Source organism: Marmota monax, unplaced genomic scaffold (genome assembly GCF_021218885.2).
Source record: "Marmota monax isolate L192 unplaced genomic scaffold, Marmota_monax_Labrador192_F-V1.1 WCK01_AAM20220418_F8-fsc00344, whole genome shotgun sequence".
Classification (NCBI taxonomy): Eukaryota; Metazoa; Chordata; class Mammalia; order Rodentia; family Sciuridae; genus Marmota; species Marmota monax.
In genome coordinates this window covers 1-286484 of record NW_026692430.1, presented here as the reverse complement: position 1 = coordinate 286484, position 286484 = coordinate 1, and the positions used below count along the sequence as shown (strand labels likewise).

Sequence of the window (286484 nt, the reverse complement as noted above, 5' to 3'; positions counted from 1 at the left end):
GCACATGCATACATGGCTGGTGGGACTGCGAATTGGTGCAACCAATCTGGAAAGCAGTATGGAGATTCCTTAGAAAATTGGAATGGAACCACCATTTGTCCCAGCTATGCCACTCCTGGGTTTATACCCAGAGGACTTAAAAACAGCATACTACAGGGACACAGCCACATCAATGTTTATAGCAGCTTAATTCATAATAGCTAAACTGTGGAAGCAAACTAGATGCCCTTCAGTAGATGAATGGATAAAGAAACTGTGGTATATATACACCTTGGAATATTATTCAGCATTAAAAGAGAATAAAATTATGGCATTTGCAGATAAATGGACAAAGTTGGAAAATATCATGCTAAGTGAAGTAAGCCAATCCCAAAAAACCAAAGACCGAATGTTCTCTTGGATAAGTGGGTGCTGATCCATAATGGGGAGGGGCATGGGGAAAATGGAGTAACTCTGGGCAAAGGGGAGGGACAGGTGGGGAGGAGGCATGGGGGCAGGAAAGATGGTGGAATGAGGTGGACATCATTACCCTAGGTACATGTATGGCTACACCTATGGTGTAACACTATGTCATGTACAACCAGAGAAATGAAAAGTTGTGCTGCAATTGTGAATCAAAATACATTCTGCTGTCATGTATACCTAATTTAAATAAATAAATAAATAAAATAATACCAGGAGCAGGAGGAGGGGAGGGAAAGTGAAGATAAGGGGATGAGAGTGATCAAATTTTATGTGCATGTACAAATATAACCCAATGATTCCCACTATTATGTTTACTTATCATGTACCAATTTTTCTTTAAAAGGCAAGTGACAAAGGATGTTGACTGAATTAACACATCACTATAGAAATAAGAGATGGAAAATAAAGCACCCATCAGGTGGTCCCTCTGTGCCTTCTACTCTTTGTTTTTTTTTTTTTTGTTTGTTTGTTTGTTTTTGTCTTTATTGAAATAAATAGGACCTCCAGTTCAATGCTGAATGCAGCAGTGGTGGCAGGTCCTCTGTTGTCCTGTTCTGGATCCTAAGGAGAATGCATCTCAGCCTTCTTCCCTCCTTCTATCTGACTCTCTCTACTGGCTGTTTCTTTCTCATTCTATCATCATCATCATCATCATCATCATCACCACCATGATTTCTTTCCCTCTCTCTCTACCCTGCTCTTTCTCACTCTCTCTTTTCCATTCTCTCTCCATCTCTCTCTCTTACTCTGCCTTTTCTCCTATGCCTACGTCTTCTCTCAAGCAAAGGTTGGTATAATTTGGGTTTGAAAATGTCTCCCAGGAGCTCACATATTGATCGATGTGGCAATGTTCAGAGGGAAAAGATTGGGTTATGAAAGCTGTGACCTCATCGGCGGCTTAGTCCATTTGATGGATTAGTAATTTGAACGCACTACCAGGTGGTCACTATAGGTAGTGGGGTGTGGCTGGAGGAAGGAGGTCACTTGAGGAGTGCTCTTAGGGACTGTATCTTGTCCCTGGCTCTGCTCCCTCTCTGCTTCTTGGCTTCCAGGAGTGAGCAGCTTTCTTCACCATAACGTTCTGCCTCACTTCAGGTCAGAGCTATGGAGTCAGACAACCATGGACTAAACCTCTGAAACCAGGACCTCCAAATAAACCTTTCCTTCTCTAAGTTATTCTCACCAGGTACTTTGGCCACAGTAATGAAAAGCCGCCTAAAACAAGGTTCTTTTATTAACTAATGCACGGGAAGATGGAGGAGGGAGGCTGGTGTGGAGGGGCATGTGGCTACATTCAGGGTAATACTGTCACCAGGATTTGTGTCTTTGCTTTCCCATGGTGGTTTCTTTCTTGGGCCGTATCTTCTCTCACACTTAAGCACAAGACCACAAGAACTCCAGGCTTATAGACTTCTGAATTAGCAACTAGCTCGGAGGAAAAAGTGCCTCTTCTCTAATACTTCCAGCAAGTCGAGGAGCTCATGTTCTTTGGCTAATGGGTCTGTCCCAGGCAGCGTGCCCATCCCTGCCGTCACTGGCCAGACCTGAGTCACTTGCCCACTTCTGGGGGGATGTGGGTGGTGAGGCCAGCCCCATTTGAACCACACGATGTGATTAAAGGTGTCTATCCAAAGGAAAATGGGGCTGTAGTCACCTGAACAAGAGGGAGTGGACACTTGGTAAACCAGTCCCCCCCCCCCCCCCCGCTGTCTGTGATGGGTAGTGTTTGGGAGGAAGGAACAGGACAAGCACAAGCTGTGGGCCAGAGATGGTGTGACCAGCAGCCTGGTCCTCCTGGGAGCCCCTGTGACGGCAAGCAGAGAGAGAAGCCCCATGTCAGGGTCCTTAAACAAGTCAAGATGGCGCCTGGCACTTTGCCAAGAGGAGTGGTTTCAGAAGTAAATGCCAGCGAGCTATTAAGATGATAGAGATTCCTTAATGACTGACTGCTGTGTCTAGATTATGTCAATTGGGTTAAGCTGAGCGTAATCATTAAGATGATGATTCCTTATTGGTTGACTGCTAGTTTATGTTAATTAAGGTGTGTATTCAGTTATGTATATATACCTCTCTGTCCCATAATAAAGCGGCTCCCACTCCTGCTGTATCAATCTACACAAGATGCTCGTCACCACCCCCCCATTAGTTTGCTGCAGCCAGACTGTGGCAGCCCCATGCCTCCTCCTCCTCGTTTCTCTTCAAAACAACATTTACTGTAGTCATTATTATTATTATTGTTGTCTTCAGAGGTTTTATTATGGAAGACTCGAAACATACTCAAAAATAAATGGACTAGACAATGAATCTCCAGGTAGCCATCACCCAGTTTAGCAATTTGCCAATCTTATCTTTCTTTTCTTCCTCGGAAGATGTTTTTTAACCGTACTCTCTGCTGCCTATAAACTGGATGGTAGATCTAGATAGATCCAGACACTTGATTAAATTTTGGGTCAATTTTCTTTTCTTTATTTTACCTGAGGACAATCTCTCATGGGGTTTATTTTATTTTGGGTCCTCTTGGGAGGTACACAGTGTCTGGTACTCTTAAAGTGAATACTTTCAATCTTCACCTTTAGGAGAGAGGTTTGTGGTAGGAGTTTGAGGGTAGATATTACATATTATGTCTAAAAGTTCCCTTTTATTTCTGGTTTGATAAAAAATTTTAAAAACTGTGATGGATGCTAAATTCCCTGTTTGCATCTATTTATCTATTTTCTGGTTCTGTTATCTCTCTCTCTCTCTCTCTCTCTCTCTCTCTCTCTCTCTCTCTCTCTCTCTCTCTCTTCTTTTTTAATCATCAGAGAATGAGCTGGGGTGCTCCTTACTTTTTCTGTCCTCCAGAAGAGTTTCTGCTGGACTGGACCTTGGCCTTTGAGTGTTTTGGTAGAACTTTCCGGTAAGTCCCTTCAGTGTGGGCCTGCTGTTTTTCTTGGGGGAGTATTTTAAACCACTGATTCAATTCCTTTTCATAGTTTCAGACTCTTCAGGTTTTTTATTTCTTGAGTTAATTTGGTGAGTTATATTTTCCTATGAATTTGTTTGTTTCATCTAAGTTTTCAAAGTTATTGGCATCAAGTTTTCAAAATATTTCCTCTCACTGTCACCTTTTCCATCCTGACAGTCCCTGTTTAGGCCTTCTTGCACTTTTCCTGATCAACACTGCCTGAGGTTAATCGTTTTCTCAGTCTTTCAAAAGAGCCAGCTTTTGACTTTGTGGATCCTCCTGTTCCAGACTTTCTTCTTCCCATTTTCTTAATCTCCACCTTCTATTATATCCTTCTTTCTGTTTTCTTCCTGTGGGTTCTGTGACTTCGCTGGGCGCGCAGCTTGTTAAATTTTTGCCTTTCTATTTGTCTAACACTGATTTAAGGCTATTAATTTTCTTTCCAAGTCTTGCCTCAGCCACACTCCTAAACTTCTGACATGTGGTCTTTTCATTACAAAAGGATTAGAAGATATTTCCTATATTTAATAAACCTATTATGATTTCTTCTAAAAATCTATCATGCTTCTTCTATTATAATTTCTTTACTTTTATTTATTTATTTGGTCCTGGGGATTGAACCCAGGGGCACTGAACTACAGAGCCACACCCCAACCCCTTTTTTTTTTTTTAAAGATTTTTTTTTTTTTTAGAAAGAGAGAGAGAATTTTAATATTTATTTTTTAGTTTTCGGCGGACACAACATCTTTGTTTGTATGTGGTGCTGAGGATCGAACCTGGGCGGCACGCACGCCAGGCGAGCACGCTACCGCTTGAGCCACATCCCCAGCCCCCCCAAGCCCTTTTTGTATTTTATTTAGAGACAGGGTCTCACTGAGTTGCTTAGCGCCTTGCTAAATCGTTGAGGTTGGTTTTGAACTCATGATCCTCCTGCCTCAGCCTCCCGAGTCACTGGCATTACAGGCGTGCTCCATTTTTTTTTTGATTCGTGAGTTTTGGGAAGTGAATTTCTATTTTGATGGCTTTTTAAGCAAATGAGAGTTAATTCCCATCCAGTGAGGTGCACAGATCATCCTGCCTCGTTGATTCCACCAAAGGCCTACCCCATGTGACTCACCTCTATCAACACAGAGGCCATCTCCATGACAGCGGGAGCTTGCCTGGCTTTTCCCCATCAACCCTGTTCTTCCCCTGCTCAGCCTGAGGCGAGGACTATTCTGATTTTAGCATCATTGAGTAGTTTTGCCTTTTCTAAAATTCAGTATAATTGAAATCATATTACATGTATTCTTTTTTTTTTATTGAGAGAGAGAGAAGAGAGAGAGAGAGAGAGAGAGAGAAATTTTTAACATTTATTTTTCAGTTTTTGGTGGACACAACATCTTTATTTTATTTTCGTGTGGTACTGAGGATCAAACCCAGCGCCCCGCGCATGCCAGGCGAGTGCATTACCGCTTGAGCCACATCCCCAGCCCCACATGTATTCTTCATTAAAGCTTTTTAAAACTTCCTCTTTTGCTTCCATTTTTTTTGCTTTCTCCTTTCTCTCCTTCCTCCCTCCTTCTTCCTCTCCTTCCTCCTTCTCTTTCTCCCTCACACTGTTCTACTGCATTTAAGTTTATTTACACCTTCTCCTGTCCATGGGCTGAAAACATGGGCTGTTTCCAGTTTTGGCAATTATGATTAAAGTTGCTGTGAATGTTTATAGAGGCCTTTTCATACAGGAATATGTTCTTATAGCTCTCAGGCAAATACCTAGGAGTGAAAAGCTCAGTCATGTGGTAGCTGTATTTATCTTTATATGAAACCAAACAGTTTTCTAAATAGGTTTTTCCAATTTACACTCATACCAAGAAAATCCTTACTAACATTTGACCTTTTAGGTCTTTTTAATTTTAATTATTCTAGTGAGTAAAATATAGAATCCTAGCTGTCTTAAAAAAATTTTTTTTTTAATCTCAAGACAGGGTTTCACTAAGTTGTTGAGGGTCTTTCTGAGTTGCTAAGGCTGGCGTCGAACTTGTGATCCTCTTGCTTCAGCCTCCCAAGTCATGGGATTATAGGCATGTGCCATCACCCTGGCCATCCTAAGAGTCAGTTTTATGGTGTGTAATCTACGTACCAGAACATTTTAAGTGTATCATTTGGTGAACCTTGAGAAATCAGGATAGAGAATATGTCTATCCCTTGTGCCCCTTTGAAGTCACACCCACTTCGGCCCCGGGGAGCCGCTAACCTGATTTCTACCACTCTAGATTACTTTTGCCTGTTCTAGAACTCGACACAAGTGGAGCCACATGCAGTGTGTTCTTTCTTGGATGGCTTCTTTTGGTCAGCATTGATTTTTTCAAGGTTCTTCTATATTTTTGTATTCAGCATTATTTGTTTCTTTTTATCTCCAAGAGCTATTCCATTGTATGGCTGCACCACCGCTCGCTTATCCTTTCACCCGATGATGGACATGTGTTTCAATTTGGGGTTATTATGAATGAATCATCTATGAATATATTTGTACAGGTACTTTCTGGATATATGGTTTTATTTCTCTTGGATACATTCCTAGGAAAGGAATGGCTGGACCATATGGGAGGTATATATTTAATTTTAAAGAAATAACCAAACTGCTTTCCAGAGTGGTCACATGATTTTCACAATCCCACCAGCTGGGTGTGAGGGTTTCAGTTGCTCCACGCACATCCTTGCCAACTGTTGCTATGGGAAGTCTTCTTCATTTTAACTGTTTGACTATAGGTGTCATGGTTTGGATTTGCATTTTCCTGATCACTAATGATGCAGGTCATTCTTTACAGGCTAATATATTATTTTATGAAATGTCTATTTGTTTCACTCATTTATTTTTTAGATGCAGATGAACACATTACATTTATTTATTTATTTATTTTTATATGATGATGAGGATTGAATCTAGTGCCTCACATGTGCTAGGCAGACACTCTACCACTGAGCCATAACCCCAGCCCCACATTTCACCTATTTTTTGAATTGTTTATTACTCAGTTATAAGAGATATTTATATATTTGATTTATAAATTATTTGTCAAATATTTTCTCCCAATGTGTAATATGTCTTATGGTTTACTTAAATGGATCTCTTAATGAGCAATTTAATCAAATTATTTATTATTTACTTATTTGTGGTTCTGAGTTGGAACCCAGGGTTTTATACCTGCTAGGCAAGGGCTCTGTCCTGAGCTGATCCACTAGCCCTAGCAGATTTTAATTTTGCTGAAATCCAGTTAATTAGTTTTTAATTTTATCATTTATACTTTTCTTGTTTGAGCTGAAAAGTCTTTGCCTCCTCAAGCTCATGATAGCACTTTCTTATATTTTATTATAGAAGCTTTCTAGTCTTAGCTTTTATATATAGGTCTTAATCCATCTCAAAATATTTTTTTTGTATTGTATGAGACAGGGGGTCAAGATATGTTTTCCCATATATATTTAATTATTTTAAACTGATTTTTGAAGAATCTTTCTTTTCTCCATTGATTTCTTTTGGTGCCTTTGTATACATTCAGTTGATAATTTCACATTAAGTTCAGTTTGGACTCTATTCTGTTTTATTTGCCTATCAATCTCCTTTCATGCTAATGCCGTTACAGGAGTCCTAATCAGAAGCCTGACTCTGAGGATCCCAACAAATTAGGTCTAGCTACTCACCCCAAAATCCAAGTGGAACAAGTAATGTTGAAAGCAAAAAAGGCACTTAATCAGTGTGGCCACCCTGGGACGACAGAGGAGACCAGCATTTCCAGCCCTGTCTTCAGGGGCACTGATATGAGCTTCCAGATTATATAGACCAGATGGACCAGAAATAAGCACAGTCAAGCAGCCTGGGTTCAGCTGTGGTTTGGTCGATCACTGTCTCTGGATGAAGATGATAAGGAAGTTACTGCTGCCCAGGGGGTACTTTTGACTCACCGTAACACGTTCATCTATCATACCTGTTGTTACTGGAATCCAAGGTGACATCACTCAGAGCAAAGGAGACAGATACAAAATTGAGGCAGAGATACAATGATTTTTTTTTTTATTTGCAGGCACAGGTGCAGAGCAACTGTTTGTTTGCAAAAGCAGCCTCTAAGTCCTGTTAAAATACTAAACTGTCTTGATTACAGTATCTTTAAATCAGGCAGTGTAATCCTCCAAATTAATTCTTTCTTCAAGGCATTTTTTTTTCCTTTTTGCTATTCTATCTCCTTTGCATTGGCATCAGCTCCTTAATTTCTTTTAAAAAGTGCTGTAAATTTGGTTGGGATTTCATTGACTACAGATCAATGTTTTATTAGCTTTTATTATTATTATTTTAAACTGTGAACAAAAGATCTAATGAGAACAATCTAGAGGAGAAAATGTTTATTTTGGCTCATGTTCTCAGAGGTTCATTCCGTAGTCAGCTGACTCTATAACTCTGGGCCCAAGGTGAGGTCGAACATCATGGTGGAAGAGCATGGTGCAGGAAACATGGCAGCCAGGAAGAAGAGAGAGAGCTCTGCTCACCAGGGGCAAAACAAACCTCAAAGTCATGTCCCAGTGACCCACTGCCTCCAGCCACACCCTGCCTGCCTACAGTTACCATACAGTTAACCCACACCCACTGATTAGATGACAGCTCTTATATTTGAATCATTTCATCTCTAAACATTCTTGCATTGTCTCACATGTGAGTTGTTGGAAGATATCTTATATCTAAACTATAACAATCAATTTGGGTGAAAATGTACATCTTAACAATATTGAGTCTTCAATTCATGAGCATAGTATATCTCTGTTTATTCTGGTCTTTAAAAAAATCCTCTTGAGCTATGTTTTATAATTTTACAGGTATACATTTTACACAAATATTCTTAAATTTATTCCCAATTATTTTATCTTCTTTGGGGCTATGGTAGATGACATTTCTTGGATTTTATTTCTTAATTTGTTGCAGCTAGTATATAGAGATAAAATTTATTTTTATATATTGACCTTGTACCCTATGACCTTGATCAAAATTTATACTTTAGTAGAAGTAGAATTTTTTTTGAGATTCATTAGAAATTTCTACATATACAACTGTGTTGTTTGTAAAAATTTTTCTTCTTTTTTCCCAATGTTTATATTTTCTTTGCTTACCTCATTTTACTGCCTAAAAGCAATGTTGAATGAAAGTGGAGAGGGTCAAGTCTTGCCTTGTTTCTAATTTTGGATATAAAGCATTTGGTCTTTCACCTTTAAGAATAATAGTTCCTCTTTATTCATGTGTTTTTGTGTGTGTGTGGGGGGGGGGGTTGAGGTTTCAGTTATCCTCTGTCAGCTGAAGTTTGAATATATTCAACAGAAAATATCAGAAATAAACATTGCACTAATTTTAAATTGCTCACCATTCTGAGAAGTGTGATGAAATTTCATGCCATCATGCTATGTCCTGCTGGGACATGAATCATCCTTTGGTTCATATCCATGATGTGTACTCTACTCTCCCATTAGTTATTTAGTACATCTCAGTTATCACAGGAACTGTCATGGTATTGCAATGCTTATGTTTAAGTAACTCTTATTCTACTTAATAATGGTCCTAAAACATGAGAGTAGTGATGCTGGCAATTTGGATATGCCAGAGAGAAACCCTAAGATGCTTTCGTTAAGTGAAATGGAAAAGAAGTAAAATTGTTTGCAGAAGTAGCTAAAATCTAAGTAAGTATGGATGGATCTTCTACCCATTAAATTGTGAAAAAGGAAAAAGAAATCCATGAGTTTTGATTTCATATCCCAGACCGTAAAAGTTATGGCCACAGTGTGTAAGTGTTTAATTAAGATGGAAAAACATTAACTTTGGGTGTGTGCAGATAGGAAAGAACATCGCATCTATAGGGTTTGGCTCTATCTGCTGTTCTAGGCATCTGTGGGAGTCTCCCAGGGATCAGGAGGGAGGATTTTCTTAGTTTGAAGTTGCCTTTGATTCCCAGTCTGCTCCGAGTTTTAATTGCAAAATGTTGCTGAATCTGAATCACTTTTTCTACAGCTATAGATATAATCAAATGGGTTTTCTCCTTAATTGTGTATATATGATGAACTACATTGATTGATTTTTGAGATGTTCAACTAATTTGGCATTTCTATGGTGAACCCCACTGTATTATAATGCATTGCCTTATTTATGAATGGACAAATCTGATTTGCTAAGTCTGCTAATTCAATCTGTTAAGAATTTTTGCTTTATATTTGTGAGAATTGTTGATATATGAGTTTATCTTCTTGCCGCAGTCTGGCTGGGCACAAAATCACAAGCCACTCAAGCAGGAACAAACTTTATTTTTGAAACTGCCGCCAATGCCCCATACGCTCCCGGGAAGATTGCCGACTGACCCACCGGCTTCTCCCGGGTCCCAACAGGAACTCCCTCCTCCGGAATTCCCTCCTACCGCACTTCCCCAACCAATGGGAACTCTCCAGGAGTCCTGTAGCAGGCCGAGGTGAACAGCAGGAGTCCAATATCCATATGAATGCAGATCTTAACATAATCATATCATCTCAATGGCTTGCTGGCATCACCTTTCAACCAAAAATGCCATGTATCATATTACTTGGCTGTGGCTCTTAGCATCTTATACTTTTCCATTTCTCATTTGAAACAGTTTGGTTAAGATCAACATTATTTGTTCTTTAAATGTTTGAAATAAATCACTAATGAAATAATATGGGCCTAGAATTTTCTTTAGGGAAAATTTTAAACTGCAAATTCAATTTTTAAAATATTCATAGGGCTATGGAAATTTTTTGTTGTTTATTGTATGAGTTTCTGCAGTTTTTGTCTTTCATGAATTTGTCCATCTCATCTAGGTGGTTGCATTTGGTGACATTAACACTGTTCCCAATATTCTTTAATTTCCCTTATTTTCTATAGGATCCATAGCAGTGTCCTCTCTTTCATTTACTAATATTGTTTACTTATTCTTTTTTCCTCCTGAATCAGTTTATCTGGGGCTTATAATCTTTATTTGTTTTCTCAAAGATCAAACTGTTGGTCGTGTTGCTTTTCCTTCTTATTTGTGTTCTTCCTGGGAATGGGCTTCACTTGAATATTTTGGGGAACATTTTTCCCAATCCAAATGAACTGGATGTAGGTGTGGGTGGGCTTCCTTCCAAAGTGCCACACAGAGAAGTGCACCCCATGTAGGAAGTGGTGGTCTCACGTGTGTAAGAAATAGACATGAGCCTTTGGGGCTGTCCCATTCTTGCCTGCATGTGGAATCTTCCATTCAAGGGGAAGTCTTTGTGGATTTCTGAGCTCATTCTTTGCATAGCTCCTCCTGCCCAGTACCTGCTCAGAATCCAATTCCAGATGCCTTGGAACTCCTGATTTCTATTTCCTACACCCTTGAGACCACTGCTTCCTGAATGGAGTTCATTTCTCTGTGTGGCAGCTTGGAAAGAAGCTCTGGGCAGGAAGCTGAGGAGGATCTGGAGCTCTGCTCTCCTGTGCCTGTACAGTACGTGGCAGTCAGTGGCAGCTCACTAACTGCTTGTCGATGAGTGAACAAATTCACTGGGATCCTCACACTGTATATTAAGGTGTTTTTTTGGAGGGAGAGTACTAGGGATTGAACTCAGGGGCACTCAACCACTGAGCCACATCCCTAGCCCTTTTCTGTATTTTATTTAGAGACAGGGTCTCACTGAGTTGCTTAGCACCTCACTGTTACTGAGGCTGGCTTTGAACCGTCCATCCTCCTGTCTCAGCCTCCCAAGCCGCTGGAATTACAGGCGTGTGCCACCATGCCTGGTGAGGTTTTAAACATTTCTATGTAAAAAACAAAACAAAACATTTCTATGTCTGGAAGAAGAAGGAGTGGACCTCACCGGAAGGACACCTGGCTTCCTTTGAGAAGAAGCCTCCAGCTCTCATGGTGAGGCACACTCCTGTTTCTCCCTCCCACTCTGCTCTTTCTCCTGGTGTTTAGCAACACTGGCAGTCCTTTACTTGGAACTTGTCACAGCTTTGTCATTGGCCTGCTCTGGAACTTTGGACAAGTCCTCTTTTGTGGATTTCAACTCTGTCAGATGCAAACACAGGATTCAGTGTATTTCCATCTCAAATCAGATCCATCTCAATCACTGCATTTTGTAAGAGGTAGCTCAGCATATTCAACTTCCCTAAATTCTGGGTTAAAATCCACTTGACATCTACATAGTCTTGAGCAAAGGACTTAGCCTTTCTGAGCCTTGGTTTTCTGACCTAAAACATTCAAGTGCACTTTGCTTGTGATGATAAAAAGAGATAATACACATAGATCAAAATCCTGTATGTTCCTTTCTTTGTCTCCTATATCTGTGGTTCTCAAATTTATGGGGCATCCGAGTTTGCTGGGGAACTTGGGTAAAGTGCATATCTCCCCCACCCCACCCCATCTCTGTACTGAATTGATGGGCTCAGGTGGAGATGCACACTCTGTGTTTTTACAGGTTTGGGGTGGTCATACCTATCAGGTGGCCGCTTCTGCACCAGCTTTTGTACCCTGACCACAACAAGCACAGAACTTTGTACTTGCAAGTGTTCAAAAAGCAACAAAAGGACTGAACGGCTCAAGGCAAGAAAAACAAATGACCTGGGTTTCTGCAGGTCAAGCAATATCTCCAGGAAAGCGCTCAACCATGGTTAAAACGAGGCTTTCCGGAACGCCAGGCCTTTCCCAGCTTCGCCCAGCCCAGCCCTGCTGGAAAGTTCAGTGTGGTCAGATCATGTTTTTCAGCTCCCAGTTCTCCCCTCTATTTTGACAGGTGTATCCAGGGCTGGCGCAGCAGAAGTTGCCAGCTCAGCCCTGGCCCTGGGGAGAGGAGCTGGGGGGAGGTCAGGAGGTTTGCCCAGCCCCATCCTGCACTGCGGGCAGGGAGAGATGGCGAGGTAGCTGGGGTGAGATGAACGGGTGTGCAGAGCGGTATCCCTGAGGAGGCCCAGGCGTGACTTCAGGGCTTTGCAAATCTGGTGGGGATTAAACCTACCTCAAGGACAGTCTGTGTTTCTAATCCAGTGACTGAAATTCCACTAGCTATCACCTTTCAGTTTGGGTTCAGACTTTATTGCCCCGGCCCTGGCAATTCCAGGAAAGCAACCAAGCTGAGCAGGAGGGAAAATGTCAGTTAAAATTGTTAGAATTATGGGACCGAGAATGCACCATGCCTGGTCCAGTGGAGTCAGACTGGCCCACTCTTCTGTTCTCTGATGAAGAAACTGAATGTCCGAGAGGACCTGTGGTCCCAGGATGAAGGGCCCAGCGGGGCAGAATCAAGACCTATCCTGCTTCCATGTCCACTGAGGGACCTCCATCGGGGACTAGTTTTCTACTCTGAGGCAAATCAGATCCATCTCAAAAGATTGATGAACGTATTGATTCCTAGAGTTTGCTTCAGGCTGTATGGATCTGACTGCCCATGCTCTAAGCCCCATGGTCAGCTCTTTGGAGTTTCAGTGGTATCCATAAAGGGCCACACTATGTGATGATGTGGGACAGAGAGAGGGATGGGGGTGGGGGGCCCTTCCTGGGGAATGTGCAGCAGGAGCAGTTTAATGGTTCAAACCCACAGGAAGGTGGCTGAGAACCGGAGTGGCAGCAGAGCCAGAGACACGAGAAATTGCATTGCCCAAGATCAAGTCCTGGATGTGCATACGCACCTCAACCTTCCCAGGCTTTGGTTTCTCACTTGGAGCCAAGGTGTGAGGCCTGATGACTCACCAGGTCTCTCCCACAGTACAGGGGTCATTGGGGAATAAGGGTGTGCAGGGGCTCACATTCTGGCCCTCATCTGCAGAGGAGAGTGGTGGTGCCCACTGAGATTCGAGAAGCTTCACATTCATGAAATGAGCATCCTCTGGACAGTGGCAGGTGTTTGTGGAATGTCGACCATTTCCAGGTGCTATAGGTTGAATTCTGTCCTGAAAGATTCATAGGGTGAAGCCCTAACCCCCTGGTTATCTGGAAATATGGTCTCTAGGAGGTAATGAAGGTTAAGTGAAGTCATAATCTGATAGGAGGGTGGCCTTGTGAGAGAGGAAGTTCGCCTGGTGCCATGTAAGGACACAGTGAGAAGATGGCCATCTGCAAACCAGGGAGACTGAGTTACCATAAACGGGATCCCCTACTCCCTCCTTCTTCCCCTCTGTGACTGCAGCCTATGGCATCAGGGTAGACACTGACACGGGGTTAGTGATTGAACTTCTCATCTAGGAACTGGGAATTGGTAGTTGAAGGGCTAGGTCCACTGGTGGCAAATAGTAGCCCTGTTCTACTGGGCCTTGTGCAAACAGAAGCTGGGCACAGGAAAGAGACAGGTGCACAGAGATCAGTGGTCACTGACAGACAGATGAGAGACCAGCAAGTTCTCTGGGGTGAAGAGAAGAACAGCAGTCAGTGCTGATAGCTTTCCTCCTGCTAACCATGGACTCAGAGGACTTCAGTTTTGGTAGTCCTGAGTTCACCTGCTGTGGTCACCCCAGGAATTCCCCTTCTTTATTTCCTTGATGGACATTAAAGAGCCCCCTATGACTGCATAGGTATGTTCAATGTCTTCCTCTGCCCTGTGTCTTTAGATCAAGCCACACAGTCAGGGACAAATTTGTGGCAGCTTCCCAGGTCTCATGGGTCTTTGCTCTTATGTTCTCAGATCTACTGTTTTGATCCTTGGGGTCTTGTGTCTCCTTCCTGGCCCCAAACTTGGCCCTTGGATTTGATCTAGCTTTTGGGAGCAGTTTGACTCTAGGACTTTGGCTGGCCTCACACTCCTTTTCCTGCTCCTACTGGGAGAGTTCTCCATCTACCCACAACCTGGAGTTCCCGGGAGGTTTGCTTGGGGCTGTGAGCTGAATCCACCAGCACGTTCTGCTTGTTCTTGTGCCACCACCTGATGTTACCTTCCCAGACCTCCCAGTCTCACTGCCAGACTTGCCCCAGGACTCCTTCCACCCAGCCCTGGCCTGTTCTCCACCCTGCTCTAGGGTAGAGAGCCAGGTTCACTGTGTGCTCCTCTCCCCTAGGTGGGTGGGCTTCGGACCTCACTCACCCAGGACCCCCAAAGCACACAGTGACCCTCAGTGCCACACATCTCAGGTTCTGGTGGGAGGGGCCTTCATGCCACACAGATGGCCGAGGGGGTGGGAGACTTGTGTATGGTGGCCCCATTCAGCCTCATCCCTGTTCTTCTACCTTTTTGTCACTTCCTCTACTAAGCACCCCCCACCCCCACCACCACCAAAAAAAAGTGACCCAGTGCCCTGGTTGGCGCTAGACTATGTTCTGCTAGTGAGTGAGGTTACTATGCCTTACAAATCTTCCTGGAGCAGGCCCTGGCTGACTTCCAGGGGCCCAGCTGATCTCTGTTCCAACAGAACCTGTGGACCCAGGCCTCTTGGGGCAGCTCTGGCCTGGTCTCTTCCTCCTTTTCTCTTCTCTCTCCTTGTCTTAGAGACAAAAGAGGGAAAGATGAGGAATCCCTCAGGTGTCCAGGGCTGTCCTACTTTCCAATTTCATCTTAGCCGAAGAGCTACAGGGCCATGCTGTAAAACTCACAGGGCTCATTGACCCCTGCTTGGTTCCTGCCCTTTGGGGGTGGCTCTCCTGAAAACCACTGGGAACTGCTCCCCCCCCCAAAAAAAAAAGCCCAGCACTTCTAGAATGAGAGGCCAGGGGTTTAGACCCAGGTTCACAGTGGGACCCTTGAAAGATCAATGTGAAGAAAAGCCCCGGTTGGGCAGAAAGAACCAGAAGACACCTCCCTTGTGGAAACAGCTCTTTACTGGGTCAGTAATATCATGTTGCGTGGCAGGATCATGTAGACGAAGAGTTACATGGCAGTGGGGGGAGGGCGGGTGGTACAAACCAGTTGCACATCTGTATTAACAAGGAAGCTGCCATGAAGGCTTGGGATAGGAAGAGGGCAGGTCTCTGAGGCAATGTTGGGGAGGAGACAGCTCCCTGCTCCACCCAGGGGTGTCTGAATCTGCTTGACATAAGGAGGAGGGGAGCTTTACAGTGAGTTTGACCAACTCCCAGTGTCGCCTTCTGCCAGTGTGTGCAGGAAGTTGACGGAGGACGTGGGGTGACGTCAAAGATGCCGCCTGTAGCTAGCTGTCCAGGCTCTTCCCACACCCAGTCCCCTTGCTGCTTATTCAAAGAAGACTCAGCCCTTCTGAGTCACAGTGCCCAGTGCTTCTAAGTTGGTGTGCAGCTGGGAACAGGAGGCAAAAGTTGGATGCGAGAGGCAAGAGTCACCCTGTTATCGAGATGGGCCCTCCGGCAGCCTGGTCCCTGGCCACCACAGCTATGCCCCGTAGAGAACAGGGCACACCAATCATGGGTGGATCAGGGGGTGGCTTTGCAGAGAGAACCCTCAAGCCTGCCTCTGTCTTACATCTCTAGCTCTGAGGCCTTCTGAGGGAGTGGGTGGCATTGATGCAGAATACTCCAGGGCCTGCTGGTCTCCCTCCCTACAGATGCACCTACTGTTTGGATTCCCTCTGGGCTGCTCCTCAGAAGCAGAGGCAAGATTGAAGTAGGGAGTTGTCTAGACACGTACAAAAAGTTGATCTTTTCAGGGACCCTGTGTGCAGGGCCTTAAGATGCCAGAGAGGGCAGAGTCCCACGGCCCTGTGCAAGGCAGGGGCAGCATCCTGATGACTCTGTCCCTGTGATTATGGGGAGGGGCTTGCTATCATCAAACCCACCTGGTCTCTGGAGTTTTAATTATAATGCCCCACTAAAGATTTGCTGAGTCTTTTCAACCAGGGGGAGCCTCAGGGAACTGGGTTGCGTGAGTATGAAGACACTGGAAAGACGGGAGCTGGTCACCATTCAGAGATAGATTCAAGACCTTCTTCCTGAGGTAGCCACGTCCCTGGCAGGCCCAGTCACAAGAGAGGGGGTTCTCTGCCCTCTCCTCCTGCCTAGCTAGGGAAACCCCGTTGGCCACCCTGGCCAGCAGGGAAATGTGTGTGTACGTGTGTGTGTGTGTGTGTGTGTGCAGGCGCTGCTTTCCTATGGTACAGTCACTTTGGGGAGCCCAAAGCTGCAGTATCAACTCTGGGGAACACCCCTACATCAGAATCAAAGGACCACAATCTTCTGTGGCTTTTGAGCTGCCCTGAGCTCTCTTCCCCTTCTGCTGTGGTGATGTCTGGGCCAGGGACCCTTCTCAGTAGCGGCTCTGACTTCCTGGTGGGCCTGGGGGACCAGGTAGGCCGGGAGGACCCTGGATCCCTGGTTCACCCTTCGGCCCCATGGCCCCCCGCTGGCCTGGTGACCCTGTCTTCCCTGCAATCCCTGGTTTTCCCTGAGGCCCGGAAGGCCCTGGAGACCCTGGAGGCCCCTCTGGTCCTGGGGGCCCCACATCACCTTTGGGGCCCGGCTGTCCCCTTGGCCCTCCACTGCCAAAGCTGCCCTTTGAGCCTTTGAGGCCAGGGAAGCCTCGTGGACCACCTGGCCCCCTTTCTCCTATAGGTCCAGGCTCCCCAGGTTGTCCTTGAGGGCCCTGGGGTCCAGGGGGGCCCAAGCTGCCAGGGTCTCCTTTGGGTCCTCTGCCACCAAGAGGTCCTTTCATGCCTACATCTCCTTTGAGTCCTCTTGGTCCTGGAGGGCCGGGGACACCTAGGATGGGAGAGAAGAGGGGATATGTCAGTCATGAGAAGCTGTCTTCACAATTCCCTCAAACAGGGTGGAGCACAGTGACAAAGCGGGTCAGAAGAAGCCCAGCCCGGGCTGCCACCGCTGGGCGTTCAGGCCATCGCTCCACTGTTTGGGGGGGGCATAAGAACAGCAGCTTACGTGTATGACCTGTGAGGGTGGCCAGCGAGGCCTGGTGCACGGCCAGTCTCCTTATTGTGACTTCCAGGCCCTCCTACAGCTCCGCACAGGGACCACAAGAGCCAGACTCCACTTGGGGACCACAGGAACCAGACTGTGCTGGGAAAAGGCCAAGGTTGTCTGGGGTTGACTGTCCTGCTCTGGAGATTGGTCTAGCCTTCGACACCTCCTGTGGTTTTTGCCTGCTGTCCCCACCCCCTGACCCAACCCCATGGCTTCTCATGCAACTGAGAAAAGGTTTGGAGTCTGGTCACAGGGAGGAGAAACCAAGAAAGTAAGGCATGAGGAGCAGGAGAGTCCCAGAGAGGGTGAGGACGCAGAGTGACAGCCCAGAGAGAGGCTGTTCCTCCAGGAAGCCTGCCCTGAAGCTCCAGCCTCTTTTCTGAGCTCTTGAGGCCACTACATCTGAATCTTGAGCTGACACATAGAGAGAGAAGCCACAGTGAAGTGATTGCCAAAGCGAGGTTCCTCTCTGGTGGCCGCTGCTAGATTCTGGAGCCCCAGAAAGACAGTGCGGGCCATGACTCGCACCCCTACCCTAGGCACAGAGCCTCTCATGCAGTCAAGAAAACTCAGTAATATGCTCGAAGAGGGTGGGTCCCCCAGGCAGCTGTGGACCCCTGCTACACGACTGGCCCTGGCCTGGGGCCTGGGGAAGAAGGACTCACGGCCTTCCTTATGGAGCCACACTTAAGGGGCACCCATGCCATGGGTGAGATGACCACATGTTCTTCCAGCTGAAGGTTAGCACCTCTCAGAGCTGTGCCAACCTGAGGACACTGCAGAAAGGCACGTTAAAAATGCCCCAGGAGCACAAAGAGAATTTTCTGGCTTCATGAGATTGGCCTCTGTGCATAACAGCTTCAGCCATCACTAGACCAGGGCCCAGGGCAGACCTACTTCTCCTGTGGTCTGTGCAAGGGTCAGTGGGTAGGGTTTATGGGGGCTGTGGATTTTAAGGCTCCATGATAACTCTGTTCCTGTAGAATCCTATAAGTTGAAAAAATTGTATTTTTTTTTAGTTACACATGACAGTAAAATGTATTTATGTTAGCATGGGATATAAATTCTCTAGCTAAATGGAATCTAGTCCAAATCTTTCATTCAAGAGAGGAGTCAAAAGCCCAGGGAGGTGAGGTGACACCCCTATGGCTTCCTGAGTGGAAAGTGGAACTCAGGGGGCCTCTTGGGGGAAGGGATGATGTATGCTCCAAGCTGGGAGCTCTCCAAGTTGCCAAAATCCAGTTCTGTGGCATCTGGGCCTCTTCATTCTGGTGGATGTGACTTTCTGCCTGCTGCCTCGACCCCCACGCTCCCCGGCCTCTTTGGTTTCCTCTTCTGCATCCTTCCCAGAGTATTTCTGTGTGGAACAGCATCAGTGAATACTGTCCTCTACTATGACCGATCCTGGAAATCAGAGCTCAGACAGAGCCAGCCCCAGCAGAGCCAGCACAAACCTTCGCGTCTGTTCTCTGCCACCGCCTACCATGAGGATATGGGCCTGCATCGCTGGCTCTTGTGGCCTGCCAGCAGCAGAGGCTTAGATTCAGTTGTTGGTTGGCTGAGGGTTGGGGGCAACTGGCGGCAGATGGCCCCATCTCACCTTGGAGAGGACAGGGGGCAGGACCTGCCTTCTGGTGCCCCGCGAGCCCCTGGCAGCCAGAGCAATGGGCACAGGCAGATGCCCTCAAGGGGCTGCCTCCCTCAGCTGGCAGACCTTGCTGGCAACTGGCAAAGCCACGGCTGCTGTCTTCATCTTAACTCTCCTCCTGGCACCTGGGCCAGCTGCGGTTTGGAAAAGCAGAGAGCCATTCAGAGGCAGTGAGGCCCGTGAGGCTATGCGAGGGTGGGGGCCGGTGAAGTCCCTCCCCATTCCAAAACAGAGTGCAGTTGACAATTGCACTTAATGCAATCGAGACTCCCAGATGAGTTGCACTTAATACACACAATTAAGTCACACGTAATATAATTAGCACAATTGTGTTGCACTTCATGCACCTTAACACATGAGTCAGTGCAACTGAGGAGCACACTTAGCAGTCTACATGTGTCCCTCCCTCCACCCTTCCCTCTCTGACTGGGCACTCTCCCCTGCCTCTGACCCTGCTCCTCCACTGTGGCTTCTTTGGGCTTGTCCTCGGCCTGCCCTGGGAACCGAGGTTCCTCTAGGACCTGCCCCAGCTCCCTGGTTCTCCATGCTCTCTGCCCTTGACCTCTGGGTGGAAGCGGCCACAACCCACCTCCAGTCTGAACAGTCTCATCTTGACGAGGATGCCTCGCCTCTCCCTAGGACCAGCTGACATCCCTCATGTTCTTCCTAGGCCATCTTTAGGACAGTGCTCCTGACCCTTCCATTCCTTCTGATGCCACCATCTTTGGTGGGCGACCTCTCCTTCCTGGTTCAAGGGACATAGTGGCTGGGAATGAGGGCTTTTAAAGGTCTCCACACCAGCAGCAGAGGAGAAAAGGCAGAGACACACCCCTCCTCCCCCAACCAGCCCCTCTTAGGCTCCTCTTTCTAGGGCAGTTCCATATTGTCTTTGAGGAGAACCAGATGCCCATGCTCTCCTGCTGGATCTTTGGCAGAAGTCTCGGTCACAGTACTCACTTCATTGCCCCAGGTATGGATTGCCCAGCTATGGCTGCCACTGCTGACCCCATCTCTGAGAACCCGATGGGGGTGGGTCTTGAGAAACTGGATATCAAGGAGATCAAGTGGAGGGAGGTGGTCAGGGCTGGGCATCTGCATGGGCTCCTGACAGTTGCCCTTGCTACAGACATGGGAAGGAAAGGGTTGTGAAACAAGCTAATATTTGTCAGCATTTGTCAACTCAGTGTCTGTGGTGTGGCTGGCATTAGGTTGTTGTTGTCACTTTAGAGGTGATAAACCACTGTGCACAAGGTGGGAACTTGCCCAAGACCCCTAACCAGTTGTTGTGGAGCCAGGACAACACCCAGGCCTGGGAGGCTCTGAGGCCCAGGGTCCTTCCCCTATACCCCGCTGTCTCTCCCCTGCCCCTCATCACTGTGGCAGTGACTCCTGGGCCTCTCCCAGCCTCCCAGGACCAGGACGAACAGCCTGGGAGCTTCCTGGAGGAGGGAGAGGGCCCCAAAGCCTTGCTCTGAAGAGTGTTGAGTGGTCCCTATGGAGTGGGATGGGCACTCAGAAGGCAGGTCCCCTGCTGCCCCTCTGGACAGTCATGAGTTATGAGAATTGTAAAGCGTGGGACCTGGTCTGTCTGGGGACAAAGTGAACAACCTGAAGTTAGCACAGGGGGAAGGAAAGTGGCTGCAGGCTGACCAAGGCCATCTTTAGGACAGTGCCCTTGACCCTTCCAGTGGTAAGAAATGGGGTGAGGGTGAGGTGGGGAGGGTTGGCTGCCACTCTTAGCAGAGGGGAGACTTTTCGGGCCAAGGAGGAAACTCCGGCAATGGTGGCTGAGGTGTGAGCGGGGAGAGGGGACCAGAGCCCTCTGGAGTCCTGGGGAGGCCCATAATTACGCAGGAAGCCACAGGCTGCAATTAGGCTGTCAGGCCCATTAGGGTCCAGCCACAAGTGACTGCATGTCTGAGATGAGTAGGGTGGTCAGCTCTGTGGTCTGCACTCCCGGTGGGAAGGGGATGCGGGGGCAGCCAGAATATCCAGTTTCTCAAGATACTGACACTGCTCACCCATGGGTGGGTTGGAGCACGGACAAGAGGAGCCCCTGGTGCCTCTCACAGTCAGAGGTAACGGGTCAGCTTCCCAGGGTAGAAGGAACAAGAAAAGTGAGGATGGCCCAGTGGAAGGCGTCCTGGCCTGGACGTGGGGGGCCAGGCTGGAGTGCCAGCTCTGGAGGTAGCACACTGGTGGCTGGGCTCAGGCTCCCGTTTCGTGAGAATATTGCCTGGGCCAGGGATTCTTGGTCCTGGCTATGGTCACCTAAGGAGATCTGAAGAGCTGTTGTGGACTGGCACCCCTGCCTAGATGGACGAGTTTGTGACAGACTAAACCTCCCACCAACAGCAGCCAGAAGGGTGAGGGAAAAGCCAAAGCAGCTTTCTGAGGGCCCTGGGGACACCAAAGGCTGAGATACAGGAGAAGGGGCTCGCTGAAGCCACCCTGACATCCCCGCGGCTGCTTTCCCCCAAGGCATCTGGGGCTTGTGACTGGTCAGGGCAGAGAGGCCGAGACGTCCAACAAAAGGGTTCAGCTCTCAGGCTGAGGTGCTGAGTAGAGCTGTCAGTGGCTTCCCAGCCTCTCTTCCCTGACATCTGGCCACAGCTCCTGCCTCCAACAACAAGAAAGATGGGGCCACTCTGCTTTTCCTGACTCAACATGCAAATTCCTGGGCCCTAGGGGTGTGGCAGTGGGGTGGAGGCGGAGGCTACGGAAAATGTTTGCAAATGTAATTCCTCCACACCTTGCCCCTGCTGATCACTCTTGGCTTCTGTCCTTTGTTCATATTTTTATTGATTGATTTATCAAGCAAACATTTCTTGAGTACCTTCCGGAGGCCATGCACTCAGCTGAGTGTTTCTGAGTAGAACCAAGAGCCTGTGCCATCAAGCAATTTTGCTTCATATCAACCCCTTGCATTAGGACACCCTTTCATAGACCTTGTTTATAGGACCTTGTTCAAGCTCATTGTTACCAATGATCCTTGCAAACACCCCAGGGAGAATAGGTATGGCAGGAATTAATATTCCTATTTGTGGTGGAAGAAATGGAGTTGAAAATAGCCAAAGCTGTGCCTCAGGTGGCTCAGTTAAGGAGAGGTGATGGGTTTCGTCTTCAATTCCCAAAGGATAGTCCTAGCTTAGATACTGTGCAGCACAGACACAGAAATGACCCTGGAGAGTAGAAGAGATAAAAGGTCTAGGAGAGGACAGACACCCTGGGAGCACCAGGGGCTTTCTGGTGAGTCAGAGGAGACTTGGGATTAAAGCTGGAATCGGTCTCAGAGATCGACTGGTCCTACCCCTTCATTTACAGATGACAAAGAGCAGAGGTCCAGACAGGTGGAGTGATTCTGCCTAGACCCAGAGCAAATTAGAAGCCAGGCTCCTCCCCTTCATCAGCACTTGGCACCTCCCTTGTTGCCTGAGGCCACTGTCATCCTCTCCCTTCATTCTAGTCAGCAGTGCAGCTCTGGCAGGGGGGGCCCAGTGGGTGAATGAATAAGTGACCAGGTCCCTGTGGGATGGGATGTGCATTGTGACCCTGAATTTTTTTTTCAGATGTGGGAAATTTTTCATAGGGTGGCGTTGATGACCAGGAGGTATGTTGGGTGATAGACACCACTTGAATAATTGCTCAGAGGCTGAATTGAGGGTCCCATGGAGCTTAGATGTCCCACTTTGCTCTCAGGCTAAGACGAGGCCCTCTGATGAGAACTCTGCCACGGTCAGGACAGAAGCCACTGTAAATCTGCAAGGCCATTCTCCTGTCAGTCCTCTTAGTACTATCTCCTTCTCCATTCTGCACCTGAGCAGGACCTGAGCAGAAATGTCTCTGGGTGTGTGCATCTCCCTTTCTGGGTAAGCAATCGATGAGTGCATCTAAGAACGACAGTGAGGGGTCATGGTGACCTTGGCTCGTTCCTCAACCACCTCCTCCCGCTCTCATCTGCCTTCCTATGAAACAGAGACACCAACATCTGTCTTTCTACTGCACAGTAGTCCCCCCTTTTCTGCAGAGGGCGTATTCTACAAGCCTGAGGCCAGGGATGATATGAAAATCTATATACACTGTTTCTTCTCATACAAATATACCCACGGTGAAGTTTAGATCATAAACCAGGCTCAGGAAGAGAGTAACAACAATAACTAATAAAATAAGTCAACTATAACCAATATACTATAATGAAAGCTATATCACTGTGGTCTCTCTCTTTTAAAATAAGAAATCTCTCTCTCTCTCTCTCTCTCTCTTGAACTGCTATTGACTGTGAACAACTGAAACCACAGTTGCTGGGAGAGCACTGTGTTGGGTCATTGTGAGGCTGACATGTAACAAAGTGTGCAAATAGTCTTTGTCATCTATAAGAACTGTCGACTGACGCCTTCACTGGAACGTGGCTCCTTAGAGGCCACAGAGATACACCCTTTAGGCAAAGTACTGTGCGAAGGTTTCAGTTTCCATCAAAATACTCAGTATCTGGCTTAGTTGCAAAAATAAAAATAACAATGAGCAAAAACAGGATCTCTCTCTCTATACCTCACTAGTCTAAATTAAAGAAAAATTAGCCCTAGTGGCAGTAGAAATGTTCAATGGTATAAAAGGAAGTCAACACAGATTTGGAACTAAATGGCCAAAGAGAACCAGAGGGTCAGAAAGGTTGGTGCTAAGCCTGAGTTTTGTGGAGAGGAGAGTTGTCTGGGCTCCTGAGCTCCTCCACCTCCCTCTTGGAGCTCCCTGGATGACTAGACCAAGACATTTAGAACCACCAGGTCACAGCGCCTACTTATCCTGTTCTCTAGAACCAAGATCTGCTGAAGTTTCCCACAGAGACAAACCCTTTCTGGGGATGTTATCAAGGAGTCATCCAGGTTCCTGGTGTAGGGGAACTCAGTTTAGGATTCTTTTCAGTATGAATCTAAGGGCAGTCTGAGGGTACAGTGCCTGGGAGAAGGAGTCAGTCCTGCTGGGGTTTGGTGGAAAGAGGACCAGAGTCGACTGAAGGAACCACAGGAGGCCATCTGTACTGGGAAGCACGTCTTGTTCCCTTGCCTGCTTTCCGAGTGTGTGACTTTGAGTGGAAGGCCACTCAAGGATCTGGGCAGCCTTGGATTTGAGTCCTGGGTCCACTCCTTGCCTGGGGACACCCAGGGAGTTAGAAAGGACTCTAACAGGTTGGTTGGTGAGTTGAGCCTGTCTGAAGCATGGACCAAAAGGTGACCCCTAGTAAATGGGTTAGAAGTGCCAGAACTGCCCTGGATACTGTGGAGGAAGGATGCAAAGGCTAGGAGACTGGGCTGTCCAAGTGGCTCTGTTATTTCAGACTTACACACACTGGGCGGGACTACAGGACCCTAGCTCTGAGCTGATGCTGATTCCAGGCAACCCAAAACATCACTGTGGCCCCCGAGTCAGAGTAAAGGCTGTTGGAGGTTGGGTGGTCTTCAATCTAGATGGGTGGAATGAAGGGGGGGGGGTCTCCTGTTGTCTCGTGTCTAACTCACAGTGGGGTCAGTGGACCCTAGACCCCCCATCCTGTGATTTCCCATCACATCCGGTTTCAGGGTGTGTAGTTGGCATAGATACACCCAGAGTTGGCAGAACCCCCAGGTTGGCTCCTGACCAGGGAGCGAGGGCTCTTGTGGTGGGAAAAACCAAGTGAAGGCCTTTACAGCTGTCTCCACCAAGGAAAGGGGTAAACCAAAGGCAACGCTACACTACGGAGGCCACAGGAAGGACTGGAAAGGCGAAGGGGAGCTGATGCCCACTGTGGCCCCACTCACTCTCATTTCCCTGTGCAGAGGACAGCTGGACCTTGGAGAAGAACAGCAGATTTTGATACGCTTAACCAGGTGGGGACTTCAGCTGCAGATGTTGTTTCATTGACTTTATATCGTAGCATCTAAATGTTGTTAACGTCACATCATAGTATTTGAGTTATGGGATGTGAAGAGAAAAGTAAAAATCACTCTTCTTCTGGGGAAAGGGTTAGGGTGTTTTGGGTTGTACACAGGATACTTGCATCACGGTACATAGAAGTATGATCTTGCTATTATCTTTATTTGGCTATTAAGTGTGCTGATGTCAGGAAACGTGTATGGCTGCCAAATTGACAAGCAATAACCTTTTTTAAAATTTTTTTGTGTGCTGGTGATTGAACCCAGGGGTATTTTACCACTGACCTATATCCCTGGTCCTTTTTATTTTTTTTTAAATTTTGAGACAGGGTCTTGCTAAATTGCCCAGGCTGACCTTGAACTTGGGATCCTCCTGCCTCAGCCTCCCGAGTAGCTGGGATTACAAGCATGTGCCACGGCATCTGGCTCAAGGGACAGACTTGTCATGGTTAATTTTAGGTGTCAAACTTACTGAAATGTGGGAAGCCTGGATATTTGGTCAAACATCAATTTGGCTATTTCTGTGTGAGTAGTTTTAGATAAGATTGACATGTAAATTGAAAGACTGAGCTAGACAGATTGCTTTCCCTAATATGGGTGAGCCTCACTCAAGCAGTTGAAGGCCTGAGTAGAACTAAAAACTGACTCTCCCTTCAGTAAGAGAATTTTCTGCTTTACAGCTTTTTAACTGGGACATCAGCTCTGCAGATTATGCACTTGTCAGCCTCCAAAATCACATGAACCAATTGCTTATAATATCTGTCTGTCTATCTATCTATCATATTTATATGCACATGCTATTGGTTCTGTTTCTCTGGAGAATTCAAGTGTATGTGGAGTATAGGACGAGAAGGGCACCTCAGAGTGAGGAGCCTCTGAGGGGCAGATAGCTGGATGGGCAGATGAGGGCGTTAATGAGAGAGTGGGAAAGGAAAAAGACGGAAGCAGACAGTTTCTGAAAGCCAAGGCCTGCCTATTTCTCTAATGGGCCCAATTAAACAAATACATATATAAAAACCCAAGTTTGTATGATAAGCAAAGTTAGAAGCCACCAAAACTTTACAAAAGAGTTTTGCAAGGATAGTTCCTAAGCTGCCCGCTGCCTTAGGCACGTGCTACAGGATTGTGCCAGCCTGCCAGGATTTTAGCCTAAAACCAGGTGCAAGATCAGAAAGGCCCCTGAGAGCTTGGCAGCAGCCCTGCCTGACCTGCCTCTTACCTCGCAGGATGGTGACATTGCGAAGGATTGCTCCGTGCTGCGTGTCCACAGCCTTCATCTCCTCCACGATCATGGAGAGGTTGCGGACATTGAAGTCCAGCCGGGCGCTGAGCAGGCTGAAGCGCTCCCGGAGCAGGTCCGTGGTGCCCAGCATGAGGGAGACAGACTTGTTCAGGTAGTAGAGCTCCTCGGCGTGCGTGTGGAAGCCCAGTGTGCAAGAGAGCCGCACGTCGTCGAGGTACTTGAGCATGCTGTGCACGTGGTTGTCGGTGGCATTGATGTTGGTGAAGATGGTGCCGATTTCAATCTCGTGGGATGTCATACGTCCCTCCAGCGACTCGAACCTCTCCACCGTGCGGTTCTGGGCATAGCGAGTGTGGTACTGGAGGTCATGCATGTTCTCCTCATGGTCGTCCAGGAAGGATGAGATGTTGTCCAGCTGCAACCGCAAGCCCATGACCTGCAGCACCAGGTCATGCATGCTCTCGGAATTCTGGCTGATGCGCTGCGAGGAGGCCCCCAGGGTGGCCTGAATGTTCTTGACCACTTCTCCAGTCTTGGCAGAGGTGGTGCGCAGGCCACCAAAGAGCCAGGTGTAGTTCTGCCAGTCGGTGACAATCTTCTGGAGGGTGAGGGTCTCCTCGTCCGTCTTGCGCTGGATCCCGTGGATCCATTCAGAGTTCTGCCCCACGGTGAAGTTCATCTGGTGCACAGCAGCCTTGACATCATAGCACTCCTGGGTGAGGTCCTTCAGAGAGAGGTCCAGGCCAGTGGTGGTGGCCTGCCAGCCCCTCACCTGTGACAGGAAGAGCCCCAGAGACTGGTTGATTTGGTGGACAGAGAAGGAGCAACCGCCCATCTCCTGGGAGATTTGGTTGCTGGTGGTGGACAGCAGTTCATGGGCCTGCGAGGTCTGGTCCAGCTGGACTTCCTGGGCCAGAAGCATCTTCTGAAGGCCCTCCAGCTCTTCCTGAAGTCTCCTGATCTCTTGCCCCAGCTGCCCAGCCTCGTGGCAGAAAGAGCAGTTGTTCAGAGCTTTTGGGTCTTCAGGAGAAAGGGACAACATTTTGAGTTGCTGAAGAACCGTGGGACAATGGTGCTTCTTTAAACATTTCAGGGCACAATGACTCAGCAAGGGGCTTCCTTTCCTAAGTTTGCTATGAAATCCTTCTAGAAAGCCTTGCCATCTCGATGGAATTTCATTTTTTACCAAATACCCTTAATCATAGGATCTGAAATGAAAGATTCAGGACGTTTTCTCCACCCCACTACCACATTCTCAAGAATAGATCTTAGTGCCTTCTCTGAGGTGGCCAAGAACCTCCTTTTTGTACTTTATTTAAAAAATTTTTTTTTATCCATTATTCGACCCTCTCACAATATGCTTGTGGGAAGATAGAGCAGGGATTTTCGCCTTGTGACTCATGAGGAATGGGGCACAGAAAGGTGGCTTGCCAGATAGCACTCAACCAGTTAGTGGCAGACCAGGACTTTCCATCTGCATCAGAGCATGCCACTTGTATTTTTATTTATTTATGTTGGCAGTACTAGGGTTGGACCCAGGGGTGTTCTACCACTGAGCTACAATGCCAGCCCTTTTTATTTTTTATTTTGAGACAGGGTCTTGCTAAGTTGCCAAAGCTAGCCTTGAACTTGTGATCCCCTTGCCTCAGCCTACCAAGTCGCTGGGATTACACCTGTGCCCCACCACACGTGGCTGCATACCACCTTTAAAACATTCCATCGTGGCTCCTTTGCTTTCCTTCTCTCAGGACGTTCCTGGCTAAAGCTGGGGATAATGAGCATCAGGAATTGTGCTATGGCTTAAGGCAGAGATGAGGAGGGGCTGACAGGTAAGGGGGCTTTGGAAGGCCTTAAAAATCATTTTGGGGAGCTGGGGATGTCTTTCAGTGGCACAGTACTTGCTGGTATATGTGAGACCCTGGGTTCGATTCCCAGCACCACATACACAAAAATCATGGCCCCGAGTGAGGATATTTTGGGAGTGGACTACACTTGGCTTCCTTCTGTACCTTAGACTCTGGCTAGATCTGCCCATGCAGAACACCCCTCTATAGTCCTAGGCAAAGCCAGGAAGCAGCCTTCTTCAGAGGGGAGAGGAGCTGGGCTGTCCTGGTCTTGTGCCCAGAAGGTTGGCGAAGCCTGCCCTGAACCAAGCCCATGGCACAGAGGGAGGGACCTGTCACCCCATGAACCTGGTCCAACGTGATCAGCACAGCTGTGCACTACATGCTCACCGAGTCCTTGAAGGTTTTCCTGCATTGACACAAGCTTCTTGTCATAAATGGACTGGACCAGGGAGATGTCTTCTGAGAGAGAATCCACTTTCCTAAAAACTATAGGGAAAAGTGAGAAATGGGGGCAGAGTCTTGGATCAGAGAAACGGTGCTCATTGGTTGAGGAGGTATTTTTATCAGCCTTCTGCAAGCAACCCCATCCCCCCTTCTCCTAGGAGGCTTTCCAGTAAGAGAAGGTGCTTAAGATTAAAGTTTGAAACACATTCCTTTAAAAAAATATTTCATGCCCCCACCCCAGGTTTTAGAAATAGGACTTGTTCATATGATAGAATAGGGAAATTAAAAAAAAAGTTATTCTTAATCCTGCCACTCAGAAATTGCTGTAGCAATATCTCTGTGTATTTCTTGTAGCTGTGTTTACATCAACATGCATCATACATCTACATAAATAAATGCTGTTTTAGTAAACAAGCAAAATTGGGATGTTCTGAATATTCCATCTATTTTCTCTTACTCGCCCCTTATTGGTAACATGTCATGGGCATTTTTCCATCAAGGCGTAAGTCACTTCAGAATCATTCCTTTTAGAGTCTGCATGGTCCTCTATGTAAACGGAATAGCAGTGACAAATATCTCCTGATTCTGGGTACACTTAAGGTACCTTGTCTTCTGAGCTTATAAATTCAGTTGGACCTGTGAATATGAGTAAAGCTTGATCCTAGAAGCATCCTTATATACGATGGCTGTGTGCATATGATTTCTCTTAGCATAAAGTGATAGAAATAGAATCACAGGGTCAAAGGACATTAACACATTTTTAAGTCCTTGGTAGAAGTTGCCAAATTGTCCTCCAGAAAAACTTCTACCACTCTACACCCCAGGGCAACCTGGAACCCTCCTGGAGGCATGAAGCTGGCTGGGTCAGGGTATCTCAGCAGCATTAGGATGCCAGTCGTTCTCCAGCAGGGCCCTGGAGGGGCCTGGCAGTGACATGAGGGTGCAGGTTGGACTGGAGGTAGACAGGATGCTTCCCACAGATGCTCCGAAATCAAGTGTGGGGGAATGACATTAGCACTGCCTTAAGAGCCAGATAAAACAGCTGCTAGACCCAGATTGGTATAAAATTTGTTGGGTGATTTTGGACAAGTCAATTAACCTCTCCAGAGCTCAATTTAATCATCTAGAAAATAAAACATGTAGAGCTAGTTGACTTCTAAGAATCTCATCAGCTCCCAAATTCGTGATTTCTAATTATTTGGTATCTCTGGACTCGACTTAGCATTGCATATCTCGGAGAGGTCAAGACATTTACTCAGTGACAGTGGCATGTGAGAGAGCCTAGGAATAATCATTTCTGCTAGATAGGCTAGTATTTTTCAGTTTTCAGCAGTTATTATTCCATTTGAGCCTCCCCTCAATTGAGAACCCCTGTGTAGCTGGAGGATCGAAGGTTTAGAGATTGAATGACTTCGATTCCTATTCTGGTGCTTCATGAAGTCTATCGCCAAGCCAGCAGCCAAGGGCTCACTCCATGTAATTTATCCCCCTCTTTGCACAATTCACACTTTGTCATTTATGTATCAACGTGTTCACTGTTTCCCTTACTTTTTGATTTATTGTCTTTAAGTCAAGAATCTTGGTTATTGAATGTCCCCAATCAGGGATAGGACCCGGTGCCCCTCCCAGGGAGGTCCTCACTCTCAGCGTTGGCACCCAGAGTGAGGACATCCTTGCTGCCTCCCTTCCCCTCCCCACTCCCGGTCTTTTCCCTGATGTCTAGGAAATTGAAACAAACCTACCGGAGCCTAGTTTTTTCAAAGTCTGAAGTGAATTGAGAAAGGCTTTGTTGAGACACCACTGAATTTCTCTCAATCAATTTACCTTAAATTGTGATGAGCATCCAGAAGGCAGTGGTTACCTGAACCTGGCCACACACTGTCCCCTGGGCCAGCCACCACAGTCATGGACTATAGGACACATGAGAAGCACCAAACTTCAGCTCTAGGCCTCTCCTGCAGGGCTCTGGTTTAGTAGGCCTGTTGTAAGACCCAGGCATTTGCATTTTAGTGAATGCTGGGGGTGATCTTGATGCAGGAGGCTGACATCCAACCCGCTTTGAGAAACACTCACATAGACCAGGGAAGGGACTTAAAAGTCCCTGATCCAGTGATCTCAACCCCAGATGTACAACAGAGCCATCTGGAGAGTTGAATGGAACTGGGTTGGTTACGTTTCCCAGGATGGGGTCCAGGCATCAGTAATTTTTAAAGCTTCCAGGTCATTCTAAGGAGCTGACATGGAGAGCCACTGATCACATCCTACCATCTCATTTACCATGGGGAAGGAGGGGCCCTGAGCAGGGGAGGGCCTTGCTCCAGGCCATACAGACCAGAAATTAGGAGCCAGTCTCCAGGTGGAGCAGACATTAAGATTTCCTAGTCAGAAAGATGCTGATTCTGAGGCCTGGGCTACAGGTGTTAGGGGCCTGTCTTCATGGGAGAGAGTTTGGTGCTGAATTCCTGCCCAGCAGCTTGGGATGGGGGAACCTGGACTCACCCAGAGAGGCCAGCACAGCCACGGCCACCAAGAGCAGAGCCAGGAAGAGGTACAGAATCCGCACCAACGTGTGTAAAGACAGGTTCTTCTGGCAGCGGCTGCAGCGGGGTCCTGGCCGACCTGAGGGGGACAGAAGGAGGACAGTGGCTTAGGCCAGGGGCCGAGGCTGGAATGGGAGGGTCAGCTCCACCTTCCTGCTCTGGCCTGCCTCATCACCTGTCAAACGAGGCCCACAGGGGAGTCCCCACTCTCATTCTCTACGGGCTTCACCATATTTCTCCAGGTCCTAGAACTTTCTGGAATAGAGGAGACAGAGTCAGGGTCTTCAAAGGACACCCTCCATCACCATGGACATTCTCTCTCTCTATGGTGTCTTCATTCAGCTCTGGGATGGGGAAACACCTCTACCCTCTTCAGTGGCTCTGGTGGTAGTCCACAGTATCGTCAGTCTTGTTGTACTCCTGGGTGACCAGCTTGTCCCCTTCTGCCCTGGACCTTCTAGCACCCAAACTCTCCTGTCATGGTATCTCCTTGCAGAGTCTGTTTCCATTTTAAAACTAAAAGCCCCTCCCCCTGGGAAACCCCTGAGCCCCTGGCAAATAAGAACATTGGTCATCAGTCCCCAAACTGGGCAGGTACCAGCAGTTCCTCTGGAAACCAAACAAATACTGACAGTCTACCAGTTAGGTTGCTGGTGTGGAGGAAGGAGGGAGCCAGATCTTCCTGGAAACTCTGGCAGGTGCCCAATGCCCAACTGGAGGTGGGGATGGCCCTGACTGGAACTCCCAAGGTGAACTCCACTTTGTCTGCGCAGGATGAGTACCAGAAATGACTAAAAATCCTGGTGCCACCTGGTGCACACTCCAGACTAAAAGAAACCTGCATTTATGAGAAGCAGTGTCAGGCATTGCTGGCCGATCACAGAACACAGCCAAGGTGGAGAACGAGAGCTCTAATCCACACCGAAAGCCACCAAGGGTCCTACTCCAAACATCAACGCAAATAGCATGGGAGACAATGGGGGGGACAATCGGGGCACAAAGTCCCCTGACCTAGATAGAGTGTGAGGCCCGTGACAGGGCTCAGGAGCATAGGAGACAGATGGCACTTGTGTCAAATGCTGGCTTCGTCCATATTGCTCAGTCCGGGGCCACGCGGCTCTGCCCTCCACTCTCCAGTAAGTGGTAAGGCAACGAGAGCCAGGATTTTGAAGCCATCTAGTGAGACAAGCCACTCACCATCCTGGAGATGCGCAGGGACTCTCAGCCCAGAGAGGAGGAGGGGCAGCCCTCAGAGCTCTTACCCTCTTGGGTGCACGGGAAGGACGGCATGTCCTCGTCTTCACCAGCCAGTTCCTCTTCGGTAACACACAACGCATCCCCGTCGCCACCAGCCGACCTCACTGCGGTGGAACCAGTGCCATCAGACCTAGGTTGCACCCTGAGCCACGTCTGTCCCTCTCCGACAGCCCACTCAGCACCTGTCCCTGCAGCCCATGCCCACTGTACGCCTGGGTCCGAGCAGCCCACCCCACCTGAACTCCAGGTGTCCTGAGTTAAGCCAAGAAAAGGGGCACAGAGTTAAGACTTAGGCAGCTGGGGAGCCGGTGTCCCACCCCTCTGGATGAGGGTTCTCCCTATCTCCCGTGGGCTGGGAAAGACCCCTGAGCCAGCTCCATGACTTATTCTATCTGCATCTTGCTCAGACCCCTGGGAGAGAAGGAAGAAGAAATAAGAGCTGGTTGATTGATAGGGCTCAGTGTCCTCTCGTGCCCTGACACGTGGTGAGGGAAACAGAATTCTTCTTCTCCAGGACAAGGCTGAATGTGGTCTCCACCACGAAGGCATTCATCCCAGGCAAGCCAAGGAGAGGAGGAGGCAGGAGGTGGGAGGATAGAGGTCGGGCACCACCCCCTGCCTCACATGCCTCCCAGGACCAGGGGGTGCCAAGGGATCAGGGGAAGAAGACCCCCTGTCTGGAGGCCAATTCGGTGCTTCCTCCCTTGGAGTGTGCAGTCCTTAAATAAGACCCAAATGATGTGTTCCCTCATTCAGAAGGCTGTGCTTGTTTCCCAGACCCCCCCAGACACCTAAAGTAAGATCTGGTTTTTTTTTTTTTTTAATGAGCAACAGGAATGAAGATGCCTAAAATAAGGCAGAATAAGCCAAATCCCTGAGGGGATGTTGCAAAATGAGCAAGGGTCTCCTCCAAGCTGACTGGGGATTTTGTTCTGGGAAGCAGGGAGGAAAGCTGGGGATGAAATCTAGATTGTTCCAGAAAAGTCTAGAAAGGGGATTTTAAAACTGCCTCCAAATCCAGAGGCAAACATGACAATAAAACCAAACCACCTTTGCACGGCAAACAAAACAAAAACAAAACACCATGGGCAGAATCAAAAGTCAAGTTCCCAACATGTATCACAGACAAGAGCGGATATGCCAGATTCACAAAGAGCATAAACAATTAAGGAAATAAAGGACCAAACATCCTATAGAAAAATGGGTCACAGACTGGCACGATTTATGAAAAATGCATAAGATGATCCTTGAACAAATGAAAAGATGTTCCACTTTACTAATAAGATGAATGTAATTTAAAACCACACTGTGATGACGTTTCTCACCCATCAGACTGGCAAAAATGCAGAGGCCTGACAATACACTCTGCTGGCCGGGCGGTGGGAAGTTGGGGTGGGGACACAAAACGGTCCACACTTTATGGAGGGGATCTGACATATGCTTTTACTCTCCAGCTCAGCAATCGCACGTCTATGAATTTATCCAGAATATACACCTCTGACATTGTGGAATGCACACGACTGTTAGTCATTGCACGGTTATTTGTAATTCCTAACACAGAAACTGTCTACGTACAATCGAAGGAGACTGGTTAATGAGCTGTGGTGTGTATTCACAGAAGCGAGCTCTGTGTGGCGGTAGAAACAAATAGGGAAATCGCTACTAACTGGTGTGGAATAATTTCCAGGAGATACTAAGTGAAAAAGGGAAGGTATGAAGGAATATATATATATATAAACTGGAAAACTGAAACAAATGAGCCTCATTGTATTTGCAGGAGGACAAAGAAAGAAGGAAAGAACCATCCTTAAGTAACTTGTGACATAGTCTACATGGGTCACCTTGGGATGGGGTTGGTATGAGTGGGAAAATGCAAATGAACCTTGACCTTCTTATGCAGGTTTGCTTCTTGTTGTAGCATGGCTGGAGCAATTCTTAAATTATTTTAGATTAAAATGGGGTTGAGTGAGTGAGTCAGTGTGCTGGTGTAGCTTGGACCCAGGGCTCTTGCTTGGGTAAAGGGACACTTGAATATGGAGTGGGAGAGGCAAGAAAGAGCCCCTCAAGAACAGACTGAATGGAAGCTATCAATATGAACTTCAAATTTCTAAAACCTTCATAATTACAGCTCATATGTATCTACATTTGCAGGCATGTGTATAGGTACAGCTTTGCCTGTGGAAAGGTCTAGGAAGCAGGTGCTACGACAGCAATGGGCATCCTTTGTGAGCCAGGTCTTGATCTCCAGGACCACTTCCCACTAAAAAGAGCCAGGGCTTCTTGGAGACATGGCTGGCCCAGAGTAGGGGTGGGGGTAAGATGAACACGGACCATTTTGTCATTCTAAAAAGTGCTTACAAATGGAAGGAAGGGAGGAAAAGAAAAGATGGAAGGTCACAAGAAATACAAACATCAGCTTGAAGATGTTCCCACTGACCCAAACTGGGACAATTTGTGTACTAAAATAATTAGGTATAATGATAAGATTACAAGTCATTAAAAAAGTAGGAATTTGTGAATTCACAATGATGGATATATAAACAGCAAGGGAGAAGGGAAGGCTCCTTCTACAGTGGTGCTGGAGTTGGGAAATCAGCATTTGCAATCACGGTAGACACTGGATCAGGCAAGAACCAGCAGTGAGTGCTGTCCCGAGGGACCATTTCGCCGAGGAGCAGGATATGTGTGAGGCCTTAAAGTGTCTCCACACTGGGACCTTATTTGTTGCAAGGAAGTGGGGAACTCATTACTTATATACTGGAGAAATCAGGAAGCACTTGGACTAGTTGATTGACAGTAATATCACTTAGGAGGGACAGGTGGACATTGTGAGAGGCATCCTCCATCACCTATGTATTTTACCCACCAAGATGCATAAGGAAACAGGAGAAAAACACAAAATGAGGATCATCCTATTAAAAACAAAAGTCAGCCAATCTGAACAATCAGTCCTTGAAGACAGTTAAAGGTGAAAGAGTTATGATAGCAAAATGCAATACTTGGTCACAGAACAGACTGGATCCTGTGTTGGGAGACGAAGGACATCTATAGAGGATATCAGTCAACTGACTAAACTGGAATATTAACAGCGGATCAGATGGAGTATAAATTCATGAAATTCTTAACTCTTCTCTGATTATATTCCTATTCTTAGAGATAAATGACTATAATATATTTAGGTTATGTTCAATTGCTTTAGAAACAATTAAGTATGTATAAGTGTGTGCCTATATGTGTGTGCGTTAAGAAGACTGCAATGTGTATCACAGTGAAAAATCCTGATACATAAAATATTATGAACACACAATCTTAAGACAATTTCCTAAAAGTAAATTTACTGGATTAGATCATAAGGACATCTTGATGTTCTGCTTAATTAACAAGTTACCATCAGGGTATATAAATTTCATTTCTACCCACACAGCTTATGAATATGTACAGATCTGCTAGACCCTTCCAATGAACTTTATCATAAAAAGTATGAGTTTGATTCAAAGGCTCTCCATATCTTATCTTGTACATTTCAAAATTATTAGCAAACAGCTGGGGGTATGTAGCTTAGTGGTAGAAGTGTGTGCTTAGCACATGTTATGCCCTGGGTTCCGTCCCCAGTATGTATGCATGCATGTGCACACACATGCACACACACACACATACCACACAATTATTAATGAGACTTTGGACTCTGCCTGGAGACTCTGGAGATGCCAGGTTTCTCGATGGCTATCTGGAAGATGGACGTTTCCCCCTAGCCTCTTGTTTTACTCCTCCCCGAGTTTTTCAGAGAACAGACGAGCTGGGGTGAGTAAAAATCTTCACCAACAGGTAAGGCCTGACAAGTCAGTATGCATTGTGATCAATCAGAAGGGACGGGGACTGATCCAGGGTGAGAGTGTGACAGCCTGGGAGGAGGACCTTCCAGGGTCCAGGATTATGATACCAGACTTCAGTCCAGCTGCCGGGGCCTCCTGCCTCTCACGGTCACCTCTCCTCTCTTCCCTGTCTTCTCATGCATCCAAGGCTGTGCTCTCTCTGTCTGATGCCCAGAACTCTGTGCTTATTTTCCCATCCTGTTTCAGCCCCTAATTTAATTTTTTCTCTCTTATTCTTCCTCCTGATCCTCGCAGCTCCGTGCTATTTTCTCTCAACTTTAGCTATGCAACGAGGAGCATGTCTGTTAGTTTTCTAGTACCTAAACTTTATAGCCTGATAATTATGTCTAGGTTGATGGTGCTAGAAGCAGAAGCTCCAAGCTTGCTTTTCTCTGGTTTCATATTTCAAATGGGATGGAGTGCTGGTTCCTGCCCCAGGGCAGTCTTCACAACAACCCCATAAATTTTACAGTCCAAAGAATCACTTTTACGGACAAAAAAACCTTGAGGTTCGAAGAAGTGAAGGAAACTGCTCAACAGCACACAGAACACAAGTGGCAAAGCCAAGACTTGAGTTCGGGCATCTTCCCACCAAACTCGAACCACCGAGGTAAGGCACAAAGGCTCTGCAAAATGCTAAGAAGTCTTGCTTCTGCATCTGAGGTCAGAAAGGAGGAGTGACAGGTACAAGTTGGAGCACACAGAGCCTCGGGGCCTCTGACAGAACGATTGACCGTCTTGAGTTTCACCTAAAACTCTTTGGAACCTGTGACCTCATTTACCAAGGACTGCACAGTGACCACTGTGACCAACCAGAAGCTAAGATGCAGAGTCCCCAAGAAGACTTGCTGAGCAAAGGCAGCCCTGAGCAGATGAGCAGGGAAGTTGAGAGACTTAAGTTCTGCAGCAAAGCCTTCCTTGAGCTCCCAGAGTCGGGTAAATCCGTGTTGCACGTGCTTCTCATGCTCTGTGTTTTCCTTTGATAGAGACTCTCTTGCCCAGGACTTAAGTTCCTAGAACAGGGATTGATTCCATCTTCCCTGCTTTATCCAAAGCCCCTGACACAGTGACTGGCACACCAAAGGGCTCAACAAACACAATTTTAAATGAAGCTGTGAATGATTTTGTATTGTGCTTTCTGCTAGGGGTTCTATGCTGCACTTTGACTCATTTGGGTATTGCTCAAAAGAACAGATCAGGGACCCATCCCCAGAGATTCTGAGTTGAGTAGGACTCGAGACCAGGGCTTAGGACTTGGGAACTCCACTGCCCCAGTGGATCCCTTCGACTGGCCTGAGAGAAAGATGGAGTGAGAAATTAATCTCCCAGCTTGACAGGTTAGGAAACTGAGTTGAGAGAGGGAGAGAGATACAGATGGAGAGAGATCAGGTCTTTACTGGCTGGCTTACATCACTGAGCAACTAGTGGCAAAACTTTCTGGTTCCTGGCTCTCCTCTCTACAATATTGGATTCCAGGTGCCTCTTGCCAATGGCACAATGGTGTATGTGTGTGAATCTGGGTGTGTAGGTGAGTGCTTTGGAGAGGGTTGTAAATTGGGAGGAGGAAGGAGGGATAAGAAGAGTGATGGGTGGGATACGACCAATCTCATAATTATCCTGCAAAATCAACCTTACAGCCCTGCTCTGTGACTCAAGGTGCCATTTCATCATCAATCTGCCAACAGTTTATAGGGACAGTTCCCTGGATGGTCACGAGGTTCTGATGTCTTTCCTGCACACCAGAGGGCTGGAATTCCCGAGAGTCTTCTGTGCTCCTCTGACCTGAACCTCACCCAGATCACAGGGGCCTCTTTGAGCTCTGCAGAAGCCCTGCCTGGGTCCCCTCAGGGAGGGATTCCTGCCATTCCTGGGATCAGAGAGGATGTCCAGCCCCTGCCCCTCATTCCTCCCCAACCCTTGGTGGTGCTCCTTTGCCCTCCCTCATGACTGGGCCTCCTCCCTGTTCTGGCTCCAAGGCCAATTTCATCACTTTGCTGTTTACCGCCTTTGCAGGAATCTGGGATGACTTAAATCAAGCGAGGCTGACACCAGCCTTCAGCAGACACTTCCTCCCCGAGCATAGCTTGGTCTTAACCTTGCTTTTTCAGTGAGAGCCCCTCCTATTGGCTGTTCCTAGCAAGTGGGAATCAGTCATGACCGCTTTCCGGTATGGTGAGGAGTGACCCATGGGGAGGGAAGTGACGGCTGCCAGCCCAGTACTCACTAGACGGGGAATTCATGAGTGTTTGGCCATCTTCCCCGTGCTGACATCTAGCTCCATAACTCACAGCTCTCCCTAGTCCATAAGGATGGCGTCTCCTCTTCCTAATCCCTGGATTTCCTTTTTCCAGGACGGAGCCCCAGGCTCAGGGACTCCTGAGACACCCATGTCCGGAACATGGCAGCAACCGCCACTTTGGCCTCGTTTACTTTAATGAGAACATAATCCAAAGCATGCGTGAGACAGTCACGGGCCCAGCTTTCGCAAGCACAGGCTCATGGAAGTCACATTATATGGAGATTGTTCTGCCCGAGAACAGATGCACACATGAACACGAAGAACGAGAAAAGCCTGGCAGAAGACCGAGCTGTGATTGATTGATTAGAGGATGATCAGCCAGGGCGGACCAAGCGGGGTGGACAGAGGTGGGAGAAGACCCTCCTCCCATTCCCGTGCTCTTCCCCTGCAGCCTTCTGGGCCATCGTAGGGTTGGGGGCACCAGCTTTCAGAAGTGTCTTCGGAATTAGCGAACCACAGGCAGGGGAATGGGAAGGGAACTCACGTCACAGAGTCACTTCTACTGCGTTACAAAGGCTAAGGTTAAGTGACCCACCAGCCAGTCAGTGGTTCCCAGATGTCCAGAATCTGGAGCAAGATCCAGAAATACGTAAAGTGTCTGCAGAGACCCGCTCGGGGAGGTCCCAGCTTGGAGGCCACTCGGTCCCAGCAACTTGTCACCTCTTTCAGTTCAGGAAACCTCCCTCTGCTCCTGATGCCACAGCGGGCATTCAGCAGAGGGCCTGATGACCCTTCGAGGGCCTGTGTCCTGAGTTAATTCTTACCCTCTGCTACTTTAATCATGAGCTTATTTTTAAGAAAAAAAAGAAGATGAATAACTTCAAATATGGTTTAAATCTGGTTTATTATTAGATCTCTCTGTGGCTAGGGAGTTTATGCCCTGAGTTTATAAAGGCTTCAGGCAGTGGAGACAAAATTAGCACACAGAGGCCTGAGGCTTGAGCTGCCCAGAAGGAACTGGTGGGGGTGAGCAGGGACAGTAAGATACAGCCCTGCTTCCCCCCCACTTCACAGCCTGAGAATAAGGGCTATGATGTTGTTCCCTTAAAATTAAAAGGGCTCTGGGTTGTGTGGATGGGAGGGGTTATTTTCCCTGCTGCAGCTAACTGTCTTCAAACGCTGCCTGAATCTCCATGGCCCGCTGCAATAAGGCTGTGGTCCTCATATGTGTCTTGCAGAAACACCCTTGAAATTAAAACTGCCACCATGCTGGAAGCCGAGGAGTGCCTCGGCATAACACCTCCAGGTTGCTGGGAATGGCAGGGGAAGCATGTGTTAGGAGAGGCCTCGGGAGTCCTCTAGGTTTCTAGAAGGCAGAAATGGCTTCTGTTGCAGGTGCACAGTTTTTCTCTTTTCCTTCCTCTTATTCTGTTGACTTCAAGATCAAAAACAAGAGGAGATGGACTTAGGAGAAGACACTGGAGAAGAAAATCTGTTTCTTTCTTTTTCTTTTTTTAATTGTTTATTTATTTATTATGTGGTGCTGAGGATCAAACCCAGGGTCTCATGCGTGTGAGGCAAGTGCTCTACCACTGAGCTACAACCCCAGTCCCAGGAAAAGCTGTTTCTTTGATGTGGAAACCTTAGTAAAGGCCCCCAGGGGACCCAACAGGGCTGATCTGGGAATCATAAAAAAGCAAACACCTAAACGCCCTCCCAGAGCATAGCTTTGATATAACCTTGCTCTTTGACTCAGTAGCTGCCTCCCTTGTCCGAGGCCTCAAGGACCCAAGCTGTGACAAAGGAAGGTCCCAGTCCCTGTCATAAAGAAGCCAGCCTCATGGATCATCTAGTGAAGGACAGCCAGCCTCCACGCTTCCCGTGGCCATTGTGCCCAAATCACAGGCAGTAGGCTTGGGGGGAAATCAAACTGCCCTTGAAGGCCAGTGATGCAAGAGCAGACTGATGCAGTGGGGGACCACTGGAGCTCTGGAGGGGCCTCTGTCCCGGTGGTGCATTTGTGGCAATCTCCTACCCAACCTTGGAAGGACGGCCCCAGAGGAGGAAGGCCTTGTGTTTGAGCCTTTCTTCCCGCAGAGCCACGTAGAAGGTTTGCTTGGAGGTGCCCGTCTTGGCACATCTCTGGGGGCTGATCTTGCCTCACCACCTCTGGGATGGAAACCCCGGACCTGCTCACCAATGGCTAACTGTGGCTGCTCAAGCCGGCTTTCCTCTGGCTGGCCAAAAAATGCGCAGTTGATCCACTCTTCCGCCTTTCTGCGACTGCATTCTTCCATCCAAGCCGGCGAGGATGGGTGGTGGTTCGAGGAATTGAATAAAAGGCCTTTCTTCGGGCACTTCAACGGCCATATTTTGATGATTATCTTCAGCAGAGTTCAGAGTGGGTTTTCAAAACAGCCATTTGGGTCAGGAAAAATAAGGCTTTCAGAGTCTTCGGGAGAGCCCATGCTATCTTTAAAGTTGCAGCACAGCTGTAGTTTAAGGTTGGAGAAGGCTGCAATTAAGGCTGCAGAGTGGTTTCCATTAGTACCCTGCGCCACCGCCTCCTTCCACAGGTTTCCTTTGCGGGTGATCTGTGTTCCCGTGGGAATCCTCGGCCCCTCTCAGCTTCAAACAAGCTGGGCCTCTCCTTCAGGTTCCAGTGCTCCGCGCCTGGTCCTCCTCGGCCTCCGTGGTCCTGCCATCTCTTTCCTCCCACTCACCTCCCTGTTGGTCCCCACCCTTAAGCTCCTCTCTTCCTGAACTCACATCTGCTACCCTGGGGCAGGTGGCTCCTCTTCCAGTCCCTGTCACCTGTGTCTGAATGCTTCCTCTGCTGCCTTCCACTGTGGTTTTGGCCATCACAGAGCTTGGGGGTAAGTCCCCCCTTTATCGGACACCCTCCTCATCCACGATGACTGCCCCCTCTCTCTTGCCCTTGGTTTTTCTCACTGGGACGCTGCTGCAATTTGGGTTGCACAATTTTTCATCAGATGGAATTTATCTCCGCTGCAGGCATTTCATATCCTGGTCACCATGACAACCCCCAATTCCCACCCCCATTTCTAAGTGACCCCTCGAGGGTGGCGTTGCCTCTTCTGGAGAAGAGAACTGGGCTTTTCACTCATTCAGGAGTCACCCCATGACATCCACACTGGTGACCAGGGTGGGGACAGCCCCTTCTCCACTTCCTGGAGCCACAAATTCAGTGAGATGAGAGGCTGGAAGTCCCCAATTCGCCTGATCCCTGTCATCCCCTTTGGTACTTAAAATCCCACGTGCTACTTTTCACCATTTGAGGTCCACACTGTGTGTCCTGTGGCACTCAGTGTTCCCTTTCTGAGCTTCCTGTTCGTTCCTTGGGTCTAAGGCAGTGGGAGTACCCTCCACTTCCCAGAGCAGCTGTGAAAATTCAGTAAGACGCTGAATGAAGAGCAGCTGGCACACAGTGAATGCTTGATCAAGGATTATACAGATTATACAGGGCGCAGTGGTGCACACCTGTAATCTCAGCAGTTTCGGGAGGCTGAGGCATGAGGATTGCAAGTTCAAAGTCAGCCTCAGCAGCCTAGGAAGACCCTAAACAACTTACCAAGACCCTGTCTCAAAATAAAAAAGGGCTAGGATGTGGCTCAGTGTTAAGCACCCCTGGCTTCAATTCCTCAGACCAAAAAAAAAGGATTGTGTGGCTTTTATTAGGGTTGTTTTTCTATCCTACTGAACTGTCATCCTGTCATCTACGGTCATATCCCAATCCCCATCACTCAGGATAAATTCCAGCTTCACAGAAATGCATTTTTTCAAGACATGTCCTATGGAAGAGTAATTCCCAAATATTCTTTGTGATAAAGGGGTTCTTTGGCCAAGGAAGTTGGGAAAATGCTGTGCACTGTATCACCATTAGAGAGTCACATGAGCATAGCAAACGTTTTGAAAAGTTCTGCCAAAACAAAAAAAGCCTATTTAAATCTGTATTTTAGTCCAATATTTCTCAGTCTTATTTAACCACAGCACTTCCTGCCCATCTTAAAAATATATAGTTATATATGTGTGTGTATATTTTATATATATAATGTTATATGTTATATATTATACATATTATATATAATATACATGCACATTATATATAATATATGTGCGTATTATATATAATATTCATACATATTATATATGTGCACATATATGTATGTATGTATAGAACCCGCACACACACATATATACCTGTTAATTCTATGGGACTGTTATTCAGAGATACGCCTCCTTTGAAGAACACCATTCTAGAAAATGGCATCACTGGACAGGATGATTTCTTCATCCTTTTTCCTGCCATCAACTTGCTTGGAGGCAACATTTATGTTGGAACTCAAGCCTCCTTGACTTGGAACCTCTATGCTGGCCGCAGCTCAGCCTGCCCACTCTGGGGCACAAAGCTTATTGCTGTTCCCCTGTGTGGTCTTGGGCTCCTGTTCTGCACCCCTCAACTGTTTTTCCTCATCCCACCTGCACTGAACTCTTACCCCCCTACCTTCACCCACCTTGAACCCCGAGAGCAGCCTTGCCACAGAGCCAGCCTTAGCCCTGGATCCTGCAGCCCTCTCTCCTGACCAGGGCATGAGTCAGTGCTCAGCCTATTTCCTCTGCACTGTGGTGGCTTTTCCCCACCCAGCCCAGTGGAAGCATGTCAGAGAGTGGTATGGACTTGGCTCCAACCAAGTCCTGCCACCAAGAGCCTGACTTCCAACTCCTCAGTTCCTTCTCTCTGTCCATGTCATTCTCCAAAGATGAGCTCACCTCCTTCAGTTGCAAAATGATGAAGACCATTAGGTCCCAACCCTTTACCTTTCCCCAGCTGCCTCTAGATGCCTACCTCCCACACCCAGCATAGGGAGGGATGTGGAAAGACACCTCTCTGGATTGGGTCTCAGTAGCTCAAATAGCTGCCCTCTGGCTCAGCAACCCTCTTTAGGAGCTTTTCTTAAGAGAGTAATTAGAAGAGGAGGAAAAGGCAAGAAGTGTGTGGAGAAGATCGATACATGTTGTGATAAACCCGAGGAATGTGAATGGCCCCAGTGCTTCTCTGCAGGCAGTTAGAGCTGCACTACGGAATGTTATTCAGTGATCTACAGATGAATCTATGTTTATTGCCTGGAAAAGATATTTATGTGCTTTTGTTGATTTTTTGGTACTGGGTTATTGAACCCAGAAGTGCTTTACCTCTGAGCTACATCCCTGCCCTTTGTACGTTTTATTTTGAGACAGGGTCTCACTAAGTTGAGGAGGTTGGCCCTGAACTTGAGATCTTCCTGGCCTCAACCCCAGAGTTGATGGAATTACAGGTGTGCCCCACTGCACCTGGCATTTTACTGATTTTTAAAAAACGTATTTTGATAGTAGGAAAGGAAAAGGGGGGTTTGGACATGTTAAGCACTGGCTCTGCCACTAAGCTACACCTCTGGCCCTTTCTGTTTATGTTATCTATTTATTTTTGGTACTGGGGATTGAACTCAGGGGCACTCGACCATTGAGCCACATCCCCAGCCCTATTTTGTATTTTATTTAGAGACAGGGTCTCACTGAATTGCTTAGTGCCTCACTGTGGCTGAACTTGCAATCCTCCTGCCTCAGCCTCCGTCCGAGCCACTGGGATCATAGACATGCGCCACCATGCCCGGCTAATTTTTAAAGTTCATATGACAGAATAAGATGGATGGCATTATCCTTCCTATGTACATGGGGGGAGTCCACGTGTAAATGCACACGGAAAGATCTCTGGAAGAATGTTCATCCACGTCTTGTCATTTATTGTCTCTGAGGAGTGGGATTACATGTGAGGGCTATATTTTTCCCTTTTCTGAATTTTTTGATTTTTTTTTTAAGTAACAAGTACCATACAGAGATTACATGCAGTCAGGAATGCAAACCTCTTGTTTTCTGTACCATTTCTCCCTTCCTTGTGTCCCCACATGGAGAACCTTTCCTCTTCCCTCCTCCCACGCCCCAGCTCTCTCCCCTTCTCTTCTGTCCCTCTGCTTTCAAAGGGGCACAGGCCATCCCCACCTTGAAAGTCCCTTTCTGCCTGGCCTGCTTTCCATTCTGCCCACTCCTTCTTTGTTCCTGAAACCTCTTCCCTCAGACCCTAGGTCCCCTTCCCGCCCCCTCCCCCTTGGCAGCTGCCTTTCTGCGGAGCAGCTGACTCTGCTGCTCCCCTGGTGGACGTTTCCTCCCCTGGAGCCATCTCTTCTCACTTTCCATGGCATTGCCGTCCTACTTCTCTGCCTGTGTCCCTGACCACTCCTCTTGGCTCTGTCACAGGTACCTTTTCTTCCTCCCCCTCTCTAACAGAGCAGATTTACCAGCATGGGCTAAAGTCTTGAGAGGATGTCTCTAGGGATGAGCAAACAGACCTCCTGACACACCCTTCCAGGGCTTTCCACCACCCACAGGATGCAATTACAAGCCTTGAGTTGGCACTCGAGGCCACTCTGACCTATGGGTCTCAGCTTCTCTTGGCAAACCTCAACTCCAGGCAAATCTCTTTACTGGCCACCACTAGACACACCTCCCTGGGGACCTAACGTCCAACTCTGGCCAACACAACTTCCTGCCTCTCCTGCCTGACCTGGTCCAAGGCTCCCTCACCCTTGGACTGAAGCCTTTTGGAAATGCTCACTTGCTCTCTGGGGCCTCCTGTTGAATCCTCTGTCCGTGTCGCTCATTCGTTCTTTTGTACCATCTACCTTGATTATTCAGCTCTAGTAGATGTGTGCATCCTGTCTCTGCCCACATCCCTGCCTCCCTTCCAGCTGGCCTGCCTCCTCCCCAAACGCAATTGCTTGGTACCTGTTGGCTGACTAAAAAGTGTGAGGTGGCATCCAGAATAACCAGGGGCTTAGCCAGGGTTCAGGTGGGGTGGGGGTATCGCATCTGAATGGTGAAGAATGTGTCTGCAGGTCTCCAGATGGAGAGGTTGAGGACACTGCTGGAAATGTGGGTCGTGAGCTAGAGAAGTATGTGTGGTGCCATCAGCCTATCCCTGGTGTCCAACGGATGAGCCCGGAGAGACTGCAGGGAAGGGGCTCAGCAAGAGCCTGGGAGTCTGTCTGGTGCCAGGGACACTGAGAAGCAGAGCAAGGAAGAGAGCCAGGAAGAGAACCGATAGCACCCTCCTCGGAGCCCTCTTATAACACTTAGCATTGAAAGTCTTGTTTGAATGCTTTGGGCACAAATCTGAAGCGTGTTAGTGAAGGGTAAGTGCCTTCAGAGAAAGGACAATGTCTGGACTCTTTGTACCTTTCCTGGCCATTAGACAACTGTAGACTTGCAAACCCTGGGGTCAGGCAGTTGATCTATAATCGTTAAACAGAGCATGTATCTTTATTGAAACCCATGTTAGGACCTGAGGGCACCATGGATGATTTTTGCTTCTAAGGACCTTGACCCAGTGGGGGGCTCAGATGTTACACTGAACAAATGTCACGATCACCCCAATTACCAGGGAAAAGGCAGAGATACCATGCTGACGAAACTCACACTGACACTGCCCTGTGAGGTCACCGAGTCTCCTTGGATGAGGAGGCCCAAGAAGTCCAGGGACTTTGTTGCAGTGATAAAGCTGGTCTGTAACAGGACTGGGCTGACCTCAGGGCTTCAGTCCTCCCAACATAAACACACACAAACACACACACACCCCACAGGTGGTGCACATATGAGTGGCACAGTCTGTCACGCCGGCCTGGCTGCCAATTCTAACACCTTTCCAGAACAGCTGCCTGTCCATGGAAACTGCCAAGCTATCTCCTAACGCCTGTGTTTCTTCCTCTTTCACAAATTAGCTCTGGGATGTGAGTCTTCTGTTATTAAAGTTACCCAACTAAATGGCAGGGTGACCATTTTTGTGGGGGGATGTTTGAGAGTTTGCAGCTGATCTCTAATATCTGAAATTTAAGGACTCTCCCCCCCCCCCCCCCGAATCAGGCTGCTTGGTGGCTTTCTTCATTTTTGCAACATCAGATCCTTGCCTTCTGACCCAGGTCCTTCCTGGTGACCAGAGGTCTAGGAATGAGGACCAGGGAGGCAGATTTCTCCCAGGACATAGGGCTGCTGTTTTTGCAGCCCCCCTTTCTCCCTTTTATGTGGTACCACTCTCTGCTTCTGCGGGGAGGGCCTGTTCCTCTCAAGTTTGGAGCAGCAGGGGGTGGCTCTGCCCTGGGCGAGGCAGGCAGGCGGCTGAGCACAAGGATCTCCGAGGCCCAGCCCGCAGCAGGCCCGCTTCTCATCATCCTCCACTGAGTTGCTTCTAATTCCCCAAATGCGGCTGGAACCCAGAGCTCCTGGGCCTGGGGACCACCCAAGAGGAGAAAGGGGCCCAGAGGGGGAACATGACAGGACTTGGGAAGACAGTCTGTGGCCTACTCTCTAATCAAACATCTTCACAGCAAACCCGACTGCTTCTTGGAGTCTGGGAGAGCTTTCCCATCAAGACCCTGTCATGGCCGGTGTGAAATGGTCCCACAAGTGGCTGTTAATGGCTCAGAAAAGCTGTGGGAAGCTCAGAGGTGAGCTTGTCGTCAAGGGGCTGGTGGCAGCTGGGTATCCCTCAGGGTTATGTGTGAGAGGGGCCAGGTGCCAGCTTACATTAAAAGATGTGGCTGCCTGGGAGGCCTGGCTGGCTGGATGTCAGGCAAGAGGGGCCCGCTGGAGGGAACAGCCCGGCTGGCAGAGTGGGCCTTGGCGCTCAGCCACCGGTGGGCTGTGCTGCTCCACAGGCATGTTTTCTTGTTTGGGTAAGTCCCTGCCACGCCCCTTTCCCCCTGAAACACCACATCACCATGTTTGTTTTGAGCAAGGGACCATGTCTTTGCCAACAGATGTAACTGGCAGATTGGCGGGAGCTCCGGAGCAGCCTGTGGAGCCAGCCTCCCTCAGGGAGAGGCTCTCTGGAAGGGGCCACTGCCCAGCTCTGAGGGGCACTTTGCTTTTTCCACTTGGGTGAGAAAAATCCTGGTTCTTCACACTCCACAGACCCCAAAGGCCAAATATTTGCTGTTTGCCTTGATGTTTCCATCTCAGGTAGAGGCTGTGAGGGAGGGAGGCGAGCTGGAAGCCCACCCTGGCCTTCCCAAGCAGCAGTGCCCCGTGGGGCCCTGGGATGCCACAGATCACCAAGGATTTCCAAAGAGCTGTCTTAAGGCCTCAGTGGCCAGGAGTCCGTTGGCACCTGCAGAGGCTGCTGGTTCAGAGCAGGGGAAGGAGGCCAGAGGGCAGGGCTGGGGCTTCATTCTGGGAGTCACAGCCTCCCCGTCAGCAGAAAGGAGGCCCCAGGAATCTGGTGACACATGTCAGCAGCTCCCCCCAGGAACCTCTTCCTAGATATTCATCCACACCAGCTCTTTTCTCCTCCATTCCACAGGCTTTGGGCTGGCCTGTCCTTCCCGCACTCTATTTTCTCTTACAGTGTTTGTCTGGAATGTTGGTGCAGCCAAAACCGCTCTGAGAATGTGCAGCATCTTACCACCCTCCAAGGTTCAGGGCAGCCTGTGGCCTATAGGATGTGGTAAGATGGGGCTAAGAGCTTCCCGGACCCTTCTGGTAACGCCTGTCCCTGGCCTGCTCCTGGGGGAAGGGAGAACTCCAGAGATGTGCCCCAAGGAGCTCAGTGGGTGAGGCTCCCTCTGCCTGCCAAAGGAACTCCCCAGGGTTGATTATAACTGGCTTGGCTCATCTCAGACAGTCCAAGACATGGTGTGGCCATGAGGAAGCACAGGCAGAGGTGCCAGAGGCCAGATGGAAGGGAACAGTAGAGAAGCAGGGGTATGCTCAGGACTGGAAGCCAGGAGCCCTGGGTTCTGGTCCCCTGACTAGCTGGCAGGTTTAAGCAAGTCTCTTCTCCACGGGGCCAGCCACAGACTTTGGGAGGCCCAGAGCAAATAAAAGTGAGAAGTTGCTTGTTAGAAAATCATGATGAATTTCAAGGCAGCATGAGCAGAGCAACAAACCAAGTGCACAGCCCCGTGCGACTGCCGAGGTTACATATCCATGAAGCCAGCTCTCCCTGTTGAGGCCTCAGTTTCCTCAACCCTACAATGTAGAGGCTGCATCAGTCAGAGCTTTGTCTGTGGAGCCCTTTCTTCAAATGAACCCTCAGACTTTTGCATCAAAGAGACAAATAGCTGCTCTGTTTGCAACAGACTTGTGAGGTCTGGGCCCCCCTCCACACCCCCATATCTTCCTTCACAACACCTGAAAGTATAGTTTAGAGCCCTGTGGTCTCTTGTGTCCTTGTGGGTGAGAAGGCGAGGTTCTCACTGCTAGAACCCAAGCATCGAAGGGCTCCTACCCAGAGACTATTGAAAGGCACTGGAGAGGGTCCTAAACCCCTGAAAAAGTTCTGCCCTGCAGCCTGTCTCCAAAGACTGCTTCTTTCCCGGCCTCGAAATGAGTTTGAAGATCAGCATGCTCTTCCCAGGGCCTCAGAAAGGCCCAGAAAGGCCTCTTGGTTTCACCTCTGGTTCTTATTTCCATCCCACACTGGCCACAAGGACTGCCCTGAGGATGGCCCCTACCTGGGCTCAGTTCTGGCCCATGGGACTTCCCAGCTTCTTTGCACCAGGTCAGAGGGCGGGTCAGGCCAGACAGTGTTGAAGGCTGGCAGGAAGAGGGCCCAGCTGAAGGCTGTGTCTCTCTTGGGGTGGGGATCCTCGGCCTGGCAGCGGGCAGAAGGGTAGGTGGCGGCTGCAGGAGCCTCTGGGTGGGTACTCAGGATGGGAAGCTTCGTGCTAGAAGTTGGGCTGGTGACTGGCTAAAGGGATCGGAAACTTCTCTGGACTTTAAATTTGTTTTTGAGGGATAGGATACGGCTTCAGATGGAGGAGGGGCGTGCGTGATCCCTCTTAAAACTTGACCCTTGCTCTTCAGGATTCCGTGCTGCCCCACCCCACCCCACCCCGCAGCGCCCTGCACTACCTGTCGTGGGGTAACCAGAAAGGGAGGGGACCACCCCTGCTCTCAGCCCTGCCTGCAGGAAAGGCGCCCCGCTTTGTTCTGGCCTGGGTCTGGGCTCCGGGAGGTCGGCGGGGTCTCTCGTCTTACCTTTCATGGTCCCGTGGGCGGGGGCCTCGCGAGGGCCCCGTTGCAGGCGCTCGAGCTGCGGTGGACCGAGCGGGAAGCGGCGGGTCCTCCCCAGGAGGCAGCGATCGCCGCCCCTACGCGCAGCCCGCGGGAGTCATGCCGCAATGTGCCCCTGCGGAGGCGGCGGGCCGAGGGGAGGGTCCCGCGGGGTCGCAGCCTGGGGACGCCCCGCCGGGCGCCTAGCGCCGCGCCCCGCCGCCGAGCTGCCCGCCGGAGCCGGCGAGGTCTGCCGCCGCCCCTCGCCCCGCCGCCTCCTCCGGCCGCGCTCGCATCCCTCCCTCCGCCTCCTCCTGCTCGTCACTTCTTGGGCCCCGGCCCAGATCAACTTCCTTGGTATTTTCAAAACTGCCGCGGCCGGGCCTCTTTGTGCCGTCGCGGCTGCACTGGGGCGCACAGGGAGGGCTGTCGGTCGCAGCAGATTTCACCACTGGGACCGCCTGGTGGCTGAAGCGGGGACCCTGGGTTTCTTAGCGCTGCACGTTTTTCTTACCCATCTGCGAGGTCGAGGGGCCGGGAGAAGGAAGGCCTCCTGGGATCCAGCCCCAGCCCCTGCTGTTCCGGTTTGCCCCGCACTGTTCCCATTTGGAGCCCCTCAGTCCCCCGCAGGCCGTCTGTGGACGTCGCCCTAGTTCTGCCACTGCAGACCTGAGTGACTTTGGACATCCACTTCTTCTCCAGGCTTCGGTTTTCCTCCAGAGAGACCTGGACCAGGAGCGCTTCCAAATTCTGGGACTTCTTTTGCAGTGGGGCCTCTGGTGTAAGCAATGACTTTTGAGAGGTGACTTCAAACAAGGAACTGTGACCCGTGTCAAAAACACTCCTCGTGTGTCATTTTTCATTAATTGAGCAAACATTTATTGAGCACCTACCAGGTCCCAAGCTGTGCCCTAAGCTCTGGGGAATGTGCAGGGACATGTCACACAAAGGTCTGTCAACAATTAGAAAAGCAACAAAACAGAGGTGAACTGAACATTGTGATAGGAAAGGACAGGGACAAATGGGACCACAGAGTGGCATGACCCAGCCTGTTCTCTTTGCTACAGTCAGGCCCTGCCCTGCACTCCTGGGCCTCTGTACCAAAGGCATTAAGACTGGAGTATATCAGTGAGGCCAAGCGCGGGAGAGAATTTTCTCCTTGAGCTGAGGACAGCCACCTCTGTTTACAAACTCCAACAGATCCAGAAAAAAACATGATCACTTGTCTCCAATTGTTCCACCTTGCAGGGGCTAGTTTATAGTATGCAAAGAGCATCTTTCCATTATATTAGCAGAACCTCACAGTGACCTCAAGGGACAGAGACCAGGGATCCAACTCCCTGTTTTACAAATGAGGAGATTAAGGGTCAGAAAGGACATTACCTGCCTGGGAATACGCATGAGGTACTCCTGGGACCTTGTATCAGAATTCGCAGTCTGAGTCTCCTGGGGTTGGATCAAGGATCAAACTTTCAGTTTGCAGTCAAAGGAAACTACTTCGTCTGATACCCCAACATGAACTTGTTTAACCCTTGTAATGGTTAAACTGAATTGTCAATTTGATTGGATTAAGAGATGCTGATGGTTAAGAGGTTTCTAGGTGTGTCAGTGAAGGTGTCTAGGTGATTGGCATGAGGGATAGCGAACTGAAGTGGAGACCCTCCCTAAGAGTGGGCAGCACCACCCAATAGGATGGTGGCTTAGATGGAATAAAAATTGGGAGAACAAGGAAACAGCAGTGGATGCAAGCTTGATTTTTCTTGAAGGTTTCTTGATTGCTGCTGTGATCCACTGAGGATGTCAGATTCTCACTTCTTCACTCTTCCAAAGCCAGTGATTTTCCAGAAGCCTTTGGTCTCAGACTAGGGTGGCACTGTTGATCCCTCTTGTTCTGGGGCTTCAGCCTCTGGAACTGTGCAGCTACTGGTTCTTCCAGCTCTCCAGCTTGCAGATGGCCACTGTGGACTCTCCAGCTTCTGGTTGCATAAGCCAACCTGATAAATCCCCTTTTTATAATCCTAGTTCCTGTTGATTCTGTTCCTCAAGGAGAACCCTGACTAATACAGCCCTCACAACAGCCTATGAGATAGGCACATATTTTTTTCATCTATCAGAGGAGGACATGGTATGGAGGCTTTATCATACGCTTAGCATTCACTTGCTAGTAAGTGGAGATCTGGGGACTTGAACCCAGGCAGGCTAAATCCAGCTCCTGTGTGCTCAGAGACAGAAGATCACACACTGCCTTTCAAAAGGTGCTCCCAAAATATTGTGGACAGAAAGAACAAAACATGACCTTTGATTTTACCCTCGATTCTTGGAGTTTGTGGTGGAAGGGCCTCACCCTGATGTGAAGATACCACTCACCTCTGCACTTTGGGCCTGGAGAATGGGGTTGTTGTATTCTTGGGTGTTGCCATGATGGGATCATGCAGATGCACCATCAAAGAAACAAAGACAGCTGGACCCTGGCAGCAGACGAGCCCGGGGTGAGCAGAGTGGGACCCAGGCCTGAAGAGGTACAGGAGGGGCCCAGACCAAAATGAGCCAGTGAGGAGTTGGTAGAAGCAAGGGGTCAAAGAACCTGAGTGGTTCAGAGCAAAGAAGGCACAAAAAGGAGCGTGTGATAGGAACAGAGAACGTCAGAGAATGAGAAGGGAGGAGACAGGATTTCCTGAAGGGCACTACAGCCTTTGGGTGACCAATTTTGACTGATGTTTCAGGCACATTTTACCAACAGCTAGACCATGGACCTGGTTCAGGGCCATCAAGGTAGGGTGAAAACTTCCAAAGGGGTCCTCTGCCCTTTGGCCCTTTCCTTTGACTTTCAACATCTGTCCTAGTAACAGCTCACTAGAGAAACAGAACCAATAGGATGTATACAGTGCCCCCCATCCTCAGGGGATATGGTCTAGGACCCATAGGGGATACCTAAAACTGCAGATCTTACCAAACCCTTTGCACACTGGGTTGTTTTTTTTTTTTTTTTTTTTCACCTATGATGAAGTTTCATAAACAAATTAAACACAGTAAGATATTCACAAAAAAGAATAATAAAATAGAACTGTTAGAGTCTGTAAACAAGTCTGGATGGCGCCTGGCATTTTGCCAGAGGGAGTGGTTAATGTTAAGGTCTGTAAACAAGTCTGGATTGGCGCCTGGCATTTTGCCAGAGGGAGTGGTTTGTGAAGTAACACCAGCGAGCCATTAAGTGTGGAGATTCCTGATTGGTTGACTGATGTATCTAGTTTATGCTAATTAAGATAAGCTGTGTGGAATGTATAAATACTGCTCCTGTCCTGTAATAAACGGCTTCCACTCCTGCTGTATCAACGTACACAAGTTATTCGTCACCCCCTGGTTATTTTGCCCAGCCAGCCGTACTCCGGCAACAACAACTACAACAACATACTATTAAAAAATTTATGTGAATATGGTCTCTCACAGTATCTTTCTAGGTAGGTAGCAGATACAGCTTGTATATACTGGACAAGGAGGAATTTGTGCTCTAAAATGGACAAAGCAAGATGCAGTGAGATTTCATCATGTTACTCAGAATGGCATACAATTAAAATGTGTGAATTATTCATTTCAAGAACTTTGCACAGACCACAGTCAACTGGGGGGTAAATGAAACCATGGAAAACAAGACTATGGATAAGTAGGAACTATGTGTGTATGTGGCATGTGTGTGTGTGCTGTGTATATGTGACTCTTCTCATGGATGTACAGGGCCATGTCTCTCGGTATCTGGGTCTAGATCTATATGGAGAGATTACAGAGGTATCATAGAGATAGAAAGGTTAAGGAATCAGCTCATGTAATCATGGGGACTAGAAAATAGAAAATTTGGAAGGCAGGCCATCAGGCTAGAGACCCAGAGAGGAACTTATGTTGCTGCTGGAGTCCAAAGGCCATGCAGAGGTAGAATTCCCTCTTCCTAAGGGGACCACAGTCATTTTTTTCATAAGACGTTCAGCTAATGGATAAGACCCATCATGTCCTGGAGGTTAATCTGCTTTACGCAAAGTCTGTTGATTTAAATGTTACTATCATCTAAAAAACTTCTTCACAAAAACATCTAGGATAGAGTTTGATAGATATCTCGGAAACTAGGTCCAGCCCAAATGACACATAACATTAGCCATCACAAACACCACCGACAGATCCATCTTGAATCTCTTTCTTCAGTTATCCTATTCCAAACACTTCTAGGTTTCCTTCTGAACTTTTTGACTTTTCTATGTCTTTTTGGCTCTGGATCAATCAATATATCTATGGTTTTTACTTTATTTTAAAAAAACAGTATGTCAGTTGCATACCATATCACACCACTACAAAACAGTATTTATTTTAATATAAAAACAACAGTTTTCCTAGTTTGGGGATGGAAGGGGTGGCAGGGTGGGAAATGGGGGAGAATGTGGGGTGCACTGGTATTCATTGTACTATTTATTTTAAAATCGTATAAAATTTATTTAATCAATACCCAAATAGTAAAAGACAGGAAATAATTAAAACCAGAGCTGAAATTAATGAAATTGAAATAAACAACAACAAAAAAATTTAAAAAATCAACAAAACAAAAAGTTGTTTCTTTCAAAAAACAAATAAATTGATGATTTATTTAAAAATAAAAATAATAGTTTAAATTACTTGCAGATATATGCTATACTCCTAAACAGGAAAAGAAAATAGAAAAAAATCTGAGTTTCCCTGAAACCAATATGTTAATTTAATGCAATTATAATTACAGCGACATTTTTTTTCAATTGGGCAAAGTTAATCTTAAATTCATACTGAAGAATTAAAGTCTGAGAATCACCAAAAAAATTTAAAAAGGAAGAATGATGGTGATTAACTTCTCAATATTAACTACTATTTTAAAACTATGTAATTAAAACAATATGTTACACATGAAAAAGAAGCAAATAAGAGGAATAGACCAGAAGGTCTTAATATAGATCCAAGTTTATTTGACAAGTATCACATATGAAAAAATGGCATTTCCACTTGGTGTGAATAGGGTGGTTTATTTGATAATCATGCTGACATGACTGGTTAGACATCTGGAAGAAAATGGTTAATCACTGCCTTATCCCTGTCTTACACATGCATCTATGTACACATTCACACACACACAAATTTCATTTTGATTAAATATCTAAATAAAAAAAATTAACACATTGGAAAGCTAGAAGAAAAATAACTATCTTCTAGTTAGAGGAAGACATTTAATTTTTTTTCCTTATTTTTGCTTTAACACTGAGCTACACCCCAGTCCTCTTTATTTTTTATTTTGAGACAGGGTCTCATTAAGTCATTAAAGGGTCTCACTTGGTTACCCAGGCTGGCCTTGAACTTGGGATCCTCCTGCCTCAGCCTCCCAAGTTGCTGGGATGACAGTCATGTGTCACTGCACCTGGCCAGAGCAAGATGTTTTTAAAAAAGACACATATTTAGAAACTACAAAGAAAAAGATAAACAAATTTCACTTGCATAAGAATTTTCCTCATGTGTGAGGGGAACCATTGGCCACCCGAAGGGTTGCTCTCTCTGTGTACTTAGAGAGCTATTATAAATTCACAGGAAAAAGACAAACCAAGCCCACATATGGCTAGGCAAGTCACTGGGAAGGAAATTAGTTGAAAACAGTAAGCATTCAAGAAGATTAGGGTAGCAAAATATCATCATTCACCCACCAGATTGCTGCAGATTCCAAAGGACAACAGGCAGCCTGAAGAGCACATGGGAGTGGGCATTGTCCAAGAGGCTGGAAGTCACCACAACCTTTGGGGAAGGTCCACAGAAGACAGCTGAACCTCAGGAACAGCCATCTCTTTTATGCAGTGCTCTGGATTTACCTTAAACAGAGCAATAAAGGCACCAACAAGACTGAGGACGCCTCCAGACAGCTGCTTAGAGAAACAGCAGGAAGTTAGACCAGGGAGACAGCTGGATAAAATACGTTTAGCCTCCCCGTGTAATATGACGCAGCTGTTGAAAGGCATGAGTTAGGTCTTTCTGTGCACTGATGTGGAGGGATGTCCATGATATTTTATTAAGTGGAAAAGAATAAGTTGCAGAATGATGTGTCGTGTGACTTATTGTTTATAAGTAGAAGAGAAAAAGGCAAAAATCCATTATTTATGTATATATTTGCTTGTTAATATACACATACACATATTCCAAGTATGCAGACATCCATTGCTCTAGAAACATGAGATTTAGAAAGGAATTGAAAATGAGGCAGGTAAAGAAAAGATTGATCATTTACTACCTATCCACCTTTCTCCCTAAATCTTGGAGGAAACCCAGAGCCAGCGTGTTCTGTGTCTTTGGGTGTTCTTAGCACCTCAACCTGATCCAGAGGTCAGCTTAAAACAATTTGAGAAGCACAGCATATTACAGGATTACACAAAAGTAAACAGAGATTACCGTGTGGACACAGAGAACCAGTCAGATCACCTGGCCAGCCAGAGTTGGTGTCTGAAACCACACAAGGGAGACAATGAATGACCAAACGAAGTATCTTTGGGGTGGAAATGAGAGAGAGACATCTGGCAACCTCACTCTATGAGAAGGGGTCCAGGATTTGCACAAAGACACACTTAAGGTAAAATATAATTTTGGTTTCCAAATGTTGGGAGGTCTGTCTTACAGAGGAGAGGATAACACAGATGCTGCCTTAGAAATAAGATAAAGGACAAAGAAAGTGTAAGGAGGCAGACTTCAGCTCAGGGCAGGCAAAACAGTCAAGGGTTCCTCTGGGCCTCCCTCCAGTGCATCTGCAAAACGGGACTAACAGCATTTGCTCCAACAGTGACACTGAGGTGCAGTGAGGATGGGGTGGGAAAGCCTACACCAGCGATTTGTAAACTTGAGAGCAGTGCTCCTGAACTTTGGCTGCTTTTCTTGGAGAGTTTTAAAAACTCTGATGCTGCCTGCAGATTAATCAATCATAACCTCTGGAGGTGGGATTCAGGCAAGGCCCAGGGGATTCCATTGTGTAGCTATTATATGGTTCCATAGACAACCACTCAACTGAAATAATAATTAGTTGGATTCTAGGTGGTTGTGGAAAGAGTATGTTTGACTCGAAGTAAATCTGGGGCCATTTTTTTTTTCAAGGCTCCTTAACCTAACAATTGGAGCTAAAGGAGTTGAGTAACTTTGAAGTGAAATACAGATCACATAACCAGTCTCTAATAGTAAAGAAGAGGTAATGTTTGTCTATTTCCAAGTACAGGAAGAACAACTCAGGATTGACCAGCCTCAAACCTTTTCCTCAAAAGATCCTAAAGTGGGGGCTGGGGTTGTGGCTCAGTGGTAGAGTGCTTGCCTAGCATGTGCGAGGCCCTGGGTTCGATCCTCAGCACCACATAAAAATAAATAAATAAAAATAAAGGTATTGTGTCCACCTACAACTAAAAACATTAAAAAAAAAAAGATCCTAAAGGGGGGGATGGAGATGACCAACTGATGAGTTTTAGGGAGAGCCAGAAAAAGCACTCAGGATGCCTCTGCATCAGTTGTGGTCTGGTTTTACTGCGTATGTTTTATTATCCATGATTTTATTGTGGGCCTTTAATTGACTGAAGGTACTCATTAAATAATTGCAGCTCAGACAGTGATTTTTTAAAAATAGTACTGGGAATTAGACTTAGGGCTTCTCATACTGAGCTACACCCCCAGCTCTTTTTATTTTTTATGTTGAGATAGCATCTTGCTAAGTTCTCCAGGCTGGCCTCAAACTTGTGGTCCTCCTGCTTCAGCCTCCCGAGTGGCTGGGATTACAGGTGGGCACCACTGTGCCTGGCTTAGAAAGTGATCCTTAATGCAGGCCATAGGAAACTGCTCTTGTTCATTTCTAGTTTGTTCTAGCTATATCCATGGTGGCTGAACTGCACGCTGGTGGTGCTGAGCTGGGTAATAGCCGGGATGTGGGGTGCATAACAAGGACACTGCACAGCAGATCTGGCTCAAAGACATCTGGGCAGCCAAAGATGGTGGGCAAAGAATAAAGAGATAAGAGCGCGTCCCTACCAAACCCCTTCCCATCATCCCCCTGCCAGTCCCAAACCAGCCATATAAATTCCCCAGGGGACAGCAGTGCATAGCCAGCAGCACCTGCCAAAATAATGCATTCTACATGAATCAGCCAAGTGACTCAGCATCTAGATAAAAGCTTATTTGCAGTGTTTAGGGCAAGAGAAAGAGTGGCCTTTTTCTGCTCTGTGCCCAGGCCGCTTCTGGCATTGGTAGGCTCAGTGCTGGGTTCCTGTGTTTCAAGAGAAGCAAGGTCCAAAAAGCCCAAGGGCTAAGGAAGAGTCTGATGACTCTTGATGAGGAGCTCCCAGCCTGAGGCACTGGGAGAGCCGACTAACCGTCTTCAAATATCAGGAGGCCACTGGAGGAGAGATGGGTTGGATTTTCCCAGTGTGGTTTCAGAGGACAGAGCTGGGCTCAGGATTGCTTTCACAGGAGGAAGGAGGCTGGGCCTCAACAAGAGATGTCCTAACCTATTAAAAGCTTTCCTAGAGAAATGCTTACATTGCAGGTAGTGAGCTCCCAGTTACTGGTGGCACTCAAACAGAAGCAGGATGACCATCTGGTGGGGATGTCCAGGTGGGTGTAGGGATGGACTAGGACTCTGCAGTCTCCTTAGAATGTTAAGAATCCGGTGATGCATTATGGTGCCTTCAAAATTTGCACTTTTTTTTTCTTAAAATTTAATCTTCCCAACCTTGTTTGTTTAGGAGCTGGAAAAATCAAGTAAGCATTCCCAGGGGACCCAGTCATGGCTGTGAATCATGCTGTCTTCTTCCAAATCCTTTCTTCCCCTCCTCCCTTTCTCTTAGTCAGCTGACTAAGCAGATCTCCCTGCCTGACCTCCAAAGTCCAGTTTTTAAAAATAAAACTATCGAAGATCTATGCTTCCTGTACAGGATGCTGGGGGAACTACAGAACAGAAAAGTTACAAGGAGTGAGCGCAAAAACAGTTCTTGTGACCCCAGGTACTGATATGCCAAAGAGGAGGCAGTTTCCACAGAAAATGTAGCTGTTGCTGATAATTCAACTTGTTTGTAAAGGAAAACAAAGTGAAGCCTCTTCTTGGGGGCAAATACTGCTCCAGTTCTTGCTGCCTTTTTCCCTTCTGGGTGGGTGATCTTGCACTTGGCATTGTATCAGGTAGAGGGAGGATTAAGAGAGGATACATTCTAGATTTCTTGTCCAGATGGAAGACACTGGGCCCAAGGGCAAGGCTAAGGCGTCTAAGTCACCCTGGAGGCACAGCTATGACTGCAGCCCAGGATTTCCCCTCTGGGGGAACCAGAAACAACCTTAAGGCTGAGCCTCCACAGACATGAAGAGGAAGCTCACTCAGCCCCTGACCGCACAGCTCTTTAAGCTCTTTGCTTTCACCTGGTTTCAAAATCAACCACCCCAAACCAGGCTGCCTATACATGCTCCATCCGTCTTCCCACCAGCCTGAGAGCAAAGCCAGCCCTTGCCCTCTCTACTCAAACTCCAATGTCCCAGAGTCCAGAGTGGACAGCTCTGCTTCTTTCCTAAGAAGTATCAGCACCTTTGGGACTCCTGGACAGTTTCTTGCCTTCTGGGGGTGGTGGGGGTGCAGATTCCTGGGACAGGAGATGCACCTGCTCTCAGCAGAAGCCAGTTGAGGATGACTCTGTACATGGGTCCCAGTGCAAAACGAACATGCAAGGCCCTTGTTCAGAGAGCATGAGAATTTCAAGTCTGCAAACGTAGAACTTTAAACTGGGGCTGCACTAGTCCCGTGCCAGCACTGGAGCCCAGCCTGCTTGGCTGCGTTCCAAGTGAAAGGGGACAATAATTGCTTAAGCTCCAAGGATTTAGGAGTCCAGGGAGACTTTCTGTCTCCCCAAATAGATGCTCTGCTCATCCTTTAACCGATTTCAAACACTTAATGTATTCTCTTCCCAAGCACAACGCCTCTCTCCATCTTACCCTCATTATTTCTGACACTTTCGTATTTAAATAGAACAGGAGAAGTGGAGCGTGTTTAATGTGAAAGATTAACATTCAATGGGGCCGGGGGACTGTGAGATTGTATTTTGGACTGGGTACCGGCCAGCATAGAATGGACCCTTCTAACCCTGTGGATTGGGGCACCCCTCAAGCACTGCCCTACTGGGGTGCGTCCAGACTCTGAGCTTCTGAAACACCTGAGGCAGAGCGAGTCCCAGGGTGTCTCCTAGAACTGGCGCGGTCATTCGCGGAGCTGACGCGCCCTCCGGTGCCCCCAGCCGAGTGCTGCACAGCCCCCCCTCCCCGCTTCCAGAAAGCTCCCCGCGCATTCCATGGCATTCTTTGGGCGTGAGTCATGCAGGTTTGCAGCCAGCCCCAAAGGGGGTGTACGCGAGCCCGAGCGCTATAAATACGGCGTCTCGCGGTGCTCACCACCCGGCGTCGCTAGGAGGAGCGCACCGGAGCTGGCGCAGCTGACGGGTAAGCGTAAGCTGTCCCCATCTTTCCTACTCCAGCGCAGGGACGTAGGGGGTCGATGGGAGGGCGGGGGTAGCAGCCAGGTGGAGGTAGAGAGAGATGACAACTCCACAGCCCTGACCTTTAGACAGAGCTCCCAGGGGACCCCACCGGGAGGTGGCCAGAGCCCTGTCGCCAGGCAGTTGAACCGCAGGCCGATTGGGTAGGCGGTGCACAGGCGAGACTCTGGAGTCCCTGTGCGCATGAGCTCTAACCACAAAATTTGTAGCAGTAAATCGGTCACATGTAAAATCCTCCTTTTGCAAAATCGGGGAAACTGAGGCTTGGAGGCTGCTGCGCATTGTGGGAGGTACAGGGGCGTGGCGGCGCTGCCTGCGTGTGGGCGCTTCCCGAGGCGCAGTGAAGGTGTTCATCTCGGTTGCAGGCTGAGTCATCTTGTTTTCTCCTATTTTCTAGTTCTCCGGAGGGCGCTTTGTAAGTATAAGTATATGCTGCAGTCACCTAAATCCTAATTTTTCTGTTTCCTTATGCACCTAAGGTGCACTAGAGGAAATCTCCATCAGGCCTCAGACGTCTGATTCCACATCTCGGTTTATAGATAGTAATCTGAGGTCTGGGGAGGCTTTGGGAGGTCTGTCTCCAGTGTTAAAGTGTCAGGTTGGGAAAAGAACTGAAGCCTCTTAGCCTTCCAGAATTCCTGGACCTAGTGGGGGTGGGGGGGAGAGAGGGAAGTTGTGGCTGCTGCTGATATGATTTTTTTTTTTTTTTTTTAAGAAGGGAGAGATTAGGAATTTAAGAGTAAGTACAGTACTATAAAAGGATGCTCAAGAGGGTGCACCCACAAAAGTGTGCCTCTAAAGAAGACTTGAAGACAGGGATTGCAAAGAATCTTATGGTATAAAAATGCATGCAAAAGGGAGGAGCCAGGCATGGTGGTGCACACCTGTAATCCCAGCAGCTTCAGAGACTGAGGCAGGAGAATCGCCAGTTCAAAGTCAGCCTCAGCAACTTAGTGAGACCCTGTCTTAAGGGGTGGGGATGTGGCTCAGTGGGTTCAATCCCTGGTACCAAAACAAACAAACAAACAAACATGGAGGGAAAATACCACAAGGGAAGAGGCTGTGGTGCAGTACTGGGGAAAGGAGGTCTTTGACTTTGGCATGACTCCAGCCCTGAAGGGGATGAGGAGAGAGTTCATTTAGAGGGAGGGCATTGGGCTTTGGCCCTCATTCTCATGCTGTCCTTGGACCAGCAGTATCCAAGAGGTGCCTAGTTTTGGAGAAAAGCAGATGCTGACTCAAAAAAAGCATTATCACAAGACCCTGGAAAAGTAACCCATCATTTCCTTAAGGCTAAACCAGAGTCAGAGGACCATAGGTGGCCTGTAGGCCTGCTTCAGTCCTCTGCCCCTCTCCAGAAATGCCAGTTAGAGGTTGCCAATACCCAGGATAGACCCTCAGTCAGGTTTGAAAGCAGTCAGAATATACAATGATTATATCGACCCTTGGGTTTATAGAAGGTATTTACATCAGTAAGCTCTTGTTAGGTCCAGAGGCTCAGAGATTGAAGTGACTTGGTATCAAGAAAAGATACTGGATCAATAGTTGGGAGGACTGGGTTCTTACCCTGGGTTGCCACCAGCTTGCTGTGGGACCCAGGGAGCCCCACCTGCCTCTGGGCTCTGGCCCGGCCCCTGAAGGTGGAGAGGCTGGGTTGGAGAGTGACCCCTTTCTTAGCTCTGAGCTTGATGGCTGCTGGGACAGAGCCCGTGCCAGCTGCTCATCTCCAGCACCTCCATCCTATTCTCTGCTTTGACTGCCCTCTCCCCTCTCTCTTCAGGTCCACCGCCCTGCCCTTGGGTGAGAACCTGTTTCTGACCATTGAGGATAGATTTCCCAGAAGTTGTTGCTCGGGCAGGGGTGGGGGTGGAGGGGTTGCCTTCTGGGAGAGGGGTTTCTGGCTAGCATTATCTCTCTTGTGTAACAAAGGCTCTGTACCTGCCGGAGGCATTCCAGGCCTCACTGAGCACAGCCTAAGAGACCAGATCCTTCCTAGTGGGCCTGAAGTCCTGCCCAGCTCAGCCACCCACCCCATGGTTGGGGAAGGTGCTGACCCGCGCTCACTCCCACGCTGCCGCCTGCTCTGCATCTAATTGCGTCAGGAGAGACTTGTCTTATTAATGATCTACCCAGTGTCCAGATGGGCCTGCTGAGAGCAGGTTTTAGATGTGAACCCTAGTGGCATGGGAAATCGGTGAGCCCAGATAAGCTACAGAGCGGGGGATCGAGGGTGCAGGGGGAGTTGTCTTATGCAACAACTTTAGCTGCTAGGAAAGGGACCATTGTGTAAGACCCAGGTTGTGGCCCGTGTCCCCTGGCTCAGGGCAACTGGCCCAATGGTGGCAGGGGTGCCTTGGCAGGGCACACTGGTGCCAGCTTGGAGGGAATGGGCTGGTTGAAAAGGACTTGGCAGAGCCAAGGAGCACGTCCTCCTGAAGGGACTTTTCTGGGGAACTTGCTCTTTGGGCTCATGGTTAACCCTTCACTTGGCCCTTCCCTTCCTTCACTCTGCCCTCGCTACCCCTTGGATGGCCCTCCCTTCTTTGCTGTGCTCATGATGGATACCTCGGAATCCACAGGCAGCCTGCCTGAAGTCTCACACTAAGGATGGCCAATGGCTTTAACTTCCTGTGCCAACCTAAGGGGGTGGATGCTCATGTCTCAGACTCTTATAAAGCACCTTCAGGTGGTGCTGGGGCTCTGAGGGGAACAGAGTGGTGATTGATTGGTAATGTCTGATGTGAATAAGTGAGGAGGAACAGGGAAGGGACAGATGAGTGATCCAAGGGACCTGTTTTCAGTGTTTGATACCTAGATGCCCTTTCTGGACAAGGAGACCCAATGCAGGAAGCCTGTGTGCCCTGCTTAGTGGGAGGAGGAAGTTTGGCGGGGAGCCCAGCCGCTCTGATTCCCACGAGTCTGCACCCTCAGTGTATCTCCTGCCTTCGTTTTCTTTTGAAGGTGTCAGTGGCAGGTCTGGTCTGTCCTCCAAAGTTTCTCAGGGATAAAACTGCAGTAATGCCAGCTGGGGGGACGGCTGAGGGCCACATGTCCCCAAGTTCCTGGAAGCTGCAGCAGGCAGTGAGCTGGGCAGGAAGCCAACAGTGGCCCAGCTGTTCCCATGATGGCTTCCCCTTCTCTCTAAACAGAGCGTGCTAGGATTCCAGAATCAGAGAAGGTGGCACCATGAAGACTCTGCTGCTGTGTGTGGGGCTGCTGCTGACCTGGGGCGACGGACAGGTCCTGGGAGAACCGCTGGTCTCCAACCAGGAGCTCCAGGGCAAGTAAACTGGGCTTTGAGTGCAACTTGGCGAGGCCCAGGGCAGGGCTGCTGCACAAGCTCACGTGCCGTCTCTGCAGTCCCAAGTGCTGAAGGCCATTTTCATCTTGTACCCAAGTCTGCATTTCTCTGTCTAACCCTCTCCGACCATCCATGCCCTGCCCCTGGAGCTGAGGCTCTTTGTGGTCAGGTGTCTTTTGGGCACTGGTCTGCATTTCCCAAGCCCTTGGCATTTCATTCGGCCATTCCCTTCCCTGTCCCACTACTGACTCCCATGGTTCTTCCCCAAACTGTGCCTGGCCATTTGAGGCATTGTGATGGGGCTGCTGCCCATGTGTCCTCACCTGTCCAAAAGAAACCAGGCTCCACATTCTCCACTCACAGGGCAGGGAAGGGACAGTGCTGTTCAGCGTGAGTGCTTGGCAGTTGAGTCTTCTCTTACCTGAGCCCCTTCCAGAAACCCCTTCTCCCTTCACCCACCCCCTCTTCCTAGTGGACCAGTTCTGCGGGGTCATGGCTAAAACCCCAGATTTGGAGATGAGACCTGGGTGTGCGTTTGCCCTGCCACTCCCTGGCTGTAGATCCTGGGCTACTATCTTGATCTCATGACTCTGCTTCTCTCCCATCCTAGCTTGAGGTATAATTGACCAGAAAAATTATATATCACAGTACACACCGATGCTTTGAAATACATGTACATTCTACAAGCTAATTAGCATGTCCGTCACCTTCCCTAGTTACCTGTTACTTCTGTGGTGAGAACACACAGATCTACTTCCTAAAGAAAACCCCAAGTATGGTATCTAGTGTTACTAACTGTGGGCACCATCTGTAAATGGACCTTCAGGACTTATTCATCCTACATGATGGACATGGTGTGCCCATGGGCCCTAAACCTCCCTGTCCCCATCTTTCCCCATCTGGTGGGCATGATCATGTGTTGGGAGTAAGTAGGTAAAGAGAATGTGGCACAGGATAAGCAGTCTCCTTGGTGACAGTGCCATTCATTCATATTCTTGTCCCTGTCACCTGCCACTCTGCATTGGAACAAAGAAGTACAAATATTTGGTTAAACAGAATTCCAGAAAATTTGTAGCCAAAATAACGGTATATTCTATCTTGAGGGCTGTGGGTTCCCCAAGGTGGTGTGGCAGTGGGAAGGCGTAGTGCTTCTCTGAGACGTGCTGCTCCTGAGGTTTGCATCTCTGAGCAGTCGGGTAGAACCACCCAGGACCCCTGTGATGGGGACCTGTGTCCTGCTAGGCAAGGCTGTGTGCTACCTCCCCAGGGTGAGGGCGGGGTCCCAGCTTTGACAGTCTCTGGGCCAAACAGACTTTTCTGACCATCCTATCTGGTTCTGGGATTGTCACCCCAACCTGATCTCATCTTGCCCATCCTGCCTCCTGCCTTTCTCTTGCAGAGATGTCCACCCAGGGGAGTAAGTACATTAATAAGGAAATCCAAAATGCTGTCAAGGGGGTGAAGGAGATAAAGACTCTGATAGAAAAAACAAATGAGGAACGCAAGTCGCTGCTTGACACCTTAGAGGAGGCCAAGAAGAAGAAAGAGGTAAGGGTTTGCATGTCTCTGATTGCCAGAGAGGATGAGCATTTTCTCATATGTTTGTTGATTGATGGTATATCCTCTTCTGAGAAGTGTCTGTTCAGGTCCTTGGCCCATTTATTGATTGGGTTATTTGTTTTTTTAGTGTTAAGGTTTTTGAGTTCTTTGTATACCCTAGAGATTAGTGCTCTATCTGATGTGTGAGGGGTAAAAATTATTTCATCTCACTCCAGTCAGAATGGCAGCTAATGAATACAAACAACAATAAGTGTTGGCGAGGATGTGGGGAAAAGGGTACACTCATACATTGCTGGTGGGACTGCAAATTGGTGCAGCCAATATGGAAAGCAGTATGGAGATTCCTTGGAATCTGGGAATAGAATCACCATTTGACCCAGCTATTCCTCTCCTTGGACTATACCCAAAGGACTTAAAAACAGCATACTACAGGGACACAACCACATAATGTTTATAGCTGCACAATTCACAATAGCTAAACTGTGGAACCAACCTAGTTGCCCTTCAGTAAATGAATGGATAAAAAATGTGGCATTTATACACAATGGAATTTTACTCAGCAATAAAAGAAAATAAAATCATGGCATTTGCAGGTAAATGGATGGAGTTGGAGAAGATAATGCTAAGTGAAGTAAGCCAATCCCCAAAAAACAAATGTTCTGATATAAGGAGGCTGATTCATAGTGGGGTAGGGAGGGGGAGCATGGGAGGAATAGAACAACTCTAGATAGGGTAGAGGGGTGGGAGGGGAAGAGAGGGGGCATGGAGTTAGAAATGATGGTGGAATGTGATGGACATCATAATCCAAAGTACATGTAAGAAGATAGAAATTGGTGTGAATATACTGTGTATACAACCAGAGATAGGAAAAATTGTGCTCTTTGTGTGTAATATGAATTGTAATGCATTCTGCTGTCATATATAAAGAAATAATAAAAAAGAAAGAAAGAGGTAAGGGTGAGCTGACACCTGTGCCTGGGCCCTCCCTGCTGGCGGGGAGGGGAGGGACTCAGTGGGGTGCCTTGCTGGGTTGCCATGGTGACCCACAGTCCTTCCTGGGCTGTGTCACCTGATGCTGGGACTGTAGTGAAGAAATGGGGAAAGTTTATTTGCTTTTCAAAGACTCTTGGGGGTGAAATCTTGGATCTGGTTTTGTTCCATGCCTGGCTCAGGGCTTGATGCCCAGATTCATTTCAATAGATTTTTCTAAACCCTGACCATGTGCAGGCTCCAAATAGGTTCTGAGTTGGGGGTTGGGAGCAGGGAGTCACTGTTAACATCTGATCTATTTCTTCCTGCTTTTTTTCCTCTATATTTTCCCCCACAATGGCTGTATTCAAGATTATGAATTTTTAAAATAAAAATGCTTACTATAATACTTAAAACTTATAAATATCCCTTGTAATGAATGATGTATTTGTTACCTGTTGGTACATATGGTAAGTAGTCTCCCCACTTATCTACAGAGGATATGTTCCAAGACCACAGTGAATGTCTGAAATCAAGGACACCACCAAACCTGTAGATACTGTTTTTTTCTTGTGCATACATACCTCTGATAACATTTAATCCATAAATTAAGTGCCAAAAGAGGCTAACAACAACAATTATAACAACATATGGTAATGTAGAATAATTAGAACAACATATGGTAACAAAAAGTATGAATGCAATCTCTCAAAACATCTTAACTCTTCATGGTACTTTTGTAATATTTTTGGACTGTAGTAGGTTGACCTTGGATATCTGAAACTGATGAGTGGATTACTGTTCTATAATTTGTTTAACTTGTACTCTGCTTTTGAGCATCTGGATTGTTTCTGATGTGTGTATATATTAGAAATAACAAGGTGCTGCAAGAAATCAAAATGCATTGTGGAAAGTGGGTAGGCAAGGCAGACCTTTACTCCCACCTAAGGGGGTGCTAGGGAAATCTTGCTAGCAAGAGTGCCCAGGTGGGCATTCGCTCTGTTTGTATCTCTAACCTAACACAGTGCCTCCCTGCACTCTTATTGGAGGGGTCTGGGGTTACCATCTATGTGATTGGCTGATTTTAGAATTAGTGCGGGCAAAAGGGAAGGACTACTATTGGATCCAATTAAGGCTGAATTCTAGATTCTGAAAATGGACCCCCAGACTATTTTTCACGTATATAAAATATATGCAATGACATATACCTATATAAAGATTTTTTTTCTTTATTTTGAAAATTCCTTGGGATACACTCTTATGGGATTATATAGCAAATGAGGTATAAGTGAGAAGTAAATCGGGGTAGAAACTGCCACAGCAGTAAGTCAGAACTTTTGAGTTCTAGAGGTCGGCTGGGCCTCCAGGGAGGAGAGGCTATGGGAAGCCAAGTGGGAAGAGCATTCCAGGTGGGCAAATGTGGGATCAAGGGTGTTGGTGCAGGGGAGGAAATAAGCACATCCGGTGATCAGACCATGGGAAGTCCTGCAGGTGGGGAGGGCCAGGCACCCAGCGGGAGTGCAGGGGAGGGGTGAAGTGTGGCCTCTGTGGCAAACCTGGCCTCCTGTCTCCCTGTAGGATGCCCTGGATGAGACCAGGGACTCTGAAATGAAGCTGAAGGCAATCCCGGGAGTGTGCAACGAGACCATGATGGCCCTGTGGGAAGAGTGTAAGCCCTGCCTGAAGCAGACCTGCATGAAGTTCTACGCACGCGTGTGCAGAAGCGGCTCGGGCTTAGTTGGCCACCAGGTGAAAAGGGTGTGGTTTAGGCTTGGAGTGGGGAGTGAGGAGAACCTAGCAAAATACACTTCATTCCACATCCGGTGCTGTTGGTTAGTACTGGCCGGTTGCATCCCAACCCTATGCCATGATTGACTGTGATTGTCAGTCATGATTGTTCATGTGAGTGTGGACATGGCAGTTGTCACTAACGTGTGTCAGGTATGTGCCTCCCTCCAAAGACCTTTACCCAGCAAGGATTAGCTGGATAACAACAAACTCTGCCATTTGTGGCGTGGCAGAGTCCTGCGCCCACTGAGGCGGAGGAAACTAAAACATTTTTTAGTGCATTAATATTGAATCCACGGGCCTTACCTATGGGCCTCACTTGGTTGGGACTCAAGTGAATCTGGTTGTTCCCTGAATGCTGAGCAGCCAAGCAGCTGGGCCAGTGTCCTTAAAGGCCACAAGTGACAGGGGGCCCCTCTGAACTGGACTTCATCAACTCTAGGGGATTTGTGCACCTCAGGGCCTGGTGGGGGTGGAGTGGGTGGTGGGGGCACTGGCCTCCCAGGTGGTACACCTGGGAGCCGGTCCAGTGGGGGCCCTTCAGTCACCTGCTGTGTGCCTGTGCTGTGAGAGGCAGGGCTGGCCGGGCAGGCACCTCCTCACTGAGTCGTCTGGCCACCCAGCTGGAGGAGTTCCTGAACCAGAGCTCACCCTTCTACTTCTGGATGAACGGCGATCGCATCGACTCCCTGCTGGAGAGCGACCGTAAGCAGAACCACATCCTGGATGCCATGCAGGACAGCTTCACCAGGGCCTCCGGGATCATGGACACACTGTTCCAGGACAGTTTCTTCACCCACGAGCCCCAGGACACCCGCTACTTCTCACCCTTCGGCTTCCCCCACCGGAGGCCTCACTTCCTCTATCACAAGTCCCGCCTCGCCCGCAGCATCTTGCCTCTCTCCCCCTACGGGCATCTGGGCTTCCAGGACCTGTTCCAGCCCTTCTTCGAAATGATACACCAGGCTCAACAGGCCATGGACGTCCCGTTCCACGGCCTAGGCTCCCAGTCCCCGAACATGGACTTCATAAGAGGTCAGAAAGAGGTCCCTTTCTTCCAAGGAGGGATGGGAGCCCACTAGATGTGTTCATCCCCGTGTTTCCCAGCAACCCCGGGAGGGTGGCATTAACCCATTTAAAGAGGAAGAGGACTGCGACAGAGGTAAAGGAATGCATGAGGTTTCAGGGCCGACAAAGTGGGGTCCCCCCATGTAGTTCTGCAGGGGTTGGAGTCGGTGTTATTTCCAGCCAACCAGCTGCTGCTCTGCATGACACTGCCTGCCCTTCCTATAGGATTGGAGCCTCTTTCCCTGGTGAATTTAGGGGGCTTGGTGTGGGGCCACACCTTCTTGGCAGGGAAGTACGTCACAGCCACATCACCCTTAAGGAAGGGGTTTATGGCTGTGACCATGGGGCCTGGTTCAGAATGAGGGCGCAATGCATAGTTTAAGAGTGAGGTGTGATGTGGACAGGAGAAGCCCAGACCCTCAGGAGTAGATTTCCTTCATCAAGGCTCTGTTGGCCACGCTGCGCCCTCTTCTGTATGGTTCGGCTCTGGGGTTTGGCCCGAAAAGCATGAAAGTGCCGGAGGGCCTCGTGCTGAATAAGCGTCTCCTGCAGCTCCATCAGGGGTGGAAGTTGAGGTGTCAGGAGGCTCTGAGGAGGATGCACCCCTTCCTTCCAGAGCCTTGCTGACCAGCCAGCAGGAGAGCAGGAGCCAGGGAGAGTGCAGAGCAAGTTGCATTATGCAGAGGAGTGTGGGGGCAAGAGGGGTCTCTTCAGATGGAGGGGAGGCAGTTGCCTGGACAGGGGCCCACAGGTGCCTCTGCAGGAACCCCAAGACCCCAAGCCATGTGTGGAGGCAGATAACCAAGTCGCAACCTGCTCTGACCACAGGATCTCAAAGGGCCAAACAGTTTTGTAGAAGGGGGCTGAGAAATCAGTGGGGCCTGCCCTGTGTTGCCGAGCGCCTCAGCCTCTTTCTTCCCTCACGTGTCCGCAGAAGGTGACGATGACCAGAAGGCCGTGTGCAAGGAGATCCGCCACAACTCCACAGGATGCCTGAAGATGAAGGACCGGTGTGACAAGTGCCAGGAGATCTTGTCTGTGGGTGAGTTATGGGTCAGAGTGCCAGCTTTCCCTGTCATCGGCTGTGTCCTAGTTCCTTGTTGCCTCGTGGGGTGGCCTTTTTACAGATTCCAGCTTTGTACCTCTGAGCTGTGACCCCAGGGCAGGTCCTCAGCCTTGAGTATCCTGGTGCCCTCAAAGGTTGAAGATTCAGATTATTCTGAGACAAACGTAAGGTGCCCCTCACTGGGCAGGCCCGTGGTAAAGAGGCAGCCCGCCGTGGGTGCCGCCAAGGTTTGTGAAAGAAAGCCCTCCCCCTCTGACCTCCCCAGCTGTGCCCCCAGGTTCCAGGCGTGCTGGCCATATTCGTTTTCCACGGCACGTTATGAAATTGTAGGCAGCGTGTGTTTTGTTTGACCAACGCTCCCACGTGGCAGGTACCGTTCTAAACTCTACGGCTGTTTACTCATGTCCTCAGGACGACCTGATAAGTTGGATACAGTTCTTGTCCCCACCTTGCAGAGGAGCAAGCGCAGGTCACAGGAAGGCTGAGTCACTCATCTAAGACTATGTGACCCCCACCACAGGCCAGCTGGGGGTTGGGCTGTGTTGGCAATCAGCACCCTGGGTTTTCTCCCTGGGGGCCCTAGGGACCTCGTCCACCTCCATGCTGGCACTCTTCATTTCCTTTTGTCCATCACTTCCCCAGGCAAAGGAAAGATCTGCCTTCAACTGTTTCTCTCCATTTAATCAGGTCTGGCTATTAATGAAATTCTCCCTACTTTGAGATAACAGCTATGAAAGTCCTTAGTAAGCAGTTTCCCTGCTCAGAATGAGCTAACTTTCTCCTGGTAGGTAGCTCATCCTACTGTGGCTTATCCTACTGTAAAGGCCTGGCAAACCTTTACAGTCTGGTTAAATATTCCCAGCCTTGCTCCTGTGAGTTTAGAAGCAAAATAAATAATAGTGCTTTCAGGGGCTAGAGTGCAAAGAAGCTGTAGATACATACATGACCATGCTTCTGAGCTTTTCCCATAAAAATATCATAGAATGGCAGAAAGCTGTCACCTTAGGGCCTAGACTCAGATCGGACCTCGTGCACCTATCGACTGAATTCAACAGACCCCCTTTTTTGGCTTGGGGAAGAATAAAAAGCAGTAGCTTTTTATTCAAGGCACTTTGAAGTATCTAAGCTGTACTGCCTGGGGACACTGGCCCAGGATTTCTCAGTTTCAGCCTGCTGACCTTTTGGACTGGACCTTCTCTGTCCTGTGTGTTGCAGGGAGTTCAGCATCATCCCTGGCTTTTTCCCACTAGATGTCGGTAGCAACCTGCCCCTACCAGTTGTGATAGCCAACAGCGTCTTCAGAACTTGCCAAGTGTCCCCTGGGAGGCTGCATCTTCCCTAGTGGAGAATTACTGTTCCAGGCAGAGTCTTGGCTCTGGAGAACTTTTCTTATTTTTAATTATTTCCTGGTAAGAGACTGAAAATCACTCATCACACATTCCCTTCCAACCACCTTCTTGACATTAATGCTATTTCTTGTCCCACCTGACATTCTTTTTTATTATTATTATCAATGATTGCAAGGTGCCACCAGACGAAGACAGAGATCTCCTTTCCCCTGATTCACTTAGGTTTGAGGTACCCTCTTCTGGATATTTTTGAAATAATTTAGGGAGAGAAAAACAGTAGTTAAAAAGATAATGGGTAGCATTTAGATCTGAAAACCTGCAGTGACACTTGACCAAAAGGAATGGATTATGTCTTCCCTGTTCTCTTGAGCTTGGTGACCAGCCTTAGTGGGCAGGGGGCAGGCAAGGATTCCCAGCCACCAGCCTGCTCTGCTTGGTGGCCTAAGGTCCTGGACAGCCCTGTGCTGCATGGGCTTTTGAGAACCACAATTGCCAACTCTGCAGATAGGCCCAAAAGGGAAGCTTGGAGATGTTCCAGAACCCCAGACACCAAGTATAAAGAGCCCAAGGTGAAGATTTAAAGACTCGAGGTCGACTCTGACCCTGAAGATATTTCTTCGATGGCTTTAAGCAAATGTCTTACTCCTGTGGGCCTCAGTTTCATTATTGGTAAAGTAGGATGTTAATACTTAAGTCAGAATGCATAGACCATGAGAAAAGAGCACCTTATGTGGTATCTGGTACATAGCAGGAGCCATGTGAGTGAGTAAAATCCCCTTTCTCCTGAAATGACTTCTGCGAGGACCTGGGTCTGAGGACATGGAGCACTTGAGATCCATTTTCGTCAAGTGTGCTCGACACTGTTACCAGTTGCCAAGGAGATAAATCAGTCACATCACTAAGCACCCTGTTTAGTTCAGCTGACATTTTTTTCCTGGAGCAAGCCTTTCTTCATGAAGGAGCAAGTGTCTTGATTCCCATTCTGGGGAGAACTCTATTTTGGGGGGACCCTCACAAACATCCTGTGCGCTGCCATTCCCGCCTGTGTGGGCTGGTTTCCCTTCGCATCTTTGTCCCTTTTGAGCTTTCCCTTCACGTTTCTGCCTTGTGCTCTTCCCCCTCTGGACAGACTGCTCCACCAACAACCCCGCCCAGGCTCAGCTGCGGCAGGAGCTCAACGACTCCCTCCAGATCGCTGAGAGGTTGACCCAGAGGTACAACGAGCTGCTCCGTTCCTACCAGCGGAAGATGTTCAACACCTCCTCCCTGCTGGAGCAGCTCAACGACCAGTTCAGCTGGCTGTCCCAACTGGCCAATCTCACCCAGAGCGAAGACCAGGCCTATCTCCGGGTCTCCACAGTGAGTTGTGTCCTGGCCACACGCTGATGCGGGGGGACCTGAGACATGGTCTGGAGGTGATGTGAGCCCCAAAATGGGACACAGATTTACAGAGGGCACTTAGGTTTTTCATTGGGCATTTACCACATAGCAGGAAATAGGAAACCCATCTGTACCGTGCTGCACTAAAGACCCAGCCAGGGAGGCAGAATAACATGACCGTCCCCAGATGAGGAGAGCGAGCCAGGTCCCAGAGCTAGCCCCAGCCTGGAGGACTATGGGCAACTCCCCTGGCAAGTTAGCCCTGGCTGCAAAGGCTGGACTCTTTCTCAAAGCTGCTTGGTGTCCTGGGCCATGGGGAGTGGATCATGGTTGCTGATTGTCCTCTGCCAGTGCCAATTTCTCTCTAGTGTTGAAGACCCTGTTTTTGTTTTTCGGATTCTTTTTGTGACCACAGACTGGCCAGTAGCTGCACTAAGATAAGTTCTTAGAAAACACTTTTACCCTCTGGGTGCCCATTGGGCTGGTCGTTTGCAGATGGCCTTTGTCCTTTCAAAGGCATGTGTGAAGCAGGGCATTTCTGATCAGATGAGTTGCACAGATGTTTGTATTAGTAACAAGCAACCTGTCAGATGTCCAGGTGTTCTTAAAGGTGTGATGGAGCTTCTGCATCATAGGCCTTATTATAAAGTGTGGGCATTGTGGCCGTGACATGCGGCTCTTCTCTTTCTTTTATTCTGTCTAGGTGACCTCCCACATTTCCAACTCAGAAGCCCCCTCCCGTGTCACTGAGGTGGTTGTGAAGCTCTTCGACTCAGACCCCATCACTGTGGTAATCCCAGAGGTCCCCAAAGACAACCCTAAATTTATGGACACTGTGGCAGAGAAAGCGTTGCAGGAATACCGCAAGAAGAGCCGGTAGGTGGACAGGCCTTTCTTTTGGCTCTGCAGAGCCCTAGATGTCCCTGGGGGCTGAGATAAGGGACAGGGTATAAAGTCTGGGCAGAATGCCCATGCCTGTGGCCAGAGCCCAAGAACAAAGTCAGGAAACCACCGGGAATTTTATTTTTCCTCTGAGGAATGTTCTTTGCTAACAGATAAGAATGTGGGTGTTGGTGGCTGCTTCTTGGTGAAAATCCACCCTTTCCCGTACTCCCCTTTTATTTTTCAGAGAGGAGTGAGTGTGAGTGTTGCTTTTCCATAAACAGAGGCATCTGAGTGCAGCTCCCCTGAGACGAACCACAGCCCCCCAGAGAGCTCTGCATGTCTCTCCGTGACTAGGCCCCAGTCCCGCCGGCCTCTCCAGGATTTTATGCTCTAATGCCTGCATTTGCTGCTTGTGGGAAGAGCTGCTTCCGCATGCAACTAATTCAATAAAGCTACCTTGTGACCTGAGTGCCCCAAGTTCTCTTCGTGCTGTTCCCCGTCCTCTACCCCCCAACTCCTTCATTTTGGTGTGGGGCTGCGAGGGTGGGGGGGTAAGGAAAAAGGAAGAGATGGGAACAGTTAGTAGTGGCTGATGGCTCAGGATGATCACACAGTGGAGAGTAAAAGGGATATGTACGATGACAAAGTTGAGCCAGTTCAAGACGTTCCTGTTTTGAGAAAAACCGGTATATGCCACAAGCCAACTAAAAGAAATCCCTGAAACATGAATCTTTTCCATTGTTATAAAACTGTCAGCGCATTCTAACTGGGGCACGGGTGATCTCCCAAAGGAATACACTAAGAACCAGATCAGGCGAAGAGGGGGTAACGATAAGGCTTGCTGGGTATTCAATACATGATTGATATTTTCCTTATGAAAACTATAGTCTGTGAAGATCAAATGAGGCGATTTTCTTATTTTGTGAACTTGGAATACATGGGCACCTTCTTGACTGTGGACTCCCCTGCCACTGTCCCTCTGTCTTACTCTGGGCCACAGGCACTTCTCTGCCCAGGTCTAGAAGACTCATTTGCAGCTCAGTCTGAAATTTAACTGAGCTGCAGTTTATGATATTGCCAAAAGGGGGCGCTAACTAACCGTGATACAAACCTAAATCCATAAGTATCAAGCTGTGCATTCATTAATGTTCTCTAATTGCAGACTTCTATCCATCAAATATGCTGCACATGGAAAAAAAACCATCTGGTTGCATGCCAGGCTTGTGGCAAAGTCCACATGCACATTCATGGCTTAGAATATCCTTAGGACACTGCCAAGTACCTTGGCCACATGGGCATCAAAGTGGTAAGGCTTAGTGGTAACCTTAGTCTCAGGTTAATATTTAGGATTATTCTCAAGGAAAATCAGAGGAAGATCAGTGCACTTAACTTAATGGTATACGGTAGCCAGGGTTATGAGGTCAGAGAGGATTTGCTGAAATGACCATAATTATAAATTACATATCATGCTAATGTCACAGAGCATGTTTGAACAATTTCTTCATCTTTTCCATTGTTGGGTTGCTAGATTGTGGCAGTTACTATATTCAGTGTTCGGGATTTTTCTTCATGCACTTACTTTCAACTCTCACACTGGAACCCTAAAAGGCAGGCCCCGCAGCTGATTTAGCTTCATGGGGACCCCGTGCCTCCACTCTTTCCCCCTTTGCACGGTGGCCTGGTTTTAAGGATCCCTGGATGACCCTCTATCCCCGACAGAGTTCCAACCTGAGACACTAGGAAGACTGAGGTAGAACATGAGACCACCAAGGCTTGGGGATAAGATGCAGCTAAATCTGGGGAGGGGGCTGTGGATAATGAGCCCTTGGTTTGGGGTCCAGGAACTCTTGTGCCAAAGTGGGAACAGGGCTTGGTGATCTGAGAGAGATGGCTTTGATGTCTGCCTGGATCGGCAGTCTGCTGTTAGCCTGAGCTGACACTTGACGATCATCTGCCAGAAAGCTGTAAGGAGATACAGTCTGGGATGACTGTAAGTGACATTAGCGCTCAGCAGTGCCCAGCACCCGGCAACTATGAACTGGCCAGCCAGAGCGCTCTGACTCCTGGGTCAACTGCTTTGTGTTGTCCCATTAGGTCCCAGCAATTACCCTGGAGGAGGGGTTATTTCCCACAAGTTACAAAAGAGTGTGGCCCTCATCAGAGAAGTGTCATGTGGGCAGGATGTGGGAACACCCCCACCCCAATTCCTCACAGCCCCAAGAGCTGGTGAAGGGACCTCAGAGTTGCCCATCCCTCACTGTGAAGGAGCAGGGAGCAGGCAAGGGTGGGAGCTGGCAGATGCCCAGGGGTGAGCAAAGCAGAGCTCTGGAGAGAGGGCTGGGGTCAACACAAGGGCCAGCCTGATAGGGGACCGGGAGGGCTTTGGCTTTGGAAGTGAGATTGATTCAAGCAAACCGAGTGTTCCAGTAACTGGAGTTAACAGGAAGTAAAAGGATGTGCTGGAGATGGTATCGAGTGAGAAGGCACTGGCTACGGTGGGCAGGTTTTCCTAAGGGTGCCCTCACGTGAGTTGGCACCAGGGCAGACTGGTTTCAGAAGTTGCTATTCAGAATTAAGCATGAGGTGGAAACAAGGGGAGGCCTGCAGAGGCTGTTGCGAGTGAAGCTGTAGAAACGGCTGGGGCCACTTGTTTGCAAGCTTTTAGCCCCAAGGGCCAGAGCTGGGACCCAACGCAGGTGTGATCTGAACGCAGGCCAACGGATCCCACTGGCACCTGTTAGCTGCCCAGGGATTCCCACTCCAGTGTCCTGCACGGACCTGGCATTGCCAGGTGTATTTTAGCTGGAAGGAGGAGCCTGGCAAACCCAGGACGTATGAAATAGCTCTAGACAAGATGCAAAAATGCTCAGGTCTTTAGAGATTGTTAATGGAAAGGGCGATCACTATAATGAGCTCTCTGCCGCTGTTCCCACATACTGATCTGGTGATCACTGATCCTAACCCTAGGTCAATGTCCTCCTGGATTATACATTGCCGTGTCAAGTGGTCAGTGTCAGAGTTGTACAGCCCTCCTGCCCCTGTCCCCAGTCTGAGGCCAGTTCTGGTCCGCCTTGAGGTCGGGTGGGGGCTCAGTCAGGAAAGGGCGTGTGGAGGAACAGCACCATGAGCTGCCTGCTCTCACTCTGCCACCATCGCCCAGTGGAACAAAAGCTGTGACCTTCAACTGACACCAGACAACTCCCACAACCTCACCTTGGCCTCCAGTGCCCAATCCCACATGGGCTAGCACCCAGCCCTCAGGCACAGCACGGGGATGGGGACAGGGCACCTCTCACTCCAGCCTCACGCTCACGAGGACACGTACATCTTCGCCATTGACTTCATGGGTGCCAAGCCATAGTCATGCAGCCACACCAAAGCCAAGGCTCCTCTTAGGATCTAACCTGGGTCCCACCACCAGCCACTTTCCCGTTGGGGACACAGGGAATCGGCTGGTAAGCTGTGTCTGCAATCGCCTTTGGCGCCGTGCAGGCTCCCACTGGGTGGGTCAGTGCATCCCGTGGGTGGGAAGCTCTGCCAAAATTCAAAACCACCCCAAATTTAGGGGATTGTGCTTTGGAATTTTTTGGAAATGCCTGGTCCTCTCTTGACCTCTGAAATGTTCCAGGGAAAACCCACAGTCATGGCTGAAGGAGCAAGGCTCAGGGACTTGCTGTCTCCTCCTGTAGTTCATAGTCCCCCTTAATGACACTCTGGCCTGGGGGGTGAGGTGCTCAGAATGGTTTTTCTGGTTTCTTCTTCCTATTATTGGGATAGCACCTGCCTGTGTTTTTATTCTAGTAACTGGAGGCCTCAGAGTCACACCTTCCTTCCAGGTGGCTCTGGGACATCCCTTCTAAATTTAAAACCAGCGGTGGCTTAGGGAACTCTCCCTTTTCAGCAAGCCCCCAGTGCCACCCCTAGGGTTTCCTCCCTCTCTGTGTCTTTCCTGGGGCTGGGTCTGGCAGGCTGAGCCAGTTCAGGTCAGAGTCCGGCAGCTTGATTTTCTCCTGGGCACAGATAGCCACCACCAGGGACAACTTTGAATCCCTTCCAGGGTCTGCCATTGAATGATCAGAGAGGGATTCCTTCCTTCCTTCCACTGAGCTGTGGCTCCCACTGAAGGTGGGCTTCAGCTGGTTTTTGCTGACCACAAGGTCATAAGACCTTATATAAGGCTCAGAATTTTCCTAGCGTCTCTGTCCTCCATGCCCTCCCATGCAGGTGGCCTGGTCAACTCTGCTAACTTTGTGCTACCCCTCTCCAGAGTCACCTGGTGAAGTGAAGGGCATCTGTCCTGGGTCTTTAAATATTATCCTATGTCTTTGCAGGTGGGGAGACCTCTGAGCGGTGGTCAAGTGGCTGCATCCCCTGGACCCCTCTTTTTCTCAGGAGAGTGTAGGGATGAGAGGCCCACCTGGAGAGGAGAAGCTGCCACAAATGGCAGGATTTGCTGTTTCCTTTTGCCCTTTGGGGTGCGACCTCCCACCCCAAATTCAACCTCGAGAGCAGCTCCTGCTGGCTGGGTGCGCAGTTCCTCATCCTCTGCTCCATTTCCAATTCTTGGATGCTGCTGGCATTTCCAGCTTCTTGTGTTTCCAGTCCAGTCTTAGAGATGAGGAGAGGGTTTGCCAGCAGGGGGCAGCACCTCAAACTCAGCCAGTTAGGGAGGGAGCCGGGCAAGGCAAGAAGAAGGGGAGCTGCAGGAGGAAGCAGGGAAAGGGGAGAAAGAGAACCCAGATAGATCAGCAGCGCCCTCCGGAGCCCAGCTCATGGGCTTAGGGCACACAGCTTAATGTCAAGAGGACTCTGGAAGGAGAATTTTCTGGAAAGATGGCCTCAGACATCAAGAGATCCCAAATCAACAAAAGAATGAATCACATCTATTGAAAGGCGGAACTAAAAAGGGCAGCCAGTTTCCCTGGTAATTGGAAGGACTTTTTCCAGAACATTGAATTGTGTAAGATTTCACTGAACCTCAAGGTTTAGCCTCTCCAGCCTTTGGGCCAGCTACACTTCTTCCACTGGGACGGGCGTGGGCGGCCAGAAGTCCACAGGACAGGCATGGCCCTCCTTCCAGAAATGTCATTTCAAGATTTGGGAAAATGGAACATTACTCAGAATTTTAAAACACAACAATATTATGGGATAGAATGTAAAATTCATAGAGTTTAAAGTGTAAGCTCTCTAAAATACAGGGCTACGGGGCTGAAAAGTCTGGAGATACTGTCTTTCTCAGCTTCTTATGTGATGTTGGGCAAGTTTTCTCACCTCTTGGAACCTCGGTTTCCTCATCTGTAGAGTGAGTGGGGGTGACTTGGACTTAATGATTTCCGAAGCAGTGTTCAACCTGCTTTTCTTTCTGTTCTATAAGTTTCATCAACCCATTTTTTAGCCTATGGATCAGGGAGTGTTCTCAGATAAAAATAACCAGTGTATATATTTATGTCAAGAGATTCCTTTCCAGGCAGGGGCTCATGTTCTTTCACAGGCCCCAAGTCGGCAGAGAAGTCTGGAGGCTGGTGTTTGTGCATAGTCTTGAGGCCAAATTCCTCTTTCTCTCAAAAATCTCAATTTTTGTTTTGAAGGCCTTTCAACTGATTGTGTGAGGCCCACCCATAACATGAAGGGTCGGGGCTTTTACTGAAGGCCAACTGATCATAAAGTTCAGCCACCACTGCAAAATACCTTCACAGCAATAGGTAGATGAGTAGTTGGTTAAATAATTTGATACTAAAGTCTTATAAGTCAATACACAAAAGTAACCATTACACCTTGCCGCATGCACTTCTGGGCAGGGCTGGCCCTTGCCAGGTGAGGCCCCGAGTTGGCTCATAAGGGCCTCATGCTTTGCCTAATGTTCTCCTGTCATCCCTTTGAGATTTTGACCAGTGTTGAACAAGGAGCTCTGCGTCTTCATTGTGCAGTGAACCCCCAAGTCCCCCAGCTGGTTTTGCTGCAGACAGAGCTTGCTGTCCAGGCCATGGACTCAGGTCCTGTGGCTGAGCCCCCCTGTTGTGCAGCACAGGAAGGTTTGCTGGGCCACTTCTCTGACACGGCATCATAGTCCTCCTTCCCGTTGTTGAACATTCTTGGCACATTGTGTTTCCCAACTCAAATATTAATCTTTGGAGTAAAAAATACAGAATATAAAATTTACCATTTTAAGCACTTTTTTTTTTAAAGAAAAACTTTTGCACAGTCATGCAGATGTCACCACCATCCATGCCCAACACTGTTTTCAACTTCCCAAACTATTCGAACTCTGTGCACATTCAACTCCACGTCCCCGTGGCCCTTACTTGCAGTCCATGGGAACCACTGTTCTATTTGTCTATGAATTTGCCTTCTCTAGACACCTCATTTAAATGGAATCACACCCGTGCTGTGCTGCCTTTTGTGACTGGCTTATTTCAGTGCCATGCCCTCGAGGTTCATCCATGTCATGGAAAGTACCAGAATTTCCTTGCTGAGGCTGAATGACATTCCCTTGTCGATACAGACCCCATTTTGCACATCCATTCATGTACTCAGCAACACTCGGGCTGCTTCCACGTTTTGGCTCTTGTGAAGAGGGGTGCACACGTGTCCCTGTAACATCCTGCTTCCGTTCCTCTTGGAATACACCTCTTCCCACAGCAGCTGTGCTGTTCTGCATCCCATGAGCAGAGCACAGGATTCCAAACACAAGATCCAGGTTCTCACCAACACTTTGTTATTTTCTGCTCTTTAAAAACCTTATAGTTGTTAATATTGATCCTCCTGGGGGTGAAGTGGTATCTCATTGTGGCTTTATTTGCACTTCCCTAAGTAAGTGATGCTAAGCATCTTTCACGTGCTCATTGGCCATTTGTGTATCTTCTTTAGAGAAATGTCTGAGGTTGAAGTCCTTTGCCTATTGTTGGTGGGATTGCCTTTCTGTTGGCAAAGCAAAGGAGTTCTCTGTGTATTCTAGATGTTAACCCCTTGAGAGAGATGGTTAGTGTATGTTTCTCGAGGGCAGAAAGCTATCTTAAGTTTCTTTTAATTCCCCCAAAGCACTTGGTGCATAGTAGGTCCCCGAGAACACCAAGGCACGCTCCAGGAGCTGCCCAGAGGTAGGGAGAGGCAAACTCACTCCAGAGGGAATATGAAACCTTTCCGAGGCAGGCCCCAGAAGGGAGGCCAGTGGAGCAAGCCTTGCTCCCAGAGTTACCCTGGGGGCGAAGAGGAGGGAACACAGTGAATCAATTGCTAGTTTTTATTAAGAAGAGAATGAGGAGGGTCCCCCCTAAACACCCCCTGAAAGAGACAGACTGACAGACCCAGGCTGTCTGAGGCTTCTGGCAGAGAGCAGTTGTAGGCAGGCAGTCAGCTGAGCATTTGAAAGAGCCTCATGTGGGAGAGAAGGCAGAGGTCCACACCACCTCTGTGCCCACACACCTGCTAAGGGGGCTGCGGAGGGACCCCTGCAGCTGCAGACCTGGGGACTTCACTCCCAGCTAGCCAGCAGGTGGACCTTGCCAATGAGCGAATCTCTGACCTCTGGACAAACACGCTATGTTGGGCTGCCCCTTTCTCCCAGGTGTGTTGATTACAGGGGTAGGAAAAGGAGGTCACGGAGATGTAAACAGGGATTGGGGTGCTGGGCCACCTCCTTCTGGGCGCGCTGTGAGGATAAGGGAGGGAAGGAGGGGAGACTGCGGGAGCCCAGCTCTGGCTGTGGGGTCTGGAGGGGAGGTCTGCCCTCTGTTGGGGGACGCTGGGCCTCCACCCTCATCAAGGCGGGCTAGGACAGGCGAGGGGTTCTACGGCTTCAGTAGAACACCTTCTCCAGATACGAATTCAGGAACATCCCAATGGGGTCCAGCTTTTCCCGGATGGCGCAGAACTTTGGAAAGGCAGGATACATTTTCTCAAAGTCCTTCCTGGTGCAGTTGTGGGCCTGTGGAGACAACCAGAAGCAGCGGGCCTTGTCCCTGGTGCCTGCAGCTCAGCAGGGCTGCAAAGCAGCCACCCCAGAGTCCCCAAGCCTGTGTGCGAAACACCCCTCCCCCAGACGCACATGCAGGTGCACTACGTAGAGACCAAACAGAAGGGAGAGGGTCCTGGAAGGCACAGCAGGAAGGGGCTACAATGCAGCCCTGGATTGCTATTCCCACTGCCAAGGGCAGCGTGCCTTAGTGGAGGGGCTGTGGTTTCAGTGCCATGGAGCGACCTCACTTTCCTGTCTGTTAAATGGGTTCACTGATGCCTGTGCCTAATCCTGCTCATAAGCTTCCTATGAGAATCAAAGCGAAAGCCTGCATTTCTCTGAAGACCGGAGAGCACAGCAGTCCTGGTGTGTTGGAACAGAGCGCAGGGAGAGGACCTGAGTGTGGGGGAGGATCAGCCGCAGCGTTTCTGATGGTTGTCCTGGAGCGCTCTGGGGGAACAGGGGGAGAGGCGCCCCCTGGTAGAAGCCACAGCTCACAGCTCTGCCCTGCTGCTCTGCCCAGGAGTCCTACCTTGGCCCAGTGGGGCCTGCCCCCGAACTTCTTCATGATGGTCTCGTAGGCTAGCCAATAGTCCAGCCGAGGCACATCCTTGCCGTAGGGCCTGGGGTGGGGGACGACAAAAGGAGGTGAGCCCTGCCCTTGCCCTGCATCCAACCCAGTCATCAGGTACCTACCTACCCAGTCTTGGCATGTGGGGTGAGGATTAAGGCTGACTCTACCCCCAGGACATGGACAGCGGCTATCCAGCGTCTCCAGAGCATTGCTTATCCCCAAAGAATTCTGAAGAGTGTATGTCCCCTTGTGTATTATTAACTGGTATCTGAAAGTCATTGTGCCACATATACAAGGGTGGTTCCATAAGATGATGCAGCTGAAATATTCCTGTCACCTAGTACCTAGACAGTGCCTTTTCTGTTCAGCTCCCTTTACATGCACAAAGCCCATTGTGTTACAATTGCCTCCTTAGCCACGTGCTGCACAGGTCTGTAACCCAGGAGCAACAGGCTGAACTATAGCCTAGGGGAGCAGTAGGCGGTACGACCTAGAATTATCTAAGTGTACCCAGTGATGCTCAAAATGACAAAAGCACCCACTGACAGTTCTTAGAACATGTCCCCATTGTTGAGTGTCGCATGATTGTATGTGTGTGTCTCCATACACATGCTCAGTGCTTTAGCTATCTTTTAACAGAACCTTGGAAGCTCAGGATACCCTGGTTCAGGTCTGGAGAACGTGCTCATATGACCTAATGGACAACCCAGTTCTCACCGCCTGGTCAACTGGCCAAGTCAGACTGACTGCCTGACAGAAAAGTCTGACTTCATTTTTAAAGATGCAGATGAACATGTTGAGATGCATTCCCCCGCCGACCTCCTCACCTCTGAATGGGAATTCACAGGTAGGGAGAAGATATAGACTAGCCACAGATGGATGGGGTGCGGGGCTCACCAGGAGTTTGCTCCTCTCTGATGTGAGCCACTGCCCCTTTAATCAGTCATCCAGAAACTCTCTGTCCTGGCTCTTTGGGATGCCCTCAGCAGCAGTGCTCTCTTGAATCATCCCCTGGACCCCCCCCCCCCCCCCGAGGCTGGGTCTTACACTGAAGAAATACACTCAGGGAGGGTGAGGGGGTAGTGTTCTCATGCAGTCAGAAGGGCAGTGATGGACGGAGGTGGAATGGGGAGGCAGAAATTTTATAATGTTTGAACTTCTACTCCCCAGGGACAGGAGCCTCTTCCTGGAGCCTGATGCCCCGCCCAGAAGGATGAAGACAGTGCAGCCCTGGGAATGTGCCTTGCAGAGCCATCAAGAGGGCACGTGCATGCACACAGGCACCTGGTGTCAAGCAGGATCCTCTCTCCTGCCAAACTGATACCCAGCCTCGGAATCTTTCTTAACCCGGCATTCCAGGCTGTCAGGATCCCTGACCAGAGTGGGCTCATGAGGTGGACTATAGCTGTCATTCCATAATATCTGCATCAGAGTTATTCCTAATTGATATTAATTCATAAGCAATATGAACATTACATTAACATAATATAGACTAGCCACATCTATGTCATCAGAGCCTACAGAGAGGAAGTATCATAAGGAATTCAGACAGAGAGACCGTCTCCAGCTGTCAGAATAAGCAGAGTCCCCCTAGAGAAGGTGGCGTCCGAGCCAGCACTGAAACACTGAGGAAGGGCACTTTCAAATCCAGGGGGACCTCCTCCCACCTGGCCCAGCCTCTCCGTGAGCCCATCACCTGTACATGATGATGTTCATGTAGCAGCTGTCCCTCTGGAAGCAGGGGCTCAGCAGGATGTCATCCCCCCGTGTGAAGCGCACCTCCACGGGGTAGTGGGCCACCACCTTGGGGTGGGCTTCCAGCATGGCCTTCAGCTCCAGGAGGGCCTCCTTGGTCTTCTCTCTGCGCTCAGTTCAGGGGGACAGAAGCCAGACCTCAGAGAGGAAGGGGCGAACCCCCAGGCTCTGCATGGTGGTGACAGGGCTCTGCTCTGGGGTGGCCCACTGGGTACAGCTGCCCCAGGACAGGCCTACCTGGGAATGGCCCAGTCCTGGACGTGCTGCTTGAAGCGACACTCGTAGGTGAAGATCTTGTGGCTGAGGTTGCTGTTCTCCTTCTTGCGGGTGAACAGCAGCCAGAAGAAGAAGCGATTGATCCAGCCCACGAGGCAAGGCAGGAAGGTGCTGGAGGGGACGGGGAGGGCACATTGGGTTCTGCTGAGGGGGCATCATAATTGTAATACCTGCATGTGTTGTGTGCCAGCTGTATGCAAGGTACTCATTCAACACTCGGGTGCCTTGGTGGCTTATTTACAGCTTGGAAATCCCTCCTGCAGCTTGTGGCTCTAAACCATTTTCAGTGGCCGCATGGCCAACCAGGTGAGGGGACTGTAACTTCATGAGGGAGGGCCTCATCACATCACCTTGGACTCCAGGAGCAAGAGGCCTGATGGTTTAAGCTCTTGAGACAAGAATCAAAACTATGTCTCAGGCAAGAAAAGCTCGATTTGGTACCAGGGATCGAATCGAATCCCTAGCCCTTTTTTAAATTTTGAGACAGGGTCTCACAAAGTTGCTGAGACTGGCTTTGAACTTGTGATCCACCTCAGCCTCCCGGGCAGCTGTGATTCCAGGTGTGCCCCACCATGCCTGGCTACGAGGAGCTTTCTTATGGTGACCGGGAGGCTCCTGTCCTGGGGTGGGGCCCCGCCCCGCCCCACCTGGCCTAGATCACCTGCTCTAGCAGCTGTGCCCTCCGGCTCTGTGGATCCCCCACCCTTGTCTCCATTCCCTTTTCTAAAACAGTCACTGTCAGCCCCTGGAAGACAGGGCTGAGGACACGGGTCCCTTGTCTTCCTGGGTAACTATGGTGATGAAAGTTCCTTGCATGCTTTCCACCAGTGCCCTCTCAGTTTGGCTTGGGGCGATGGTAGGACCTGACTTGTTGGATCCCAGAGACAGGCCTTGGTCTAGGACTCCAGTGGCAACCCTGTACCCTTCATCCATGGTTCGCCTATTAATGGCTATTCAGATTGTTCTCAGCCTCTTGCCACCTCAGACCACACGGCAATAAATGTCTTTGTCTCAAACCTCACCAGCTGGTCGGGGCAAAGGGCAGGAGGGGTTTTAATTTCAGCAGGTCATTGCTGGACTGTGGTATTCACCCTCCTTCCACACCTTGGGAAGCCTGGATTGCTGTAGAGTTAAGTGGTCAGTGGGGACCAGTTCCTTGGATGGGGTCTCCAGTCCCAAGTTCTTGTCCCTGGAAATAGAGCTAGAGCTGTCCAGGTAATTACCAAGGGAGGGCTCTGCGCTTCCTGGGCCAGGAAGGAGCTGCCACCTGGCCTTCCACTCCAGGAAACTCACTCGCCAAAACCTGTATGTACACACACAGGCAGGCCCCCACACACCAGGTCCTTTTTCCTCTTTATAAACGAGTTAAATGCTCACCATGGCTAGACTGGAAAGGAAGAACACAAAGGAAATTCCCCAGGCTGGAGCAGCATCTCGCCCAGGGCCTGTGCATCTGACCAGGTGGAGGGGAGGGAGGGGAAGCTCTCGGGTGGGCTGTGTCCTGGCTAATATTTATGTTTGCCTTTGATGGTGGGACCGCCAGGACATGCATTCCAGCCTGGTCATCCTGACACCCTGAAGCCCTGGCTCTCCTACATCATGATGAGCTCTCAGGGCTCAGGGACGTGGGAAGGTGGGGATGGTCCCATTCTGGGACAGCGCTAGGTTGTGTCCTTGAAGCTGTATAGTCTTGTGTATGTTCAGGGCTGTGAGCAGAGAGGCCAAGACAGGAAGGAAGACGGAGGAAGCAGACCTCAGGTTGGCAGCTGACAGCTGGGGCAGGGGGTGCCAGAGGGGGATAAGTCCTGGCATGGGGCCAAGGGGCAAGGTCCAGAGGCTCTTTGTGGGGACAGCCAGTGCTGGGCCTGGGGGAGCCACCAACCATGACCCTATGGGCACCGGCCAGCTCAGGGTCCTGCTGAGCTGAGCTGGCTCTAATCACCGTCTGGAGCCACTAATGATTCACTGCAGTAGGTGCTGGTGATACAGGATGAAGGAGGCCATCTGCATGGTCATGAGGAGCTGGACAGAAAGACCAAGAACTTTCAAGGAGGCAACTTTGTGATCACTAAAAAGGTGAGGAGCATGGAGGGGGACTAACTCACTGGAGTGCATAGTGAAGGTGGGAGGTTTGAGCTGTGGGTGGAGGGGTAACTGGGAACCCACCAGGTGGACAAGAGAAAGATCTCGGAGGAAGAAGAAACCCCAGGCCCAGCACTGTGGTGCACACCTGTAATCCCAGCGGCTCAGGAGGCCGAGCCAGGAGGATTGCAAGTTCAAAGCCAGCCTCGGCAATTTAGTGAGGCGCTAGGTAACTCAGTGAGACCCTGTTTCTAAATAAAATATTTTTTTTAAAAAAGGCTGGGGATATGGCTCAGTGGATAAGTGTCCCTGAGTTTAATTCCTGGTACCAAAAAGAAGAAGGAAGAAGGAGAAGAAAGGAGGAGGAGGAAGAGGAGGAGAAGGAGAAACAACCCCAGGAGCAAAGTGTGATTTCATCCCAAGGCTAACAAGGCAAGAGGGGAAACCGGTGAAGGGTGTGGACTCAGATCCGTTCCCACTTCCTGAATCAAATAAAAATTTACTACAAAGCTGCAGGAATCGAGATGGTGAAGGCTAAGGACTGACCTATAGATCAAGGGAGTAGAATTGAGAGTCTAGAAAATCACCTTGACATATTTGGTCAATTGATTTTTAACAAAAGTAGAAAGATAATTTGATGGGAAAAGAACAGCCTTTCAACAAATGGTGCTGGGACAACGAGGTATCCACAAGGAAAGAGTGAAGTTGAATCCCTACCTCAAACCATAGAGAATTATCAGAGCAACCGAAGAGCTGAAAGTCTAAACTATGAAACTCTTAGAAGAAAATCCTTATAATCTTGGGTTAGGACTTTTTTTTAGAGACAATAACACAAAACAACAACAATAAAATAATAAATTGGACTTAACGAGAATTAAAATTATTTGTGCTTCACAAAACACTATTAAAAAAGTAGAAAGACTAATCATAGAATGAGAAAAAATATTTGCAAATCATATATCTGATAAGGGACTGGATCCAGAATATATTTAAAAAACTCTTAGACTCATCAGTAACAAGTCAAATCATCCATTTTTAAAATGGGCAAAAAAATCTGAATTAGACATTTCTCCCTCCAAATGTGGTACACAAATGGCCAATAAGCACATGAAAAGATGCTGAATGCCATTATCATCAGAGAGATTGTAATGAAAACCACGATGAGATACCACCTTAAACAGGATGACTTTGTTAGGATATGGAGAAATTGGAATCTTCGTAAATTGCCAGTGAGCTTATAAATTGGTACAGTTCCTTTGGAAATCTGGCAATTTCTTAAAAAGCTAAGCATGGAATTGCCATCGGAGGCAGCAATTCCTCTACTAGGCATGTACCCAAAGAACTGAAAATGAGTCCACACACAAACTTATACATGAAAATCCCAGCAGCATTATCCAGGGGCACCCAAAAGTGGGAACAATCCAAATGCCCATCCACTGAAGAATCAGTAAACAAGATGTGGTCTAGCCCTACAGTGGAATATTATTTGTCCATAGAAGGAAAGAAATAGTGACATATACTGCAGCACAAAGAACCTTGGAAACAATGCACAAAGCAAAAGAAGCCAGTCACAAAGGTCACATACCATCTAATTTCATTACATGAAATGTGCACAATAGGCAAATTGATAGGGACAGGGAACAGTGTTTTCCAGGGTTGGGGTTGGGATGTTGGGGAATGCTGAAGGGGAGTGATAGTAATGTTCAATTAGACGGAGGGCCTGGTTATACAACACTGTGAACATACAAAGAACTGTTAAACTGCCCAGTTAGAAGGCTACACTGCATGGCTTGAGAATTTTAGTTTAATGAGGCTCCCATTTGCCTTGAGGCAGGAGGTGATATCATCTAATTTGTCTTTTGGAATGGTCAGCCTGGCTACTGGGTGGAGGGTGCAGGGTGAGGTGGGAGGAAGAAAGGAGCCGTTGTGGGGCTGTAAGGACAGTGCCCGGGTGCAGCACCAGAGAGGAGTGGATGCATTTGAGGGAGATCCAGCAGAGGGGCTAGGATGACCTGAGGACCAATAGATGACAAACGTGCTCATCCTAGATGTGCTAATCATCTGGTTCTACAGGCCCCTAAGCAGTGTCCTCTGGAGGGGAGAGTTGGGCAGACAGGAGCCAGAAGTAGGGTAAAAGTGAATGGCACCTCTCAGAGCAAAGGATAACAGCCAACACTTGGTACATCCTCCATGGGCCAAGGGTTGCTTAAGAGTTTTACCTGATCTCACTGGGGCCTTGCAACTCTGTCATGAATACTATTACCATTTCTGTTTTATGGGTGAGGAAACTGAGGCATGGAAACATTTTGCAACTTGCCCAGTCCTGCTATGTAGAACAGCAGGAATCTGAAGACAGGAAGTTGGACTCTAGATGGAGACTAATTCCTACTGTATTTTTTCATGGTCAAACCCAGGGAATGAGTCTTATGCATCAGATGCCAGACACTTCATTGCAAAGATGGACTGTACTCAGGCACCTATCACAGGGTGACACCACCCCTGGGGAATGCACACAAGACTCTGGGAGGATGAGAGGAAACTCTTCATTTGGCCTGGGAACAAGTGGAATTGCCTCCAGGAGGAGAGGAGATGTCAACATCAGAGAAGGGACAAAATGAAATTCTCCATTTTCTTATCTCCTGTCACTGGAAGGTTGACCCAGGATGAAGTATCTCCACATGGTGCCCATTATGTGTCAGTATTATGTCTCCTACTCTTAGCCATGCACCGTTAGGAAATAAATCTGCAGTCCTGGTGCCACTGGGATACTCGCTTTGTTAAAGTGACTGACAGAGGGTCAGTCCCAGGTAGACCCTGATTAAGGAGCCTGGAGATGATTTCATCAATGCCTGGGCACATCTGTTATTTATTTGTTCTTAGGTTTAGACATTTCAACTTTTTAAATACACCATGTGTTTTTTGTTTTTGTTTTAATATACTTTGGATCTATCCATCATCCATCCATCCATTCATCCATCATCCATCCATTCATTCATCCATCATCCATCATCCATCCATCATTCATCCTTCCATCATCCATCCATCCATCCATCATCCATCATCCATAATCCATCCATCATCCATCATCCATCATCCATCCATCCATCCATCCATCATCCATCATCCATCCATCTATCTATCCACTTGGCCCCTTTTCTCCTTCCCTCCACCCTCTGGCCTTGCTGCTTGCTTCCTTACACTCAGCCATACTCCCAGTTCCCTGATTGTCAGGATGGCATGAAGTATCATCCATCTATAATCCATCCTTTCATCATCCATCCATCATCCATCCATCATTAATCCTTCCATCATCCATCCATCCATCCACCATCCATTCATTCATGCATTTCTCTCCATCTCCACAGTCACCACCTCATCATAGGCATTATTTACGTGGGCTTGCAGCTTCTTCTCATATTCCCTCTTTCTCCTTCCCAGCCATCCCTCCTGGCAGCTGGATGGCTCATTTTAAAATACTTCCTCCTTCAAACTCTTCTAATGACTTCCATTGCCCTTAAGGTGATCCTAGGGCTCCCCAGGTGATTCAAATGTGCATCCAGGGATGCAAACTTCTGCCAAGACCCAGGAGACAGACACAACTTGCATGCATAAAGGTAGGGGCATTATTCTTCTGATGAGCTACATCTTTAGCAGCATATGGCAGTTGCAGAAAAAGGTTCCTTTGCATTCCTACCTGGTCCAGAGCAGGAACTCCAGTAAATAAAATCCAACAGCATAGTCCCAAAACCAGCTGGCTGAAGAAGAGGGGGGCTGGGAAGGAGAATGTGTCATCAGTTCAGTGCCAGGACTGAGCTGCCTCCTGACTTTTGGTGTCTGGGATGTGGCTGTGCAGGAAGGCAGCAGGGGTGAGAGTGGGGGGTGCAGCTGAAAGCCTTCCCTCCTAGAGGCACAGCCAGGTGCTATGCTCTAACCTTTGGTTTCATGCTTTTTTCTACAAGTGTTTATTCATTTACTTTGCACAAGGCAAAGATGTTCATCCATCTGTCCTTCCTCTGGAAAGCCCACAAGCCAGAGGTCCAGCAATCACCCTTTATGAACCTGTGCTGCCCCCAACAGGAGGGGTTGTGGCCCCCTCAAGGTTAATCTGGGTGATGGCTTTGTTTTCTGAGAAGCAGCCATTGGCCAAGGACATGGATGAGATCAAACTAGTGGTTTCTTCAACTCTATGATTGGAGGTGGGGGCAACAGATATAAGAATAGATATAAGAAAGGTTTCTGAGGTCCAGCCCAGCTGTCTAGGACTCTCACCTGTCCTACCCTGTCCTCTGCTTCATTCTCCCTACATCTAGGCTGACTCTGAACACACCCTAAGGGTCCCCCTCTGGATACACTGGGTCCCACTTGGCCCCCTTTCTCCTTCCCTCCACCCTCTGGCCCTGATGCTCGCTTCCTTACACTCAGCCATACTCCCAGCTCCCTGACCGTCAGGAAGGCATGAAGTGTCAGTCATTCTGGGGCTGGGTAGAACCCTTTCCAAGACGCTGGGCAGGGCCAGGGGCACCGCCATACCTACCTTGTTGGTGTGGTCCTGGTAGATGATGCTGACGTTCTCACTGTGTGGGAACCAGAGGAAGCGAAAGTACTCGGACTTCTTCAGATGGCTGTCCAGGTTGTCCAGGACCTAGAACAGCACGAGGAAAGGGAAGAGACTGGTGGTCACAGAAGGTGAACACTGGAAATCAGGGGCCAGATGTTGTCTCTCTCTGGCAAAAGGAAATACTTAAGATTGCCCACACATTGCCAAATGGCACAGAATGAGTCTTCAAATATGCTGGGTATTAAGATGGACCACTTACATGATGACTTCCCTAAATAGTTTAGAGGACACAAGTGACTTCTTGTGGTCCTACTTTAAGCAATTACTAGTTTGGGAGAGTTACTTATCACTCTGCTTCAAGTTCTTCATCTGTAGAACCAGGACTGTCACAAAGATTAAATGAGCTAATGGCTAGGAAGTGCCTAATGTGATACCGGGCACATATTAAGCATTAGGTAGGCATACACTACAGTTTCTAGAACAGTTACTCTTATATTGTCATTGTCATCATTGCTATCACCATTATCATTATTTCTTATCCCCTGATGCATAGTAGTTCTTTAATGAACTGCTCTGAAGTGGCTCATCATTGACACATTGAAATAATGTCACAGGTGAATCATCTTCCTGAAACCCATCAAGCAGGTATGGGTCAAGTTGTGACCAAGTATAGCTTTGGGGGTTGATCTCCAGTTGTGGGGTTGGGGGAAGAGCTCTGGTCTTGGAACAAGTTCTGGATTCAAGTCCCAAATCCCAGCGGGGAATGTAATGGTCCCCTTTTCTCAGCTCTGGTTCCTGAAACACACCTATGCAGCTTCCCACCTGGGATGATTCCATGATGGAAGGGAGACTTAGCACTAAACTAGGCACAGTGACTCTGTGGTGCTCATCCAGCACTAAGTGGTTGTTGACTGGTGGCACCTTCCCAACTCTTCCACCAGGACTTGCAAACTGTCCTGTCTGGAGAACGAGGGTCCCTGGGATCAAGGATTTCCTAGGAGCACCATCAAAGGACTTTAGTCTTGCTGTTTTGCTAGCTATTGGCATGAAGGTTTCTAGTGGGTTCTGTCCCTCAAATTTAGAGTAATAATGCTATGGGATTGTTTTTTGGGAATGAGTTGCTATGATTTCACGTGAACCAGGCTACAATGAGTGGACAATGCTGAGAATTTATTGTAAAAAGGCACAAGGACAGCTCCTTCTCAGCAGCACGTTCACAGAACTGGGCCAACATCTGACCTCACCCTACTGTCCTGTATCATGAAACAGCTGACTCTGACCCTTTCTGGGCTTGAGAATGACTGCTTCCTTTCATAGGACTCTGATCGGCACCCAACAACCTTATTGAGGTGTCTTTAGGAGAACCAGTATAGGGGGGCACAGAACTGGATCAGAGATGAGCCCCATCCAGCCAGGGTGGGAGGAGATGGAGAAAATCTTGGAAAGGGATGATCAATGGTCTTGATCAACTGACCACCCCCACTGAGTTACTTGAGCACTTCCATGTACTTCATGGATCCTGGGGGAGCAACGGATGCCTCAGACGAGATCTCTGCACTGCAGAAGGATCACCCAGCAGCAAGAAGAAGGGGATAAATGTCAAGAGGAGGGGATAACATTTGTGAGCCAATCAGGTGTGACCAGGATATCCAGCCCGGAGAGTCCAGGATTGGCTTAGACCCTGGACTCGGCATGCACCTGTCAGCAGGGTAGGTGTTGGGGACAGGAGGAGTTGGGGACTGTTTCTGCGAGGTGCAAGGGCAGTGAGGAAGGAGAAGCCACCAAGGACACTGGCTGACCCGTGAGTGGGAGGAGAGAAATCCCGCTCCCCACACCCTGGGAGGATGAGCTGGGTGGGCTCCTGTCCTCCTCGGGGACAAGGCCCAAGTGCTCTCAGCAGATGCTCCAAAGGAGGGACATAGTAATGCAGTACACAGCCCTCTGTCCCAGCAGAGGGGGACAACAGGGGACAGTTTTGCATCCAAGCGCTTCACTGGCTCACAGGATGTCAGACCTGAAAGACCTCGGGAACATCAAGTCCAACCTCACCTGTAAAACACTAAGAAACTGAGGCCCCAGATGTTTGAGGCACAGGATCAAGGTCACCCAGAGAAAGCAGCCCAGCCAGGATCAGGGGCCTGCCTCTCCCCAGAGCCCATTTCCTTCCTCTTGAGAGTTTCTGTTGTGTGATTATATGTGTGTGCACTTGTGGGTTCTGTTTTATCAGAGGGGATTGTAGTTGTTTTTTCTTAGAAGTCATCATAGTCTTTTAAAATCAAAGCCACTGGGAACTTGGAAACAATTGAAACTTATCAAATTGGGAACTTTGAAACATTGCTTAAAAGTTTCACTTTGAGTTTTCAAGAATGTCCTAAGTTACAAGTCTCCATGTGGAGGTGAGCTGCAGGCTCATGGACAGCTGTCAGCTGACGAGTGAGCATGTATACACACGTGTGCATGTGCACGTGTGTGATGGTGTGCATATTGGGGTGGGGAAGCAGCCCAAGGTGAGGCTCTAATGGAAAAGGGACTTGGCGGGAATCTCAACCCATCTCAGTAAGGCCAAAGGGGAGCATAGAGGGTGGCCTGGTGTCAAAGGACTCAGCAGCTCTGCTATCTGAAAAGGAACATGGGGTGCTCAGGCAAAAAGAAGCAATCCCTTTATCTCTGGGTCAAAATATTCAGCTTCAAAATGATTAAGTTCCAACCCAAGCCAGAGGCAGAAAATCAAATTCAAAGCCAGGTGGGGCTGAGCCCCTTTCTGACCGGGAGAGGTCACTACTGCCCATATCTTCCTTACATGCGATTTTCATTCACCCCTTAACCTGCCGGTGCTCTACTAAAGCTGTTCTCATGGAGGTCAGCAATGGCCTCCTGAGGATCACTCAGATCTGGGTATTGATCCTTGAGCCCCTGCAGCACTGGCTGTGAGGCCCCTCCAACATGGAGGCCAGCCCCTGTGGCCTTGGGAACCCGGCCCTCTCCTTCCTGTCTTCCTTCCTGTCTGATTGGGCCTAGTTTCCTTCACAATCCCTCTTCACCCTCTCATTCCCTGAGTGCTCCTGTGTCCAAGGACCTTCCCCTCTCACCCACACCCCTCTCTTGGGGTGGTCCACACTCTCACTGTCAATTGCCCAGGAGACTCCTGACCTCTGCTGCAGGTTGAGAATTGCTCCATTTCTACCCCAAATTCTTGTGTTGAAGTCCTAACCTCCAGTTCCTCAGAATGGGACTGTATTTGGGGACAGTCTAAACAGGCTATTCTTGGGTGCCCGGTTCCATGATGGTGGAGACTTCCACTGCACAGGGAATCCTGGACGTGTCCTCTTCTGGCTCTCATCTGGCTCTTGTCCCCTGGGGCAGGCCCCCTTCTTGCCCACCTGTCTGCCACCTGCTGCAGTTCCTCTGGGGTTTACTGCCCAAAGGACTCAGGCCACAGTCTCCCCAGGGCTAAAGAAAGGGGTGATGAGGTCAGACCCCATAATTCATGGGGACCATGGGGACTGTCAGTGAGATGTGGCTGACTTGCTGAAGTGTCCTCCATTTCTCTCCTGAGGCTCAGCAGTGGTGAGCAAGGGACAGTACCTCCTTCAAGGTTGAGGGGAAGGACGTCTCCTGCAGGTGGAACTGGGGCACGCACTGCAGGGTGATGGTGAGGATGACTCCCAGGCAGCCCAGGTGCACCCGCGCGGCCTGGAACACCTCTGCGTTGCTGGACTCGGAACATTCCAGAATCGCCCCATCAGCTGTCATCAGAGTCAGTGCCACCACCTGGCAGTAGGAGAAGAGTCACACTTCAGAACCCTGCTAGGCCACTGACCCCACTTTCCTGTTTGCCTCACCCAAAGGACCACATGGGACTTCCGCGCCCTGTCTCCTGTCAGACCAAGGCCTCTCAGTCTCAGAGCAGAAGGGGAGCAAGGAAAGGCAGGCTGGGTCCGGGTGGGCACAGCCCTCAGCAGCTCTCATCCCATATGTTCTGAGAATGGCTGCCTCACCCTCTGTGCCTCGCAGCCAGGAGGCAGGGAGGCTCCCTGCCCAGAGGTGCTCTGGGGGTGGACGGGGCTGCCATTGCCCAGAGCTCCGGGGAAGCTGCTTGGTTATGGTTTGGATCTTGAATGTCCTCCCAAGGTCCAGTGTTAAAGACCTGGTCACCAGAGCAGCACCGTCCAGAGGTGGGCTTTGGGGAAGGGATTGGATCATGTGTGGGTCGATCTATTTAATCCATTCAGCTTGTAGCTGAATTCACATCGGGGAGGCGGGACCTAGTGGGAGGAAGGAGGTCCCTGGTGGGGGGGGGGTTTGACCTTGTCCCTGGCCCCTTCTCTCTCTGCTTTCTGCTGCCGGGAGCTGAGTAGCTTCCCCTGCCACACCCACCTGCTGTTCTGTGTCAGCTGTGGAGCTGGCCCACATGCACGGAATCCTCTGAAACCCAGTCAAACTAGGTCTTTCCTCCTCTAGTTATTCTTGGCAGGTATTTTGGTCACAGTGACAAAAAGCTGGCTAACACAGAAGGCAAAGTAAGAGCACGTGTGTCCCTGGGTCAGGCCAGCCCTGCTGTCCCAACTCAGCCAGGTCCCAGCTACTCCTGGTCTACATGTTGGCCACGCTGGGCCTTCCCCTGCCTCAGGGACCCCTTTTCCTGAGGAACTCCACCCTCCTTCTTGGCCACACCAACCAGACACTTGGGGTTTCTGCTAGTACTTCGAACTTTGGTTAGAAATGGGTGACAGCATCTCTACCCTTGACCCCCATTTCCAGAGGGACGCTCTTTCACCACTGTTGAAGGCCTTCTCCACGCTCTGCTACCTGCTAATTTGGATGGAAATTGCTTCTGACATGTAGTTGGTGGCTCGGTGGCTCAGCATGAGAGAAAAGATACAGCCGAACTAATTCTGATTAACAGTGACCAAGGACCAGAGAGGAGAAACTGGCAGAAATGGGGCATGGTGGCATCTGTGGGAGTGAGGACATCGTGTTAATTTTTACAAAAACCAGATTCTGTCTAAGATCCAGAGCAGCAGATGAGAACTGGCCTGTGCAATGCTTCGATGGGACTTAAACACCATGAAGGGTGGACACCGTGTTTATAGATGGACTTTCATGTTCTTTCATCTCTGTTTCCTTAACTGTGAAATGGGTATAATAGCAACAACCATCTCAGAAAGTGGGGCGAGGACTCAAAGAGAGAATGTGCCATACCTGAGGATATCTGCCTAGTGTAGAGTGGACACTAAAGTTGTCAGCTGCCATAGGCCTGAGATGCAAAATCCAATAGTAAGCAACTCCCCATAGTTTCCAGATATGGCTTCCAGGGCTTCCGAAGAGAGGTGGCCGGGGAATCCTGCATGCTCTCTCAGGATGTATGCTCTCTCAGGATTGCTTTTGTTTTCTGCTCATCATTTTGTAGAAACTTGCTTGACATCAGTCCTGGACAATGGGCTGGGACTACCGCCAAATGTGTGTGTGTGTGGGGTGGCTCTCATGCTGTCCTCAGCCCCTGATACCACTGGGCTCTCCTGGGCAGTAAACCAGATTTGAGCAGGAAAAGGCAGAGTCCATGGAGGACTCTACCCACCTGCAGATCAGCCCCTCTTAAGACAGATTGTTAAGTTAAAGCTATTTACTCGGGAAGGTTGGCTCTGGACACAGCATCCTCTGAACTGCCATTTGGTGGCTGTCCATTTCTTGTGTGCTACCTAAGGGTCATTTCCCATACACCATCTCTCACTCTTCATTTTAGCTGATGATTTTCACAGCAACTTCTAGAAAAGCTGAGCAATCTACCTATGTGCACCGGCCCAGGGAGTGGTGGAGTAAGGTTTTGACTGCAGGTTTGAGCCCCAGACCTTCCCCAAGCTGGACCCTCATGAAGTTCAAGAAGTGTATTTATGGAAAGGCCAGACATCCCTGGCCACCTGGATGGGCTCTATTATGGGTCATCAGGCTGCTGTCCTGATCCCTGACCCCATTTGCTAAACTGAACACTCCCATCCCTGGAGGGCCCCTGTCTCCCTCCATCACAGAGGAGATGGGCCGAGCTCGAGGTGCGCAGACGCTGTGCCTGCCCTGCCTATGGCAGCAAGGCACCCACCTGAGTGGCCAGGATGCCGTGCTTGATCCCTGTGTTGTGGGTTCCGGATCCAATGACGCCACCTGCTGTTACATCTGACACAGCTCCCAGGCTGGACTCAGCAGGAGGGAGTAAGAGGGACACCAGAGACCAGTCAGGCTTCTCAGGACAACAGGCCCCCTGGATTGAGTGGAGGCCTTACCCACATCTACCCTTGGCCTAGGCAGCACGGCTGGCCCTGCTTCTCTCTGTGCCTCGGTTGCCTCATCTCAGTGGACTGGTGGAGGAGCCGGGGGGCCTGGTGTAGTCTGGGGGGAGGCTGCCTGCTTGGGGTCTGGGGTGTCTCCAATCCACAAGACCATTTTCCTCCATCCACCCACATCTTTCCACTGGCGATGGCACATGCTTTCACAGACTCCTCTGCAGCCAGCCTGGGAAGTCTTGTGGTTCCAAGCACACACATAGCCCAGGAGGGTGGGAGCTATGAGGAGAGAGGACGAGTGGGCCCCACCACTCTCTGCTGGGAAACCTGCGGGGGTTCCTTGGGGACTCCAGGATAAAGCTTGTATCCCTCGGCCTGGGGCTCCGGGCCCCAGAATGGGTAAGAGGAGCTCTGTGGGCACAGGGGACAGACCCATAGGGGAGCAGCACCCTTCGGGAGGCGTGTGCTGTGGGGGTGGGAATTAGAAACTCTTGCCTGGATCTCAGGGTCAAGGAAGAGGAGTGGAACAGGAGTTAAAAACAAACAAACAAACAAACAAAAAAACCCCAAAAACTAACTTCTTGGGAATTTTTTGAGACATTCGACACGAGCTTAAGGGAGAAGGAAACAAATATTTAGTGACCGTCCAAGGACAGCCAGGGCCATGGGGCTACACTGTGGCTACCCAGCAACCCAGGTAGCCTATGGTCCCATACAGAAATGGGCTGGGCCTGGGTCTCACCAGGAGAAAATGGGGGGTGGCATTTGGCCTGGCCCTGCCCCAGTTGCAAGAGGACAAAGGCCAACTTATCCTACTTTCAAGGCCACTTAACAAAGACTGGAAAACCTCCCTTCATATCTTCCTGGGGAGAGGAGATGAGCCCTGGGGGCTGCCCTGGAAGAACAGGAAGAGGATGAGAGAAACGTAAGCACTATTTAGCCTTCCCCTACCCACGCCCTACCCCCTCACTTTCCTGTCTACCCGTGTCCACGATGGCTGGGTTAGTTGGTGATATGGCTCCTTCTGAATATACCAAGGTGGGTAAATGGAGGCCCTCACAGAGGGACCCAGGGGAAGAAAGTCTCAACTTTGGCCTGGAGAGGGTGGAGATAACGGGGCTTGCCATTCTCTTGGCCTGGGATCCCTTCCTCCTTTCTTTTTCCTGATTAATATCTAGTTTATCTTTGAATCCTCCTGCAGGGACCCTGCTCTGATTCCCACCCTCTCACACATTTCCCTCCTGCCACGGCCTGACCTTGGGGCCAACTGGAGGCCTACAGTGCACTGGCCACCTGGGTGACATGGAGGCTGCCGTCTTGCACTGGGCTGGACAGTTTCTGCACCTGTCTGCCCCTGGCTGGGAGTCCTTATGTGTGGGGCTGGGCTTTGCTAGGCTTTGTGTCTCCAGGGCCTGAATGAGGTCCACACAGGGCAGACACTCCAGGACAGTTGGCACTGCTGTGACCCTGAGAGGGGCAGGAGCAGATGGTTTCCAGAGTGCAAAGGAGTTGCGATGCCCAGGCCCTATGATAAGACTGGGGCACCAAGGCCAAGTTCAGGCTTCTGTGGTGGAGTTCCAGCTGCAACAAGATTGCTACACTAATGTACCAAACAGCCGTCTCCTAATGGTTGAAATGCAGAGATTTACTCCCCTGACTGCATTTGACTTTTTTCGATGGAAACGCCGCATTTGGATGGAGGGACAAGTGAGGCCGTGGATGGGCAGGCCAGGAAGCCCTGTGGCTTGGTCCCCATGCTCCTCTGTTCCTCTGAGTGCTTATTTTGCATATCCTTGTGTTTTGATCACTAGAGTTGCTTACTGAAAATTTTCAGGCACTCTTAATGCGCCACTGTGACACCCTTAGTCAAGACTCTTTTGTAAGGTTCAACTCAACTCCTGCTGCTTTCTGTTCCCACAGAAGAGCCCCTGGACCCATAGGGGATGAAGAGACAGACATCCTGAGGGGGAAGAATGGGGATCCAGAGAAAGAAGGGCACCCTGAGAAACACTCTTCTCGAATCCCCCAGATCCTTCAATGTCTGGCCCAGGCCAGTGCAGGGGGTGGCAGGCAGCCCTGGCCCACCTGGGAATGAGGAGGGGCTCTTACTTGGACAGAGCCAGGCCGTGCTTGTCCAGCTGTGGGTGCAGGTCTGTCAGGAGGATGCCAGCCTCCACGGTTACCTGCTTCTTCTCCTTGTCCACCTGCAAGAGACCAGCAGAGCTGGGAGGCACCAGGCCCCTACCCAGCCTCACCTCAGCAGCCAGGCTCCTTGGGAACATGAATGTCTGTCCCAGCTGGTGATCAGCCTGAGCCAGCTCCTGCTGCAGGCAGCCTAAAGGGGCATGGGGCCTGAGGGTGCTGGAGCTTGGGTGGAGGAGAAGAGGCACACCCGGGGTGGCGAGTATTTTGCCCAGGCTCACACCGCAGAGCCAGAACGAGGATCCTGCCCACCTGCACAGACTGGGACAGTGGGACTTGTTTGTGTTCCTGTGCAAAGTAAACAACTAAAGAGGTCCTGCTCCCCTAGGTCCTGACTTTCCTAAATGGAGTTCAGATTCTCCATTTATCTCACCCTGGGAAGACCTAGGCAAAGGCTGAGACTGGAAGGGCAGAGACTTAGCATCTGTTTGATGCCCAACCAAGCAACAAAGGTGCTGTCGTGAGATCCCCACAGTGGCCCTGAGCAGTAGGAGAGTCTCCGCATTTTACAGGTGTGAGACTGAGATTCATGGATTTGAAGTCACTTGCCCAAGGTCACACAAACCCTGGTGGCGGAACCGAGATGAGAGTCCACATCTGTTGGACTCCAAAGCTCATGCTCCTTCCATTGACCCAGAGCACAGAGCTCAGTAAAAATAAATTGCTAGAGCTCAGTCCTCACTAATTAGCAATCAGAGTTAATTACTGCCATGGCTGATATCTTAGCCCAGATGTTTTCTAAGAGTTAGAGACTGTCAGCCTGAGCAAATGGGGAAACAGTAAGAGAAACTCAGATCCTTCTAGGGGGCTTGGAGAGGGGATTATTTGCCAAAAATTATAGGTTAGGGGTGCTGACCGAAGCAGGTGAGAAAAGAAGTTCTAACAAGGGGCAGGAGCCTGAGTTGCTGGCAGGTGCCAAGTACAGGCTCTGAACTGCATGGACAGCATCCCAGCTCAGAGCTTGTGTCAGTCTTGGGTCTGTGCCCAGCTTTGCTGCTGTTTGGCTGGCACGTCACTGACCCTCTCTGATCTTTAATTTCTCCACTTCGAAAGCTAGGTAAGTGCCACTTCAGGTCTCTCTGAATTTGTCGTTGCAAGTCTGCCTTTTGGGAATCTGATTCCCTGCTCCAGTTCTAGCAAAGTGGAGAGGAGGCTCTGGCAGGGGAGGGGAGTAGACATCTTCTCCATGGCCGAAGGGACTAGGACGACCTGACCTGAGGCGTCCTCAAATCCAGGGAGGGTTCAAGTGAGGAGTGTGTGAGAAAAGGCCAGGGATCAGGGTGTTACTCTGGGGGCTCAGGGGTGGCAAGGTGTTGAAAACTGGGGGGGAAAGGCTGAGGAGCATGTGCCCTGGGGTCTGGGTGAAGGCTGAGGCTGTCAAGCTTGGGGCCAGCAGAGGGGGAGCCCAGGGCCCCCATACCTGGAGAACCCGGTTCATTTTGCCCATGTGGATCATGAAGCCATCAGTGCAGGCAATGTCCGAGGGTGAGTGGCCACCACCCACCACTTTCACCTTCTTGTTCTGCTGCCTGGCCAGGGCCAGTACCTGCAGGGACAATACAAGAGTCAGAGAGGCAGCGGGAGAACCTGCAGGATCCTGGCCTAACCTGCAGGGGGCGCAGGCAGCCGGGAGATGCACCAGGCCTGAGGGACTTCGCCTGACTCCAGACTGCTGTGCAGGTCACACAAGAAAGAGAGTATGGGCCTGGAAGCGGTCCTGGATAGACATCCAAGGGACCGTCCCAATCTGCCACTCCGACATTCTCTCTGCTGCAGCTCAGGGCTCTCTAGAGGCAAACCCCATCATATCCTTACCAACACAAAACCTTCCAAGGGCGCCCCAGGGTCCTAAGGATAAGACACAAGCTCCTTAGCTTGACTACAAGGACCTATGGTCTGCCTCCATGCTCCAATTAGCGCTCCTCAGGGACAATATCAGTGACTGCATTTGACTTTGAACCTGCAGAGCCTACTCCAGGCCTGGCAAAAATAGGTGGCATCTAAAGATTGTTGAGTGAAGAAATAAATGGATGAATGATGTCATTTAAATGAGTCTGTTCACTGTCTTCTCCCTGCTCCAACAGCCTCCTATCTGTGCTACAGAACACTGGCCTTATGATTTATTCCACAAAGCGCTCACAGTCTTCTGAGATCAGGAAGCACAGGCTATGCTGTGCAGGGGCTGGTCTTCGCCAGCTCCTCCCCCTCCCCCCTGCTGTGCGGCATGTTGATGGCCACCGTGCTCTACAATAAAGACACCTGTTTAACTGTGTCACACCATTTTCCGGCAGGGATACCTCCTGCTTTTTGTGATTCACAGGGCAGGAGTCTGCTTAGGAACCACCATACATCCCCAGCTCCCTCTCTCTCCCTCAAATAGAGTCTTTTGCCCCTCTGATCAGTCCAAAGCCACTCTGCCTTGCCAGCATCCCTGTCCCCACCTGCAGCCACCACCCAGGACTCTATACAGATGCTCTTCCCTTCATACACTCAGTGCTCTTCCCTACTACCTGCTGATTCTTCTCAGAAATCCATGCAAGTGTGAGTGTGGATGAGACAGTGTGCATACATGTCTGTGCACCTGTGTGTGTGCATGTGTGCAGATCACAGAAGAGCACTGAGCAGCGAGTGCAGATCTGAGGTCCTTGGGACATGGCTATGCAGATTAGAGGTGGGCAGGGGCCACTGGCCAGCAGTTCTGGGTTGGGGCTGGGGTGGCATCTTAGCGAGTCCCATTTCTAGCCTCCTCTCCATTGCCAGGGCAGCAGAGCAGAGATGGATACTCACCTCTCTAACCTCTTCCACAGATGTGGGCTGATAGTACATCTCTGGGCAACAGCCATAGGTCCTTGCCCAGTTTTGGAACCGGACCCCTTTATGCCCATGAACCTGTACAAGGAAAAATGTTGTGCGTGTCTCACCAAGTAAACAGGCTTTTGAAATTCAAGCCTGATTGTGTCTCCCTTACTCCCCACCATTGTGGAGAGGGAAGCCGAGTCGCAGTGGTGGGCCCAGGCTCCTCTCTGCCCTAATCAGCTCTCAGGTCAGGGGCTGACCTAAGATCAAACATGCACTGGGAAGATCAAACATGCACTGGAAACTCTAAAATTGTGGGTCTCCATGCAGGGCCCCCTGATATTGTCTCCTTGATATCTTCTGATCTGATGGACAGCTGCATGGAAAATTCTGCCCATTCTTAGGTTTAGGGGGCTAAATGAGTTCAAGGGCAGAGCCCGAGAAGGCAGGACCCAAGGTGGTCCCTGCTCTGGGCACTTTTCTGAGGGATCCAGCAGTGCTGCAGTTGAGCAAGGCCCAGAGAAGGGACTGCAGGAGCCCTGGTGGCCAAGAGGAATGGCAGCTCCTGGCTCTCAGCTTCCCCACCAGGCTTCTCCAGCAGGGAAGGGGCACATCTGGGAGGCTCGATGGCAGAGTCTTTCTGGCCCCTAACCCACAGCACCAAGTCCTGGAGAAAAGACTCTCTTTGTTGGACACCACTGTTATAGGGCAGTGTGCTGGGATTCTTATATCTTATTTAGATATTTTTTTTTTTTTTGCGGGGGGGGGGGTACTGTGGATTGAACTCAGGGACACTTGACCACTGAGTCACATCCCCAGCCCTATTTTTTGTATTGTATTTAGAGACAGGGCCCCACTGAGTTGCGTAGAGCCACACCGTTGCTGAGGCTGGCTTTCAGCTGTCAATCCTTCTGCCCCAGCCTCCTGAGCTGCTGGGATTACAGGTGTGCACCACAGCTCCTGACTTATTTAGATCTTACATTAGTGACATGGACTAGGTGATCTTACTCCTGTTTTCAGCAGCCAAAATTGAGGCCCTGGAGGTGAGGTGACTTTCCCAGCAACCTAGTGAAGGTGCTGAGTCCAGCCCAGCCTTCCTCCCCTGCACCTCTCCCTGCACCCCAACGCCTCCCCCAGAGCCTCAAGTTTATGTCAGGAGGGTCCATAGGGCCTCCCCTGGCCCCAAATGTGGCATAATTTTGCCCTCCCACACTTGGGTCATAGTTCTAGTCTGGACACAGCACAGATGGGCTGACTGTCCACACCATGAGCACCTACCATGGCTGCGGTGGTCAGGGGCCTCAGCTGTCTCCGACCTTCTCCAGGAACAAAGCCCTGGGCAGGAGGTGCAGCAGCCTTGGTGCTGGGGCAGCTCAGGCTGGGTCCCTGCTGCTGCACACCAAGGGGCTTTGGTGAAGGCAGGGAGTGTGTGGGACGGGCTCCACCCCCAGCAGGAGTTAGGTCACCAGTACAAACAGCAGCTGGGCCCTGCCCCCTCCTGGGAGCCCCTCTCAGGCAGAAAGGAGGCAGGGCAGGGTTTAGGTAGAGGCTCTGGAAGCAGGCCAAGCTCCGACCCCAACACTAACACTAGGGATTCTGAATCCAGTCTCAAAACTGGGTCATTGGGTTGGGGGTGTAGCTCAGAACACTTACCTAGCTGCCCTGGGTTTGATCCAGCACTGAAAAACAAACAAACAAATCCCCCCCAAAACTGGGCCCTTTACACCACAGATCAGGGAGGCCGTGATGTGGGGGGCTTGTGGGGGCTTTATGGGGGGCTGCCTTGGTGCCCTGGCCTGGAGGAGGGCCCATGGGCTCAGGCAGTGGTGGGTGAGTTCATTCCTCAGACCTGGGGGATGAGTAAACCTGGATGCTGGTCATCCACAGCTATTAAGGAGACAGAAGAAGATCCTGGGGCTGTCAGAGGCACACCTGTGTCCCCAAGCCAATGTTTCCTTTGAGTTGCGTGCATGTTTGCATGTTCGTGTGCAAACAAAGCATGTGTGAACTGTGCGGTGAGGTGGGAGTGGAGCTGCGTGCTCCCACGGGTGACCTACGGGGAGAAGTGTTGTTCATGAGCTTTTAGAGCAGTTTGGTCACAGAAAGGGGGCCCAGGGACAGGTGAGGAGCTGTGGAGGCAATGCAGAGGGAAGAGCCGGAACCAAAATTCATGTGTTTGGAAGCCCAACCCCCCAAGACCTCAGGATGCAACTGTATTTGGACATGGCACCTTTCAAGAGGTGATAAGGTAAGGAAATTCATTAGGATGATCCTAACCAGGTAGAACTGGTGTCCTCCTAAGGAGAGATTGGCACACAGACACACCTAGGGAAGGCTGCCACCTGAAGCCCAGGAGAGAGGCTCAGGAGGAGCCAGCCCTGCCGACACCGGACCTCAAACCTTCAGGCTCCAGGACGGAGGGGGTGTGCCCCTTCAAGTCACCCGCCCTGCAGGACTTTGCTATGGCGGCCCTCGCAGGCTACAGCACCGTGTCTGCCAGTCCAGGACTCCCAACTCCATTGCTGGAGGGGAGAGAGCCCCAGAGGACACCAGACTCCCTGCTGGGAAAGGCAGGTCTTGGGGACAGGGAGTGGGGCTCTGGGGCTGGGGAGTGGGGAAAGCACCTAACAGACTGGCCACTGTCCCTTCACCTTCACTGTCCTAAACCCCTGGCAGGGCCCAGAGGCTGTGACTCACACATGACAGAGCTTTGGGAACCTCGGGCATGGACCATACCTGGGCGGTTCCATAGCCTGGGCAGGCACACAGGCCCCCCTACCTCCTGCTGAGGTTGCCAGAGCCAAGAGGGTTTATGACTATTGTTCTAGAATGGAAGGCTTCCACCTCACCCTGGGCCAAGCACATCAATTATATAAATTGCCTTTATTGGGAAAAAAAAATCATATGAGAAGAAATGAAAATCAGCAAAAATGGTGGGTATCCGTTAATTCAATTTGCATTGTCATCACCCATGATTGAGGTCGAGGATTTGTTTATTTCTTCTGGTCTGAAGGACTCAGCCTGTTCAATATTGCTGAGTCTTAATTATTTCAGAGTCATTGACAAGGAAATTGATGTTGCCATTTCCGTGGTCGCAGAAGAGCAATTTTAAAAATTTCTTTTCTCTACCAGACTTGTTAGTCAATGAGAATGATGACTTGACACTCCACTTGTGCCCCATAACTCAGCACGTTTCTTTTGGGACCCCGTGATCTTGCTGTGAACATTTTGTAGACCATTTAACGATTTCTCCTATGTAGCTATCACTTTCTCATCTCCTGCCGTCAGCTCATTCTCTAAAATACGATGAAGGGCTTCAGGTCATTCAGCGTTCATGACAAGCAGGATGAAGTGCCCTGTGGTTACCATCTGGGGGTGTTGGGTTCCTTGTCTCCACTCAGCGAAGAATTGAACAGGGTGCAGAGATCGCAAGCAGCAGGCTGTTTGCAAGAGTGACAGAGACAGTCTTCTCTGAAGGAGCTGGGAGCTGGGTGGGGGAGTTTTGGCCTGTTTTTTTTTTTTTTTATGGTCCTTGGAATTTCCTCCTCCCCTTGTCTCCTCCTCTGTCCATGAGCTCTCACTATTATTCATTGGCACCCCTGTGTCCATGCATATATTTTAGTTTTTCTATTTAATCTCTGCTTAGGGGCAAGTTTTTGGAAGTGTCTGTTTGATTGGGTCCCCTGCTTGTGTTCATGAGCACTTTTGTCAGCTGGGAAGTTGACCTCTTTGGAAGACCCTCTTCATGCTCCTTTGGTCTGGCTGTGCCCCTGACCTCCTCCCTTGCCACCTTGCCCTGGCTGCCTAGGTCCAGCTCTCTACGACCACATCCCGTGCCATTCAGAGTTGGCTTCTGCCCACCTCCAGGACAGTTGGTGGAGATGATGAACAGACATACACACCCCCAAAGTGTTCAACAATAATGTTTGGGCTTTTTTCTCAGAAGTTCTTTCTTCAGGTTGCAAATGAAGAATCGCTTCTGTCCTTGAAATTTGGACACAAGCTCCGAGAGTCACAGCCTCTGCAGCGTGGATGTGTCTGTCTTTCCATTTAGGCATTAACATGGTGAAAAGTGGTGGGAGATGGACTCCTTCAGAACAAGAAGTTAGGTCCTCACCTAGGAACTTTGTTGAGTGTTTGATTAGAAGGTGGGTTTGTAACTGTGGGGGCTCAGAACACAATACACCAAAATACGGCACCTTGGTGGGCTGAGACTTTGAATTCAGGGTTGTTGGAAGGATCAGAAGCAAGATCTCTCCTTGCCCTTCTCCTGCCCTCTGTGTCCAGCCCTCTGTGTCCAGCCCTTTCTTCCCCAACTGTGGAAACCAGAATTCCTTTCCCCAAGCCAGTCACAGAAGCTAGAACCCTTCTCCATTTCCAAAGGGCTTCTGTGTCACATAGAACTCCCTAAATCTGTTATTCTTTTCTCTTCTTAACCTGTCCTACAGGGTTTTGTCCAATGCTGATGGTGGGTGAGAAAAAGAATCATCAACCGTGGTCCTGGGGTAGAGCAGGGCCTGGACCCATGTTCCCAGAGAGGAGGACCCCAAAGTCACGTCTTGCTCTGCTCCTGTGACTGTGACATATATCTGAGGTAGTCAAAACTAGAAAGGGGAGGGGTTTGTTTGGGCTCCCAGTTTTGGAGGTTCCAGTGCCTGACCAATTGGTCCCATTGCTTTGGGGACTAGGGTGAGGCAGCACATCTTGGGGAAATGAACCAGTCACTTTAAGGCAGGAAACTAAAGAGAGGCAGAGGAAGGGGCTGGGGCCCCACTCTCCCTTTGGGGAGCTCACCTCCAACGACCAGAGCAACTCCCGCTGGGCCCCACTCTTAAATCCCCCCCCCCCAACAGTGCTGACCACCAAGCCCTTAATGCGTGGGACCTGGGGGGACATTTAAGTACAAACTATGGCAAATGCCTACAAAGTGGTCCAGTGACCCTTATCCTCGCACACTCTGAGGGGTCACCTTGTTTTGTTCTGTACTGGCTGCCCTCCAGAGCTGCGGATCTGTGCCTTGGGAGCAGGGCAGGAGAGCGGCCATTCATCACGAGGCAGCTCTGCTCTGCCCTTGGAGATTTCTGATGAAGCCCCGTGGGCCCCTTAATTACGCCGCCGCCCATTTGTGAGATTCAATTACGGTGGAGATCAGTCGCGGCCTTCTGCAGCGTGCTGAATGCCAGGGAGACGGGCAGCTGACCAGGACTGGTTCGAGGTGATCGATGCAGCCCTGGCCAGCCTGTGTCACCCTCGGCCACGACTCTTATTTATTGAGGGCCGTCCCCATCCCAGAGCAGCTGCTCTTCCTGAGCTGGGGGACGCATTTCAGTGCTTGGAGGGACCCACAGGGCATGGGCAGGGCTTTGTCCTCACAGGGGCCTGGGTAGCTCCAAAGGGCCAGGAAGGAATCAAAGAGCTCAGAGGCAAATAAACCTGTGCTCGTCAAAGTCCACCAGGCCGACAGGGAGAGTGGGGTAGAGGTGAAGGCCGGAAAGAGGAGCAGATAAGAGCGTTTGTTCTCTGGCTGCCGCCCAGCTGATACTGACACTCATTTACAAAAGCCAAGGCTGATGTTTAAGTCCCACAGACCAATGACAATTGTCTTGTCTGCCCAATTGGACAGGGGCTCCTCCTCCTGTGCTCCTGAGACTGGAGTTAAGGGATGGACTTTAGTCTTCCACACATGTAGTTTCAAGCCCCAGTACTGGCTCTGATGAGCTGGGAAGCTCCTCCCCAGAGCCTCGGTTTCCTCATCTGTAAGATGGGGGTCTTTAATTTTTTTTCTCTTGTGGTTGTAGATAGACAGAATGCCTTTATTTTACTTGTTTATTTTTGGTGGTGCTGAAAATTGAACCCCAAGCCTCATGCATGCTAGGCAAGTGCCCTGTCACTGAGCTACAGCCCCGAAGATGGGGGTCTTGTAAGAAGTAAATGAGATAGTGTGGTTTCTTACTACGCCTGACACACAGGAGACAGGCCAGTACGTGGTAATTACCATTATCATCCTTATCTCGGATTGTACTGTGATGGTCTGGTCCCCTCGCCATCCTGAGATGTTCTCAAGGACTCACGCTGCACCACATTCATATTTTTATCCTGACTGCCAAAGCAAGGCAAGACTAGGGACCTGACAAAGGTGGATGGGAAGGAAAGAAAGAGGAAGGAATGGGAGACAAGGCTATGCCTTCCGAATGGCCACGTGGCCTGGGCTCTCACCTCTCTCTCCACCACTGAGCGCTCATATTCACTGGGTGTGCCACCTCCGGGAGCCGAGCAGCCCTCAGCACAGGGCCAAATGAACACACCTGCAAGAGCTGGGGTGGCCGCTAGAAGATAGCTCTAGGTTCTCAAATAAGCTGCTCAGACCAAGCTGCTCGGACCGCTGGAGCCTTGTGCTCTGTGAGGTGCTCACGACAAGACCTCTGAGGAGCCATGTGAGGGATGGCTTGAAGAAGACCGCCTGAGAGCTAGGGTGCTGGGTGGCCTCCCAACCACCTCTTCTCCTTCCTGGAACCCGGGCACCATACCATGGAGCTACATTCCCAGCCCCCTTTACATATATGTATTTATTTATTTCGAGACAGAACTCCCTAAGTTTCCCAGGCTGGTCTTCGAATCATGGCCTCCCAAGTCACTGGGATTACAGGTGTGCACCATCATGCCCACTTGCCCCTTCTTTAAATCTGAAATCATAGAAACTCAAAGAAAAAACTTCTAGTTCTCATGTCCTTTGGTTTCAGTGGCTTCCGGACCAGGGATCTCCAGCTTCACCCCAACCGTCAGATAAACACATCCATGTAGTTCCTTGTCTCAGTCAATGTGAGGATTAAAACTGACTTTAAAAAACAATAAGGGTAAATACAATTTTTAATGAAATATGGTTTTTAACTTCTTCACACCCCATTGTAGTGGGTTGAATGAATATGTGCCCTTCCAAGAGATATGTCCGAGTCTTCACCTCCAGTTTCTGGGAATGTGACCTATTTGGAAATAAGATCTTGCAGATGTAATTAAGGGTCTTTATATGAGATCATCCTTGACTTAGGGTGGACCCCAAATACAATGATTGATGTTCTTTTCAGAGAAAAGAGGAGATTTGGTGCAGGCAGACAGAGATGGTCACGTGAGGACAGACTCAGAGACAGGAGTGAGGCGGCTTCACACCCAGGAATGCCCAGGATTGCGGGCTGGGAGAGGCGTGGGACACTCTTTCCCTTAGAGCCCCGCAGCGCAGGACTGCCCCCCATCTGGATCCTCACAGGGATGTCCTCCCTCTTCTCCATCCCAGCACCGTTGGACGTTTTATGTCTCCTCTTTTTCTTTCCAAGATGTGGCACAAGCCTGCCTGACTGGAGGCACTTAATTGCATGTATTGTCTTTTGTTAAGACAATGGAGACAGCTGTTTAAATCCAGCCGTACCCTCCCACAAAGCATGAGTCTGTCCAGCCCAGTCCCCGCTTCACAATGAATCCTGGAGGAAGATGGGAGGCTTCTGCTCACAGTGGCAGTGGGGCCAGCGACCCTGCCTCCTGTTCTCTCTCCACCTGGACAATTATGCAAATTCCTCTGCAATTCCGGGGTAGAGTTCTCTGAAACAGGCCAGAAGACACAATTGGGGCTGGTTGCTTCTGAGGTCAAAGATGCCAGTGGACAGAGGCATCTAAAATCTGGATGAAAAAAAAAATCAAACTGTTTTCTTGACTCGATTTTTCTGCCACTCAGATAAGAGAAAGCTAGAGAGTCAAGACTCTCAGACTTTCAGAAAGGCTCTGAAAGGACCCGGAGCACTCTGGTGCCACCTGCTACCTTCTGAGGGTGCTAGGTCTTGCTCTTCAGGGCTGCACTGAAGTGGGCAGGCCATTTAAGAGATGAAGGCTCTCAAGTTCAAGGTCGGGTGGGTTATAAATGGCGAGGCTGGATGTGAGACTGCCAGATTCCAAACCCTGCAGCTTTTGGTTCTTTTCACTACAACACAACACTACCAATTTAGGAAAAGGGTTTCTTACACGAAGGTGCAAAAAAAAAAATTATGATAGTTAAAGTCTAGTGAGGGGAGGAGGCAATACACAGTGGCACTTTCTTTTTAAATGTGTTCTTCAGCTGTGAAACACAACCAAAAGGGTTCAACAGAAGGTTGGCTGAATAAATTGTGGTCCATCTCTATTATGAAAAAGTGGGAAGCCATTAAAAAGAAAAAGCTAAATCTAGGTGTCCTGATAGGAGGATCTGCCCAAAATGTATCCCATGGAAAAGCAGCATGATTTCACTTATATCAGAAATAAACACATTGGCTAAGGGTTCAAAAAGATCTGCGACTGGTTTTCAACCTGGATTTTACCTCAGCCTCGCTCTGTTAGTGCCTAGCAGATACCAGTGCGAGGTAGGAGTGGTGGGCGCACCCCAGGCAGAGGGAACCTTCCTTTGGAGGATGAGTTTGGAACAGCCTCAGGTCTCCTAGGGAAAAGCAGGAGGTACCCACAGACAGCTCTCGTCCAGGGGGACCTGGCTGGGAGGAGGGAGACAGGAAGGAGGGGGTCTCAGCATGCACCCCCGAATCAGAGCTGCTCTACATATTACCAGTTTTTCTTGGTGACCGGATTGCTTGCGATTGCAGCTATCACCTATTTGAAAACCATCCAAGGAGAGTGATCTTTTTGCAGAAGAGGAAATGGAGGGCCAGAGATAAGAAGTGATCTAGGTGTGGTGGCACATGCCTATGTTGGGGAGGCTGAAGCAAGAGGATCACAAGTTCAAGGCTAGTGTGGGCAACTTAGTGAGACCACGTCTCCAAGTAAAATAAAAAGGGCTGAGGGTGTAGCTTGCCTGGCATGTGTGAGGTCCTGGGTTCGGTCCCCTGTATCCCCTGCCCCATACAAACAACAGCGACTTTACCTGTTGGTTCTTTAGGGAGTAGGTGTCAGTCACATGGGCAGCACACCCTGTCAATATGCCCTCAGCCCAGCTCTGTGCCTAGCATAAGTGGCCCCAGCTCCTGGATGTATAGCAATCTGGGTGCCTTTCTGTGGCTAGGTCATTTGAATATCTAACATTTCCCTGCCAAGGGGCTTTGTGCTAGGAACAAAACTGTCCCCCAAACTCTTGCTGCAGATATAACCCAGCTGCTGCAGTAGAACACTAGAGGAACTGATCTTTCTACCAAGTCTATAATGACCTTTGAAACAAACCCTTGGTCCTTCCTAGGGCTGTAATGGGTAAGCATCTCTCCCCAAGGTCATTTTTTCAAGTGGACTTGAGCTTATCCTGCTGTCGTCCCCACAATGCCCAGAATAAAGTCCATGCTCCCTCAAATCATGGCTTGGTGGGAGGCAGGTGGGCTTTGGAGTCAAAGAAGCCCATGTTGACGTCCTGCCTCGATCGTGTGGTTTGGTCTTGGTCACATACCACTGAGAGCCTTTTCACTTAGCTGAAGAGAAAATCCTAGAGGGGTGTTGTGAAGAAGATGAGAACTATTGGCATAAAGCATCCCCCACCCCCCAAATAAAAAATTGCAACCCAAGTGTTCATCAGTGGATGGATGGAAAACAAAATCTGCTCTACACAAAGAAAGGAGCATTGCTCAGTTGTCACGTTCCACGTTCCAGATGACCTTGGAGACATTCTGTGACACTCTATGATTCAGTTTATGTGAGGTACCTAGAACAGCCAAATTCATAAAGACAGAATGTGGACTGGTGGTTATGAAAAGCAGGGGCAGGGAGGACAGGAAGGTAGTGTTTCATGGGTGCACTTTGGGAACACGAAAGCATTCTTCGGCCAGGTGATGGTTGCACAATAATGCACTCAGAGCTACAGAACCGCTCACTTAAAAATGGTTAATATGGTGCTGTGGTTTGGGTATGTTTTGTCCCTCAAAGATGCACGTTCTTGAAGCTCCATTTTGACCCGTGGGGGACCTTTCAGAGGTGGGGGACTAGTGGGAAGTGATTGTGAAGCTGATTGAAGTTGGGGGCCCTTGTAAAATCCTGAGCAGTTTCCTCAAGCTGACAGTAAAGGCTGAGGCCTGCCCCTCTCCCCCCAAGGACACTGAAAAAGGACATGTTCCCTCCCCCCCCCCACCCACCTCTGGCCCAAACCAGCTGACTGCAAGTGTCTATTTCCAGTCTTTTGTCTCAATCTGCCACCTGCCTCTTCCCTTTTAAAGCTTTTCTTGTCCTCAGAGCCTCTGAGGATGGAATTTTTAAAACAAAAAGTCTTTCTCTTCCTTCCAAGCTGGCTTTGAAGAAAACCTTTTTTTCCTACCAATTTGACCCAGAATGTCTGTGGAGTAGCCAGCAGGGCCCCAGCCTCTCCACACCCCTCCCTGAGGGGCACCAGTGCTGGGTGTCTGCCCTTGTGAGAGGATCAACCCTGGCCTCCCACAGGATGGATCAGATCCCGTGAGGGCAGGAGGCTGGGAAAAGAGCCCGGCTCCTCCACTCTTTGCTGCCCTTCCACGCTGTGCACAGGGGACCCACAGTGGTGGGAATAGGAGGTTGAGGGTAATTCTATGAAATGGGCCTACTGTGTCGACCCCCAGATGCTTTCATTTTAAAAAGCAACTTACTTGCATCCCTGCCTGGCTTATGTGGAAAGGATAGATTACATTCCTCAGCTAACTGTTAGCTGCTAGTCAGCAGTCAGGGGTGGACCTGGGCAGAACTCTCCGGAAACATCCCTGGGACCGCAATGAGACTGAAGGCAGGAGGCACACCACCCTTCTCCTCTCTGAGAAGACCCACTCTCCCCCCTGAGAGAGTCCCTTTCCCTTTCCCTATCCCTTCTAACTCCTGCCTGTTACTTTGAGTGACCTGTCTGGAATCTTTCTGACCTGATTGCAAGAATTGGGGTTTGCAGGGGGGCAGTCTTCATGCTGCCTCAGTTTCCCAGGAAGCCCCTGTAACACCATGACACCTCCACCCTTCTGTCTTCCTCATCCACCACGTCATGGTGCGGCACAAACCCAGCACCAGATGTGACGACCTGACGAGCCTCCGGAGGTGGGAGCTAAACAAACCTCTTTTTGTTATAAAGTATGCAGTTTCAGGAATACTTTAATAGTTACATCAAACAAACTAAGACAGATGATAAATTTTATGTTATGTACATTTTACCATAATTTTAAACATTTGTAAATGAGTTAAATATTGTTGATAAATATTCTAAATGTGGTTGGGGGACACTTAGGGAGCCCTGGGACACTTTCAGGGGATCTAGAACAAATCCATTTTTCGCATTTATGTTTTCCACTCTCATACAGGTACAGGGGAGTTTTCCAAAGTCTACATAACCCAGGATAGCACAATAGCTTGAACACAGAAGCAGATTTCAGAACGCAGCATCTTTATTATTAGATAGGTGTGAAAGGGGCTTGCAAAATGTAAAATAAAGACACTCTTCCAATTTTTTTTAAAAGAAAAGCATATTTTTAAAAAAGTATGTTATTTATGTTAACATGGGCACATTATTATTGCTTTTAAATGAGTTAATAAATATATTTAACAATTTCAGTCTCTAGTAAACATCGACAGACATACAACATATTAATTTGAGTTCTCTGAGGACCTCAATAAATTTTTAAGAGTGTCAAGAATACCTGGGGCCACAAAGCTTGAGAATCGCTTCAATAAAGAAAACGTGTCAACTCAGGAGACAGTCAATGCCTTTAAATGTTCAGGCATCAATGTAAAGATACAAGAATTAAGAAAATATTACAACAAATGAAGCCAACAAAGTTCCATTTGTGGACCAAGAAGAAACAAGATCTATGAAATGACTAATGAAGAATTCAGAATAATACTTTAAGACAAGTTCCTGGTATTATAGGAAAATATGTAGGAACATTTAAATAAAATTTGGAAAACAATCCATGAATAAAATGAGAATTCTGACAAAGAACTAGAAGAAAAAAAATGAATAGAAATCCCATAAATAAAAATCATAATAACCCAATAGAAAAACTCAGAACTAACTTCAACAACATATTTGATCAACAGAGGAAACAATCAGTGAGCTTGAAGACAGGACACAGGAAAGAAATGATCCAAACAGAGCAGCTATTCCTCTTCTCGGACTATACTCAAAGGACCTAAAAACGGCATACTACAGGGACACAGCCACATCAATGTTTATAGCAGCACAATTCATAATAGTTAGACTGTGGAACCAACCTAGATGCCCTTCAATGGATGAAAGGATAAAAAAAATGTGGCATATACACAATGGAATATTATTACTCACTAAAAAATAACAAGATCATGGCATTTGCAGGAAAATGGATGGCATTAGAACAGATTATGCTAAGTGAAGTTAGCCATCCCTAAAAAACAAATCCCGAATACCTTCTCTGATATAAGGGAGGTGACTTAAAATGGGGAAGAGAGGAAGAGCATGGGAAGAAAATTACCTCTACATAGGGAAGAGGGGTGGGAGGGAAAGGGAGGGAGAAAAGGAATTGCATGGATAGTGGAAGGAGACCCTCATTGTTTTACAAAACATTTGTATGAAGATGTGAGAAGAGAAAAAAAAAAGAATAGCGTTACCCTAGATTAGGTAGAGAGAAGTGATGGGAGGGGCGGGGAGGGGTTGGAGACATAGGAAGGATAGTAGAATGAAACAGACATTATTATTACTGTGGGTATGCACGTGACTGTATGACCAGTGTGACTCTGCAATCTGAATACTCAGAAAAATGAGAAATTATATCCCATCTGATTCAAATGTATGATATATCAAGGACATTGTACTGTCATGTGTGACTAAGTAAAACAAATTAAAAAAAAAGAAAGTAACCAATTATGGTTAAAAGTGTGATTATAGATGATCACCATTAAAAAAAAGAAAAGAAAAAAATAATAAAGAAGGTCTACAGTAATTATGGGACACCATCAAGCAAACTACCTATGCACATTAGAAGTATCTGAAAGAGATGAGAAAGAAAGTCTAGAAAACACATTTAAGACAACAGTGGCTGAAAATTCCCCAAATCTATGAAAACACTTGGGTCAGAGTTAGGAAGCTCAGAGGTTACCAATCAAATTCAAACCAAAGAGGTATTTCCCAAGGCACATTATGATCAAATCACTAAAGATAAAAGATAAAGAAAGATCACTAAAAGCAGCAAAAGACAAGAGACCTCAATTCAAAAGCCTCAGTGTAACTAGCAGTGGATTTTTTAGTAGAAATATTTCAGGCTAGGAAAGAGTGGGATGATATATTCAAAGTGCTGAAGACAGAAACTACCCACTAAGTATCCTGTTGATCCAGTAAAGCATTTAATCAAACTTCGAATCCTCTAACCGTGCTTTGAAAATTGCACTGTATCTTCAGTGTGAAGGGTAAATGACAAACATTGAGGTCAGAGTTAGGATCTATGAAATTTAGAAGGGATAACTGTGATAATTTTTAAAGAATAATCAACACAGAAAAGTAAGTGCAACACCAAAAATTCAAATTGTGTGTACAATGTGGGGTTCAAGTGTAGTGGTTCTTCTTGTTACTTTCTGTAAATTAAAGTTGGGTTGGCATCACCCTGAAGATTATCCATTTTTACTACAAGATGTTTTCTGTAAGACTCATGGTAATCATAAAGCAAAAACCTATAATAGATAAACCCAAAGTAAAATAAATGTTATCCAAGCATACTATTAGAGAAAAATCACTTCATCACAATGGCAGATAGCAGTAGAGAAAGAAAGGAAAAGAAAAGAAAAATAATTAACAAAATGAGGCAGTAGGAAGTTTTGACTTATCAATAATCACCTTGAATGTAAATGGATTATATTTGCCAATTAAAAGACATAGAATGGCTGAATGGATCAAGGGGGGAAAAGACTCATTAACACAGAGCCTATGATAGTCCACTTTACCTGTTAGAGCACAGTGAAGGGATGGAAGAAGAGATTCCACATAATGGAAACTGAGGAGATCCGGAGGAGCTAGACTCACATTGGATAAAATAGACTTCGGTAAAAAAAACGATAAAAAGATAACAATGAAGGTCATGATATAATAAAAGGAGTCAGCAAGAAGATATAACATTATAAAGATATATGCACCCCACACTAGAATACCTAAGTATTCAAGCAAATGATCTAAAGGGAGAGATAGGCTCCAACATGATGATACTAGAGAATTTCAAAACCCTGCTGACAGCAACAGACAGGTCATCTATACATAAAACCAGCAAAGATACAGTGGCATTAAAATGCATTCTAGACCAAATAGACTTGACATGAAGTGGCACACCCTTTCTCCACAGAAAAGCCATCTTCACCATGGCTGATTTTAGAACTGTCAGCAAAAGAGTCTCTGCAAAAGAGTTCAGTGTAGTTAAACTTCCTATTTTTGTGTCACCCTGTTTACTTGGCCACTGGTGAGAAGATACCAGCACTCCAGGTGCTGGACACCCCCTTACTAGTTTTTCACAAACGTATCCAGTATAGTACTTTGAAGAAATGTGCAAACAAGGCCTCTGGCCTTGAGCTGGGCTTCACACAGATGTCTACATTTTTAAGATAAGTTACAAATGGGCCCATGGTAACAGCTGGCAGGGGGAGGAAAGAAAGAAGAGAAGAAGCTCTCCCCTTCTCAGGTGTTGTCCTTGAAGAGTTAACTTGCCCAGAACAGTGAAAGAAAAAGCTGCTTTTATGTGAACTTCTGCAGACTGTGAACCTCTGAGCCCCTCCCCTTACATGCTGGGTAGAAAACTCTGAAACTCCCTGAACTCGGGGTTCAGGGGTTGATTGAAGACAGCAAAGGCTGTGCCCTCTGAACCTGGCTGCAGCCAAATAAAACTGTTTCTGGCTATCTTTGGTGCCTTGCCTCGTTTGTTCCTACAACAGACATACATTGCAAAACATTTCAATGAACAGCTGCTACATGCACATTCTTTTCAACTGCTTGTGGAACATTCTCTGGGACAGATCAGATGTGAAACCACAAAGCAAATCTTAACACATTCAGAAAGACTGAAATCAAACCTTTTCTAACCAAGTGGTATAAAAGAAGAAATTAACAAGAGGAGGAAAATTTGGCAATTTTATGAAGACATGAAGGTTAAACGACGGGCTTCTAAATAACAAATGAGTCAATGATAAAATTAAAAGGGAAGTTAAAAAAATCATTCAAGACAGGGCTGGGGTTGTAGCTCAGCGGCAGAGCACTTACCTCGCACACATGAGGCCCTGGGTTGATCCTCAGCACCACATAAAAATAAATAAAATAAAAATAAAGACATATGTGCATTTACAACTAAAAAAGTTACTCAAGACAAATAAAAATGAAAACACATTATACCATAAAGTCTATGGGACATACCCAAATCATAGCTATCCCAAGAGGGAACTTTATAGAAATAAATACCTATATTGAAAAAAGAAGAAAAATCTCAAATAAATAACCTAACACCACTTCCCCTTGAGGGAATAGAATAACAAAACTAACAACTCAAAATTGGTAAAGTAAGAAAGTAAGAAAGATCAGTGTGGAAAGAATTAGAGGGGAAAAAACATAAAAAAGATAAATGAAAAGGAGGGTTGATTTTTTTTGAAAAAAGATAAAATTCATCAATCTTTAGGTAGAATAACTAAGAAAGAAGAATCAAATAAGTAAAATCAGAGATTAAAAAAGGAGACATGACAACTGACACCACAGAAACAGAAAGGATCATGAGACCATAATTACCCAAGAATTACATACAAACAAACCGGATAACCTAGAAGTAATGGATAAATTTCTAAGAAAAATGCAATCAACCACGACTGCCTTGTAAAGAAATAGAAAATCCAAATAAGTCAATAACAAACAAAAACATCTAGTCAGTAATAAAAAGTGCCCCACCAAAGATTTGATGGCTTCACTGCTGAACTCTACCAAACATTTAAGGAATTAATACCACTTCTTCTCAATTTATCCCAGAAAGTGAGACTGACCATTACCTTGCTATGAAAACCAGACAAAAGATGCAGGGGAAAAAAAATCTACAGACTCACATCCCTGATGAACATAGATTCAAAAATCCTGAAAATACTGTAAAACCAAATTCAATACCCTGGCAAAAAGACATCAACCCACCATGACCAATCAATACAAATCAATAAATATGATGTATCACATTAACAAAATGAAGGACAAAACCCTTATGAGCACTTCTATAGATTAGAAAAAGTATTCTACAAAATTCAACATCCCTTCATGATAAAAACTCTCAACAAATCATGGATAGAAGGAATGTATCTCCACATCATAAAGGTCATTTTTGATAAACCCTAACATCATATGGAAAAGAGGAAGTGGAAAGCTTCCCCCTAAGATCTGGAACAAGGCAAGGATGTCCACTCCCAGCACTTCTACTCAACATTATACTGGTATACTCTGTTTCATTGCACATCACAGATAGTGCATCCTTTACAAATTAAAGCTTTGTGACAATCCTGCCTCAAGCAAGTCTATTGACACCATTTTCTCAACAGCTGAGATACTAATTAACAATTCTTTTAGCAATAGAATATTTTTATTTTTTGTTCATTTTAGATATACAGGATAGTAGAATATATTTTGACATATTATACATACATGGTAGAATATTTTAAAATAAGGTGTGCACATTGTTTTAGGCATCATGTTATTATTGTACCATAATAGCTGCAAACATCATTTTTATATGTACTAGGAAACCAAAAGACTCATGTGACTTGCTTTATTGTGATGTTTATTTTATTGCTGTGGTTTGGAATCAAATATTTTTGAAGTGTGTTTGTTCTAGATATCTTAGTTAAATAAACTAAGCCAGAGAAAAAAATCTGAGTTGGAAAGAAAAAACTTAAATTGTCCCTGTTTGAAGATGTCATGATCTTACATATAGAAAATCCTAAAGACTTCACTGGAAAACTGTTAGACATAATTAGTTAAGCAAACAGCAGGATACAAAGTTAGTACACAAAATCCTGTGTCATTTCTGTACACCAATTTTGAAATATCTGAAAAAGAAGTCAAGAAAACAATTCCACTTACAGTAGATACAAAAAATAAATGTTTAAGGAGGTAAAAGATCTGTATGCTGAGAACTGCAAAATGTTAATAACTTGAAAAAAGACAAAAATAATGAAAAGCTAGCCCATGTTCATGAATTGGAAGGATAATATTGTTTAAAAAAATCCAATACTAACTGAAGAAATCTACAGATTCAATGCAATATCATGTCAAAATGCCAAAACACGCTAAGGAAGGAGGATTGCGAGTTCAAAGCCAGGCTCAGCAAAAGTAAGGCACTAAGCAACTCAGTGAGACCCTGTCTCTAAATAAAATACCACAAAAAGGCTAGGGATGTGGCTCAATGGTAGAGTGCCTCCTGAGTTCAATTCCTGGTACCCACTCTTGCCCCACAAAAGGCCAAAATACATTCTTTACAGAAACATAAAAGTTCTAAAATTTTCAAAATCCACAAAAACCCTGAATAGCAAAAGCAATTTTGAGCAAAAAGAACAAAGTTATTCTTTGTAGGCATTATATGACCTAACTTCAAAATATATTAAAAAGCTACAACAACTGAACAGCATGGTACTGGCATAGATCAATGAAGAGAATAGAAATTCCAAAAATATATCTGCACATTTACGATCACCTTGTTTTCTAGAAAGATGCCAAGAACACTAAATGGAGAAAGGACCCACTCTTTGATAAAGGCTCATGGGAATACTGAATAACAACATGCAGAAGTATGAATTAGACGCTTATCTTCTACTATATACTAAAATATATTAAAATTTAGATATCAGACCTGAAACTTTGAAACTACTATTATTAGAAAACTTATGGGAACCTTCCCATGGCATTGATCTGGGGAAGGATATTTTGGATAAGACCTCAAAAGTGCAAGCAACAAAAGCAAAAATGGACAAATGGGGTTAGGTCAAACTAAAATGCTTTTAATAGCAAAGGAAACAATCAAAAGAGGGAAGAAACCTACTGAATGGGAGAGTATGTTTTAAAACTTTATATCTGGTAAGAGGTTAATATCCAAAATAATAAGACAATCAACTCAATAGCAAGGAAACAAATAACCCAAATTTAAAATGGTCCAATCACCTCGACAGACATTTCTCAAAAGAAGCCATACAAATGGTCAACATTACTAGTCATTGGGGAAATGCAATCCAAGTGGTAAATGTGATACTACCCCATTCCAAATAGAATGGTTATTATCCAAAAGTCATAAGATAAAAAACATGTTGAGAAAAAGGAACAATAATACACTGTTGTTAGGAATGTAAATCAGTATAACCATTACAGAATGCAGTATGAAGGTACCTCAATGATCCAGCAATGTCCCTACCAGGTATATATATCCAAAAGAAATGAAATCAATGTGAAGGAGATACCTGCCAAGCCAACATGGGAATCAACCTACGTGTCCATCAGTGAATGAGTGGATAAAGAAAATGTGGTAATTATGCACAATGGAATACTAAGCAGTCTTTAAAAGAATGTTATCCTGTCATTGTGACAGCATGGATGGAAATGAAGATCAGTATGTTTAGTGACAGAATTTAAAAGATGTCTTGAGAATATTCTTTTGCAGGTAAGGGATGGAGGCCTACTGCATACAATAAAGTTATCTTCAGTTAAAGATCTTTCCTAAAGTTTATTTTCTGTATTTCCATTACCACATTTAACACAAAAACATTTAAAAATGTTAATAGCAAGTATTATGGTTTAGATATAAGGGGTACCCTGTCTAAACCATGTGTGAGACAATGCAAGAAATGATTATGAGAGTTGTGCTCTACTCAGTGGATTAATCCATTGATATGGGTTAACAGGGTGGTAACTGTAGTATGCAGGGTGTGGCTGGAGGAAGTAGGTCACTGGGGGTGGGTATGCCTTTGGGGTTTATATTTTGCAGAGCTCTCTCTCTTCCTGCTTGCCCTGTTCTGAGCTGCTTTCCTCCACCACGCCTTTACACCATGGTGTTCCGCCTCATCTCAGGCCCGGAGCAGTGGAGTTGGCCAACCAGGGACAGAACCTCGAAAGCCATGAGCCCAAATTAACTTTTCCTCCTGCCCGGATCCTGCCCCAGCAAGATCCAGGGAGTCCTGAAGGAAGAGTGGTGTCGGCAAAAGCAGCAAGACAAAGTCCCGTGGTGGTTGCAACTTCAGGCAGTCTTCAGAAAGATCTGCTGCTCCCTGCAGAGCCTTTTATTCTTAAATACACCTTTTCAGATAGACTTACATATTTTCCTTTTAGCATGCCTTCTACTTTTACATGGAACATAGACCACGCTTCTACTTTTGCTTTTCCTTTTGATCTTTTACTAAGCTATGATTAACCTTTTGAGCTGTTTCTTTGTTCCTTGGTCAAGGTACACCAATTCTTGAACCTTTCTAACCTCTGACTAAAGGGCAGATTGCACGTCAGTCGGTTCTCCATTTACATTAACTATATGTCTTCCATTTTCTTCATAGATCCCCAGTCAATGGCGAGGGAGGGTCTGTCGGTGAGGAGAATGTATTCTTATTAGCTTCCCTGCCCCTAGGAGGATACCGGAGTCTTCCTTTAATTAAATAAGCTATAAATGGCGGGCCTTGCACTGTGGGCACAACAATTCTTTTCCTGTGATTAGGCTTATGCACAGGTTGCACTTTTGGATGAGGAGACCTAGCAGAAAATGTCAACTGTGGAGCAAAGAGTTCTGTAATCTAAGCCTTCCCCAGAAATCCTGGTCTGGAACTATGTATTTGTGTTTACTTATATTCTTGGTAATGTTAGTCTTAAAACGAATCTCAGGACATTTTTTTGTCATGTTCTTAGTCTCATTCTGGGAAAGTTCCCGTACATTGTAACAACGTATGTTTTTAGTTTGGATTGACGTGCTTCCTGTTAACCACATTAATATTCCCAGGATCAGGGCAGCCATGGCACCCCATAATTTTGGTTTCCAGATGTGTCAGCCCTGCCACAACACCCCCCATGGTGACCTGGTCAGACAGCAGGGGCAGGAACACCTCACATCCTCCTCTATGTCAGGGTTTTTTTGGTCACAGTGGCTCGAAGCTGACTAAAACACCAAGTATCTTTAGCTTGTTCACAATATCAGAGGGCAGACCATAGTAATTCAGTATTAATTATGGTGAATGTTGGACATGTTTTCTTTTCATTAGCTTAAGAAATTTCAAATCGATTCCTGTTCTGTTTGTGTTTTCTGTATGTATGTTTGTAAATCAGACTCCTGTGTTGAATTTAATCAGAGAGTGTGATCCAGACTGCAGACACCTCGGACACAGTATCTGTCCTCTTGTATCCGGCCTATTTCATCAGCCTAGCGTCTTCAGTTTGCCTGTGCTGCAGCATCTGGAAGGATTTCTTTCCTTTTTCAGGCTGAACGATCCTTATCATGCATGTTTTGCCATCAGTGTTTGCTGGCCTCATGCAACATGAGGATTGATGTTACATCTTCTTCAGCGTTTGCTAGATTTTATTGAGGAAGCTATTCAAGACCTGGAACTCTTTTTTTTTTTTTAAACAAAGTTACTTTTAATTATGATTATGATTTCTTTTTAAGAAGCTGCAGTTCTATGTAGATATTAAGTCAGTAAGTTCTTCTTAAGTCAGTTTTGAAAAAGGGTCTTTCTACAAAAACATTTCTATTTCATCTAAAAATTTAACATTCTTATTTGTAGTGACTCTGTGTGTCATTTCATTCCAGATACTGCTATAATCTGTCTTCAAAATTTTTCTCCATCTTGAACATGTTTTTGAATTTGATTGGTTTTCCCAAATAAATAAGATTGAACTTCTTTATTCTCAATATTGTAGATATCTACTAACTTTTTGTTTTTCAATTATTTTCTAATTTCAATCACTTTTTAAAATCTAATATGCTTTTCCATTAACAACTTCAAGTGGCTTAGATTTCCTCTAAGCAAGACCTAGCTAGCTAGCTACACAGCGAAAATTTTTTTCTATAACATTTTTATAGAATACAGTTCAAAGTATGTTTAAAGTTACATTGAATGTACTTATTGACATATGGATTATTTAGAAATGTATTGCTTATTTCAAATACTTGAAGATTATTGCATTTTATAATATGTTTATCTTACATTTAGAGAACATAATCTGAGATATTTCAGTCCTGAAAAATTAAGACTTGTTTTATTTCCAAGCACACCAATAAATGATTCATACGTGTATTGTATATATTTTGCAGTTGTGGCCAAGCCCGGTCTTCTATATATCAAGTAGACCATTTCTGTTTAATTATATTTAAATCCCTTACTAAATTGGATAATTTCTTTTCTTTTGGTCTTGTCAATCCTTGTTTCATATATGTTGAAGTTATATGAAAAGTCATAGAGGCTGGAGATGTAGTTCAGGGTGGAGTTAGGCCCTGGTCTCAAACCTGGCACTGCTTTTTAAAAAGTATTAAATTATCATGATTTTTATTATTACACCTTCTTCTCAGATTGACCTTTTGCATTAGGATACATTCTCCTTATATCACTGTGAATGCTTTTGGTGTTAAACTTTCTTTTGTATAAAGTTCCTATGGTATACACTCTTCCATCCTTTACTTTGAACCTTTATATATCTGAAAATGTGTCTTTTGTAAGCAGTATAAAGATGACAATTTTTTCCAAATCTTAAGATCATTGTCTTTTTGTATTGGTTATAAATTGGCAGAGTATAATGTAACAACACACTCAGTGCGATTTATAACATAGAAGTGGTCTTTAATAATGGCATCACATTTATTATGTTATAACCTTTCCTATAACATACCTTTTGGCTAACAGAAGTAGTGTGAGATAACTTATAATTAGAAAAATAATATAAAATCCATAATCATTCATTTCTTGCAAATGAATTGTCTGTGGAATTGTACATATTTACAGTCAATGTGAAAACGCTTCTGTTCAGATGAAAATCATAATATGCAGGTTTTGAGTTTGAAGAAATCAGGTGATGCCTGTTTTTTTCTTTTTCATTTTCCCCTCCCTGTTCAATGAAGATAATTGCTCTGAAAGAATGAGTAAAGAATAAAAAGTCACTTGTTTGGCCAAGGAAATTAATGATACCGGATGTAGTTAAGGGCAGAAAAGTACTCTAATCAGGAAGTAGACTTCAAACATACCCTTTAATCAACATTTGCAATCCACAGAAGCTAAAGGAATAACCTAATTTAAAAAGTAATTAAAAATATAATTCTGCAAGAAATTTTAAATAACTTGCAAATATCATTTATAACAACATATCAATGATGTAATTTAAAGTATCAAAAACTATTCTTCAGTTTAGTTATATGTGGTTATACAACTATTGCTATTTAATATATATTTTATTATACATATTTATCTAATACATTTCTCTGTCTCTCTCCCTTGAAGTATCTGAAACTTACTGTGATATCATGATATCCTTGTTGTCCACACTACTCTTTGGATTCAGTCTCGCTTTCAAGCTGCCTATGTATTTAAAAAGGAAAACAAACATCCCTTAAAATTTCATTTTATTTTCTTCAAAACTCTGTCTTGAAACAGTTTTGAATTCCTACCTGCTAGCTGGGTTTCCAAACTGAGAACACTCCTCACCTGGTAATCAATGAAACTAGCAATGAAACTCTCTCCCCACCCACATAAAAGAAAAGGATCAGTGATATAAGGTTATTTGAAAATAAACTCAAGAAAGATTGTTTTTATATTCATATTATTATTAGCTAAATATTAGTAAGCCTTATTTTTTTCACCATGCATCCTTAGCCCTATTTATTTCTATCAAATTTATTAGCTTACAATTTCTTCAGTTATTTGACATTAATATTTTCACAATAGTTACCCCAAGTAAAAATAACTTTGATATATTTAGATAACTGCATTATAACTAGCTACATGTTCTTTCTGCAATGTCAACATATTTCCATGAAGTATATTCTATTTATTTCATTGTATTAATTTAATTAAATTGTTTATGAAATTCAATTTGGACAAAATTAACTACATCTCAATTTATGTACAAAAAAAGCTAAAAGTGCAAACAGGGACTGTCCTGGTCTTCCTTATTACCATTTATCAAAATAAAATATAAAAATTCTTTGAAATATACAAATACTAAAAAGTAAAGTATTGCTGTTTACTATATATTTAATAATTAAGATCAAAATGACAAAAGGAGGTAGATAAACTAATTAGAAATCATTTCCTTTTAATTTTGCCCCTAAAAGAGTTCAAGCTTTTGTAAGATTAAAATTGCCGGCCTTTTTAAAATCATTGTTGATTCTTTATTACATTAATCACGAATAGATTAAGTACTATCTTTCCATGTAAAGACAAGTTAAATCTTAATTATTACTAATCCGTCTATCATGATGTGATTAATAAGATATTATGCTAATGAATAATCTAAGTAACAAAGCAAATATGAAATCAACATACTCATCACTTGTATAGTCTTCAGATTTCCATTTTTTCCTTTGGAAATGAACTTTTACCAGCATACCAATCAGTACACAGAGAATCACGAAGAAAGGAATAACTAAGAAAAACGGCCATCTTGAAGTTCTGGACTCGTAATAAGTACGCTCAATAAAGCGCCTTTCTAGGAGAGAAGGGCACAGTTAGAAGGCAATCGCCAGAAATTGAGTAAGAGTACTTCTGTATTTTACTATGACTACTAGAATAAAAATTTAAACTATTTAATAATTACAATTAGCATTTTTTTATATAGAGTAAGTAGCCTAACAACATAAGTAGAAGCTCTTTTGATGCTCACATAATAGTCCTGTTTCTTGCTTTTTTTATTGAGAACCTTCGATTCCTGGTAGTCTCTAATACCATAGATGAAAAGAATTAAAGTGTGGTCCCTAGAAGAATTGAATTTTTTCTTGGCCTTTATTTCGAACAAAAAATACCACACATATAACATTTGGATTAAGTTAAATTGTCTTTTATTGCACTGATATATATTTTCATGTCTTATATAGGAAATTATCATTTATTTTGATTTTGAAGGAATTCTCATACCTCCTTCTAGAATCATCTACACATAAATCTGCACATAAATGAATTCATCTTTCCTAATCTTTCTGTTCCTTCTTTCTTATAGGCTGGGACCTATAAATATTGAATAGTCATGGTAAATGCTGACTTTACTGCTTTGCTCCCAATTTTATGGGAAAACTGTAGGATACAAGTTTTTTTGTTGTTGATGTTCTTTTATCAGATTAAAGTGGTTGTCTTCTGTTGGTTTGCTCTCTTTTGAGGGGATACTTTTCTTTTTTGTGCACTGGAGATAGAGCTAATTTGATGCTTTTTTAAAAGATTCAATATTTTTTAAAAAATATATTTTTAGTTATATATGGACACAATACCTTTATTTATTTGTTTTTATTTTTATGTGGTGCCAAGGATCAAACCCAGTGCCTCACACATGCTAGGCAAGTGTTCTACCACTGAGCCACAACCCCAGCCCCAAAAGATTCAATCTTGTCAATGATTTTTTTTTTGCACCAAACTAGACAATTGTATTTTTTATTGTTTTGATATGGTGAATGATAAATGTGAGTCATTCCCAGAAAACACTTAGAAGGCCTTTTGTTTAGGTAAAGGGACTTGTACCAGATGTCAACATAAGTTTTTCTGAAGTTTTAACAGAGAGGATTATAGTCAAATGCTTGACATTTTTTTTAATCCGAGATAAAATTTTATTTTGCAAAAATCTCAAATTTGGCCTTTAGCCATTTCTTTTTTTTAAATATATTTTTTAGTTGTAGTTGGACATAATATCTTTATTTATTTTTATGTGGTGCTGAGGATCAAATCCAGTGCCTCACAAGTGCAAGGCAGGCGCTACCAATGAGCTACAGCCCCAGTCCTAGCCATTTATTTCTTTAAGAAGCTTTTGATTGAAAAGACCTGGAATGAAAATTAATTTTATTTTTAATCCCATTCCCTAAAAAAAATCCAGATTCTCAATATTTGCCCTGCATTTTACTTCTCATCAATAGGAAGGCTGAATTCTATTTTCTCCATCACCACAAGCAGCAGTGATGACACATAATTCATCACTTTATAATAATGTGTCACTTCTTCCAACTGCTAACTAAGGCCATGTGTGTTGGGTTCTTGTTACAGAAATATACTACACCGGGTATTAATTCTTTCTGCTAGATATTGCTGTATAAGAAACTACCTCGAAGCTTGATTACTTATAGCAGCCATTTAATTTTTCTCACAATTTCGTGGGTTATGAATTTAGGGGGTGCTGAGTTGAGTGGTTGTATTTTTGTGTCTCAGTGCCGTTAAAGTTCATACAGTGCAGATGATTTTCAAAAGAATAAGTGTGTCAGGAATGAGAGTTCCAAGACTGAATATTTTTAAAAATTCAGAATCTGCAGGAAGACCATGGGAGACCCAGAATGTCAGTTCTATGGACTGGATTGATCAGTTATACCATTAACACCACCCTGGATTCTAGGAAAGTAATCTTCACTGCATATTGGGTAAATGGCTTGTGTGCTCATAAGCAGAAGCCAGTAATTGCAACTAATTGTTACTAAGATGGAAAAAGTTTCATGTTTCCAATTTGTCAGCCTATTCCTATGTGGAATGAAATGTAGAAATGTTAACAAAAATCAGGAAGAATCCTGTCTAATCATCTGTAAATTTAAGTGTTTATATAAAGTAAATCAAGTCTCCTGACCCTCGGTGCTATTGGATATGTTGGTCACTGCTGGCCTTCTCTAAAATCCATCCTGGTCGTGCCTTTGCTTTGATCAACACTGCAGAGGACTGCATTTCCCAAGACCCTGACCTGCTGTCTTCTAGTTAGGACCGTTCAGTGGGGATCACTGGATGATTTACAGGATCAAAAGAGAATGAGGCAACCATGGTATTTCTCCTCCTTCCTCCCTGTGACTCCTTTAACCTCTGAAGGCCCACGTCCTCCCATCCAGCCCTGACACCACAGGCCTGCTGCAGCTTCCTGGCTGCTTCTGGCAATTTCATTCCCATTGACTGTCCTTCCTGCCCCAAGGAGTGGGCGTGGCTCTCTGGTGGTGTTGACACCTGGGTGGCTCCACCCTTCTCTGGGTCAGCTTTTCATCTTTGCCATGGCGTTACCTTAGGCCTCAAGTTAAAGTCCCTCCACTGGAAAAACCACAGTGACTCCTCTGACACCCTCAGAAGTAAAATATAAATGACATAGGTGGTTTATTGTTTGATGTCCACTCACAATCTAGATATAAATTGGTGTACCAAAGATGGCTGTTCACTTAATTAAACTTCATAAATTAAAATGACACTTGAATCATGTTTGCAATTTCTTATTCATACTCACCAGTGGCAGCAGTAGTATTTTCATGATTGCCACTGTCAATGCTCCCCCCTCCTGAGCCTTCCTTTTCTTCTTGGCATTGAGGAGGTACAAAATCAGCATTACAGTGACAGTTTCTTTTGTTATTGCATACCTGAAAGTAGGAAAATATTACCTAATAAGAAAAGCAGATAGATTTATATGTGTTCAACTAGGTTCATAAAAGGTTACCTCAGGCTGATTTTCCTGTTGGCTTATGGGTATCTGAGTGTGTGTGTGTGTGTGTGTGTGTGTTGAGGAGCATTTGCTTTCTTGGGATAGTATAAATGATTTCTATTCTTACCTCATAGCATTGGTACTGGTACTTACACCTTGATTGTTGCAAGTTTCTGGTGTGCAGTCATAATTCAGGTATGAATTGTCTACACATTCCTTCTCCTTGCACACCTAAAGTGGAAAGTCAAAGGTGATATGCCACCTGGATTTACCATTTAATCTAAAGCACTCCACTATACTGAGATTAAAGACTTCCACAAAATATCACCCCACCCCAGTTTGAAATACTATTACTAAAAAGATAAAAAGTAACAAATACTGGCAAGGATGTGAAGAAAAGGGAACTCCTACACATTACTGGTGATGTAAAGTAGTGTGGCCATTATGAAAAGCAATATGGAGGAGAAGGAGGAGGAGGAAGAGAAGAAAAACAAACAAACAAACAAATAAACTAGAACTACCGTAGTATCCAACAATTCTACTCCTGGGTACTTGTCCAAAGGAAATGAAATCAATACATTGAAGAGACAACTGTGCTTTCCTGCCTACTGTAGCACTACTCACAACAGCCAAGAGAGTCAACTTAAATGCCCCTCAACAGATGAACAGATAAACAAAAGCGATTCATACATATGAATACTATTCATCCATAGAAATATGAAACCAAAACCTTATTTTGGTGAAAACATGGATAAGCCTGGAAAAGATTAGATTAAGTGAAATAAGGCACCTTCAGAAGGATAAATACTGCAATCACACATGAATCTGAAAAGGTTAAATAAAAGTTAAGAATAGAATACCAGAGGCTGGAGATAATATGGGGGAAGGTGAGATGGAGAGAGATTGGTCAACAGGTACAACGTTATGGTTAGAAAGGAGGAAAAAGTTCTAGCACTTACTGCTAACAACAGCTCATTATATACTTCAAATAGAAGATTTTTTAATATTCTTTAATGATAAAAGTTTAATGTGATAAATGTGTTAATTACTCTGATTTGATCATTACATAAGCATATACATATTTAAAAAATGAGCAAGTATAAAAAAAGCATTATTGTAATTGTTATTTGCAACTCCATTTTTTATTTTCTATGAGATATAAAAAACAAATGTATAAAAATAATTATAAATCTGTTAATAGGCACACACAGTATAGAAGGATGGGATATTTTGACATGAAAAATGAGCAGAGGGTGAAAATGTAAAGGAGTGGAGATTTTGTATGTGACTGATGTTACTTTGTTGACAATCCAAAATAGATTGTTATAATTTGGGAGATATTGTTTTATATCTTTTAAATCACAAAGAAAATATCTATGGAAACCGTGTCAAAGGAAAAAAGAAGGAAATCAAAATGTCCTGTTACAAAACATCAATTAACACAAAAGAAGGCAGTACTAGAAGAAATGAGAGACAAAAAGTAACAGAAAACATAAAACATCAACGAAAGTGGCACAAACACATTCTCTGTCAGTGACTACATTAATGGTAATGGATTAAATTCTCCAATCTAATGGCATGGATTGGCAGAGCACATAAATCATGGCCATGCTGAGGACCATCTGCAGGAGACTAACTGGGTCTCTAAGACACGAACAGGTGGGAAATGAAAAAGATATTCCAGGCAAATAGTAACCGAAAGAGAACAAGCATGGGCAGAATATCAAAAAAGTACTTAAATCAAGCACTATTACAAGAGATAGAGAAGGACAATCTATATGGACAAAGGTCAGTTTATCAGGAAAACTTAACGAATCAATAAAGAAAATGTGGTATAAAAAAAAAAAAAGAAAATGGAATGCTGTTCACCCTTACAAAGTACATGTATGAAGACTTGAATTGGGTGTTTGGGTGTCAACATACCTTACTTACAGAGATATGAAAAATTGTGGTATGTATGTGCATTAAAATTGTAATGTAAAAAAAGTACATGTATAATGGCGTAAATTAGTGTGAACATACTTTATATACAGAGATATGAAAAATTGTGCTCTATATGTGTAATAAGAATTGTAATGCATTTCACTGTTGTCGTGTATTTAAAAAATAATAATAAAATTTAAAAAAGAAATCAAAGGTAAAGGATCTCACCCATGAGAATTTGACTTACTATTTATTAGATCAAATTTGCCTTTTGTAAAAAAAAAAAAAAAAGAATCAATGAAATTCTGATACATGCTACAAACACACGTGAACCTGGAAAGTGTTATGCAGGTGAAATAAGCCAGACCATACGTACCTTGTATGGTTCTACTTGCAGGAGGTACCTAGAATATTTAAATTCAGAGAGTAAGAAAGTGTAACGGTGGTGAGCAGCGTCTCTGAAGAAGACGATTTAATGAATTGGACAGGATGACGAGAAGTCTCTAGCAATGGAGCACGCACTGATGTTCCTGAACTCTAAACTCAAACAGGATTGCAGTGACAAAGTTTATGCTGTCCATATTTTACCACAGAGATAGTTGGCAGGCCATGTTCAGCTTTGTAGATGAAGTGGTGAAATCGCTCAACTCAAGGTATGAGAATAATACATATTACCACCCCCATCAGCCAAGAATGTCTCTAAGTGTAACCTATTCAATTATTCAGCAGATGAAGAGAGTGCATTCTGGACACAGTGTTTCCATGCCTGAGAGGGTAGGAGGTGAAGCAGAACACTTACAGAATACACACAATATAGGGGTTAGCAGAATAGAGAGCCCAGGAATAAACCTAAGCATGCATGCTCAATGGATTTTGGACAAAGCCATGAAGAAGACACAATGAGGAGAGAATGTTGTCTTCAGTAAGTGGTGCTGGGAAAACTATATCCACATGCAGAAGAATCCGACTGGACCCCTTTCTTACACCATACACAAAAGCAAGCTCAAAATGAAACCATAAAACTTCCAGAAGAAAACATAGGGAAACTTCCTTGGTATTGGCCTGGTAATTAGCTTTTGAATATTACATTCACAATACAGCAACAACAGCAAAAATCAACAAGAGAAACTAAAGAGTTTCTGCAAAGCAAAAGATACAATTAACAAAATGGAAAGGCAATCAATCTGAGGCTTGAGAGAAAAAATTTGCAAGCTGTATATCTTATAAAAGGTTAATATCCAAAATATGTAAGGAATTCATGCAACACAGTGGCAAAATACATATTTATAGTAATTTGATTGAAATGGGCAAAGGGACAAAAAAATATTTCTCAAAGAAGATATACAAGTGGCTAACAGGTATATAGTTCTTGGTCTAATCATCAGGGAGATGCAAAACAAAGCCACGATAACATATCAACTCACTTATTAGGATGCTCATCATCGAAAGATGAGAGAAATACGTTGGCAAGGACGAGGACAAAGGGGGACCTTATTCCCTGTTGGTGTGAGTGTGAGTTAACAACAGACACTATGGAAAACTGTATGGAGATCCTTCAAAACACCCAAACTGGAACTACTGTATGAATCAGCAAACCCACTCCAGAGCACATACCCAAGGAAATGAAATGAGCACTCCCGTGTTCATTGCCCATGTGTCACAACAGCCAAACAAACTGGGAGCCCATCAACAGATTTTAAATGTATCAAATCTATCTGGATTCATTTATTCATCTTGTGTTTCATTCATAGTTAATCACTTTAACTTTTGAAATCTTTATTTAAGGTTCATAACACACCGCTTTGATGGACAGCATTTGATGTGTTTCTTTTGGAAAACAAAATTGTGGTATTTATCTACCTTCCATCTATCTACAAAATGGGATATTTTTCAGCCTTGAAAAGAAAATGCTGAATGAACTTACAGAGCATTATGCTGAGTGAAATAAGGCAGACACGGAAAGACAAATACTGCAAGATGTCACTTATGTGTGGGAATAAAAAAGAAAAACTCAAATACCTGGAAATGGAGGGCAAGAGGGAGGTTACTAGGTGTGAGGAGGAGGAGATGGAGAGAAGTAGTTAAAGGTACAAACTCGCAGTTATATAGGATAAGTCTAGAGCTCTAATGGACAGCACAAGGATTGTTGTTCTAATATTATACACTAAAACTTGCTAAAAGATCAGACTTCAGGTGCTCATAACTAACACACACACACACACACACACGCACATACAGGTAGCTGAGAAAGTGGTGGACAGGTTAATCAGTTTATTTCTAGTAATCATTTCACTATGTACATGTATATCACCTGTCATGTTGTACACCTTAAATATCTATGACAAAATTTTTCAATAAAAGTTAGAAATTTAAAAAGGGATTAACTATGAATAAAACACAGGATGAATCAGCCAAGATAGCCATTATTCCATGATATATGAAATATATATATATATATAAAACAATTTCATCATAATATAAAATAGTATTCATAATAATATGAAATTTATTTTTCACAATAAGAGACTTTTTTTTTTTACAAAACACATAAATGTCACAGAATACATTTTCAATTAGAAATCTATTATTTGCAAAATACAACTAATGGGATAGTCTCTGGGGACACGGTGATAAACGCCCTACACTTTTGACCTTTAGCATGGATTCCAGCGGGGGCTCTCTGTGACAGGGTGGGTGTGGTGTTGCAGATGCAGCCAGTGCACTTCCACCTGCTCAGCTCCTGGCAGCAGTGTGACATGCCACTTGCCTACATCTTCTGGCTTTGTTCTTTTACATGAGTGCACAAATGCTTTCCCGTTAGGAATCTGAAACCAGTCACTATTTCCGGGGCTGAGGACTGAACCCAGGCCCGCGTGCATCTAGGCAAGTGCTCTGCCACTGAACTCAGCTACATCCCCATGTTTCCCCTCCTTGATGATAATTTTTAGAGGCAAATAAAAAAATCATGTTGCACCAATTTTAAAGATAGTTTCACATTCTTCAGCTGTTAAATTTCTAAGTTGAGGGTGGGTAAAAAAAAAATCCCAAAGTGTTGAGGTGGTCTTACTTGTCATTAACTTGTCAGGGGCAATGTCATGTTCCTCATGGGGTCCCTGGTGGGGTCAGTCAGCCAGAGTGGGTGCCATATCATAAGACAGCAAGTGTGGGGGCTTTCTTGTTTCCATTCTATTCCTCTCTGACTTCTCCATTTGTCCCCTTTGATTCATGTATGGATGTTTCCCACCCTGGTCTGCCTCAAAAAATATGTTTATTAGAGCCTTATAGATAAGCAGAGTCGTCGGGTGGATCCTGACAAAGTTGAACACGCGTGGCATTTGATTTCGCGTCCCAGTTGGCATCGCCCCTTTTTTCCCTGCCCTCCTCCCTCCTCCCATTCTCCTTCCTCCGCTGGTCCTTCTTTCACTCATCTATTTATTGATTTTTGATTGGTGCTTTCCACGTGCACATAAAGGTGAAATTCCCCGTGGTATACCGACATCTGCACATAGCATGGTTTTTAAAAATTGATTCCTCCTATCCTCCCTCTTTCCCGTCCTTCCTCCTCCCTCGCTCTCATCCTTCTCTACGGATCTTCCCTGTGTCCTTATGATCTCTGGCCCTTCCCTTCTCCTTTCCCCTGTTTTCCTGTCATGGTTTGTGCTTATACTTTGTTTGTGAAGTTTCAGATCCTTTAACTACACATCTTTAACTACACATCTCTTGGTTACATTCCTTTTAGGAATAGCTACAAAGGAAGTGGTAATGTTCAAAATTTTTACCCTTATTCACTAGTACCCAAATCTCTTACCCTTTCTTTGCTGACAAGAGGAATTTAAAAATTTCTCATGATAATGTATTCATTCAAATCCAAATGAACATTCGCATATGAGCTATTCCAAAAACAATGAACACATAAAAATTGTCAAAGTACTCAAAGAGTAGCTGGCTTGATCATCATCCACTAACCAATAGCAGATACATGACATTTTTGCTCTTCCTCACTCATGTAGCCTAGAAATAATTTATGACTAAAGATAGTCTTGGGTTTTAATTCGGTAAGTGTTTTTGCAAAGTAAATTCCATGAAAGCAAAGGTAGTACAAAGTCTTAAAGATGATCTAGTTTTTGTGCAAGCACTTGGTGTTACAATTTTTTCTTTTGTATACTTTTTCTCCTTTCCAATTTTCTGAGCAAATATTTAGCAAAGTTAGGTTGTAATAGAACTATTTGTATGGAATATATTTCCTTAACTAAACGAAAAAAAGATCTATTTTGAATATGTATACATTCATAATGACAATTAATATGTGAAAAAATTCTTAGATTTCACTTATACTTGCTGACAACCAAAATGTGGAAAGTCATTTTCTTTTTCTTACTGTTTACTCACAAAAAATATCTTTCAGCTCCCAAGTATATTTTGGCTTTCCCTCTGTTCTTCAACAAGTGGTTTACTATATTCTGGCTTTATGATTTCAAATTTGCACATGAGACTAATTTGAACTTGAACCATCTTCTGTACCTATGTGTATGCATACAAGTATTCAATATTTCACAAAATGGGAAAATCTTGGAAGACAAGAAATGTCGACACAGAGCTCATGTGTTTGATAATGTTGAGTGATAAAATATCAAAAGCAGATAAAACAATGGAATATTTTATGAAAATACAAAGATATACTAGAGAAATAGTCTATTTATATATATGTATGTAGAAATGGAGGAAGGCTCATGAAAATGGAAAGCATGATTGTATTTCAGATATGTAACTTGTTTGCTTTATGAATTCTTTATTTTCATTATATTAATGGACATATATTATTTAAACAACTATTTAAAATCAATGATGTCACAAGATAGTTTATGACATTTGAAGTACTCTGTATAATATGAGATAATTTGGGGCTGGGGTTGTGGCTCAGTGGTAGAGTACTTGCCTAGCTTGCATGAGGTACTGGGTTCGATCCTTAGCACCACATTTAAAAAAAAACAAAACAACTAAATAAAAGTATTGTGTCCATCTACAACTAAAAAATTTTAAAAAACATGAGATAATTTAATAAAATACAGTGAATGAACAGTGTGATTCTTAATTCAGTGCATATGTGCAGCATCCGTAAGAAAAGTATAAAATCATTGGTGAAATATTATAGTAATATCATCTATGCATGGTGACAGATTGCAGTATTTTTTTATTTTCTAAATTTCTATTTTGATTGCACACTTAAATTCTGAGTAAAAATACTGTTTATCATGTAATAAAAATATTAGGAAGTTAGGAAGAAAAGAACACCAACCTTTTCTGCACCACAAACAGTTCCATCTTTTACCCACATGTTCTTTATTTCTGCATGACCCTTGTTATATTCCAAAGAAACACAGATGTCTCCAGTTATGTTGGCATAAATGGCAGTGGCATCTTTCAACTGAAGGATATGACTACCTCCATATTTACATATTAATTTTCCACATTTCCGATCCCTAGAATTTATCCACAAATGAAAAACATTAATTTTAATAGAGAAATATTTGAATGGCATTTCCAAAGTGAATAGATTTAAATAAAAATTCAAAATCTGCAAAAGGATGCAGGCAACAATTAATTTCGAACCCCCCCCCCAAAAAAAAAAACCACTAAAAACATGAATTCATTTTAATAATACGGAATAAGAAGCATTTGAAAAAACAAAACCTCAATGCAAAACTGAAAGCTCTCAATAAGCCAGAACTAGAAGGAAACTTCCTCAACCGAATAAGGAATGAAGGAAGAGTATCTGTAAAATCTCTGTAGCTAACGATAAACTTAAGAGTGAGAGGCTGAATATTTCCGCATAAAATCAGGAAGGAGCAAGCATATTCTCTTTTTCCACTTAAAATTGAACATTTTAATGGAGATCTAGAAAGTGCAATCAAGTTAGAAAGAAACTGAAGGCATAGCTGTTGGAAAATAATATGTACTTAGAAACTGACTTGCATATGATATGATACGAGATATAAAGACTAAGAAACTCACACACAGAAGAAAAAAGTTCAGGAAGGTCACACAATGCCAAAGATCAAGATTAATATAAAGGAGCCAAAGAAAGTCTAGTAGAGTGGGAGGAAAAGGGGAAAGGAGGAAGGGAGGGGAAAACGGGAGGGGAAAAGGTGGGGGCAAGGGGGAGGGAAAAGGGGGGATTTTGAACTGAAATCAATTTCCATGCCTGTGTGAGTTTGTTGGGATGAACCCAAATACTATATATAATCATAAAGCTCTAATAAAAAAGATCAATATAAAACATCATTTGTTAGGTAAAGGGACTGAATGGGTACTCACAGAAGAAGAAATACAAATGGTCAACAAATACATGAAAAGATGTTCAACATCTCTAGCAATGAGAGAAAGGCAAGTTATAACTACACTGAAATTCCATTTCACTGCACTCAAAATGGCAATTATCAAGAATACAAGTAACAATAAATGTTGGCAAGGATGTGGGGGAAAGGTACACTTATACATTGCTGGTGGGACTGAAAACTGGTGCAACCATTCTGGAAAGCAGTGTGGAGATTCCTCAGAGACTAGGAATGGAACCACCATTTGACCCAGTTATCTCACTCCTTGGTGTATACCCAAAGGACTCACACCCCCCCACTGGTATTTGGGGGCCAACAGAGGTGAGGCAAAGAACCTCACCTCCCACTGGTATTTGGGGGCCAACAGAGGTGAGGCAAAGAACCTCACCCCCCACTGGTGCAAAGGCCTATCCACAAGTATGGCTGTATGCTGGACCAGTAGTCAATGATGGGTAAGATCCAATTGCAATGGTACCAACCTAAGACAGGAGGCTGACGCCTTGAGGTCAGCTCATCTGATGATGGGTAAGGACCATATGTAGTATTGGACAACCTAAGACAGGCCTGGTCCTTAAGCCACATGCTTATTATTTAATTAAACAGAAGGGGGGAGATGTTGAGGGCCACAGCCTCAGGATGACACATGGCATTTTGCCAGAAGGGAGTGGTTGAGAGGTGACACCAGCGAGCCATTGAGATGATGACGGTTAAGTTAAGCTGTGTATTCAATTGTATATAGACCCCTGCTGTCCGCCTCAGGCACCCACTACTTTGGAGTTCTCGTGCGGGGATTCCATTCTCGCGGCGATTCCTGGGGAGCCTACTACAGTGACATGGCCACTTCAATGTTCATAGCAGCTTAATTCACAATAGCTAAACTATGGAACCAATCTAGGTGCCCTTCAACAGATGAATGGATAAAGAAAATGTGGTATATATACACAATGTAATATTAGCCATAAAGAAGAATGAAATTATGGCATTTGTTGGTAAATGGATGGAACCGGAGACTGTCATGATAAGTGAAATAAACCAGTCCCCCAAAACCAAACGCTGAATATTCTCTCTGATATGTGGATGCTAAACCATTACAAGGGAGGGGAAGTATAGAAGTTCTTCATTGGATTAGACAAAGGGGAATGGGGGGAAGGTACAGGGGAGGGAAATGGGAAAGACAGTAGAATAAATGGGACATCACTTTCCTATGTTCATATGTGAGTACACAACCAGTGCAACTCCACATCACGTACAATCGCAAGAATGGGATCCTAATTAGAACAAGTTATACTCCATGTCAAAATATACTCTAATGTACATCTAAAAAGAACAAATAAAAAAGTTTAAAAAGTAATAAAAACCATCATTTATAATTTTGTTATGACATTTACAGATCAGCAACAATGTGAAAATTAAATTTAGAAAACTATTGTGTTCATGATAGCCTTGAAAACACAGTATTTAGGGATGTATTTAGCAAAAGGAAGAGGCCCCTTGCACACAGATTCTAGTAAACTGGCAGAAAGAAAAAAAAAATTCAAAGACTAAAATAAATTAAGAGACATTCTAAATTCATTACTGGGAAAATTCAACAGTCCTAAGATGATGATTCATGGACCTTTCCTCATCCCTTACTATGAATTTCCGTAAAACAGATGAAACCTGAATAAATGGCATGAATTTGCCAATGTTCAATTTCCTGATTTTGATCTTGTACTGCAGATTTTTATGTCACGGCAGATGTTGCCATGTGGAAGCGAGCTGAAAGTTACAGGGATCCTCTCCATCACCCCTGCCGTGATTTCTACAACTGTGAATCTACAGTTACTTAAGAATAGAAAGATGCAAAGTAATGGTATGAAGTCCAAACCTGTGATACCAACTTCATGAGGATAAAACATTTAGTCGTGTTGCATGTGTTCAACAGGAAAATCAGATTCTTTAAAGAGTCATGTAAAGAAGGGAAGGAACAGTATTATCAGTCCCAGTGCAGTCAGGGACAAAAAAGGTAAGGTTCAAAGTTTTCTTTTGTGAGGCACATAGATAATATGTTGCAGGATGGAATCTAGAAGTGTGTACATTTTAGATAGAAAGCTAGACTTTACACAATTAAAAATGGGAAGCAATGGCTCTCTTTAAATACATCAGTTGAATTTATTTCAGCTGCCAAAAATTTGCTAAGCATTGCGTATAGCATCTGTTTCAAGAGAGTTATTTTAAAATGAAAATTTTGAGGATTGAAGTTACATTAAGGAATTAAAATATCTTTTGACATACTAGGGATGTCTATATATGTATATATAAATGATATGTATCATTTAGGGTATTATGTTCTAGGGATTAATGTGAGCACCTTGCTGTGTCATATCATTTTGGTTTGGCCCATGTATTCTGTTGGGCATCAAGCCACCCAGGTTGTCTTTTTGTTTTTTTTAAACACATTTTTAGTTACAGTTGGACACAATATCTTTATTTTATTTATTTACTTAATGTGGTGCTGAGAATCAAACCCAGTGCCTCAGACATGCCAGGCAAGCACTCTACCACTGAGCCGCAACCCCAATCCCCAAGTTGTCTTAATGATCCCCTAAACTGGGCTGGGGAAGTAGCTCAGTGGTGGAGTGCTTGCCTAGGTTACATGAGTCCCTGGGCTCAATCCCCAGCACCACAAAAATAAATGAATGAATAAGTAAAGAAATAGAGAAGATGACCTCCTAATCAGCAGCAGTTCAGCCATCCTGGAAACCTGGATATCTCAGAGCAATTTGCTGTGACCTGAATTTTTTGTCTTTGGCCCATGGAGGGAAGGGACAATGATCAAAGCAGCCCCTAGTTTTCAGGCAAAGGCCAGATGTTATCAGCAGGACCTTAGAGGACACAAAAGCTGTCCTGCACTCCTGGTGTCCCCCCGCTGAACACAGGTGGTCCCAGAGAACACCAACGTTAAGCAAAGTCACCCTGTGACCATGGAAGATCAAGAAAGACAAGCATCTTCCACAGGTCATGTCTGAACACACAGAGAGGAGACGCAAACAAGAGGCATACGATCATAGAATTACCTCCACTTCTTGGAAACATCCATTTTAGAGCAAAGATCCACTTCCTGACACCCTCCTATAAACCACCCGACACAAGCACAAATCTGACAGTGTGAGTCTATAAAAAACTCTGAAGCCAAGGTGCTCACAGTTTCCCATCTTGTGCGTCTGTGCTACAGTGTGTGATGGATGCAATTTAACTCCAGTTGTGCTCCTGGTGGTCTTTGGCTGGAAGGCATTGCAATAAGGCGGAATTGTTTGCAACATACAGCATGTGCGTGTTCACACATGCTCAAACACACACTTACACTTTGAAAACACTGGCACATGACTAGAAAAGAAAGGATTGCATGAAATTTGAGCCGTAAGACAGGAACTGTGTAACAAGGTATTTTGTAGATAAGACTTTTTAAAAAATTCATGCAAGCACATTCAGTTTTCTTAACTTGAATAATCAGGGGACAGAATTAGAAGATGTGCACAGGTGCTGTCCTCTATTAAAAGGAACTTGGGTTCCTTGGACAAACAGCTGTGTGCAGAACCTGGGAAGGAGAGGTGGAACAGGAGCCCCAGCATCTGTTCTTGTGTGTGCTAGAAAAATTTGGAAGTTCTAAAAGAATCATGTAGACTTTTGGTAGATACAGTGATCAACTGAAAGAGGTTCTCATGAGTCAAACTGAGATGATTCGAGAAAAAAATTTCAAAATACATTACTATTGGTACAAAAATATTGAAAATATTTTTGAATGGTAATGTATTCCATTGAATAAATAATAATTACTGATTCAGAATGGATATTAATGAGTACATAGATAAGGAAAGGCACAAATTTAAACAGAGAAGTGGACTGCTTTTTCCTGCAGTACATTTGTATCTGTACAAAGCAAAATAAAAAAATTGAGTTAAAAATTCATCAATGAATTTGAAAACAGGTGGATCAAAGAATATGCCTACAGTCTCAACACGACTCCCTCTCAAATTATGTTAACTACAATGGGAAAAATTAGAACATCACAATTGGGAGACTTAAAAAAAACAATTCAACCAAACAATTTAACATGCAATTTCCAATTCTGAAAGAAAATTGTATACACTTGTAAAAAAAATTTTGTACATTCGAGGGTACAGCATTACTTGTGTTGTAAAAAGATCAAAATGCAAACAAATATAATTTTGAAAAATATCAAACAAATTCAAATTAAGAGAAAAATTCTACAAAATAAATGGCCTGTAGTATTTAAGAAAAGCAAACACCTAAGGAGAAGAAACAAATGAAAGGAGAAGAAATGTTCCAGATTAATGAAGCCTGAAAGTACATTCTGAATAGATGCAAATACCTGATTTTGCATTCATTCCTGAGCAAAGGAAAATAGTTCTAAGGAAAAGGTTTAAAAAACGAATGAAATTTTAATATGATTCATCTTTTATAGCTACAATAGAATTTATTCACAGGAAAGACAGGCTGATTGATTCAGGGGTCATGAAGCACAATCTCCAACTTCCACTCAAGTGGTACATACAAATTATGGACAGAGAAGACTTATAAAAACAGGAAGATAAAACAAACTAGTAAAATGTTAACTACTGATAAATCTCATCAAAGGGGATATGGAGTTTTTTTTTTTGTGCTGTTGGTGCCTGAGGTCACCCAAAGAGGTCAACAATGAAATTAGATGTAAAGTCAAGAAGTCTGGTGTTAGAATGTACGTCTGTTCTTCAGCACTATGCTTTCTAGATAGTAAAAAATTCATGTATTTTCATTTCAACCCTATCAGGATCATCATTCCTTGTAAAATTAAGGAGATGGCATGCAAAACAAAAAAAAATAATTACTGATGAGCAATTAATGTACCTTTGTGTAAACAAAACCCTTGATGTTTAAAAACATCAGGGATGATTTGGATGAGGAAGAGAAATGTTGTGTATTTCTGCATCTACAACATGTATCATTTCATGAAACATGGTCTTACTTCATGGGTAGACGATACTTTGTTTATATATAAACTTAATTGGTGACATTTTCAAATGCAAGGCTATAGAGGTTCTCTGTTAGGGTTTCCCAAAGCGTACTTAGCTTCACATGCTTTGTATCCATCATCAGTTATACCACAGTTCCCAGAAATGTCAGTCTTAGAGTTAAGTTCGTTGTAACAGTCTTCAGAAGCAAATATTGACCCTGAAAAAGAGTGAATTTATTCTAAGTTTTATTTTTAACTTTAATATTGTGTTAAAAAGCTGGACTTTCTATATTTATATTAAACAATATATAATATAAACAAAGGATAACTAGCAAGCGATATTTCAGGGACATTACAAAGTGACATTATATAATTAATTTTATAAGTAGCATAATATTCTTGAATGTATATGCACTTACATATCATAGCAGATCTTCGAATACTTGAAGCAAAAAGTGATAATTTGAAAAGAGAAAAGTCCACAGTTATAACTGAAGACTTCAACATTTCTCTTTCAGTAATTTATATAAACAAGAAGGCAGAGGTATAAAATGTTTGAAAACTAATATCACCTAACTTGACCTAATAGACCTTCATTTTATTAAACACTAAAAGTTATAATCACAGAATACACATCCTGTTCAAAAGTATATAAAACATTAAGGTAGACCATATTTGAGACATAAAATAAACCTTAACAAATTTTAACATCCTGGAATCATAGGAACATTTTCCAGACCATAACACTTCTCACCTTCACAATAGCAAAGCCATTTGAATTGTGAAGTCTGCATGGAATTAAACAACGCTCTACCAACAGGGGCTGCCAGATAAGGAGGGGATGGAGCTGAACATCTAGACTCCCTAGCAAATTTGGCCAGTCTGGGTAAGAGCTGTAAACAAACAGCAATATATTTGTGTCAGACAGACTTCTTCATAGTTGGGAGATTCTCAAGTCGAAATCCAAGAAAGATCTCCAGTTCAGAAACCTCAGCAAGAAGAAAATTGAGTATCTGTAAGAGAGTTATTACATTAACTGCTTCATGTAAACTGCTCTCCAATGTCTTTCCACAATTTGCATTTCACCAGAGTTCTAATTTGATGTATTTTGTCATTATTTGAATCCTTTTATGATAGCTCTTCTCCTTTTTCTTCCATGTCCGTCTTCTTCCACTCCTTTATCCATTTTTCTCTCATTTTATCTTCTGTGTCCCTTTTAATCTTTCTTCTAATTCAACTTGGCATACTGTAACTAATGCTTGATCTCTTCACATAGTCTATATTATTTCTAACCCACTTTTCTCTTTGGTTAATGGAGTTGCAGAGATTTTTGGTAATAACTCTTATTGCATATGTTGACATATGGCTTATTTTTAAATTACCACTGTTACTTGAAGTTACTCTCTTCTCAAATTGCTAGTGGTGGTTGGACTTATCACTTGATTATGCTGATCAAATGTGTGGAAGCTAACATACCCCCAAAGTCTAGTGCTTCTCATGAAGAGATAACTATTCACTGAAGGACTTTCACATTAAAGAGGAGGAGAGATCCACCTCAACACATGCACAAATATAGGACCTCAGAAAACATTAGAAAACAGGCCAAGAAGATGCCTTCAAAAGTTTATAACCCCCCACTGGTTGAATCCACAGATAATAAAGTAGATGAAATCCCAAGGAATTAAAAAAAGCTTATTGCTAAGGTGATCAATGAATTAAGAGAGAAAACACAGGATTTGAAAGAGAATTTCAATAAACAGAGATGGGTTCTGAAAATGAAACAAATAAAAACCCCAGCATGAAAGACACAGTAAATCAGATTAAAAATTCAGTTAAAAGTCTCTTGGACAACATTAAGAGACCCAACATAAGAATTACTGGAATTGAGGCAGTAACTGAGATACAGGCTAATGACACTGAGAGCCATTTCAGTGAAATAATATCAGGTATGATATGGACATCTACATACAATATGCAAAAAAGAACCTCTGTGTGACATTATAATTAAAATGCCAAATATATGGGATAAGGATGGAATTTTAAAAGCCTCAGGAGAAAATGTAACATTTAGAGGAAAGTAAAAAAATCAGAATAACATCTGATTTCTTAAAAAAAAAGGCAGGAAATAATGTAAACATCTCCCTATAATAATGAGTGTAAATGGTCTAAATTCTCCAACTAAAAGACATTGCCTGGCAGAGTGGATTTTTAAAAAGACCCAACTATATGTTGTCTTCAAGAGACTTACCTCTTAGCAAAGACATCCAGAGGCTGAAAGTGAAGGGTGGAAAAAATATTCCATGCAAATGGAGCCTAAAAGAAAACCAAGAGTAGCCATACTTATGTTCAACAAAGCAGACTCCAAGCCAAAATTAATTACAAGAGACAAAGACGATCACTTCATATGGTAAAAGGAACAATCCAACCAGAATATATATATATATATATATATATATATATATATAATAGTAATAAATATTTCTGCCCCACCATGGGTGCACCTGATTATATAAAACAAATGCTAGACGCCAATACAACAATACCAACTGATTTCAACATACCTCTATCAACAATAAGTAGGCCAATCAGATATAAAATCAGTAAAGACACTTCAGATCTAAAGTTTATTATAAATGAAATGGGCATAGCAGACAGCTCTAGGCTATTTCACTCAACAATAGTTGAATTCATTTTTATCCCTCAGATGTTCATGGAACATTCTCCAAAAGAGAACACATTTTATGTCATAAGCAAGTCTTAGCAAATAAAAAAAATCAAAATAACTTCTTGCATCTTATCATATCGTAATGAAATTAGAAACAGCAAGAAAACATACTGGGGCTGGGGATGTGGCTCAAGCGGTAGCATGCTCGCCTGGCATGCATGCGGCCCGCGTTCGATCCTCAGCACCACATATAAACAAAGATGTTGTGTCCGCCGAAAACTAAAAAGTAAATATTAAAAAAATTCTCTCTCTCCCTTCCTCTCTCTCTCTCTCTTAAAAAAAAGAAAAAGAAAGAAAAAGAAAACATACTGAAGCTATGTAAACACATGGAGATTGAACAATATACTTTAAATGATGAATGGATTATAGAAGAAATCACAGAATTTAAAAATTTAAAAGCAATGCAAGAAATTTTAGAGGTGAAATGATTGGGTTATGAGAGACTTAATCTAATCAGTACGTTAATCCATTTGAATGGATTGGTTGGTTGGTACCTTTAGGCAGATAGGACATGGCTAGAGGCATGTCTTTGGGGTTTATATTTTGTTCCTAGTGAGTCAAACTTAGTCTCTTTCTCTATTTTGTCATATTTTGAGCTCTTTTCCTCTGCCACACCCTTCCACCGGGCACAGACAAATGGAGTTGGTCATCTATGGAGAGATCTCAGAAACTGAGCTCTAAATAAAATTTCCCTTCTCTAAAATTGTTCTTATCAGGTAAAAGCAATGAAAAAGCTGACTAAAACAAGAAATAGAACATATCAGAATCTTGGTGTCATTATGAAGAGGGCTCTAAAAGGAAATTTTATAGTTACGAGTGCCTACATTTAAAAAAAATCAGAAAGACCCCAAACAACCTAATAATGCATCTCAAGGTTCTAGAAAAACAAAAGCAAAACAAAATAAGTACAAAGAAGGACGTAAGTAAGATGAAAGCTGAAATTAACAAAACAGAGAATAAAAAAACAAAACAAAACAAAGAATCGATGTTACAAAGAGTTGGTTCTTTGAAAAGATAAAAAATATTGGTAAACCATTAGCTAAGCTAACAAAAAAAATGCAGAAAGATCATTAGGGACTATTTTGAAAACATATATTCCAATAAATTGGAAAATCCAGAAGAAATGGATCCATTTCTAAACACATAGACATACCAACATTGAACCAAGAGGATATAGAAAACCTGAACAGACCAACAACAAGCCACGAGATTGAAGCAGTAATACAAAGCCTTCCAACAAAGGAAACACCGAGACCAGACGGATTCTCAGCTGAATTCTACCAGACCTTTAAAGACTAATAACCAATGATCCCCAAATCACTCCATGAAATATAAAGGGGTAGAACACTTCCAAATTCATTCCTTAAAGTCAGTATCAACTTGATACCAAAACCAGATAAGGATATGTAAGTAAAGAAAACCACGGACCAATATCTCTATTGAACATAGATGCAAAAATCCTTAATATTAGCAAATTGTATTAAAAAACATATGAAGAAGACCATCATACGTCATGCTTAAGTTTGTTTCATTCCAGGGATGCAAAGATGAGTCCGTATACATAAATCAATAAATGTAATTCAACATACAAATAGAATTAAGGACAAAAATCACAAGATCATCTCAACAGAAGGGAAAAAAAGTTTTTTTGACAAAATTCAGCATCCATTCACAATAAAAACACCGAAGAAACCACGAAATTTACCTCCCCATCATCGGGGCTATTTATGACAAACCCAAAGCCAACATCCTAGCAAATGGTGGAAAATCGAGAGCATTTCCTCTAAAATCGGGAATGAGTCAAGATGTCTACTCTCACCACTCCTATTCAGAATAGTACCTGAAATTTTAGTTTGAGCTATTAGGCAAGATAATTGTTTAAGATACATTTTTAGCATTGCTGTGATCAAAATACCTTACAAGAACAACTTAAGAGGAAAAGTTTATTTGGGGCTCACAGTTTCTGAGGTTTCAGTCCAACTCATTACTCTGGGCCCAAGGTGAGGCAGGCATCATGGGTAAAAGCGCCCCGCAGAGGAGAGCTGCTCAGCTCATGGCGGGTTCAGAAAGGAGAGAGAGAGAGAGAGAGAGAGAGAGAGAGAGAGAGAGAGAGAGAGAGAGAGAGAGAAGGGTGGGGCCAGGCCACAGGGAAGGTGAACCCTTTCAGGATATGGCTCCAGTGATGTACCTCCTCCAGTCATGCTTCACCTGCCTTCAATGACCACCTAGTTCATTCAAATAAGGACAGGCCAATTAGCTTAAAGCTCTCATAATTCAACCATTTTACCTCTGAATATTCCTTCAGTAACACAGGAGATTTGGGGGGGACACCTTATATTAAAACCAGGATATAAAAGGGATACAAAGAAGAATTATCACCGATTGCAGATGATTTAGCCCTATATTTAAAATATACTAAAAGCTCCACTGGAAGAGAGTTCCAGAGCTGATAAGAAAATATTCACAGAGCAACAGGATACAAAATCAGTATATAAAAATGAATATTTTTCTTCTATACACAACAAACCCCCTGAAAATGAAATCAGGAAAATAATTTCATGCACAATAGCCTCAAAAGACATACACTCATCTACCCCTAACTCCACCACAACAATAAATGTAGAAATAAATCTAATCAAGGAGGTTAAAGACCTCTACAATGAAAATTATAGAACACTGAAGAAAGAAATTGAGGAAGATGTTAGAAGACAGAAAGATCTCCCAGGTCCTTGGATAGGTAGAATGAATATCACTAAAGTGATCCTATTACCAAAAGCAATCTACAGATTTAATGCAATTCCCATGAAAATACCAATGACATTCTTCAAAGAACTAGAAAAACATTCCTAAAATTCAGTGGAAGAATAAGAGATCCAGAATAGTCAAAGCAATTCTGAGTAAAAACAACAATGCCGGAAGCCCCACAATACCTAGTTCAAATTATACTACAGAGGTGGTAGTAACAAACACTGCAAGGTACTGACATAAAGACAGACATGCTGACCAATGGAACAGAGCAGAACAGAAGGCACAGAGACAAACCCGCACAGACATCTTGACAAAGGTGTCAAAAGCCGTTTAAACAAATGGTGCTGAACAATTGGAAATCCAAATATAGAAGAATGAAACCAGATTCCTTTCTCTCACTCTGCACAAAAGTCAACTCCAAGTGGTTCAGAGGCCTAGGAATTCAATCAGAAACTTTGCAATTGCTAGAGGAAAACAGAGGGTCAACACTCCAAATACAAGTGCAGGCAATGACTCCCTCGATAGAACTCCTAAAGTTCAGGAAGCAACACCAAGAATTCAGTGGAATGGCATCAAATTAAAAAGCTTCTGCACAGCAAAGGTAAGAAGAACATAAATAGACAGCAAACAGAAGAGGAGCAAATCTTTGCCAGCTACTCCTCCAACAGGGAATTAATATCCAGAATATGTAAAGAACTCCAAAAACGAGTACCAAAAAGCAAATAACCCTATCAACAAAAGGGCAAATGAGTCATTTCTTAAAAATAAAAAATAAGAAGAAATAAATACACATTAAGAAATGCAAACTGCCAACAAATAGATGAAAAGATGCTCAACATCTCTAGCAATTAGGGGAACGTAAATCAAAACTACACTGATCTTTCATCTCACTCCAGCTAGAATGACAATTAGCAAGAAAGCAAATGGTGATAAATGCTGGTGAGGATGTAGGAGACAACATGAACTCATACGTTATTGGTGAGACTGCAAGTTAGTGCAACCCGTCTGGACAGCTGTATGAAGATTCATCAAATCACTAAGAATAGAACCACCCTATAACCCAGCTATCCCACTTCTTAGTATGTATCCAAAAACTAAACTCAGCATTCTAAAGTGATACAGGTGCATCAATGGTTACAGGAGTCCCATTCACCAAAGCCAAGTTACGGAACCAGCCCCGGTGCCTGTCAACAAATGAGTGTGGTATTCATATGCAATGGAGTTTTACTCAGCAAAAAAGAAGATTGAAATTATGGCATTTCTGGTAAATGGAGATGGAGACTAAAACGCTAACTGGAATAGGTCAGGCTCGGAAAGTTGAGGGTCAAATGTTTCTCTCACAGGCAGAAGCTAGAGCAACGTAAGGGGGGGTAGGCAGTTCAAATAAAAAGAGGGGGGAGATCGGCGGAGTAGAGTAAGGGGATTGAAGGGGAGGGAGGAGGGCCGGAAAAGGGAGGATCGTGGAATGAAGTTGACAAAATTATGCTGTGCACGTATAAGTGTCCCACAGTGAATTCCATCTTTATGCCTATCTATAAACACCAATTAAAAAATAAATAAATACAAGAAGGCCAGTAGAGTACAAGAAGGGAAATAGGGGGAAGGAGGGGGTGAGGACAAGAGGAAGTGCTGGGGACTGAAATGGAGCGAGTTATGTTCCATGCATGTATGATTATGTCACAATGAACCCCCACCACTATATATATATAACTGTAATGTCTTATAAAGACATTTTGAAAAAGAAAAAATAATGAATAGCTTCCTAGCCTACTGACAGAGACCCTTCTAAATACAACACAAGATTTTAGAGAAGGACTAGGATTTATGAGAGGCAAGATTTCTCTCCCTTTTAGCCTTTGTTCATCCTCTGGAGACTGTAGGGAAATTTTAAACGCCTTTCTAATGTTTTTGACTGGCCTGACCAGTTTCTGAGCTGCTTCAGAACTCCACGCGTGCTCTGTGGAAACATAATCCATGGTCTTGAGAGTCCCCCTGCAATTCCTGCTGCTAAAACTCTTCTATCCGCCCCCACCCTCGCCCCCATTAGAGGATCTCTGTCTTAGTTTGGCCCAATCTTCAATTTCCAGAATCTTCAAATGTTCCTAGGAAGATAAATGGTTGGCTATTGTGACCTCTTACTCGTGAGGTTCCTCTTCGGTGGAAATCGGATCCATTGGTTGTCACGGGCTCCCTTGGGTGCCAATACCTTTACGACGCCCACCAGTTCAATGGCGCTTGCATTTTCTACCTAGTTATCTTCTCCTGGTTGCGTCTCTCCCTATATGCCACATCTTTTCCCTAAGACTAAGTCTTAACACAAGTTTTAGAATTAATATAATTGTGAAATATTTAAATGTAAATGAACCTCCTCAGTCTTTGTTTATTTTCCTAATCTAGTTCCCCCACGCTGTTCTAGCCCTCTTTGGGGTGCATCAGATGTTTTTATGGTGCTTAGTCTCCTGCCTTATGCTAAGTTCAGGTTGTGACATGGGTATTTACTTATGTCAGTCCAACACTACCCAACACTTTGGCCACTGATCATTTCTATCCTAAAGCCAGTCTTTTCATTCTTATTTTTATTTTCCTATTTGTAAGGTCAAACGTCATTTGATTCAGGCACCTTTCAAGTCATTCTTCTTTCTTTTCCGTCTCGAGCTTTTCTTGAATGGGTTGTAGGGATGGCCCATTCTCTTACCTTTCTCCATCTGGGTCTCCATAACACGTGCGTTCGTCTCTTTGTCATCACGTTTTCACAACTTGTTTTCTCGCTCTGCTGTGAGTCCCTCCCAGAGTCTGACACATGCTGCACAAGCGCTCCACCAGGCCCTCGCACCTCCAGGCCTTTCAGGAACTTTTCTGAGTTTGCCCTTCCTTGTTTTCTGTGAGCCACGATGTGCAGATTTTCTTCAGACTTATAATCTACTCTTCAGTCATGCCACTCCAGTACGATTAATCTGCGAGAGAACTCATCATGTCCCTACTTTTATTTTTGATTATTTACTTAACTTTCCACACTGGCAGATAAAATGGCACGTGTTTTCTGTGAACAACAAGATCTTTGGACAGAGATAGACATCGTGGAGCCATCAGATCTAGCTGAGCTCTTAATTTCAGTTCTAGATATTTGTACTTCATCATATTTTCGTTTTTTCAAAAAATTCCCATATGCTACGCTTCGCAGCATCCGCATCTCTCTGGATCACACCCAACTTTTCATTCTCTTTTTCTTTTTTTTTTTTTTGCCTGTATTTTCTTGCACAGTTCTCCCCATTCTCACACCCTCACTCCCCTTGCTTCTGTTGTCTGTTGTGTCACCCTCTTCTGTAGTTCCTATTTTGACATGCAGTGATTTGGGGACATCAAGGGTGACGTATCTCCAGCTAGGGTCTGCGCTTTGCTTCCAGCCAGTTATTTAGGATACAAGTGGATCCAATGAGAAGGGTGTTAGCACAAAGGTGGGCTTCCATCTTCCTGCGGCTGACCGCTTCCCAGCCACATTTTGCCAAGGTCAAGTCCTCAGTGGGTCCCCATGGAAAACGCAGGGCATCCACAAGAGCTCGTGTCCCTTGCCACAGGCTAAACTGGAACGTTGCTCCTCCCAGCTCCCTGAGACTGCGGGAAGCTCTGTCCAGGTTGCCAGCTGCCCAGCTTACAAGGGCTGAGGGTTTCCTCACCTACTTCTTCTCTCAGCCGTCAGTTTCACAGTAGCAATGCTTCAAGGGCTGACCTCACCTCTCCGGGCACCCGTCTCCTGGCCTTGGTAGCTCGGCAACTCTTCCAAATAAAATTTTAAGTTTCTTTTTCCATTTTGATAGTTGTTCTTACTTCAGGAAGCTTTGTCTAACTCACACTTATCAACCATTGCAGAGACAGAGGTCTGCTACCTTTTCTTCTGTTTTGATGATGTCTGTTTAAAAAATAGTCTTACTAAGATACTGCCATAGTTCTCTACAGTTCATAGATATTTAATCGCAATTTTTCAATTTTTGGCAGACTATCATCACTAATCTTCTGAAGATCCACTTTAAAAATTTCTTCCCCTTTTCCCATTTGCTTATATCCATGGTCTCTACTGTGGAAGGCAACCCAGATTCTTAAACTTTGGCACAATTTTCTCACATGTGTATTTTTTAAAAAATATTCACTTAGATGGTATTTCCACAGCATATACTTTTCATAAGTTTTTCTCTCAATGTTGCATTACTCAATACATACCTGTTTTGTTAATGAAAATAGTGTGATATTTGCTAGGTTGCAATCAGTGCATTTAATTTTTATTCTTATTCAATCTATTCAATTTTGATTACAAGTAAAGCTTAACATCTACTTCTTTTTCTTTCCTTTTTTGGATGGGGGATGCAGTACTGGGAATCGAACCCAGGGTTACTTTACCATTGAGCTACATCCCCCAGTCTTTATTTTTAAAAATTTTGTGACAGGGTCTCTCTGAGTTGCTGAGGGTTTCATTAAGTTGCTGAGGCTGCCCTCAAACTTGCAATCCTCCTGCCTCAGGCTCCTGAGTCACGAGGATTATAGGTGTACACCACCACAGACAGCTACTTTGTTTTTTAGTGTCCAGAAAAACACATATATGGAAAATAAAATTATTATAAATACCTTGGCCAAATAGATCTTCACATTGTTTATCCCCACTTCTACACACTCCCCCGATGCAGATCCACTTATTTTCGCTACAGGGATGCCCATCTATGATAAAGACATTTTCTTGACATACTTGAGATGAGCCATTGCAGTATTCAGTGAGATCACATTCATTGGCGGCAGACCGGCAGACATGTCCTTTTTTGGAAAACTGAGGGGGTGAAGTAACTTATATTGAATAAAGCAGAATGTGAATATACAAGCATTATACAGAATAATGCTTGTCATTATCTAAGTCACATAGAAAACTTTTTAAAAAAATTCTTACTTTACATTCACTACAGCAGGGTCCCGAGGCACATTCTGAACCAGCGGTCAGAGCACATGTGCTGTGTTCGCAGCATACAGGCTTGTTTGCCGCACACTCCTGAAAGGCAAATCAAATGCTCTCGGGCATCTTCCAATTTTTATTTATTGGGTGGACATTTTAATAATAGATGCTTAATATGTTGGCAAACAGAAAAAATTCACATCTTCCTGATTCCCCCTTGTTCATTACCACCTACTGGGAGTGTTCCCAAAGCTCACTCTTGAGTTTCACTTCAAGTTTTCATCTATTTACTTCACTTTATCCTGACTTTATCTCTACCCTTCCAACTTCCCTCTAACTCTGGCAGTTTAATCTAAGATGGAGAGAGAGAGAGACAGACAGACAGAGAGACAGAGACCTCTAGAGATACAGAGACAGAAATTAATATATGTATATATCAAATATATTAATATATTAATAATACAGCATATAATATAATTACTAATATAATTTGATAGAGGTAAATATCACAAAATGTGTACACACATCAAATCATCAGGATTTGTGTACACCAAATATCTACAATTGCTTCATTGTCAACTATGCCTCAATAAAGCTAGAATTTAAAAAGTTAGATCACTTTATGGATAGTCTACAAATCAATGGACCTATAAAGCAACATGTAGTTTCACTCATGGAGAAGAAGGAGGGTGGTCCATGGAGGGAAATGACAGTACAGCATTATAAAAATTAATTCACAGTTTCTGAGGCAATTCTGGAATATAGCTCTCCACGTTAGTCCTGACCTGTTCAGTTCCACAGTCACAGGCTTCTCCTTGCTCCACAACCTTATTCCCACACACCGCCGCCTGCTTGTAAGACGGCTCTAAGCGTGGATGATTCTGAAGACACTCGGACTTTTGCTTTGAAATAAAATGTGCGAAATCTTCCATACTGCAGTTACTGAAGATCTTCACACCACTGGAATGACTGAGAACACATGGAACTTCAAATGTTGGTGTGAGCAGTTTTCATAAACTGCCTACCCTCAGAATAAAGGCACTTAATTAGCATTCCACGACCGACTCAATGCTCAAAGAAAGCAAAGACTTTGGGAAGTCAACTGTGCAAGAACTTAGAGATCTTCTAGTAGGAATAAGGGATCAGTAAAAAGTGATGGCTTCTTCTATTACACTTATCTGTTACATCCTTTTATCTTCTACCTTACAAACGGCCCCAGCTCCCTTTCGCTTGTTCCCGTCCCTCTCGTGACGTTTAAGTGTTGAAATAGCCCTGTACTAACAACAGTAACAAACGTGTTCCTTTCATCTATACTTTGTCATCCATCATTTTGTTCAGCTCCACAGTGTCAAATAAAACCTACATCTGACAGCTCAGATCTTGTTCCTCTAACACAAACTTACCACCTAAATCCCAGAGGCCAATATCTGATTCTTTACTTGGTGTTTCTTCTTGAGTCTAGCTCACAGGCACCTTAAGTTTAAATGACCTAAATTCTAAATGCTTCTTGCGTAAAAACATACCGCTTACAAAGGATGGCATGGTGCTTCGGAACATGTAAACTGTGCCCAATCCAACTGTGTGGATTAAAATCTTGGTTCTGCCACTTACAGGTTGTATGTCCTTGTGAAAGGTCTTTAAATTATATGCATATTTTTTCCAGTTTCCTCTTTGCAATATGGAGATAAAGGTTCATTTGTGTCATAGACTTGTGAGACTCCAGTACCTGTAAAGTACTAAGACCGTGTCTGCCCATTGGTTCTACTGTTAATATTTCCAAACTCAAAATAGAAAAAATACCCAGGACAAAATCTCGAGGCCCTTCTATTTCTCACTAACCCAATGTTGTCAAATCTATCCACTAACTATGTCCAGCCACCTCTGCCCAGCCTTCACCATCTCAGTACTAGTTCATGCAATAAATAGCCCCCTCGATGACCAAGCACTTCAGGTTTTGTCCTTTGTATTTTTCTCTCAAAATCCGAATCAAGCATTCTCCCTAAAACACTGATAATGTCACATCTCTTCTCTGTTTAAACCCACCTCAGTCATTCAGAGCACGACCTATGTGACCTAATCACCAATGCCTTCTCCAAGGTCATGCTCCTCATCCACCTCATCTCCTTTGCTCAGCTAAGTGACCTTCTTGACTGTCCCCTCTGCCAAATATTTAATGATTTCTTCTGCCTTGGAAACTTTCTCAATATGTATGCATGGTTCCTTCTCATCTATTTCAGATATCTTTTCAAAATTTACACAGAGATATTTCTAAGGACCTTGATTGACTTCTCAGACCGTTTTTCAGCTTCAGGAGCTCTAATTGTTTCCTTTACTAGCACAGAGTAAAACTCCACAATCATTTTTTAAAAAACAAATGTGTGCATGATTGGAACTATCTGTTGTAAATAATAGATCCTGAGTAATTTATGATTTTTTTAATTTTCAGAATATTAATATTATTTAAAAAGATTGTGATCAACCAGACTCCTATAGCACAGGACTAAATTGAAAAATCAACAAATGGGATGGTATCAAACCCCAAACTTCCTCACAGAAAAGCAAACAATCAAGAGCATAAAGAAACAGCCTACAGAACAGGAGAAAAATCTTTGCCATCTACACCCCAGATAAAGCATTAATCTCCAGGATATAAAAAGAACTCAAAAAGCCTAACCCCCCAAAACCAAATTGCCCAATCAATAAATGGGCTAAGGGGCTGAACAGACAACTGGTCAAAAAATATATGAAAAAATGTTCAACATCTCTAGCAATGAGAGAAATGCAAATTAATACTATACTGAGATTTCATCTCACTCTAGTCAGAATTGCAGTTATCAAGAATACAAGTAACAATAAATATTGGTGAGGAATGGGGGAAAAGGTACACTCATGCATTGCTGGTGGGACTGCAAATTGGTGCAACCACTCAGGAAAGCAGTATAGAGATTCCTCAAAAAAACTAGGAATGGAATCACCATTTGACCCAGTTATCCCACTCCTTGGCATATACCCAAAGAACTTAAAATCAGCATACTATAGTGATGTGGCCATATCAATGTTCATAGCAGCTAAATTCACAGTAGCTAAAACTATATAACCAATCTAAAGAAAATGTGGTATATATACACAATGGAATATTAGTCATCCATAAAGAAGAATGAAATCATAGCATTTGCTGGTAAATGAATGGAACTGGCAGCATACTAAGTGAAATAAACCAATCCCCCCAAACCAAAGGCTGAATGATCTTTCTGATATGCAGATGCTGAATCACAATAGGTGGGGGTTGTGGAGAGGAGTGGAGGTTCACCAGACTGGATGGGGAGGAAGGGAAGGAGAGATGGGAATGGGAAAGACAATAGAATGAATCCGATATCACTTTCCCATGTTCATATATGAATATATGACCAGTGTCACTCTACATCATGTACGACCACAAGAATGGGAAGTTATACTCCATGTATGTGTAATATGTCAAAATACATTCTATCGTCATGTAGAACTAAAAAGAACAACAACAAAAAAGACAGCTTGACGATATTCAGGAGGGTGTGGGGGATCCAAAGGAGTACCTGCATTTAAGATCTCCTGATCCTTTCTATCATTTCTTCACCATCCTAACTATTAGGATCATTGCAACAGCATCACAAGCTATGCTATGCATCACCATTGCCGTTGCATGACATGACAATTTGGACAATGGCAGATAAAAATGAAACGAGTATTGCTTGACATTATGAACACAAATGATATAAGATGTTGTCTGTTTAGATTAGCCAGAAAAAAAAATAATGTATTTGGGAGTTGATCCTAGCAAGAAGAAATAATGGATCAAGGATGAAGAAAGACAAAAAATGCCATGCCAGGGTGTGTTATTGACCTGGCACGCCAGTGTCCCCCTGAAGCCACTGGAGGTCGCCCCGAGGAGGGAGTATGTGCTTTTCATTTTGGGACTTGTTTTATAGGTGACCTGGGGTAGAAGCTGGTTGACGTTCATTGATGGAGAGCTGCTTCTAAAAATAAATACTTGGGAATTGAAAATCGGATCTAAACATCTGTGTACAGTAGCCCCTTGGTCTCCACAGGGGGTGTTCGTGCCAGAATCCCTGACAGATACCCAAATCCTCAAATGCTCAAGGTTCTTGTGCAGCATGTCCTAATATTTACATATCACCTATCTCATCCTCCCATATTCCTTAATTCATCTCTAGATGACTTATAATACCTCAGGCAATGTCAATGCTAGGTAAACAGTCATTACATTGCATTGCTTAGGGAACCGCGACAAGAAAAAAGTCGTCTGCACATGTTCAGATATTTTTTCAAATATCTTTGATCCATGGTTGGTTGAGTGTGAATGTGGCACACAGGGGGCCAACTGTACTTTGTGCCCACTCTGAATACAGTTCATGCTCCTTTCCCCACTTGTCCAGTGTTAGAGTCTACAGATCCTTGACCAAACATCCAAGTCATTGGCCATGGCAGAGGAATCTTTCCCAGTCCCAGTCTCCATCGCTTCTCTTCCACAGAGGTAGACAGTGTTTGCAAATGTGCTCACTGGGCCCTTTACCGTCTCCCGCTGTCTTTAGGTCTAACCCTAACTGGACTATAATATGTAAAACTGATTTTTAAAATTCCACAACTGATATACTGAAAGAAGACAGAGGTGTTTTGCTCTTCATCAACCAATTTTAGAGAGCTCCTATGAGGCTATCGGTATAAAGTGATTAACAAATATTGGTGCAATCAATGTAGGTGACATGAGGACCTGGGGCCCTCATTCATGGTATTTCTTTGTGCCATTTGGACCGTCTCTACTTGCTTCCAGATATACCACATGCCCTTGGTCTTATAATCTTGTATCTGAGAATACCAATTGATGGTGAAAATGTTTACCTTCAGTGGCATAGTCACCTGTCATCTCCTGGGTGCAAGCTTCACTCTATAAAAACCTGGTAGCCCACCAGGAGCTGTAACACAATTATAGATCCACCTTGCAAGTGGCTGATACTTGACAGAGACTCCATGATACTGAATGTATAAGGAACAGCTTTAGTTTCATTGTCCCCCCCCAGCCCCCCAGTACTGGATATTGAACCCACTTAGCTACACCCCTAACCCTTTCAATTAAGTAATTTATTTTTTTTTCAGACAGTCTCACTAAGTTGCATAGGCTGGCCTCAAGGAGGCTCCCCTTTAATCCCCTCGCTCTCTGGTCTTACTTCTATAAATTTCCTTATGAATTCTAAGAAGAATGATGATAAAAGCAAACACATCCCCTAGGTCTTGAAGCACCACAAGGTGACTACACAAGGTGTTCTCTATGACAAAGCTGGATGCAGCATCTCTGGAGTCAGTAGAAGCTAAGACTTCAGGTGGAGCCAGAGCAGATAAAGGAGCCGCCTGCAGATGGTCACACTAACAAAAAATTCTTGTGTTGTCATTGCAAACCTAAGTTATAAAAATCACTTAAGAGTAATAGATGTAGAGTTTGCTCACCTATGAGAAAGCATGTGTGGCATTTGATTTATATAAAAGATTGAGACAGATATGCAGTACGGGCTCTGGAATATGTCTGCAGTCACAATTGATAGTCAATCGTTAATATTTATTCTAACAGCTTAAATTTTCTTAAATTACATACACAAAAATATCTTAACATAAACTCTCTCTCTCTCTCTCTATATATATATATATATATATATATATGTACATATATGTATGGAGTATAAAGGTTAAGTCTCTTACATTGCTTCTGGGTTCATTATACAGATAGTTCCCGGGCAATGGCATTTCTTGACGTCATCGTATGATATCCCCATATTCAAGCTCACTAACTGAGCTAAAATAATGGCAAGTGATTCCAGACCTATGGCTTTGGGGTGCTGGGAAAAAAACAACAACCCACAAATTTACATGTACATATTGTTATAGGCATTTTATTGACATGCAGAACAATATCATTATTCAAAATAGTCATATAATAAAAAAGGAGTAGAGGCATCTAATATTGTTACCCACAGAAGTGCCATCATTGTTGACTTAACTTTACATATTACAGGTATTATCATAAATATTAGGAAAATATGAAAAATCAAACCTGAAATTGTACTAAAATGTAAATGAAAGGCTCATTTGGTGGCATCAGGCCAAGGAATTAAGTGATCCAGTAGCTTGTTAACTATATATAACAACAATGTCGTACTCACAAACAAAATCTTTCAAGACAAACACATAAGACACGTGTATCTCAAATTATGGACCAATTGTGTTTATTTATTATTTAATTCTTCAGAGTTGAAGATATCTTGCGTGACTGTTCCATAGGTGTTTTTTAAACTTATAAAATCACTTATTGAAATAATAATTTATATTATGGTAATAATGACTGAAAATAAAAATGCTGTTTTCAGTTCTTTACTCTTTATTTTCAAAACTAAAATACTTTTATTGTTTCCCTTTTTATAAAGATAATAAGATGATAGCATATTTTAATACTATTAAGACATAAATTTTGAAGGAGACCCACAAGTCTTGGCATGCCTTCAAATATACCTAATGAACATTTTGATGAGCAGGCTTCAGGTAGGTTTCTAGCATATGTTTTAGTTTCTTCTTCCCATTATTTTCCACCCTGCTTTCTAGACCAAGAGGATGGAACAAATGGATCCTATCAGAGGGTCCTTTGTCCTCTAGTTTTACTTCCATGCCGTCTAATGAGAAAGAGGGTGAGACTGAGGTGTTTGCCACCGTCCTTGGTAGGTGGTTGTGAATCCCAGAACCTTGCACTGGGGGTCTGCTTTCCACGTGATCCTGATCAAAAGACCCTGTCCTCCCCTCTCAGCCTGGTAACTCACTTATCACCACGACAGAGGGACCTTGCATACACATTGGTAAATGTCCCATTTATCAAATTTCCCCATTTGAATGTACTATTTGATTGCTGAGAGAGAGAGAGAGAGAGAGAGAGAGAGAGAGAGAGAGAGAGAGAAAGAGAGAAGAAGGAGGAGGAGGAGGAGGAGGAGGAGGAGGAGGAGGAGGAACAGGTAGAAATTGAAGAAGAGGAAGGAGAGAGAGATTGCATAATTCATGGAGAAGAAAATGAAGAATTCTGCTGCATTTCAAGAGTTTAAATAGAACATATTAATACTGATTTAGTTATAAATGATCTTGTTTTCAAGGTATTGTAGGAAAGTCCTATCTATCTATCTATCTATCTATCTATCTATCTATCTATCTATATCTTTCTCTCTTCTATTTCTTCTTATAGCTCAGTAAAATGAAAGTAACCAGTAAAAATCTCTCTTTAGGCATCTGTAGAGAAGCCGGTGTTTCTCCGTTCATGAACAATTGCTCCTTTGCTCCTGTCTTCTTACTGGTGTGTGCATTTCCATCTTTCCTTGAAGTAACATTTCTTTATAATTCTCTTTGTGAAAATCTCACTTGGGATTTCTATTAGTTGGATTGGCCTCCCATAACAAAATATCAAACACTGAATGGTTTACACAATAGAAATGTATTTTCCCTCAGTTCTGGAGAATCTCACAGTTCTAGAAGTCCAAGATCCAGGTTCCAGGAGGGTTGATTTCTGGTTTTGGGCTTTCTTCTTGGCTTGGAGGAACCAGCCTTCTTGCTGGGTCCTCTAATGGCCTTTCCTCTGTGTGCACGTGGAGAGGGCTGTCCCAGGTGTCTCTTCTTCTTAGATGGACACCAGTCCTGTGGATTGGAACCCCACCTTCTCCCCTCATTTAATTTTAACTACTTCTGAATAGATCATTTCTTCAAAAAAGCGGGTGGAGTTTTAACACATGAATTGTGAGGAACATGATTCAATCCACAACAGACTAGTAGGAAAAACTTGAAAAAAGATGGGAACTGGAGAGTGAGACTTTTCTACAGGGCATTGCCATTCTTACTTCAGTTTTGAAAAAAAAATTAAAAAAATGCAAAACTATATTCAGTATTAAATTTTTAAAAATATTTTAGGGCAAAAATATTACAACAAACCAGATGAGTTCTTTTTGGTAAATAACACCTGCCTAGGACAATATTTTCATATAAGAATAACAGAAGATAGTATTTATTAAGGCTTCTTATGTTCAAATCACCAGGTCAGGAAATGGTAAATGACTAGGTATTTATTGAGAATTCTTTGGTTCCCTCATGCATGATTACAATCTATAAACGTGTCTTCATGTAAGCTTTGAAAAAACTTCCAGTCTATAGTTTTAGAAATCAAGATTCCATATATGCATTTTTTTTCCTTCAATCAACATGGCTCAAAGTTTATTCAACCCAGAATTATGAGGGAACCAGTAAGATGTTACAACTAATTGAACAAGCTCTTGGAGCTAGGCATAGAAATACCCAGGGTCTAAATAGTTTGGTTCATGAATGTTTTTATTACTAAGGTCAACAGACACTCTGTTCAATACTATGTGAAGCATAACAGCCTTGAGTTTCTTTAACTTGAGGCTTCTAAGATTATGAATCCTTGAGTGGATAAGCCTCAGGGTAAAGAGTCACAGACATCAAAAATTATCTGCTGAGTAAATGAAATACACCAGACAGAGAAGGACAAATGCCATATGGTGGCACTTATTTGTGAAATCTGAAACAATCAAACTCATACATGTATAGTGCAGAACTAGAGTGGCCAGAGGCTGGGGAAAGGGGACAGGTTAGTCTAATGGCCCACTCTTCAGTTACAAGATAAATTCTAGAAATCTAATGTGCACTGTAATAACTACAGTGGTTATGTTTGGTGATTAGTGATTAATTTCATTGTGGCAACCATTACACACTATAAATATATTATGGATAATCATTAAGTCATATGCCTTGACTATGCACACGTTTTATTTATGAATTAAATATTTTAAATTTTTATAAAGTCATACACTGGGCTGGGAATGTGTCTCAGAGGCAGAACTTGTGCCTAGCATGCACAAAGCCCTGGCTTCCATCCCTAGCACTGGAAAAAAAAAATGCTTTTACTCAACCAAGAACTACTTGAGTTGTGGTTTCACATATAATTTTGAGGAGGAAGCAGCCCATGAAAGATATAATCCCTTATTGCAAACCATAGCCCCGGGGGATTAGGGAGGGAGAAAGGTGGTGAATATCTGGCAGGCAAAGCTTTAACTATTTTCTCCAACATCTCACTTCTGTGGACCTTGGCTACTTTCTAATTTTTCCAGCAAAAGATCAGGCCATAATTATTCCAAAGAAAAGTGGGGAATGAGAAAGAATATTAAAAAAGCTTTCCTGCAATTGCTCCTTTCAATGTAGGGACCATTGTCCTCTGTCCACCAGCCACAGGTGCAGGCAGCATGGCCCTCCCGGCAGCTCACTGGATGTCAGGCAGGACAGCTCTGCTTCTCTTTGTTAACCAGGTCAGCGTTTGCTCCGTATACATAAATCCTTGATTTTTCTTTTTTCTTTTTTAGTGTCACATGGGATTGTTTGAGGAAGTTGGCCAGGTTCTAGCTTTTGAGACTAGGTCAATCACTTGCCCATAAATAAAACTTGCATTTTTCCAAACTAAGATTCGTGGATTTTGAAGATGAATCCTGTCTCCATTTGGTTGATGCATCTCTTGACCTCTTTGCTCGCCTTCACCTTCACTATGGATGAGAACGAGAGCGTCACGCGTTGCCTCTCAGAAGCTCCAGCAGGCATCATGCCGACACACAGACAGGAAAGCCAAGGGTGGCAAGTGCCACAACCACAGCCTCAGGAAAGACTGGCAAAAACAAGCCAGTTTCAGATACTCTCAGATTTTCTACCGAGATCAATAACGTCAATTAGGGCCTTTGGTCCTCTCGTTCTTCACCTGTGTCTTATGAAGCATTTTAAGGTAATGGATGGTTTCAAATGTTTTATTTTAATCTGGTTCAAAATTGTGTTAGCTAGATAATTAAGTAATTATTAAGCAAAGTATGAATCTAAGCTTTAAATGAAAATAAATGCATGATTAAATATTAAGATTTATGATATTGATTATTAATGACATCGTATGGTAAGACTCAAAGAGATCATGACTTTGAACAACTTTCTAAAAAGGATATGTGGAATCAGGAAATGAGCATTGCAAAATTTTGAATGTAGTGAGTTCTGAGAAGACTTTCTATAATTTGAGCATTGCTACCAGCAGTAGGGACAAAGATCACTAGGTGAAATGCAAGTTTCAATACACATGGAAATCATAAAGTAAGGGGACCTTTAATTCTATACTCTTCTCTACAGCATTCTGCTGACACATTTTAGCCAAGCAAATTAAGCCATACCATACCATGGCCACACCTCCTCCGTAGTCCCTCTCACACATCTTCCCTTGAAAGGTGGCACCAACAAAATCTGTTCTTTCTCTGTAACTTAAATTCAAAAACTTAAGTTTAAAATCAGATCACAATCCTCTGGTTTTATAAAAGTAAGCACAATTAATTCTCAATTTTCCTAAGACAAATTTTAGTTTTGCACATTGATACTAAATTAATAAATATTTCCACTTAACAGAGTATCACCACTTTGAATGTGACTCAGCGTTTCTGTGCCCTTTGAAAACAACAAAACAGACTTAGGAAACAGGTACTAGAAAGAGGGCTTTCCTTGGGTTTTCTGTGACATAAGCAGGACCCATTTTATGTAGTGTCTTTTTAGACGGAAATGAATACGTGCCCCCAAATAAATACAAGAATAAATGAAATTCACTAAGATGGGAAAGCAAAGGTAAAACGGATGGCCAATGGGTAGCCAGTCACCTCAGGGATTAAAGTCTCCTCTTAATCAGCCACAGCTAGCCTGCCAGAGGCATGGGACAAAAGATGAGAAGTGCTGACATTTAAAAAATTGTGCATATAATTTTACTGTATAGACATATATTCCGAAAAACAAAGAGCTTATTAAACAGGAGAGACTAAAAAATTAATAGCACAATGTAACTACATTATGTAAGTGTTATATTGGAATACAAAGTAGTATTTCCATTTCTTTTTTTTTTCCTTTAATGACAATGAAGTAAAGAAGGCTAAATTCTAATACTCAAATTCAGACATGTCTCTTAGAGGAGATATTGTTAAAATTTGGAAGCTGGGCGTGGTGGTGCATGTCTATAATCCCAGCAGCTCAGGAGGCTGAGACAGGAGGATTGTGAGTTCAAAGCCAGCCTCAGCAAAGGTGAGATGCTAAACAACTCAGTGAGACCCTGCCTCTAGGAAAAAAATACAAAATACAAAATAGGGCTGGGGATGTGGTTCAGTGGTCTAGTGCCCCTGAGTTCAATCCCTAGTACTCTTCCCTCTAAAAAAATTTGGAGTATAGTCAGGGACATTTAATGATGTGGTGCTCACTCTAAGGTAAGAAGTTGTGGGGTCCCAAGATCCAAGGGGTGAGCTTTAACTACAAACCAGTTGGTAAGAGTTATGGGTACCAACAATTCCGTCATAGGTGTGGTGTAGAAAAAAAATAACTTTGACTTTACTATATGACAGAAAAAGTTAATGAGAGGCTTTTTTTTTTCCCTAGAGGCCTGTCAATGATCAGAAACAGGGCCAAACTAGTATGTTTTCTTTGTCTAAGCTTTAGTAATTCCAAAATGTGCTCACACAAGTAAAAACGCCACATCGTGCGGACGCAAAACAAGGTAAGATCTTTTCCATCGTAGAAATCTGTGTAATAACTCATTAGCATCTCCAGCGGTTGACATTTTGTTTTCGTCTACCCAAAGCTCCAGTGAAGACAGAATTATGGTAAGGTTAAAGGAGGTGAAAATCTACAATAGAATACATACAGAAGATGGATTCATACGGCACGGTCTAAACGGATTTTATGATTTATCTATGAAAATGAACTTATGACACATGCTGAACAGCTGAACTCTAATTCTGGAATGTACCTTTTAAAGTGTTTGTAGATAATAAATGCTACTAGAAATGATACTGAATATGAGTGTTTTATTTAGCTTAATTCTTAACAATAACCTAATTAGGAGTATACAGTAAATGTGTAATGGCATAAAATTTAAAAATTTTAAAAAAGGAGTATACAATTATCATTATTCCTATTTTATAGGTGGGAAAACAGAAACTTAAAATGAAACGATTTTCTCTACCATCACACAACATGTATACTCATAAAAGAAGATATAGAAATTGTTTTAGTTAACAAACAAGTGCAGAAGTATTAGAAAAGCCAACACTTACAGCATTCGTCAGTCCAATCAACTGGAAAATTTTTTGCGTGACAACAGTAGTATCTGAACCCATATGATCGTACTGTAAAATACAATTATCTTTTAGATCCACATGTACATTGTTAGACCTTTAAACACATATCAGTTTTTATTAAAAACATTTAAATTTTTCTTTAAAAACATTTTTTTGAAGTGCTGGGGACTAAACCCAATGTCTTGTGCATGCTAGGCAAGTGCTGTGCCATTGAGCCACGTTCCCAGTCCTATCTTTTAATTAATTAATTTTGAGATATGAGCCTGATAAGTTGTCCAGGTTGGCTTCCAACTCTCTATCCTACCTCATTCTCCCCAGTACCTGAGATTACAGGCATGCACCACTATGCTAGGCAACATTATTTTACTATTATACAAACCATATGATATTTAGTGTAAAAATGGAAAATCTAAAAGATGAAAAGGAGATTAAAACAAGAGATAATTCCATTATCAAATGAATGATAGCACTTCCGACTGAAAATATTACCTATTTCACAAAAAAGTAAACATCTAAATCTGAAAGATTGTAGAATCGACTATACCCATTCAAAACCATGTTTGCCTGACATTTCACTAAAGCAATGATAAAAATACAATAGATAAAAGACTCACAAGAACAAAAATGTACAGAGAAGAAAAAACTAAAAAGCAATGACAAGAATTGAAGACTGAAAACGGGATGAGTAGAAAATGATCACAGGTACATAAAAAATGTGAACCATAAACCAGTAGAGCAATAGCGTTCCCCTGAATCCCTAAAATGTGCAGAGGGGTTGTGCTGGGATCTCTGCAAACAAGAGAGCTCGGCCTAAGAGCAGATGCATCGACCTAGTTCATTTTGTGTAAGAAGTAGTTAAAGCTGGGAAAACCTCTGGAGTAGGTAAGCGAAAAACTCCCAAAAAGTTATCTATTGAATGATTTCATCCATATAACCTTTTGGAAATTAAAAAACTATGTAGACATGGAGATTACAGTCATGGATTCCAGAGGGCAGGGGCCGTGGGTGAGGGAGAAATGGGTACGACTATAAAAAGAATGCAGCAGATCCTGGCTGTGATGGAATTATCTTGTATCTATACTGAATTGGTTACAGTAGTATCCTAACTGTAACATGCTATAAAGGGTATTGTTTAAAGAATGGACAGAACTTCTATGTAGTCTTCCAACTGCATATGAATATATAATCATCTTCCCAAACCAGAATAACTGGGCAAAGAAATCAACAGAGACATTAAAGATTAAAACAAAATTATAAGTTAATAAGTATCTGAAGAACATTTCACTGCAAGACAGCACATGTGCCCTTGGAACATGATCCAGAAATACAGCATATGTAAGCTGTTAGGATTTAATCCAATTAAAACAATTTTTAAAAATGCAAAATATGTTGTCTGAATAGAATAGGATGAAATTTTAAAAAATAAAGAGAAATCCGAGAAGTTTGAAATATGCAAAACCAATTACAAGTAGCCAATGGCCAAAGAAGAAATCATAGGGGACTTAGAAAATACTATATTATCAAAATAACAAAACTTGTGGTATTCAGCTAGAATAATAGTCAGATAGAAATTCATAGCAGGACATAGCAACAAAGTCAGAGTCCAGAAATAAAGCTTCCTATTGATGGGTAGCTGGTTATCAACAAAGGCACGTGGCATCTCCTTGGGGAAATCCCAAAGTACATCAAAATAAATTTGTCATTTTTTTGATGATAAACTTTGGAACTTTTCCACAAAATAGATGGAAAAATAAGATAATGAAATTATTTCAGTATTCTCAAATTTCAAATCATTGTAATTCCATTTCATTGAGGAAATTCTACAAGAAATAACCTTCAGGAATGATAATACCATCTCCTATCTGCAATATAAATCATTATTTTCAAAGTTTAAAAAAGTGTTAAGAGTACATACAATACATTTCTATGATTCTAAATTCTTTAAATTACATGAAGTTACCATTTACTTTATTTTCATTATTATTTTTAAAATTAAGATTAAACTTTTTATAGAAATTTGACTCCCAATTTTCTACTGATATGAATGGTTTAGAATTTGGCTAATGCAGAATTGTCACTAATTCTCCTCTGTCAATAAATTCTTTCCAAATTATTTTTATAACACTTCATTGCTAACATAAAGTGACATGAGACAAATCAATCAAAAATATACTTACCAAATGTTTTTCAACTATAATATGCATTTCTAAATACTGAGCCATCTCTTGTGGCTGAAAAATAAAAATTCACAAACCTTCCATCAAAATTGAAGAATTACTTAAATATTTACAGTGTCTATCACTAATGAACTCTATTAATGAACACAATGCTAAAAATATGATTTTACATAGAGAAATAGAACCAGATAGCAAGCAAAACTAAATGTCACAGAATCTTTTTCATTTACTTCTGCTGTCACTTCTCTGCACTTAATCAACCTTTTAATGAACTCAGAAAATAACTTTTGTCCACCTTCCTTCCTTCATGTTCTTATTGGTCCTACAAGCAGTTCTATCAGCTTTATGTTACTGCATTACTCTGTGGTATGATTTTGTACTTGATCCTAAAAGAGCAATAAGAGATCCTTATGTGTAGGGGTTTGCATTTCATCTAAAGGATACAATTAATTCCATATAAGCTGCCTCAGAAAAAGATGAGAAACAGAGAGTCAAATCATGGGTTTTCTTAAGCTAGACCACAGGTATCTCAAGATAAAGTGGTTGGGGTGGGATGCCAGACAGATGATCATGGTTAAATTAGAGGTGTGTGTGGGGCTTTGAACTGTGGCTTGTCAATGTCAGGCTGTGCTGAAAATGGAAAAGAAGTAATGGTTGTCATGATGATTCATATAAGTGTTGTCTTTTTTCACTCTAATTATTACATGAAGACAACCTATAAGAAATGCACTGGGGACAGACAGACAGACAGGTTTTGCAAACATTCTGACCCAACAGGGTAGTGAATTCATAATATTCAGTCACTACAGTAACACCACCCACAGGCAGGAGACAAGTATTTAAATGCAGAGTAGAAAATCCAAACTCAGAAGCTGAAGAAATTTTTATTATGTTTATTTTACATTGGCATTTAATCCCTTGAACATTCAAGACAATCTCATTTTAGTTAAAATGTGTTCCTAAACATATGAAGAGGGCATTGAAGAGAGCATAAATAGCAAACCTGGGATTTGAGTAGAGATCAGGAAAACAATGGTTATAGTAACTTCAAGGAGGAAAAAGTTGAGAAAAGTCAGTAAGACAAATTCAGGGCATATTGGTTACTCATTTTATCATTTAAAATTCTCTCTTCTGGTCCAAATCAAGGGTTTTGAATTTAAAAGGTGAACAAGATTCCCTTGTAGTCTAACTGATTTCCTATAGTTTCCATGCAATATTAAGCACCAAAATATTTCACGGCCTTACTGAGAAAGTTGAAATCCTTTGCTTGGAAGACTACAAGTCATTAAAGTCCCTAAACAAGAGTAGGCTACTGGAATGCTGGATTAATGGACTGGGATTGAAAACTATGGATTGGTTCTGATCAACACAAGTGTTAGCTGGCTCACATCCCAAAAGTCATCCTGCTCATTTTCATTTCTGAGACTGGAACTGGTGGTAGTTTCATAACTCATTCATTAATTTCCTGAAAAATATTCTCATTTGAAGAAAAATAAGAAGTCCACTTCATCCAGTAGACAGGTAATAAAGGGCATGCAGAATGCCAGGAAAGGTGTCTGTTGGGCAGGTGGGCAGTGGGCTGACACAGCAATGTACATAAAAGTTATGCATACAATGGATGTGTTCCCATAAACCGTCATTTACATAGACAGACTGTGGGCATGATTTGGCCTGAGGATTGGAGTTTGTCAGCTCCTGAGCAGAGTGACCATTAACATCATTTTACTGTAAATATGTTTTGTACTTATAATTAGGTAATACATCATACAAAATACATTGAACAATGCACCAATTAAATACTCCTTAGAGGAAAAAACTAAAACCATTAAAAACACTTGATTAATAACCATGATGTAAAGGAAGAAGAAAGATATAAGACAAAAAAAAACTAGTAGATTTAATCCAAGACATACGTATTTGCATTAAAAGCAAATGCAACAAATGATGTGTTTTAAAGAAAAATTGGATGTGATTTAAAATTTTAAAACAACAAATTGTTTGAACAAGCCATGCTTTAATTGAAATATACTTGGCTTCTCTGAACACAAAAATATTGAAATTACTTAAATTGATCAGAAATGAAAGAGGGGACCATCATAGCTAATATCGCAGAAATTTAAAGAGCTATCCGTTAAGTTATAAAACTAGTTTTAAGGCTTATAAGCAATACAGTTTCTGGTACATGAATCCATATGTGTGTCTGTGTGAGTGTGTACAAATGGTAGTTTCTCTGAAAAACTGAAGTGTTCATATTGCTGTAGAGTAACAACTATGCAGTTTACTCAATTGATCACCTACCTCTACGCTTTGTATTTTATAGGGCAGATTTTTTATTTCAATATCCTTCTCAGTATATAAAGAAACAGTTTCATTCTTATATTTCACTTGGTAAATTACATGTTCAAAGCCCACTGAAGATTCCAGGGGTTCAATTCCATAAGTAGCATTTTCAAACTGCAGTAAGCCCCTATAAATTCCAAGAAAAGTATATAAATAAAATGCTGCACTTTAAAAAAGTTAGTTAAGAGCTACTTAGTTCTTTTTGTGGCATTCATATTATTATCATCCTTAGTGGGTACAGTAGGAAGTTACTGAGTATTTGCAAACTTACTAAGAGTTACAGAACAGTAATGTGATTGGTATTTGCCTAACTATATTTCATGATCTCTAAATATGAGAATGATCTTAATTCATTATAAGGGTAGGAGCCATTTTTAAAAATAATTTTCAAGTAAGGAATCCATTTTGCGATTCATACAATTATATATTACAACCTTAATCCAGTACATGCGCTAACCATCACCATAGAATTTGGATAACCTTCAACAAATCCTTGGTAGTAGCAGAAATTCTGAAAGATAAAATACATACAGATTTATTAGGAGATAGAGTTTTCAGATATTGTGTGTGTATATCAAATACTCAATATTTGCACAAGGGATTTATAAGATTATTAGATGAATGTAAGACTCAATTTCCCAAAACTTTTCCCCACAGGTTCATAAAGAATGTGTTAATTTTCACACTCTTTCATATTCTGTAAACTAAATTCGATTTTCTTGATCACTAGGACAAAGTGAAAATAATCAAAACCTCACTATCCACCTCCCCCCAAATTATTCTGGCATAATTCTGCCTGGGAGGAAAAACCAATATGAATCCAAAAAAGAAAGTCTTTTTACACAACTATTTTGATGGTTTCTTATTCAAGCTGTGTGTGTGTGTGTGTGTATGTGTGTGTGTGGCATTGAACCCAGGGCCTTGTGCATGCCAGACAAGCACTCTACCAACCGAGTCATATCTCCAAGCCCTATTTTTACACAACTATTTAGAGTGCAATGGCAGAATAGCTCACAGAGGTGTGACCCTCTCACAGATATCAATTATAAATACTGAAAAAAAAGTGTGTATATATTTTAAAAACTTCAGCTACAAAAGCAGACAGAAAAAGAGAGTACAATTGATACCAGAAAGAAGGCAACTGCGTTTGCTGAATTCTCATTTGGTGGGTTTCCTCCAGAAAGCACCCCCCCCCCCCGCAGGCAGAGCTGCAGAAAGCCTGACACCTCAACAGCAAACCCAGACCTTTAGCCTCAGGCTGAAGCCACAGTCTCAGAGTGCGGAACCCAGGGGCTGTGACCAAGAGAGGAGGGAGGAGGCGCAGAGCCAGGACCCCAGTGCGCACCGTTACCTCCTCGGGTGCAATCTCTACTTAACATCCAGACCGAGGATTCAGGAAAGAGGCTCCAGAGAGTCTAGAAGGAGCCAAGACCAGGAAAGCTGAAGAACAGAGAAAAGGGTTTGTCTATCTGCAAGTGCAGTGGAATAGTCAGGATCTGGTTCCCGCCAGGATATTTGCCTACTAGAACAAACTTGGAAACCCTTTAGAAAAAAAGTCACAAGGCTTAAGTGTGCCATTGAATGTGGCCAGTATATGATTTTAAAAGGTGCTAGATATTCAGATAAAAGGGAAAATGTAGTACAGAGTCAAGAGGAAAATCAGAAAGACAATTGACACTAAAATAACCCAAGAATAGGAATTAAAAAAAAAGACTTTAAAACAGATATTAAAAATGTGATGGAGAACATTAAAGAAAAATTGGACACAAAGGGGGATCCATTAGGAAATTCAGAGAAATATAGAGAGAGTATAAAAATCTAACTTGATGGCCAAGCACAGTGGCACACGCATGTAATCCCAGTGGCTTGGGAGGCTGAGACAGGAGGATTGGGAGTTCAAAGCCAGCCTCACCAAATGAGATGCTAAGCAACTCAGCCAGACCTTGTTTCTAAATAAAATACAAAATAGGGCTGGAGATGTGGCTCAGTGGTTGAGTGTCCCTGAGTTCACTCTCTAGTACACACCCCTCCCCCCAAAAAATACAACTCAAACAAAACATAGTTTAAATGAAATACACTGAGAAGGTTTCAAAAAGTGTAAAACAAAAATAAAAATAAAAATTAGAACTATAAAAGTTGCCAAATCCCAAATCTGAAGAAATGTGAGAGAAAGGAAGCTTTAAGAATGTCACAGAGGGTATGGCTGCAGAGGAGGTGGCAGTGGGGGAAATGATGGACAGGAGGGACCAAAAGAGCCAGCAGGCTGGAGCTGCCGGAGGACCTGAAGGAGACCTGTGAAGGTCAAGGCTGTGTATTCCAGGGTGGAGAGGAAAGTTCCAGTTGTAGTGTCCAGATGCCATCAGCAAAGGAAGAACCTGCAGACCCTCCCTCCACACCTACAAGGAAGTCCAAAGAGGGCTCGGCCAAACCACCCCATCACATGGGGGTCAAATCAGCCCAAAGAACTGTCCCAACTCCTGCTGCAGGAAGGCCTTCAGCACAGCAGCCTTGAGCCAAGACGAAGGCAGTGAACTAAGGAAATGCCTCTGAAGCAAAGACCAGGATGAGAGAGAGACTGGAAGGGAGACCCCCACATCCGACAGAGCACACTCCTGCAACAGGCAGGTCTGGCTCCAGGAGGGGAATGTAAGGCACTCAGCTCCCCAGCTCAGGCCACAGGTCTTTCCTGGTAGGAGAAGCAGGTTATAAAACAGAACCTTACTTCTTCCCAGATGCACTGAGTTCACTCACAACACAGCACAGAGAAGCCCAAGGGAATGTTCCAAAGTTGATGTGGGTTACCTCGGCAGCCTCCACAGGACTGGCTGGTCTGAGAGAGATTGATGGGCAGCAAATGGCTGGTCACTGATCTACAGAACTGTCCCTTCTGGACAGTCCAAGTTTAACTGGACAACAGAGCAACCCGCCAATACTTAGGAGAATTTAATATGCTAATGTGGCCAGGGCGAGGGCCGAAGAGAGCTTTGCCATTCCACTTCATCCCACCCTGACAGTTGGGTGTACCTAAGCTGGATCTTCCTAAAATCATACAGCCAGTTACCAAACAGATAATCAAGCAAGAAACAATTATAGGCCCCAAGGGATAGAGCAGTATTCAGATTGCCTATGATAAATCATCTAAAATGTCCCATTTCCAACGAAAAATCATAAGCCTGGCAAAGAAACAGGAAAGTATGACCTATAATTGAAAACAAAACAAAACAAAAAGCAGATAGCAGAAGCTCCCTGTGTGCTACACACTGAATATGTGTGCCTGCCCAAAATTAATCTGTAAAAATCCTGACCCCTATGTGTAGGCATCAGAAGAGAGTCCCTTTGGAATGTCTGATGCCTGACCAATGTCTGATGCCAATAACTGACCAATTGGCTCTTCTGTATATGTCTTTATTTTTCAAAACGATGTGCTTTTAGGGACGGATGCCATTTTCAAAATATATGAAAAAATTCAATAAAATCATCTGTTTTAAATCTAATTTAATGAACTTTACTTGGTTTTCTTTAGGGTAGAAATAGGCTTACAGCATAACATATCAATACAACAACATATATTCATGACATTCGAGACCAACATTCAACAACGTACCACATTTTGGTTATTATTAAGGCATTCCTTTTTAGTCTTTTTTTAACTGCATGCATATCTTTCTTTCATACCTCTTAAGGTATGCAGTGGAATTGGGTTTAGCAGAATACTATAAAATTCAAACGTGGGATATTGTGGCCCTGTGTAGCTCTTTGATGATTTTTCTCTTACACACACACACACAAACACATACACACCCCTGCACATATAAATATTTGTTTGCATATAACAGTACATATTATTTCTTTATTTACAACGACTCACTTGTATTTGCCTTCTCTGATGGCAAGTTTAAAAATGAAATTCAAAGCAAGGGCTAAGTCTATAATTTCTTCTGTTAAAATCTTAGCCTCTCTAAGGTGGACTCACTGTGTAGAAATTGGGAATGAAAATGGAAAACAACCACAAAGATGAGGACAACAACAGGTAGGGCAGACCAAAAGCAAAACAAAAAAGAGCATTTCAGGCTCCTTTATGCATGAACAAACCCTACAAATTCTACCCATTATTTTTCAATTACTTTCACCAAAAAAATTATAGACATCATTAAATGAAGCCCTGAGTGTTCCAAATATACGAAAATTCTATGTAGTTCCAAATATGCATGAAATTTTATGTGTCCTTAAGAAACAGAGGACTTTGTCATACTGAGAATAACCACTGATCAAACTTTGCCCTGGGGGGTGGACACCAAGGAAGCTGAAGGTGACAGGTTCTCTGGCTAAATCTGCATGTGTGTGCCACTTGGCTTTTTTCCACACATTGTCACCACCTCTGTAAGGCCCAAGGAGAACTGAGACAGCTGCTTCTCCCATTAATCCGACTGCGTTAAGTTCGTTTTCCCTTTTTACATTGTTTGCTTATTTCTTATTTAAGTAGGTGTCCCAATCCTGCCTGCTGGGATCCCGGCAGCTTCCCTGTCTTGGTTGCTGCAGAATGGATGGAGACATTTGCAAACCCTACAGCTGGTAAGGGGTTAATACTTAATATTTAAAATATATGAAGAACAGCAAGGACAGAAAGAAATATTTCTCAAAACAATATGTACAAATGGTCAACATGTATTTAAGAAAATATTTGGTCCCTGAACATTCTTCAGAGGACACTTTAGATTCTCCTTTTGTTCCAGATTTAGCTTCCCCTGATTCAAACCCTGGTCTTCATTCCAGGCATTTCACAATATATTCAACCCCTATTGCCACAGACACATGAGCACACACAGGAAACAAATGATTTAGAAACATGACAATGATATTTGACTTAGTAACCTTCTGTTTAATAGAGTTGAGAACACACTGTCAAAATGAAATGAATAGGTTCACATAAAAACAAAACATGACCTCCACCCTTTGTACTCTATGTGGACCCTAGATAACATGATCAGAGAAATTCATATCACAAAGGTACAACAGATAATGAAAATCATACCTGAAAATCTTTATCAAGAGGCTTCATGATTCCTGTACCATCATAACTATAAACTTTAAAATTATGAGGTAAAAATACTCTGTAAAAATAAAGATAAAAGGGTACTTAGTGGAAATTTTGTTTCCTAAACTTTCATTTTTAAAAAGATACTTACTATATTTATTATAAGTAGAGAGGTTGGCCGAAAAAGAGTTTTCGCGTTTGGATTTTCCACCTCCTTGTTAAGTTTTCCCAAATAGCCAGAGCAAAAAGGAGGTACTTGGAGGCATCAGATGACCTGATTTCAAAATATACTGCAAAGCTGTAATAATCAAAACAGCATGGAGACCAGTGGAACAGAAGAGATACCAGAGAAATCAATCCACTTATTTACAGTTAATTGATTTTTGGCAACATCACCAGGAACACACAATGGGAAGAGAATAGTCTCTTCCAAAAAATCACATATGGAAAATAATGTCCACCTACAGAAAAATGGAAGTGGATCCTCATCTCACAACACTAGAAGTGAACTGAAGACATCAATGTAAGACCTAAAACTAGAAGTTACTAGAAGAAAACATGGGAAAGCTTTGTGACGTTGGTCTGGGCAAAGTCTTTTTGGATATGACCAAAAAAGCCTAGGCAACAAAAGCGAAAACTAAAACTAGTGGACAGCACCAGACTAGGAGGCTTCTTCCCAGCAGGACAGTTAGTCAGCAGAGGGAGGAGACAACCTGCAGAATGGACGCAGACACTTGCAAACCCTACAGCTGGTAAGGGGTTAATACTTAATATTTAAAATATATGAAGAACAGCAAGAAAACAAATAACTCAATTTTAAAAATGGGAGAGGACAGAAATAAATATTTCTCAAAACAATATGTACAAATGGTCAACATGTATTTAAGAAAGTGCTTGCTATCACTAGCCCTCAGAGAAATGCAAATGAAAACCATCAGGATGCAACACCTTACACCTGTTAGAATGGCTGTTATCAAGGAGAAGAGAGATGCCGAATGTTGGTGGGATGAAATGAAGGAAGAACCCCTGTACAAGGTAGGTGGGAAGCAAATTAGGATCGTGGATATGGAAAAGAGAACAGGGGTTCCTCAAAAATTAAGAGTAGAACTATCATCTATTCTGGAAATCCCACTGCTGGGTATATTTGCAAGTGAGGTGAAATCATAAGTTGAAAAGACACCTGCATGTTGATTGCAGCAATAATCAAGCACACACTGGAAAACAATTAAGCCTTAAAAAAGAAAGAAAGAAATCTTGTTCTTTGGGAGACATGGATCAACCAGAAATATATTATGTTACATGAAATAAGCCAGGCACGGAAAGAAAGATATTGCATGATCTCACATATATGTGGGATGTAAAAGAGTCAAACTTATAAAAGTAGGCAGGAAAATGGTGGCTGCTAGGGGCCAGGGGTGAGTTTCAGTGAGGACAATAGGTTCAGAACACCTCTTACACAGCATTGTGACTAGAGTTAATAATGATGCTAATGAATACCTCGGATATCTTTTAAGATGCTGTAACCATGCACTTCCCAGGTTTGTCAGGATTGCCTTGATCAAGGTGATTGATTATTACCTGCTTTAAAGCCCTCAGAGATCGGGGTATAGTTGTGACGGGTGCAGGGTGGTGCCAGTTCTGCACATAGCCCAGGCGACAGTATGCGGTGAGCAACTTTTACATCCACCTGTTTACACAGGAGCTGTTGGCCAAGCCTCAGAAGGACTAGCTACCAAGGTATCCTGGTCAGGGCTGGCAGGACTGGCAGCAGACCAAGGCCAATGGCCACTGAAGACCTCATCACTCCACCTGGGGTGACCCAACTATACTCATTGGTCCCCCCCAACCCCTTCTCCAGCCCTGCACACTTGAGTCTCATCTGCTGCATGTCAAATGAAAAAACAGCAAAAGCTCTGCACTGTATTTTGATTATAGATTTGGTCATTCACATTTAGACTGTTTGATTTATAACATTCTATCTGTTGTCATATTATTGACATTTTTGCCATAATGCTTTGAATAATTTTTTTAATCCAAGAGTTATTTTGACAACTCCTACCAAATTTGCAAATAGCTGGTGCTTCTTTGATTAAGCATTAAATATTTGTAACTATATTCTAATTTTACTCATTGACAAGGTGGTTATTAAATGCCTTTTGATTGCTTGTGTGCAAGAAAAGAAATACATTTTTTTGCAAGTTGAATAGTAAAGGGTCATTTACAAATTCATCATGATATCACCATTAATTGTATCATATATTCTATATCCTTTTTCCAATCCAAAAAATAAATCTGCACAGACTGCATTTTTGCAGGTGTCAGGTACACCAGGGACTGAACTCAGGGGCATTCAACCACTGAACCACATCTCCAGCCCTATTTTGTATTTTATTTAGAGACAGGGTCTCAATGAGTTGCTTAATGCCTCACTTTTGCTGAGGCTGGCTTTGAACTCCCAATCTTTCTGCCTCCCAAGCCTTGGGATTATAGGCATGCACCACCATTATTGGCTCAAAGACTGCATTTTTTTTTTAAAGAGAGAGGGAGAGAGAGAGAGGGAGAGAGAATTTTTTAATATTTATGTTTTAGTTTTGGGCGGACACAACATCTTTGTTTGTATGTGGTGCTGAGGATCAAACCCAGGCCGCACGCATGCCAGGCGAGCGCACTACCGCTTGAGCCATATCCCCAGCCCAACAAAGACTGCATTTTAATTTAGATCTTCTTACATTTCTAACCCACTGTACTTCACCTACTTCCGTCTCTATTGAACACTTGTATGTATTGTACTGTGATGTGGAAAGTTATCCACAGGATGGTTTAGCTCTCACCACTGGCTCATTTGCAGGCCCATCACTGTTGGGGAGATTCTGTCTGGGGTTTCCCTGCACATTTATTGCAAAAACACTCAGTTTTTTTCCTTAGGAAGAAGTAATTTTGAGTCAGCTTTTTGTGTCTTCCTTCAGACTAGTTCTTTTTCTTCCTTTCATTATTTTTAGTAAACTCATTCTTATTGAAACAAGGACCATATCAATTTTGATTTTTCTTTTTTGCTCAGCATGCTATGCTTCATTTTTCCCAAATGTATTAACTGTCATGAGATTGAGTTTGGGTAATTACAATTGTAAGTGCTTAATACAGTGTGATAGGGTATATATGCTAATTTAAAAAAATTGTCATGATTCACAACATCCAAGAATCTGCTATGATCCTTCAACTTTAAGTTGGATAAAGGAACTAGAAAACAAACCATATTTATGTTTTCAGGAAATAATCAAAATTTGTCCTCCATGAAACCCCATGGGTAGCCCAAACCAAATTGGATGCCACCAGGAAGCATCACTACGGGGAAGATGGGAACAGCACTGTGGATTCCAATCCAGGTATTTGATACAGAGACTTAAGGTGTTTTTTAAAAGAACAACATAAGAGAAAAAGGAACACTCAGTAACATTTCCAAATGCAAAATAATTGCATTCTGGGTATTTACAAACAATAATTATAAATAGAACAAAGACAGTTGGTAACACCGTCACCTACTTTTGCGTTAGGTTCATAGTATATGTTTTCCCCTCAATTGTAATGTTGTAGGCCACCTGGTAGGAGAGCACATTTGAAAAGCAAAGAAAATGAGGGAAAAGAGGTTAGAAATAAAAACTAACATTTTTACATTAATGACAATCAAAAACATATTAATGCAATAAAAGTTAAAATCTAGAATTTGGTTTGATAAAATTTTAGCTTGGATAATAGAATATGATTGGTATAATTTCTTATTCATGAATTTTCAATTTATCCAATAACAGACTCATAACAAAACAGTGGATTTTATAGAATATATATATTTAATTTTTTTTAGTTGTAGATGGACACAATGCCTTTATTTTACTTATTTATTTTTTTGTGGTGCTTTTTATGATCAAATCCAGTGCCTCACACATGCTAGGCAAGTGCTCTATCACTGAGCCACAACCCCAGCCCTGAGAGTAGATTTTTTTAGTCCTATAATTGTGTTAGCTTAATATTGAGGCCACTATAAAACTATCTTTAAAATGGATAGGATATGCCTAAATTATTTAATAGAAAATTTATATATAGTAGAGCCAAGAATTAATTAATAACATGTAATATATAATAGTAATAAATTTCATAAAATTTGTTCATAGTTTGAATGCTAACTCAATCTATTTTATAAATAAGAGGATTAAGAAATGCTATCCAATGAAGGGACAATTAATTCTCTGCCAATTTGCAGACATCTTCATTATTGAACCTTTCAATAAACAAGCATGTAATACATCTCCAGTTATTAAAGTCTTATTTTCTCTTGTTTTATTGTCTTCAATGAGGTTTTGCTGACCTATGTAAGATTTGCATTTAGATTTTTATGTAGTATAAATTAAATCTTATTAAGAATTATGTTTTATATTTTTTGATTGCTGGGATAGAAATACTACTTGTTTCTGTATTTCAATTTCAATCACGTCTCCAAAAAATTTACTAAGTCAATGTATTATTTCCAATTTTTTTATAGATTTAGATTTTATTTCATGTATCACCATTTTGTCTGCAAATAATATGGCATTCTTTTCCCCTCCAATTATGCCTACTTATTTTTATTGTTTTCTTCCCTTCTTGCAATAGTTCCAAGACAATGATAAATAGAAAAAGTGACGATGGGCTTCCTTCCTTCTTGATTGCTAGAGGGAAGCTTCCAATATTTCGACTTTAAGTCTCTTTTAAAGGAAATTTTAACTTCTTTATAAGCCACTCTTATTATTTTCAGTCATGTATTTTAGGCATATAAGATTCAAAGAAAAGTATATAAAATATCATGTCATCAATGATAACATTGAAAAATAAAAAACTGCAAGTCTTTGAAAATAAGGATAAGCCTACTCAGTAGATTATATTTTCTTTTTTATACCCCAGATAACCAGCCTCCCAAATTTCATGTTTATTATTCTCATGCCTATTTTCATAACTGTATTAGTTATGGATGTGTGTCTAAATAGTGGTTAGTTTTGCAAAAAATTTTACCTTTACTTGAATTTTATCCTACAAGTTATATATTTTATCTGCTGCATGAAACACTGCCTCAGACATAATAAGCACTATAGCAAATATTGCCTGCCCTCACCATCACCCTTAGAACCTGTAGCTTTGTCATTTATTTCTCTATGGCATAAAACTTCATTTTCTGAATATACCACAGTTTATTCATCTATCTTCTTATTGGACATGTAGTTCTATTTGTTTTAAGCAATACTGCAACATGTGTATAACTGCCAGATATATGTTACTTATGAATGAACTTCTTTCGTTAAAAAAAGTGTTTTTACAATTTCACTCATAATTTAAAAAACAATCTTCAAATTTGTTGTGCCAATTTACATATTCACAAGAAGAAAATAAGATTTCCTTTTTATTTATATCTTCTAATCACATTTTTGTTTTCTTAGATTTAATGTTGGCCAGTGATGGATGTAAAATTGTGTCTTACTCCATTTATTTGGCAATTCTCTGCCAAATAAAATTTCTCAATTTTTTGATTACATTTGATGTTTGCTACCCCGTCAGGTTTAACACTTTCTTGCCATTCATAACTTTATACATGTTTCCATTTTGTTGTTTTTTTTTTCTTATTGATTTATAAAAGTTCTTGATCTGTTCTGGAAACTCTTATGTGCAGTAAGTGGACTGCAAAATATGAGTCTGTAATATTTTTCACTTTGTTTATGGTTATTATTGTTTTAATTTAAATCCAGGTATTCCTCAATCTTTTACTTAAGAATGCCTGCCTTTTTTCATTGTTCAATTCTTCCCTTATAAGGTCCTGAAATGTATATTCTATATTTTCTTCCAAATTCTTATTATTTTACTCTCATCTGTGCATTTACATGATCTAGAATCAATTCTGGTGTAGGAGGTGACACTACTGTACAGTTCATTATTATTTTGTGTTGCTAATCAACTGACCCCCATCATTTATTAAATTGAGCATTTTTGGTTTCGTTTTGATTTAAACAACTGAAATTTACTTTCTCACAGTTGAAGAGGCTAGAAGTCTGCAATCAGAGTGTGCAGAGGGTGGTTTCCTTTTGAAGGTCATGAGGGCAAGACCCATCCAGGCCTCTGTGCTGGCTTTGCAGATGGAGTCTTACGCCTGCACTCGGGTCAGTGCGCACATTCCCTCTTTCTCTCAGGGGCACCAGTTATGTTGGACTAGAACCCACTTTAATGAACTCATTTTAACGACCTCTCTCTCCAAGTAGGATCACATCATGAGGGGCTAGGGGTCAGGTCTTCAACAGATGGATTTTTTGGAGGGGAGGTGTCACAATTCAGCCACAGCATGCAGTAACTATCCTGACAGAATGGGACTCCATGCTGGATCTGACTGTGTACAGCTACCATCTATCTAGAAAACTTCAGCCACGCTGTTACCATTGCCCTTCATGAACTGAATGTATCTGGGGCGGGGGGTGGGGGGGAAGGAATTAAAATTAAAAACCAATTTGCTCCACTAATCTGAAGAAACTGTTCATTTTCTTGCAGGTGTTATGTGCAGTATAAACGTGTGTAAAGAATGTGTGGCTGGGGCGGTTACAGAACAGCAGGGAAGGGCCTGTGGGGGAATCACTCACTGGGACCTCAATTCCTGTGTCATGGCAAGCCTCCTGTTATCCCCCTTGAGTCCCTGAGTTGTCACGTTGGTGTTTCTCATAGGCCGTGCTCACCGTAGGTGCTCAGAAGAAAATCAGGTGTGATTGAACTCCAGAGTGAATGTGAAGGCACTCTTCTGTAAAGCAGGACAACTGGTGTGACCTGCCTGTGTCCATAGGCAAGGCCCAAAGGGCCAGGTAACTATTACTCCTATCCATTCCCTTGTAGATGCATCAACTTGAGACCAACATTTTGTTTCCTTCTTTCTAAGGAAAGTAGTATAATAGCCAACTCTGGCTAAGAGATTGAGCTCTACTGTGGTTTGTGTAGGCTGGGGATGTGGCCCAGCGGTTAAGTACCTCTGGGTTCAATTCCTGGTATCAAATGTTTAAAAAATTTTATTTAGAGACAGGGTCTCACTGAGTTGCTTGGGGACTAGCTAAATTGCAGTGGCTGGCTATGAACCTGTTATCCTCCTGCCTCAGCGTCCTGAACTTCTGGGAAGACAGGCATATGCCACCACACCTGGCTTGTATCACTCATTTAAAAAAAATGTGTCCTCCTTTCTCATACAGACACTTTTCCCTATCTAGTAACAGTTTTTATACCTTTGTTCTATGTTACTTTGAAGACCATTTTTTCTTTTTGCCTGAGAAAAGTATAGCTACACAAGCTGCTTATTTGTGTTGCAATTTTTTTTTTTTTTACTTTTGTGTCCAGCCTTTGTATTTCTTTATTATTCAGGTCTGACTTACGTCCAATCTGAGATGTCTCTGTTTTCTAATACATGTAATTAAAGATTTAATATTTAAATTTTACTTGGATTCCCTATTAAATTGATACTGATGTACACTTTCTACTCTTTTGATGGTTACTATTAAATCTCATGGTCAATGTGTTGTATTTTGAATTAAACATATTCCTCAGCTTTTTTTTTTGCAGCTTCTATGTTTATGTTATTGTTTGTCTGCTTTCATTTTCTACCTGCCAAAGTACATTATTATACCTATGTTCTCCTCTTTTAACCTGGAAACCATCAATAGATACTAATTTGTGAAGTCTACTTCACTTGAGTAAATGACAAGATTTTCTCATTCCCATTGCTGATTTTGAGACTTCTGCTGTTAGTTTATTTACTGTTTGGTTGTAGGTATCCTTCCTATTATTCATGACTGCCTTTAAGACATTTTCTTCCTTTTAGTATTCTGATATGTAAAGATGTCACTTGACCTTTACTTATTCTGCTTTGAGTTCGTGAAACTGGAGCTTGGGGCTCCACTTTTTGAAAATCGTTTCTTGGTTAATATCAACTCTCCTCCACACCTCCCCCTTTCCTTCAGGAATTCTCATGGTGCTACCTAAGCTTCTAATTCTATTGTCCTCTTCCATTAACCTCTTATATGTTACACCACTTATTCTCTTCAGCTATCTCTGATCTACTATTAGTTCCTGACTTTTATAGCTTCATATTGTATTTTTCACTTCTACAAGCTTCATTCAGTTATTTTAAAAAGTTTTTCTAGTGTCCAGCGTATATTCTCCTTTTATGCTCCTATATTCTTTATTATGATAATTTTAAACATACATTGTTTCATGCTATGTTTGTTGTAATATTGAATCAGTCAGTATGTGATAGCCTCTTTGATTCAAAAATACTATTATTTCCTTACTATACTCTATGCCATGAGAATGCAGATATTAACAAACCATTTTTGTCTTGAATTTTGACTGTTGAAGAGAAATATTTTTATTTTTCTTCTATTTCACTTGTTATAAATCATCCTCTTATAACAATCCAGTGATTTCCTGCTTGGAGATATTCCCCTCTAAACAGACTTCTTGTTTATTTTCTAAAATGAATAACATGCCCATAATATTTTTGCATTAATATACACTCCTAAAATTCTATAAGAGCTTCACTATTTTTCTCTACTTAAGTGATTTTAAAATTTCATAAACAGATATGCATTCATTTAAAAATAAAGAGTTATAAACTTAAAACTCTAGATTAAGTTGTTGAATGGAAACTTGCTAAGGGAATACCTAAATCATGAGAACATCCACTTCCCAACCAAACGAAAAAGTGAGGTTTCACAAAACATATTTGACTTCTCCAGAAATGATTCTAGAACTTACTTTAAAAAAAGGAGCTTTTAATTCAGATAAGATTGGGCATGTTAAAAAGCCTTTTATTTCAAAGGAGAAACAAGAATAATATAATCCTAAACTAAGATGAATGAAAGCAGTTTAAAAAATCTTAACCATTAACATATTTGCAATCAAAAGGGGAAAATCATCCATATAACATATATCATTAAATAAAATGATCGTTATCCCCCATCCCCATTTTTTTTCCTCCAAATATAGGCTGGTGGGTGGGTGAGAAGAGACCAGCAGATCAGGTCAGAGATACCTAGGGGGAAACATTTGGGGGGTGGGGCTCCAGGCTTTAACACCCCACATCACTGCACCATTATTTCTAGGAAACAATAATCTTGGCTCATTTTTAGAAAAGACTTTCCCACTCAAAAAAATTGAGTATAAATATAAAATTCAGTAAATGTGCATGAATGAAAAATGGCCAATTAACATCTTGGAAACAACATATTCGCATCATTTCAAATCGTGAACAATGTTAATAATTCATTACATGTGATTCAAATCCTCCGTTTTTAATTGACCGTATTTTCACTGGAACCATAACTTGCACGTGTAGTCTTTCATAATCTGCAAGGTGCAAAATGTCTTATTAGAGGATTGCCCCGCGCTGTACGGCTCCCTTCATTCTCTCACATCTAAATGCATCCTCTGCATTCTGTAGGCGACCTCTCAGTTTTACTATCTTTCCAATATTCTCACTTCTTTCTAGAAGGCAGGGTCTGGTAATTCTGGGGCAAAAGCCAAGCTCCCAGAACAAATACAACTCATACCCTTTGAGCCCCTAAATAGAGAGTTCAGAGTTGGGTCTCCACGATCACCATCACTAGAGCGCAGCAGGACCTGCAACCCCATTCTCCAGCCATCCTGGAGCGGGGCCGGGGTCCCTGTGGGCGTGGGAGAGCGCCCCGCTCCCTGGTGAGCTTTTGGGTCGTGGACAGCTGCAAGGCCCAGAGCGGGCATCGCGTAGGAAGGCGCTTTCCACGCATGTCTAGTGCACCCTGGGAGGCGAAGGGCGAGGGGAGCACGCGCGCCCGAAGGTCAGGAAAGGTCTGGGACTCACTGTGTTCTCTGTGGCGGGGGATGTACCCGCTGAGTCCACCCAGCCCGCCGAGAAGGAGGAGGACGCGCAACATGGCTAGCGATCCGGATCCCAGTCCCAATGTGGCCGTTGGCCAGCCACAGGGCAGTTGGGAGCGCGAGGTACACGGTCAGGCCTCGCACCCTGCGAGAAGGCAGGGACTGCGCCACGTGCGCGGAGCCCAGCGGCCCTGCTGTTGAACCTGGGCGGCCTTGGCCAGCGAGTCTCTCTCAAAAGAGGACCCCACTGGAATGACTCCTATTTGAAGCTAAGGAAAAAGAAGAAATAGGCGGGAGGGAGGGCCAGAGGGAGAGAGGCCACTGTTTTCCTTCTACCTTTTTGATTACTGGGGATTAAACCCGGGGATGCTTAAACACTGAGCCACAGCTCCCAGCCCTTTTTTTGTTCCGAGACAGTCTCTCTAAATTGCTTAGGGCCTCGCTAAATGGCTGAGGCTGGCTTTGACCTCAGTAATCCTCAGGCCTCTGCCTCCTGAGCCACTGGGATTACAGTCCTGCAGCCACACGCCAAGACAGCAGCAGATTCACTTCTAAGAGGCAGAGTGGGTGAAACAGCTAAGAAGAGACATATCGACTTCTTAAGTGAACTTTCAATTCTTAATAATAATGTTATATGATAATATATTATATGTTTATGTACAGTTCAATCATACGTGGACAGCTTGATTAATACTCAAGTGAACAAGTCAGTGTAATTATTACCTGGATCAAAATAGAGACCACCAAAGTCCCCAGTTGCCCCCTGACAATCATTACCTCAAAAATATTGTAGTTGCTCTTTACATTTGGGTTCCTTTAATAGGATGGTGGTGAGGCCCATCCATAGCAACATTTGTCTTTCCATTTTGCTGTTAGTGAACATTTGGTTTGTTTATAGTTCCAACTATTAAAAACAATATTTGGCTATAAAAATTCTTGCATATGCCTTTTATGTAGAAATTTCTCCCGGGCTTAATTCTAGAATGGATCACAGGATATGTCTCAGTAGACAATTCCGTAGTACTAATACGTACTCCCACCAGAAGTGTCTGAACATTCCAGTTCCTCCACATTGATGCCTACACTTTTTTCTCCTCGTATTTCGTGTATTTGTATTGGCCTGTAGAGTTTTCTGAATTTGGGGTTTAATTTGCATTTTCTTGTGGTTAATAAACTTGAGCACAATTTTATATGTCAATGAGAATTTATATAGCTTCTTTGGCAATTGCCTGCTTGAAACTTTGGTCCATTTTCTAATGGAGTTGCCTTATCTCTCTTTCATTTTTTTTTTTTTTTTTGTACTGGGGATTTAACCCAGGGGCAATTTACCACTGAGTCACATGCCTAGCCCTTTTTCATTTTTAATTTTGAGACAGGTTCTCACTAAGTTTCTTAGGGCTAAAATGCTGAGGCTGGCTTTGAAGTTGTAATCCTCCTGCCTTAGCCTCCCAAACCACTGGATTACCGTCATGTGCCACCATGCCAGGCACCTTATCTCTTTCTTATTATGTGTCTGTTTCTTTCATGTTTTTTAGTATTTGTAAATGGAGCTATTAAGACCTGGAGTTTTCTTTGTGACAGGGCTTTTTACTTATGGATCTGATTTCTTTAAAATACTACGATAACTTCTTTCCCCTGGTGTTAGTTTGAGAAAATTGTGTTTCTGAAGGAACCTGTACATTCTTGGGAGTTGTCCTTTCCACATGAATCAGTGAAAGTTGTTCAAAATGCCGTCCCCTCCTCGGTCATTCTTTTGCAACCTGTGGCATCTGCAGAGATGTCCTCCTTTTCACTCTCATTACTGATCATTTGTGGTTTTTTAAAAATTTGGGGTACAGTAGTTTATTAAATTATTAAATTTTGGAGTTTATTGTTTTTATTAACTTAAAAGGCCTCAAATGTGACTGTCCAGATTTTGTTCTATTATATATTTGTTTTCTGTTTTGTTGATTTTTGTTCTCATGTTCCTTTCTTTCTGGTTTACTTTTTCCTTTTTCTGGTTTCTGAAAAATGGAAATTTATATAATTAATTTAAAACTCTTCTGACATGTGCATTCAAAACTAGAAATTTCCTGGTGTTCACAACTTTAATTTCACCAACAAATTTTTATGTATCGTATCTTGTGTATTTTATTTTGACATACTGTATAATCATGAGTTCATCATATCCTAAGATTGAAAGAAATAGCCTTTCCTCCCAGCTAGTCTAACAGAATCCCCTTTTTGAGGCTATGTGTTTTGGAAACCTTGGATACAGCTAGTGTGACTGATCATAACTCCCTGGGCACAGCACCACAACCCCACTGGTACAAGGGTGCAGAAAAGAATATGGGGACTGCCACGACTATTATTAAAAAGCCTATTTCTTTTAGCAGAGGTCAGTTCGCTTGTTACTTATTCCTTTATAGTGATGATATAAAAACCAGCATTCTGTAATTAATTTTGAATACACTCCAAGCAAGCATAAATGAAATGGGTCTGAAAATCTTCCCTTTCTATCCCGGTTAATCCCTTTTGCTGCTAAAACCGCAGCAATTGACATATGGCCCAAAGCTCCCCAAAGAAGACCCAGAGACACAGCTGAGGGTATTTCTCACACAACCTGAGACCTTTTCCAGGCTAGCCTCACGCTGGGCTTTCAACCTTGCACCACTGGCTATATTTTTTGTGGCAATGTTATGGACTCGATTCATTGGACTCTTATTTACCAGAAGAGTAGAATTTCTGATGTACTTGAGGAACTTTTGATGGTTTATGGGGGCTAATGGATTGAATCTTTCAACCTGAGCTAACAGGGAAAACAGATTTTCCTGTTTAGTGTCTTCTTGTGAAGGGTGTTCTAAGATTCTTCTTTCCCCCATTTGGTCTCTCACAGATGAGCTTGGACAGAGTCACCTAGCAAAATGATGTCGTCTGGCTCCTACAGCTGTTCCCCGTGAGTCTTGCTCTGGAATCAACTGGAAATGTCACACTAACCTTCCCCCAGAACTCACTCCATGCCAAGCACTGGCCTGAAACTCTGTGTATATTACCATATTTAGTTCCAACAGTTCCCTATGGCCTAGGTACTATCAATGTTCTCTTTTTATAGGGGAGGAAACTGAGGCACAGGACCCCTTTCTCAAGGTACCCAGCAGACCAGATGTCTGACCCAGCTGGTCTGGCTTCAGATTTAGGAAGTAGATTTTTGGTAGAACTTAGCAGAGCTCGAGTTCAGGCTCTGCCCCAAACTGCCAAGTGACCCTGAGCAAGTTGTCTGCACCTGTTTCCCCCTCTGTTAAATGGGAAGGAGCCTTGGGAGGGATCAGAGGTGACATACGTAAGACCAGGCACGCTGGAGTAGTGAGCAGGTGATGCTGCTAGCATTCTGACTGCCCCTGCTGCCTTCACCCTCCCCCCCGCCCCACATTGCCTGGTCAACTTATGCTCATTATAATATGGAACTTGCCTGGGGAGATCCCTTCCTCTGGGGGCTTTACCTGCACAAAGTGCAGTGAGGAAAGTGTGCGTTTATCTGTGAATGCTGGCTGGGGTAGGAAGGACCCAGGACCCAGCCTGAGATTTAGTGGAGGGGACTGCAGCTGGGAGACTCCAGAAAAGAATGCACAATCAGAGTTGGAGCGTCAAGGAGAACCAGTGTGTGCAAGATTCAAGGACAGTGATATTGGAGGACAATTGGGATTAGCGTGATGGGCCTGGTGGGAGTGAGCAGGGGCCAGGCTTGATCCTGGAGGCAGCTGGGAGGATCCAAACTGCAGCGTTTAAGATCTGACCTGTTTTAGGAGGCTGCTGCTGTAGGGCTTTGGCATCCAAAATGGGAAACAGACAAGATGATTGCAGGAGACCAAATGAGTGTGACCTGGTGCCTAATGATGTGACAAGAGAAAGGAGAGGCTGGAGGGAAAGACAGGTCTACATCTGCACTGAGCCCTGCAGTGACAGCTGACGGAAGGGGTCTCTTTGCATTTAAACTAATTAAAATCAAATGAAATCTAAAATTTGCTTCCTTAGTCTCACGAGCACATTTTAAATACTCAAAGTGTGCATCACTACCTGAGAAAACTCTGCTATGGAAACGTTCAGCCAGCTCTGAAAGGCCAGCTGCTACAGACCGCTTGCATCCTTCCAGAAGGCTCCCATGGCCGGCACTGGTCTGGATGATGCAGCACCCTGGAGATCATGGCAAAGCCCAAGAGTGGAGGAAAAGCTTCCTTCGAATGCAGCTGTTTCTGATAATGAAAAAAGCAGCATTCTTCCAACTTTGGCCCACTCTCCCAAGAGCACAGAGAGAGCGGGAGCAAAGCCATCTTAGATTTATTGAGTAAAGGATCCCAATCTCTGCTGAAATACTTCAAAATGAACTGCAGACTTGGCTGCAAAACTATAAATTGGTCAGTCAACGTGACCAGGTGGGTACTGCATTCTGTCCCCACAGGGCACTAACCACCCTCAGAGATGAAGTGATGATGCATCGTACCCAGGGAATCTACGGGTGATTCCTCCTGGATTTAAAAATCACAGCATATTTGATTAACTTCATGTAAAGACCACTTTGGGGCAAATCCCTTGGAACAAAGCCACTGGTCTTGAGAGGTTCACAGGAGGCCACATCTGGATACAAACAGGGCTTCCCAGCAGATGGAGGGCTGCCGGCTACTGCCACAGGCTAAATCTTTGAAACCACTGGTGGGTTGCTGACATTAGCCTGCAGCCACTCAATGAGGATCTGATTCAACTCAGCGGGCCTGGAAGAGAAATGAAAGGCAATTCACACTCTGACCTCACTCTCCCGTGCCAAAGAGGTGCGGTGTAGGGTGAGTGGCCAATGAGGCAGAGCAGGACAGAAAGAAACCTGCAAGGCTTTTCGGGAAGATGAATGGAGAATCTTGCTTCACCCTCCCTCAGGGGCCCTCCATCTCCTTACTTCTCCATCTGTGTCCAGTGCCCACAATCCTTAATGTGTCCCCTTTTCAGGTGGGGGATCTGAAAGAAAACCCATCCAGAAAGGTCAGCGGCAGGACGCAAGTGGGTGGGGCTTCAGGCTGCTGCAAAGAGTAGCAGAGGCCCCCTGGGAGGGCGCACCTTCCTCGCTGCTCCCTAAAGGCCACCCCACCTCCCACCCCCAGAACCCTGCATTACCCAGGAAAGGACCGAGAACGGAACAAGAGCCCACATCAGTGAGGGGCAGGAAAGGCCAGCCAAAAGGGACAGTGATGTCAGCGACGGTCCCCATCAGGGCAGGGCTTCAGCTGACCCTCCCGTCTGTCAGGACAGATGTGTCCTCTGCTACTGTCCCTTCCAGGACACCCCAACCCCATGCAGGGCCATTCCCTCACCCAGTCCTCCATGTTCTTGGACATCTGAGGGGTCAGCACAACGTCCTTCTCTGCTGTCACCATCAGGGCTGGGATCAGGATCTGGGAAGAGAATGGGCTACAGGAGTGGCCAGCAGGCTGCCTTCTGCCACCCATCATGCCAGGCTTTTATGCCCTGGGGCAGATCTCCACTCTGAAACCTCTGGGAAAGACCCTGGTCGCTGCCCCTGGAGCCCTGGCTATGTTTTTGAGGAGCTCTGCAGGACAGGTCATTGTTATTTCTGGAGATCTTTAGGATGCTGCATTTAGAATGTAGCAACCAACACATGTGTGGGGACATCTGTCAGAACATGTGCTGGCCCGCTGAGACTGATGTTCGTGAAACTGATTCAATGGCACTAGGAAGGAAAGATGCCCTTGAATGAAGGTCAAGATTCATTTTTTCTGAATTAAATGCTCAAAAAGGGCGACCAGGATTCCAGAGGCAGGTGGGGCCATAGCAGTCACCCATGTGGAATAGAGCAATAGAAATGACCTGGCCTTGATCTGCTGCAAACAAAGGGCACATTGGGTCCCGGAAACCTCCCCAAGCTGTGAACTGCCTACACTCTCCACGCCCAAATGCTGGGCGTGGCCATGCTCTGTCTAGCCTACCACTCTCCCACACCTGACAACTGGGCTTGTGGCCATGCTCTGTCCCACCCACCACTCTACCACACCTGACGGCTGGGCATGGCCATGCTCTGTCCCACCTACTACTCTCCCTTGCCTGATGACTGGGCGTGGCTGTGCTGGGGATTTGCTGTTTCTTCACCTACGTGTAATAATGTGCTCCTCACCTGACCCCTCCTCCATGATGTTCCAGGAACTAAAGGAAATGCAGAAGTGATTCTGTGGCTGGAACTAACCACAAGCCACTGCTATGGGGTTCTGTAAACTCTAGAATGCCCCTGTCAACTGTGGCAGGGGCAGGAGAAGATGTGGGAGAGGCGTGAGGAAGATTGGATGGTGACCCTAGAGGAAAGGAGTTCCCAACCATGGCACCGTCTGGGTTCACCTTCCCAACACCTTTGTTCTTACTTCTGTCCAGGCCACCAGAGATCTTGCCTATCCAACTGCAGTTTGGTAATTTCAATCAGAGATTACAATGGTGATAAGGACAATGAACATGAATGACTACAACAGGCCACCTACTGTTCTTAACACTTTGCATGCATCAATGCATTTTGCCCATGGGCAGCTGGGGGTGGGGGGCTTTATTTTTGTCATTTCCTCATTGCAGAAGAGGCAACAGTGGATCAAGAAGTGTCTTTTCCCACATCACACAGGAATTAGAGGTGGGCTGACTTGCTTCCCAGCATGTTTCTAGCCACTGTGCTGCACATTCTGTGGTCTCAGGACCTACTCTGGGGGTCAAGACCATCCCTGCGGCATCAACCACAGTATCCGAGGCCTGGCATGCTGCCTGGCACGGCAGCACATCCACTCCACGCAGTGGGTTTCGAGGACAGGGCCCAGGCTCCCTGTGCTGTCCTGCTGGGGCGAGTGCAGCTTTCCCCTAGATTTTAACATCTAGGATGGAAACTTACTTCCTTTCCCACCAGAGATCTACTCAACAAATGAGAAAACTGAGACTCAGACAAAACCAAAGCAAACATGACAAGAGGCTAACACCTGGCTCTCTAAGGGGACCAGGTGCTCCTCTGTGGTTGGGGCTCCATGACCCACTTCACTACGTGGTCATGTGGCCCACTTGCTATCCTGGCCTGGGCCACCACCAGGAGACCTGGGCACCCTCCACCATCAGCAAGGGAAGCCTCCCGAGTGGAGGAGAAAGGAGCAAGATGCAGGTCTGTCCACCCCACCGGGTTCCCACCAGGCTCCACCAGGTGGGGCCGACAGAAGCCCCAGAGCTCCTGGGAGGGCAGCAGGGGCAGGCAGGGATGGATGGGGAGGGACACTGCACTCACCTTCCGTCCAGAGCCCCTGCAGCCCCACTGCCAGTTCCTTTCCGTGTTTCGATACCAGTTGAGGGGGCCTCTGGAGAATGGATCAGAAAGTCACATAAGATGAGCGCCTGACTGCTATTTCCCGGAAGGAGCCCGCGCTGCACACAGCCAGCCATTCTGGGGGGAGCCCAGCTTTCTGCAGTGCAGGACAGACCCTGGACTCACGCCTGGCATGGGGCACACCCGCCCAGCTCTACCCAGCAAGGCCCGGTGCAGCCACAGGAGCTCAGCCAGAGAGGGCTTTGGGACCCATGGGAGCTGGCCCTGTGGGACTACCCTGGCTCTTGGAGGGACGTGTTCAGGGTTGTGGAGGCTGCTGAGGACAAGAGCTTGGATCAGCCCTCACCACCCAGAAGACACTGGCCTGCTCCAGGAACCCACTGCAAAGGGACAGTGGGAGGTTGTGGAACGGTGTCAGAGGCCAGTGACAGAGGTGTATGCTATTTTTGATTTATATATATATATATATATATTTTTTTTTTTTTCCTGAAGACAGAACCAGTGTTACCATCTGATTCTCAGAGGAGTTGTGACTGAAAAATAATTAAAATCCTCTGATCTGCTGGGACCCACAGGCACAAAGAAAGAGCAGCTGGGCCACCCAGAACGAGGCTGGGCACATACGGCAGCGAGCCTCTGACACTGCGGCATTCAAGCAGAGGCGGCCCAGGCACTCATGGGGGCTGCGGTGGAGGGGAGCTGGGTCCCCACCCTGAGCCAGCCTCCTTCTGCACCCACCGGCTTGCCTCTGGGTGGGGTACCGTCCTCTTTACCTGAAGCCAGATTTCTTGAACTGCTGCACATAGAACTGAACTTCCTCCTCCGTGACCATCTTGCTGAGGCTAGGCTCTTCCGGGGTATTCACAAAGAGTCCTCCTGCAGGAAGCCACCTGCTTTCTCTCCAGCCGCAGGCCAGGAATCCAGGTCTGCGGCTGGGGCTCCCAGCCGAGGTTGCGCACCTGGGCGCCTCTCACGTCCCATCAGGGAGCATCGCTGCTCTTCCTGCTCTCCCTGAGCCCATGCCCACTCTAGCACCAAGCCTGTGATCTCACGGTCACTCTGGAGCCCAGACGTATCCCCCACACTGGCCTCAATGTCGCCAGCTGCCACCATTGCTCTGGAACAAACCTCAGCATACCCCTGCGCCCAGCATGTGCCCACCACTCAGCTCCAGGATGCCGCTGCTCAGGCAGACGTCCGTCGTACTCAGGGCCCTGATGCCCTCCCACTCCCACTCGCCCTTGGACTGAGCCTTTTCTGAACAGCTGGACTAACTCTGTCCCTCAGAGAGTCCCGAATCCACAGGTGCTTGGTCTGGTTTCCCTCCTGGCCAGGAAGAACCCAGGCCAGGGGCTCCCGTGCTGCTGCCTTCTGATCTCACAGACCTCCTACGGTTCTCAGCATGGAGTCCCATCTGGTTGTCAGAGGTGCACTGTGTCCTGGCAGCTCTCATGCCCCAAGAGTGACCCAGGGTGACCGAGAGCAGCCTGGGGACAATGCAGCCTCCCAGCAGCCCCCAGGGTTATCAACACTGGCGCCTGAGTGGGACCAGCTCGCCATTATCAGACTCAAAAGCCTGGAGGCACAGGCAGGTCACTCCAGGTTTGCCTGCTGCAGGTCAAGGGTAAGTGGCCAGCCGTGGGCCCGTGACAGGCTGGTGCTCCTGCCCCGCTGGGCCTTGTGCCCCCTCCGCGCACCCTGCCTGTTTCCTCCACTCTGTTACTGCTGATCTGCCTCCCCGCTCTGCTTGTGGTGCCTGCATATCTGCGACAGCCAGCTCTGCTGTGACTGCCAGCTCTGCTGTGACAGCCAGCTCTGCTCACCAGGGTGTGCGCAGAACATTTGAGGAACAAACCAATGAATGAGTGGACAAAGAGGGTGGAGGCAGGATGGAAATCAGAGGGGTGAACCCCGCTGGGCCTTCCTGGCCATGTCACCCCTCTGGGACCCATCTTCTCCATGTGTAATATAGACAGCATCCGGGCACCACTGGGGATGATAAATGAGCCCAGTGCCTGGGGCGCACTGTAGGTGCTTAGGCAAGTGGCAGTGATCTTCACTACTAATAAAACACAAGTGGATAATGGCAAGGGCATCATGTTGGGGGGAATATAAGGGTTTGTGGGAACAGTGCTGGCTGTAGGCGTGGATGAGCTCCCACCCAAGCTCCACTTATATCCAGCCACCGGGGTGAACAAGGGCCGTCTCAGGGGAGGGAGCAGGAATGGCTGGAGCAAGGAGCCTGGGGAAGGAATACCTGGGGGGCCAGGACGGAGGGTGGGGTCTAGTCCCATCCTCCTCGCACATGACAGGTGATCCCATAGCCTGGGCTCACGTCCTCCTCGGTAGAGGGCGGACTGTCCCAGCCAAGCTCTAAAGGTCCTCGGAGCTCCAGCTACTGAAGATCTTGGTCCCAGCTCCCTAGAGGAAAGCCTGAGGTGGTGTGACCAGGCCAAGGTCAGGGTCAGAGTGAGCACCAAGTACCACCCTGCAGGGACATGAGCTGGGCAAGCCAAGTTCAGGATTGGAAGGGAGGCTCGGGCTTCTGCCACAGCAGTGTCCAGCTGACCCTTCTCTGCTAGGCAGGACTCTTACCCATTTCTCGGACTTTGTGTACAGCCAGAAAGCCCTGCAGGAAGAAGAGTTGGAAGGAGTGTCATGAATGAAACAGGCACTGAAGCAGGTCATCCGAGGAAGCCCTGTCACAACAAAACACCGGAGCACCACAGCAGAGCCCTGAGGAGTGGGCGACGTGTCCAAGGCCTCAGTGCAGGATGCGTGAACACTGCCCACGCATTGTTTTGTATGTGCACACCTAAGATAAAGCTTAATTCATTAAAGATCAACACCAGCAATGATAAAACAGACTGATTACAACAATACGGTAATAAAAGTCACATGATTGTGTCCTCTCTCTTTCACTCCCAAGACACCTTATGAGAGACAGAGATGATCCATATCCCTGGGGACAACATGAGATGTCATCGCACTACTCAGGATGGTGCACGATTTTAAACTTACAATTTATTTCTGGAATTTCCCACTTAATATTTTTGGACTATGGGTGACCAAGAATAACTGAAAACCACAGAAAATGAAATGATGGGTGAGAAGGGACCACTCCGTGGGAACATGCTAAGCCCCCAGGAGAGACAGGAACATTTTTAGGACTCTGGACCGAGGCTGCTCACAGACCTTGGTAATGTCAAGTCTGGGGTTGTCAACCAAAGGGAGCAACAGATGAGATCTCAGGCCTACAGCAGGTAGGGAAGTAAAAATGAGATGCCCCTGTCCCTCCATAGTGAATCCAGTAAGTCTGGAGTCCTTGGTGTGCTGGATCCTCAGTTAAAGGATGGATTGGGAGAAGGGGGGAGGGGAAATACTGAGGAATGATATTGGCCAAATTATATTGCTATATTGTGTGTAAGGATGAATGTGTAACACAAATCCCACCATCATGAACAACTCCAATGCACCAATAAAAACACGGTGCGGGGAGGACTAGGAAAAAAATCCTCCCATCCTGACACATCTCAAAGGAGTTTATCCACATCAGCTTGGTACTAGGAGCACCTCTAAGATTCATAGCTACAGGCTTGCCTTCACACGTGCTTGCATTTGAATTTGCACTGTCTGCATGATCTGGAAACCCCAAGGTGTAACTGGTAACGCCAAAGGATGCTTGGCAGAAGAAATGCTCAGACACTCAAGAGGGTCATTTCCTCAATTCAGAGAGAGGAGACTGCTACAGACTAAGTGGTGCTAAAGATGAGCACCCAACTAAGATGACAAAGCTCACACTCACACACACGTAACAAGGCCCCAGAGCAAGAGACAGCAGCAAATAGTAAGAAGACTCAACTCTCCAAAAAACAGTAGATGATGAGAAAGAGAGAGGGAGAGAGAGAAGGAAAGAGAGGGAGGAGGGAGGGAGAGGGAGAGGGAGAGAAATGAACATGTTTAAAATGGTTAAAGACACCAAAGAAGGAGGGGGTGCAGTGGTGCATACCTATAATACCAGTGGCTCTGGAAGTTGAGACAAGAGAATCTCAAGTTCAAAGCCAGCCTTAGCAATTTAGCAAGGCCCTAAGCAAATCAGGGAGACCCTGTCTTTAAATAAAATTCAAAAAAAGGGCTCAGTGGTCAAGGGCCCCTTGGTTTAATCCCTAGTATCCCCCCAAAAAAGAAATACACAAAGGAAGGAACTGAATAATAAAAATAGAACAAAACCACAAAAAATCAGAATGCTTTAAAAAAGAACCAAATAAAGCTTTCATAAATTAAAAAAAAGCTATTCATTGAAATTAAAAATTAAACTTCAAAGAAGGGTAAATGGTAGATTAGACACCGTAGTGTCTTAGACAATTCATTACCTAAAGACAATTAGTAAATACAGAGGATTGAACACCTGAGACAGATTTCTCAAAAGCAATAACAGAGAGAATTTTATACTTAGATAAACCATTCTTCAAGATCAAAAGTAAAAGTAAAGATATTTTCAGGCCCCAACAGTCTGCTAACAGACTTATTGAGAAAACTACCAAAGGCACTCCAGGAAAAAAGAAACTTAACACAGTATGAATGAGAGGTGAAGACGTGACCAGCAGAGAAACTGGAGACACGGGAAAGCCTCATAGGCACTGACTGTGCACACAACACTAATGAGGAAGACCTCGGATGCTAGGCAGGAGGCGTGCACTGTGGAGGTGAAGCATTCTAAACTTTTTGGGGCATTCAAGAAAGGGCTAGGGTTAGGGTTAGTTTGGGACTTGGATAACTCAGAACCCATATTAAGATGGTAATAGTGATAATGGTGTGATTTCCAAACCATCACTACTACAATCACTGTTTGGTCTTGTGTGACTTTTCTCGACTAACAAGGGAACAGTAGAGTGAGGACCCCCATCACCCTGACCACAGAAGTCAAAGACGAGAGCGCCAAATTGTGGCCCTCAGGTAGCCCCTTCTTCAGAGCAGCCCCGTTCCCCCCGCCACCCTCCTCCCTGACTGCTCACCTCATCACTGGTTCTGAAGAAGCTTCTGAAAGTCCGACTCAGGTTTTGTTCAAGTTCAGCCTCAGCCACACCCTGCGACAGTCGAGAAGACAAAGTGAAGGACCCCCTGACATTCTGGAAACCAGTCCCCTTCCCCATCTGAATGAAAGCACGAAGCCCCAACCCACGCAGCCCGAGTTTCATGAGAATATGAAACTTTAGTATCCATTTTGAGACACATTTTTAAAAAGACTGAAAGAAAATACAAGATGCTAACAGTATCCCCCCTTCCCCAAGGTGGGTTCATGGGTGCTGCTTCCTTTATGTTCCCCCAAACTCCTGCTATGGGAATGTGTTACTTGCAATGATCCCTCTAAAGGGAAGGGAGAAGGGGCTGGCACAGCAATGGGTGGCCACAGCTGAAGGGTGTTAAGAGGAGAGAAGGCTCGGCAGACTCTCCGAGGAGACCAGGGCTGAAGGTCAAAAGCGATGAGTCCAAAGCTGGGTGTTCAAGCATCTCAGTTTTGCTGTAGTAACTTCAGATCCAACTCTTTTGATTTGGACCAAAGTTATTACAGACCAGAAGCTGCCGATGGATTGTCTTCTAAAGAACAGAGCAGCAAAGCCCCATTGTTCAAGAGCTGGATTCGCATCCTTTGTGGTGACAAATCACCAGGTTCTTCTGCCCCGTGGAGGTGTTATTACATGTAATTGCTTAATTCCTTCCAGTTCCAGCAGGCCAAATTGTGGCTCCTGACTGCTTGGCTGCAGTGGATGGGGAGAAGAGAAGGAGGGGAGGGCATGGGGCTGCGTGTCTGTCAATTTCTCTTCCACCTCCTTTTTCCTTTTTCTTGTGCTTTTGAAATTAACATTCGTAAGACACATATCTACTGCAAAAAAGATGCTGTGGTAGTGTGGGTGAGGAGTTGACTGTCACACATAGATTTAAATGTCAGAGACATTTTGACCGGTGCTCTGTGTGGAGAGTCCATACTCATTAATTCATCTATCAAATGCTTATGGGGCTTCCAGTATGGGCCAGTTTCTGTGGGGGATGTAGAGATGAGAACGAGCTCTGTGTACTTGAGGGGGGAGGCAGGTGGTAAAACATGGAGGATAAGGCAGCCTACAGGACTGCAGAGGACGGCACAGTAGACCTGGCTGCCCCAGAGACTGCAGTTAGCTTCTAGCAAAGGACAGCCCTGGAGCTGGGCCCTGGGAGAGGAGCAGACTCAGGTGGACGGGTTGAGAGAGGAAAGGGCTGGGGATGCGCTGAGACTCCTTAACCTGGGGATAAAGATGGAGAGGGAGTGTTCCTTAAAAGACAGTCAGGGATCCTTAAAGTGGGCTTCAGGAAGTCTGCAGCATCTTGAAACTGCCACAGGATTTAGCATGCACATTTTCCTGGGGAACGAGTCCCTAACTTGTCAAATGCTTAATCATACAGCGAAGGCAGAGAGCTGCTGGGCCGGGCAGCCTTGCTGCTGGGGGCTGGTGCTGGGAGCAGCAGTGTCCACTCACTGGGAGCTGGTGAGAAAGCAGATCCCCAGGTCCTCTGGGGTGCCCCTGAGCCCCGCAGAGAGTCCACCCCAGCAGGGGACCCCCCAGGTACACTGCCTCCTCTGGCTGGGCCACCGAGGCACTGCCGGTATTGCTGATCTCAACACAGTCACAAAGCCAACACACCACACACAACACCCGGGACGTATCCTTCCCTTCGAAAGCCACTGCATAAATGAGAAGAGAAGACCATCCCACCAGAGGCACAGACCCCACACAGGACTGAGGCGACAGGAGCAGGCCCACTGGGCGCCCACCTCCCCCTCTGCCTCTTCCTTCCTGCTCTTCTTCCCAGCCACCTCGCCCTGCTATTGCCTTTCTTTGGCAGTGGGAATAAAGACATGAATGAGGGACAGAATGTGTCCATAAGGAACCCACAGATGGTGAGGAGACCAGACCAAAACCAGACAATCTTGTAGAACTTAATATTGTTAAGAATGTAGAAAATAATAATGATAACGATCAAGGATTGATATTCTTCCTAGGCATCAAGCATGGTAAGAACAAGCATTATCTCATTTAATTCTTACAAAACCCCCATCTTACAGGTAAGGAAATGGAGGCTCTGGGGAGCAGATTCCCAGCTCATCAGGGCCAGAACTGGGGCTTGAAACTACGTGTGTTGCAGTCTAAAGTCCATCCCTTAACTCCAGTCTCAGGAGCACAGGAGGAGGAGCCCCTGTCCAATTGGGCAGACAAGACAATTGTCATTGGTCTGTGGGACTTAAACATCAGCCTTGGTTTTTGTAAATGAGTGTCAGTATCAGCTGGGCGGCAGCCAGAGAACAAACGCTCTTATCTGCTCCTCTTTCTGGCCTTCACCCCTACCCCACTCTCCCTGTCGGCCTGGTGGACTTTGACGAGCACAGGTTTATTTGCCTCTGAGCTCTTTGATTCCTTCCTGGCCCTTTGGAGCTACCCAGGCCCCTGTGAGGACAAAGCCCTGCCCATGCCCTGTGGATCCCTCCAAGCACTGAAATGCGTCCCCCAGCTCAGGAAGAGCAGCTGCTCTGGGATGGGGACGGCCCTCAATAAATAAGAGTCGTGGCCGAGGGTGACACACGCTGGCCAGGGCTGCATCGATCACCTCGAATCAGTCCTGGTCAGCTGCCCCTCTCCCTGGCATTCAGCACACTGCAGAAGGCCGCGATTGATCTCTACCGTAATTGAATCTCACAAATGGGCGGCGGCGTAATTAAGGGGCCCACAGGGCTTCATCAGAAATCTCCAAGGGCAGAGCAGCGCTGCCGCGTGATGAATGGCCGCTCTCCTGCCCTGCTCCCAAGGCACAGATCCGCAGCTCTCGAGGGCAGCCAGTACAGAACAAAACAAGGTGACCCCTCAGAGTGTGCGAGGACAAGGGCCTGCGGGTCACTAGACTGTTTCGTAGATGTGGTTTTAGGATTCTTCTCTCTGGGAATCTATGTTCAGACCCTACTCTACCCCAGGAGCAGCCATAGAGCCTGTGCAAGCAGAATGAGTCCCTGTGCTCCAGGAGCCTCCAGGAGCTCCCATTCACAGGTCTGCAGGGTCAAGAGCACGGGGATTATTTGCTCATGGTGGAGGTGGGACTTCTTCCTGGAAGAGGGGGACATCCTGGAGGAAGCAGTCTCCAGCCTGGGACAGGCTTCAAGGCCAGGTTGAGGGGAGCAGGCACTCCCAGATGGAAGTTATGATGTGCTAACCAGGAGGCGGGAGAGCAGAGTGCCTGGTTGGGAGACATTCTCCAGTCTAGTGCAGTGGCGCAGGGTATGTGGCTCTTTCATTAGGGCCTGGGTTGAGGAAGGATCTCTGCCATTCCTGAGCAGGAGACCATGATGCTCAGTGAACCCCCATCAAAGGTGGCAGTGACAACCCACATGTGTATCATCCATGGTCCAGGGGCTACCTTTGACAGGCGTCTTGTGGTGCATGGGTTAACACACTTGGCAGCTGCACCCAAGGGCACACTCAGCACAGTTGGGACCTGCTGCAGGACTTTTGGTTTTCAGTGACATAATTGCAAAACTCAGCTCTCCATGAGCAGATACACTAAGTCCTTGTTGACAGGCCAAGAGCTGTCTCCACCAAGAGAGACAGATGTCTCCAGCTTTCCAGCCAGAAAAGCAAGGGCAGGCAGTTCCCAGTGAGCATGTAGACCCCCACTCCTCAATTTCAGAGAAGCAGGACAACCAGTGCAGAGCCATCCCTCCACCCAGGCCCCTCCCCTCCCACCATCCCAAACACACAGAGATGCACCACCAACCAGAAAAGAACCAACTCTGCAGCCAACTGCACCCAAGCCAGGCTGAAAAATCACTTCTGACTAATGCCACAGAAAATTAAAGGGGACAGAGATAAAGCAAGAGGGAGAAGGAGGGAGGACAGGGAGGAAAAGACAGAAGTCACCTCCATGCCCCACACTTACTGGTTCCTGGAAGTAGAGTTGGTAATCAAACACTGGGATGGCTTTGATAATCTCCATGGGGGACACCTTGGGATTTGCTGGCATGAAGGGAGTGTTCACACTGGCCACTGCCCTGCAGGAATAAGAGGCGCGAAGTCAGAAAGCCTGCAAGAGGACAGTCTACAAGAACCAGGAAGGCCCTTGCATGTCAAAAACTACACCTGCCAGGTCTCCCACCAGAAGTGTGTGGGATAATGGGATTAGAACTAGATACATTTGGATCCCTAAACCAGTGGGATTTTCCTCCGACTCAACTGCAATATTTCCTCACCTACCTGCCAAGACAAACACACACCACATCAAGACTGACTAGGTGATGTAGACACTTGGATCTCTTCCTAGTTTTATTTTTTTTGGGGGGGGGGGCTGTACAACTAAGTTACATCTCCAGTTCTTTTTATTTTTTATTTTGAGGCAGGGTCCAATTTTATTTTGAGACCTGCCTCCAACTTGTGATCCTCCTGCCTTAGCCTCCTGAGTCACTGGGATTACAAGCACCCGGCTGGATCTCTCAATTGAAGAATGTATTCACTATTCACTTTTTCCCCATTCCTTCATCCACTCACTGTGTCTCCTTGGTGTAGAGCATAATTCCATGTTATAGACTAGGGAAGGGAAAACATAAAATAAATAAAGCACATCCTCTCTCCTCCAAAGAGTTCATTATAATTTAATAAGGACACAGAGAGAGAAATGCGCAGATGACTGCATCATGAGGCCGACTGTGATAGAGCCACAGAATTGCAGGAAACACCATGAGAGTCCAAAGGACATAAAGAAGGTCTGAACTGGACATCATGGAGGGCCTCGGGAATAAGAGAGCACTTGAACTTGACCTTTGAGGGTGGAGAGAGTTGGGGGAGAAAACACCCGACAGGACCATCCGAGGAAGCAGGAGCAGGGTCTGGAAGTGGACCGAAGTTTGCAGTCCTACTGGGTGGAGGGAGGAGACTGGTCAGAAGCCCAGCGTTTAGTGGGGGAATAAAAACAAAAGCCAGTGGGAGCCTGGACACGAAGGGCCCAGAGTCTGGACTTGATGTTGTGAGACAGAAAACCATGAGGGCTTCCAAGCAGAGGGGAGACCGGCTCAGAGTCACGGGGGGGGGGGGGGGGGGGGGGGGGGGAGACTGATCCAGCAGTGACACAGCAGGAGTCCAGGGCACAGAGGTCAGCGGAGGTGCTGCCTGGCCACCCTTACAAGGAGCAGGAATAAGAAGGGCTGGGCTTGAGACCCAGCTGGAAAGCAGAGTTGACAGGATAGTTAGTTGGCCTGGTTTGGAAAGGATTCCGTACCCCACCCAGCCTGGGGAAGCTTCCCTGCAGCCGAGATCAGAGGAGAGAGTGTCAGCAGGAGACAGGGACCAGGGAGAACCCATCAGGAGGGCCAAGGAAATAAACTGGGAGAGGCGCGGTGTGGTTTGGGCCAGTGCTGGCCGATGTCATATAATTGAGCCACAAATGAAACTTAAGATTTATCCCTAGACTTGTGGCTCAGTGGCAGAGTGCTCACCTAGCACTGTGAGGCACTGAGTTCGACCCTCAGCACCACATAAAAATAACAAATAAAATAAAGGTATTGTGTCCATCTACAACTAAAAACAAAATTCTTAAAAAAAAATTTACCCCTAGCCACCATAAAATAAATAAAAAGAAAGATTAAATTTTAACATTTAACCAAAGAGATCTATAATATTAATAATTCAATATACATGATTCATATAATCAATAATCATTAATGAGCTATTTCACATTTCTTTCTTTATTCTTTTTTTTGCACGCCCTTGAAACCTGGTTGGTGTTTCTCATGTATGGTAAACTCAATTTGATTGGCCACATTTTAAGACCGATAGCCACATGGCTGGTGGCTGCAATCGAGGGTGGTACAGATTACAGTACAAAATAAATTATATGGACAGCTATAGGCTTCTAATGACACAATAGCAAACCTATTTTAAGTATTACTTAGGACACAGATCAAGAAATTTTAGTTTTTACTAAATATTCTGAGGGTAAAAGGGTTTTCTTTTTTAATAAACTTCACACCGGGGCTGGGATTGTGGCTCAGCGGTAGAGCTCTTGCCTAGCCCGGGTGAGGCCCTGGGTTCGATCCTCAGCATCACATAAAAATAAATAAATAAAATAAAGGTATGGTGTCCAACTACAACTAAAAAAATTTAAAAAATAATTAAAAAAATAAACTTCACACATAATTTATTCCCCACATATAAAAAAAATTGTCATTGTAAAATGAGGAAAAACACAGCCTCTGGTGGGAGCGGAGTCTCCAGGTGATTGGCAAAGACAAGAAGGATGTCAAAGGGTCTTCTTGGGCCAATGAGTGAGCAGCCCTGAACTAAATAAGCCCACAGCTTATCTCAGTAGAAAATCAAACAAAGGATGGAAAGAGATGCTCCCCTATGGGGGCTATTTTCCCACTTATTATCTGGTTAGGGAAGTGCAGGCCAATGTTGTCACCAATATTCTTAAAGGACAGGTTTGCTCCCATCCAGAAGACTGTTTCCCATCACAGACTGCCCTGGAAGAGGGTCTTGGTTCCTCCGCCTCTGGGGACTGCAGCGGCAGGCTGCCCAGTGATAGCCGAAGTGACAGCCACCACTGCCAAGGCCACCGTGGACACGCCAGAGAACAAGAAGTGGAACCGGAAACCAGAGCACACCGAGGGGCCTTGGATCTCACGTCATTTGGGCAAAATTTTTAATTCTCATGGGAGAGATTAAGTTTAGTAAAACAATAAGGTGTTTTTTTTTTCTTTAATCTCCTTTAAGGTAGTTTCTTGCTATAGTTCCTCTTGTTCATTCCTAAAAGCACATGTCCTGCCCACAGAGCAACTGTTTGGTTAACTTGATTTAAGAACCAAGCTCTTGTTTCCATTGCCGAGGGTGGGCAGGGGTGTTAGAAAGATCAGCAGAACAGGAGCACAAAAACTTTTTAAAAAATATGTATATATGTGGCCATATAACTAATGTGATTCTGCAACCTGTACACTTGGAAAAATGAGAAATTATACCCCATTTGATTCAAATGTATGATATGTCAAGATCATTGTATTATCATGAGCAACTAATAAAAAAATACTTTAGGAAATGTTTGATTCTTTTTAGTCTTGGATGTAACCTGGCCATGTGAGCAGGGGCTGAGGCTGAACCCAGTTCTCTGGACAGAAATTTAGCTATTGAGAAAATAACTGGATCAGCTGGGATGCAGAGGGCTGCTGAGAACCATGTTTACCTAACTCGCTAGGTGGGGCTCAGGCCGATTTTGGCTGTGACTTGCCAGCCAAAAGGGGTACAGCCACGAAGCCATCCACTGTCTGGGTTCCAGACCTGACATCTGGAGCTGCTGCTGGAGACTGGAAATGCCTCTCTCATGGTCATGTGCTGCCTGATGGTGAGGGCGAGACGCCATGTCCAGATAGGAGTTCTCACTGCCGCCTGTGGCTGAGGAGGCAGGCCTGAGAGGTGAAGTGATCTGCCCCATAGCCACTTTGGGGCAGGATGGAAGGGCAGGTGCTCTGACTCCACCCAGAGGAGCACTCTCTCCTGCACTCGGGCACCTTCCTCCTCACCTATTCCCTCAGAGTCTGCCATGGATCTCCCACTAGCCACTCAGGTCCTGGATTATTTGTCCCAGGACCAGTAACAGGCACAGGTGCTGCTCCCTAAAACGAGAGCTCCTAGTGAACCTGTCAACGGGCCCTGAAGATCTGGGTGGGGTCACTTTCCCACATCACCCATTAGTTTTCAAGAAGTCTTGTGGGAGGGAGATCCGAGGGACAGTTTTCAAGGCATTTAAGTCCGGTCTCTCCAGATGCTGGTTATGCGTGGCCTGCTCACCTCACTCTGTCGGGGTAGAAGAGAGCCATGTTCCACACCAGCACGCCGGCCCAGTCGTGGCCAATGAACACTGCTTGAGGGATGCCCTGGTGGAAGAGAAAGGAGGGACCCCACGTGGGAGAGCCCATCACCTCGCCCTGCAAGCCCAGGATTTCCACAGACCCCTGGAGAGCTTCTCCACAACGTTCACCCTCCTCAATCCTCCATCCCTATATATCTCCAGCCCCCACACCCTCTCTCCAACTGGCCTGTTTTATTCTCTTAGAAGACTGAGGCCGCTGGCCACGAGCTCCTTCTCTCTCATCACCTTCTCGCAATCCGACTGCGTTCCCCCTTTTCCTCCGTCTCTCCTAGTGGGAGTACACCCTCCCTCCCCAGGTTTCACGTTCACATTTCACAGATTACGATTCCACCCTCGCTCTTTGGGGAGTGCTCCTTCCAGTCCAAGAGCATCTCTGTCTCCCCTTTCCCTTCTGCTTTGCTGATGATGATAACAGCTCCCCTCTAATGAGCACCTACTACGACATGCTAGGTCTTGACCGACTGGAACCCCTCCACTAATCTCAATACCCATTTCACAAAGGGAACCTGGGCTCCCACCCTCAAATACACCAGGCTCTCTCCTCTACCCCAGCTGCTGCCCCAGTTGGCCACCTCAGGGCCGTTCAGACCCTCCCCACCTTGGTGGTTCCTAGGTACAGTCCCTGCCGTGCTCTTCACATCATCAAACTTCTCACGGTGGTTTGCACCAGTTGTCTCCCTAAGCACCATCTAAGTCCCCAAAGCTTGACTTCATCCCCAAGTCCAGTGCCACCTCCCACTGAAGGCCACTGCTCACCAGCAACGGTGGGGTGTGGGTTTCCCCTCCTCAAGCTCCCTGCTCTTCTGCAGCCTCAGACATTTCCTCTGCCACTGCCTTCCCATGGCTTCGTGGTGCTGAGCCTTCCAGCCTCGCGTGCCCCTGGCTCTGCTCTCTCCTGTGCCTCTCAAGGGCAAGTATTTTGCAACTCGGCTGTCAGGACCCTCCTTCTGAATGGACACTGTCCACAGTGGAGAATTCATCTGTTTCAACCACTTCAGCTACCATCCCGTGGGAGGCAGAGGCCCACCTGGTCTGCAGGTGGCCCAGATTCCTTGCTGCATGTCCTAGCAATGACCCAAAGATGGACGTCTGATTCCACTGACCTGTAACCACAAGCCCCTCTTTCCACAGTTGGACATGTTCTCAGACAGCTGGAAGTTTTGTAGTGAGAAGTCACAGAGAGTCAGAAACCAACCTTGCTGACCCTTTGAGCTTGGACTTCCAACCTTCAGAACTGTGAGGTCTGGGCAGCCGCACTAGGCCATGCTCACTTAGAGGTCTCCATCACACACGACACTTGCAAACCCAATTCCGTCCTCGGAGCTGAGACCGCGCCGAGGGCAGACTCTCAGCTCCTCTCCTCCCATGCACCCTGTAGATCTGGAAGTTGGCGGTCTGAGTCTTCTCTCCATCCTCACATCTCATTAATAAGCTGAACCCCTCTGCCTTGTGGTTCTCTCTGCTCTGTCCCTCTGTTGTCACTGACCTGGCATAGCCGTGGTCCCAAGTCTGCCCTGCAGGTTCTTTCTGCCCCCAGCCTAATCTGGGGAGGCAGAAGACATGACAGGGCAGGGTCTGGGGAACAGAGGTGCTCATTCCATTCTTCATCACTGAGATTGACATGGCCAGCGATGCCAAATGAAGGCGTTAGCGCTTAGATTTGTCAGAGTGACATGACTGCACAAAGCTGTGAAGCGTTTGCCTATGGGACATTTTCCAGTGCCTTTCCCTGATACCCAAGGCTCTCCTCCCTGGCCAACCCAGCAAAGGTACTTCCCTGTACTTCTTGGAACAAACAGAGAAGCATGACCCCCACCCACTGCCCTCCAAATACTCCCTGTCAGTCTTTGTCACTCTCCTCCCCAGCTGCCCCAGCTGGGCCCTTCCGCTGCCCTGGCTATCTCTGCTCAATGGCGCCGACTGCTGAATGGCAAAGGCCACCTTTCCGTAATTTCCCAGGCCCACCAGAGTTCTCCAAAGACACCTGCTCTGCCCATTGACCTACCAGCTTATCCAGGAAGGTGACCATTTCCTAAGAAAGAAAACAGACATAAAATCAGAAATCGAATCCAGCCACCCCATCCTCCTCAAGATCCTGGTTACTGTGTTTGTGCCATGAGCTCATGGTGTGCCCCACAAATTCCTATGTGGAAGCCCTAACCCCCAGTCAGACTGACTGTGTTTGAAGACAGGGTCTTTAAAAATGAAGTCCTTAGGGTGGGACAATTCCAATATGACAGGTGTCTTCATAAGAAGAGATCAGGACATGGACACCCACAGAGAAAAGGCCAGGTGGGAACACAGGGAGAAACCAAGGAGACGCATCTGCTAGCCAAAGAGGGAGGACTCAGGAGAAACCAACCTTGCTGACCCTTTGAGCTTGGACTTCCGACCTTCAGAACTGTGAGAAATGTATGTCTGCAGTCAGCGGTACTGTGTTATGGCAGCCCTGGGTGCCTGAGACAGTCACCAAAGAAGACTTTGGCTGAGGGTTTTCCAGAGATTCCTAAGGTGCCTAATGGCAGCAGCACACTAGAGGTTCTCAGTGAGGACCAGGCTTAGGGAGTGTCCCCATGTAAGGGAGAGTCTTCTAGGCTCAGGGTCTCGCAGGAGGCAGGTGCAGAAATTTGGTCTAGCTACAGTGGACAGAGTGACCCGAGTCCCCATCAGCAACAGAAGCAACTAAGGAGGGATGGGATTCGCCTTTCATATAAGCACAGGAACCCATTTACATTCTCCTTCTAGGGACACCAGCTGATGTTCCTGTCTAAAGCCATTCGCCCAGCACTACCGTCTCCTTCAAAGTATCTCCTGACTTTCCCTTTTATTCTTCTACCTTTGGGGTTCTCGAACTCGCTCCCACCCTTGCCCAAGTTCCTGATGCTGCTGTCTGGGGGCCTCATCTCTGCAGCACCTTCTCCTTTTCAGCTGTGGGAGCAACTCAAAGCCTGGGATTTTGCTTCTCAGCAACTTTTAGTGGCTACTTAGGGGCAAGGTGGAATCAAAGTCAGTAATTCCAGGACAGGTAGATCTTTCAGTGCCCCTGTGGCGATGCAAAATTTTATTTCTAACTACAGCCTCATTTTCACAGCTTTACTGATCCCAGGAAAAATGTATTCCAGAAAGAGGGGTCTGGGCTAATAGACATTCTTCAGGGCTTGCCCGTGTCACCATTGGAAAACTCACCAAGGAAGCTCCCCAGCCAGGCCAAAAGCCTGGAATCACCTGGCACGACATGATTCCCTCATCCTGCCAGGAAGAAGCACGTGCCCTGCCACTGCTTCCCTCCCCAGAGCCCCCCCTCAAGGCAGGACCTAGTAAGCTTCCAGATCTGTATGGAGAACGCTGATTTGAATCATCGCTTCTGTCTCATGGCTGCGTTGTGCTGGGAACTTCCTGTGCAAAAGTGCAAGTTAAGATGGCCCTTTGCTATGGTGACGCCAGCCTGAGAAGTCTATATACAAAGATGTAGAGCTGTATCAGTCTGAAACTCAAGCTCGGGCACCCACTCCCAGGGATAGAGAATTCTGGGCATGATAAAAATTGATGTCATGCAAATTTCACTGCAACATTCAAGTCAGTCTGCTTTTCTGAAACTTTCTCACAGATAAACTTTGATGAAGTTTATATATAATAAAACCTATATAATAAATGTGCTGAGCTAACTCTGGGTCAGTCACACTCCATCAGAGGTTGGCTACCCATCTGACCCCCAGGTTTTCCTCTCTATGTGTGTCTATTTGTCTTTTCTTCATCTCCCCTTGTCCCTGGCCAGTTTTCCCCTGAATTAACAGTCACAGCTGAGAGATGAGAGGGCCACAGCAACCTAAAACACCCACCCACCAATAAAGCACACCTAGAGCCTGCAGTGCTGCACTGTCTGAGCACTGGGATGTGGCAGCAGGCAGAACACACCCCTGACCTCAGGGGACCTTAATTCAGTGGATGGAACATGCCAGGCTAGCCCTGCCCCTCCCCCCAACTACAGTGGTCACTCTGTCCCCTCTGACCTCTTGAAGTCTCTGGGGAAAACCCTAGATCCTCTCCCTGGAAACGCACATGGGCACCTGTTTCTCAAATTCTGCAAACACTTCCAGGAGTTCATGGCCCTTTAGGATCCTGAACACCACAGATGACATGTCCCCACTTAATGGCACATGGCCATGTCTTTTCTCTTCCCAGTCCACCGCAGAGGCTGAATGAGTTCAGTGTTCCCCCACACCAGAGCCCACAGAATCTTACTCAGACCTGGCAGGTGCCTGGGAAAACGTAGCCCAACCATTCAATGCACTTTACACCTGAGAATAATACCTGCCACAGGTAAGTGACTCACCCAAGGTCACACAAAGAAAATTGGTGGCAGACAAGTCTCTACATGTTAATGAGCTTCAGAGATACTATTGCTATGCTGCATTCCAGCATTCCCAACCAGGAAATCTAGGACTACAGAGGCACAGGGAATGGGCTGACAGATTCCGTAAAGGTGCCCATTCTAAAGCCAGTCAGACCTCTGCACACCCATTTTCAGTGGCCAAGAGATGGAATCACACTGGTTGAATGGATGAAGAGAACGTGGCACATACACAAAGAAATACTATTCAGCCATAAAAAGAATGTCATTCTGTCATTTGTAACAACACATACAAGCCTAGAGAACTCTATGATAAGTGAAACAGGCCAGACACAGAAGTCAAATACCACACAGCCTCACTCAGATGCGGAATCTCATACATTTGATTTCATGGAAGTATGAGGTAGAACAGTGGTCACCAGCAGCCGAGGTGGGTAAGGATGAGAGTGGGGGATCAGTCAAAGGATGCGGGGTTACAGTTAGATGGCAGGAATACATGTCAATAGACCCACTGTACAGCAAGGTGACTATAAATAATGAAGATATACTGTATTCCCAAGAAATGTACAGGGCAGATGTTTATGCTCTCCCCTCGAAAATGATAACCATGTGAGCTGATATTACTATTACATTCCAAAATGGATGCACAGTTCAAATCATCATGTTGCAAACAGGACAAAACACACCATGTTACCTGTTAATTTAAAAAGTGAAGTTAAAATTGGATCTTTAGCTTTAAAAAATTGTGTAAAGAATTGTCATGCAAATGTAGGGAATTGGGGTTGAAAAAATGAATTTTCAATATATTGTGGGGGATAGAGTTGAAAAAATGCTTTTTTATGGGCCTTGACAGCAGGCAAAATATCCCATTTTTCTGTAATCCTGTCTTTAAAGTTAATGTAATTAACTATTAAAATCTTACACTGACAATACTATGATAATTTTTAAAACATCAACTTTATTGATATGATTCACATGCCCTAACATCCTCCCTTTTAAAGTGGACAGTTCAGGGGTCTTTATTAGATTCACAGAGTCGTGAAACCATCACCATTATCCAGTTTCAGAAAATCTTCTTTGCCTCAAAAAAACTGCGTACTCACTGGCCATCACCTCCCTTTTCCTTCCCTGTGCTTGGTAAACAACCACTCCTATAATTTCTGGGCCTATAGATTTGCCTGTTCTGACTATTTCATATGTAACATGTAGTTTTTGTAACTGGCTTCTACTGAACACGATGCCTTCAAGGTTCACTCGTGAGGAAGCGTGCACCACTACTTCAGCACCGCTTCATGGTCAGGAATGTTCTAGCCCATGGGTGGACCACATTTTGTGTGTCCATTCGCCAGCTGGTAGACAGTTGGGTGGTTTTCACTTTGTAGCTACCACAAATAGTGCTGTGTCAACCCTGGTGTCTGGTTTTCTGGGGGCACATGGGACGGATCCTCTTGGGTAAATTCCTAGTTTAGTGATGCTTACAGGTGGCCTGGGAGGACCGGAGCGTCTCTTTACCTCATTTGTTTGGGGCAGCAGGACGCCCTCAGGAGGGCAGTTCTCTGAAGCGACCCCTCATGCCCATGCCCAAAATAGATTCTGACAGGTCTAAGTGGGGGTCCAGGTGAGTGGACAGCAGTGGGACAGGAAGAGGGTCCCACTCAGGGTCACCGGGGAGATCCTGGCTGCAGGGGAGTCACCAGAAGATCACGAGCAGGCGAGGGGGAGAGGCAGACCTGGAGACTAAGGAAGAACAGGCTCGTCTGGAAATTGGGCTTTTCCCTGACTTGCTGCTGTGACGCCAAAGCCCCCTGTGGGGCTGAGGGCCGGACACACAGGGAAAAGGTGAGAGGCAGATGAGGAGTGTGGAGGCGCTACCTGACCTACAGGACTCCACCACCTTCACCTGCCTAACACTCGGTTTCCCCGAGAAACACACTAAACGCTTCATGCATGTTGGTGATCACTTAGAAAAGTCATCCCAACTTGCAGGAAGGATTCACACTCAAATGCTGTGCAATGCACTTTCTTAGGGTTTAACTGGACACCCGAGCTTCTGGCTTCCATTCACAAAAACCTGGAATGGAAAACATTTTCCAGATGTTATCAAAGATCCTTCTTACCTTACATAACACTTCCATGGCATATTCTTCTATTTCTGCAATTCAAAAAATAGAGAAATACATTCGACTCACATGATTCAAAATATAACAACAAACTAAAAGGACCCCTTTGCAAAACAAACAAACCAACCCCAAACTTCTTACATTTAAGTCTTCAGTTCTTTGTGACTCTTTGTGTGTGTGTGATGTGAGACAAGGGCCTGGTTTGATTCCTGTGCATGTCCCCCACTGCCACCTGCCGAGACCATCCCTCCCCCCGTTGTGCACTCTCAGCACCCTTGTCCAGAGTTGGCTGACAGTAAGTGGATGCTGCTCCGTTCTGTTCCACTGGTCTATGTGTCTGTTTGTAGGTTTGGGTTGTGCTGTTTAATTACTGTAGATTTATAGTAATGTCTGGAATCAGGAAGTGGGATCTCAATTGCCTCCAGCTTTGTTCTTTTTCAAGATTGAGTTTGCTGTTTCTGACTTGGGTGGTTCCATATAAATTGCAGAATTGCTCTATTTCTATAAAAAACATCACTGGAAGAATGGCTGGGCATGAACCTGGGGGTGAATGGCAAAGGGGTGAATGGCAGCTCAGCTCACTCATCCTGTCCACCACCGTATCACTGACACCAGGAAGGACCTGGATTGCACTCATGCCTGGCCACTCTGCATCTCTGCTCTCTGTGCCTGAGGCTCTTAAGAGTTCAGAGCTGAGGACCCACTGGAACTAGTCAAAACAAAGGACTCTAACCACGGGGAACATAGCCCCAGTCACAGACTCCGGGTTCCCAGGTCATCTACTGACCATCTGGATAGATTCCCACAGGGATCCACAGACACTGGGTTAAGAATCTGGCCTACAAATCACCACCAGACCCTGTCCTTCTACTTCTGGGTAAATATCCTAAAGAATGAAAAGCAGTGGCTCACAGATACTTATTTGTACACTCATGTTCACAAGAGCATGATGTGAAGTAGCCAAAAGACGGGGGCAACTCAAGTGTGCTCAGGTTCACACAGGTAATCAGGATAAGCAGAATGTGGTGTGCGCACACAAGAACTCGCATTCAAGTGCGGTCCCGTGGCACATGCCTGTAATTCCAGTGGCTTAGGAGGCTGAGGCAGGAGGATTACAAGTTCAAAGCCAGCCTCAGCAACAGCGAGGCGCTAAGCAACTCAGTGAAACTCTGTCTCTAAATCAAATACAAAATAGGGCTGGGGGTGTGGCTCAGTGGTTGAGTGCCCTGAGTTCAATCCCGGGTATGGCCCCCCAAAAAAAGAATTAGCATTCAGCCTTAAGGAGGAGGAAGGTTTGCACTATGCCACGACATGTATGACCCTGGAGGACGTTAGGTTAAGTGAAATGAGCCTGTCACAAAAGGGCACATACTATTTCCATATGTGAGGACCTGGAGGAGCCAGTCCCTGGAGGGAACAGTGGCAGTGCCAGGGGCTGGGGTGGGAGAGGTGATGCAGGTGGCAGAGCAGCCTGTGTTCTATACCCCTGATGACCAGCAGGAGGCTCCCTGGGCACAGGCCTCGGGGCTCCTGGGTTCATTTAGAGCACGGGGAACGGGCACTTGTGAGCCCCAAGGGCACAGACAGAGGACACCGCAGGGACAAGTCAGACCCCTTAGGATGGCTACCGCAGCCAGGGGTAGGAAAGCCCAAGTGCTGGAGAGCTCAGACAGGGAGAAGCCGGACCACACAGGACAGCTGCAGGACAGCCAACCCACCTGGAGGGGAGGACGAGTCTCCATAGCCTTTCATGTCCACAGCCAGAACCCGGTAACCCGCCTGAGCCACAGCAGGGATCTGGAAAACAAAGGATTCAGGCACCCGCCCCACGGCCTCATCAGTCCTGCCGAACCTTCAAGACGGCTTCCTCTAGCCCCTGCTCCTAAAACGGGTCATTCCAAAGTCCACAGGGCACTACCTGGCCTCCTCACCACAGAACTGGAAGGGGCCCCCAGGCAGGGCCACCATGAACAGCGGTGGGGTTGTGCACTGTATCAATGACACATTTAGGAGGGCACCTTTTACCAAGATTCTCAGCAAGACTTTATTAGAAGAACCCACCTTTTCCTAACTGGTTCAGGTGCCTTGGGGCCTATCACAGCTCTGAGATCTGGAGCCTTCTCCACCGAGGCCCCTTTGGAGTTTGGAGATGACGCTCCACTTCCTCATCACATTCCAGACTGGCCACCTCTCCTGGATGTCCCCTCCCCTCATCCTGTCCGGGGTGTGCCTTCCTTAGTCTCCCTTACCTGGTACCTCCAAGAGAACCAGCTCTCAGGAAACCCGTGGCAGAAGATCACCACAGGGCCGGAGCCCAGCTCCACGAAATGCAGACGGACCCCAGGCTGTGGGAAGAGAGGGAGGAGACAGTGACTACCGAGTCAGGCCAGATGGATCTGGTGCCCCTCCTGCAGACCACCTGGCATGGGCCACTTCAGTGGGTGGCTGGATCTCACAGGACCCCGCTTTTCAAGCTGAGGACCCCAGGGCTAGGTGATGATGGCTGGAAGGGCGCTGGTCTGCCTGCACTAACACAGGCAGCTCTCACTTCAGGGCGGGAAGGTGACGGGGCTGGACACCAACAGAAGCAGAGGGACCTCACCTTCCCTGTGTTGTTCTAAAGAGTTTTCAGCACTTGAAACTGGGGGCTAATTTTGGACAAAGCAAAATGTTCATGGCATGCTGAATACCACTATCATTTTATTAGGAGCTGTGTACACCTTAAAAATGAGGTTTTTTTTTTTTTGTTGGGGGGGGGGTTGCTACACTTGCAGACCTTTCAGGGGCTGCATAAGTGAGCAGAGACCACCAGTGCTCACGACATCTGCATTCTCTCTTCCTCCTGGCACAAGGTGGCATTTTCCAGGCACTCCCACCCCCACCTTACAGATGGCTATGTGACTGAGTTCTGGCCAACAAGTATGACCAGAAGACAGTTCCCCACCAGGGCCTTCTACGCTTAGCCCTCCTTCCCTTTCCCTCTCTGCACCACCAGTCCTGCAGACTACCAGTCCTGAGGAAGGTGGAGGCACAGAGAAAAGGCACCTAGGTTCTTAGGTGACTGCTGGAAGGAACCCAACTGGTATGAAGTGTGGGTTCACATACTGGTATGAAGCCACTGAAACAGCAGGATTGCTTGTTATAGCATCTAGCCCATCCTGACTATCACAATGGGCTCTAAGCAAATAGACCAAAGTTATACATAACCCAAATGCCCTATTTCCCCCAAAGTGCATGTCTCCAACATTCTGATGGCAAGGCACGAGAGTAATGGAGTCTTATCACAGAGATTCACTGGAAACTATCCACTTGGTGGATTTTAGTGGCTCTAAGCTGGTGTCCCACACTGCAAGATTTGTGATTCAAAACAAGCTATCTTGCTCAAGAAAACATCAGGCATGCATCTTGCAAACCCTTTCACAAACTACATTCCATTCACTGAACATATTCTGTAGTCTTCCCATTAGCATTTGGCAGAAGTTAACTTTAAATTCTCAATTCCTTATGTTGAAAATTGTGATAATGTTTATGCTTGATCCTAATTCGCCTCTATTATGGATTCCAACTATAAAATTCTCTTGCTGCCTCATATTAAACTCAGCTGAGAAACTCTTAAATGCACGTACTTTCCTATCACTTTTTATGTTAAAAAAAAATAATGGCTGTAAAACCAGAACAAGAGAATTCTGGCTACCAACTCAGTTTAGGTGGCATTAGGCTTTGATAGCCTGGTCAGCTGTGACTCTCCAGAGGTTCTCTGCCCCCGCTCTTAGAGGTGGTAAAGCAGCTCGGGTCACACTCGTTAAGTCAAATGAGGAACCTATTAAAACTGTCAAGAAGCGAGAAAGTGCTAGACTAGCCCTACCCACAGTGGAGGGGAGTAGTGTTTACATCCCACACCCCAGTCCTGGGCAAGAAGTCTTCCCTCCCTCACTGCCAGGGAGTTGAGATCTGAAGGGACTTTATTAAACATACACCCCTTCAGGAGGACCCAGAGGTCTAGGGGTGACTGCAGGGATGTTGACCAGTAGCTTATAGCAAAAAAGAAAATCCTTTTTTATAGTCCAAATCCCACTGCCCTCCATGGTCCCCTTCATGATACCCGCCAGCTACACTGCTATCACTTAGGGTGGACTTTACAGTTGGGGTCTCCACCCGCAGAGCCCCATTCTGAGCACATTTGGGCACAAGTGTTGAGCAGGCACTTCATCCTGTGATGGAACTGCTGGGGCTGTGAACATGTGTTTCATTAGACTGCAACACTTCTGGGGTCACAGAAGACCCCTCATTCATCACAGTACTTCTGTCTGCACCCAGCAAAGAGCAAACGCTCAGTCAACACATGTGGAGTCACCCTCCAGGTCAGCAAGTCTCCGCATGGTCTCTGAGGACAGCGCAGCTCACTCTCCACCTCCTGACTGTGGAGAACGCAGGTGTCAAGCCCTGTGCCTGGCGATCTGGTGTGGTGTTTCATCTAATCCTCAGCAGAAACCTACAGGAAGGTAAGGTCATCATCCCTTCATGAAGCTGTGGATACTGAGGCTCAGAGTGGGCAGCCGCTGGCCCACGGCTGTGAGCTTAGTGAATGGCAAAGTCAGATTCAGCCTGGTCTATCTGGCCTTACCCTGCTCTTGAGCTGACCCATGCTTTAGATCTCGTCCCATTTAAAGCAGCCAAAGACATATGAAGGAAGATCCCAAAGTGAATCTGAAGCTTCGGGTCAGCAGCTGGGGGAGGTCTGCTGGCAGGGCAGGAGTCAGAGCCCCTCTGCACGTGGTCTTGGCCTTGCCATGGCCCTGACCACTGGGCACTATAATGACCTCTTCCCTCCCTTCACCCTCGATGTGGGCTCCTTGTTCATCACTGCACTCCTGGGAACCAGCCTGTGCCTGACACAAAGGAAGTGCTCTCACCTGTCCAGTGAGAGGTGCTCTGCCCAGAGCACAGGCAGGATGGGCATGGACTCCCGCACACAGGCTGCCAGGCCCCACATTCCTGGGGGTTTGGCCACATCGGCCATGCCGATCAGGGTCTCTGACTTCTATTGCTTTCTCAGGAATGAGACCTTGGTGAAACCTCTTCCTCATAAACGGTGGATGTTCAACTACCCTCGATATTTCACAGGTGACTCATCAGGAGGCTCACCCAGGCCTGGTCAAAGAGCCCTGGCTGACTTACCTTTACTGTCACGTACCCATGGCTCACGTCACTTGGGCTGCAGGGGGTCGGCAGAGGGGCCACAGAGTGGAGCAGCTGAAAGGAGGACAGGAACCGTGAGGGACAGGGACAGCCTCCTTCCCTGAGGCCCTCCCTACCTCCTCCCCAGTCCTGCTGGTGCCTGACCACCCGGTCTCTCTCCCTTTGGGGCCTAGATAGACTCCATTTCCCAAATAAATTTGTGCAAGATTGTGGAGTTGTTACACGTATACTTTTCTTTGTTTATTAAAGACGGGCAGTAAACCATTTTCTATTCTGTCCCTCCTCAAATTCATATGCTAAAGCCTTCCCCACAGAGCCTCAGATCATGACTCGATTGGAAATGGGTCTTTAAGGAGGTAATTGAGGTAAAATGAGGTCACTAGGATGGCCCTAATCAATATGACTGATGTCCTTATCAAAAGAGGAGATTAGGGCACAGATACCAAAGGAAAACTTGGGCAGAGAAGAAGCCAGCCTCAAGCCAAGGAGAGAGGCCTCCCAGGGAACCAACCGTACTGACACCTTGACCTTGGGCTTCTAACCTCCAAGAGAAACAGACAGACTTCTAGAGCTGAAGCCACCGGTCAGTGAAACTCTGTTGCAGCAGCCCTCACCGACTGGTACCTCCCTTGGAGGAAATGGCTGTGAAGCCCTGTAGCATGCCCAGCTCAACAGGGTTCCCGTCTCCTGGCCTCCCCCGCCTCCTGCAGACAGGAGCCAGGGCCTGCGCCCCAGAGGCTGGGGTAAGTCTGCTCCTTCGGGGCTTGGTGTGGTCAGGGACCTTGAGTGGACCCAGAAGAACAAAGGTGACCAGGTCTGAGGTGCTGCTAATCTCCAGGCAGCCCAGGGACCTTAACTCTGTGTCATCCTCCTATGTGAAAGACAGATGTCAGGGACATTAAGTCTGTGGCATCCTCCTATGTGAAGGACAGAAGTCACCTAGGAGCTTCCTTCTGACTGCCAAGAAGGTGTGAGCCAGATGGAACTGGTCAGCTGCACCTGAGGCCCAGTGGCACGTCCATGGACCAGCGAGGTCTGGAGGCTCCAAATGTCCCTGTCTTGCCTGGTTCCTGAGTGGGCACTGAGCCTGGCTCAAATGCTGGCTTTTGGCTTGTCTGCTTCCTGCTCACTGACCGCAGAGAGAGGAGATGTTCCCCAGGGACCGCGTGGCTCACTGTACTGTGGGCAGCAGACACCTCTGTGGAGGGGAAGCCGGGTTCTCTGTGTACACCCCAGACACTAGCAGGAAGCTCGCTCTCCTCAGAGACAAGTTACCTGCGTCCCAGTGACTCTCTCCAGTTCTCTCAGGGCAGTGTTGGTGTCGTGGACGAGGACGGTGACCATTCCCAAGTCACGGGCCGGCTTCAGATTAGTCCCGACGTCATCTAGGAAAACCACCTGAACCCAAACAGCACGTCAAACCAAGAAAAACTCCTGTGAGAGGGAGTACACCCGAAATCAGGACGCCACAACACGAGCAGGGCTCCTCCAGCACAAGGACCTCGAGAACCCTCCCAGCGTGCCCACTGAGACGCCAGCATCACACCGCACACACTCGAGCACAAGGCCACAGTCCTGTGCCCACAGAATACCTGTGTGGGTTTCAGCCAGTTCTGAAGCTGCAAGAAGATTCAGGAGGATAGACACGTGTCAAGAACACACTACAACCCACCTGGGAAAATCGACAAGTCCAAACGGACATGGTGCAGCTGCAAAAGAACTCTAATGAGGACAGACAGTGAAACAAGTCATAAACAAGAGCAGAAGAGTTTGGTTCTAGAAAAGAAAACAGAAGTGTCTATGAAATAGCAGAGAATCTAAGATAGACCCAAATGCCAATGAGAATTTGTTTTCTGATGGGGGAGTCGTGTCCCCTCACGAGGAGGATTGATGCGGGGCCTTGGTGACTGCTTGGTTAACTGGGGAAAAAGCAGAGCCCCCGTCACATGTCACCCCAGAGACAATTCTGAATGGGTCACAGATTTAAATCTAAAAAGAAAAAAGACTTTTGAAGTTGTAGGGGGAAAAGCATGGGTGTGTTTGTTTATAATCTTGGACCAGGACAGCCCAGAATTCTAAGCAGCTCATTCCACCCAAAGGTTATAAAAGGGAGGACTGGTAGACTCAGGGGCACCTGGCACCTTGGAGCTGCTCCCTGCCAACTGCAGCTGCTGGAGGAAGGGTCCTGGGAGCACGGCAAGGGTCCCCAGGGATGGGGTCCAGGGTCTGAGGTGGAGTCAGCAAGAGAGGGTCTAAATCAAATTTTGGCAATCACCCGAGGAGATGAGCTAGAAAACGTTGGAGGACAGTATGAAAGACAGGCTTCGGGGCTCACAGGTGCCTAGAAGGAGACTGAGGCAGCATGGGGACCCTTCCCTGCTCACCCTCAGGTGGGGTGACCCTGATAGCCCCTGTGGCCTTGGAAAGTCTCCCAGGGTCTCTGGCTCTTCATAAATAAACTTGGAAGCTGGTCTAACAGCTTTAGATGATACCTGTTCTACTCAAGTCCTGTAAGAGATTCACAGGGGCCAGGTGTTCACCTCTGGTAGAACTCTCTAGACTGAAGGACAGGTACCAGTCCCTTAGGAGAAGTCCCAGACTGGGAGAAATAGACCTGGAACTGCCCTGCCAGGCCCTAAATGTGCCCGACCTGTAACCTTTCCCATTTTCCTCCAGTTACGGTATCTCTGGTACATTCTTTTTCCCTGAAAGGAAGCATCTGCATACCTCGCTGGGCTTGGCCTTCAGGGTGTCCAGTACGAACTTGTAGATCTGAGGCTCAGGCTTGACCATCCCAACCTGACAGGACTCTATCAGGAAGTCGAAGTGTGGGTTCAGCTCACACATGAGCTTGGCCAGGCTGTCTCTCGTGGCGCTGTCATCCAGCCAGTTGTTGGTGAGGATGCAGGTCACAAACCCTAAGCACAAAGTCACCCGTGAGCAGAGCAGCCACTGCAAACTGAAGCTCAGACAAGTAGAAGCGGCCAGAGCCGCGGGGCTGGGGAGGGTCCAGCGCTCCGTCTCTGCTACTGCCAACTCTGCATGGCTGCAAGCACCTCCCCAGCTCTCAGGAGCTGCATCCCCACGTCCAAACAGAGAAACAGAAACAGAGGTAGCATCGTCCCCTGGCTTTGTCTGCCCAACCAGGCAGGCTGAGAACCAGGTGATGCCGGAAAGGTGACACAAGGTGAGGCCTTTCCATGGAATATGAGGGAGCGATTATGGACATGGGATGGTGCTACAGTTTAAACGTGCTCATCAAAAAGCTTGTGCTGGAAACTTAACCCCCAATGCAAAAGCCTTGGGTGGAGGAGTCTAACGAGCAGTGATCTGGGCCAGGGGGCCCCTGACCTCATGAATAGATTAGTGCCCAATTATAAAATGGCTTAAGGCTGCAAATTAGATATCTTGGTCTCCAGCCTGCAGGCCTTCTGTTGCCCCTGCCTTCCACCATGGTATGATGTGGCATGAAAACCCCAAAGTCCCCTGATCTTGGACTCCCAGCCTCCAGAACTGTAAGAAATCAATCTTCTTTATAAATTACCCATTTTCAAGTATGCTGTTATAGCAGCACGAGGAGAACTAAGACAGATGACTTAGCCACAACTGTTAGAGTCCACTGGTAATAGGGTGGGACAATTTCAAACATGCCTATGAATAGGAGCCAGACATGGGCACTAAATAAATACTGAAAGAGCATGACCTTGTGTCTTAGATCATGTGACATAATCTAGACTTGGGTCACTTGGCTTGGTTACTCTGACACCCAGAGACTGGGAAAATCATGGTTGCTTAAAAGGTCTTGTTTTTAAATCTGGGACAAAAGGTTGGGTCATCACTAGTACTACTGGAAGGAGAGAATATGGCTCACAAGATAGTCACTGGTATCAACGGCTTGATTAGATAAAATCATGTCATTTTCCGGGTATTCTAATAATGCTATTTGTTGATGTTTGATAATACTTACAGTGGACCATGTTTCAAGAACAGTTTTCTGTCAAGGCTCAGAAGATCTGTGATCTCAAAACACACTTGGTCATCCATGGCGCTCACCCTGCCAATGGTTCTGGTATGGTCAGGTCAGAGAATGGCTAGTACAGGACCCTTACCCTTCTTTCTGAGATCAAGAGCTGCCTGAAGCATGGGGCGGTTGATGTTTCTTGCTGATATCGCCTTGCAAAAGATTTCGTTTATAGAGAAATTCTCGGGGAGGCGGATTCCAGAAGCTTCTGAGCGTTTCCTGCAGTTTTCTTCCATAAGTGGCACCCACTGTAAAAGTGAATCGAAAAGGGGGACCATTAGTGGGTGCAGCCACTCACAAAAGCTGTGCAGCACCTACTAAACGTGAACATAGGCATCCCTGTGACCAAGCAATTCCACTCCTAGGAATACACCGACTGGGAATGTCAACATCTGTTCCCCAAGAGACACGGGCAAAAAGTCCTCACAGCACTCTTCCCAAGAGTCCCCAACTGGAAACTACCCAGATGCCCTCTGAGCGGGAAATGGGTGTGGGGCACATTCACACACCCTCAGCAGCATCATTCCCAGGAGCCCTGTCTCCTCTGTGTGGGCTGCTAATAACAACACATCAGAAGCTGAGGGCTCAGCAACAACAGAAGTTGATTTCCCACCATTCCAAAGTCGGGGACATCCAAGGTCAAGGCGCCAGCAGGGCCCATTCACTGTTCCATAGATGGTGCCCTCTCACCTTCCTCCCACGGGGGAAGGGCTGGTGAGCACCGGGGTCTCCTGTCTAAAAGCACTCCCACTCAAGAGGGCTCCACGCTCAGGACCTAACCACTTCCTGAAGACTTCCCATCCCAATGTGAGGATTTAACATGTGAATTTGGAGGCCACAGGCATTCAGATGCTAGTGAGCCCCTGCCTGGAAGCTACATGAGTGTCCTCTGTTATGGGATGAATTATGTCCCCTCATAATTCACATGTTGAAGTTCCTACCTCCTGTATCTCAGGGTATGACTGTACCTGGAGACAGGGCATGTAAGGGGGTAACTTAGGTGAGAGGGGACAGGTAAGGAGGTCATGGGAATGGGTTCTGATCCTCATAAGGAGAGAGCAGGGCCTTGCTAAGTTGTTGAGGCTGGTTTCCTCTTGCCTCAACCTCCTAAGGTACTGGGATCACAGTTGTACATCCCTGTGCCTAGCTCTGTGGTATGTTTGTTACAGCAGCTGACACAGCCTTAGTAAACTAACATACTCACTCAAACATGATTTGTGGTACATACATATACATTATCATAGCAACACTACTTGTTAGAGTCCCAAACTGAAAACTACTCAAATATCCACAAATAGCAGAATGGGTAAATAGATCAAGATATAGTCACACAAAGTAATACCCCATAGTAGTGAGAAGAGAACTATCTGTAACTACATGCAGTGACATCTCTGAATCTCACATGTACAGTGTTGAGCAAAAGATGCCAATCATAGAGGAATTCCTTCGTGTGATTCCATTTACATCAAGCAAAACAGGCACAGGTGATGGGGAAAAGTCAGGTGGGAGCTGCTCTCAGAGGGGTCAGTGTTGGGGTGGGGCACAAGTGAGGGGCTACGATGCTAGCTGCGCTTCATTTCTTGGTTGGGTACCGAGGCTGCGAGTGTATTCAGTTTGTGACACGCATGCAGCTGTGTGCTGCAATGCCTCTCTGTTTGCACAGTACTCATAGGTGAGAAGCTAAAAGACGGCAGGCACTTCCAAGATCTGACTTTTCAAGCTTAAGGAGTCTTTATCATGGTGTAATTTAGCTTTCAGACCTCTCCCTCTAGCTGTGTGAGTTTCCTGGAGGTTATGTACTGACTACTAGAAGCCATGAAAGGAGTTAGAATGGGATGTGGGGTTTTCACAGCTGTTACTAACAATTCACCCTAGAAGCCCCATGTTCCTTGAAAATGCATAACTCTTCCTTCTTGCCCTCCCTTCCATCAATATTGTTGAAGCTTATTTTATTGGATAAATTATTTCTTCCCAATATAAACATCACAGTTTTCACACCAGTTGCCATGATGTGTGCATGAGTGTGTGTGGGGGGGTGGCTTAAGGTGCCTAGAGTACCCCCATAATAATACCACATTGGCCTTCACGGAAAAAGGCAGGCTTTTGCTTTCTATCGTGAGGGCTCCAAGTTCTCTGAGTGAGTGATGGCTGGCTGTAATTCATAGACATTATGTACACACAGAATTTTAAATCTGGGTGCTTATAAGCAGATTGTCAATAGCGTTTCTTCTTAGAGAAGCAGTAATTGAGAATTCAAGTGGCATTAGAGCCTGATTACTTTGTTAAAAAATAATTGGGGTTGTAGTAACAAGAATAACTACCGTTCTTTGAGCACTTACTATGGGCCAGGCACTGTGCTAAGCACTTCCATGTTTCATGATACTACAATAGGTAGTATCACTGTCCTATTTTGGCAAGATTGAGAATTTAAGAAATCAAGTGACTTGTGTGGTCACTCAGTCTGTAAGTGGGTCCTGTGATTCAAACTCTGGTCTCTGACTCCAAAGTACACCTATTAGTAGTTATTGAATTAATAGTCCCAGTGGTTCTGTCCTAAAATAGTTACTCTGACTATAGAGTTCCCTGGAATAGCTCTTCAAGGTCTCGGAGATGTCCCCCTGGTTTGACTACAGTCAAAGAGATTATAGACCAAATGCCCCTTCAATGTCTCCTGGCCTTCTGGGTGGTCTTGTGGCGACAGGACATTATGACACTGGGTGAAGACGTGATCCAGCCCTTGGGATTTGGTGGCTGGTGCAAGGCAGAAACAAGCATAGTGCGCCTACCCAAGGGTCCCGTGGTGTCCCCTTACCTGGGAAAACGTGATCTGTCCTTTCATGAGGCGAGCAATGGGGCCATCCAGGCCTTCCTTCAGAAAAGGGTCATTCAGGAAGCCTCTGGGGGACACAAGAAACACCACGGTCAGGAATGCTCCGCCTCGCAGCCCGTGGGAGACAGACAGGTTCATGTTCACAGTGGCCAGCGATGGGAGGCTAGAGTTCAGGGCCCTCTGTCCACACAGTGTCATCCAACATAAACCAAACAGTAAATATGCTGAAGGGGCAGCGGCCTGGGGGAAAGCCCTGCACGGAGATTGAGCTGGTGGAGCCATGGCTTTACAGTTAAGAAAGAGAATCAGAACTGGACCAGGGGTCATTACTGTCCTCAGCTCATTTGCCTAAGGAAGTGTCCCAGACGACTTTTTCATTAGTTCACATTCATTGAAAGGAAAGAAATAGTTCTTCTCTGGTTTTGATTATGTACATGTAATTTCTATTTTGTCTTAATCTCATTGTCTACATTTTTAAAACGTTTTTGGTGAGAGCTGAATTATAACTCCCCAGATTCCCTTGTTGAAGTCCTAACCCTGGTCCCTCATACCGTGACTGTGTTTGGAGACAGGGTCTTTAATAAGATTACTGAGTTAAAAGAGGTCATTGGAGTGGGTCCTAATCCAATATGACCAGGATTCTTATAGGAAGAGAAAATTTGGACACAGATACGCACAGAGGAAGATCATGGGGAGACACAAGAAGATGGCCATCCTCAGCCAAGGAGAAAGGCCTCCAAAGAAATGACCCCTGCTGACACCTTGACCATGGGCTAGTCACCTCCAGAGCTGCTCTCCTGTTAAAGGCAACCAGTCTGTCTTATATGTACAACAGCCCTAATCAAGGAATATGCCTTAGTTCTTATCAGCTGCGAATGGTAAGACAGCCACAACCATTTACCACCCCAGAGAAAGAGAACAGATATCTCCAACCTGGGAGTTTCATTTCTGATAATAGCCAAGTACCTTTCAACAGACTAACCCTTGTGCAAGTAACATGATAAACTCTGGACAAACTATTAAAAAGACTTATCTAACACTGCTCCACTGCCCAGTATCAGCAATGGCTCTGCCACACCCAGCAATGGCTCTGCCACACCCTTGCCATCAGTTTTTTTTTTTTTTTAAGTTTTAATAAGTTGGAATTACAGATCACCAAAATTCACATTTCCAGTGTATAATTTAACAATTTTTAATAAATGTATGGAGTTGTACAAACACCACCCTATTCCTATTCTAGAACATTCTTCATGCTTTTCAGTAGCTGCCCTCCAGGTTTAAGAAGCAATGCACAATTCAACTCAATGATCTTTTATTAAGCACCTATGGTATACAAGGCATTGTGCTAACTGCTGAGATATAAAAATGGAAAAATATGGCTGTCTGCTTGGGGCACTCATAAGAGAACAAGGGAGGTGACATGTAAAGATAGATTTACTCATTAACTCAACACAAAAGGGATGCCAGACCTCCATATATGAGGTCAATTCATTTTTCAACAAAGAAGTCACCAAAATTGAAAGTAAACAATTTTTCTTCAATAATGATGTTGGAACTACTGGACCTCCACATGGAGGGAAGACATCTAATCTCCCACCTCACACCATATAAACAAAGATTAATCTGAAATGGTTTATAAACCTATATGGAACAAAGACAATCCAGCCTTAGAAGAAGGTAGAATATGACTTTTAGGTAAGTAAAGATTTCTTAAAAGGACACAAAAAGTGTTCATTGTAATAAAAATATATATAAATTAGATGTCATTAAAATGAAGGATTTCTGTTCATCAAAGACATCAAGACCGTGAATGAGTAAAACAGAGACATGGGGCTTTTGCAGTATGTACATCTGTCAAAGGCCCAGTTTCAGGAATATGTGAAAAATTCCCAAACATCAACGAGAGCAAACTAACTCAGAGGGGAAAAAATGGGCGAATCACCTAAGTGTATTCTTCAAGAGAATTATTGTGGTTCATAAATATATGAAAAGAAGCTCAGTATCATTCTTCACAAGGGAAACCCAAACTAAAACCACAAAGACTTGCCACCACATGCCCACGAGCAAGGCTGAACTAGACAGACTGGCATTGCCATGCAGCGATGGAAATGTGGTAGAACTCACTGGAATTCCCTCACGTTCTTGGTGGGAGTGTGACTTGATAAAACCACTTTAGAGAATGGCATCTCTGCAAAACCTTTTTATATTGACATGGGCACAATCACAATAAAGCTATGAGGCACAAGCTTTATGTACTGATTAACATTGAAATATGCGAAATTAAGAAAGTAGAGATTGTATCAAGATAGCAAACTCAGGATATATCTATTTCTCTTTCTGATCAATCATCCCACTGAGATTGTTGCCAGAGTCCTAGGCCAGGGTGCCCGGACTTTGGGGAGTCCCGAAACACCAGATCTGGCCCCTTGCCCCAAAAGGAAACCAAATGCAAAAGTAATGACGAACGAGGGAAGGAATTTAATATTCAGTATAGCCACACTGGGAAGACAAGGGTACTGGTGTCCTCAGCCCTGCCTTCCAGGGGTGCTGACATGAGCTTCAAGTTTAAGTAGGGAAGAATTGGGATGGGGCAAGAAGACTGCATAGCAAAGTCACTAGTCCCACTTGGGGGGGAGGCAGTGCCATCAAGGGGTGACCTGCCTGCAAGGCTCCCTGTTCCTGGCAGGTTTAGGGCAATGACTGGAGACTTCTAGGGTGTTAGCATAACTGCAGCCTTGTTCTTTTTGCCCCAACCCGCTCTGTGAATACTGTTCTTATTCCCAAGAAAGAGAAAGTAGCCCGAGATAGAATCTACTGGCCTGGAGGTGTGCTAGTCTTTCCCTGTTCTCTTACTGAGAGATAGGGGACAACCTACAGGCTCCTGAAATGGGGACACACTGGTTTCCCTGTTCTCTCCTTAAGGAGATAAAGGGACATGTCAGTTTCCCTGTTTCCCCTCTGAGAGAGGAAAACTGCCTGTCTCTGTTCCCAAGAAACAAACTTGCCTTCCACAAGATCAGGAGATGCTTACTATGTTGGTCAAGACTAACTGCACCCCTAATGCGCGGCCATGATTCTAGCCTATAAAAGGTAACATTCAACAGGGAGTTGCTGCTCTGTCCCTCTCTCTGCGCAGAGCAGGCTCCTGACAATAAACCCGATCTTTATCCCAGGTGTATGTGTGTGATTAGTCCTGCCACTTTTCTTTCATAGGGGATCTGACACAGGACATTGTAAAAGCTGGCAGCTGACAATCTGTGAATTATAATGTTCCGGAAAATCTTGAAAATACCTTAGTTACTCCTATCTTGGTGCCTTCAGCCTTGGAGGGAACAAGAGAGGTTAGGTAAATCTAGAAACAATCCACCTGTACTGCCAGTTTTTAAATAGATACTCCTTAAGCGATTAACTTATCTATGTGCAGAGCTTAGCAGGAACTTGACCCAAAGTTTAAGGGGAAAAGGAAATATACAATATGAAAGCAGAGATGCCAAATTTTTATCTGTTAGTTACCCATCAGGCATCTGTGGGCCCATGTGAAGAGTCAGTGCTTTAGCAAAAGTGGACTCTATGTCCCTGTTACAAGATTTTACAAAAGATAACATTAAAGGGTTTCTCAAAACTTCAATAGTACTAAAAAACCCAAGAAATATAAATTATCAGACTAAAAAAAAAACCTCAAAAAAATCTTGGAGACAGAAGGTAAATGGGAAAGTACTAATTTGAAAAAAAAAAAAAAAAAAAAGCAGAGTCCAAACACAGGACAAATTCATTTTTCTTCTCCACTAAACCCCAGAGGAAGCTCAGACTCAGCGTTGGCAAACACCACGTGTAGAAAGTGGGCCTGGGGGGCTTCAGGGTAGACGAACGAGGGCTGTGTTTGCAGAGGCCGAGGCAGTCTCTCCCTCAACCGCCTCATTTGTTCCTGCAACAGATACTTATGGAGCGCCTTCTATGTGGCAGGCACTGCTGCAGGCAGCACGTGGTCACTCCAGGTAGGCTGGTTTGGGACTTCCCCAGCAAAGGTGCCTCAGGGCAGTCTGCTGTGTCCCTTTGAATCCTTTTCATAATAAGATTTTATTTACAAATTATTTATGAAATCAAAATTCTTTTTTTTTTTTTTTAGTTAAAAAAGGGAAGATGCTTCAGGAGCACATGAAATCTTGGAGGTGTGAAGAGCAGCGGAAAGCCTGGGCGCTGACCTGCAGATCCTGGAGGCATTCAGGAAATATCACGGAAACCGCGCACAAGATACACCCAAGTCCTACTGTCAGACCCTCTTTCGAGTTTTGCCTAACTGTATTGTTATGGGTCAAACTAGATGTGCCTTGTCCAGACAAACTCCTTTTTACCCTGAGACTCCATTTCATGTAAGAAATGTTTCTTCCATGAGAAAACCCTGCCTCTGCCACCTTCTGGTAAGCATGCCCTGTTTGACAATGCATGGCAGCTGAAAAATGTTTCCTCTATTTTTATACAATGTATTATTTTTTTTTAATTTTTTATTGTTGGCTGTTCAAAACATTACATAGTTCTTGATATATCATATTTCACAATTTGATTCAAGTGGGTTATGAGCTCCCATTTTTACCCCATATACAGATTGCAGAATCACATCAGTTACACATCCATTGATTTACATATTGCCATACTAATGTCTGTTGTATTCTGCTGCCTTTCCTATCCTCTACTATCCCCCCTCCCCTCCCCTCCCCTCCCCTCTTCTCTCTCTGCCCCCTCTACTGACATTCGTTTGTCCCCCTTATATTATTTTTCCCCTTCCCCTCACTTCCTCTTGTATGTACTTTTGTATAACTCTGAGGGTCTCCTTCCATTTCCATGCATTTTCCCTTCTCTCTCCCTTTCCCTCCCACCTCTCATCCCTGTTTAATGTTAATCTTCTTCTCATGCTCTTCGACCCTACTCTGTTCTTAGTTACTCTCCTTATATCAAAGAAGACATTTGGCATTTGTTTTTTAGGGATTGGCTAGCTTCACTTAGCATAATCTGCTCTAATGCCATCCATTTCCCTGTAAATTCTATGATTTTGTCATTTTTTAATGCAGAGTAATACTCCATTGTGTATAAATGCCACATTTTTTTTATCCATTCATCCATTGAAGGGCATCTAGGTTGGTTCCACAGTCTAGCTATTGTGAATTGTGCTGCTATGAACATCGATGTAGCAGTGTCCCTGTAGCATGCTCTTTTTAGGTCTTTAGGGAATAGACCGAGAAGGGGAATAGCTGGGTCAAATGGTGGCTCCATTCCCAGCTTTCCAAGATATCTCCATACTGCTTTCCAAATTGGCTGCACCAATTTGCAGTCCCACCAGCAATGAACAAGTGTACCCTTTTCCCCACATCCTCGCCAGCACTTGTTGTTGTTTGACTTCATAATGGCTGCCAATCTAACTGGAGTGAGATGGTATCTTAGGGTGGTTTTGATTTGCATTTCTCTGACTGCTAGAGATGGTGAGCATTTTTTCATGTACTTGTTGATTGATTGTATGTCCTCCTCTGAGAAGTGTCTGTTCAGGTCCTTGGCCCATTTGTTGATTGGGTTGTTTGTTATCTTATTGTCTAATTTTTTGAGTTCTTTGTATACTCTGGATATTAGGGCTCTATCTGAAGTGTGAGGAGTAAAGATTTGTTCCCAGGATGTAGGCTCTCTATTTACCTCTCTTATTGTATCTTTATACAATGTATTATTAAGAAACACATTTGTAAGATGTTCTCCATTTAGTTACCATTTTTTCTTGCACAGTATACTGTACCCTGACCAGGGTTATTCTGACCCATTCCCTACGTTGCTATGGTTTTGACTTACTGGTAGTTGGTGGTTTGGAGGCTCTAAGAGTGCACCCTACCTTCTGCAAGGGGCTGAAGGTTGCAGAGATGACTTGCTTGCTGCCCTTCCAACCCACAGGCGAATAAAGTCCCATGTGCTGCTTCAAGACTGACCTGGTGATTTATTTCAAATGTGCTACAACAGTATTAAGAATAAGATCTCTTATCTAGCTCACTCAAAGAACATCTATTGAGGGCGGGGGCTGTAGCTCAGTGGAAAAGCACTTGCCTTGCATGTATGAGGCACTGGGTTCAATCCTCAGCACCACATACAAATAAATGAAGATACTGTGTATCTATCTACAACTAAAAATATATATTTTTAAAAAGAACATTTACTGAATTCTGTAGCATGAATTTTAAAAGATATTTGACAACTTAACCGTCTCTACTTTTTAGTCTAGTGGTGCTGGGCAGACCCTCCACGATGATGCCATCTGAGCAATTATTCAATTACGCACATACAACTTCGGCATGGTGCCGAATGCTTGTGATCCCAGGGATTTGGGAGGCTGAGGCAGGAGGATGACAAGTTGGAGGCTAGCTGGGGCAAGTTAGCAAGACCCTGTCTCAAAATCTCTAAATTGCTTAGCGATGATGCGCCCTGCTACAGGATTCAATCCCAGGACCACCACCCCCAACACTACAGAAACAAAACTGCCTACAGGTCATAGGAACCTTGGGAGACCACACTGGCTCCTTCAGAACACTTCAGTCAGTTTTGGCTGCAAAAGAAAACATCATTTCCAGGGGCTGGAGATGTGGCTCAAGCGGTAGCGCGCTCACCTGGCATGCACGGGGCGCTGGGTTCGATCCTCAGCACCACATAAAAATAAGATAATGATCTTGTGTTCGTCAAGAACTAAAAAAATAAATATATATAAAAAAAAGAAAACATCATTTCCAGCACCCTAACTCTCAAGGACACTGGTCCAGATGGCCACAAAGGGAGAGCTTCTTTTTCTCACTCTGTCTGCTGCATGATGCTAGAAGATCTAGCACCCAGTCCTCCCTCAACCTCTGACTTCCAAAGTCCATGGCAGCCTGAGACCAGGACCTTGCCTTCAGCAGTTATTTATGGGTGTCCAAGACTTGTGGGCTCCTTACCTGAAGCCTCAGCACCAGGCTCAAGGCTCCCTCTTGTCCTCAGCTGGGCCCTTCATCCTCCATGGCAATGACCCCACAGAGTCCTAGTTGAAGCTCTTGTTCTCTCCGTTTCCAACATTACAGGGCTGTCCTATTATTCTATTGCTGGTCCATCTCCAAGCTCCCAAACCCTCAGTCTTTTGCCCCTATCAATTTACCTGATCTAGCACCCTGACAATTGTTTGCTGTGAATTAGAGCTCCAATTACTTTATTTCCTCTTCATCCCATCTCAGAAACCTTCCAGGACTCCCCACTGGCCATGAAGTAGGGGCATGCTCATCCGCTGACTTCCAGGCTGCACCCCGTGAGGGCCCGGCCACCTCTCCAGGCCCTTCTCTCCAGTTACGCTGCAGCATGCAGTGTCCCACTCACATTCCAGGCTTTCCGCCTCCTGGCCTGTGTACCTTCTGTTCCCCTCATCTGGGAGGGGCCCCCTCACATTCCCTGACAACCTCCTGTCAATCTTCCTCCTACACTTAAGCCTCTCCTGATTCCAGTGATCAGACCTCCTCCTCCCTGCTTTGAACCACTTAGAACTCTGCACTGTCTTCCTCTAGAACTCTGAGTTATCATACCAGTGCAACGGAGGCCCTTCTCGTTCACCTTCCGAATTAATACCTTCATGGTTGGTTCACAAATCTCAAGGTCATGCACTCTGATCTCCTGAGTTCAGCTAGTTTTGCTGTTGCCTGCTTTAGGGCAGCTGGGAATAATCCTAACAATGGTCACAAAGGGAGTGCATCAGCACAACACCAAAAAACAGCATAAGTCAATGCACTGATTTGTACATGCATGGAATTTTTGTAATTAAACAAATGCATCAAAAATATAGCTGCCCTTCAACCTTACAGGTTATCTAATGTAATTCATAAAAATTCATAGGAGAAAGTACTGTCTTATTTTATCAGCCAGATGACTAAAATTATAATAGGCTGAGCAAGGCTACCCAAAAGGAAGTGTCAAAATTGAGATATGAACTTGGGTATGACTCCAGTGACCAGTGCTCTTCTAGGTAGTCCCCACCTGGACACCTGTGTCTCATATACTCAGAAGCCATGCTCACTTCCACGTCAATGAGGTCACAGGTACAAGCAGACCTCACAGCTAGCAAACCTCACAGCTTATTTATTCTCTTTGTGTATTTCTAAAAAAAAAAAAAAAAAAAAATCAAATGTATGTGTCAAAATGAAGTGAAAAAGGATTTCCTATTTCTTAGAAAGGACTTCGAAATTAGGTCATTATCCCTTCCTCAGTTTACCCTTCCAGTCAATGACCTGCACTGGGTAAGCATGGCTCAGAGGTGTCTTTCCATTTTCAAATATGATTCTCTGTCCAACCCTAATTCTTTGGGTATGATTATTCTGATGTAGACTCTGTAGCCAGCTTATTTTTATTTTTAGCTATTAACGTTTACTCGCCCTGGACCGATGGATCTTTCCCAGAATGACAGCAGCCAAGAGAGGTGCAAAATCATAATGAACCAGAGGAAAGAATCCCAGATTGAGGGGGTGGGGGGCAGAAAAATTGGCCCCAGACCTGCCTATGATTAACATTGTGCAATCTGAAGCAAATTAATCCCCTTACCAAGCCTGTTTCCACATCTGTAAAAGTGAGGTTGCTCTAGGCTGTCTTTCGGCCTGGCTTGCTTGCAGACACTAGCCTTCTATGGTTTATTTAGGGTAAAGGTTAAAGAGCCCAGTTGGCCTTATTAGCATAACAATTCTAGAATCCTTAGATGGGAAGGAACTCCAGAATGCAAAGCTTTCACTCCTTCCCTCTGCTCCTTCCTGGGGCCAGTGATATACAATTTGCTCTTCTTTTTCTTTCTTAGTTCTTCCAGGGTGACCTACTTAACTTTCTTTCTTTTTAACTTTTAAAAATAAATACGCTTCTCTCCCCACTGACAGTAGGAGTAACACATTTGTAAATCTAAGTGTTGGAAAATACAAAAAGTTTAAAAAATAAAACAAAATCATTCATGATACCACCTGGAGATTAATAATGCCAAGGATATTTTGGTATATTTCTTCTAGACATTTTCTACATGCAGCTTTCTCCCCACAGTCGAAACCATGTTACATAAACAGTTTTACAATCTGGTGGGTTTGGATTTTCACATATTATAAGAAGATATTTTCTGCTGTCCGTGAAACACACCCTGAGCTCACATTCACTGGTGGATTCTTCCTGGTTTCCCAGTTTCCAGTGAGTAGGCCACGGGCTATTTCTGTAGTTCGCTGGAAGTACACTTGTCACACATGCCTTAGGATAGAACTTTCTTCTCTTATATTTTAATGAACCATTCCAACAGATAGAATTTAGCTCAGTGAGTAATTCCTCTTCCTTTCGGAAGCTTTTAATATAATGGGCAATTCTGGAGTTTTAGCAAGGCTTAATTACTTAGGATTTAGAACGACAATAGGTCCACTTTAACACCCTAGAATTTTAGAGCCAGGTAATTATTTTAACCTTTCAAGGGCCCGCGCCCTAAAGCAATCAGAAACCAGGGCTGCAAATCCATTTAAAAAAAAAAAAAAAAAAAAAAGCACTCCTCGGCAGGGGGTCCTGCTCCCGACCTAGGGAGGGCAGCGGCGCAGGGTCCCCTTACCTGGGCAGCGCCAGGGCCTCCTCCGCGCGGCCGAGGGTGCCGATGGCAGAGGGCAGCGCCAACACTCCATCAAGGTCGAACACGACCGCACGCAGCGCCATGGCGGCCTGGGCCGCGACCTCGCAGACACAAAGCGCGAAGACCTGGACGCGGGACCGGAGCCACCCGCGACCCGACCTCCCAGCTCCAACCCAGTGTCCAGCCCCGCCCCGCCCAGGTCCCGCCTCCACCACGCCCCCTGGTCCCGCCCGGTCCCGCCTGTACCACACCCACACCACGCCCCTGGCCCCGCCCCCTGACCCGGCCCCGCCCAGGTTGCTTCTGGCTGGGACTCTGCTGAGGCTCCGTCTCCATTGCTTCCCAGCGCCTGACCCTTGACCCAAAATCCCGCCTCTGGAGATTCCGCCTAAATGCAAGCTCTCCTCCCCTCCCCTCCGCGTGTTGACGGCGAACTTTCCAGACTTTTACCACTTTCAGGCAGTGCTAGGAGGAGACTCACCTGAGAAGGAGTTGGGGACATGGGGGGAGGGTACAGTCCCTTGGGGGAGATTGAAAGGGGTGTGTGTGTGTGTGTGTGTGTGTGTACACACATGTGTCCAAACACTTTCACATTCGATATTTGGATCCTGACTAGCATAGCTAGTAAAGGTCTGACTTTTGCTGAAGTCTTTTCTAGATCTGGTAGGTATGCTTCCAGACACCCACTATCCTGACTACCGCTGGACGCAGGCTCTTCTCATGTGTTTCTAGAATAAAAGGTATTGCTCTAGTCATGTCAGCCAGGACTACTTCAGCTCCAGTCTCTTGAGGTATAGAAGACAGCAATTTGGTCTATTTTCCGTTTGCACATTCTGCTTGAAATAATCCTCCCTAAGAAATGGGCAAGCCAATTTCCACACTGTTGGCTCTTTTATGTTTCAAGAAACACTAAAACTTCATCGGTAGGGCGTCCACCCTTGTGTCGGGGTTGTTGGAGCTCTCCTGTGTAATGCAGCTCTGCAAATAAAAACGGGCTTGGTGTTCGCTCCTCACTTCCAGGGACTGAGGACACACACATGATAGAGACCTCACTTTCAAATGTGTCATCTGAATTAATCAAAGACACCTTCCACCATGTAGTCACAAGACTGTTGTGAGAGACCGTCAGAGGCCTTACTGAAATCAAGAGTTCTAAAGCAGCGTTGGGGTCTGGCAACCACCAATCAGATTAACAAGAGAAATGGGCTTACTTTGGGTTGGTTGGTACTTAGCTGTGTGAATGTTTCCTTCTCCTGCTTCATAACCTCTTCTAGAATCCTACCTGGGACAGTTATTGGGCTTTTCTGAGATTCACATCTAAGGGCAAAGTTATGAACAATGTCAATTATTGCAACGAGAACTGAAAAAAAGAGACTTTGATTTTGGATGTGGATGATGCTGAGTGATATGTTTCGGAGTACTATCAGTGGAGTTTGGGAGGTAAGAGGTGGATTATTAACCTGGGCTTAAAGTCTGAAAGAGAGGTAAAGAAGGGAATACAGTAACTTCTCTAGAAGTTGGTCATCTCAAAGGTCAATCTGAGTGTTCTAAAAAGAGAAAGCAAATTGCAGCCTGACCCATAGAGTATGCAACCTCTTAAATTCAAATCTCAAACTTAAGACTTTCCTCTGGGCTCCAGATTTGCACATCCAACTTCGTATTTAACACCTCCCGAATGTCTAATAGGCATCTGCGGTGCACCGTGACTACAGCAGAACTCTTGATCCTTTCCCTCCTCCCTCACTTGCTCCTCCCAGGAGAGCTCACACCTTGCTAAGTGGCACCCTGCCGACTCAATTGCTCTGTGGGTGAAACTTGGAATTCTTCCTGACACCCTCCTCTGGCCTTGTGTTCTTTAATTCTTTTCCAGTGGGGCCAAGGTAGTAGCTTCTGGTTGGGAGGTGTTCTCTTAAAGGCCCAGCTTGGAGCTTACTTCTACATTTCTTTCAAAGACTTTGTGGGACTTTCTACCCTATTCAACTCTTTCTTTCTCTTTCTGTTTGGAATAGCTGCAGTGATTCCTGTTGCCTATATCTGAACTCTGAGTAGGTAAAGTATTATTTGTGAATATCTGAATTTGTCTGTAAAAGTGGCAAAGTGAAGATGAAAAACAAGTCTACAGAACTGGACTTCATAAATCCCCCTTTTGAGAAGAAAAAATAAGAAACTCTACTTTCAAAGGAGAATTGTCTTTGGTTGAGAGAAAGCTGTGGTGCTCTCACATGGACCTTTTGTTTATTCAGGAGCAGTTAACTAGCTGCTCTAGTCTGGTGCCTTGTGAGTTGCAGGAGTGAATGGCTTAGGCACAGATTAAAGGTCTCCTTGTGCTTCACTGTGCTCTGCCCTTTTGAGTTCTGCTGCCCAAGATTCTGGAGATAAGGGCTCACTCAGATGGGGTATGGGAGCTGGATATCTTTTTGAAATGCAAATCCTAACTATGATTTCTGGTAATCGAATTTTATGAAATGTGTTTTAGGTGACAGTATGAAATCATAAAACAGGGCTAGTTGTGAAAATCATAAATGACACCTGGTGTCAATCACTAAACTCTCCAAGAACTTATATGGAACTCAACATGTTTCCTTGAGCCCCTTAAGTTTTGTTGGGGATTTCCTTTGGTGGTTCAAACATTTCGAGTCTGCCTCAAGCACAGCATTTCCTGGGCTCCCCTGATGCTGGTCATGTGACATGGGCTCTGCCAGTTGGGTGTGCTGGCCTGAGATTTGGGCATGGGAAGGGGCAAGCAGAGGTGCAGCTGTGGGGCTGGAACTAGCACCTAGCTTTTCTAGGGAGGCTGAGATGGAGCTTCAGTCTGGTCCTGAGTGGACTCGGTGTCCAGCAGGTGTCAGAGGGAAGGCTTTGTTAAAATGACACCATGGCATGCTCTGTTTTCATTGTGTCGTTCTTGGTTATAGAGTTTCCAAACCTGTGTTGCATCCCCCTAAGGTTCTGTGAGTTATTGGTGTCCTTAATAATCCCATCTGCTTATGTGACTGGAATAAAGTTCTGTGTTGTAAAAGCCCCATAAGACAGACCCACCCTAGATTCATACACGTGAATCTTGGAAGAAGAAAGAGCCCTCTGACATTAGAATTCAAAAATGTCACGTGCTTGTTTTTGCCTTCCTCAAATCTTGGCCCACAGCCTGTGAACTAGGTGCACCAAATCAGATGCACCAGCCCAGACTTGAAGAGTCTTAGACAGCAGGAGAAGAGTCTTGGACAGCAGTTTCAGGGACTGCAGCCACTGGCAGGCATGGCATAGCCCCTGGCCCTCAGCAGTCAGCTGCTGCAGGGTGTCCTCACAGGCTTGGTCCTGCATTATGATTTTGGTGGTGGCCTTACTTCTGCCTGTTTTTCAGATGTGGTTCTCCAACCTTCCAGAAGCCCTTGCTGATAGCCTGTCATCAGCCAGAGTAGGCACTTATGGCTACTCACCAGATCCCAGAACATTTCTACTGTGCTTTCTGGAACCTTCTGGAACTCACCATGCCTTCTGGAACCTCAGGCTCGTCATCTTCACCTCAACCTCTTCTCTTCCTTCCTCATTCTCCCTGGCGTCTGGCCCTCCCAGGTGTCATCTCAGGGTTCTGCTGTTTTCTTCCCTCCTCCCCCTTACCACTGGACAGGGGCTGTGCAGATGGCCTCGTTGCTGCTCCCAGGCCCTCCCTGAAGACCCACCACATCAGTGTTGTGGCACCGACTCTGCCACCCCCAGCCCACCAGTTCTGCTTCTCCTTCTCCAACGTGGCCTCTCTCCTAACCTCCCAGAAGACTAGGTTCCTTTCTGTCCTCAAATCTCCAGTACTCTCTCCCCCATCCTTACTCTGAGCCAGTGAGTGTTGCTCACTGTTTCATGGAGAAAAATGGAATGTTCTAGAAACTTCCACCAACACCCACCTACTTGCACCTTTGCCTATTTCCTTGTCAACTTTCCTCCTCCCACAATGACCAGCCACCTTTAAGAGCTGCTCTTCTCTAAGGCTCTGTCTTCCACTGAGGCATGAGATTTGCTACTCTCATAGGCACGGAGGACAATTCCCCACCTCCCACCCCATCCAGTACCTCTGGTACAGGATCATTCTATTTGTAAACTGATAGTCCGCCAGATGGAGGCTGCAACTGCGCCCTCCCCATGTCTGTGCCAGAAATTGCAAGGAAACTCTGTCTCATTCTCCTGCAATGTCCCTCTGCTGCTCTCAACTAAGAAAGTTTAACATTTTGCACACTTTGGAGGAGAAATGCTTAAAGAAATAGATTGAAGTTGTATTCGGAGAAAAGGGGTAAAAAACTGATCACTGCCCAGGGCGCTAAGATCCATGCTCAAATTTTGGTCCTGTGATTTGCCCGATTATCACTTCAGTTTAACACTCAGCATTGTCTAGGGAGAAATGAGGCTATAAGAACTGGCATTGTCTGTGATCAATGCCAGGAGCCTTCCTTGTCAATCAATGACAGTTGTTTCTTTCTCTGATTGATGAACTTCTTTTTGACTTCCTGAAAATCCTGTGACAACTTGCCAGAAGGATCTACTGTGACCAGGCAAGCCACATTTCTTCATGTCCCAACCCACTGGACCTCCCTGTCCCTAGGCCTGAACTATAGCCACATCCCCATAGGCCTCAGCAGGCAGTTACAGGGAAAAACCTGGCAGGAGATACAAAATGTGCTGTGGATCTGCAAGACTCTTCACCTAGTCCACAGCCTGGGGAGGGTATGTAGAAGTGGGTCCTTGAGGTTCCAAACCAAGGATAGGAAGTTGAAGTAGGGCTTGACTAATTGATGGGGGTATGTTTTCTAGTGATTTGGGGTTCGTCTACAACCTTGAACAGCTCACAGTTCACTCAATTCCAGAAATCAGTACAATGCAGTGGATTCTTGGGATGGTAACACTGGAATGGATTTTCTTCTGTATCACCTGCCTGCCTTACTCCTAATACGAGAGGACTCATGAGACGCCTCCTTCCTGAGATGTGCCTTGGTGAAGGAAGGTCATCAGCTAGAAAGATAGGGGCAGAGGAGAAGTGACCTGGAACTTGGTTGGCAAGATTTCAGCTAAGGAAATGCTGTGGATAAGTGTCCCCTAAACACCCATGGGTAAGGCTCAGTCACCAGCCTGTGGTGCTTGAAGGTGGTGAAACCTCAGGAGGTGGATCCTCGTGGAAGGGAGCTAAGTCATCGAGGGTGTGCCATGGAAAGGGGTTTTGTGAGTCGGGCTCTCCGCTCTCTCTTTTCCCCAGGCTACCATGAGGTGAGCAGCTTCCTTTACCACAAGATTCCACCATGTTGGCTGCCGCCTCACCAAGGCCCCAGAGCAACTATGCCCACCGCCAACTGATGCAGACTGAAACCTCTGCAGTGTGAGGGGAAGTACACCTTTCCTCCTGTAAGCTGTTTTGTTACAGTCTCAGAGAGCTGGCTCATCCAGGAAGCTTCTCATCGTCATCAACCGTGATGACACCAAACAGTGAATAAAATCACTCCCATGTTTTGGGGAAATCACAGGCAGAACCACCATCAAAGACTGCCACGGTGCAGGAGAGGTCATTTTGATTACCCCCAAACTCTACCCGAGATGGACGGGTCGTGTGCAATGTCAGTGGGTCACTGAAAACTCACTAATTGACTCCAATTACAGATTCTATTCCTGATGTGGCCCCTACTGTGACTACTGTCTAACGTCCATCTTCTGGGCAGCAGTGACAAAGCCTGAGCTCAGATTTCCAGTTACTCACTGACTGGCAAGTTGATGATATTAATCCCTTGGATTTCATTACCCCTGCTGTGATGCAATGGTTTGCAATTTGGCTTTTCTTGATTAGATGCTTGTTCTGGAGAATGGGTGGGAAGGAAAGCTCTAAATACTAGCTCTGACCTATTACTACATGTGGACTGTACCTCCCCATACTTTTTCCTTACTTGATCACTTTCTGCCTACTCCATTACTTTATCTGCAGCCTGTCTTTGATGAACTTTATAACTGACTTCATAGAAAACAAAATTTCAAGATGATGTTGTGCTGGGACTAGAGCAAGATTGGGCATCTCCAGAGAGTCTGGAAGAATTGGTGAAACCAGGGCTGCCTCCTGTTGGGGTTCGGACCAGCACTTATGTGTGAGGAATAGTTGAATGATGTTGGTATCCTGTGTTTTCTTAGATTCTGTCTTTAGGTGCTTGGCATCCGTTTCCCACGGGGCTAAACTAATGAACCAAGTCACATCTCCCCTGAGATCCAGCTTTCAGGGGTTCAGCAGTCAAGGGTGCCAGTAGAGACCCTTAGCCATGCTTTTTCCTTTGTCCCTCCTGTCTCCTGGCTGACACTGGGGCTTCCCTGTGTGATTCTGCTCAATGTGCTGTGCCTCCATTTCTAGGGACCTGTGAGTATCAACTCCTTCCTCCATGGCAATGATTTCCATGCCCGCATGTCTCACCATACTTGATTAAAACAAATTCTGGGTACAACTTTTACAACGATTGGGTGTATGCCTATTTTTTTCAAAGTATGGTTATGGAAGGCTGAGTGTGCGTTCATGTCAGTAGCCAAAGCACTAGATTTGAGGGCTTCCCAGCATTAATGCTTTTAAAAAATATTTTGGGACTGTCCACTCACCCGCCCTGGGAGATGACAGGGCATGCCTTCCACCTAGAAACCCCAGACCCCAGTTTCCTGCTTCCTCAGCCTCCCTTGACTCTAGTTCTTCGTGGGCACGTGGTTAATCAGATGCGTCTGTCCTGACCTTTGCATAGGGAGCTAGTGACATGAGGGATCAGGAGCAGAGGATAATCAATTGTGGCAGCCACAGCAGGAATGGCGGGTCTCCAGGTTCAGCAGTGACGGCAGTACCAGGGCTGTTGTGCAATTCTGTGTCCAGCTCTGCAGCAGCGGGGTGGCCATCCTGGCCAGGGCCCGCCCTGGGCTGCGGTGGAGCTATGCTTCCCTTGTTCTCACCTGTTCTCCAGGCGGGTCCCCCAGCTTTCCAAGTGCCACTGTGAGCTACCACCGCCCTTTAAAAAAGTCACTTTCTGCTTAGCTTAATTAATAGGATTTTGTTGCTCACAACCAAGAATCCTGATTGAGGCAATGTGTGACACTCTTCCCTCCCACTCTCCATCCTTCCCTCCTTCCTTCAGTTTTCCTCTCTCCAAATGAAGAAGGTCCACATCTACTGAGTGTAAATATGGTGAAGTGGTAACGATTATTAATTATGGATAGTGAGACTATGAGTGTTGAATGGATATTTTGTATTTTATATCTTGTGATTTTCTCAAAGACGATACTAGCAGTCATACACAAAAGTAAACGACTGTGTGTTCATATGTGTGTACGTGCTGTGTACAGTTCCACTCTCGTAAGCACTTTGCAGGGTTTTCGCTAACTCAGAACAAGCCTATGAGGTGGAAACCATTGTTCCCATCCTCCTTTGACCTATAAGGAAACTGAGGCACAGAAAGTTGAACCTGCCCAAGATCCCACGGTTATTTAGGAGCAGAACCAGAAACCCAACCTCAGTAATCCCCATCCAGGGCCTCTGCTTTTAACGAAGTCAGGAACTGAGATAGCCAGGAGCATGGGGAGAAGAACACAGAGCTTTTAGGGCAGGGAATAAGCTTATTCAGGTTCCAAGAGGAGGGAATGGCCTGCCAGGAGGGACAGGCACAGTATGAGGATGCCTGGGGCTAGGGGTCAAGGTCACAGGCACCGTATGATACTACACAAAAAGAGACAGAGGTCAGTTTATGGATTTGGGAGACAATGACCTCGCTTCTCCAGACAACAGAAGGCAAGGTCACTTGTAGGGAGGCTGAGGTGGGGATAGGCAAGCAGCCAGGCCAGGCAGCAGCATGGCACGAGAGAGCTGGTGGTCCCCAGGTGGCTGGTTGTGGGGGAGGGGCCACCCAGGACAGGAGGGAAGGGGAGACATGCAGACGGGGTGGCTCCGTGGCTCTGTCCTCCCTCCTATTTTACTGAAAACTCTATTGCTCTATGACAGACAGACCGAAGACCTGAGCAGGCTCACCTGGGGTGAGCTCAGGAAGCGCAGATGGTGGCTCTGGGGCGGAGGGTCCCTCAGCAGGGAGCGAGGCATCATAGACCCTGCAGAGCTGCTCTGTCCCCACTGGACACAGGCTGAACAGTCACAGGCTCCTCCCCCTCCCCTCCAGAGAGGGTGTGAGTGTGTGTGTGTGTGTGTGTGTGTGTGAGAGAGACAGAGAGAGAGAGAGAGAGAGAGAGAGAGAGAGAGAGAGAGAGAGAGAGAGTCTGCACAGGGAGGATTGCTACTCTGCCAGAGTCCAGTTTGAGTTGTCACCTGCTGTGCCCTGGGGCTGGCTCTCCAGGATGCCCTCTGCAGTAGCACCTGCATGAAGCTCTCTGGCTCCCAGAGCTGGTAGCCCAGGAAGACTGGCCACTCTGCAGAAGTTTCCAGCCATCCCTGGGAAGCCACGCCGACCCTCCAGCAAGTCTCCCCCAGTTCAACAAGGTGTCTCCTAACCCCCAAGCTTCCACATCTGACCATGAAATGAAGTGACCGGACTCCACTCTGCCCCTGCCGCTCTGCTTCTGGGGGACTTTGTCAGCTACTCTGAATCTCCAGGCTAGACCGGTTCTCTGCATCCCTCGAACGGCCTGTCTTCCTCTGTGACCTCAGGTAAGCAAAGGGTGTTGTGCAGAGGGGGAGACTGGGCTGTGGGTTCACAGGAATACTAGCAGCTCCTGGATGTTTATGAGGGGGTCATGTCCGAGTGGCAGAAATTGCCTGCTCCTGGGAAAATTTTTAGCCTCCTGGTTGTCCTGTTGGGGCTGTTCAAAGCCCTGTGTGAGCAATAATGCCTCTGAGCTGCTGTGGATATTTGAGTTCCATGAGCACCAGCTTTAAGGTATCTGCTTCTGTGTCTTTATTTCTACCATTCACTCTTTTGCTCATGTATTTATTCATGCAGTAAATATTCTATAAATCTTGCATGAAGCTTAATAGCCACCAGTGGTATTTACTGAGTTGGGAGGTAGCAACTCCTTCACGCTGGGATTTCTGGAGGCTGGAGGTGGGGAGGATTCCCGCATGGGAGGCTGGAAGTGCAGATGACCTTTAAGAGTGTAACTGACCTTGAGAGGTTAAACCTCTGTGATGCAGAGCAGATATCAAAGCTGGAGGTATGCTATCCCTGAAGCGCTCTGTTTGGAAGGCGAAACAGTGTCATTTCTTCCAGTCAAGGGGTTTCCTCTGGGGTATGGTATTGCCAGTTAGGGAAGAGCTGGGACTCCCTTGCTTGGGGTGAGGTGTGGGGCTTCTGGATGGCAGAGAGAGGCTGGGGGGACCCAAGCGGACTTTTGGGAGGAAGGGGTGCTTGTGAAAAGTGCAGAACATGGCTCAGTGGGTGAGAAGTTGAAAACCAGGTGTAGGATGAAGATGGACGGGGAATAGGATTCAAGTTACGCTGACTTAATGGAACCAGGATCCAGGGAGTGAGAGAGGCTGCATGGAGTGTGGGGGTGTGAGGGAGAAACAGGGACACCATGAACATCAGCCCGATGGGGACATTGGTGTCTGAGCACTTGGCCCACACCATCTTTTATGCAAAGGCTTCTCTGTGCATCCCATTTACCCAGACCTTACAGGTAGGAATGTAACCCGCACTGTGATTCCCCCCCCCCACAAAAAAACTGCCATTCCAGCCATGGAGGGGGTCAGAGTCCAGAGCTCTTTCTCTTTAAATACCTTTGTGGAAATTGACTCTAATTACTGCCAATTACCTGGAACCATTTCCACTTTGGTTTCTGGTGACAAATTAATGAAATTATCATTGTGGGCTAATTATAAAGGATGCATATCTGAGGCATGTTGCAGGAATATATCCTCTAGAGTCAGTGGTATCTCATTTGCACATTCTTGCAGAGAGTCGAGTATCTCTCCTCGCATCTCTAAATGATGCAATTTCAGTATGCCTGGATTCCTAGTCTCATTAATAAGAGAAAAAAATCTTTCTTTTATTTAATGCATTTAGTTAAAAGGTGAAACAGATTATAACCGTGGAATTTTCAGCCATGATATTGGTCGGAAGGAGTTAGTAATCTGCACATGGAGCACCCTGGATCCAGGCGAGCCCAGCTTTGGGATGGGCACCTGTCCTTTCTCACCCTCTCCAACGGACCTCAGTTTTGATAGTGGCTTAGCAATAGCAGTCACGGTGCCAGGAGTTAGAGAAAACAGGCAAGTTCTGGCTGAGATGCTCACACAACTGCCCTTCTTGGGGAGCGTTTCACCACATTATAATTCGGAAGCTAAAGACCTGAGTTTGAATCCCAGCTTTATCACTTTTAAACTATGTGGACTTGGACAAATCAGCCAACTTCTCTGAGTGTGGCTTTTTATTTTACTTGTAAGAGGTAGTAATGTCTCTTCTGCACACACCCCTGGGGGGTGGGGTGAGCCCAAAGCTGCAGAAATGCCTTGTGAACCTGCCAATGGCATAAACAAGCTGTTCTCAGGAAACCCTTCAGGGGTCAGCACCAAAGGGACCCCAGCCTCTTCTTTCTCTGCACTTACCTAGCCCTGTTCTAATTTCAAAAGGAAAGAAAGAAGTGAGTCTTCATGCTTGTGCGATGATAGTTGCAAGCAATTGCATTTTATAATTCCTCTTTGTTTTAACCAGTAAAATGAAAAACAAAACAAAAAACCAAACTTCCAGTGGGGGGTGAGAGTGGGGGTGAGGTGATATGTAAGCCACTGACATCCCCAGGTGAATTTGGAGGGCCTGGGACACTTGAGGTCCTCCAAGGTAGAGAGGATGAAAGAGGAGAAAGGAAAAGAAAGGTTGGTCTGTGTTGTCAGGTGTTCTGAAGAGAACAGAGGGGATGTGCCACCTGCTTCCCCAGGGTGGTAAAGAAGGTAAGCCGCTGGTGGCTCAGCTCAGCTCTACTCAAGCTTCTCAGGCGCTTACCCAGAATCAGACTCAGGGAGGGACTTCGCAACATGAGGAATTGTTTAAAGCCTGGAAGGGAAGCCTGGGGGCACCTGGGGCCTCCCTGGATGCCTCTGAAACCACTGGGGTTAAATGAACATGATCAAGCTCCGCAGCAGGTGAGGATGAGTAGATGAGACCCCAGAGTCGTCTTCTTCCTGTTCTTCTCCACTGTGTCCCTCTGAGGCCAAGTAGCTCAGTTCTCTCTCCTGTTACCCAGCACATGCTTGGTCCTGGTAAGGGATGAAGGTCACGGAGAGATAAATCAATAAAAAGCAAACAATCGGATTGTGAGAGTAAATGTCTTCTGTAGTCTTGTCCTAAACTCCCTGGCCAGCCTTGGCTTCCCCCATCCACTCTCCCGGGGGCCTCTTCCTCCCTGGTACTTTCCCAGGAGGCTCTGCGTACCTAGAACTCGCAGGGCAAAAGGTGTCCTGGGAGCCGGGCCTGGGCTGGAGGCTTGGGGAGAGACCCAGCCTTCACCCTGAAGGAGCCAGCTCACAGCGGGGATTTCCGCTCTTCTCCAGAAGCCTCCGCAGGCAGACCTTTGCCCCAGTTGTCGGGCCATAGGCCTCGAAGCCTCAGCTAAGGCAATCCCAGGTGAGCACAGCCGACTTTGATTTTTATTTACCACTTTAACCGCTGGGCGGTTCAGTGGCCGTGAGTCCATCCAGGCTGCTCCGCCACCATTGCCGCCATCCATCTCCAGAACCTCGTCATCTTTCCACACTGCAGCTCCTAATCTCCCCGCTGCCCAGCCCCAGGCGACCCCCATTCTACCTCCTGTCTCAGTGCATCTGATGACTCCAGGTGCCTCGTGTAAGTGGGATTGTACAGTATCTGACCTTTTGCGTCTGGCTTATTTCATCCATGTTGTAGCAGGTACCAGAATTTTCCTTCCTGAAAGGCTGAGTAGTGTTCCACGGTGTGCACAGTCCACGTTTTGGGTATCTATTCATCTGAGCTTGGGTGGTTTCCCTTGCCCCACACTTGACCTGGGTTACTGCACTCTGTTTGGATGGAGTTTACGTGATTTTTTGTGAGCCCCCTTTCCCCATGAGATTGGGGGAGAACATATCCAAACATCGCAGGCATCGCTGCCTATAAAAACAAACAAACAAACAAACGGGCTATTATATGAAGTAACTGATGCATCTTATGGTTGGAAATTTGGGAAGTGGGGAAAAGGGTCAAAGACAAGTAAAATGGCTTCTCATCCCTGAGATTGCAGGTGATCTATACGTACCTGGAGGAAACGGTTACAAGAGGAAAGGGCAGTACAGCAACCAGAGCTTTCCCTAGAAAGAGCCCGGCTACTCTGCTTTCTTTGCAGAGGGTCTTCTTGGAGGAAGGGGGACAGTCCCCTGTGAGGGCTAGAGACCTGGGACCAAGCGGCTCTGCTCACCAGGGTCAGGTGGGTGGGTGCTGCACAAACCTTATGTGGCACTCAGGGGACCATTAGTTGGTGTGTACATGAAGCTGCGCCTCCGTGGGAGCCACCGCACCTGGTGTGTGGACAGAGCAGCTCCTGAGGGGTCTGAGCCTGGGGCTGTTGTGGGAGGCAGCTTCCCAGAACCCCTGTCCCTCCCATGTGGGGACCCCTCTGGGAGAGCTCTCCTGAGCAGCCACCTCTGGGAACCGTTTGGGGGACAGGCAGGAACCAGTCACCTCTAAGAGAGGTAGAATGAAGCAGGAAACCCCAGGGCAGCAGTGGGGTAGTGTGGCACCAGGTGAGTAAGGGTGGCTGGTGGTAAGGGGACAGGGGACAAACGTGAATCTCATTTTCCAGTGAGTCTCTGGGTTGAAACCTCCTGGGGAGAATGACGTGGGGAGGCCTTTTGCCCCAAAACACACCCCGGAAGAGCCTGTTGCAATAAATAAGTCTCAGAAATTGCAGGACACTGACGCTCTCCTCAAACCCTTCCCACGCCCTCTCTTCCCCGGTTGGCACGAACTGTCTCTGTGTGATGCCCCTGGGCCCTGGTGCTCTGACAAGCCCAGTAGCAGCGTGCCCAGCCCAGCCACCGCAGGGCCGGGAGCTTCCAGGAGCACAGCCATCCTACGTGTTCCCTGCCCCTGTCCTGAAGGTAGGCAGGGCAGGAGAAGGATAAGCCAAAAGCCCAGCAGAGCCTAGCGACTTGGCCAGGACCCAGAGCCACATTTGCAAGCTCCAGGCCAGTTCTCCTTTCCTGCCAAGAGGGCAGAAGGGAGCAGTGTGACAGGCTTGGGAGAAGCAGGAGATCATGGGTGATGTCTGGACTCTCTGCTGAGATGCTGGGACAAGGAGGGCTGAGAAGGAGAGTGTGGCTTCGTGCCTCCAGTAACGGTTATTCTAATTCCCTCATGCGCGAGGTGGCTTACATTTTTAAAGCGCTCTCTTATCCTTGTTCTTGTTTGTTTGTTTGTTTTTAGAAATTTTGTTTAAAATACAGTTAACATAAAACTTACCATTACACCCATCACCACTATCTAGTTCTAGAACATTCTCACCATCCCCAAAGGAGCCCTGCTCCCACAGCTTGTGTTGAAAGCCAGTGCTATGTCTGCACCGTGTATGCAGAGTGTACCCAAGCAGAGGGCATCTTCTCTCCCAATAAAAACAGCTCTTTAAAAAAAAATAGTAATTTGGATGGGTCAACTTTTAAAGGTAATATTTAACATGTTACCTTAGTGACACGTTTTAAACCACATAGGACATAAAATAATATATAGACTTAAAATACTGCATTCCCCAACTCTCGCTGCCACGACAAGTCGAGCAGTTCACCCATTCTTGATGCTGCCTCCATCTCATTGCTGTGTTCTGCACACACCACCGTCCTCACGGCCCGAGAGTGGCTGCCCGTTATTAATCCAGAAGGTGGATTAATCTTTTTAATCCAACGTTTTCAAGGTATACTTCACATAGCATAGAAGTCCCCCTTTAGAAATGCTCCCAGAATTGTGCAGCCATCACCACCGTGTATTTCCAGAACTTTTTGGTTACCCCAAAAGGAACCCCCCAGTGGTGTTTAAGCAAGCCCTCGCCACCTCCCTCCCCAGATCCACTTCCTGGTTGTCCTTCTGTCACTGTGGAGTTTCCTGTCCTCATCCTACAGGGGCTTCTGTGACTGGCCTCTTAGGGTCTGGGCTGTTTCCCAGCTTCCTCCGCGTGGTGGCCTGTGTTAGCCCCTCATTCCTTGTTGTGGCTGAATCACATTCCATCGCATCCATCCAACGGCTTTTTTCATCTGTTTATAAGCTGGTGGACGTTGGGCCATTTCCACCTTTAGGCTACTGTGACTGGTGCCTGCGTCCTTCTGCTGACCAGCTTGTGCGATTCTCCCCATTTTACAGATGAGGTGCTGAAGCAGAGTGGTGGGAATGTTGGTGCCCCCTGGTAGGTCAGCCTTGTCTAGGGAGAGCAGCCGGCTGACTCTGGAAAGAGGGAGACGGGGATTCCTCAGTCAAGCTGGGGGGAGTGCAGGAGCCCCCTGCTCCTGGCAGGTCTTGCACCCCTCCGTGGAGTGTCGAGAGGCATGACTCAGGAGTCCTTCTCTGGCTTTGGTCAGGTTCAGCAGAAGGAGCCTTGCAGAATCCAGTGGCCCCCTGCCATGCCAGCTCGGTGACGCCCTGCCAGGTTAGACCACAGCAAGCTGGACGGGCCCTCTTTTGGATGTGCAGGGGAAGCCAGACCCTCCTCTGAGACCATGGGCCCCTCCCATTCTGCACTGCCGCCCTGGATGAAGTTTGGCCTGTGGTGGCCCCTTCTGCTCCCAGCAGGTGAGCGGCTGCCTTATCTCTGGGACTTCACTGCTGTGTGCTCACGTGCCAGGTGGGGGGATCTCCTGCAGGTGGGCTCATTGCAGTCCTCAAGGCCGCAAGGATGTTAGAGGTCATAGGCTGGTGCCTGGTTCCACAGGGGGAAGGTGGAGGGGCTGTCACAGCGCTGATATTAGCAGCTGTGTCACCTTGAATGTTCCCAGCTTCAGCGTTGCTCATCTGCAAAACACAAATAGTGCTGTGGACCTCCCGGAGCTATTGTGGGGACAGAAGGAAAGCCTGCGCCTAGCACCTGGGTCACAGCAGGCACCCAGGACACACACATGGTGGTTATTGTCCTTGCCGGGCTTTCTGTCCCAGTTGGAGCTGCTGTGGTTCTGGGTTTGGAGCAGTAGCTGTCCACTCGCTCAGTGGCAGGGCCTTGGTGTGCCGAAGCCGTTGGCAGAGTACTGAAAATCCCCCGAGAGACCCATGGACAGTGGTTGGCCTAGTTGATGAGAGGCGGCAAGGGAGCAACTCAGGGAGGTGACTTCAGTGGTGAGGGCTACGGCTGGCACTGCTGGTTCCTCTGACGACTGGGTGGGAACGAACGCTGCTCACCACCAGGCTTGTTGTCATGGGGCAAGTCCCCTCCCTGCAGCTTACCTGGGACCTGGGCTGGATCTCCCGCCTCCCTGCCGCAGCTCCCTGGCTTTGTTATCTGATATCACACAGGTACTGACGTCCATTTGACCACCAGCACGAGCGAGTGCACCGTGGCCTCGGGGCTGTGCACAGCTCTGATGGACATTATCATAGCGAGTCCTCCACAGGGTTCGAGGTGGGATCTGGATTCACACCCCACCTGACAGCTGAGCAAGCTGACGCTCACACAGATGGCGGCCTCTGCTTTGATGGGAAGCCGCGTGCCCGCTGCCTCCTTGGCTTCTGGAGACCCCTCCTCTTCTCTCCCATCCCACAGCGTTGGCGCAGCGAGGCCCCCACACCCAGGCCGAGGACCGCCTCTTCAAACACCTCTTCAGGGGCTATAACCGCTGGGCACGGCCAGTGCCCAACACCTCAGACGTGGTGATCGTGCGCTTTGGACTGTCCATTGCCCAGCTCATTGATGTGGTGGGCCTGTCTCCCCAATCCAGGCCCCTCAGAACCCGCCTCCAGACCCCAGGCTCTTCCCCAGGGTCCCCCCTGCAGCCCCCATCCCCCCGCCCTCCTCCATTACAGCGGGGACCTCAGCCTGTTCCTCCTAGGCTGCCCCAGCCCCTTCCCCTCTCACCCAGATCCCCTTCTGCGGCAGCAGGGGGCTGCAGAGGGCTTTCTTGTGTGACCCTGAAGAATCTGAGTCCAGGGGAGTGTTGGGAGGGACGCTGGGCTTGGGTGCCGCACAGAGGCTCTTCCTGTGGGTGGGGGTCCCGGCAGCCCCTCTCGCTCACCCTGTGCGCTGGATTCTGTTGCCCTCTCTCTCTTACCGGCCAGGACGAGAAGAACCAAATGATGACCACCAACGTCTGGCTGAGGCAGGTGAGGATTCTCCCCGTAGGGAGGGGACAGTCATCGCCGGGCCCCGCCTCCCTGCACCTTCCCCTGACAGGGGCAAGCTGCTGCATTCACGGTGGGTGACACCTGCCACTTGGGTCATCTGGTTGCAGGTGGCCTCTCCAGAGGACTGTGCTTGTGTGGTCAGACTCTGAGTCCACTCCCTGGACATGTCACCAGAGAGCCAGAGATGCCTTTCTTAGAAATGGACATTTCATAGTCCTTGCTGCTTGGGGACAGGCTGCATTGTCACCAAAACCCCACGGAGGTCTCATTCTGCCCATTTTACAGCTGAGGAAAATGAGAAGCAGGGTGCGGCTGGGCCGGTAAAGGGGGCACCCAAGTGCCTGGCTTAGCTCCTTCTACCAAAGAACGCCGAGTGTCCCTGTGTGTGTTGCCTGACAAACCCGAAGCTCGCCATCTAGAGCCACTTGGGTGCTTCCTATCTCAGTTTCATGGTCAGGAGTTTGAGTGGTTTCCTCTGCTTTGCATGGTGACTGCTTGGGAGCATCTGGCTGCTGGCTGTCCTGTTCTGAAGGGTTAAGGACAACTTTACTCACAGCAGGGGTGTTTGGAAAGTTCTGAAAGGGTGGGCCTGGCTGGCCTCCTGGCCCTGCCCAGGACCTCTCGGGGTCTTTCCCTGCGGTGTCTCCAGGAGGGAAGTCAGATTCCCACCTGTGGCTCAGGGCTCCCAGAAGGAGGGTCCCCAGACAGAAGTGGAACCTGCTGGTCTCGGGTGGCCTGAACGGGCCCAGCATCCATCTTGCCATATTCTGTAGGTCAGGGCAGTACAGGAGTCCAGCTGGATTCAGGGAGGGGCCATAGACCCCACCTCTTAGTGGAAGGACAGCCAAAGAGCAGGTGGCCCTCCTGGATGGGCCACTCCTAGGGCAGACTCATTAGAGCACAGGTCTCATGAGAACCCCAGTGCGTTCCCTCCCTTCTTACTCCTCCTACTCTGTTCTGCTGCTCTGAAGGCCTCTGACATGGAGGTGGCAATAGAATGTGAGAAAGAGGAGCTGGTGCCCTGCCCACGGCTTGCCCCGCCAGCACCGACTGTCCCTGGGCAGAGGTAAACATGCAGAGCCACACCCACCAGAATGTTGATTGGCATCTCTGTTTGAGTCCTTTGAATGGGTGCCTGGCCCTCCAGTGCCCTTTCTGTAATTCCTGTCCACCAGGGGGTCCCCGGATGTTGTTGGGGTGTGGTGCTTCAGCTACTCAGTTTAAATTAGACCTTGGTCCAGAGGCTCTGAGTGGATACTGCTCATCCCAGAGCTGCTGGAGCGTCAGGAGGCTCATCTTTACAGATGTGCCAACTGGGGACCAGAGCAGGGAAGGTACTGGGTGTGGTGGGGGCAGGCCTAGAACCTAGGTCACCGCAGCTGTCCCCACGGTCTGGTCACCTGAGCCAGGGGCTGGGCGGGAGGTGAGGACATACACTGCCGTGGGACCTGGGCCATCAATCCGTCACCACCTCTGACCAGCCTGAGATGCTGAGCGTGTTATTCTCTGAGCCTCATTTTCCTCATCTGTAAAATGAATGTGATTCAACCTACTACCACGTGCCTGGGGACAGTAATATGCCCCAACTTGACGTGGGTTCCCCCAAATGTTGGTTGAAACTGAAGACATGACGGATGGAATGGAGAGAGAATAAGACCTGATCCAGGGAGAGAAACACAAGTTCGCTTGGACGTGATTTGGGGGGAGCAGGAGTGAAGTCCAGAGATCTCTTGCTCCCTCCTGGGCCGGTCCCTGGGTAGGGAGGTCTCTGGAACATAGTCTGGAGGTCACAAACAGCTCCGAGCCTCAGCCGCTTGCCTCTGGCAGGTGGCTTTTCCCCTCTGTGGTCCTCACTTCCACCTGCTCGGCAGGCCCTGGCCCGCTGTCTCTGCAGCCTCTTCCTGGGTGGAGAATCTAACCACCTCTGAAACTGTGATGTGCTGAAACACGACGTCAGCTCAGATCCTGCAGTGCCTCACTGGAGTCAGCCAGGGAGGCAAGAGAGGACCAGGGCATGGCTGGGGACACCACCTGCCTGGGAGTTAGCTACTGAAGTGGGGGCAAAGCGAGGAAGGTGTTTATCTGGGAGGGTGTGCCTGGTTCCTCTGTCAGAGCCCTTTCCTGGCATCACAGCCTCTCTGTTCTGTGGGGCTGGGCGGGGCTCTGGGGGCTCCTGAATCCCTGGCTCAGCCTAGGTTGACAGAGGCCTCTCCCTGGCATGGCAGTGATGGGACCCCTCCCCTGCACAGGAGTGGAGCGACTACAAGCTGCGCTGGAACCCAGCTGATTTTGGCAACATCACCTCCCTCCGGGTCCCTTCAGAGATGATCTGGATCCCTGACATTGTCCTTTACAACAAGTAGGAAGACATGGAGCCCTGGGCAGGCCCTTAGGAGGGGCGGTAAAGGGGACTTGGAGGGCTTCGTCGTTTCCGTCTCAGTGCTTAGCAGAGAACCTCCTCCTCTGTATTCTTTTATTCCTTTCATCCTGTTCTCTCCCTCCTACACACCAACGTTTACTGGGCACTGAAGATGTATTCATTTGTAGCACAGTGACAGTGGGACAGATTTGCCAACTCTGAGTATCCTTTGGAAAATGTGGTTCAGGCTCTCTAAAAATGCCTAGGAGTTGAAATTTTAAAGGATGGCAATACTGTCTGACCAGGTAAGTTGGCATCCTGTAGTAGCACCTTTGAAGAACAAACTCACTGGGTATGTTTTTTCTTTAATCATGTTATCTTATACTTGCCTTGGATTCAAGACCCAAAGGATAAATCTCACCCTAACAACTAGAAGCTAACAGAAGCTGGAGGGCGGGGGGAAGTCCACAGAGAATCCCAGTGGGCAAAAATCAATGAATTAATATACGTTTTCATAGGAGAAATAGAAATCTATATTTTTATTAGTATGTTTGGTATCAGGCAATTCTTCATTGAGAAGTTAAAAAGTTCACATTTAAAAGAAGGTGTTATGATTGTCTAAAACCATTTTCTAAAACAGGTTGCTGCTTCCTTGAGATATGAATAGCAATGACAAGGTTCTGTGGTCACGGTTTTGGATCACACTGTATGTCTGTCACCCCCTGCCAAGGGCTTTGGAAGCCAGCAGAGCACAATAGCGTTTTAAATGCTGTTTTAAGTCCTGCAGCAAAGAAACCAGCTTACCCAGCACTTCCCAATCCCTGGGACCCTACCTTGGAAATGATATTTTTAAACAATAAAACATAGAGAGAGGGTACATTTCTGGTCCTCCAGAGAGGTCAGTGGTTCCTTATACCAGTTCCTTACACTGTCTGGTTCTAGGCAGGCCCAGCGCCCTCTCACCTAAACACACACATGCCACTGGGTGACCTGGCAGGTCTGACACCCAGGTACCTGTGTTTGCTGACTCACGCCCCCACCCTCTTGCTCTGTACCCAGGAGCTGGCACCCAGGAGCATTCTAATTTCTGCTTCCTGTGCATTTGGCAGAGATATGAGCAAAGTCCTAGGGTCAGATACAACTTCACATTGCAGGATCGTCAATAAAGCCGTGACCACTAAGACTCGATTTTCACAAGAAAAGTCCAGTCAAACTTCCGTAGACACATAAAGAAACATCTGCTCCACCCAGGCACTGCACTCTGGCCAATCAACAGAACTGTTCCTTCCCCCAAATGGGTGCACATTGCCATCTAGCGGCAACTATGTGAAATGACCAAAATGCCTTTAATTTCTTTTTCTTTGTTTCTTTTTCTTTTTGACTTTTTGCCTGCTGTATTTATTACTCTCTTTCAAAGTTCCTGTTTCCAGCCAGTCTGTCTCTCTACCCTGGAACTACTCCATGGGAAACTCCCTTGTATTCTGATTCCCTGGACTTTAGGACAGACGGTAGGAAGCGAAGGGGGAGTCGAAGAAGTCCCATCTGACTGGTCACCATTGTACCAGTGTCCCCATAGTCCTTGTGGGTCTTTGGATACTCATTCCCACAAAGTCCCCCCACCTCATCGACCACAGTCCCCATGATGCCCACCTGGTGGCCCCAGTGAGCACTGTTAAGATTTTCCTTGGCCCCACTCTTAAGATTTTTCTTGTTCCTGCAGGGCCCTCTGCTGTGGTGCTCCCTCCCCTCCCTTGGCCGAGTCCTCCCTGAGCACTCCAGCCAGCCTCCTGTTGGTGCCAAGCTGCCTCCCAGGGGGCCCTAGTGGTTGAGGTTAGATGCATGGACTCCAAGAAGTTTCCTCACTAGCCAAAATCTTAGGTCTCTTGAGCAAAGAACAAAAGATCCAGGTGGAAAAGTCATGATCTTCTACCTAAGAGGCTGCTTGCTCACTGTGTGCTAGGAAAGTACAGTTCAAGATCATCACTCTAAAATATTAAAGGAATAAAAACAGGCAAGGGAACTGCATATACCCCGTGACCTCAAATATGCAAAACCATCAGAATCATTGTCCGTGTGACAGTAGAATAGACATGATATGTATAATATCACAATGTTGATAGTGGGTATTTTAAAAATTCTTGGTACTTTTGCAATTAAAACAATGTTATATGAAAAGAAAACTCAGCTATGTCCATCTTCTGGGGAAGTTTTATACCCTTGCAAAAGACGGGACACTTGGCCAGCTGAGAACTGCCTTGTTGGGGTTGCTCTCTGCAGCAGTCTGGGTGGGTCAGGTAGGTGTGCAGAGCCCCCAGCTGGTCTTCTCTCTGCAGTGCAGACGGAGAGTTTGCAGTGACCCACATGACCAAAGCGCACCTCTTCTCCACGGGCACTGTGCACTGGGTGCCCCCAGCCATTTACAAGAGCTCCTGCAGCATCGACGTCACCTTCTTCCCCTTCGATCAGCAGAATTGCAAGATGAAGTTTGGCTCCTGGACCTATGACAAGGCCAAGATCGACCTGGAGCCGATGGAGCAGACGGTGGACCTGAAGGACTACTGGGAGAGTGGTGAGTGGGCCATCATCAACGCCACGGGCACCTACAATAGCAAAAAGTATGACTGCTGCGCCGAGATCTACCCCGACGTCACCTATGCCTTCGTCATCCGCCGGCTGCCACTCTTCTACACCATCAACCTCATCATCCCCTGCCTGCTCATCTCCTGCCTCACCGTGCTGGTCTTCTACCTGCCCTCTGACTGCGGCGAGAAGATCACGCTGTGCATCTCCGTGCTGCTCTCGCTGACCGTCTTTCTGCTGCTCATCACCGAGATCATCCCGTCCACCTCGCTGGTCATCCCGCTCATCGGCGAGTACCTGCTCTTCACCATGATCTTCGTCACCCTCTCCATCGTCATCACCGTCTTCGTGCTCAACGTGCACCATCGCTCCCCCAGCACCCACAGCATGCCCCACTGGGTGCGGGTGGCCCTGCTGGGACGTGTGTCCCAGTGGCTGCTGATGAACCGGCCTCTGCCACCCTTGGAGCCACACGACTCCCCAGGCCTGAAACTCAGCCCGTCTTGTTACTGGTTGGAGACCAACATGGATGCAGAGGAGAGAGAGGAGGCAGAGGAGGAGGAGGAGAAAGGCAGATGGGTGTGTGCAGGCCGCCTAGCCCCCTCCATGGGTATCATCTGTGGCCGGGGACGCCTGCACCCACAGGCCTCAGGGCTCAGGGCCGAGGCTCCCTCTGGAGAGCGTGAGATCTTGCTGTCGCCTCGCATACAGAAAGCCCTGGAAGGTGTACACTATATTGCTGACCACCTGCGGTCAGAGGATGCCGACTCTTCGGTGGGTGAGGTCTGGGTGAGGGCCTCCCCTGGGTGACCTTATTAGCTTAGCAGGGAACCCTCCCACCTCAAGATGGTAGCTAGACCAACCTGGTCCCCTCCCTGAGGGCTGGCCTCCCTCATTCATGGCTCCAAAGAGTCTGGAATCAATTGTGAGAGAACATTTAGCTGGTGGCTCTTAGTACACTTGTTGGCTGTAGGTCAAGAATGTCCCTGCTCAGCCTCACTGGGAGACAGCGAGCAGAGAGGGCGTGCTCAGATGTGGACTCTGCCATGCCACGCTTATGCCACTACCTGCAGGAGTTGGCAGGGATACGGAGGTGGAGGGGGCATTAGGAGAGCCTGGTGGGTTAGCGCCTGTGGCAGTGGCCTTCCTCTTTTGTGCTAGATGGTCCCCTCTCCTCTTTTCTCATCAGGCCCTTTATGAAGCTCATGAGTCAACCACAAACTCTGCAGATTCTTGGTTGTACCAGGCTGGGCCTCTCTGCAGCCCCTGCCTTATCTAGCGCTCAGCATCAGAATTCTCTTATCAACTTAGGGAAGGGTGAAAGGCTGGAGAGGATCACAGGGTAGCCTTGTTGAGTGAATGAGAAAATTAATCATTAATTTGGGAGCAGCTAGGCATCCATCCCTGGCCTGGGCTGGGAGTCCAAGCTGCACAAAGCCCACCCACCCCCTAACCTGCCCCGAGTCACACCTACCCCACCCTCTCTGCACTGAAATCGCTGCAGCCACTGGGAGTCCATCTCCTTAGATGGTTCCAAGCACCTCTCTGTGTCCCTCTAATCCCTTTGCCCAGAACCTGTGAGCCCCAGTAGTGTGGAGGGTGAGACGGGTGGGACACAGGAGAGGATGGTATGGGGCTTGGGCCAGCTCTGTTTCTCCCTCCACCCCATCTCTGCACCTGTGCCAGTCTTCGCTTCCCCTCAGGTCTCAGGGGGCAGCTGCTGCTGCCCTGTGGTTGTCTCTACAGGGGTTGAGCATGGGAGGACTGCCTCTGTCACTGTGAGCCCATTTCTCCCGCAGGTGAGAGAAGACTGGAAGTGTGTTGCCCTGGTCATCGACAGGATCTTCCTCTGGCTCTTCATCATCGTCTGCTTCCTGGGAACCCTGGGGCTCTTTCTGCCTCCATTCCTGGCTGGAATGATCTGATGTCATGTCCCTTGTGTCGGCTCCAAGGCCGTCCTGCCAGCCAGCAAGGACCACCTTTAACTGCAGCTGCCTCCAGAGTGCCCTCGGGGGCCAGCGCCATCTGCCTGCGGTGCTTCTGGGGAGAGAGCACCAGCCCTGAAAGTCTTCCTGGAGCACTCACTGTGACGCTATGAACCTAGTACTGGGAATCTGCTGGACAGAAAGCCCGGTTTAGGAAGCAGAGGAGCTAGAAAAGAAGGAGGACTCTGCCCTGCAGAGGGGTGGGACTAGCACAAGGAGAAACAAGATGGCCTTGAGGGAGGGGCACGTGGGGGAAGGGGAGGCTGCCTCAGGGGTGGAAGGGCTATGAGCAATGGTCTAGATTTAGGAATGAGCCCGAAGTAACCAGGGGAACCCCCAGGCCAGGGTCGGGGAGGCTGGAAGCGCAGGTTGGGCTCTTTAAACCAGGCTGAGGAAGTGTTCAGTGTGAGTTTGCAGGGCTTGGAGGTCTGTGGTGTAGCAAGGGACTTTACAGAAGGAGCGGGGAGCAGGTGTGGGGGGGCAGTGGAGCAGGGCCTTCCCATCCACCCAAAGCACCTTCAGCACCCCCTGGGGCATCGTGCCTCCCTCTTCCTTGCAAAGAAGCAGCCAGAACTGAGAGCCGCCGCTGTGGGCGCTGTGTGCCCTGTGTGCCCATGAACCTGCAGTGAACAAACCAGGAAGGCCATCCTGGCTGTTCTTCCGCAGTGCCCTGGTCCCTGTAGTCTGCGGTCAGCACACCTCTCTGGAGTTGGGGATCTCTGCTTCAAGCTCCTTCAGTTCTGAACTCCTCCCAGCCAGGGACCCTTCAGTTTCTCCTCTCCCTAGGACCTAGCCCAGCACAGGGCGAGGGGCACCGGCACTCTATGTTGTGCGTGGTGGAGGGGAAACACTGAACGTTTTGGGCTCCACGCCTGCTGGGGGATGCCAGTGCCCTCGGGTGTCCCTCCAGCCTGCCTTTCCTGTCCTCCCCAGAGCCTCACCACGTCTGACCTGCTGTGGGCCATTCCGTGCAGCTTGTTCTTGCTCTGAGGAATGCCGAGCCCGGTGGGTGGAGCCTCTCCTGAGCTCTGTCCAGCCCCTGAGGGCAGGACCTCAGCAGCCACCAGAGGTGTACACCAGGCTGTGCAGACAGTGTGGAGCCCCAGGCAGGAAGCAGAGAAGGGCAAACTGCTGACTTCCTTCTGTCTTGGGGTCCTGTCCTTCTGAACCTCCTCCTCCTCAGCACACAACACTCCATCACACATCTGGAAAGACCTGCCTACCTGTGACCCTGGCCCAGGCCCTGCTCCTCAGTTCTCTCTGAGACCCCCACTCAGTGGCCCTCTGGCCTCACACCTCCCTACTCCTGTGAATGTAGCCCCTCCCCCGGTCTCTCTGTCTACCTGAGGCTCCCAGAGGTGATCTCCTGCTGCAGGGACGTTCCCTGTGTTGTTCATGTCTCCTGTCCATCCATCTCGCATGTGAGTAAAGTGGTTAAATAAAGCCAAGTCTGCTGCTCCTTCAGCTGTGTGACCCCCCCCAGAGCCCAAGTGGTCTGGGTGCAGCTGGAAGAGGGATGCCACATGGACGAAACTGCCCTGGGTCCCTCCTGGAAAGTGGCCCCTGAGTCAGGCACCCTATCGTCCAGTTGGGGCAAAAGGGCTGGAGCACACCTGTCCCACTGCCAGGCGCTTTCCTTGGCCACGGCCCAGCATCAATCAGCCCTTGATCTGCACCCAAGAAGAACACCATCCATCTCTTGCCGGGCTATGGTTCACGGCCAGCCTCCTCCCCCAAAGGGCACATCAAACCAACACCACAGTCCAACAAACCACAAAGCAAATGGTACGAGTTTAATTCAACCACAAATCTGATAGAAAGAAGGTAAAAGAAGGCTCAACACAAACACTTGAGAAAGGAAGGGATCAGTTGAGAAAAGGGGGGTGGGGAGAAGAGGAGGAGTAAGAAAAGGCAGAGAAGGTAAAGGAAGAAAGAGAGGAGGTTGCCAGGGAGAGAGCAGATTGTGGTCCAAAGTCCAGTCCTGGCCGCTGTCTCTCTGCTCCTTCCCCTGAGACTTGGTGTGATAACAACACAGTGTCCTGTGCCAGAATTCCCAATCAGTTTGTTCTTGGACTGTGTCCCAGATTCCCCATCAGGAGGGAACCCAGCTGTCAATCCAGACCAAACTCACATTAAATAAATTTGAATATACACTGTACAAGAAAGCCAGCCCATCCCCCATCTTACAAGCCTCCTGACCCCCCAAATAAGGCCCTTCCCTGGCCCCTCTGTGCATCAGGGGATCCCCGAGGGCTGAAGAGGAAGGAGAAGAAATAGCTTGGCTCCCATATGGGCCCGCCATGTCCATGCATAAGCCATTTTGGCTGCTAGGGACACCACTGTGACCCCAATGAGGCTCCACACCCAGGCTGGGGTGGGAGGAGTAGCTGGCGGTGACAGTGACCTCTGAACCATGTGTGTCACACCCACCCTGCGTCCATATCCAGAGTCCCCTCCATCCAGCTGCAGCCTGAACAGCACAGTCTGGGGTGGGGCGGGGAGGGGGTCGTGCAAAGTGGTGAGGGAAGGACCCCTCACCCCGGGCCTTCCCTGAGAAGACCACGTGACCAAAGGCAAGGCAGGGGAGGTGCATGACGGGTGGGGGTGGAAGACGCAGGCGGGTGGCCCCCACCCTAGGTCACTCTGCAGGCGGGTGGGCCAGATTGGCCAGGACCTTGGCCTGGTCCACGGCATCCAGCAGGTTCTTGGCGTCCACGGCCAGGGTGTGGGAGGCCGTGAGCATCTGTCGCTTGCACTCCTCACTCAGGGAGGTCACGGCATTCTGCTGCGCCAGCCGCATCTTGTTGATGAGGTCTGCCAGGTCCTTGTTGAGCAGCTTCTGGGTCCCCTCAATCTGTAGGGAGAGCATACAGAGAGGCGGGGTGCTTGGGCCTGGGGAAGGGTATTGGCTGAGGTAGTCAGCAGTCCCTGGGGACAAGGTGGGTCCAGGCCTGGCTGAATCCAGCCCCCCATACAGATTGGAGTGGGCATCCCAACCCCTAGCCAATCATGTGTGAGCATGGCCTGACCCAGCCCCATACGCCATCCGGTCACAGCAACAACCCTTCACACCACCAGCATTTAAGTGAACGGTCAGGGTCCACGGGCCTGTGCCGTTTTGTAACTGTCTACTGTCAAATCAAGAGATCTGGGATTTTTCTTTTTTAACCACCACATGCCCAGAGCCTAGCAACTGAGCACATGAAACGCAAGAGATGTTTGCTGAATGAGCGAGTGGTCATCCCTAGGATAGGGAGCTATCACATCACACCTGACCTCTCCTCAGGAAATTTGCCCTGAAGCTGGCTAGGTCCCTGGTGGCCATCTCAGCCCTCTGGTGGTACCTGCCTAGCTGGGGCTCCTCTGTGGGCTACTGCTGCCACCCAGAGGCAGGTTGAGAAATGTCCCAAGTGTCCCTGCTCTGTCTTGCCTTGAGCAGACAGATGGTTAGGGTGGTGATGGGATGGGCCACATGCCACATGAATCATGTGGCGGAGAGCTGACGGTGAGAGGCAGAGGATCCCAGAGCTCCATGGGAGGTCCACATTTGGTTTCCAGACGGACAATCGACAAATGTCCAGTGGCTCTGGATCAGCTTCTTACAGCTGCAGTAACAAATGACCACAAACCCAGCAGCTCCGAGCAGCACAGGTCATTCCCTGACAGTTCCGCAGGTCAGACTTCTGAGCAGGCCAAATGGGGCTAACACCAGGGTGCGGACTGGACTGTGTTCCTTCTAGAGCTGGGCAGGGTGTTCCCTGCCTTTCCCCATGTTGAAGCTGCACCCTCCAGCAGCAGTGTCCCTCTGACTTTGGTTTCTATCATCACAGCCCTTCTCTGACCTTCCCCCCGTTGCCCATTAATAAGGACACAGGCCCACTTGGATAATCCACCTAATCTCCCCCTCTCAAGAGCTTCACACTGATCACATCCCCCAACCCCCTTTAGCCTTGTAAGATAATGCGTTCACAGGTCCCAGGGATCAGGCTAGGTCCCTGTGGCCATCATAGGGCTGTGTCAGCAGGACACTGGGATTCCCAGGGCTTCATTGACAGCTCAGGATTTCAATGACACATTCACCTTGACCTCGGTCCAGTGAGTAGATAAAGGATCAAGGGTGGGGAGGAGAGGTAGGCGTGCCCTCTTGCACATCCGCATTCAATGAGCATTCATGGCAATCTGAGATCCGGATAGGAAATTCACCCCAGAAGCTGGCCAGGCTCCTGGGGGCCTCTAGGCCCTCTGGTGGTGGCTGCCCAGACATGCTGCGCGGTCTCCTGCTGGTCAGAAATGGGGCTGCCCAGGTGGCCCCAGGGGCCTCTGCTAGAAATGCAACTAGGAACAGGTGGAGGTACGGGGAGAAGTGACAGATTCGATACCATCTAGGATAGGACACCTACCTCTGTCCTCGAAGATGATGGCAAGGAGGGCAGGAGACCATCCACACTCCCAATGAGCTTCCTCAGGGTCAGCCCCACGTTCTGAGGGGAGGAAGGCGCAGGACAGCTGTTACCGCCTGCTGTTTTCTTTTCCAGAAAGCCCTGTTTGCTTTGGCAGGAGCACTTCTTGGGGGTTCCAGGAACCAACTTCCCTTTGACCATGGGTGGAGACACCATCCCCTTCTTCAGGGGTGCACAGCCCCACCTCCTCGGGTCCCCTTCCGCCCGGGCTCTCACCTTCACCACCACCACGTAGCCCTCGGGGGGCAGCTGGCACAGCTCATTCTTGAGATCCAGCACGGCCCGCACCAGCTCCATGACATTGAGGTACACCAGGTCATCGGTTCGGTCCAGGTTGGCCGTGGGCTGGATGGACTAAGGACAAAAAGCAGAGGGGGCTTGGGGGACCTGGGAGGACCCTGCTACCACTGCTATTCTTTCGTGGGTAGGCAACTCAGCCACCAGTCACCAGGAAGGCCTCTTTTATGGAGTAATAGTGACCTTTCTTGGGGGGGTATCCCTCCCTCTGCCTCCAGGACAATGGCTGTCCAGCCAGGGAGCCTAATCACGTTCTGGTGATGGCCTCACCAGAACCATGGAACCATCAGCCTTGGGGTCCAGGTTGGTCAGTGCCCATCAGGTGATTCTAATGGGCAGCCGACATGGAGAACCACTGTTCTAGAGCAAAGAATGCCAGTGGCCACCCAGGCTACTGCAAGGACAGGGCGGAGGGGGGTGCCAGAAGCTCGAGGGAGGCTCAAGAGAGAAAGGGGCCACTCCTCCTCCCCCAGGGCTGCACCTATGAGCTTTCCTCTGGGTCAGGCAGTGGGGACAGGAGCCTGGCTCTACCCCTGCTTCTACAAGAACCAGCTGTGTAGCCTGAGGCAAGGAGCTTGTCTTTAAAGTCCATAGTCCTCAGTCCTGGGAATCCCCACTCCAATTCACATCCAGCCTTGGGGGAGCCAACACCTACCTGTGCCCCCAGTCGCGGTGGCTTCTGTGGGGGTCCCGTGAACTCCGCTGCAATGGGAAGGACAGTGAGTGAGTAAGTGGGCGGAGGGGTCTCAGCAGCTGGCCTTTTCCTTCATTCACGCTGATGATCAAGCAAAGCCCTCTCCTCTGCTACCAGGAGACTCAGGGGGCATTAGGCCCCAATCCCAGGAAGATGGCAGGGGAAGAGCATGCTGGCCTCCGTGGTTTGTAGAGAAAGAAAAAAAATCAAAGTCACAGCAGAGATGGGGTGACCTCATGGGAGTTCCAGCTCTGACATGCTTCCTCCTTGGTGGACACAGGCCTGGGGGACAGCAACACTGTGGCCTTGGCCAGCCATGAAAAAGAAGCCTCACCCTCTGCAGGCAATGGGGGTCCATGGAGCCCCCACCCTGGTGTAGCAGCTGCTCATGGGTAGATTTGTGAGGATGCTATATTGATTTTCCTTGAGCATTTGGGGCTCAAGGAAATGAAATACCAGCAGAGCCTTGCTGTTCACGCTCACTCTGATGAACAGACACACACAGGCCCTGCGCAGCGGCTGGAAGGGAAAGCACAGGATGGAAGTCAGAACACCTGGTTCTGCTCACACCTCCGCCACCAGAGAGCCCTGCCACCCAGGACAGCACATCTGTATTCCCCACATCTCAATTTTCATCCGCAGAATAAGAGGGTTAGCTCTGAAGTCACCTGGAACCAGAGAGCCTAGGCTCACCCCTGAGCCACGTAATTAGCAGCTGGGTGACACTGGGCAAGTTATCAACCAGCCGGCATCTCAGTGGCATCCTTTGTAAAATGGAGACACACCGCCAGTCTCTGAGTTGCTACAATACAAATGAGTTAACACTTGTGACTTGGCTGGTGCCTGCCCTGTGTTAAGTTCTCTGTGTCCATTGTCCTTGTTCTTCTTATCATTATCATCAGCTCCTCCCCCTCCTTTCCCTGACTTCAGCACAGGCTTCTGGAGAGATCTCCTAGGCTTGGTCTCATTCATCCCTTGGGCTTGGAGAAGACCTAAGAAGTAGGGGAGGTGGGTGGAGCTACTTAACCTTCCTCCACCAGGGTGAGGAGTGGAAAGGCGAGAATCACCCACTCTGCCAAATAAAGGCAGGCAGGAGATGGACAGAGAAGAGGACTGAGGAGGAGGGCGGAGCAGCTCTCCACTCTGAGCTGACCCCCTTTGCACATGCCACATTAAAACAAGGCAAATAGATGGTTCTCAACATTGCAGGCATACTCTGCTGCCCCCTGCACAGGCAGTGAACAAAGATGGGGTACCCAGGTGGGGACTCCCCAAGGAAGGGCAGGAACACTCACTGTAGCCGGCCTCCTTCTCTGGGGTCTACAAGGAAAGAAGGGAAGAGAACAGTCACTTCTACAGCTCTGGGGACCACCCACTGTCCCCCTCCCTCAGCCTGCTCCACAGTGTGATCAGAGACTATGGCCATGGGGTGGGAGGGTCCCAAGATGGGCAGCCCCAAGGAGGAGACAGGCAGGCCCAGGGACTGGTGATTCCTGTGGCGACAAGGCCTTCCTAGGCCGTGGTTCTAAAAAGAGGCCTCCTCAGGTGACTTACCAATGGGGACTTATCATTCATGTAAACCATAGGGTCCTGCAGAGGAGACCAAAGGCAACAACTTAGGGTTCTGGAACTGAACACCAAAATGCACGGCACGCCTTTGTCCCAGCCAGTGGGAGGCAAAGAGGGCACGGGGAGAGCAGGGAAACCCCTCCCGGGCTCCGCGCAGGCTCACCAAGGACTTCTCCTCCTGCCTCAGCCACTGGGAATCTTCCAGCATCTGCTTCTGCTGCTTGTCCAGGATCTGCCGCATCTTGATCTTCTCAGCCTCCCACAGCTGCTGGGCCTCTTCTCTGCTGCTGGGTCGGATGAAGTCCTCCTCCTGGGAGGACAGCAGAGAGAAAGGAGAGATGCAATGAGCCCATCCCCAGGCTTGGAGGAGGGACGGTGTCCAGAAGAGCCTCAGGGGAGCCACAAGCCTCGGCCTCGAAGTCGCTTCTTTCTAGCTTGTTCTTAGCCTGGCAGCCCTATATGCAGACAGTTACTATCAGGGACTCACACACAGCCCTGGAGGCAGCAGGAATGACGAACCCCAGCACACACTGCTAAACGTGCACCGTACTCAAGCTGCGACGTGAACTGTCAATGACATTCTGACATTATATTTTCTCGGTTGGCATTGGTGATGTTGCTGTCATTTAATAGATTTAGAAATGCAAAGCCAGCCTCTGGAAGCCCTTTGTTTTTTTTTTTCTCCACCTAAGTGCCATGGTGGCAGTCCTGGAAGCTTCACGGGACACAGGTACGGCCTCCAGCTCCCTGGCACGCAGTCCCACTCAGCTTTGTTAAGGTAGCCGCCAGGGTTATCTAACCAAAGGCCAGAAGTGCAGGAGCTAGAGGCAGGATGAAGAATGAAATTTAAAGAAGCAAAGCTCTGCAGATCTCAAGGCAAGTGCTTCCTCTCCCCTGCTTTATCAGCCTCACCCCGTTTTCACTCACCTGTGGGACTGCGGACCTACAGACTGAGCTGCTGAATGGAAAGCGCGGGTGTCTTCCTATTTTCCCTCCTCCTTTTTATGGTTCAATTGTGTAATTATCTGCTTAGTCCCTCCTACTACTCTGCTTTCCCCCTGCTGTACAGTGATCCCCTTGGCATCCGGGACGGAGGGAGAGTGCCAGGGGCATCCTTTTGAGTACTCCCCAGGGAGCCTTTGCCAGTGACAGGACTCAGCCATGACATGGAAGCCCACAGGCACTCCAGCTCCTGCTATAGTCTGAATGTGGCCCTCACAGTTCATGTGTTGGATGTTTAATCTCCTGCACAACAGCGTTGGGAGGTGGGGACTTTAAGAGACCACTAGGCCACGAGGGCTCTGCCTTCATGAATGGGTCAGTGCCACCAAAGCAGGGGTGGGCTAGTTAGCACAGGAGGGGAGACTGACAGAATCACGAGTTAGGCCTCCTTCCCTCACTTTCCCATACTGTTTTTCGTCACAGGGGTGATGCCTCTGCCAAGCTGTGACACAGCAAGAAAACCCTCACCAGCTGTGGCCCTTGATGCTGGACTTCCTAGCCTCCAGAACTGTAAGAGATGGATCTCTGTTCATCATACATCACCCAGTCCCCAGTGTCCTGTTAACAGCAGCAGAAAATGAACTAAAACAGTTCCTTTCCTTCAAAGTGGCCAGTGCACACACAAATCACATAAAGAAAATTCTAGAAAAACTCTATATACTTTTAGAAAGCTACAATCCCTGCCAAGCCTCTCAAAATAGTTTCCCCAGTACACCCTATAAAACAAACTTGAATATTACAATATAGTCTAAAAACAGCTGTTTTGGGATAGTTTACCTAGAGTTCATTTAGCTTCAGTTACCAATATTGATTTCTAATAATATTTTCCCTACAAGTTAGGTTTTTTGCTAAAATATTCCTTATTCAATGATCTATTCAATAAGTACTCATTAAGCAATACTATGAAGCAGGCATAGAACTGGGTGCTGGGAGAATAGTGATTTTAAAATAGAAGATGTTCCTTTTCTCGTGGGGATCAGTAAACAAGAGTTAGGCCAGGGTTGGGGCCAGACAATCAACCCTTTATTTCAAGGAAATTTCCTTGTAGGATGCAAAGCAGCCTCTGGCCTCCACCCTCTAGGTACCTGCAGCCCTCCCCACTGGGACAAATGTGTCTCCAGACATTGCCAAGTGTCCCCGCAGAAGCAAAACACCTCAGCTGAGGATCACTGAGCTAGACTGTTTTAAAAGAAAACAGATTTCAGAATGTAAGGGTATTTTACAACCCTGGGATTGCTGAATATATGATCTACTTTACAGAGACAGAGTGCTATGGTTTGGGCATTGTTTGTCCCCCAGAGGTCCATGTGCTGGATGGAGGCTGGGTTCCATGTGGCAGTGCCAAGGTGTTGGAACCTCCAAAAGAAGTGGGGCCAGGTGGGACATAACTAGACTGCAGGGGTGCCACTCTTACAAATGGTTTAATGCTCTCTCATGGGAGTGGGCCAGCTGTGGAAGGAGTGCATTAATTCTTGAGAGAGGGGACTGCTATGAAAAATGTATCCCTCTTGGGATCTTGTTTTCTGTATTGCCATGGGATCTCTCCTTCCTATATGTGCTCCCACCGTGATGCCACCCATCAGACTGTGATGTAGCCAGAAGGCTTTCACCAGAGCTAAGCACATGTCAGTGTCTTTGGATCTCTGAAACTATGAGCTAAACAAACCCCTCTTCTCTATAAAGTATCCAGCCTCGGGCATTTTTTTATAGCCACACAAAAAGGAATAAGTACTCATTAAGCAATTGAAGCAGGCATAGAACTGATACTCCAAAATGAACAAATTTTGAGGCCACAAATATCCTTGGTTAAGTGTCAATACCTGTAAACACAATGGTATGGCTGCCCCAGGCTATTGACAAATAGTGATAAAAAGGAACTAAGTGCCTGAGGTTCTATATACAGAGATAAGAATTTCTAGGTGTAAGAAAAAAAAATACACAGACTGAGAAAGATTCAATGCAGAAAGGATCAGTTACTGGAGTCCGGAAAATACTGTATAATTTTACAAATGCCACCACTTTCATGCTTTGTGTGTTCCAAGCTTAATCTTAGCAAAAACCGTAATGAACCAATATTACAAGACCCAACAGAATGAGTCTTTCAATTTCATAGTAAGACCAAAGGAAAAAATGAGAGCATTTACAACCTTGAATCTCTAGGCTGGTTTTTCTGAAATGCACTCTAGGTATTCTTCCCAGGTCATGGACAGTTAACACTCCTTTTGTCTTTTAAAATGATGTTCATGAGCCACGACACCTGCCAGCCTCGTTCCCCCACCTCCATATATACCCTTCCTTGCTCAAACACCACCCCACTTGCCCCTGCCTCTTCCACCCCTACATTCCAGTTTCTTCCAGTCCATCCTTCAGGGCCCAGCTGAAAGCCAGCAGCAGGCAGGAGTCACTCTCCCCTCTGAACACCTGCTTCGTGGCCCCCACAACTTTCTGGCTCACATTACCCGTGAGCCTGCACTTGACCTGCTCCTTCTGACTGACTGTAAGCTGCTTGAAAGCAAAACCACGTGTTCCTCCTTCAGCACCCTGGACAGCGCCCGCGAGCGCACAGGCACACTGGCGCACAGGCGCACCGTGGCCTGTGGAACTTCAGTACTGACTTGCGAAGACTCCGGGAAGGAGATGCTGCCATCCTGACTCTGCGGCATCCCACAGGCTCCCAGATGAGCCAGGCCATGGGGCCAGTCAGGAGGAAAATTGCTGTTACCATCTCTGAGCGTTCCTTTACTGTTTCCAAATGCCTTGCAGGGGACCTCGTCAGCGCTTCGCCTGGGGGAGGATTTTCTCAGTGTTTCTGATCTATATTTTTAATCTTTTTTTGTTTGATTAAAGAAGTGCTCATTATGTTCTTGCAGGCAGATTTTTTCTTGGCAATTACTTCTAAACCCCTGACACAAAAGGTCTTTTTTCCTGCGGCACAGTCTGTCTTTATGGAACGGAACAAAATCCTCCTAGTGGAGCAGGGCTTAGACAAAGGCCACGCAGCCCCTCACGTGTACAAAACAGCTTCTTTCTAAAAGCACAGTTTTTAAAGGAAAGCTCCCTAAAATTTAATTAATTATGTATAAAGAGTCGAGGGCAGAAAGGTAGAGAAACTGCATACTGCCTAAATTATAGTACATGCTTAGAACCATAGTTTTATTATTGTTAAGCATATTAAAAGACAGAAATTGTTTAAATTAATGTGAGAGAGAAAAAAGAGGTAAGTTTATTTCACAACAGATCTTGCTGCCTGGAATTTGAAGCTACCATGGGCATTCAAATTTTTACTAAATAAAGAATAACAGTACAGACATATATCAACATACTTGCCAAAAATTTCCAAATCTGTTATGATAAATACATATTCCCTTGCCCCCAAATTTTTAGAGACATATATCTTGAGCCTGAAATATCAGACATATATACAAGTTAGAGCTAAAATAATGAGTTTAGCCTGTTTTGTAACCCAATTTGGTAAAATATGTCAAGATTTCACGACAACGAACGGCAAGAGGTCATTGAATTAAAGGAGATGATTGGTGGCAAGTGAGCATCTGCTTTCAAGCAAAGATGGTTTTGCTACATAAGATCCGACAATCAACAGATATTCCACAAAGCACTCAGGGTCTCACAGTCACTGATGACAAAGAGATCACTGGGGAGGTGGCTTGGCCTCCTCTCTAGCAGTTCATGAGCCTGTAACCACAATACCCCCCGAAGCTCCTTCCCACCCAGCAACACCTTTACAAAAGCAACAGCAGGAGAAGCAGCCGCCAGGAAGCCTTTCTTTCCTCTGATGGAGGAGAGATTTAGCAATCAGGCAGGATGGCAGAGTGGGGCAGAACCTCCAGGGTCTTTTATTCTCCAGCACCACCAGGCCTAGCTGCACTCCACCCACCAGCCTCCACACTACTGCACTGCACCCTGGCTCTGGGGCTCAGAAAAGGAAGATAATTTTACATCATTTGCCACAGCACCAGTGTGGACAAGGGCAGTTCCAGCTGGTGTCCAGCTGGTGTCCCCAGGAGCAGAGCCTAACTTCATCCCCACTCTGATGTATTTGCAAAGGGAAGAGTCACAGAACACCTCGATGACTTGACTGGCACACAGAAGCATGGAGGGCAGCCCTGAGGCTGAGGATGTGGGGTTCCTAATATCCCAGGCCACCTCCCTCCAGCAGCCTCCTCAGTCCGGGCTGGGACTCAGCATGCAGTGCCCTCTTACCCGCATGCTGTGGCGCTTGAAGACATTGTGCCGGTGGAGAGGTGGGGTATGCAGCGAGTTAACGGGAGATGGGTACTCCATAGGGCTGGTGAGCGTAGGGGAGCTGGCACACAGACCCTCAGGGACCTATTCAGGAGAAGCAAAGAAGCACAAGGCACAGGACAAGGCAAGGGGGTGGACAATCAGCTGCTACAAACAGGAGCACAAAGAAGTGATACAGGAGCATCATGGGGGACACAAACTTGCTCTCTCAGAGTTGCTGAAGAATGTGGTGTGGCATTTCCTTGGCCCTGTTGGATACACCTGGTGGAGCATCGTGGCCTCTCATCTGCCTAACACTCCCCCAGTGGTGTTCTGCACACACAGGGTCCATGCAGGCTGCTATTGAGACCATGACTCCTCCCTTGGGCCCTTTTCCAAACAGTTATGTTTCATAGTCATGTTACAAATTGACAGATATGATTAGTCCATGGATAAGTAAATTCTCACACACATAGTTGTCCTTCCATATTCAAGGGGGATTCATTCCAGGACACCCTGTAGATACCCCAAATCTGCAGATGCTCCAGTTCCTTGAGCAAACTGGCACGGTATTTGCATGTAACGTACATACATCTCCCAGTATGCTTTAAATCATCTCTAGATTGCTTTTGCCATCTAATGCAATGTAAGAGCTGAACAAATAGCTGGCATACAGTCATTTTAGGGGAATGGCAAGAAAAAAGTCTGTACATATTCAGTATAGATGAGATTTTTTTCCTATGTTAATATTTTTGATTCCTGGTTGGTTGAATCCATAGATACAGAGCCCACGAATATGGAGAGCCAACTGTGTGTGTGTGTGTATGTGTGTGTGTAATTATCAATAATTATATATAGTTATATGTAAAATTTAAATAACATCACTATTTTAAATATGTTTAGTTTTTAAGGACATTGCTTCCACCTTCTGAATCAAAGCATTTTATTTTCACATAAAGGAAAATATTGGTACTGTTGGTTCTTGGTTGGGCTTACTCAGGCATGGGGCATTTCCTTGGGAGAAAATACACAAACCTGGGGCACAGCCCCCTGTAAGGAGCATCAGTGAACTGACATTGTTGCTGTTGGTTGAGATATTCCAGTTCTGAACAGCAACTCTGATGGGGGGATGAAAGAGAGGGACAGAGAGGAAGCCGGGCTCCCTCTTACCCAGTCATAAGAGAAGGACTCAGGACAGGGGCATTCTGAGTCAGGGACCTACAGCCTTGATGAGATCCATGGTTGGTGGTGACAGAGGTGGAGAAGGCTCAGATGGAACCCTGCTCCCTTCACTGGCTACCCAGGTCCTGGCCAGGACCTCTGCAGGGAGCCTCAGGGATCCACTCCATTCTCTGGGGACATCAACCATCCCCAGTTCCTTGGGATTACTTCTCAGAGGCTCTGCTCAGGGTAGGAGGCCAGGGAAGTCTTGGACATGGGGAGGGAGCTACAAGCAGGTACACGAAGCAGCAGACACTGCAGACAGACAGACTAGGCTGCAGGAAGGTCTGCTTAGCTGAGGACAGTCTGGCAGGACCGAGTTGCTATTCTTTTGATGTGAGTTCAAACTCACATCAAAGAGCCAAACAAAGAAACAAAGAAGAGTCAACCCAGCTATCTTCATCGTCTGAGCAGATGGCTGCTACTCCTTAATGGCACAGGAATGGAATTTCAAGAAGCACCTGACAAGGGATGGGCCCGGCCATTCCCAGCCCCCTGGTTACACATTTACCTGGAACTGTAGCTTGGGAGCGAGCAGGTTGGTTTGTGGAGGGGGTCTATACTTGGGCCGGCTGGGCTGGAAAAGAGGATATAGAGCAGTGTCAGTTGCATCTCTCCCATTAATGAATGGATTGGCCCACTAAGGGGAGCATCAGCTTGAATATAGCTCAGCCTCATTCACAATGAAGGAGCAATGGTGGACAAGGTTATCATTAAATCATTTTGCATCCACTTCTGAGCACCAATTACATGCTGAGAGATGGGAAGTCACAGGGGCTGGCCTCTGCCAGAGGGGCTATGGCCAATTGGAGGGGTTAATGACCTCTGTGTGTGCAGCCTCCCTGTATGTGTGAGTGCCTGACAAACCAGCCATGGATAGCCACATTCAGAGCAGGAGGTCACTGAGGGCTCAGGGACTCACAGAAACTTCATGGAGATAAAAGCTGCATTGGGCCCCAGGGAAAGGGCAGCACATGCCTGGCAGGAGGAACAATGAGAAAAGACCTTGGTTCAGATCATACATTATTATGGACTGAATGTTTGTGTCCCCTTTAGTTCATATGTTGAAGTCCTGTCCCCCAATGTGACGGTTTAGGAGGCAGAGATTTTGGAAGGTGATTAGGGTTCAATGAGTTCATGAGGATGGGGCCCCATAAAGGGATTAGTGCCCTTAGAAGAAGAGGAGGAGAGACCAGAGGTTTCTCTCTCTCTCTCCACCAGGTGAGGACACAGCAGGAAGGTGGCTATCTGAAAGCCAGGAAGGGGCCCTCACCAGATACCAAAGTTGCTAGAGCCTGGCCTTGGACTTCCAACCTCCAGAAGAGAGATAAGTGCGTGATTTAAGCCACTCATTCTGTAGGATTTTGTTATGGCAGCTCTAGCTGACAAATACAGGCATGGTCTCTGGACCCCTCCCCCCACATGATGGTGGAGCAGTGGGGCTCTGGTTCCTGAGCCCAAGCTGCCATGGAGAGCATGGACAGAGACTGGACTTTGGGGGCCTAGGATGCTCTCCATCCATGTATCCTCGGGGAGAGCTAACTTAGCCCTAGGAAGCTCTCAGAAGAAAAGTGCCCAGCCTCCCAAGGGGAAGTTCTGAGAAATGACAAGGTATCTGCTGTCTCAGATGACACCTGCCAGGGCCTGGAGATGACAGGGGGTGATAGCCAGCTGAGTTGCAGAACTGAGAGAGGATTGTAGGAAAGCCTCCTGCTTACATTGAGCAGGCAGTGGGTCACACAGGCCCTGGCTCTGTCATGGCTCATGGGACTAATAGCAAGGCCAGGGGCTGGCTTACCTTGGGTGGGGGTTCCTGGGAGGCGATGGGCTCCAGTATTTTAGGTGGTCGGTAGCGAGCATTCCTTTCTTGCTCTACGGCAATGTCCTTCTCCATCTGATATATGTCACTGCCGAGGCAGCAGGTCAGACAGGGTGAGAGACAGGGTCAAAGCGAGTCACTCCTCTCTACTACACTGAAACTAGGAGAGGCCTGGACAAGGGCCTTGATCCCATTTTCCTTTACGTTTCCTCTGAAGAGTGGCCTGGGGGACCCCTCTGAGATAGGCTGGGGTATGGATCCTGAGGGCTTAAATCACGCAACTTTGGGAGGACCAAGGGGATGGGTCCAAGGTGGGAGGAGGTCCCTGGAGAGCCAGACTTAGCCCAACCGAGCAGCAGAAGCCTGCTGTATCCCCAGCTCCCCACACTTCCTGCCCTCCTGTGCCTGCTATTGGAGCCAGTCCCCTGTTTAGATTTCCAGGTCCCAGTCAACTTCATGATGAAGGCCTGGGTTTGACTTGTCATAAACAATCCACCATCTGGTTTCTGATGTCAGCAAATGGGCTGTGGATTCACCTCCCCCAACCCCCACCTGTTAGCTGTTCTAGTGCCCTTCAACTTTCTGCCCCAATTCAGTGCTTCTCAACCTGGCATCCCAGACCCCAGAGGCCTCTGGAATTACTGCAGAGGCTCCATCAATCCACATGTTCAAATGGGTATGAGTGTTACGTACTTTTGAATACTGCCTGGTACTGTGTTTTCAAATACATGTATTTTGTCAATCAAAGGATTCTAAAATTATGATAACATGGAAGAATTCTCCAAATTTGACCTTTAAAACAGCCCTTCCTACCCCTGCAAGATTGGGAAACACTAATCAAAACCTTTCTTTCCCTTAAAGAAGGGACTGTGACCTGAGGGAGGCATCTGGGGTCCTTTGGATCTTTGAGTATCCTTCCTTTGCATCAGAGAAGCCTGCTTCAAACTGCATCATGGCGGGAGGCTGGCCCAGTGCCTCCAAAGGAGACAGCTCTCATATCAGGCACCCCATCACACTCGGCTGGTTCTCCAGGTCCCAGAATGGATTAAGACCACACCCTCCTCACTCAGAACTTCTGCTCTCTCAAAGTACAGCTTCCAATACATTTCTCCTGGAACTCCCTGGCTTCTCCAATCTCCCTTGTGAGGGACAAACTCAGATGAATTAATCAGGAGAGCCAATGAAGGAGGGAAATAATTTTTATTTTGAGACAGGGTCTTGCTAAGTTGCTTAGAGCCTCACTAAGTTTCTGAGGCAGGCCTTGAACCTGCAATCCTCCTGCCTCAGTCTCCTGAGTCACGGGGTTTACAGGCGTGCAATACCACACCCAGCCAGAGAGGCTTTTTAAGCTAGAGGTTTTGCAGGCTATGTTGGGGACCCTGCCCCACAAACAAATGCAGGGTTATCCCTGCTGCCCCCAGCCTGGGCATTCCCAGCCTCGTCCTTGGTGGCCCTCTAACCAGCCAGTTTGTAGGGGTAATTTTCTTGCCCTCACTAAAATTTGCCAACATGTTTATATGATATCAATGAGTAGTATTAACAACAGGTTAATGTTGTTAAAGGTCAATTAAGCAAGAGATCCCCTAAAACAGAGGTCAGCAAACCATGGTCACAGGCCACATGTGGTCTCCTACCTATTTTTCTATGGCTTCAAATTAAGAATGGTTATCACATTTTTTAAATAATTAAAAAATGAAAATAAAAAGATATTTCATGACACATGAAAATTATGAGAAATTCAAATTTCAGTGTCCACAGATGAAGTCTTATTGAACAAAGCTACTCCCATTCATTCACTACTGTCTATGACTATTTTTAAGCTGTGGAGGCAGAGATGAGCAGACTCGACAGAAGCCCCAAAGATTCACTATCTGGTCCTTTACAGAGAAGGTCAGCTGATTTCCTTGCTAAAGTATGCCTAATGAAGGGGACCACCCTTGGGAGCACTGATGGCAGGCATGCCACCAAGCAAACTGGGGACTCCTGGACCTCTGAAATGGACAACACCCTTCACCTGTGACCTTCCAGTACCAGGGGAACAAGTGTCTTGGCACTGAGAAAGATAAGGCCTCAGACTCCTAACCCCACTCAGGAGACAGGTGTTTTCCAGCCAAACTCTGCAGACCACAGGTGTCTGGGACATCCTTTTTTTTGGTACCAGGGATTGAACCCAAGGGGTGCTTAACCAATGAGCAACATCCCCAGCCCTTTTTATATTTTATTTTGAAATGGAGTCTCACTAAGTTGCTTAGAGCCTCGCTAAGTTGCTGAGTCTGGCTTTGAACTTGTGATCCTCCTGCCTCAGCCTCCTAAGCTGCTGGGATTACAGGTGTGTATCACCATGTCTGGCTGCACCAGACTTTTTTTGATTCCAATAGAGAAAATACCATCTGGGCACAGCATGAGCAAGGCGCAGGGCTGGGGTGGAGAGGCCCTGATGAGAGGGCTTCCCCAGGCTCACCTTGTCTCTGGGCTCGTGTCTGACAGTGAACCTGGCCTCAGCCTTTCAGCCCCTGACGGAGCTGCTTCTGTACTGAGTGCCCGAGGCTCACCATGCCTCTGCTGGAAGGACCAGTTCATTCCGTGTGGTCACGTGGCTCGTGATGATCAGAAGGGAGGTCTGGGTACACGTCCTGGCCCCCCTGTCACTGCCTTGGGCAAGTCACTGACTTTGAACCTGCACCCTTCCACTCAGCAGATGGGAATGGGGCCACCTGCTGCATAGGCCCGAGGAGCCCCTGAGTGCACTGACTTAGCTGTAAACCTCTCAGTGCCACCGGCAGCAGCTTGCCTCTGGGGCAACCCAGCCATCGCCCCCCACCCCCGCAGCTCCCCAGCCCATGCTCACCTGAGGCTGCACACGAGCTCCGTGAAGCGGGGCCGGTCACTGGGGTCATAGTCCCAGCAGCGGGTCATGAGGGTGTAAAGGACAGGTGGGCAGAGGTCAGGCTTGGGCAGCCGGTCCCCTTTCTCCAGCACCCCGATGACATCCTTGTTTTCCAGCCAGAAGAAAGGCTGCTTCCCAAAGCTCAAGATCTCCCACATGCACACGGCTGAGGGCAGAGGGGGAAGATCAGGCACCCTGCTGGGAAGTGGGGACCCCGGGGACACTATGGCCATTGCACTTGGTCCCAGCAGGGAGTGTCTGTGTTATCTTGCAACTCCCTCTATGGCCACTGGGGTCTTACCCACCATGGTGGTCCACTCAAGGGACCAATGACCTACATCTGTGGTACATGAACCAGGGCTTCCCCTCCCTGGACTCCCTCAACATGGAGCTGTCTGGATTCTGTAGGATCAGGAGGTGGCCCACGTTGGAACCCTAGAACCTTCCTGGGAAGATTAGGAGCTGCAGTAGAAGGCCAGGCACCACCCCTTGCTGCCTGTATGATCATGGGCAAGCCCCTTACTGGTCTGAGCCTCAGTTTCCTTATTTGGAAAATGGGGGTAACAATGAGGAGGTTTATGGTCAGCTGTGGGAGAACTGGCAGGTAACCTGAAGGGCTGTGTTTGGTGAGGGTGTCCATTCACACCCAGCTGGGCACGCTGCACTCCCTGCTTCTCCTTACATGAAACACCCGAGTTTTGTATTTGAAGCTCCCCTCCAGGCGTCCCCACATTTATCCTTGGAGCTGGTTGGTGGGGTCCATGCTTCTCATCAGAGCCTTTGATAGGAGGATGGGCCCAGATTTTCTAGGCCAGTCCTTGGCTCATGTCACCCCTGACTCTACTACCACCTTCCCACCTCTGGGACTTCTCAGTGGCCACAGTGAAATGGGGTGTTGTGGGTTCAGGGATCATCCTCCTCTTGGTCCACCCACACAGAGAGTCTAAGCCCATTCCCACACCCTCCTGAATTGCCTCGTACCAAACATCCAGACGTCACTGGCTGTCGTGAAGCGGCGGAAGTTAATGGATTCGGGGGACATCCATTTGATGGGGAGACGAGTCACAGAGGCTTGGGGTGGGCAAAGAGGTTTACAGGCATTATTAAGGGAAGAAAGATCCAGAATTTTCCAGAAAAACAGCCTACTGTCTGTCCAGAGGCCCGTGGTCTGGGCTGCCCAGTTGTAGGCTCCTTCTGGGATTTTGGTTTCAGGGACAAAGCAGGGGCGGGAAGTTCCCTCACCCTTGTAATACTCATCATCCTCAATGTATCGAGAAAGGCCAAAGTCCCCCAGCTTCACACACTCCGGGGAGGCCACAAGGATGTTCCGGACGGCGATGTCCCTAGAGAAGGATGTGGAGACCAGGGTGAGGTACTGCCTAGGACCCTGGGGCAGGTGGGAGAGCTGAAGGAAGGTTCCCAGAGGTGAGTGCAGGAAGAGGTTGCATACAGGTAGCTTCCTGCGAGCTGAGCTCCAGCCTCCTAAAGGAGCTACTGGTACTGATGGCCCTGGCCCTGGCATGGCTTCCCACCCCAAACCAGTGGGCCTGTTGGCTTCTCGCAGGCAGCTCTGCTCCCAAAAGTCTGCTTCCGTTGTTAAAAAGCTGACTTGAAAGCATGCAGGCTTAAGTACCCCGAGGGGCCCGGCCCATCATTCCACCCCCTTAGCCTACCGCCACTGACAGGGTGTACTGGACGCTCATGCTAGGACATGAGCTTCGCAAGGACAAGGTTTGTCTGTTTTGGTCACAACTTTGTCCCAGAACCTAGGACAGTGCCTGGCACCCAGGAGGAGCTCCAAAATACTCATTGAATGAAAGGATACTTCCTGCATGGCTTTGCATAGGGTCAGGCACAAGGCCACCCACACAGGCCACGTCAGTGGTGGGGAAGCACCCGGTAAGTGTCCAGGTCATCTCCCAGGGCTATGTTCCCATGGCAGTAGCCTCCTCTCAGGGAATGGGAACAAGGCCAGGTGGGGAAGGGATAGCTCCACAGCCCCAGGGGCTGGGGAATGAGGGTGGTGCTGGGCCTCAACCTCAGGATCTCCCAGTGCTCTGCTGGCCCAGATCCTCTTCCTGGACCCCCTGCTGCCAAGTGGGCAGGCTGGAGGAGGTGGAGCTCTGAGAAGGTGGGAGGAGGTTTCCTGGCGTTGCAGGGGAGGGGCAGAATGTCACAGCTTCAGTCAGAGGCTGAGCTTTGGAGTTGCTCTGGAGCTACTCCCAGTGACAGTTCTCTGTCGCACAACTGTTTTGGCTTTTTAGTGAGGAAACACTCTGTAGAGGTGCTCAAGCACTCTAAGCTGCTGGGCGCGGGCCCAGGCTGGGAGTCCAGCTCCACCCTGTGTAACCCTCTGTGATCAGTTTAAGGCTTGGCTTCCCACTGTCCCTGTGCTCCCACCTGTGCACACAGCTGATGCTCTCCAGGTAGGCCATGGCTTTGCATATCTGCAGCGCATACAGGACGAGGGTGGGCACCTTCAGGGAATTCTTATTTCGCTCCAGATAGTGGCCCAGCTGTGGGGAGGGAAGTGCCGTCAGGCCCCCAGCATGGAGCCAGGGCTGTTGGCAGCCACTGACCCTCCCCTTCCTCTGGGGGCAAACCCCAAGTCAGCAAGATGTTCTGGCAATTTCCTCTATCAACAGGGCCTCTGCTTCTGCTGAGTACGGAAATCAGGAAACTGGGAGAAGTGTCCTTTGCTCTAAGTGTCCCTTGGTGCCCCAGCTATCCTCAGGGTGCCTGGCCTGCCTCCTCCAGCTCACCTCCCCATAGGAGTACAGTTCCATGATGATCCAGGTGGGCTCCTCTTCGATGATGCCGATCAGCTTCACGATGTGGGGGTGGTCGAGATTCTTCATGATCACTGAAGTGGGAGAGGGAGGTCACACAGGAGAATGGGGGAAAGAGGGAGGAGAACCCTCCCCTCTCCCCTCCCCTTGAGAGCCAGGGAGTCTGGGCCCTGTCCAGGAGTGCCTACCTGCCTCGCTCATGAACTTCTCCTTATTGTCCAGGGTGCAGTCCTTCTTGCAGGTCTTGACAGCCACATTGATTTTCTCCCCTTTCTGCAACAAGAGGGTTTAGGGAATCTTGGTCCAGCCTAGTGCTCAAAGGAAACTGTTCCCTCCCTGGCCTCAGCAGGGCCTTCCCACAGACTTTGCCGACTGCTGAGGGGCGAGGCGACCTGGCCTCTGCAGGACACACCACCCCTTCCTTTCTTCCATTTCTCTTCTCCCCTTTACCCTTCCCTTCCTCTTCTTCCCCTTTCTTCTGGACCAGGCAGGGTTAGAACCAGAATGGGGTTTGGAGATCAAAGAGCTCAAGCCCAGCTGTGTAGACCAGGATGCTGAGACGAGGTTAGCAGGTGACCCCAGGCCTTCACGAGATGTGGGCTGGCTGGCCTCGTTCTCTCTACAGTTGGCTTCAAACCGTGCTTCCTTCCTTCCCTCCCCACACCCCGGCGCTGCCCTCCCCAGGCTTGCTGAGCATGACCACAAAGGCGAAGCCAGCCCACCTAGAGGTGCCCCGAGATGAACTCCCACTTGGCTGGGTCCACCCTCCTGCCCTCCGTGTATTCTCCTACCAAAGCCACCGTGACCTTTCTCCAGGGCCTGCCTCTATTTTAATCCCCAGTGATTTTCTGTCCTCCTTGGGAATGACTGTCCTCCCCATCACTCCCTGAGTATTTCATAAATACTCCAAGCCATGTGGATAAGCCGTGGTCCTCCATGTCACGGCTTCCACCTCCAATAGCCTCAGGATCGAGTGCCTGCCTCACCCCCAGACAGGTGGACAAAGAGTCGGGAAGAGTCTGGGACTCACGTGGTTTGTGTAGACCCCTTCATAGACCTCCCCAAAGAAGCCTTCTCCTAGAATACGGTTGAGAACCACCTCCTCGCGGGCAATGCCGTACTGTGGACCTGCACAGATGGAGAACACAGCCCCTGGGCACACAGACTAGCTGGCATCCCCTGGTGCCCCAGAACCCCATAACACCTCAGCCAAAATGCACAGGCTGGGCTGGGAAAGGGGATCTAGAATGTTCCACTGCCTCAGATCCATGGAGGAGCCATCACCCCGTTTCCTGGGTCCCAGGTCCATGTTCTTAGAACCCCCATATCCCACAGACACACAAAAAGCACATGATCCATCAGGGGAAGACCTCAGCTTTCAACCCACAGGAGCCCGGGCTGGCTGCTGCCTGAGCACACTTGGGGCAGGAGGAAGGGAGGGCAGGAAGCTCCACGGTGGTGTCCCAGGAGTCCTCATCATGTCACTTCCCAGACCCCTGACTGGTCGCCCCTTGGCGGGGTCCAGGACCTACCTCCCGGCCGCCTCAAGGTCTCGTCAGGAATCTCTGCATAGATGTCTGACTCTGGAACGACAGGAGGACACCCAGCGCACGGGTGAGATGCCTCAGGCAGGGCCAGGAACCGGGGTGTGGCTCCCACCCGGAGCCCAGCGCAGCCAGAAGTCAGGGTGCTGGAGGGGGAAGCTGGGCAGGCTTTGGGGCAGCCACTGAGTCTGGGGTGCCTTGACACAGTCTCTGTTTTGTTATCTAGGGCAAATCCATCTCCTTCAAACATACCTGTTACCCATTTAACACCATTATGAACTGGCTGCTTGTGTCTCATAGCCCTAACTCACAATTTGATGGTTTTAGGATATGCGGCTTGGAGGGGCAATTAGATGAGATCGTGGAGCCCCCATTACAAGATTAGTGTCCTTATAAGAGGAGGAATGGCACCAGAGTTCCTTCTCTCTGCATCACAGGAGCACAGTGATAAGGCACTCATCTGAATCTGCTGGTTCCTTGACCCTGGACTTGCCAGCCTCTGGAACTGTGAGAAATCAATGTCTGTCTGTAGTCATGTGGTCTGTGGATTTTGTTTGGGGCCACCTCTCGTTATGACAAACTCAGTGTGTACACTAACTACTCGATATATGCTCGCTATTACAACTGGCGATATTTTGAAGCCAGTGCTGAGAAGGGTTAGGAAAGGTTGTTTTCTGTAACTTGGAGGGAACGGTCAGAAGAGCAGGCAGAGGGACGAAGCCTGGGGAGGTGGGCACAGGCCGTGGGCAGGGTGGGCACAGGCCGCGGGCAGGGTGGGCAGGCTTACCTATGCTGCAGCTTTCTGAGAGGTGGGACCGCCTCGCCTCCAGGTTTCTGCAGGAGGAGAGAGGGCAGGAGGCAGATGAACACAGAGCTTGCAAAGCTCCCCCAGAGCTTTCCCCCTCACCCACCGCCCGATTGCAGAAGCAGCCCACCTGGCTGCAACAAGCAGGGGCATGGCCTGGGCCTAGAGATGGGGCACAGCAGCAATCCTCCCAGGATGTCACCAGCGGGCAGCAGGGAGGACAACGCGCTGTGTGAAAGGCCAGGGTCTCTAGTTCTCTCAAAAATGAGGGGGTGGGGGCACCCTGCTTGTCCATCCTCCTCCCAGCATACACTGGCTGAGCTCAGGGCCCTTCCAACTCCCCACTGTACTCACAGGGTGGGGATCTGGGGCAGGCTGTTCCGCTTCTCACCATCTGGAGAGACAGGAGGGGAGGGAAGATTGGAGCCAGGGACACAGAATCCGGGATGGATGGAGGGCCTATCACTGCTCCACAAGGAGACCCCTCCCCACCTTCTGTCCCCTCTCAGCATCAGGGTGGAAGCTATGTAGGCCTTGGGCCAGAATCAGAATCCTCCTTGTAGGCTTCCTCCTGCCAGCACCCCGTGATCCATCTCAGACCTACTTTCTGACCCTGGTCCCAAAACGAGGAAGGTCCACCATGTCCTAGCAATGGCTCTGATCTCCCTGGTACTACAAATGCAGCTCCTCCAGAAGCTGGCCTCTATGAGGCTCTGACTAGCAGGACCAGCAGTGGCTGTCCAGGACCAGGGCCTGTAGCTGGCGACCCAGAATGGCCCCACAGGAAGCACCTGCAGGGCTGCTTGAGCGCCTCCCCACACCCCTGAAGAATGCATTTGCGCAAGGGCCAATGGCTCCACGCCCCCATGCCTCCACATCGCCCTGCAGGCTTGGCTCAGCGTGCAGCTGTCCACTGTTGCGCACTGTGCCTTTCAGGGAAACCTACCTTTCTTGGGATGGATGATGAGAGAGCCTTTATGTTCCCCCTGAAGCCGGCAATAACCGTCTATGAGGTCAGCCATGTTCTCAGCCTCTGCCAGGGATGAGGTTTTGATGGACAGAGACTGCAGAGAAAAAGCCAGCCAAAGGTGAGACCTCAAGCCTTGGCTACACTGTACCCCCTAGTGCTGCTAGAGAGGCTGCAGGACTTCCACCCCCAGCCCTGCTGCAGGAACCCCAACCCCAGCCCATGCTTCCTCTCAGCTCTGCTGGCCTTCCATGTCACCACTAGGGGGCGTGCGTGTGCTCCCTCCTACTGACCACCCTGAGCTCTGGGAAGACCAGCAAGAGAGCGTGATGCCTTGCACCATGTGGGGTGCTCACTATGTAAAGCAGAAACTGAGAAATGGGAAGCAGAGCAGGGACAGACAGGGGAGAGATAGATGCAGTTGGAGGTCTCTGATTCTTCCACCATGAAATCCCCCTGTCCCTGGGATCTCGACCGATAAGTCATTTTTCACTTGGTCAATATTAGACCCCGCTTCTTTCCTGACATTAAAATAAAAATACCAACCATCACCCCAACACCTTGTTAGGGCATGGGTGCAGTTTTCTTAACAAGATCCCCAAAGCCACGGAAGCCCTGGCTTCCTGCTTGCCACAGTCAGGTCGACCCAAGGGCATCCTAACCCATAGTGATACCCCTGAAGAGCCTCCAGGTGTCCAGGGATGCTCACCTGGGGTGCGCCTTCAATGCCCAGCTGCAGGACAGCCTGGCCCTCCTCCAGCGGGAGGCACCTGATGGACCTGATCTGCTTGAACTCAGCCAGGCAGGTGGGCTGTGGAGAAGAAGGGGCCCTTAAGAGCATCCCATTGCTGGGATCAGGCAATACAGATGGGTCAGGAGGGGGAGGGAGGAGCGACTGGGAGTCTCTCTGCAGATGAAGGGAGTTAATCTGGAAGGATCATCATGTCCAAGCCCCTCACCTTTCAGAAGAGAAAACAGGGTGTGGAGAAAGGCAGAACTTGCCCAAGGTCATAGGTCAAGATGGCAGTAGAGTCAGAACTGGACCCAGAACTGCCTCCCCTTGCCACTTACAGAGCTACTCTTCTCTCTGTACCACGAGAACGCCAAGCACGTCCTTTTCTCTCTCTCTGCACCTATGTCTGCAATAAGGAGCCATCTGCCCAAGCTGCCATCCCCAAACACTGTCCACAGAGCTCACACCAAGGGCGTGGCTCTCTGCTCTCAGCAACGGGGAAGAAGAATGATTGGGCAGACAGAGAAGGAGTCGGAAATCTAAGACCCTGAGCCAGGGGCTGGCGCGGCCTCAGTGCTCTCTACCTTCGCATCTTGACTTGTCAGCTGGCGGATGCCTTTGGGGCCAATGACCAGGTCCACTGTAATGTTCCACCCTTGCTGGAATAGTGGAGAGAGGGGACTGTTACCTCTGTTCTGCCACCTGGTGTGTTGACACTCTAAGAGAGGCTCACTAAGCTACACCTCACCATGCAGCTCACCCCTCTGGATAACTGCCCACCTGCCCATCTCCCACAGCTGGAGGCCAACATTCAGCTCCCTGCTCGGCACATGGATTAACACGAGTTCTGCCACAGGCAGGTAACAGCAAGGCCCTGCTGCCCGAGCTCTGTTCCTGTCCCCGAATAGCTCCCTGGCCCCCTAGCCTGCCAGCCTGGAGAGAATGAGGAGGGTGGTCATTACAACAAGTTCACAGCGATAGGTCTCCTGATCGATGTTGGCAAAGCCCGCCAGGGTGTTGAAGAACTTCATGACACACTCCTCCTCCCGGAGCGAGGCGTACTGCTGGAAGGTCTGCTGGATCATCTTCCGGAACTGCTTGGGCTGGGGAGAGGTCGGCAGTGCTGAGCCAGGCCCTGCCCTTCCTGGCACCTGTCCTTCCACTAGGTCTCACTGAGAGGATGCCCATGCTGGAAGATGCCCCCAGGGCTCCTGCCATGACAGCAACACTGACCTGTTCCCCAAAACACACTCAGTGGTCTCGGGCGGGGCCCACCCTAACCCTGTGCAGGAGGCAGGGAAATCGGCCTCCCAGGGCTCAGGCTGCCTCTTGGGAGGCTGGAGGGAGGCACAGCCCGTCCTGATTCTCCGCCACAGAAGTGGCCCACTGGGGGCATTTGGCTCTCCTATGTCCTGGCTCCAGGCAGCACAGACGCCCCAGCTTCTTTGAGGATCCCCAGCCCAATCCTTGTAGTTCCAGCCCAGGGGATCTGCACAAAGAAGGGTTTTCTGGGCCCCTCACCCTTTGATTTTCTCACCTTTAAATTCTCCTGCATCTGCTTTGGGAAAAACAGGTCGAGTCCCACTTCCTTTCTGAAAACAGGGAAACAGAAGCAGCATTTGGCTCTCCTTCCCTCCAGCTCAGGACTTCTGGCCAGTCGAGAGGGGGTACCAAGGCTTGGGGACCAGGAGAAAGGCCCTGACTACCTGGCTCTGGTCCAGGGCTGAGTGGGAAAGGAGGCTCTGGAGGGAAGGAAGGGAGGGTCGGGAGGGGGTCGGGAGGCCGCCCCGCACTTACTCCAGGAGCTCGAAGTTGGACTTCTTGTCAAGGGCGTTGTGGGGCATGTCCTTGAAGAACCGCCTGGAGAGAAAGGAGTCACGGGGGGAGAGTCGGTGGCTGGAGAAGGAGGCCACCAGGGCAGGACACTCATGTCCAGGCATTGGCCTTGGGGCCCCTTCCCCTGCCAGAGGTGGGATTCATGGGGACAGAGCAAGGTGGCGGGGGGTAAAATTGGATCTTCAGAAAACAGCGAGGACAAGGAAATCCCACAGACTTTGTTCCCAGAAAGGCACCAGCCTAGTGGTCTGGGAGACCCAGCTCCTGGGCTGTGGGCTCTGAGGCTGAGGAAGAAATGGCGGCTCTCTCCACAGTGCCCGAGAACAACCAAGCCCAGGAGGTTAACTCTCAGGCCGTCAGCCCGGGGACGGGGACGCCATCTGCACCTTCAGGTCCTGGGTTCCTGGGCACTTTCTTTTTTGCCTATTTGCTATCTCTGAAATGTGTGCATATGTTTGAGTGTTCACCTAAACAATTATTAAATGAACATGTTAAAATTTTTGAATTTGTAAAAGAAAATAAAAATAATTCATAATCCTACCACCAGAGGTGGCATCTATTAATATATGACACATCTTCTTCAAGTCCCATTTCTCCTAAAAATATATGCATTCATGAAAACTTGTATGTACTGTCAGATGCCACATAATGACCTTTTGGTCAACAATGGACCACAGATATCATGGCGGTCTCATAAGATTACTTCACCTAGAGTCATAGCTGTCTTAGTTTGTGTAAATGGACTCTATTGTGCTGACGTGACAATGAAATTACCTAATGATGCATTTCTCAGAATGTATCTCCACTAGTAACTGATGCATGACTGTGGTATTTATTTGTAGCAATGGTGGTTTCAGCTGAGACCAAATAGCCAATGTCCCTGCATATGCCAGCCTCCCTTCCCTGTCAAGATTGCTGTGTCTAGTCATTTCACTGACTACTGCAGACACTGTCCAATCTTACATTAAAGAAACTGGTTCCTCCAGGAGCGAACCTTCATGTGCACTGTGGTGTTTGGGTGATAATGACACATCAATCGGAGCAATCGCAGAGTGGCAATGAGTGCTGTGCGGGTATGGGATAGGAGAACTCTGTGCCATCTGCTCAGTTTAGCTGCAAATCTAAAACTTCTCTGAACAAAAGTCTATTAGAGACAAATAAGTAAATAAAATAAGGGTTGAGAGAAAAATGTCAGCCAAGTAAATACACAGTTACAGAACACTTTAGTCCCTGTCATGGTTGTAAGTACTTGAAATATAGTAACTCACTAATTCTTCCTAACAACCCTGTGAGGTTGTTCCATCATTCCCATTTTACAGATGAAGAAACTGAGGCACAGGGAGATCAGATGACTTGCCCAGGATAACACAGTCAATGCAAGCCCCAGGATGCATGCTCAGAAAGCCCAGCTTCTGACCTGTGCTGTACATCATTACACCCAATTCTCCAGATAGGATCTGATCTGAGTCCACAGAGGATTCATGTCCCTAATCTCATGTCTGCTGCACCTACCATACTTCTTTTTTAACCAAGAAACAAGGCATACTCTTTTCCTGGTGATGTCGTTATCCATAGGCAAGGTGTATAATCTGTGATGCTAACAGGACAAGGGGCTGTTACCCATGATTTTCAAGGAAGAGTCACATCCCTGGAAGAGTCGACTTCATGGTATGATTTTCAGAACCATATCTGACTCCGTTAGTGGCAATAGTCAAAACTTCACTTTAAAATAGCCCAACTTCACATACAACTGCATTCTATCTATCCTTTTCATTTAAAAATGATCTGAAAAATATTCTCAGTTTTACAAAGTAGGTGTTTCCCACGCCCTTTCCCCATCAGCACACCCCTGATCTCAGGGGTCACCGGTAAGAATAGGAACCTTTATCTGATGCTCCTGAGACTCAGGAGACATGAAGCAGCATGTCCTTTTCAGGAAACAGTCCTGGGAGCAGTCCGGGGCTGATCAGAGAGCAGCCTCTCTAGCCTGCCCATTCCTGACCTCACTCTCTCACAGAGCCTGGTCCTCCAGCCTCTTAGCACAGCCCCTGCCACTGAAGCCACAACCAAAAACAATTCAGGGATGACTGGAGGGTGTAAAAATGTGAAGTGGAATGCAAATGGATCCCCTCTGGGCTGCTTTCACTAAGTGATGACTGACAGGTGATTCACTGGAGTCTCCAAGTGATACCACAGCCCTAAGTGTGAGATCCACCAACAAAAAGGAAAAGATAAGCTCTTTAGAACTATCTAATTTCAGAGGGGAAGACTGTAGGATGCCATGCAGGGTATAGGGCTGCAGGGGTCCTGGAAGGCAGGCCAGGGCACACGGTGTCTGTTGTCCCAATAATGTCATTAGCCTGCCATTGTCATGGCCTCTTACATGCCAGCCATCTTTGCTCTCCAAGTTCACCCCACCCCCATTCTCTAGTCTATGCCTTTCTTCCTCCATCCCTGGGCGGGCGAGGATGCATGTCCCACTGGGTGCCATTATCTGCCAACCAAGAGGTATTTTTTCCTTCCAGGGGCAGTTCAAATCCCCTCTCCCTGCTGCCTGCAGGCAAGGTTAATGGCTTCACTTGGAAGTGGTATATGTTCGTTCTGCCTTGTATTATGATTAATTGTGTACACATCTGTCACCTCCCAAACACTGTGAGCTTGAGGACATCGCCGAATGCTGTGCTAATTCCACACAGAGTGCCTCCTGGAGCTGGGGTGCTATAGTGGGCAGCACAGAGGGGGACCCCTACATTCCAACAGCCCCAGGGCCTGGCCTGGTGCTCTGAAGCATTTGCAGAAACACTTGCAAAGGACAGAGGGAGAAGCAGGCAGCCCAGAGGCAAGGGCAGGGCAGGGGGTGGGGACTGAGCAGAGGGAGCTGGTCCTTCTCTCCCATTTATTCCAACGACCAGATGGCGAGCACCTCAGAGGCCCACTCTGCTGGCTTCCTCTCCTCCCCTTCCCAGCTCTCACGTGCTCACTCCCACTTCCACCCTAGATGCTCGAAAGTCCAGGCCAGCCTCGGACCCAGCAGAACACTCTCCCAGGAGAGACCTTGAGGCCACTTACCTGAGCTCCAGACAGCCCAGCTGCAGGGCCATGCCCTCGCTGACCTTGCTGGCATAGCGCTGCATGTAGTCATTCCGGAGCTGGCAGGAGAAAGATCACAGGTCAGACTCACGCCCTCACCGTCCCCCTTCCCTGAGCAGAGACCCAGGAGGTGACACACCCCTGCCCCTGAGCTGTCTCATGCTCACCCAACCACAGACAAGCACTGAGCAGGGATGGGGAGCAGGTTGGGAGCTTCCTCTTGGCTCTGCCTCTGCCCCCTGGGTCCCTGAGCCCCTTCACAGGGGAACGTTCATACACATTCTCTCCCTGCTCCAGAGTCTTCACCCCATCCCAATTTGGAGAGAACTCCCTCCACCCCTGATTTGGGGAGGAGTCATTAATTTTTCCAAAGCCCTGTTGATAGGTAGGAAAGATGCCATCCATGGTCCAAGAAATGTCTGGATTAGTGTCCAGGAAATCAGAGGGGAGATGCTGGAGGGAGCTGAGACCAGCTGGAAAATACTGGCAGTAGCTCACTCTTCCTTGGTACTTCTTTGCACAGGTGCTAGGCACTTATTTAATGCTATGGCATGTCAAAGAGGCTTGGCAATTGTTCAAGAGAGCCAGTTATCACATCTTTAGAAGTTTTGTGAACTGGTGGATATCCCATTGGTAGCTTGAATCAGGTCTTGGCGGGAGCATTTACACCATGGGAACTGGCAGGTACTCTAAACCAGGGGTCTCGTCTTCCCAGAGACAGCTTACCTGCACACTGCCAATGATGTCATTTGATCCTCACAATAACCCCATCGAGTAAGTATTAGTATTTTATAGACGAGGAGACAGTTTTATGCAGGTAAATGAAATCTCCAAGAATACAAAGTTAGTAAATGGCAGAGCTGGCTAAAAACCAGGTATGAAAGACCTCAGAGCCTGTACGTTAACCTGCTCCTGCTTCATTAGCCCAGTCACCTGGGAAGCCAAGGACGTCCTAGAGGAGCTGGGAGCTTATGGAACAGGTTGGTCTGCACCAAGGTTGGAGCAGCTGACAATGATCCTCAGGCATAGCACTCGGGGCTTTTGGGTGGGGCCTTCCAAAACCTGGGCTTTGTCTTTCCATCTTCCTAAGAAAGGATGGATACACTTGGCCTGGAGGGTGCAATGGGACTCTGGAGGAACTTTTTACCTGTTGGTAAAAATAAAGCAGCGTGGTCCTGTCCTCTTTCAGGCTCTCCATGAAGTCTTCCGGCAAGTAGCGGATTTGAAGGTCATACCTGTGGTAGGGCGGTCAGACTCTGGGTGATGCAGGAAAGCTCGAATCTCGAGGAGGAAGTGGGTCCCTCCATCCTCCCTACCCTCTGCTCCCCTTC

General features: G+C 46.6%; 7 protein-coding genes and 1 long non-coding RNA gene across 14 annotated transcripts; 3 read left to right on the top strand and 5 right to left on the bottom strand.

The window, feature by feature from the left end:
• Positions 1 to 15180: 15180 nt before the first annotated feature.
• Scara3 (scavenger receptor class A member 3) lies at positions 15181 to 55258 on the bottom strand. Of its 2 annotated transcripts, none has more exons than XM_058578788.1 (6): positions 55067 to 55258; positions 32156 to 32254; positions 30853 to 30972; positions 28297 to 28395; positions 26039 to 27082; positions 15181 to 17046 (listed from the first exon to the last, which is right to left on the bottom strand). In XM_058578788.1, exons 2-6 carry the CDS (start codon positions 32181 to 32183, stop codon positions 16595 to 16597), a joined length of 1743 nt encoding a protein of 580 aa, XP_058434771.1. In that variant the 5' UTR covers positions 32184 to 32254; positions 55067 to 55258; the 3' UTR covers positions 15181 to 16594. The 2 variants fall into 2 exon arrangements, with proteins under 2 accessions (XP_058434771.1, XP_046298906.1); XM_046442950.2 differs by lacking the exon at positions 55067 to 55258 and adding an exon at positions 49350 to 49582.
• Positions 55259 to 59702: 4444 nt separating this feature from the next.
• Clu (clusterin) lies at positions 59703 to 73748 on the top strand. Of its 2 annotated transcripts, none has more exons than XM_046442947.2 (9): positions 59703 to 59858; positions 63064 to 63194; positions 64615 to 64763; positions 67323 to 67493; positions 68156 to 68567; positions 69535 to 69642; positions 72145 to 72374; positions 73099 to 73271; positions 73525 to 73748. In XM_046442947.2, the coding sequence occupies exons 2-9, from the start codon at positions 63101 to 63103 to the stop codon at positions 73532 to 73534; spliced, it is 1347 nt and encodes a 448-aa protein (XP_046298903.1). In that variant the 5' UTR covers positions 59703 to 59858; positions 63064 to 63100; the 3' UTR covers positions 73535 to 73748. The 2 variants fall into 2 exon arrangements, with proteins under 2 accessions (XP_046298903.1, XP_046298904.1); XM_046442948.1 differs by lacking the exon at positions 59703 to 59858 and adding an exon at positions 60308 to 60329.
• A 6758-nt stretch (positions 73749 to 80506) lies between these two features.
• On the bottom strand, positions 80507 to 103333 carry LOC124091751 (L-gulonolactone oxidase). Its single transcript, XM_046442946.1, has 12 exons — positions 103031 to 103333; positions 101744 to 101845; positions 100377 to 100502; positions 98864 to 98958; positions 96574 to 96664; positions 94065 to 94250; positions 90456 to 90563; positions 89616 to 89692; positions 83801 to 83950; positions 83505 to 83669; positions 81767 to 81857; positions 80507 to 81204 (listed from the first exon to the last, which is right to left on the bottom strand). The coding sequence occupies exons 1-12, from the start codon at positions 103031 to 103033 to the stop codon at positions 81076 to 81078; spliced, it is 1323 nt and encodes a 440-aa protein (XP_046298902.1). The 5' UTR covers positions 103034 to 103333; the 3' UTR covers positions 80507 to 81075.
• Positions 103334 to 103763: 430 nt separating this feature from the next.
• On the top strand, positions 103764 to 108589 carry LOC124091750 (uncharacterized). Its single transcript, XR_006851423.2, has 3 exons — positions 103764 to 104000; positions 106201 to 106346; positions 108493 to 108589. It is a non-coding gene; the product is annotated as an uncharacterized LOC124091750 (long non-coding RNA).
• A 15590-nt stretch (positions 108590 to 124179) lies between these two features.
• On the bottom strand, positions 124180 to 183495 carry Adam2 (ADAM metallopeptidase domain 2). The gene is made up of 19 exons (XM_058578785.1): positions 183376 to 183495; positions 177250 to 177305; positions 173707 to 173785; positions 169109 to 169185; positions 168633 to 168801; positions 166335 to 166388; positions 164134 to 164205; positions 163537 to 163703; positions 162225 to 162306; positions 157679 to 157815; positions 152716 to 152899; positions 151928 to 152026; positions 151615 to 151810; positions 141637 to 141742; positions 135493 to 135676; positions 128427 to 128504; positions 128082 to 128211; positions 125180 to 125342; positions 124180 to 124213 (listed from the first exon to the last, which is right to left on the bottom strand). Exons 1-19 carry the CDS (start codon positions 183493 to 183495, stop codon positions 124180 to 124182), a joined length of 2187 nt encoding a protein of 728 aa, XP_058434768.1.
• A 4415-nt stretch (positions 183496 to 187910) lies between these two features.
• On the bottom strand, positions 187911 to 232193 carry Ephx2 (epoxide hydrolase 2). 3 transcript variants are annotated; one of them, XM_046442945.1, is made up of 19 exons: positions 231998 to 232192; positions 222376 to 222460; positions 219652 to 219811; positions 218270 to 218460; positions 216818 to 216940; positions 215522 to 215596; positions 212593 to 212688; positions 212062 to 212140; positions 210341 to 210375; positions 205878 to 205904; positions 203791 to 203876; positions 199898 to 200009; positions 195952 to 196023; positions 193532 to 193565; positions 191710 to 191812; positions 190898 to 190967; positions 188949 to 189029; positions 188537 to 188595; positions 187911 to 188357 (listed from the first exon to the last, which is right to left on the bottom strand). In XM_046442945.1, exons 1-19 carry the CDS (start codon positions 232096 to 232098, stop codon positions 188279 to 188281), a joined length of 1668 nt encoding a protein of 555 aa, XP_046298901.1. In that variant the 5' UTR covers positions 232099 to 232192; the 3' UTR covers positions 187911 to 188278. The 3 variants fall into 3 exon arrangements, with proteins under 3 accessions (XP_046298901.1, XP_058434769.1, XP_058434770.1); XM_058578786.1 differs by lacking the exons at positions 187911 to 188357; positions 188537 to 188595; positions 188949 to 189029; ... (4 more) ...; positions 199898 to 200009; positions 203791 to 203876 and adding an exon at positions 203940 to 205252 and having other exon boundaries at positions 231998 to 232193; XM_058578787.1 differs by lacking the exons at positions 187911 to 188357; positions 188537 to 188595; positions 188949 to 189029; ... (5 more) ...; positions 203791 to 203876; positions 205878 to 205904 and adding an exon at positions 209259 to 209960 and having other exon boundaries at positions 231998 to 232193.
• A 14469-nt stretch (positions 232194 to 246662) lies between these two features.
• On the top strand, positions 246663 to 255430 carry Chrna2 (cholinergic receptor nicotinic alpha 2 subunit). Its single transcript, XM_046442972.1, has 6 exons — positions 246663 to 246735; positions 247697 to 247848; positions 248209 to 248253; positions 250524 to 250633; positions 252967 to 253987; positions 255013 to 255430. Exons 1-6 carry the CDS (start codon positions 246663 to 246665, stop codon positions 255136 to 255138), a joined length of 1527 nt encoding a protein of 508 aa, XP_046298928.1. The 3' UTR covers positions 255139 to 255430.
• Positions 255431 to 256976: 1546 nt separating this feature from the next.
• On the bottom strand, positions 256977 to 286388 carry Ptk2b (protein tyrosine kinase 2 beta; the record flags this gene model as incomplete). Of its 3 annotated transcripts, XM_046442942.1 has the most annotated exon segments (28): positions 256977 to 258052; positions 259599 to 259679; positions 259875 to 260012; positions 260611 to 260657; positions 261945 to 261969; positions 262204 to 262239; positions 262382 to 262528; positions 267442 to 267567; positions 269195 to 269260; positions 270482 to 270590; positions 273351 to 273555; positions 274371 to 274460; positions 274632 to 274732; positions 275790 to 275905; positions 276152 to 276252; positions 276367 to 276451; positions 277209 to 277306; positions 277711 to 277761; positions 278510 to 278556; positions 278882 to 278921; positions 279474 to 279591; positions 280204 to 280305; positions 280812 to 280886; positions 281190 to 281330; positions 281765 to 281819; positions 282025 to 282087; positions 285133 to 285212; positions 286301 to 286388. In XM_046442942.1, coding segments are annotated over 28 exon segments (2647 nt in total), but the record flags the coding sequence as incomplete, so codon positions are not given.
• Positions 286389 to 286484: the final 96 nt, after the last annotated feature.

Bases quoted from the DNA above. Each gene is read 5' to 3' on its own strand.
- Scara3 (XM_046442950.2), bottom strand. The intron at 30,973-32,155 runs GTAAGAGCTCTG...TGTCCCCCTCAG, and splicing joins CTTCCCGTGCACCCAAGAGG to GTCGGCCAGGACCCCGCTGC. The intron at 17,047-26,038 runs GTAAGAGGCAGG...CTCCCATCCTAG, and splicing joins CAATGTCACCATCCTGCGAG to GTGTCCCCGGCCCTCCAGGA.
- Clu (XM_046442947.2), top strand. From the start codon at position 63,101: ATGAAGACTCTGCTGCTGTGTGTGGGGCTGCTGCTGACCTGGGGCGAC. The intron at 64,764-67,322 runs GTAAGGGTTTGC...GTCTCCCTGTAG, and splicing joins AGGCCAAGAAGAAGAAAGAG to GATGCCCTGGATGAGACCAG. The intron at 67,494-68,155 runs GTGAAAAGGGTG...CTGGCCACCCAG, and splicing joins CGGGCTTAGTTGGCCACCAG to CTGGAGGAGTTCCTGAACCA.
- LOC124091751 (XM_046442946.1), bottom strand. The intron at 83,951-89,615 runs GTAGGAATGCAA...CGTCCCCTCCAG, and splicing joins GAGTTCCTGCTCTGGACCAG to CACCTTCCTGCCTTGCCTCG. The intron at 81,858-83,504 runs GTGATGGGCTCA...CCCCCACCCCAG, and splicing joins ATGAACATCATCATGTACAG to GCCCTACGGCAAGGATGTGC.
- Adam2 (XM_058578785.1), bottom strand. From the start codon at position 183,495: ATGCCCGCTCTGGGCCTTGCAGCTGTCCACGACCCAAAAGCTCACCAG. The intron at 152,900-157,678 runs GTAAGAGACTTA...ATGTGTTCTCAG, and splicing joins ATAATGAACCCAGAAGCAAT to TCATTCCAGTGGTGTGAAGA. The intron at 151,811-151,927 runs GTAAGAATTTTT...TCACCCCCTCAG, and splicing joins CCTGCTGTAGTGAATGTAAA to TTTTCCAAAAAAGGACATGT.
- Ephx2 (XM_046442945.1), bottom strand. From the start codon at position 232,098: ATGGCGCTGCGTGCGGTCGTGTTCGACCTTGATGGAGTGTTGGCGCTG. The intron at 222,461-231,997 runs GTAAGGGGACCC...TGTGTCCCCCAG, and splicing joins GAGGCCCTGGCGCTGCCCAG to AGGCTTCCTGAATGACCCTT. The intron at 212,141-212,592 runs GTAAGGGAGACT...TTTGTTTTCCAG, and splicing joins GGTTCTCTTGGAGGTACCAG to ATCCCTGCTGTGGCTCAGGC.
- Chrna2 (XM_046442972.1), top strand. From the start codon at position 246,663: ATGGGCCCCTCCCATTCTGCACTGCCGCCCTGGATGAAGTTTGGCCTG. The intron at 246,736-247,696 runs GTGAGCGGCTGC...CCCATCCCACAG, and splicing joins GCCCCTTCTGCTCCCAGCAG to CGTTGGCGCAGCGAGGCCCC. The intron at 248,254-250,523 runs GTGAGGATTCTC...TCCCCTGCACAG, and splicing joins CCAACGTCTGGCTGAGGCAG to GAGTGGAGCGACTACAAGCT.